Source organism: Saccoglossus kowalevskii, chromosome 1 (genome assembly GCF_978046115.1).
Source record: "Saccoglossus kowalevskii chromosome 1, keSacKowa6.1, whole genome shotgun sequence".
Lineage (NCBI taxonomy): Eukaryota > Metazoa > Hemichordata > Enteropneusta > Harrimaniidae > Saccoglossus > Saccoglossus kowalevskii.
This window is the reverse complement of record NC_140641.1, coordinates 33,513,565-33,801,922: the sequence shown is the minus strand read 5'-3', so window position 1 is coordinate 33,801,922 and position 288,358 is coordinate 33,513,565. Positions and strand designations below refer to the sequence as shown.

General features: G+C 35.2%; 10 protein-coding genes across 12 annotated transcripts; 6 read left to right on the top strand and 4 right to left on the bottom strand.

Annotated features, from left to right (window-relative positions):
- The first annotated feature begins 1,955 nt into the window (after nt 1–1,955).
- LOC102809716 (pancreatic triacylglycerol lipase-like) lies at nt 1,956–19,551 on the top strand. Its single transcript, XM_085497601.1, has 5 exons — nt 1,956–2,159; nt 17,049–17,280; nt 18,120–18,259; nt 18,542–18,665; nt 19,142–19,551. Exons 1-5 carry the CDS (start codon nt 1,956–1,958, stop codon nt 19,345–19,347), a joined length of 906 nt encoding a protein of 301 aa, XP_085353727.1. The 3' UTR covers nt 19,348–19,551.
- An 8,206-nt stretch (nt 19,552–27,757) lies between these two features.
- On the top strand, nt 27,758–31,019 carry LOC102809593 (uncharacterized). The gene is made up of 2 exons (XM_006825820.3): nt 27,758–28,825; nt 29,504–31,019. Exons 1-2 carry the CDS (start codon nt 27,991–27,993, stop codon nt 29,917–29,919), a joined length of 1,251 nt encoding a protein of 416 aa, XP_006825883.1. The 5' UTR covers nt 27,758–27,990; the 3' UTR covers nt 29,920–31,019.
- Nucleotides 31,020–32,298: 1,279 nt separating this feature from the next.
- LOC102809369 (uncharacterized) lies at nt 32,299–58,089 on the bottom strand. The gene is made up of 39 exons (XM_085500912.1): nt 58,022–58,089; nt 55,366–55,462; nt 53,190–53,348; nt 52,857–53,027; nt 52,613–52,681; nt 52,458–52,502; nt 52,025–52,350; nt 50,696–50,840; nt 50,361–50,474; nt 49,505–49,612; nt 49,084–49,353; nt 48,634–48,941; nt 48,023–48,167; nt 47,033–47,080; nt 45,613–45,975; nt 43,636–43,701; nt 43,105–43,293; nt 42,453–42,742; nt 42,181–42,325; nt 41,792–41,968; nt 41,468–41,609; nt 41,173–41,240; nt 40,571–40,810; nt 39,919–40,057; nt 39,303–39,373; nt 38,900–39,106; nt 38,599–38,719; nt 38,187–38,254; nt 37,870–38,082; nt 37,588–37,738; nt 37,188–37,255; nt 36,806–37,012; nt 35,776–35,908; nt 35,595–35,665; nt 33,813–34,001; nt 33,561–33,681; nt 32,873–32,946; nt 32,734–32,765; nt 32,299–32,493 (listed from the first exon to the last, which is right to left on the bottom strand). The coding sequence occupies exons 2-38, from the start codon at nt 55,460–55,462 to the stop codon at nt 32,749–32,751; spliced, it is 5,535 nt and encodes a 1,844-aa protein (XP_085357038.1). The 5' UTR covers nt 58,022–58,089; the 3' UTR covers nt 32,299–32,493; nt 32,734–32,748.
- A 4,404-nt stretch (nt 58,090–62,493) lies between these two features.
- Nucleotides 62,494–65,666, bottom strand: LOC146750848 (carbohydrate sulfotransferase 8-like). The gene is made up of 3 exons (XM_085497594.1): nt 65,561–65,666; nt 63,493–63,590; nt 62,494–63,306 (listed from the first exon to the last, which is right to left on the bottom strand). Exons 1-3 carry the CDS (start codon nt 65,664–65,666, stop codon nt 62,494–62,496), a joined length of 1,017 nt encoding a protein of 338 aa, XP_085353720.1.
- A 7,669-nt stretch (nt 65,667–73,335) lies between these two features.
- Nucleotides 73,336–75,105, bottom strand: LOC102808556 (NADH dehydrogenase [ubiquinone] 1 alpha subcomplex subunit 1-like). The gene is made up of 3 exons (XM_078006387.1): nt 74,877–75,105; nt 73,803–73,886; nt 73,336–73,577 (listed from the first exon to the last, which is right to left on the bottom strand). Exons 1-3 carry the CDS (start codon nt 74,976–74,978, stop codon nt 73,551–73,553), a joined length of 213 nt encoding a protein of 70 aa, XP_077862513.1. The 5' UTR covers nt 74,979–75,105; the 3' UTR covers nt 73,336–73,550.
- A 197-nt stretch (nt 75,106–75,302) lies between these two features.
- On the top strand, nt 75,303–89,339 carry LOC100367041 (DCN1-like protein 1). Its single transcript, XM_002742221.4, has 7 exons — nt 75,303–75,379; nt 75,486–75,699; nt 79,297–79,465; nt 80,993–81,123; nt 86,083–86,165; nt 86,947–87,043; nt 87,541–89,339. The coding sequence occupies exons 1-7, from the start codon at nt 75,326–75,328 to the stop codon at nt 87,615–87,617; spliced, it is 825 nt and encodes a 274-aa protein (XP_002742267.2). The 5' UTR covers nt 75,303–75,325; the 3' UTR covers nt 87,618–89,339.
- A 5,025-nt stretch (nt 89,340–94,364) lies between these two features.
- Nucleotides 94,365–183,712, bottom strand: LOC100366888 (uncharacterized). 2 transcript variants are annotated; one of them, XM_085500913.1, is made up of 41 exons: nt 183,329–183,712; nt 183,165–183,213; nt 162,459–162,536; nt 141,518–141,652; nt 141,100–141,207; nt 139,891–139,947; nt 139,607–139,723; nt 139,359–139,421; nt 138,433–138,510; nt 136,570–136,662; nt 136,195–136,248; nt 135,908–135,970; nt 135,718–135,816; nt 135,482–135,547; nt 134,709–134,907; nt 134,021–134,197; nt 131,931–132,059; nt 131,550–131,731; nt 130,331–130,406; nt 128,125–128,219; nt 125,654–125,777; nt 124,995–125,189; nt 124,648–124,875; nt 123,374–123,538; nt 122,369–122,539; nt 121,532–121,675; nt 120,791–120,925; nt 120,427–120,605; nt 119,277–119,340; nt 118,923–119,099; nt 118,185–118,292; nt 117,624–117,695; nt 117,220–117,345; nt 114,666–114,782; nt 113,977–114,129; nt 109,127–109,234; nt 108,752–108,892; nt 103,569–103,685; nt 103,151–103,342; nt 96,771–97,057; nt 94,365–96,090 (listed from the first exon to the last, which is right to left on the bottom strand). In XM_085500913.1, the coding sequence occupies exons 1-41, from the start codon at nt 183,394–183,396 to the stop codon at nt 95,839–95,841; spliced, it is 5,241 nt and encodes a 1,746-aa protein (XP_085357039.1). In that variant the 5' UTR covers nt 183,397–183,712; the 3' UTR covers nt 94,365–95,838. The 2 variants fall into 2 exon arrangements, with proteins under 2 accessions (XP_085357039.1, XP_085357040.1); XM_085500914.1 differs by lacking the exons at nt 162,459–162,536; nt 183,165–183,213; nt 183,329–183,712 and adding an exon at nt 153,172–154,201.
- Nucleotides 183,713–184,845: 1,133 nt separating this feature from the next.
- LOC100368399 (uncharacterized) lies at nt 184,846–244,627 on the top strand. The gene is made up of 40 exons (XM_085500915.1): nt 184,846–185,270; nt 197,208–197,261; nt 197,578–197,667; nt 199,095–199,139; nt 199,263–199,370; nt 200,370–200,447; nt 201,506–201,583; nt 201,712–201,774; nt 202,200–202,277; nt 205,852–205,929; nt 207,416–207,442; nt 207,722–207,775; nt 207,867–207,929; nt 208,073–208,171; nt 208,591–208,644; nt 210,450–210,558; nt 213,800–213,904; nt 216,292–216,468; nt 216,619–216,747; nt 217,135–217,313; nt 218,989–219,165; nt 219,324–219,438; nt 220,129–220,236; nt 221,078–221,289; nt 221,477–221,633; nt 225,089–225,205; nt 225,489–225,659; nt 227,266–227,355; nt 227,734–227,895; nt 229,964–230,152; nt 230,438–230,692; nt 231,064–231,243; nt 234,757–234,807; nt 238,144–238,329; nt 238,442–238,572; nt 239,105–239,276; nt 239,441–239,641; nt 240,513–240,725; nt 241,365–241,657; nt 242,428–244,627. The coding sequence occupies exons 1-40, from the start codon at nt 185,187–185,189 to the stop codon at nt 242,683–242,685; spliced, it is 5,190 nt and encodes a 1,729-aa protein (XP_085357041.1). The 5' UTR covers nt 184,846–185,186; the 3' UTR covers nt 242,686–244,627.
- Nucleotides 244,628–254,010: 9,383 nt separating this feature from the next.
- Nucleotides 254,011–265,119, top strand: LOC100368252 (kelch-like protein 38). 2 transcript variants are annotated; one of them, XM_085500916.1, is made up of 2 exons: nt 254,011–254,199; nt 257,896–265,119. In XM_085500916.1, the coding sequence occupies exon 2, from the start codon at nt 257,904–257,906 to the stop codon at nt 260,127–260,129; it is 2,226 nt and encodes a 741-aa protein (XP_085357042.1). In that variant the 5' UTR covers nt 254,011–254,199; nt 257,896–257,903; the 3' UTR covers nt 260,130–265,119. The 2 variants fall into 2 exon arrangements, with proteins under 2 accessions (XP_085357042.1, XP_006825879.1); XM_006825816.3 differs by having other exon boundaries at nt 254,011–254,210.
- Nucleotides 265,120–267,692: 2,573 nt separating this feature from the next.
- LOC100368103 (NHL repeat-containing protein 3-like) lies at nt 267,693–280,721 on the top strand. The gene is made up of 5 exons (XM_002742228.3): nt 267,693–267,882; nt 269,315–269,477; nt 271,224–271,424; nt 279,436–279,643; nt 280,233–280,721. The coding sequence occupies exons 1-5, from the start codon at nt 267,703–267,705 to the stop codon at nt 280,462–280,464; spliced, it is 984 nt and encodes a 327-aa protein (XP_002742274.1). The 5' UTR covers nt 267,693–267,702; the 3' UTR covers nt 280,465–280,721.
- The last annotated feature ends 7,637 nt before the right edge of the window (nt 280,722–288,358 follow it).

Sequence of the window (288,358 nt, the reverse complement as noted above, 5' to 3'; positions counted from 1 at the left end):
TACACGTGTGTTACCCTGAAATGAGCTAATGTGGTACACGTGTGTTACCCTGAAATGAGCTAATGTGGTACACGTGTGTTACCCTGAAATGAACTAATGTGGTACACGTGTGTTACCCTGAAATGAACTAATGTGGTACACGTGTGTTACCCTGAAATGAGATAATGTGGTACACGTGTGTTACCCTGAAATGAGATAATGTGGTACACACGTGTAGCGTTCATATAGCTGTATTCCTTATTGTTACTTGCGTCATTTAGAGGGTCACATGCTTCTTCAACTTGAGTTGTCTATTGTAATTTAACTGAGTCACATAGATTACGTTAACATTGTTCGGTGTGAACTTAAACACCTGCAATGAAAGATATTTCCGTTACTCTAAATTGGTTGCAAACATGTTGATAAAGTAGTTGTTTCTGAGATTGGAGAGGAATTAAAATATTTACAAAATTCCTCGCCCTTATAGTAGCAGGTTCAACAATTAAGTTATGACGGAAGTATTTCTAGTGTGACTATTAAATATTTATGACACAGAGGCCATGCATGGGAGACATTCCAACGAACCAGTCATGAAAAAGACATGAGGACTCGTCCAAAGTACAAAAACGCGTCAATTTAGACACTATTGGTATGTACACTGAAATTGGAAACAATATTTATTTTCATGGCCTTTTTAAAGTAATAATTCACTTAGTAAACCCTGTGTTGACATTACAGATTGCGTTTCCATTGTTTACACTTGTCTTTACAAAAGTTAAAATTATTAATCATACATGCGCTTAAATTTCTTATTCAATAACGTAGAATTATACTCGTACAAAACGCGAATAACTGCAGTACAATTTATTTTCTTATTTATTTACTTCGTCAAGGCATAGCCTTGTAATGACATCACCATTATCTATGGTAACGCGTTCGTATATCCAATTATACTCAGATGCCCTCACCTTAGGACATACGAGGGGCGAGGACAAATAAACAATCCGATTAAGAGAAAAAAATAACCACAGATATAATTATTTACGACCTTTAAAATAATATTTTTTCTAAAGGCATTTCTGACAGTATACACTATTTCAGGCTTTCAATGTAATTGACAGGCTTCATTTATAATTTAACAAAATGTGAGCATGTTTTAAGTTGATTAGCGTACGCAATGTCCATTTTTAGATTCAAATGATGGATTCATACACACTCCATTAATAATGCCTTTTCTAAGCACAACTCATTCATGTCAAGGAGTGCAAGACATTTCAAACATAAAACATGTATAACAAACAAAAAATGACGTAATTCCCTGCCGCTTTTCAACAGAAGTAGTAGCAGACAACTCTCACTGATTTCTCAACGAATGTCACGTGTCACAACGACTCATATAGAATTTTAAATCACAAGGGATAACATGATTTCCCCTAAAGGTATAAGAGAATTGGCGATGATGGCGAAAACCATAGACCCTCCAGTAGACTGGAGGGTCTATGTGAAAACTAAGAAAGCGTTGACTCCAAGTTCGTTTTCGAATTCATTTTAAGACTGTCAACATTTACATATTACTGTTACATCTGCTTACCTTTTAAAACTTTTAATGACGTTGTTTATATACTAGTATGACCGGGATGCTTGTTAGCAAGCAATTTTTATGTTGTTAAAATGCTTTTGCTGAATATACAAATATTCTGAATGTTAAAATTACTCTCGGAGGGACTTTTTCAAGCTTAATACCAACTAAAATACCACCTCCCCATTTTACAATACCACATGTTATGAATAAAATGCATCTTTTAAAGCGGAGGGGTCGTCACCTCCGCACGCTCGGGAATTGGGTCCCAAGCGACGATAACAACACACGCTAAAAACGCAAAGGCTCATGAGGAGACGATTGTTTGATATGGCCATCTGACGCATGCGCAGGTGACGACTCCCCCGCTTTAACAAAATCCAATCATATTACAGCAATGGTGATGTCGTTTGACATAACCTTTCACCTCTATACGCGAGCCAATTCCGACACATATCAAGTGGTTGACAGGTTGAATCCAGCTTCCCTTGCGACCTCTAATTTTGCCAATTATCGTAACACCAAGTTTCTGATTCATGGTTGGACATCTTTAGGAACGGCTGATTGGATCATCAAAGGAAAGAACGAGTTATTGGCATTGGTAAGTCGAACGTCAAGAATCGTAAAACGTTGACGAGATATTTAAAAATTAAAAAACTTTTAAAGGGCGGTGGTCGTCGCGCCGCGTCCTGTTCTATATGGGACTCATAGCGACGTATACAACGCGTGTAAAATATATTGTTTATTTACATGAAATTCAAACACGCGCTGCGCATCGACCACCGCGCTTTAATATAGCAACCCTTGTTACAAATTTGTGGTGAGATTCACTGGAAGGATGGTGATCAAATTGCTTAGGGATTGACAATTTCAATTTTGGGTGGTCCTCAGGGTATATAATTCGTAGGTATATAACGAGTTACTGGTACATATCTCTTAATTATATACTCGGCGTGACTGGATTCCAGACCTAGAATTCTATGTGAAAGTGTCACTCTTGTATTATACCTTTGGCATTAAAAAGTCCTAAAATATACCATAACTAATTTGGTGTAATTCAATTGATTTGGAGATACATGTATTGGTAGATCTTTTCCGAAATCCTATGAAAGAATGGTAAACGTTTGATGCATGTTTAAATTCAAGAGTTAAGGAACCCAAAATACACTAATACATTAAAGCATGGCAACCTATATAATTTATGTGAATGCGTATGATTGCACGAGGTTTCAACGTGAATGACGTCATATAACGCAAACATGTATATTTCATCACTACTGAAAATGCAAACAATTTAGTAATGCCGATAAATATGGTTATATCAAAATGTACTGTACAGTACACTACACCAAAACAATGACGTAACATCCTATCTTGGCACGTTTTCTTAGCTCATGTTACGCTTCTCTGAAATCATCTTTGCCAGTGATGGAAATTGTTCACTATAAGGTTGGCGGCAATAGCTTGCATATTATCCACTAGAAGGTTGGCAGGCAACAGCGCATATTGTTCATTACAAGGTTGGCAGGCAATAGCTTACATATTGTCCGCTAGAAGGTTGGCAGGCAATAGCTTACATATTGTAAACTACGAGGTTAGAAAATTAAATAGCTTACATATTGTTCACTAGAAGGTTGGCAGGCGAGAGCTCACATATTGTCCACTAGAAAGTTGGCAGATGACAGCTAACATATTGTTCACTAGAAGGTTGGCAGACAATAGCTTACACACTGTCCACTAGAAAGTTGGCAGGCAATAGCTTACACATTGTCCACTAGAAAGTTGACAGGTAATAGCTTGCTTATTGTCCACTAGAAGGTTGGCAGTCAATAGCTTACATATTGTCCACTATAAAGTTGACAGACAATAGCTTACACATTGTCCACTAGAAAGTTGGCAGGCAATAGCTTGCATATTGTCCACTAGAAGGTTGGCAGTCAATAGCTTACATATTGTCCACTATAAAGTTGACAGACAATAGCTTACACATTGTCCACTAGAAAGTTGGCAGGCAATAGCTTGCATATTGTCCACTAGAAGGTTGGCAGGCAATAGCTTACATATTGTCCACTATAAAGTTGACAGACAATAGCTTACACATTGTCCACTAGAAAGTTAGCAGGCAATAGCTTACATATTGTCCACTAGAAAGTTGGCAGGCAATAGCTTACATATTGTCCACTATAAAGTTGACAAGTAATAGCTTGCTTATTGTCCACTAGAAGGTTGGCAGTCAATAGCTTACATATTGTCCACTATAAAGTTGACAGACAATAGCTTACACATTGTCCACTAGAAAGTTGGCAGGCAATAGCTTGCATATTGTCCACTAGAAGGTTGGCAGGCAATAGCTTACATATTGTCCACTATAAAGTTGAAAGACAATAGCTTACACATTGTCCACTAGAAAGTTGGCAGGCAATAGCTTACATATTGTCCACTATAAAGTTGACAGACAATAGCTTACACATTGTCCACTAGAAAGTTGGCAGGCAATAGCTTGCATATTGTTCACTAGAAGGTTGGCAGGCAATAGCTTACATATTGTAAACTACGAGGTTAGCAAAAAATAGTTTACATATTGTTCACTAGAAGGTTGGCAGGCGAGAGCTCACATATTGTCCACTAGAAAGTTGGCAGTCAATAGCTTACATATTGTCCACTAGAAAGTTGGCAGGCAATAGCTTACACATTGTCCACTAGAAAGTTGACAAGCAATAGCTTGCTTATTGTCCACTAGAAGGTTGGCAGGCAATAGCTTACATATTGTCCACTATAAAGTTCACAGACAATAGCTTACACATTGTCCACTAGAAAGTTAGCAGGCAATAGCTTGCATATTGTCCACTAGAAGGTTGGCAGGCAATAGCTTACATATTTTACACAAGAAGGTTGACTGGCAATAACTCACATATTGTCCACTAGAAGGTTGGCATGCATTAGCTTACATATTGTCCACTAGAAGTTTGGCAGGCAATAACTCAAATACTGTCCACTAGAAAGTTGACAGGTAAAAGCCTACAAAAGTTTGCCTATTGTTTAATAGAAAGTTGGCAGGCAATAGCTCACATAATGTCCATTACAAGGTTGGCAGACAATAGCTTGCACAATGTCTAGTGAAAGTTTGGTGGGCGGTATCTAAAATATTGTACAATGAAAGGTTGGCAGGCAACGGCTTAGTGATTCTCCACTGGAAGGTTGTCTCATATATATCGTTCAATAGAAGGCATGTATTTTACAGGATGACTACAATGTATTTTACAGGATGACTACATTGTATTTTACAGGATGACTACATTGTATTTTACAGGATGACTACAATGTATTTTACAGGATGACTACATTGTATTTTACGGGATGACTACAATGTATTTTACAGGATGACTACATTGTATTTTACAGGATGACTACAATGTATTTCACAGGATGACTACATTGTATTTTACAGGATGACTACATTGTATTTTACAGGATGACTACAATGTATTTCACAGGATGACTACATTGTATTTTACAGGATGACTACAATGTATTTCACAGGATGACTACATTGTATTTTACAGGATGACTACAATGTATTTTACAGGATGACTACAATGTATTTCACAGGATGACTACATTGTATTTTACAGGATGACTACAATGTATTTCACAGGATGACTACATTGTATTTCACAAGATGACTACAATGTATTTTACAGGATGACTACAATGTATTTCACAGGATGACTACATTGTATTTTACAGGATGACTACATTGTAATTTACATGATGACTACAATGTATTTTACAGGATGACTACATTGTATTTTACAGGATGACTACAATGTGTTTTACAGGTTGACTACAATGTATTTTACAGGATGACTACAATGTATTTTACAGGATGACTACATTGTATTTTACAGGATGACTACATTATATTTTACAGGATAACTACAGTGTATTTTACAGGATGACTACATTGTATTTTACAGGATGACTACAATGTATTTCACAGGATGACTACATTGTATTTTACAGGATGACTACAATGTATTTCACAGGATGACTACATTGTATTTTACAGGATGACTACAATGTATTTTACAGGATGACTACAATGTATTTCACAGGATGACTACATTTTATTTTACAGGATGACTACAATGTATTTCACAGGATGACTACATTGTATTTCACAAGATGACTACAATGTATTTTACAGGATGACTACAATGTATTTCACAGGATGACTACATTGTATTTTACAGGATGACTACATTGTATTTTACAGGATGACTACAATGTATTTTACAGGATGACTACATTGTATTTTACAGGATGACTACAATGTATTTCACAGGATGACTACATTGTATTTTACAGGATGACTACAATGTATTTCACAGGATGACTACATTGTATTTTACAGGATGACTACAATGTATTTCACAGGATGACTACATTGTATTTTACAGGATGACTACAATGTATTTCACAGGATGACTACATTGTATTTTACAGGATGACTACAATGTATTTTACAGGATGACTACGATGTATTTCACAGGATGACTACATTGTATTTTACAGGATGACTACAATGTATTTCACAGGATGACTACATTGTATTTCACAGGATGACTACAATGTATTTTACAGGGTGACTACAATGTATTTCACAGGATGACTACATTGTATTTTACAGGATGACTACATTGTATTTTACAGGATGACTACAATGTATTTTACAGGATGACTACATTGTATTTTACAGGATGACTACAATGTGTTTTACAGGTTGACTACAATGTATTTTACAGGATGACTACAATGTATTTTACAGGATGACTACATTGTATTTTACAGGATGACTACATTATATTTTACAGGATAACTACAGTGTATTTTACAGGATGACTACAATGTATTTTACAGGATGACTACATTGTATTTTACAGGATGACTACAATGTGTTTTACAGGTTGACTACAATGTATTTTACAGGATGACTGCAGAGCATTTTACAGGATGACTACATTGTATTTTACAGGATGACTACAATGTATTTTACAGGATAACTACAGTGTAATTTACAGGATGACTACAATGTATTTTACAGGATAACTACAGTGTATTTTACAGGACAACTACAGTGTATTTTACAGGATGACTACAATGTGTTTTACAGGATGACTACAATGTATTTTACCGGATAACTACAGTGTAATTTACAGGATGACTACATTATATTTTACAGGATGACTACAATGTATTTCACAGGATGGCTACAATGTATTTTACAGGATGACTACATCTTATTTTACAGGATAACTACAATGTATTTTACAGGATGACTACAATGTATTTAACAGAATAACTACAATGTATTTTACAGGATGACTACAGTGTATTTTACAGGTTGACTACAATGTATCTTACAGGAAGACTACATTGTATTTTACAGGATAACTACATTGTATTTTACAGGATAACTACAATATATTTTACAGGATGACTACATTGTATTTTACAGGATAACTACAATGTATTTGGCAGGATGATTACATTGTATTTTACAGGATAACTACAGTGTATTTTACAGGATAACTACATTGTATTTTACAGGATAACTACAATGTATTTTACAGGATGACTACATTGTATTTTACAGGATGACTACATTTTATTTTACAGTATGACTACAATGTATTTTACAGGATGACTACATTGTATTTTACAGGATGACTACATTGTATATTACAGGATTACTATAATGTATTATACAGGATGACTATAATGTATTTTACAGGATGACTACAATGTATTTTACAGGATGACTACAATGTATTTTACAGGATAACTACACTGTATTTTACAGGATGACTACAATGTATTTTACAGAATAAATAGAATCTATTTTACAGGATAACTACACTGTATTTTACAGTATGACTACAATGTATTTTACAGGATGACTACATTGTATTTTACAGGACAACTACAGTGTATTTTACAGGATGACTACAATGTGTTTTACAGGATGACTACAATGTATTTTACAGGTTGACTACAGTGTAATTTACAGGATGACTACATTGTATTTTACAGGACAACTACAATGTATTTTACAGGATGACTACAATGTATTTTACCGGATAACTACAGTGTAATTTACAGGATGACTACAATGTGTTTTACAGGATGACTACAATGTATTTTACAGGTTGACTACAGTGTAATTTACAGGATGACTACATTGTATTTTACAGGACAACTACAATGTATTTTACAGGATGACTACAATGTGTTTTACCGGATAACTACAGTGTAATTTACAGGATGACTACAATGTATTTTACAGGACAACTACAGTGTAATTTACAGGATGACTACAATGTATTTTACCGGATAACTACAGTGTAATTTACAGGATGACTACAATGTGTTTTACAGGATGACTACAATGTATTTTACAGGTTGACTACAGTGTAATTTACAGGATGACTACATTGTATTTTACAGGACAACTACAATGTATTTTACAGGATGACTACAATGTATTTTACAGGTTGACTACAGTGTAATTTACAGGATGACTACATTGTATTTTACAGGACAACTACAATGTATTTTACAGGATGACTACAATGTATTTTACAGGACAACTACAGTGTTTTTTACAGGATAACTACATTGTATTTTACAGGATGACTACAACGTGTTTTACAGGTTGACTACAATGTATTTTACAGGATGACTACATTGTATTTTACAGGATGACTACAATGTATTTCACAGGATGACTACATTGTATTTTACAGGATGACTACATTGTATTTTACAGGATGACTACAATGTATTTCACAGGATGACTACATTGTATTTTACAGGATGACTACAATGTATTTCACAGGATGACTACATTGTATTTTACAGGATGACTACAATGTATTTTACAGGATGACTACGATGTATTTCACAGGATGACTACATTGTATTTTACAGGATGACTACAATGTATTTCACAGGATGACTACATTGTATTTCACAGGATGACTACAATGTATTTTACAGGATGACTACAATGTATTTCACAGGATGACTACATTGTATTTTACAGGATGACTACATTGTATTTTACAGGATGACTACAATGTATTTTACAGGATGACTACATTGTATTTTACAGGATGACTACAATGTGTTTTACAGGTTGACTACAATGTATTTTACAGGATGACTACAATGTATTTTACAGGATGACTACATTGTATTTTACAGGATGACTACATTATATTTTACAGGATAACAACAGTGTATTTTACAGGATGACTACAATGTATTTTACAGGATGACTACATTGTATTTTACAGGATGACTACAATGTGTTTTACAGGTTGACTACAATGTATTTTACAGGATGACTGCAGAGCATTTTACAGGATGACTACATTGTATTTTACAGGATGACTACAATGTATTTTACAGGATAACTACAGTGTAATTTACAGGATGACTACAATGTATTTTACAGGATAACTACAGTGTATTTTACAGGACAACTACAGTGTAATTTACAGGATGACTACAATGTGTTTTACAGGATGACTACAATGTATTTTACCGGATAACTACAGTGTAATTTACAGGATGACTACATTATATTTTACAGGATGACTACAATGTATTTCACAGGATGGCTACAATGTATTTTACAGGATGACTACATCTTATTTTACAGGATAACTACAATGTATTTTACAGGATGACTACAATGTATTTAACAGAATAACTACAATGTATTTTACAGGATGACTACAGTGTATTTTACAGGTTGACTACAATGTATTTTACAGGAAGACTACATTGTATTTTACAGGATAACTACATTGTATTTTACAGGATAACTACAATATATTTTACAGGATGACTACATTGTATTTTACAGGATAACTACAATGTATTTGGCAGGATGATTACATTGTATTTTACAGGATAACTACAGTGTATTTTACAGGATAACTACATTGTATTTTACAGGACAACTACAATGTATTTTACAGGATGACTACATTGTATTTTACAGGATGACTACATTTTATTTTACAGTATGACTACAATGTATTTTACAGGATGACTACATTGTATTTTACAGGATGACTACATTGTATATTACAGGATTACTATAATGTATTTTACAGGATGACTATAATGTATTTTACAGGATGACTACAATGTATTTTACAGGATGACTACAATGTATTTTACAGGATAACTACACTGTATTTTACAGGATGACTACAATGTATTTTACAGAATAAATAGAATCTATTTTACAGGATAACTACACTGTATTTTACAGTATGACTACAATGTATTTTACAGGATGACTACATTGTATTTTACAGGACAACTACAGTGTATTTTACAGGATGACTACAATGTGTTTTACAGGATGACTACAATGTATTTTACAGGTTGACTACAGTGTAATTTACAGGATGACTACATTGTATTTTACAGGATGACTACAATGTATTTTACAGGATGACTACAATGTATTTTACAGGACAACTACAATGTATTTTACAGGATGACTACAATGTATTTTACCGGATAACTACAGTGTAATTTACAGGATGACTACAATGTGTTTTACAGGATGACTACAATGTATTTTACAGGTTGACTACAGTGTAATTTACAGGATGACTACATTGTATTTTACAGGACAACTACAATGTATTTTACAGGATGACTACAATGTGTTTTACCGGATAACTACAGTGTAATTTACAGGATGACTACAATGTATTTTACAGGACAACTACAGTGTAATTTACAGGATGACTACAATGTATTTTACCGGATAACTACAGTGTAATTTACAGGATGACTACAATGTGTTTTACAGGATGACTACAATGTATTTTACAGGTTGACTACAGTGTAATTTACAGGATGACTACATTGTATTTTACAGGACAACTACAATGTATTTTACAGGATGACTACAATGTATTTTACCGGATAACTACAGTGTAATTTACAAGATGACTACAATGTGTTTTACAGGATGACTACAATGTATTTTACAGGTTGACTACAGTGTAATTTACAGGATGACTACATTGTATTTTACAGGACAACTACAATGTATTTTACAGGATGACTACAATGTATTTTACAGGACAACTACAGTGTTTTTTACAGGATAACTACATTGTATTTTACAGGATAACTACAGTGTATTTTACAGGATAACTACATTGTATTTTACAGGATAACTACAATGTATTTTACAGGATGACTACATTGTATTTTACAGGATGACTACATTTTATTTTACAGTATGACTACAATGTATTTTACAGGATGACTACATTGTATTTTACAGGATGACTACATTGTATATTACAGGATTACTATAATGTATTTTACAGGATGACTATAATGTATTTTACAGGATGACTACAATGTATTTTACAGGATGACTACAATGTATTTTACAGGATAACTACACTGTATTTTACAGGATGACTACAATGTATTTTACAGAATAAATAGAATCTATTTTACAGGATAACTACACTGTATTTTACAGGATGACTACATTGTATTTTACAGGACAACTACAGTGTATTTTACAGGATGACTACAATGTGTTTTACAGGATGACTACAATGTATTTTACAGGTTGACTACAGTGTAATTTACAGGATGACTACATTGTATTTTACAGGACAACTACAATGTATTTTACAGGATGACTACAATGTATTTTACCGGATAACTACAGTGTAATTTACAGGATGACTACAATGTGTTTTACAGGATGACTACAATGTATTTTACAGGTTGACTACAGTGTAATTTACAGGATGACTACATTGTATTTTACAGGACAACTACAATGTATTTTACAGGATGACTACAATGTGTTTTACCGGATAACTACAGTGTAATTTACAGGATGACTACAATGTATTTTACAGGACAACTACAGTGTAATTTACAGGATGACTACAATGTATTTTACCGGATAACTACAGTGTAATTTACAGGATGACTACAATGTGTTTTACAGGATGACTACAATGTATTTTACAGGTTGACTACAGTGTAATTTACAGGATGACTACATTGTATTTTACAGGACAACTACAATGTATTTTACAGGATGACTACAATGTATTTTACCGGATAACTACAGTGTAATTTACAGGATGACTACAATGTGTTTTACAGGATGACTACAATGTATTTTACAGGTTGACTACAGTGTAATTTACAGGATGACTACATTGTATTTTACAGGACAACTACAATGTATTTTACAGGATGACTACAATGTATTTTACAGGACAACTACAGTGTTTTTTACAGGATAACTACATTGTATTTTACAGGATGACTACAACGTGTTTTACAGGTTGACTACAATGTATTTTACAGGATGACTACATTGTATTTTACAGGATGACTACAATGTATTTCACAGGATGACTACATTGTATTTTACAGGATGACTACATTGTATTTTACAGGATGACTACAATGTATTTCACAGGATGACTACATTGTATTTTACAGGATGACTACAATGTATTTCACAGGATGACTACATTGTATTTTACAGGATGACTACAATGTATTTTACAGGATGACTACGATGTATTTCACAGGATGACTACAATGTATTTCACAGGATGACTACATTGTATTTTACAGGATGACTACAATGTATTTTACAGGATGACTACGATGTATTTCACAGGATGACTACATTGTATTTTACAGGATGACTACAATGTATTTCACAGGATGACTACATTGTATTTCACAGGATGACTACAATGTATTTTACAGGATGACTACAATGTATTTCACAGGATGACTACATTGTATTTTACAGGATGACTACATTGTATTTTACAGGATGACTACAATGTATTTTACAGGATGACTACATTGTATTTTACAGGATGACTACAATGTGTTTTACAGGTTGACTACAATGTATTTTACAGGATGACTACAATGTATTTTACAGGATGACTACATTGTATTTTACAGGATGACTACATTATATTTTACAGGATAACTACAGTGTATTTTACAGGATGACTACAATGTATTTTACAGGATGACTACATTGTATTTTACAGGATGACTACAATGTGTTTTACAGGTTGACAACAATGTATTTTACAGGATGACTGCAGAGCATTTTACAGGATGACTACATTGTATTTTACAGGATGACTACAATGTATTTTACAGGATAACTACAGTGTAATTTACAGGATGACTACAATGTATTTTACAGGATAACTACAGTGTATTTTACAGGACAACTACAGTGTATTTTACAGGATGACTACAATGTGTTTTACAGGATGACTACAATGTATTTTACCGGATAACTACAGTGTAATTTACAGGATGACTACATTATATTTTACAGGATGACTACAATGTATTTCACAGGATGGCTACAATGTATTTTACAGGATGACTACATCTTATTTTACAGGATAACTACAATGTATTTTACAGGATGACTACAATGTATTTAACAGAATAACTACAATGTATTTTACAGGATGACTACAGTGTATTTTACAGGTTGACTACAATGTATTTTACAGGAAGACTACATTGTATTTTACAGGATAACTACATTGTATTTTACAGGATAACTACAATATATTTTACAGGATGACTACATTGTATTTTACAAGATAACTACAATGTATTTGGCAGGATGATTACATTGTATTTTACAGGATAACTACAGTGTATTTTACAGGATAACTACATTGTATTTTACAGGATAACTACAATGTATTTTACAGGATGACTACATTGTATTTTACAGGATGACTACATTTTATTTTACAGTATGACTACAATGTATTTTACAGGATGACTACATTGTATTTTACAGGATGACTACATTGTATATTACAGGATTACTATAATGTATTTTACAGGATGACTATAATGTATTTTACAGGATGACTACAATGTATTTTACAGGATGACTACAATGTATTTTACAGGATAACTACACTGTATTTTACAGGATGACTACAATGTATTTTACAGAATAAATAGAATCTATTTTACAGGATAACTACACTGTATTTTACAGTATGACTACAATGTATTTTACAGGATGACTACATTGTATTTTACAGGACAACTACAGTGTATTTTACAGGATGACTACAATGTGTTTTACAGGATGACTACAATGTATTTTACAGGTTGACTACAGTGTAATTTACAGGATGACTACATTGTATTTTACAGGACAACTACAATGTATTTTACAGGATGACTACAATGTATTTTACCGGATAACTACAGTGTAATTTACAGGATGACTACAATGTGTTTTACAGGATGACTACAATGTATTTTACAGGTTGACTACAGTGTAATTTACAGGATGACTACATTGTATTTTACAGGACAACTACAATGTATTTTACAGGATGACTACAATGTGTTTTACCGGATAACTACAGTGTAATTTACAGGATGACTACAATGTATTTTACAGGACAACTACAGTGTAATTTACAGGATGACTACAATGTATTTTACCGGATAACTACAGTGTAATTTACAGGATGACTACAATGTGTTTTACAGGATGACTACAATGTATTTTACAGGTTGACTACAGTGTAATTTACAGGATGACTACATTGTATTTTACAGGACAACTACAATGTATTTTACAGGATGACTACAATGTATTTTACCGGATAACTACAGTGTAATTTACAGGATGACTACAATGTGTTTTACAGGATGACTACAATGTATTTTACAGGTTGACTACAGTGTAATTTACAGGATGACTACATTGTATTTTACAGGACAACTACAATGTATTTTACAGGATGACTACAATGTATTTTACAGGACAACTACAGTGTTTTTTACAGGATAACTACATTGTATTTTACAGGATGACTACAACGTGTTTTACAGGTTGACTACAATGTATTTTACAAGATGACTACAATTTATTTCACAGGATGACTACAATGTATTTCACAGGATGGCTACAATGTATTTTACAGGATGACTACATCTTATTTTACAGGATAACTACAATGTATTTTACCGGATGACTACAATGTATTTAACAGAATAACTACAATGTATTTTACAGGATGACTACAGTGTATTTTACAGGTTGACTACAATGTATTTTACAGGAAGACTACATTGTATTTTACAGGATTACTACATTGTATTTTACAGGATAACTACAATGTATTTTACAGGATGACTACATTGTATTTTACAGGATAACTACAATGTATTTGGCAGGATGATTACATTGTATTTTACTGGATAACTACAGTGTATTTTACAGGATAACTACATTGTATTTTACAGGATAACTACAATGTATTTTACAGGATGACTACATTGTATTTTACAGGATGACTACATTTTATTTTACAGTATGACTACAATGTATTTTACAGGATGACTACATTGTATTTTACAGGATGACTACATTGTATATTACAGGATTACTATAATGTATTTTACAGGATGACTATAATGTATTTTACAGGATGACTACAATGTATTTTACAGGATGACTACAATGTATTTTACAGGATAACTACACTGTATTTTACAGGATGACTACAATGTATTTTACAGAATAAATAGAATCTATTTTGCAGGATAACTACACTGTATTTTACAGTATGACTACAATGTATTTTACAGGATGACTACAATGTATTTTACAGGATGACTACATTGTATTTTAAAGGACAACTACAATGTATTTTACAGGATGACTACAGTGTATTTTACAGGATGACTACATTGTATTTTACAGGGTGACTACAATGTATTTTACAGAACGACTACAATGTTTTTTAAAGGATAACTACAATGTATTTTACAGGATAACTACAATGTATTTTACAGAACGACTACAATGTAGTTTAAAGGATAACTACATTGTATTTTACAGTATGACTACATTGTATTTTACAGGATGACTACAATGTATTTTACAAGATGACTACATTGTATTTTGCAGGATGACTACAATGTATTTTACAGGATGCCTACAATGTATTTTACAGGATGCCTACAATGTATTTTACAGGATAACTACAATGTATTTCACAGAACGACTACAATGTATTTTAAAGGATAACTACAATGTATTTTACAGGATGACTACATTGTATTTTGCAGGATGACTACAATGTATTTTACAGGATGCCTACAATGTATTTTACAGGATGACTACAATGTAATTTACTGGATTACTACATTGTAATTTACAGGATGACTACATTGTATTTTGCAGGATGACTACATTGTATTTTACAGGATGACTACAATGTAATTTACAGGATAACTACATTGTAATTTACAGGATGACTACATTGTATTTTACAGGATGACTACAATGTATTTTACAGGATGACTACATTGTATTTTGCAGGATGACTACAATGTATTTTGCAGGATGACTACATTGTATTGTACAGGATGACTACATTGTATTTTACAGGATGACTACAGTGTATTTTACAGGATGACTACATTGTATTTTGCAGGATGACTACAATGTATTTTGCAGGATGACTACAATGTATTTTACAGGATGACTACATTGTATTTTGTAGGATGACTACAATGTATTTTACAGGATAACTACATTGTATTTTGCAGGATGACTACAATGTATTTCACAGGATGACTACAGTGTATTTTGCAGGATAGCTGGTGTATTTTACAGTATGACTACAATGTATTTTACAGAATGACTACATTGTATTTTACAGGATAACTACATTGTATTTTACAGGATGACTACTTTGTATTTTACAGGATGACTACAGTGTATTTTACAGGATGACTACAATGTATTTTACAGGATGACTATATTGTATTTTACAGGATGACTACAATGTATTTTACAGGATGACTACAGTGTATTTTACAGGATGACTACATTGTATTTTACAGAATAACTACATTGTATTTTACAGGATGACTACAATGTATTTCACAGGATAACTACAGTGTATTTTACAAAATAACTACAGTGTATTTTACAGGATGACTACAATGTATTTCACATGGTGACTACAATGTATTTTTCAGGAGTACTACATCGTATTGACTACAATGTATTTTACAGGATGACTACAATGTATTTTACAGGATGACTACAATGTATTTTACAGAACTACTACATCGTATTGACTACAATGTATTTTACAGGATGACTACAATGTATTTTACAGGATGACTACAATGTATTTTACAGGACTACTACATCGTATTGACTACATTGTATTTTACAGGACTACTATATCGTATTGACTACAATGTATTTTACAGGATGACTACAATGTATTTTCCAGAACTACTACATCGTATTGACTACATTGTATTTTACAGGACTACTACATAGTATTGACTACAATGTATTTTACAGGATGACTACAATGTTTTTTCGGTTGACTGGAAAGATGGTGCAAGTAACGTATTTTACGCCCCGTCAGCCGCCAACACTGATACAGTCGGCGCTGAAATCTATCTATTCCTTCAGTTTTTGAACTCCCAGGTTGGGCATTCCCCCAACAATATCCACCTAATTGGTTACAGTTTGGGGGCGCAGTGCGCTGGTGCTGCTGGCAAGAGAAACCCTGCTATCGCTAGAATTACAGGTAAAACACGCCATTCATCAGAATTGTCACATTTGTCTTGAGTAATCGATGCGTTTATTAATGAGTTTAGTATGCCTGCAAGCCTTATTATGACTAGATACACCAAGGCACACGTAGATGGAGATATGCTAGTACGTGAAATGCTTATTAATATCTCAATGTTTGTGACTAAATTGAAGCATATGACATTCACGATTGATGTGTTCATTACATTCGGTAACAAATGCAAATAAGTTGTGAACTATACCTGGTTAACAACGTAAAATTGCTCGTATGACAGGTTCTCCTCTTTTTCGTTATTAGCTCATAATAACGATTATGTCATGATTACACAATATTGATATATTCACTCAGTTATGTATATTAAAATGATTATCAATGTGAGGCTGATAGTAATATAAAAGTCTCTCTTTTTGTTATTATTATAGAAATCCTAATATTTGAATAACTGGGTAGTCACTCATTTTCTATAGTAGTCATTCAACCTTTGAAATGAAAATTGTGTGTCGGAGTAAATAAATACATCGTATTATTATTGTATCTGATCTTAGGAACTTTATTAGTTTTAAAGTCTTAAATAACGGGGAATGTTGGATAGCTAAACAATGTGACGTAAAATCCGTGGTTTATTTAGCTAGGCGTCATAAACCCACATTTCGTGGCCATTTGAATTGGTAATGACAGAGAGACGTTTATTGTCGTAGTTCATTTGAAATAGGCAATTACCGTCGGTTCCCACGCCATACACGTTACAATAATTGTCGATTAATCATCGTCATAAATTAAAGAATTAGGGCAATTACATTTTACAAATCACGACTATCGCATCCTCGTTCTAGGGCTGGACCCTGCCTCTCCGAGCTTTGAATCAAAGGGTAATAATGACAAGTTAGATGCCAGTGACGCCCAGTTTGTTGATGTCATACACACTGATGGTGACACCTTTACCGGTGCTGGTGGCTACGGATGCTGGGCACCGGTGAGTGAATCTACGAAATAATCATGCCTACGTATAACACTACGATCAATTACGTCACTACGTCGTCATTGTAGTGAGTGTGGGAAGAGATTCATTGCCAAGCGTGAACATCGCATCAGTAAAAATATATGTATCGCCTGAGGGCGCAAAGAAACGTTCCTTTGTGATTTGGACAAATAACACTGAGATACGTAGTAACGATAATTGAGGGGCCAATTTGGTATAAGTCGTGACACATTAGGGGATATTCAGCGTTAATTCGTCAAAATTGATTAATTTCAGAATGGCCATGTAGATTTTTACCCTAACGGCGGACAAGATCAACCGGGCTGTATTAATGTGAACACGGCGGGTGAACAGAAAGGGAATCTGAGTATCAGAAAGGAGATGGATGCGAGCGGTAATGGTAAATACGTGTAATTCATTAATAATAATAATGACTCAAACATCGCTGTGTACTTAGTTTTATTTTCTTAATTTGACATGTGGTGTTATCGTATAATATGAACACGCCCGTTTGCTTACATGTGAATCATAACGTCATCTGAGAATAATTTCTTTCATTATATTATTTAAACAAATATTAATGCATTTTCATACATTTAAAAAAAACGTAAAAAGATTTTTAAAAAATGTCATAAACGCTTCAATGCCCTTGTTAAATGTTCATAGGTTGGAATACAAAAAACATATTTCATATGGAATTTGTATAGATATCATATAATTATCAGTTACTTACGCTATTTATATGCGTGAAATATAGTAACAAACTGGGACATCATTGAAATAACCAATATTTCGCTTTTATTTATTCGACAGAAATGATATCATCACTGCTGCCTAATATTTAGCTAATGTCTTTCCTTTTCCCCCGTTTTTCAGCCGGCATGGGTTGCGACCATGGCCGAGCACCTGACTATTGGGTGGAATCTATCGGCACTGCATGCAAGTTCAACAGTTGTCCATGTACGCTAGGAGACGTGTGTACATGCAGTAGTGGTTACAATCGTATGGGGTTTCATGCATCCAAATCACCCAGCGGTATATTCTACTTGGTAACATCAAACACTAGTCCATATTGTCTCTAATCAACGCATTATACAAAGTTTTACTGCGTCCAATGTCGAAACCACAGTTTTGTTTACGCTTAATTCAGTTGATATGAATATAACATACAATATATATAGTATATATAGGCAGTGAAACTTGGAACGGAGAAGTGCTGATCACACCTGGCTAACACCTCTTATTCCACGTGCACAATGACAAATAAATAGATGCACTGAACCGAACGTGGGGGTAGTCACATTACTTTCACAATAAACCCTCACTCACCCCACCCTCACTGAACCCCACCCACCCTCTCACTCACACACACCTGTTTTAATCACAATGAGATATTACGTGAGTGACGACACCCAACGAGTGTCACAAGGCCACTCTATCACTAGATTTCGCCCTCTAGAGCCATTAGAGCAATTTCACAACGAATCCCAAAGTAGTTATTTGTGTTCGATATTAACAAACGTTCAGGTTTTTGTGTGGGTGTACTACCATGTCCAATAGTGTCTGTATAGACAGCAATCAATGTGATCCAACACACTACTGGATGGTTGGGTAAATGGATGGATGGATGGATGCACATTTTATAAAGATTTAAACACGATCTCAACACATTATCAATGTTCGAAGGATAAAAAGACGCCGTCAGATTAAATAATTATAAGCCAGGATATGACAAATTACAACACCGGTTCGACATTTATGTGTGTATTGTAAGATAACACTCTCCAAAAGGTCTTATCCATTAAAATGTTAGTATAAAATGCGTACCCTCTTATGCGTATTCAAAGCGTAATTTTGTTTCGCCTTCAAATCAGAGAACGTTATCACTTTCACTTACACCCTGTATTCCTACGTCACTCACGTTATTTTAAGAATATCGCGGGCATATTTATCGGTAATGTATAAATTAACTAAATAAAAGAAGTATTATTGCGTCAAAGCGGATGTCATTAAACGGTTCTCTACCCCTCCAAGTGTTGCACGGTGCGTGAGCGTAAATCAGTTTGTAAGATGGTCTCAAATGAAATCTCAGACATAGTCTGAGGAAACTCCGAGTGAATGAGGTTAAAGACACCGTGACTTGGGTAGAAACCTCAAATATAATACATTTCAACCCCGACACAATAGTAACTTTGCTGTTCTGGGCACATTTACACTATTCATGGCGACGGTTCATCATACCCCGGGAGGGAAGTGTCATGCAGTAATACTAAACATAATTTTGCATTGTAGAAACGTAAAACAATGTAACCGTTCTCGTTAGTATAGGGGTGAGTATGTAAATGTATGTAGCCGACTACGATGGGAAAAACACATGCCCCATTTCAATAGGCGCCCTAGGTCTTTGCCGGACAATGTTCATACCCTTGTTGATGGCGTCGCCTAAATGTCACCGGTGCGCAAATGGTCCTTCGAGTTGGTCGGACGGGAGATAATGAGTAGGCGGACTATTTTATGTATGGTGTGAACATTAACATTGAGGTTTGTAGTGATTTAGATGCCGGTTGTAATAACAAGATTCAGTTTCAATGTCATACGAACGGCACCAATTTAATAGACATTGATATGCTATAAACTACGTGGCCGTGAGACTAATGCTTAAATGTGTCGCTGTGTCCTTGTTACTGCTAATGGTTTTACTAGTAACTTTCCAGCGTTTTCAGAATGTCACAACTTATAGCTTAGAGGTTGAAAATGAAAACTCTCAAGGGGCAGGTGGTGCAAAAGCTGTGAAAATTATTTGATTAACTGCGAACTTGATTTTTTTTCAGGATGTCTGTGCAGTTTTTTGGCATTGGATTGTTCCCAAACATGACATCCAGAACACACTACCTACTCTGCTTTTACTGAAAACGGGAATACTATACGATTCCCAGGGTCCTAGTAATGGAAATCACAATCAAATCGCGCGAAAAATCCAGAGCCACATAATATAGTGCGCGTAAACATGGTTCTTCTTGCAAACATGCTGAGAAATAAAATAAGTGCAATGAATGTAAAGATATATATTTATAATATCTTCGCACGTGAGAGATTTTGCTTTTCGGCGTGGAAAGTTGAGCCTGTTGTCGGGACTATTTGTTCGATACATTATAGCCGATATATGATAGAATCGCGTGTTGATAGAACTGGGACGTGGGTGGACAGTTTTCGGTACGGTGCAAACATCGAAATTAAGAATGTGATGAGCCGCGTGTAATAACACCCGTTAATTTTAATGATATATATTGGCACCACTATGTAATAAAATGTGGTGGGAAGAATCAACTAACATGTTTGGTTCGAGTTAAGCCCGCGCTCCCATCATGTGATATGCAAGTCACCATATATGATTACGTAAGTTGTAAACCCTCACTGTACTACATTTAGTTACGTGAGTTATAACACTGTCACGGTACCATATATGATTACGTAAGTTGTAAACCCTCACTGTACTACATTTAGTTACATGAGTTATAACACTGTACCATATATGATTACATAAGTTGTAAACCCTCACTGTACTACATTTAGTTACATGAGTTATAACACTGTACTATATATGATTACGTAAGTTGTAAACCCTCACTGTACTACATTTAGTTACGTGAGTTATAACACTGTACCATATGTGGTTACATAAGTTGTAAACCCTTACTGTACTACATTTAGTTACGTGAGTTATAACACTGTGCCATATATGGTTACGTAAGTTATAAACCCACACTGTATTACATTTAGTTACGTCAGTTATAACACTGTACCATATATGATTACATAAGTTGTAAACCCTCACTATACTACATTTAGTTACGTGAGTTATAACACTGTACCATATATGATTACATAAGTTGTAAACCCTCACTGTACTACATTTAGTTACGTGAGTTATAACACTGTACTATATGGTTACATAAGTTATAAACCCTCACTGTACTACATTTAGTTACGTGAGTTATAACACTGTACCATATATGATTACGTAAGTTGTAAACCCTCACTGTACTACATTTAGTTACGTGAGTTATAACACTGTACTATATGGTTACATAAGTTATAAACCCTCACTGTACTACATTTGGTTACGTGAGTTATAACACTGTACTATATGGTTACATAAGTTATAAACCCTCACTGTACTACATTTAGTTACGTGAGTTATAACACTGTACCATATATGATTACGTAAGTTGTAAACCCTCACTGTACTACATTTAGTTACGTGAGTTATAACACTGTACTATATGGTTACATAAGTTATAAACCCTCACTGTACTACATTTAGTTACGTGAGTTATAACACTGTACTATATGGTTACATAAGTTATAAACCCTCACTGTACTACATTTAGTTACGTGAGTTATAACACTGTACTATATGGTTACATAAGTTATAAACCCACACTGTACTACATTTAGTTACGTGAGTTATAACACTGTACTATATGGTTACATAAGTTATAAACCCTCACTGTACTACATTTAGTTACGTGAGTTATAACACTGTACTATATGGTTACATAAGTTATAAACCCTCACTGTACTACATTTAGTTACGTGAGTTATAACACTGTACTATATGGTTACATAAGTTATAAACCCTCACTGTATTACATTTAGTTAAGTGAGTTATAAGACTGTACCATATATGGTTACATAAGTTATAAACCCTCACTGTACTACATTTAGTTACGTGAGTTATAACACTGTACTATATGGTTACATAAGTTATAAACCCTCACTGTACTACATTTAGTTACGTGAGTTATAACACTGTACTATATGGTTACATAAGTTATAAACCCTCACTGTATTACATTTAGTTAAGTGAGTTATAACACTGTACCATATATGATTACGTAAGTTGTAAACCCTCACTGTACTACATTTAGTTACGTGAGTTATAACACTGTACTATATATGGTTACATAAGTTATAAACCCTCATAGTGCCATATGTGTTTATGTAAGGTGTAACACGGTATGATATGTGGTTACGTTAATTGTAAACCCTCACTGCGCCATATACGGTTACGTAACTTCTCACACTGTACTATGGTTGCACGAGTTGTAACACTGAACCATTCGATGAATCTTAACATGGCTGTGAACTACTTTTAAGACATCGGATAGGCTGATTTCGTGTTAGATTGTCAGTTCATCGGTGAATCTTTGGTAAAGCCGATGTCTGTTCACTTCAACAACATCCGATTTTCGGGCAGTAATTCAAAATCAATCTTGCCATACGTCCCATCATTGCGTATCGTTCGGAATTATTGGTTATTCCAACTTCCTCGAATATGCTTGTATGAGCATGATGAAACAATTGTGACACGAATTTCTTTGATCATGGGTTTGATAACTGAGGTCGTGTTGCAAAATGACACACGTAGTCTTTCTAAGTTGACATAGTAATACTCTCCACGTCTTAAATAATTATTTGAAAATTATTTGTACATCATTTGTGTGCGTAACTTTGACTTGACACACATGAAATATCATGACACAGTATATCACACGAACACACAGAACAGACGCCCTGTAGTGTTATTGACAAAGAAAACAATTTATAGACGTGATGTTGAGATGCAAGACAGCGTTTGTTCAAATATCAGGTTTTCGTTTACGACTTTTTGTAATTTTCACAAAAGTCTCGTCAGATGTCAAAACTTTACTGAGAGTACCTCGTTACTTCCGAGTAGTGTTTTTGTGATTGCGACAATGGCATATATGGCTCATTTTGGCAAGCATTAAAAAGGTCATTCGTATTGTGCTTTATAAATACAGAACATGGATGTGGTAAGTTCCGTTTAAACATTGATTACGGACAATTCTGACAACTAAATATTAAATGATGAAAACAACTATTGCCCTACTCTGGGGGAAATGAACTCCTACGTCCGATCGAGACACAAATGCTACTGTGTGTCTCGTCAGTGTGAAGTCGGTCAACTGCGACCTCGTAAACCAGCGCTAAATTGGTGACGTGTTATTCCGAGGTTAAAGAAAATAGAGTACTTTGTCTGATTGTGCATCACGAAGATAGCTTTCTAAGAGTATAAAATCGTACATCACATAATACTAATGAACTTTATTATTCCCGTGTAAAAAGTCAGATGACAACAAAGATTTTTTTCTTTAATAAGACAGGTAGGTCTTGTATTCTCTTCCACACTTTGGGACGTTCGAGGCCTACTAATACATTTAAAGTAGAACAGTGTGGTAACCGTAGAGCTACAATTAAATGCAATAATGATGTTATAACCATTATGTTATTGACACTGAGTGAAAATAGTTTCCTCTAAGAACAACGCCAGCTAAATTCAAATGGAGTGTCATTAATAATATGACCTTAAATCGGGATTCCACGAATCGTAATGAAATTACATTTTTAGTTTCAATTCTGCTGAGCGAATCCCCAATGACCCAACCCTCCCCTGGATAATGAAATTTACATTACACAATTATTCGATGGAAAGAAACATCCTTTTGAAATATGCACGCGGACAAAGTGTGAACCAGGTCAATCTTTATAATGAATATATATATCACTTCATATATGCCACATATACCCATGACAACGCATACCAACTAACACATCTTTTAACAGCTTCTATGTTGTTTAAGGAGTTATCTGGTGAAAGTTCTTGGATAATCATTTAAAAAATTGGCAAACAAAAAGTGATTTCTTTGTGTGCGTACACAGAAGTGCATCCCTTGGTCTTACTCCCCTCTTCATTCTGGTTCTATGAGCTTAATGGTGAACTTGCAATTCACGTACCTGAATAATTCTAGAATGTGCCAATTTGGCAAAGAGTCTGTTAATTATATTCGTATCTGCATTTAAAAAACTGCGTAAAAGAGTAAAAGAACCACCAAAATCTTAATTTTAAAAGAAAAGTTCACCATCTTTGTTGCAGTGTGTACACATCTGAATGTACACACTGATGGGGAAATATTATGTAGACGGCCTTGGAAGTGGACGTGGAAGGATTGAGTTTATAAATAGAATATGGACTTCTTGGTGCAAAAGTAGGCTTATATTTGTGAGTAGACGTTGTATTTCTTTAGACATTTATTTTAAAACACATTATCCTAAACACATACATACACACATTTAACTGATTGATACCCTGTCAGATAGGGAATGAATGAAGGTGTTTGTTGTGTCTCCAATGATCACCCCCTTGGGAAGGGAACATACCACCGATCACCGCGGCATGCGGAACGCGCGTAAACTACTGTAATGGTGTGCGATTAACTCCCTAGTCACATCACATTGGTATGTAATGCGTTATTCCATACTAGGCAACGTGTTCACATTGAAACATGCACGTAGAAGGAAAGTAAGCGTTGGAGTTCCCAGTTTACGTCAGCGATAAATTTTACACAACGGCTGTGGGTTCTCATCGTTGTAAGTATGTTAAAGGTGAGGATTCCATTGAATAATCACGGTGAGAGATGACACACGAGAAGAAACTATCTATTTTATTTATAAAATTTCAATAGTATAATAATTTCAATATTTCTTTCCGTACATCCAAATTTCACAGGGTTCTCTTATTGTCGCTGTAATTTTCCTTCAAATAAAGTGCATCGATAATACCCTGCCTTTAAAATTGGCATTAATACCCCGCCTTTAAAATTAACTTATATGGTATGTCACACCTGTCAATATTTATTGGCATATAGAAATTACTTTCTCGAATTGTATGCAATTGTTAATTTAAATTGTTGAGTAGGAAAATCATCCATGCACGACGGGGTACGTATTATTGTGACGTTTACAATAATTAGGCTGGGTACTTCCAGACCTAGCCATTATGCCTGACACACAATGCTAAATTTAAGGCGAAGTTGTCTCTCCCCCGCTTTCCTGTCAGCGGCGGTGCACTATTCAACACGTCAGCGGTGGTGCCGCCATTCAACACGTTAAAACCATTGCAAGTAAAGCAAGCAGTGTAGGCGTATAACTTATTGATACTGAGATTAATAACTAAAATGTACTTCCGCCGCGTGCTCTCGACAACTATGTATACTCCCTAACCGTCACCGGATCGCCGTAAAGGCGCAACCAATAAAGATTTTATCATCGTGCGCACGTCTCAATTATAATTTGCTACGGGGTAATGTTTTCCAGATTGTTGTATTTACATTTTGACATAAACATGTGTGTAATACAGCTACAACATGGAGTTATTTTGAACAGTGCGTTTCTGTGATCCGACTGTCATAATAACTAGCGTAATATACCTGAGAGTGAATGCAGGTAAATACGACTACAATTCAATAACTTTCCTTGAGTGATATATATGCTATTATAAAATAATACGTTTATATCTTCGTACTACGAGCTAGCTTGCGGTCAAAATCTATTACGAAATGACAAATTTATAAACCCAACACGCGCGCAAATTAACGACTTAAAAAAGTAAAACCGTGTTTGAAAACGCAAGTTTCATCGTGTAAATACGTCATAAAATTTACTTGCAAATCATCGAATGTGAAACCCTGTGGCTTGGCCGCTCTTTATTCAAGTGAGTGCGCTCGGCTCGGAAATCATCGGCACAACTCGCTATTCTTCGCCAATAAGCCAATTTACTTTCTACCGCATAGTACACACTACTACAGGATAACACTAAACGCGGGGTATTGGCTATTGTCGCCAAACAATCCAGGGGTTTGATTCTCATAAAGATAGGTAGACAATTTGAACATTCAAGTTACACACCAGTTTACCAAACTATTTCCACATTTTCTTGTTCATCTGCGTTGATGCATGAAAGGATGCCTGTCGGTATGGTGGACAAACTGGAGTCGGTGAAAGGTGTGCAGACGTGTGTGTCACACTCCCCATGTTTATTGAAGGCACGGTTTCCAGGGGAAAATATTTTTAAGAAAGCAATTCCCTTTTGACGGTATTACCGGCGGCAAACCCACATCTTTGTTGTACACACACAATGGGCGGAATGTATGTCACGAACTTATGGACAAATACCTACATTCAATATTTCCTTCTTGTTAATACCGGTGCCAGTTTTGTATCGTACCGGTGTAATGCCTGGAATGTTGCACATTCATTCAATATTCACAATGAAAACACAGACCAAACGGCGAACCGTATTGGTGTGATAATGAGAGGGTATAATGATGCGTATGATGAATGTACGAGTACATTTGGAAGAGCGTGATATTAGACGAGTCCATTCCCAGTGTGTCGATGCCAATTCTGCTATGTTAATTATATTAAGTCGCCAGGTCTATAATTAAAGAGATAATTAAGACTATTATAAATAAACAGAATGCCGTTTATTGGTGAACTTCCTTCAGTTTATGTCGCCTTCAGAAGGCGTCGTTAATCTTCCGTCACCCCTGTCTGAGAACTCTTAACTCATCTATAACGTATTTATGACGTCATTCAAATGTAAAAAAACTGACCTCAATCACGTTACGCGACCAGCCTGCGCACCATAAATAGTCTGTCCTATAAACATCCATGTTCTGGCGCTCTACCCGGGATGACGGGACATCCGGGAAAAAATGATGCCTATTTTTACATTTATATGTTGACGCGTTCGGTAATGTAAACAGTTTGTAACTTTAAATAGCCGACGGGACAACTAGAGAAGTTCAATTGAAGAAGCGATTCGAATCACAGCACATCACACTGTAAAGGTTCTTGGAAACATGGCAGCAGCGTCGTGGATTCTCGTTTTAATTTGTATGGGTTGTATTCTCAGCACATACAGCGTTGATTTAAGAAAGTTAAACAGAAGACAGAACCGCCGACGGAACGAGTCTGATTTGTTGATTCAACAACTTGACGACCTCACAAGGAAATACTCGGCGCTTGAACAGTCTTTTCAACAGTTGCTTAAGAGCAATGCGGCTCTACGGGCAACAGTGATAGGCCAGACCGAACGAGTTGATCAGTTGCACTCCACGGCTAAACGCCTTCCCATTATAGCAACCGATGTAGAAAACCTCAAAACAAGAGCAGGCAAAATGGAAGAAAAGGTAAATGAAATAAGCGGCGAGCGTTTTTTGCAGTTTCCAAGGAGTTCCGGTGTGGCATCCATTGACTCTGTTAATGGAGACATAGCAATTGAAGATTGGATAAACAGTGTGAGTAGAGACGACATTCTGGACCTTATTAAAAGTTTTGCCAAAAACGATTTATTTATTGAAAAAAGATTATCACTAGAGAGTGAAGAAGGAAAAGAAGAAACGCTGGAGGAAGAAACCATGGCAACTATTGGCAAGGCGCTCGTGAAACTCGTGACAGAGGAAAAGACAGACAGTACATCAAAGGGCAACACTGATGTACGGTATGATATTGTGCAATCATCGAGTGATGACAATAACCGAACAGAGCAGCAAGTGGTTACAAGCGAACATCCTCGTCCCAGGGGTATTTTTCTGAGAGCAATCGCTGAGCACATCAGAGAAAGTAGATCTGCCGTATACAGAGACGATACACCAATGGGCATTACAAGAATAACAAGGGGAACAACTAAAAAATGTAAGTTCAAATAGATTAGTTATTTATCATTTTCGACGCAATGTTTCTGAACAATAAATTAAACAATCATGGCAGAACGTGGAATCGTGATCATAATCATGGTATTGTTTTTCGAAAGAGCACATGGGTGCTAGTAAGATATGCGATTTTTTATACACAATCCCCCAAATGAAAAGATTATTTTGTTTTAATGCTAAAACGTTTCCAAAACAATGTATGCGCCCTGAACGCTGTTTGTGAGGGGGGTGTCATGGGTAGAAAAAGGTGATAATTCGGCGCTTTTCAATTGGTGTTGTTAATGGAACCTAACAACCATATGGCATGGAGACGATGTCTCACCATGAGTCACGTTTCACTATGTCAATTTCAGAATAGTTTTTTATATTGACGTTATACTATTTAAACAAGCCAGCGTCGATTTCTCCATTTCATTAGTGGCCGCGCTATATAAATATTTGACTTTATATAATTAAAGCTTTATTGTTTCCATGGTAACATTTTCACTTTGAGTGTTTGTTCATCTGTGAACGAGAGATGGCCCGTACCATACCCGTTTATTGGATTGATTGTTTATTATCAAATGTACCCACCCACACAATGATCTCCATGACCTTCAACGAATATGTCAAGTACAATTCATATAACAAATAATTACTCTCTTGTCTGTCATAATTTCAGCAAAAGGCAAAAAGGTCGCATTCTCTCTCATCCGCACCACACCGTTACTAGGCAACGCAAGTGGTCCTCAAGTAGTCACATTTGATCAAGACTTGGTGAGGAAAGGAAAAGGACTGGATAAAGCTGAAGGTGTTTTCACTTGTGCGACACAGGGAATTTATTATTTTTCGTACAATATGCGTACCTACGATCACAAACATCTTGGAGTTGCGCTGATGTTGAACGACGAGCCAGTGGTTGGTATGACAGCCGACGCCAGCGACCGGAAGGTGATGCAGTCCCAGAGTGCAATGCTGTCACTGAAAGTCGGTGATCAGGTTTGGCTCATGCTTGGACCTTCAGAGGACTTCGCCCTCTATGGCAACGATTTTAATTACTGCACATTTAATGGAATGCTGTTATATCCAGGCAAATGATGAAAGCCTTCCTTAGTTTGGTGGCGCTCAGACTCCTGTTACCAATATGACTAACATAGTGTGACTCGACTTGAGAGGGCGCTGTTGAGTAGTTTGAAAATCGACAATTGGGTGAACAATAATGTATTAACTGTTACATTGTCGAACATAACAGGGTAAATACAATCAGTGTCCGCGCTAGCACGCACACAGTATATGCCGTGATGCCGCGACCAGTGTCTGCCGGAACTAAAATCGTACGCCACACCGTCTGTGCAGGTGACCATTGTTTGCGATAGTACTCAAACAGTATGCCGTGGCGCGGCGATCAGCGTCTGTCGGAACTCACTTTGTCTGTGTAGGTGACCATTGTCTGCGCTAGTAACCACGTATATAGTATATGCCGTCTCTGCAGGTGATCAATGGAGTTGTTTCCTGTCTATGTACATAATATTCATCTAATTTATTGTTTCATTATTTATCTTGTCTTAATATAAAATAGTTTCGCATTCGGGATGGCAAGATATTTTAGATACAGTTGATCAATTAAAACTTGACCGATTTAAAGTGTATATTGTTTATTCTTGTTATTTATGTTTTTTTGTTTGTTTGTTTTTTCTATGGGACATGTCTTATACTTGGGTGAAACGTGTTCTCTTTTTCATTTAGGTGTTGATCACCTCTATCAAAACAAACCTATTGGGCGAACATTAATTGCATTTTAGTCTGAAATATTACCATGAATTAAAATAATTCGAAGCTCATGTATAACGTATATGGTGATGATGTATATATCGTTGTTCCACTGTCCCGTGGCGAGTCTGAGCACACGAACTAGACCACGTGGCGTGTCCTAATTTATTTTAGACTTCATGTGATAAATTATATTAATTAACACGTGGGCTGAACTATCTTTGATATGTCTTTTTCGTTCAACTTGTACATTTTTCACGTAGAAGATTCCGTGATATTATTCCAATATTTGTTTCATTTGCTGTCAGTGACATATTAATCTGCGAAAAATGGAACAACTGGCCAGAGTTATTTTTGTACTTTCAAGTAGAATTTTAATTATATTATGTTGTTGCATTGTTAATGCTCAAATAAAAAAATGAAATATCCACTGCGTTTATTTCACATATCTCTCTCTAAACAAATGCTGATGACGTGTATATAAACCCATACCCCACCTTTGATACTTGTATCAACGCCCCCCTCCCAACCACTACCCCTATATATAGCACTCAACATTGAAACATATATAGAAAAAGCCCCACCCTTTGAATTATATCTAGAGAAAATCTCCATCCCTTGACACATATGGAATAAGCCTACACTCACAGTCATTGTCACCTACGTAGATTAAATCCCACCGCTTCAAGCGTTTATGGATGAGATGCCCACCTCGTAACACATATGTTGAAGCAAAGTATTAACAAGTGTTACCCAAGTATTAACGATTGATTGACGGGAACCCTATCCCCATTGGTATGTATTTTGAGGTTACCCCATTCCTTGTCTCACACACGACGCAGGCAATTGTTGTTACTCCATTCAATTCACGTGTGGGTAGTATCAGACACAATTTATGATTGAGACATTTTAATAATACTGAAACAACATCTAAATATATTACTGTTATACTTGTAAAATAATTTATATCATAGTGTACTTTTTTGTATTTCTCATATTATACCACTCTTGGCCACGTGATAAATTGTCGTAACATGTTTTTATGAAGATTTGTAATCACCCACAGCTTTTTTCTATAAGCAGATGCGTAATCACCGTGACCACAGTTGTTTTCATATGCAAATTAGTTATCGCTACAGTTCTTTTCTCATATACATATTAATAAGAACTACAATTTTGGTTTGTAAATTCGTAGAACTGTTAATGTCTGACATTTCTGAACTTTACATGTAAACTTGTCAATTATTTAAAAAGATGACCAATTGGTTTAGAACCACGAATTTCGTATTGGTACGTAGTACCTCTAAACTCTACTCTATAAGTAATTTGATTGGTAGATCCATACAAAGTAGACAATTTGTCTTCGCGTTTTCATCGGATTGTCGTGGTATAAGTCGTTAATCACACCTCGTAGCCGTGTTGTTTCAACAATTGAAGTGTAACAATCACACTTGTGCTCAGTATTTTGCAAATGTTACACTTGAACAAGCACGGCTACTTGTACGATGAGCTATAGTTATTGACCCACAAGATTATCCCATCTATAAATTACACGCATGCGTACATTACCCGACCTACAAATCAATATGAACATCAACCATGACCCGGATGTTAGACCAAGGACAAGATTTAATGACGTCAGAACAAATCGAAGAGACGAAGGCCAATTTAGCATTATATTATGTTGAATAAGACAAGCACATGGACTGCTTTTAGACAGGTTTAATATCTACAATTTGAATTGAAAGGAAGCACTTTGATGTAAGTATGTTTTAAATCAAACCTTATATACCAGTTAACTGTAACAGCCAGGCTATGTTTAAGATATGTTACAATTAAATAAATTCGAATAAAATAGAGACCTGGAAATAAATAGTATTCATCTAAAAATCCTTCCATAATCTGTAAGCAAAAAATAATAGTTTTAACGATTCCAGTTTTATTGCGTAACAGTATATATATATTGGTAATGGTGTCCTCATGCTCATTGTTTCCATCATTGTCTATGGTTTCTCCAATATTGTTATTATAATATATAAATATTTCAAATATTAAATGGATCTCGGTGGCAGGTTTGCCTAACGAACTTAACATCCGGGTAACTTGAACAGACATTCACTATTTTACATATGTAATTATTACCTCATTAGTATTCATTTACTTTAGTGTCGGCTCTGCAAGACAAATAGAAATAAGTTTAACAAGAAGTGGGAACAAATAATTGTTGTAAAGTTGAAAATGTTTGATATAATCAGTGAGATATATTATCAGTTCTACTTACGCGCTGTGCAGATAATGCCACTGGTTGTGTACCTCACACAATCTACAATTTTCCCCTGGAAACCGTCGGTGGCGCTGCAACACATAAACCGTTATATGTTTTATTCAATACATTGAACTGAGAAATAGGTTCAAAATATACACGGTTTGATATTCTATACACGAATAATTGAACTAACGCAACAACAGAAGGCACATTTTATATATACGTGACGCATCTTTACTTCACGTTTGTTATTTTGCAGTATGTCCAACAAGACATCGTCTGCACAGCCCCTGTAGAAGAGGGATAATAAATTCAGACATTTCTCCTAATGTAACGTTGTGTGTAATTCCTTATGCTGATTCACTGCCAATTAGTGTCAAACTGTATAAGACTTTCTGTCTCATTGTAAATACTCATCAAGATAACACATGTGATCATCATACAAATGTTTTGTATATTGAGAAAGGGCTCACATGAATTGTTACTCCTCTACATAGCTAATTTGTTTCAACAAAAATGTCAAAACCGGGATTGTATTGTTACAATCTCTGTGTCAGTACTGCACAACCATTATAAATTAGAGGGATTACAAGTAAGATGGTACAGCAGACGTACGTTTTATTTGCTACTATAACAGCGACACTTAAGAATTCATAAATAACATAAAACTGAATAGTCACCGTTGTTTCATCATGATACTAACCTGAGAACAGCACAGTCACCTGGGTCGGCCGGGTTCATAAAAGTTAACCACGTGACCAAAGTTCCATCAACCCATTTCCACGTTCCATCGTAATCACGGTGTGCACCGATCCATAAGTTACCTGTCGAGATATATTTGTTTGCATGACGGGTACCAGTTATTTGAATCGTGTGCTGAGAATGAATAACTGACGATTTCAAGACGCAAACACGTGGCATGGCGTGTGTAAGCATCGTTAGGTACGAGACTTACCGGTGAAATCATGAAATGCATCTGATATTATCTTTAGAATTTTCTCACTGTTGATGGAACCTAGTTCTGCACTGTAGCTGGCACATATATAAGTGGCTTCTTCGTGACTTATTTTGAAATCAAGATTAGCGTATAGAACCTCAATTTCCTCATGTGCGCTGTTATCTCCTCCATCAGCAGCACCTTGGTCTAGAAGTTGAATGTGTGCAACATACACAGTATAAATGCAATGTCAATGTCACTTAATATTAATTAGTAAGATTTAGATAGAGGAGTATTACAATGTAATTTAGTTTAATCTACGTGTTTTGACATCATATTAATACAGGAAACATAGGTATGCGACCAAGTACCAACGTTGTCTGATTGTGTACTACAGTGTTTCGAGTGGACGTTATGGGTATAACAAAGCAAATTTAAGAATCCCCCAAAATTATGGAAAGTGAAAATTGCAAAATAAATTTGCAGCAAACTATTTGTATTTGACTTACACCGGTTTACAGCGACAGTATTGAATTAGACAACAAATCCGATTATAACTTGCAATAATTCGTTATTCAATCGTCCCAAAGCAGGACAATTCCGTGTGACTCATTTAGTATCTGTCCCAGGCAGTATTTTATATACACTACAGGCATGACGTAATTTATCACTCCATAAAGACATAGAAGGCGTTTCAAAACGCTGGGCAGAGCAAAAAATATCCCTTTAAGAATTTACATACACAAATGTTTGATTATATATATATATATTTAAATCTATTGCCCAGAAAACATCTTGGTTCGACATGACGTGTATTTGGTGGCATGAACTAGACATATTAGTTAGCTAGCTCCATAACAAAACTTAGGAAAGCCTTCAATCTTATTAAAATATGTTGACAGTATTGTACAGCAGCTTTGTCAGGTTCAAGTTTGAATGGTCAACATAGTACTTAAAAGCATTCATGCGTCACAAACGATTCAATTTACGGCCAATATTTTCAGAATCCAAGATGGCGGCCAAACCATGTGACTCGTCAATTATTTTTTTTGTTTCTAAAAAGCTATGGCCATAAATCATTCATCGTGAGAAACAAACGCTCAAAACCTTTGGTCACTTTTGTCAAAAATCCAAGATGTCGAGCAAACCCTATGACAAATCGAAATTTATTTTATTTTTGTCGTAAAAAGATTTAGCTATACACGCCACAGGCCAAATATTAAGTTCAGAAACAAATGAGAAACAAATGCCATTTTTTATGAAAATTCAAAATGACGGTCAAACCACGTGGCTGGTCCACTATAATAGCATTTTCCATCTTTATAGTGTTCACACCTATATTTAAAAAAAAATGACCAGGTTCTGAAGAAGATTTTTAAGTGTTCTTTGCCATTTTCGAAGAAGATATTGCTGATATCTATTGCAGTTGATATCTATTGAGTTTTATTATATGCCATAAAAAATCGGACCGCATATAACAATATAAAGTCAAAGCCATGCGAAGAAAAGTAATTGCCCGAAACGTCTAGCAATTTGAATAGTTTACCAAGGACAACAATTACCAAATATTATCCATCATACAATACAGTAAACGCAGACAAAAACCCGGACAAATCAAATAAACAATAATATTATGCACCTCAAGGCATACTAGGCATATACATATGTACTAAAAAAGGCTACATCGTGACTTATATGTGGCACTCGACATACACCAATCTGATTAATCTTAAGATTAATTTCTTAACGGGTATGATTCTATGAATATTCAACCATCCATCCATACGTAAAGTTTCTTACCATATTCACACACATAGTTAGCCATGGCAGTACAGTCTTCTGGTAACCAGTAATAGTCATTGACTGTTTCACTGTAATGGCACAAATGAATTGTCGTAAACGACATAGGGCAGAACAACAGATACGAAGTAGAATGGAGACAGAATCACGAAATAATCACCAAAAAATTGCGTTATCTTACTAATGTAATTTAGCACACATGGGTGTGTCCCCGTCTGGTAGGTCATCGTTTTGCCAATTCATATAAGGAAGGGCAGATCCATCCGAATATTGCCAACGTCCATTTACTCTGGTAGCGTCGAATATATACTCCCCTGAAATATAACATATTTTTGACAAGTTACATTTATATAGCATTTCCGCAGTGTTAAGGGGTGGTGGTCGTCGCTCCACGCATGCGCGAAATATGGGTCTCATATATAACATAGGTGGCGACTTGCGTTGACCAACGAAAACAAACTGAGAAGTTACCAAGCTGTAATTTGGTAATTTGTTGGATGACTGTAAGATATCGAAAGATTTGCCGGCGGTAATTGCGCCCAGGTCAAAACTCATGCTCGTGGTTTTATTATGGGAATATCAATGTTTATCAACACAAATGTCGCACATGCGCGGCGTGACGACCACCGCCCTTTAAGGGACATGAGACCCGTTTTTGTCAAATTTCTTGTATTTGTAATCCATGTAATGTTTTTTTAATACCAAACGAGTAGTACACATAAATATACGTGACAAATTATCCATTTGATGTCACGAAGACCATTGTGACTATGTTTTACCTTGATTAACAATTATTACAGGTTTGGCAAAACAAAATTTATTAATTTTCCGAGTGGATTGATTAATTTTAAATATTGTGGATTTATTAAACGTTGACATCAATCATCACAACTGTTCTGTGATTGGGATGTTTAATCCGAACATTCAAATACGCATGTGATATAAATTATTAGCTAAATAACACGATAATATTTAATAGACAATTTTCCGTTTAGTATGAGAAAACATTACATTTTGATGAAGTAAGTTTGTCTCAATACCATATTTTCCTCTGTCCAAAAAGTCGGCATTTCGACTTTGAACTACAAAAAAAAGAATTTCAAGTTCAAAATCAAATCACGCGAGATCACACAGTGAACGGGAAATCACCATCGACCAATTTCATGTGGCTATAAGAACTTTCAGTGTAATGTAAGTAATTATGTTCGTACCCCACATGTTCTGCTGTTCTATGAATTGGACAAGTTGTTGTTCCACGTATCCACTGAGAATCATGGCGAGTTGTCCATTGTATTTATCAGCGCACTGCATTCGAGCATCGTTATGGTTTAGAGAGTCCAATATGAATGTGTACATGATGTCTTCACGAACGTGGTGCAAAGGAGACATCTGATCGGGAAACTGAGCAGGTTCACTGCCTGGAAAATAACGCAGTCACAATTACATTTGAGTCACATGGATCGTGGTGTTACTGTATACATGAATCAGATAGATGGACTGTGCATGGACCTACGTAGGTCTATGTTGTATATTACCATGATTCACAGTACGATAAAAGAGTGTCGCCTTTCGTCGGACATTTCCTCAACTTACTGTATTGGCAAATGAAGTTCATTCCCTGGGAACAAGGACCATCATGCCACATATAACCGTCATTTTCCCTGGAACAAAAAGGAACGATGTATTTTAGTAGTGTGGCGTACGCATCCAATACTCTCAAAGATATGTTTCGGTCACGGTGTTGGTATTAAACCATATTAATGATATTCCCCGTCTACCCATATTACACTCATCGCGCAAAAAATCTCTCACAAACGTTTCGTGCCATACATAGATGAACCAACACTAAACCAAGTAACACTGTTTTGCTATTAGACTAAATATGTAAGGGACTCATATAATCCCGATACTGCATACAATTATGTTTGACATGATAATATAAATAAGCTAATATAACCAGTAGTTTTAATTGTTATATATTGCACGTGCATACCTCAGAAAGACGCAATTCTGAGAATGAAAAACATCGTCTGGCTGTTCTTCACCACTAATCTGAGCCCAGAATTGAACAGGAGACTTATTGCCATCTGTCTGTAGATATGTACCTTCGTTGTCAATGTCGTTAACATCGATCCAGTAGTTACCTAGAAGTGGACGGTGTATATTGTAACCATAACAACCGTAACAACTGTTAATGTCGCCGATACAAGCATAAGGTGGAAATAACAACAATCAATGTGAGTTACACTACGTTATATAATCTCATCAACAGTACCTTGCATATTTCCTTGCGAATAAATAAACTCTATCAATTGCTCTTGGAAATGATGGTCACGAATTCGAACAAGATGGCCGCCGTTCTGCCTGCACGCGGTTTCTGATTCATACCACGAGAACCCATAGTTGTACAATAATTGAATATACACTGTCTCCGTTTCTGTGGTTTCGTCCACTCCAGACTCGGGTTCATTATGATGAATATTGCCATCTGGGGTAAAAAGAGATAAAAATGATATATTTAAAAAAATTAACCTTTGAACAAATTGTACGCATGTTATGGTATTATTTTGTGGCAAATCTTATTGTACTCACAGAACTGACAGATGAAGTTTCTTCCCATCTTGCAATCACCATCTTCCCATCTCCACATAGCACCGCCGCTGAAAAAAGACAGTGATATCAGTAGATAAAAAACACAGAGACCGTGAATGACATATTGTAACACGAAATAAATAAATAAATAAATAAATAAATAAATAAATAAATAAATAAATAAATAAATAAATAAATAAATAAATAAATAAATAAATAAATAAATAAATAAATAAATAAATAAATAAATAAATAAATAAATAAATAAATAAATAAATAAATAAATAAATAAATAAATAAATAAATAAATAAATAAATAAAGTGCATTTTAAGCCCACATGCGATATCGTGTGTGGTGATAGATTTGTCGCACAATATTTACATTTTCAACGTTAACATTACATTCACTTACGCAAGATAAACGCAACCACCCTGTGGATATGAAGAATGAAAGTCATTATAAATGACATATTCATTATTGGTATATATGACTTGACCCAAATCATTCATAATCGCGTCGATGTAATAATCACCTACAATAAATAATAACAAATTACAAATAAATGATAATATACAACAACTAATAATAACATTAAATAAAATACAATAAACCTGACATAGATGTAGCATGACAATCATGACATTTAATGAGAATATTTAATTGTCATTTTAATCATACATTTATGATAATTTTGATCGAATAACTAACTAACCAGTGAATCCGTGTTCGTTGAGTTTGGAAGCCAGAAATTCTTGAATTTCTTGTTCTTCAATTCTTACAAGATGGCCACCTTCTTCCTGACAGTAGGACTGAGCACGGTACCAATCAAACCCGTTCACCACTCTCACGATCTCATAGTAAATCTCCTCCACGTCAAGACTGGAATCTGCATCCATGCTGAAGGGAGTACGCTCGCCATCTGCGATATACCATTTTGTTAAGCCATGTGATAGTGTTAAATTTACCAATGAAAATATATAGTACCGTAAACTATTAGTCACAATGTAGAAAAATGAATAATTCTAAATGGCGTGAACTTTAAAGCGTGTTCACTGGTAATTATGTATATTCAATATCTATTCCTAATAAAGCAGAACTATGCTACAAATACTTACAGTATTGACAGAAAAATCCTTCGGTTCGGTCGGCGCACTTTTCTGCAGTCCAGGAAAACCCAGCTACGGAGCTGCAATGTAATAAAGATACAATAAATATACGACATTGTATCCTAAATGTAATATCTTCCAACACACAAACTACTATTTTAAACACACGTACGTTCATTCTTATTGTAAAGACCTATATTTCTGATATATAATTTGAAAAACAGAATTGTTAAGTGAAGCGAGATTTGGTTAAAATTGAAGTTAGATATTGTGTTAGTTCAAGATGGAGAATGGAAATGTCCATTATTAAAAGGTTCCAGAGCCCCGTTAGAATGTTTTTTTTATTGTTGATTGTCGAACAGAGAACTGTTTTCAGCAGCAGGTGCTAAATGAATGTTTCTTTCAATACTGAGTCTGACCACCAATTATAACTATGCAACATTATCTTCCAAATAAGTCACGTTCTAATGTTAGTAGCAATAGCTAGTAAATTTTATAGATAATCTATTTAAAACAAAACAAAAATATTTTTGATACTACTTTCCATTAAGACCATTCAGATTCAGAGTACTTATTTGGAGTGATTGTTTTCACACATAAATAGAATATGCGATTGACCACTTACTTCATTGCTGCACATTTGGCGACTGAAGCTGAATCGTCTTTCAACCCGACATTGTAAATGATTGGTTGTCCGTTCGTGTACACCCAGCCGTGGGTATTAGGATGAGACACAGTGTTTGTTGGATCTAACCAAAACCTCCCTGGAATAGAAAACATACTTCTATTAAACAATGATAACTAGGCTGATAGGCTTTTCGTGCTATTTATTACGTTTTATGTCAAATAATTCATGAACACATTCACATATTTGTTTTTTGACAACAGTTCCAATAAGTGTTTTGGCTTCTCAGATCCGCTTGAAATCCTGATTGGTTATGCCAACTTGTTATCGCCAGCTGACGTCATATCCGAATTTGTGCCAAGCGACTGCATTGTTTCAGGACACCGTCAATGGGACATTTACCCTCAAGTACTCAAGATAGTTTTCATGATTTCATTATTATTACTTGACACGATTACTTCATATATATAAATCCAATAAACATCTGTGACATAAGAAATATTCAAATTATTTACACCAAGTACAGCGACATAATAAACAAGTTGCATGACGGGTCATTTCTTTGACGTCAAATGATGTATACAACTGCATTGTTGGTATAGTCGATTTGAACCGTCATTAGAGGGCGTGATTTTTAAGAAAGGTATTTTACCTTCAATCCCATACTGTGACATGAGATGTGCGTACGTGTCCTGAACTTCAGGTTGCTCTATTCTTAGTAAACTTCCGCCAGTTCCTATACAGTAATTATTAGCATCTTCCCATGTAAATCTGTTTGCTGGTTCGGCTATATAAAATAAATCGATAGCTTTGATTTGCTGTGTGTCTGCCTTGGCATTTGCCTGTTCATCTCGGTCCGGGTATTGCAGGTTGCTGTAGTCTGGTTCATTAACTATCAAATAAATTGATGTATACGTGAGACAAATTAGTAAAAATTTTTAGAATAAATGTATTTAAGAATGGCTATACATTAGATTAGACATTGCTCAAAATAGATTATCTATATGCGGACGGTGAAGGTCTTATAATCAGCCATCCTAAGTTGATCACACCGCGGAAAAGAATCATTTAAATGGCCACAGTCGTCGCGCTGAGCATGTGCGACATTTGTGTCGATAAACATTGATATTCCCACAATCCAATACGCTCTTCTCATAATTCTAATTATCGCCGGTAACTTCTATAATCTAACCATATATAATCTACATCATAACATATTACCCAGACATATTCACAAAATGACTATATACTTACTAAATTGGCAAATATAATTATGACTATTATCACATAGGTCGTGGTTCCACTCATAACCTTCACTCTCACTAAAAATAAAGAAAGTTGTTGAAATTACACTAGATATAGATTTAAATTTAAACCAGTACCTTCTAATATATGAGCAAGAATGTATTTCTTGTATCGATGAACTTACATCCCTAAATGTGACATTCAGAAGAAACACTTCAGAAAGGTTGTTCGGAATTGCAAATCTAATTTAAAAACAATCCCCAAAACAATATACTAAGTATATCACATCTGTTGATTTACTCACAGAAGTTGTGCACAATTCTTATTGACATCGTTTTCCGGAAGTTGACCATTTAACCAATCACTGAAAATCAAGTCTTTACCATCGTGACTATTTATCCAGACTCCTTCATTGTCAGCATCCGTTGGGCTAAACCACCAGTTACCTATAATAGTGAAAATCAAACGGTATGTAGGCAATCTCTCTACGCATGCGTGTAGTCTGTATGAATAGAACACCCTGGACACAGGACGGCGTGTCATTTATCAAATCACCAATTACAAATTTCAAGCCAAAATAATATGTTGCCGAGAAACCAACGAAACACAACACAGAATTTATACATACCGACTAAATTGTAAAGCTGAATCTCTCGTCTTAGATGGTGCTGAACGATGGCATGGGGAATCGTCGCAAGAAATCCACCCCAATATTCACAGTAGTATTTGGCATCGTGCCAACTGACAGGATCTTCAACTATGAGATAGTACAGAGTTTCCATTTGGTGCATATATTCAGCATAATCTGTTTAAAAAAACACACAAATATTTGATGATTACAAGCTAGTATAGAGATTGTTTCTATTGATAATAAATATCTTTAAATATTTTAAATACTATGACTATTTTCCAATAATTTGTGCTTTATTTTGTTTTACACAATGTACACTGTTTGCTTAGTCTCTATTATACTTATCAACATAAATTGAAGTGAGTATGCCAGATTATTTGCTTTACCTTGGTACAGATAGCCATAGATACGTATTTTCAGAGCAAATAAATTTTCCACTTCAATGGGAACTATTTTGAGAAACCGTGCTATGAGTATGAACTGCAATTCAATCTCTTTGACTTCGTCTACATAAGACAACCCTTCCAATTCCTAAAATTGGGGTGACATATATCTATGGTTATATCACGATTCCTAATTCCTTTGTTTCGTTTACTATTAAAAGTCACGTGGTCCAACAACAACAAAACAAATAAACATATGTTTTTGTTTCACTCACAATAAGCTGGCCGTTAGAAGGGTCACCATAAATAAACCAGGCTTCGCCGTCGTCAGAATACTCCAGACGAAATTTCTTGACGAAGGCTTCAAAGTCGGGTCCGCGCACACCGCCAAGAACAATTCGCATAATAGCTACCTGGGCACCGAAATCTAAAACCAGCCACTGGTGGCCTAGATCTTCGTCTCCAGCGACGTATCCAGGACCGTCGAACCCAGGGAACTGATAACCTGGTCGATATGATCCCTGGTCGGTGGTGAGGCTATCCCCACCCAATTCCGACGGGGTTCCTAAAACAAAAACACCAACGTTTCAGTAGCACAATCCACATCGCAATTTTTCCTTGACGATCGGTTAAATTGTATGTATGTTTGTCCATAGACCTTAAAATGTCTTTTAAGGTCTATGGTTTGTCGAGGGAAAAGACCCTCAAGTACTCTAAAAATCAAATATGTAGGGAAGTGAGAGCAGGATATCCATTTTTAATATCATATTATTTAGGTAAAACAGTATTATTTAAACACATTTTATGTTTTGAGATTTTTGTTCTGGCAGTGATGTTATACATATTTGCAAAGTGAGAATGAGACTTCACATTAAAATACAACATAATTATGTAACGCAATGTAAGTTAAGTTTGATGTTTACTTACCTCCTTCGACTTCTCGAGGATCACGGTCACGTGGGGAATTTATTCTCACTGTAGTCGGCGATTTGGCTTCCATGACCCTCGTCGTGTCTAGTGGTAATGCAGGCGTTTGTGATACATTGTTTGATGGCATAGCAGTACTTAGTCTAGACGTAGTTGACATAGTAGTTGATACACCTTGTGGACCAGTTACTGTATTAAAAATATTGGTAGAAAATACAATGAGTAAGCATGCTATTATAACACGTAACTTGCTAAGTATAGGGAAGAAATGTGTTAACACCATATTGAATTATGCAATGGATTGTGGATAGACAAATGACCTATAGAGGGCGTCGGGGACTCGTATCTTTTCTCGTACGGAAAAAATATGTTTCCCCTAAACGCCCTCTATAGTTCCATTTTCTATCCCATAATCCTTTGCGAAATCCAATATGGAGTTAACACATTTCTTCCCTATACAACATCCTGGCCATCACAGAATGTCAACTTCGTCAGCGTATATAACAATTGGAGATTCGTGTGACACAGTACCTGCCGGTGGTTCGTCTCCCAGCATTCTCTGCAGCCAACTATCCATTAGTAATTTATTTTCAGGACCTAATAATTCAAAAGATAACACTGAGCTTGTCACTTATCGTAAATACACGTCAATAACTACATGAATAACAAGACAGGAACATGTTTTATGAAATGGGACGCTTCGCAGCTGATTACCGTATGCAATGATCTTGGGGTTATAGTTGGATTGCTATGCGAATCAATCCGTAGTAAATGACGATGACCAAATGAGGTCTGAAACTGTTTAATTTGCAATGTAATTGTTTTACTAATATTCGGTAGTGTATTTATTTTGCAATTCAATGTTCAATTTTCGCTGTCAGTATTTCAAAATTGGCTGTAGTTTCGAGGTTTAAATAAATCATACAAATGTGTCGGAATGTAATTGATTCGGTTTACACAACTCGCGATAATTATTTGGGTATTTGACTATTTCATACTCCATTGTTATTAAAAGTTGCTCCACATGCTAGTGTACTATTATGCCAGTTTGATCTTAACAAACATTATTAGATGCATATATTTTTTCTTTACGGGATACTTTTAATTTTTTACACAAATACAATGGGAATTGTATAGACATTCCGTGGAATATAAAAAGTGGTCGAAGTAGTAGGAAAGTGTGATCCGTGAACATAATAGATACCACATCATGACCACACGGGGCGCCCTTTATTACGCGTATAAGCACTATAGAAGAATACCGTTATTCACAAGTCGAAAGTGCTAGAATCTCATATAAAATATACACGCTGCCCCGAACATGCTTGGCCACAATTTGCTATGATAGAATATTAACTAATATACTATCAAAAAAAACATTTATTTGGTATTGAATTTTAATAAACCAATAATAAACCTAAATACCAGTATGGAAGTTATTGTGTCAGATGAATGTGTTTATAAAATAAATTTGCCAGTCATTGGTAATTGTCCAACCTTCATATTTAGTTTTTAAATAATGAATAATTAAAAAATACTAATATACTATATACATGATAAAAAAGGAAAAGACAACTGGGTAACAGACATAAAACAAATTTTAGAAAATTTAAATATGGGAAATATTTGGGAAAACCATAAATCTCTTGATGAAAAACAAATCACTGAAACAGTAACGCGCAAACTAGAACAATCCTTTGAAATACATAGTACAGAAACATTACACGATGACAATAAAGGTAAAAACCACAAAAACAAGTTACGAACCTATAGGAAAATTAAAACAGAATTTGCATATGAAAAATATCTCACCACAATCAAAAATCCAAATCATAGAGCAGCTATGACAAAACTCAGAATAAGTGCTCATACCCTTCAAATCGAAAGGGGCAGATATAATAACATTTTAGCGGAGGACCGAATTTGCCCAGTTTGTGACAAACAGGAAATTGAAAACGAAAAACATTTTCTTCTCAATTGTGATTTATACAAGAAGGAACGAGAAATCATGATCAACAATATTAAATACAATATAAGCAACTTGGGGACGGATGACGAAAAACTTACAACTATACTCAAAATTAAAAACGACAAAACAATCATTAAACTAGGAAAATTCATCCACACTTGTTTCAAATTACGACAAGAAAAAATCTTAAAATGACAGATGCCTCAACCAACCACCAAATATTTTTTTTTCTATTCTATTGTCTTTGATTGTCTTGGGATACGGTTTCAATAAAGATTATTATTATTATTATTATTATTATTGATGGAACAGTTTCTGATATGTCAAGTCCGTCTTATAGCGGTGTTTTATGTTTGCCAACGATTGACGTAATAAAAATACAGTGCCTTACAGTGTATTTTACATATGTTTTTGTCACAACGTAACATCCGCGTAGTACCTTGAACTCATTGTATATTTCATGTCGTCAGTGAGTTATTGTGTTATGTTGTCTTATCCTGTTATTTGTGATTAATATGTGTTGAAGGAAGTATCCTTACTCATATGTATATCGTCTTCCATCAAACACTCCCCGTCACTGTTTACATCTGGCATGTTTTCACAGAAACTGTGATCGACGACTGATCCAAGTTCCTCCGCGCACTCAGACGATACCAGCTCACAGAACTGACGACATGGTAACATGACGTCAGCGGAGCCGTCACATCCGGGATACATCAGTCCACATATAAACAAGGTTAAAAATTCAGGTTCCAGACAATCAGACACGATCACGTGTAGTATGTGTTCTAAAATGGCAGATTCGAATTGGCTGCCACCCTGCACACCAAGTAGGTTTGGTAAGTGTCCGTAGTCATATGGCAGTAACGCACTGCAAAGCTCGTAATCTATCGGTTCACAGGCTGAAACAGAAATGAGAGTAATAGACCATTTTCCGTTCACTGCGAGAATCATGCGTTATGCGTGAAATCGAACGTAAAAACAGGACAAACAAAGGTCATAGCGTCGTAGTGGCGTCAAACATCGCGTGGGATTCGACAAACGCGAAGTATTTTGGGGGACATTTCCATGCTTAATAGAGGGGGGGCAAGGGTTATTTTCGTTCAACGTAATTGCAATATTTTTTTGTTCGTACAACGTAAATAGAAAAAATAAATTCCGTAATTCTGTAATCACCGGCTAGACGTACAACGTAATCAATCAAATATTTTTTTCGTACACTGTAAAAATGTGCCATTTTTCTCCTTACGTACAAGAATTTACATCCAAATAAAAAAATCGTAAAAAAAATCCAGGGAAATTACATTTCAGAAACTGTAAAACGACTAGATGACACAATTCACTACAAAATTGACTGTCCAAGACGTAAAAGGCCCTCTAACCGAATGAAGAGCATTACGAGGGTAATATGCGCATGCGTCTCTACACACGGCACAGTAATGGCGGAGCATTTGAGTCGGAGAGCTTTTTGGACAATTCAATGTTCCATTTTTTAACATTGTAAACTGTAAAAACGTCTTTTTTTTCCTTGTACATTGTAAAAAGCCCTTTTTATTTCCCGTAAAACCGTACCAGCTACCCCCCTTGCCTCCCCTCTTAATAATGTGCTGTTCACATTTGATGATAGGCAATTTTGATTAAGTAAGGGTATTCGGAAGCAATATTCCTCTGTCGAAGATCGGCAGGTCGATGTGAGTTACGAAATAAAGAAATTCTAGTTCAAAATCAAATCGTTCGATTTTTGCGGCAGACGTTCGACGCGCGTTTTTCATACATCTCGCGAGATCTCGCAATTGTACGGAAAATCCCCTATTGAAGAGATCACAATTTATATTATTACTAACAACGCGTAATGCCAATAATATTAACATCAATGGATTCATCTTGACATTTAGCTACATACTGTGAATTGTACAATAATTTGTAATATTCAGATTTATAATAAGATCAATTACTAACTTCCTGTGCCTGTACCACCACCGTTGGGTTCTGGAACTATTGGTTCATCTGTTGACAGAATACATTTCGGGACACATTAATTGTTATTCAAAATTAATAATTACATAATTAAAAGAACGGTTGTCAAGTCATAGTCGCTTTGTACCCGGTTACAAATAACACGTATATTACCAGAAGATATAATACAAAGCCATGATCCTTTACGATATATGGTGTTTGTTTTATATTACCCATGTTACACTGCGTGTCATTATGTTGTTTTAGTTTGTGGTATTAAATCAATTAAAACTAGCAGACCTAAAATTATAAAACAGGTTGTTGGTCAATAAAAAAATGATGTGAACATGTGCAAGTAATTCTAAATTTTTCTACAAGAGCATATTAAACCTATTCAGTGGCAGTTCCACTATTGGTTGCCGAGGCAAAGGCGACTATGGTACTGTCTTTCACGATATCAACAAATCGGTTTAGAAGTTACGATAAGCCTCCAAATAATAAATGCTATATGATCAAATGCACGTTCGAATCAAGGCGATATAATTTACACCGCGTGTTTTCAATTTACAATATGCAATCAGCGCCAAGTAAATGTTTATTCAATAAATCTTGTAAAATATAGTCTTGGTTCACTGTAATATATGTGAGTACAGGCTACCGACGTCATCAAATGTCATTTATGTCTACCGTCAGACCACTTTGATCTTCCTTACAACCAAGCCGTCAAACTAAACACAGGAGGTTGTGAAATACTCCATCGCGTACCGTGCTATGATGCAGTTGTCAATGGTATTTTATTCGCAATATTGGACTTATAATTAGTCCCATCTGGCACTGTAAAACTGTTTTGAAACAAAGTTTTGAATATCTACTAGAGATATATTCATAATCAAATGTGACATTTGTTAAACAGACGGGAGGTTTCGTCGTATTGTTACTCCTATTAAAAGTTACATATCTCATTGCAATGATTAAAACCAAGTAATCACGTACTGTTGATTTTATATCCGATCAGTTCGATTCTCATAGCTGGTCTTCTGACCCACGTTTTAGGAATCACCCTGACAACCCTGGCTTCAAAGGGACTATTAAACACGTGAGGCATGATGTCATGACCATCGTGGTTACCCTCAAAATCCTACCAAAAAAAATAGAATCAAGAAACGAAAATATTCAACATGAAATATTAATAACACGTAATTGATCAGTCTGCTTATTGAAGAGAGGTATTTTTAAAATGTTCGTTACTTTGATAGGTAGAATAAGTGCTTTATTAAATGCTGGAGTTGGTAGGCTCTAAATATAATTAAAGCGGAAGACTCGTCACCTACGCATGCGTCAGGTGGCCATAGCGTGTCATTGTTTATAAACAAGCGTCCACCCATAAGCCTTTGCGTTCTTAGCGTGTGTTGTTATCAACGCTTGGGACTCAATTCCCGCGCGTGCGCAGGTGACGATCCTCCCGATTTAGGCTGCACGAATGAAGTCGATACACACGTCTGCTTGGGACAATATGGAACACCGTCAAAATTCGAGAAGATAAGAGTAGAACCTAGTCACTGCGCAGAAATTACAGTTGCTCTACATAATTATGTCATTATTACCATAACATTCTCATTTGCATCCATATATGGAACGAAGTCGTGTCCATCCAAGCTCAGCTGTAACTGATATTGGGTTACCCAATATTCTTTTGGGATTGCTACGCCCTGTGTTACGATGGCTGTCAGCATATGTAAGTGTAACAGGTCGATCTGGATAAATGGGACTGGGTCGTCTCTTGATGGCATCCAAGCATTCTGAAATAGATTTAATCTGCCATGGAATGCAGGATAGGCGGGATCGTGTGAGCTGGATGTCATCTGTGAGTTGTCAATCAAACCGGACTCCAACCCCAGATAGTGTGAACCATCTAGTAAGACCAAATACAACGAGTAAATTACTGAATATACAAACGTGCGAATGAATGAATGAATGAATGAATGAATGAATGAATGAATGAATGAATGAATGAATTACGGGATGCTATAATGTATACATTACTATCTACATACCAGGTAAACCACTAAATCCGGGCAGCGGTATTGGGACACCGAATACCAACACTTCTGCTAACGCTAGATGTACTGGGTATTCAGCCTTCAGTTCAACGCTCACGTATTCACCAGACATCGGTATACCATTATGATCCAGGCATTCGACTTGAACCATCTCACCAAGAGATATCATATCTTCAAATTCTCCACATACTGGATTATTATGGATGTCTGGGTCATCACCGACTCGAATCACAATATTTTCCAGACTGTTTAGTCCGTTGAATACTTTAAAATATTGAAATAACGATGGTATTAGCGTTTTCACTCGAAATACAAATTACTATTATTTGTTATATATATGTATATATGTGAGGTATTCTTGTTATCAGTCACACTCGACAAACTTCATCTACATATTATCACGTGGTCAACTAACCTCCGGCAGCAACATTTACAATAGTGATGTAGAATACGTGATGGTGGTCAAGCAGATCGACATACCACCATGGCTGTGCTTGTTGTTTACTGATTGCCGCTCCGTCATCTAAGGAAAAAATAAATTAAAATGGATCTTATGTACATATATAGTATTTATCATATATGGTTTGTATACACATGGTAATGTAAACAGAACCAGACTGTGAAACCAGACGTTCCTTCTAAACAGAAAATCTCTGAAAACAGGCGCCCCTATCAACAAAACATGTCTGTAAAACGATGCCCCTCTAAACAGAACATCTCTGAAAATAGTTGTACGTATAAACAGAGAATATCTGAAAACATACGCCCGTAAACAGAGCACAGCCCTAAAAACTTACGCCCCTGTAAACGGAACATCTCTGAAAACTGGCACTGCTGTAAACAGAATATCTCTAAAACAGGCGATCCTGTAATCAGAACAACTCTGGAAACAGACGCATATGTAAACAGAACATCTTTGAAAACTGACGCCCATGTAAATAGAAATATCTGAAAACAAACGCCCATGTAAAAGTAACATCTCAGAAAACATACTCTCCTGTAAACGGAACATCACAGAAAACTGGCACCCCTGTAAACAGAACATCTCTAAAAACAGACGCTCTTTTAAGCAGAACATCTCTGAAAACAGACGCCCCTGTAAACAGAACATCTCTGAAAACAGACATCTCTATAAACGGAACATCTCTGAAAACAGACGCCTCTGTGTACTGAAAACATTTGCAGAGAGAAAACCTCTAAACATCCCCGTAAACCGAACAACTCTGTAATTTAACTAAAAGGTTCACATAAAAATATAAATTTAAACCTACCTTCGACGCCATCTACAGCAATTCTTGCATGGAACTGTGTATGTAACGTACTTGACAGCTGCGCTGGTTTTACTAAAGCCAAGTTTGCTAAACCATAGATCTCTTCATCGGGAACTACGTAACAATGAAAATAACAAGATACCAAGTGCTTATGGAATCAAGTTGAGTAATTTGTTGACATATCGCCCTCAGTTGGAATTATATCTGATTGGAGATCGGTTGTGTGGATGAGTGGATTGAATAGAATGGAAACAAACATGCCTCGAGATCAATCATATTTTCTTTGCCATAAATAGTATGTATACGAAATACCAAAGCAACGGAATACTACTTACTTTCTGGTGGTATTCCGTATACTTCGACTCTAAGTGAGACGCGCCCAAAATAGGATTGTGGGGCGATTCTGATGTACCTAGCATGGAAACCAGATTCCAAATTATGACGCACTACATCGTCTGGATTGGAGTTACCTTTCATTAACTGCAACAGACATATATACACGTGGTTATGTATTGCTAACAGAAATGTTCCCTCTCGCTCAAGAGTTGCACATATGTACATCTCTAAGAATGTTTTTTTAGACATGGCACATGAATCTGCCACACATTCTTCCCAATCCACTATAATGTTGCCTACATTTGTCAGTTCGTCTGAATCCACATCATATACTTGCGATAATCAGGGGCGGATCTAGGATTCTGGAATCCTCGGTCCCCATCTAAATCCTCCAATGATAATACTAGTACATTTAGTGTGCGTTTGTATAGTACATGAAATAAGAACGCATTTATCATGCTGTGATCAATGGAAATACGACCGGCACTTGAAATGTGAAAATGTTTAAACAAATGTTACATGGAAAAAACAATATTTTATTTATTTTTCAGTTCTAAAGTTAATTTGGTAGATGGGGAAGATGAGAATTCAGTTCAATTCCAATGTCTGACAATTTGAAACAATATTGTCTTCATTTGGCGTGGGGGATCATTTACATGCGAGTGAATATGTGAGAAAACGATGAATCGAGCAAATATTATTTTGTAAAGCTAGAACATTAACTCACAGGGTCATAGCATAGTCATAGCATAGTCATAGCATAGTCATAGCATAGTCATAGCATAGTCATAGCATAGTCATAGCATAGTCATAGCATAGTAATAGCATAGTCATAACATAGTCATAGCATAGTCATAGCATAGTCATAGCATAGTCATAGCATAGTCATAACATAGTCATAGCATAGTCACAACATAGTCATAGCATAGCCATAGCATAGTCATAGCATAGTCATAGCATAGTCATAGCATAGCCATAGCATAGTCATAGCATAGTCATAGCATAGTCATAGCATAGTCATAGCATAGTCATAGCATAGTCATAGCATAGTCATAGCATAGTCATAGCATAGCCATAGCATAGCCATAGCATAGTCATAGCATAGTCGTAGCATAGTCATAGCATAGTCATAGCATAGTCATAGCATAGTCATAGCATAGTATTTCCAAATATATCAACTTCAAAATGTCTAGGATAGAAATGTGCTATTATGCTACCAATATATTACTATAGATGAAACAACCCGAATTCAAAGTTATTTGATTAACTCTGTAGAAAAGAGTAAACTAATATTATATAGAATTTTAAAATATGGTACAATATCTCACTAATGGTTCTGCATCACCAAAAGCCAACCAATTCATGCCATCCTCGCTATAGTATATATAATATGACGTCACATATTCCGCATTGATGGTTCCACTACGTCCTTGTGTAGCGACACCAGTTACCAGAGTAAGGTAGAGCAAATCAATCTGCAGATATTGATGATTGTCTGAAATTAGTGCCGACCACGCTCCTAAACCATAGTAGGACGGGTAAAGACCGAGACGACCACGGTGTGGTCCAAGTATACTATCGACCGTTGATGAAGCCGTCATCTGACTGTCTCGGATAAGACCAGATTCCACTCCCAGGGGAACACTACCAGGTACTGGAACATAAAGATCATTGCACCAACTTACCAACTGCGTATTATACGTTAATATTGCCGCCAAACTAGTAAGGATTCACAAGAATACAAGTTTATCATACACTCACATGGATCTCGTTCATTTAACATCCCCAAACCGTCTCTAGGCAACCCTGAAATATGTAAACTGATAATTAGATCAACAATTACGCAAACAACACAATATGCATCGAATCATTTCCATGGTATCCCACATCTCGTTTTCCAAGACAATCGATCATACCTTCATCACTGTCGAGAGAAATAGGCGATCCACTAGGAACTGCACCACATAGACCATCGTCACATCCATCTTGTCGGTACAAATAGGAAAAAAATCATAAGATTGACAAAGTGAACAGCTTGCAGATTATTTGTTTGTGTGTGTGTAATATTCTATATTATCTTGTATTGTAACTATATTGTTTTATCTTTTGCAGTCATTTATTCTGTGAATATGCTATGGGAATTTTGATAACGTTACTTACCACTACACCCACATTTATTGCCACATTGTGTGCACTTGTCATGATTGTGTGGACACAAACATCCGCCATTTGTACAACATGCACAACTGCGGTCAAACGGATCCTCTGGGCATGCGCATTCATTGGGTCCTGTCCACCCATCCGATATTACACCTTCTATCACTGGTTGGTCTGTTGTAATATATTATAAATGAATATATTATGTAAGATATGACATAAAATAAAGCGATCATTAGATGAAAAAATATTTGTTTCAAGTTAGATTAAAATAATATGCTTTCCATTTGAAATCAACTCGTTGAATAACGTGTTACGATATGGAATTGATTTTACCTTGATCGCATAACGAACCATATCCACACTGTACGCATTTGTTTTTGTTATCACCAGGGCACTGACAGGCACCAGCTATACAACATGCACAGTCATGGCGGGACGCATCAAAGTAACACTCGCATCCGAAGGGTGATGCGGTCCATCGGTCAGCAACAGCTATATATGTGTGATAAATACAATAATGACAAATGTATCGGTTGTGTTATGTTGTCATGGACATCCAATAAATGTTTCCCCACCACATCGCTCATATTTACTAATGTCATGGTACACAGAATAACCAGACAGCGTCACTGCGTGAATACAGCATCAAATAAGCATTCTTCTACATAATTCATTTTCTTTTATAACGTATTACTCTTTATTACGATGACCCTCGAATTAACTGAGGCTAAAAGAAACTGATGACCGGTCACAATTTATGTAAATCAATCTGAGCTTAATACTATAATGAGAAAAGTGGATTCAGATTCCGATTCTTCGAATTTGACCTCAAAACAGCTGCCAGGCTTGGCTGACAACCAGTTATCACCATGGGCTATGTTTGCCATAGTGTTACCTGGTGCTAGTGTTGCTTGGATATGGCCGTAGTTTTGACGACCAATTTGATGTTCGGATCGTGTTTGGTCCTTGTATTACCAACCATTTACGCACATGGGTCGTGTTTGGCCCTAGTGTTGATAACCAGTGTCCATCATAGGTCGAGTTTGGCCCTAGTGTTGTCGATTAGTTGTCAGCATGGTTCGTGTTTGGCCTTTTCGTTGACGGTCAATTGTCAGCTCGCCCAGGGTTGACGACCAATTGCCAATATGGGTCGTTTTTGGCCCTAGTGTTGACGACCTATGTTCGGCATGGATCGTTTTTGGCCCTACTGTTGACGACCTGTGTCGAGCATGGTCCGTGTTTAGCTCTAGTGTTGACGACCAATTACCAACATTGGTCGTGTTTGGCCATGGTGACTACCAATTGCCAGCATGAGCCGTGTTAACCTTATTGTTGACGACTAATTACCAACATTGATCGTGTTTGTCCCTACTGTTAACGATCAATTGCCAGCCTGGGTCGTGTTTGGCCATGGTGACTACCAACTGCCAGCATGAGCAGTGTTGGCCTTATTGTTGACGACCAATTACCAACATTGGTCGTGTTTGTCCCTACTGTTAACGACCAATTGCCAACCTGGGTCGTGTTTGGCCATGGTGACTACCAATTGCCAGCATGAGCGGTGTTGGCCTTATTGTTGACGACCAATTACCAACATTGATCGTGTTTGTCCCTACTGTTAACGACCAATTGCCAGCCTGGGTCGTGTTTGGCAATGGTGACTAGCAATTGCCAGCATGGGCCGTGTTGGCCTTATTGTTGACGACTAATTTCTGAGCTTAGTCTGTGGTTGGATTAACCGATTTTTTATCAAATTCATCTGACGACCAGTTATTGAGCATGAGTTGACCCAACAACATAATTATTAATTCGATTTGGCGCTGATATCTCTATGTCTGTTGATGGTATGGGTTAAAATCACAAGCCAACCAGATAAAAAGTGTAGTTCTCTCGGCATTCACACATATTCACATATTGTAGGTATATTTCGACAACAGGTGAAAACAATGAACAATACAGAGCATTGTATGTATTGTGTGAATCAACGCAGACTTAATTTATTATGAAAATCAATATGATATTTCCAGTGGATTATACTGCAAATATTTAATCAGTCGATTTCTGAATCAACAGTTTTACCGGGTTGTTGGTAAAAGCGTCGCACATCCAACAGAGTCGCACTGCCACGTTTTATTTATCATTTTGATATCGAATTGTGAAATCAAAGTAGTGTGAATGCGTGCGACGGAATAATGATGACGTTCTTTTACAACATTTCGTATTTCACATTGCGTGATGCGGATGTAACTCAATATTTACCGTTCATGCGAGACCTCGTGTTATGTGGAATTCGTCAAACAGTAATCGTAGGGTATTTCCACGCTTAAAAATATGCTATACACATTTGACGAAGGTCAGTTTTGATGCAGTAACACGAAATTCTCTTCTAAAATTTCCCTAGAAAAGAAAGTCAAGTTCAAAATCTAGTCGTTTGAATTTTGTGACAGACGTTTGGTTTGCGTCTTTCACGCGAGATCTCACAGTAAATGGTAAATCACCTATTACTTACTTTCATCTTGGTCCAAACCTATTGCACGTTTGTTCTTGTCCATCGCAGAGGCAGAGGTAAGCCATACGACCAGTGCTAATAACCACAGCTGTGACATCTAAATGAGAACAACAACACAAATTTGAACAGAATTACTGGGGTATTCATATGCTCAGTTTGTTGACAACTTAAAGAAGGGCATTAATAGAAGTTTCTGCATTGTGTAAGAGACTGTACAACGCTTGGAATAAACTCAGTCTAATTTAATATCAATGCGTGATTGTAACAAGGTTTATAAAAAAAATATTAATAATAACCAGTGTATTTAGTTTTTCCTAATTTCGTGAATTACGTTATATAACACAACCATTGGCCTCGTTGCGCGCCATAAACATGTCTGTTCTAGATCCTACCAGTCACATGTACTTTTATATTGGCTTGACTGGATATGGGTTAATGGAAGATATGGTTGACTGTTCTTCAAGTCTCATCTTATGTCAAATCTTATGTCGAATAGAATCTACTACAATACTGATATATGCATGATTTGTAGATGTGTTCACTATCTAGTCATAGTGATAGGATAGAATTATACTGATATATGCACGATTTGTAGATGTGTTCACTATCTAGTCATAGTGATAGGATCGAAATATACTGATATATGCATGATTTGTAGATGTGTTCACTATCTAGTCATAGTGATAGGATAGAATTATACTGATATATGCATGATTTGTAGATGTGTTCACTATCTAGTCACAGTGACAGGATAGAATTATACTGATATATGAATGATTTGTAGATGTGTTCACTATCTAGTCATAGTGATAGGATAGAATTATACTGATATATGCATGATTTGTAGATGTGTTCACTATCTAATCATAGTGATAGGATAAAATTATACTGATATATGCATGATTTGTAGATGTGTTCACTATCTAGTCATAGTGATAGGATCGAATTATACTGATATATGCATGATTTGTTGATTATGCCTACTATTTAGTCACAGTGACGGGTGGCGGGTTTTCTCACATGTCATGTGTTTTTAAATGAGATTATTGACAACAAACATGTCATTCCATTGCGATAACCTGATGAAAATTGTAGCATTGTTTGTGTTCACTATCTAGTCATAGTGATAGGATAGAATTATACTGATATATGCATGATTTGTAGATGTGTTCACTATCTAGCCACAGTGATAGGATAGAATTATACTGATATATGCATGATTTGTAGATGTGTTCACTATCTAGTCACAGTGATAGGATAGAATTATACTGATATATGCATGATTTGTAGATGTGTTCACTATCTAGTCATAGTGATAGGATAGAATTATACTGATATATGCATGATTTGTAGATGTGTTCACCATCTAGTCACAGTGATAGGATAGAATTATACTGATATATGCATGATTTGTAGATGTGTTCACTATCTAGTCACAGTGATAGGATAGAATTATACTGATATATGCATGATTTGTAGATGTGTTCACTATCTAGCCACAGTGATAGGATAGAATTATACTGATATATGCATGATTTGTAGATGTGTTCACTATCTAGTCACAGTGATAGGATAGAATTATACTGATATATGCATGATTTGTAGATGTGTTCACTATCTAGCCACAGTGATAGGATAGAATTATACTGATATATGCATGATTTGTAGATGTGTTCACTATCTAGTCACAGTGATAGGATAGAATTATACTGATATATGCATGATTTGTAGATGTGTTCATTATCTAGTCACAGTGATAGGATAGAATTATACTGATATATGCATGATTTGTAGATGTGTTCACTATCTAGTCATAGTGATAGGATAGAATTATACTGATATATGCATGATTGGTAGATGTGTTCACTATCTAGTCACAGTGATAGGATAGAATTATACTGATATATGCATGATTTGTAGATGTGTTCACTATCTAGTCATAGTGATAGGATAGAATTATACTGATATATGCATGATTTGTAGATGTGTTCACTATCTAGTCACAGTGATAGGATAGAATTATACTGATATATGCATGATTTGTAGATGTGTTCACTATCTAGTCACAGTGATAGGATAGAATTATACTGATATATGCATGATTTGTAGATGTGTTCACTATCTAGTCACAGTGATAGGATAGAATTATACTGATATATGCATGATTTGTAGATGTGTTCACTATCTAGCCACAGTGATATAATAGAATTATACTGATATATGCATGATTTGTAGATGTGTTCACTATCCAGTCACAGTGATAGGATAGAATTATACTGATATATGCATGATTTGTAGATGTGTTCACTATCCAGTCACAGTGATAGGATAGAATTATACTGATATATGCATGATTTGTAGATGTGTTCACTATCTAGTCATAGTGATAGGATCGAATTATACTGATATATGCATGATTTGTTGATTATGCCTACTATTTAGTCACAGTGACGGGTGGCGGGTTTTCTCACATGTCATGTGTTTTTAAATGAGATTATTGACAACAAACATGTCATTCCATTGCGATAACCTGGTGAAAATTGTAGCATTGTTTGCAATATATTAATTGGCGAAACGGGTACCTTTTAAAAAAAAATTGAAAGAAGACAAATTATATCATATTCAATATCGACTGAAACACCAAGAATGGCCTTACCTTGTTGTGGTTCGTCGTCCAGTCTCCGTATGAGAGGTTAAATGAAGGTACGTGATTTCTATACTTGGGGTATGGGAACACTGTGACGTGAAAACAGTTGTTACCTCAACACAAGGGAGTATAGTTCGAACAAATGCAAAACACAATTGATTTATTTGTATCAATATACAAAATCTATTAGTTTAATTTGTGCATAAAGTGTGTTTTTGTGTTCAGTATTTTTGCTGGCACGCATACATACTATTTTCAATCCTAGATATTATATAATCTTTACAATATACCTCTACATATCCATATACTTCTAGAGGATTCCTACAACCCCGTAGATGAACAATATTTAGTAGTTGTTTAATTAATTTACCTAAATAAGATCGATTGCACGTAGGTGTCTCTGTTGCCTAAGGCATTAACCACCATTGTTACATACCGATGTGATGTTTTATTCTATAGACATTTCAAAGCTCTATACAAAAACATACTGCAACATGCGAAGGGTGAAAAACTTCAAAGGTCAAAGTTGAATATATATATATATATATATATATATATATATATATATATATATATATATATATATATATATATATATATATATATATATATATATATATATATATATATATATATGCTTCTAAAACAATTGGATTATTTCCTTGCAAGTCTCGCTGTAGTAAACGTCTCTAGCCATGTTCCGGTAAAATCATGTTTTGTTCAACTTATAGATCGATTGTGTAGTACCAAAGTAAATGTATGTGATTATGGGTATCACATCAGAGATTCTAAGCATAAACTGAGATTTTGTCAAATAAGGGTAAGACAAACACGAAGCGGTGAACTGACGCGCTGCTAAGCTTGAATAATTGACTGCGGTCAATTGTCGTGGATACACTAAAATCTTCACAAACATTAACACAGTTTCTAATATGTTCCCCAGTATCCTGATCGGCCTGCTTAGATCCATGTTATCACATAGCGAGAACAACGAAGACAACGAAAATTGTCTTTGTAAATTTGAAACTTCATCACTGCAAAGAGTGGTTTAGTGTAGTTTACTGACACGTGGTTAAATAGAGCGTAGTCCGAACATGACGCAGCGCACGGCGGTAAACGGAACGGAAGTGACGTTCGATCACATCATGGAAACCCACGTACGTAAGTCTATGGTGTTCTAAAACGTTTATTATCACACGATCCACGGAGTTGACGATGACGGCATATTTGACAAATGTTGTTACGTGCCGTTCAGTACGAATTTATTCACGTCTTTGTAGCTACTGACAAATTCAAGTCGTAACTTGTATGTCAGCGCACATTCATTTGTATGAGATAATATACCGTCCAATAAAATGTTGAATATTCAAAATACTTACACCTAGTATTTTTAGCATTCAGGCCTACTATGGTGCAATTTATGATTGTGCGTGTGATATCATGAGTACACTGAATTTACTGTTTTGGGTTCAAACTCATAGTGACTGACTTTAATTAAGGAATAGTTTTTTTCACTTTAAAAATTAGTAACAACCTCTTCTAAATTTCTCGATTCGAATTATGTACACCGTTGTACATCGCCATTTTACAATTATGTTCCTCATTTCAAGAAATCCCCATTTCTCTTATTTATAGTAGTATAATAGAAAACTGACCCCGATACGCCGATATCACGCCATATGTTCCCGCCTTGTTTTGCATGTTTGAATTGGCTGAATCTTGGAGTTACCAAACGTCTCAAAGTGTATGTCATTCGATGACATGTGCGTGTGTGGTGGATTGTAGTTGTTCTATGTTTATTATGAATTATTAGTCATTATTTGTTGTCAGAATATTTATGATAATCACAAACAATAAATTTGTGAACCAAAATATTTTCTGATATTTAATTTTTTTTATATGTTCTGTATTTGTCATTTTTTTCTGAACTAATATAATGTGCGGAACAATAACACGATTTAGCCAATTGTCTTTGAAATCGACACTACTGTCATTTTGTGTAGTTCCCACAAGTATGACGTCACCTGCGTGTGTTTCAACCCGGTTCAATGATATCTGTTATTTATTAAACAAATACTTGCAACTAAAGTTACTGTAATACAACTTAATAAAACTGTTCGTCCGTCCGTCCGTCCGAATGTATTCCAGTGAATACAGGCAGTTCACCAGGCACACTTTGCAAGACATTATTTGTTATTGCATATTTAATATGGACCTTGTGTAAACCATGGCCAATACTACTATCAGTCCTTCATAGTAAACTATACATTCATATAAAACATTTTGCACCTATTCTAACACATGAAACTCCTCTTACTACGAACACTGCATAATTACTTATTATATTCAAGTATTATTACTTGTACGCAATTTGCAATGCAGGCATCTGTAGAAGTATATATACAGTTTGCAGCGAGGAATTATGGCTGCAAGGCAACTCGCATTGTCAATCATTTGGTCAATGTATAAGTCATTTTATTCATCTTCATGTTTGGTGTCATAATTATTGAGTTCAATCTGGTATAATGTATCTTAATTCTCCTATCTGTACTAGATGGTGAAATCTTCACTAGTTCGTGTAGATTTTTGAGAATCTTTACCTGTTATATCTGGTTCCATCCTCAAGGTAACGCAACAATTTAATATTGTATGTCTTTTTGTAGCACTATCTGCAGGTGCCCTGGAGGGGGCAATTGGATGCGATAGAGACCGCTCAAACTAATATTGTTCTCTTCAGATAGAATTACAAGTTGATCAAAGATATTTTTCTGCCCTAACTTCAATCACCTTCTCTATGGACGTTAGTTTATTTTTCAATGTTTGTCTTTTCATTGCAGCATAGAAGCAAATGACTTTTGAAGTAAAACTTCAACAAAAGCATTCTTGAGTGTATTCGCATTACTTTCAGTAGCTCGTATTCTGAACTTCTGTGCCTTTATGTGATGATGTTTCTGAAGAAGTCGTACATTTAAAATGCAGATTCTACACAACTATATCTCATATGACGTGTTATGTTCTATTTGTAATTCTAATTACAAATTCCATTCTAATTCCCCCCCCCACATAATTTACCTGATTTCGTTTGTAGATTATATTGTGACAATATTTCAACATGATGGCACATTGCATTGTGATACGCCGAACCCACTGGTAATTCAAACACACTAAAAACAGAACCTTCAAACACTTCGTAAGCCTGCTTGTAGATTCCCAGTGTACGACTGTAATGCTTCAAGAATTACATGCTTCTATCGCCACCCCTACACAGCACCACTACTATTTGGATATTTTCCCAAGAACACATAAATAAGAACAAAAAGCATAGAATTCTCTTAGTCGCGCAATAACATCCGAATATTCTCCACGATTAAACCGGACTATACCAGAGTATGCTTTCTTCACAACTGCAAGATCATGCATGGGGATGGCATGTTTATGTCTAATTTCACTTTTAGATGTTGATAACATGCGCTGAACTGTTATCTTTCAGTTATCGGTTCATTATTATTATAAGTTGGGTCATATAATCTACAGTTGTTAGATGTTCTGCAGTCCGATGTATCCAATAACCATTTTTCTATTTATTCAATTTTGTGATTTTATTTCAGTTTCACGTTCTACATATATATAACATGATTTGTAGGTTATATATAATGTAAATCAAGTGATTGTGTGAATAACATAATTTTTACTTAAATATGTAGGCAATTGTGACTGTAATTTAAATTCATCAAACAAGTAAATATAAGTTCAGTGTTTTGAATATGTTTTTATTACTTTGTGTCGAGTCTACACAATTTTAATTATGTTAGGTCTCTTAATTTATTGTTTTATAAGGTAAATTGTATTTTAACGTGTCTGAGTATAGGTCGCATACTAATGGTAATTCTTCTGTATCCGTATTTGAAGTAAACAAATGCAAGTGTGACGTGAACGGATGGGTAAATTCTATAGTTTGTAGCATCAGATGTACGTGCTCGTATAACAATGTTAAATACCACCACAAATATTCCTTTCACCCACACATACTGAATGATAAACAGCAATAATTAAAATGTGAACAAAATAATTTACAACATTTTATTGCCCATACATAAAATTAAAATATTATCAATGACATTGCAAAGAAAATTTTAATAATATATTATTATAATGAAATATAATAAAACAATTATAATTAAATATACGTTGAAATACAACACCAAATGATATCACTAATCACAAATGTAAACCACAGATGAAAACATTAGGAGAAACTTTTTTTGGATGCAAGAACTCATAACACACATACTAAAGCATTATCTTGCAATATAGATGAATAAATGTTTTTTTAATATTATTGTTGGAATGTTAAGGATCAAATGTATAGTGTTCATTGTATAAATAATTAACACATACTAAATATGAATGTGCAGTAATTGTCATTGTACATATCAAATTGATTACTAAGTGTACTATGAGAGCAATGTTCTAGACAATATTTAAAAGAGTTCATATGGAAACGGATATCCAAATAGATCAAAATCCATTTTATATAATTTATATAACCTACTTATATCTTCTGGTCGAACGTGAGAAAAATATTGTAAATAAACATTTTCGTCTGAACTGTTAGTCACGTGTGTACTATAATCTGGAAATGAGACATTGGTCACTCCAATGTAATTAAGCAGGTAGTCAGCTTCTTCTTTCAGATTCTCAAAGTGCCCAATAAAATCATATCTATGATTACACACGTCACACAATTTATGCATAAAATCCCAGTGCATGTCAAATCTAGATGTATCTTTCAAATCTACCAGAAAACGCACAAATTCAGAAAAGTGAACATTTCCCCCACTCATTTTATCAGCACTAGTGGCATTTTCCCGATAATGCCTAATGATTTGTCGTCCAAATTTCTTAACCCAGAACTGTGAGTCAGGTAATTCCAATTTATTTCTGTATGCAGATAATAATCTTTTAAACGGATGGCGTACAAATAAAAATGACGTGTAAGTTTGTGTGTTATTGTTTTTTGAAATGGTTGGATAACTATGCCTCATTTGCACTTTTTTATGATACAAGCCAACTGTATCATTGACAATACCCATCAGAACGAGCAATAGACGTTTCCAACTGGTTGCACCAACTTTTGGAATAGGGCAGTACACAAAGTTATAATCATCATTGTAAATCAAACGACTCTTGTTGCTTGTTTGTCTGTGGTAGTATGTATTATTATGTTGCATATCAATGCATGTCTGGTGCAGGAGTTGTTTACGATTTCTTTGGATTTGCTCCATATACTTATTCTGCATAAATAAAAAAAGAAATTATATATATATATTATTTCTAATTCCAGAATATCATGTATTTTTACATTTTTATTTAATTAAAAAAAATGAAAACACAGAACCAATAGATAGATATTTATTAGCTTTGTGGCTTTTATCACAAAACTACATTTCGGATCATGTATCTTGAAGAAATACATTTACCATTGTGCTATTCAAGGCATCAGTGCTAGTTGGTCTGTTTATCAGAGGAATCACCCGGCTTTGTGCATTCCAAAATAACTTGCCTGAATTATTCATACCTGCAAGAGTAACATTAAATGAATAATCTGTAACATCACATGGTAACAATATTGTCATCTTGGATACCTTGGCTAAACTAATTTAGTTTAACAATCCTGCAATCAAGTAGTATATTTCTTCAAAGATTTACAGCTTTGCATTAAAATTAATTACGACCTCCTCACTACACATAAAGCCTATTTATCACTGTTCATATTATTAAATGTTCTATCATAGTGTAACCATATGTGTACCTTTAAGATGTGATTTTAAAAATAAGATTTGTCTGAACCACAGTGCCTTTCAAATAGAATTTTGATACAAGACTCCAAATTATATTGTAAGTCCCCGTTTTCGCACTGCTTATGGAGTGACATCTGTGCGTGCGTGTGTCCGTGCGTCCGTGTGTCAATGCATCCGTGCGTGTGTGCGTCCGGACCTATATCTTAGACATGCCTGGGCCGATTACATTCAAACTTTATACATGATATTATACATATGCACTTCAATTTGTTTCACGATTGTTTCGAGATGACCGAATGGCGGCCTTTTTCTGCTGAAAAATCATCAAAATCAAGAATTTATGGATGGATTTTGCTCAAACTACGTACAAACGTTGGACATTATGGAACCTTGATGCATGCCATTCTGTTTTTCAGGTCAGATTTAAAATGGCTGATGGTCGCCATTTTGTTTTAATGAATGCAGTTCTAGTGCCATATCTCTGACATGCTTTGACTGATTTTGTTCAAATTTTATATATTCACTATAGATCATGTCATAGATATACAGCTATATTGGCTTGACTATCTGATTCAAAATGGTCGAATGACGGCCATTGTTGTGCAGAAAAATTATCAAAATCAAGATTTTATGAATGGATTATGGGACCTTGATGCATGTCAATTTATGTTTGAAATGGAATTGGCTAACTTGCGGCCATTTTGTTTTAATGAATGCGGTTCATAGGCCGTATTTCTGACATGATTGGACTGAATATGTTAATAATTTATATATTTACTATACATTATGTTATAGATATACAGATGTATTCAAAATTGCCGATCAGTGGTCATTTTGCTTTAATTAATGCTGTTCCAGAGCAATATATCCCAGTATGGACAAGTACTCGTTTGACGATGATGACAAGATGACTGAATGTCAATCATTTCAATGTTAAAAATCATCATAATCAAGCATCATTTTTTGGATCCATATCTCTGACATGTTTATGTTCAAACTATATTAATATAAACAAAAATTATATATCTTAAATTTGATAACTAACGGGGACTGTACCATGCATGGCTTGTTGATTATGTGTTGGACTAATACCTGTTAACAGTCTGTTACCACACACATATGCAATACAGATATCGGGCACTATCTCCTTTATCATGTGTTTGTATGGGCAGTGGATGTTTATATATAATGTGTACACCGTATTGGCAACACAACATCATACAGTGTGAATGGGAATCTATAATGAAACATTATTGATACCTATCAATGCTGTACGTGTGAGTGAAAAACACATGCATATTTACTTTAATGATGATAATTAATTTGTTATGCCCAACAACTTCGCAGAATATGTTTCTGGAACAACATTGCAAATGCAAGAAGCTTATAACTGTTATTATTAGTGGATGATTCAGTTAATTAGTCAAATTTCTTGTGGCCATGTATGCACCTATACCGACCACACAGAAAACAATATATACTGTATGTTGAATAGTGATATAGGAGCTATTATATTCTTGAAAGTATATTTAACATAACATATTTTCACATTTTTGGGCGATACTTGAATCAGCAGTGCATTTTGAAGAATCAAACAATCAGGCGATGCAACAAAATAATCATTTGAACAAATCAGACATACGCTATTTATTCACAACTTTGCTTTGAAATTGAATTTGCTTTGAAAATAATAATCAACTATGGAACATTGCTGCTAGCAGCTATGTGTATATGACTGCTACTTTACCTATGTCGCCAGCTAGAAAAATGATGGAAACCATGGCAACTAAAAAGACAATTATGGTTTTGATATTTCCGAGGCGATGTAAATGAGGATAATTACTCAGTCCCATTATAATACCTATGGAAAATAAACAATAGTGTCAATGGATGTGATTGGGGCAAATAAAAGTGACCTTATTAAAAGAATTTAATATTATTTCAATAGGCCTGCGATAAATCTAAACAATAACTCTATGCTATGATATAATTTATGATTGTTTTACATTACTGCATCAGATCAGTCACTCAAATTATTATGACGTCATAAGTAAAAGATCAGTAATAAAAAGTATAAATAATAATAATATTTATTGATTCTTCAATCTTGACGAACTGGCATCGCGATGAATCTTGACCATATTTAGATAATAACATCGGTTCAGGAGTTTCCATAAGTAAATACGATAATTTATTTAAACTCTCTGCTATCATAGAAATTAATGTCAGTTTACGTGTGACTGAAGTACGTATAACTAGTGACGTCCTTACCGTGTTGTTGATCGCTGCACAAGTTTCAAAAACAGACTTCCTTATTAAAATGTTGGAGACGTTTGGAAATGCGCAACGTTGGAAATTGTTGCAGATGGTGGGAAATGTACAACGTTGGAAAATGTTGCAGATGGTGGGAAATGTACAACGTTGGAAATTGTTGGACACGGTGGGAAATGTGCAGCGTTGGAAAATGTTGCAGATGATGGGAAATGTACAACGTTGGAAAATGTTGGGGACGGTCGGAAATGCGCAGCGTTGGAAAATGTTGCAGATGATGGGAAATGTACAACGTTGGAAAATGTTGGAGACGGTCGGAAATGCGCAGCGTTGGAAAATGTTGCAGATGATGGGAAATGTACAACGTTGGAAAAAATGTGGAGACGGTAGAAAATGTGCAACGTTGGAGACGGTGGGAAATGCGCAACATTGGAAAATTGTAGAGACGGTGGGAAATGTGCAACGTTGAATCACTGTTGGTATAATAAATATCCATACTTAATAGAGCAAACAATGTCCGGATATCACAATAGTATTCCGATACTTACAAATTAACATACCAGAACGTGTACATGAATTGATTATATCGACTGACAGCTATGTAAAAGAATTGGGAATTGTCGTCAGACATATGAGAATAAAGTATTGGTAACAAATGGACTCGTCCAGCTTTGTCCTTATATTTCAAGTGGAAAGCTCGTAACAAATATAATTAGCAACAATTAAATTGTAGAATCGAGAGATAAATATTACTTCTTCACGGGGCAGATCACATCTGTAAGGCCACTATACATGTCCCTGCTACAATAAGTGACCCCCGAACCAAACGCCGGTACACGAGGGAATCAGGGATATGCATGCTGGTAGAAAACGCCCTCTGTGTTGGAGCGCGATATCAATCCTGCAAAGAACTCTGGGACAATGTTGTGGCATTGAGGACACTTACAGAATTTCACTCGTATATACTAGATTACAAATTTGTAATTGAACATATCTATGTGATATAATAAAAATTGGCAAAATGAAAATGACTTGATCACATAAAATTTACTTAAATTAATTACACAATTATAAAACGTTCATAATACTTGTTTATAAAATGGGACCCATCGACTTTCCGTAAATTATGGAGTGATTTCCTTGTTGAACACGTCCAGTAAAATGTTTACTTCCGCTTGATATTATGGTCTGAATCTCCAAAAATATCTGACCAAAACGTGGCAAAATTTCTTGCACATTCGTCGACTTCTCCAACGCTTTTGACACTATAGAAAGACAAAGAATATGGTAATTTCTTATAAAAGGCAGATTCGATGAGAAAATGCTACATGCCATGTACGAGGAAGTTGAAGCGTGTGTCAAATCTCATAGCTCTCTTACGGAATATTTTAGGTTCCAATCGGAGTACGTCAAAGGTGTATACTCAGCCCATTTTTGTTTATCTTCATTGTAAATTATTTATCAAGTAAATTGCAGAATGGTGGGCTGCGCGCTGTGCAACTCACGCGTGATTTTATAGAATTTTGAACAAACTTAGTTTATTATTGCGATAAGTGGAAGCTACCTGTTAATTTAGATACAACTGAAGTTATGGTTTTCAAGCACGTTGGGCACCTATCAAAAGCGGAAAAGTGGGCCTATAATGGCAAAAGAGTGAAGGCTATTTTCCTACTATGAATATCTAGGCATATTAATTTTATGCAGACTTCACTGGTTCCTGGCAGACACTTCTACATGGTACAAGAAAAACCTTGCTATGTATACTCAAGGCCACAAAAACAAATGCATGTGCATTTGTCCGATATCATGTCTGATGTATGTGTGAGGTATGAACATAATCGGTCCAAGCATGTGTGAGATACCACAGAATATAGAAGGACGGACGGACAGTTGGGCTAAATTCAATCCATAGGTTCTTATTTTTAGCCTGCGTCCGAACTAAACAGGTGTATTGAAAATAACTTTAGATCTTTCTATAAATACAATATGAAGGAACAAACCGGTGATCGATCGTTGTTGAGTAAATTTCAGGTGCCTTGATTTGAGGTAGGTTTCATATAGCAACTAACGCATCCAATCGATTAACATTGATTGGGATGGCATAAAAACCAAATATTCAGTTACCATTTTAGTTTACTACCGTACTTATCCGGGTAAGAGCCCATGCCTGGGCAAACGCCCACCCCTTCTTTTTGGCAATTTTCCATGTTCAAGACCCTGGGCTTATACCCGGATAAATACGGTAATTCTCAAATTCTTATGCAGCCTTTGTGTACTACTAGTATTTGTTATATACCGCATTCATGTTTCTTAGTGGCTAACCTCTTAACAACTGTCATTTCACAAACAAGTCGAGGCAAATGAAGATACCCTATACACCAATGCGCAAAATTTCTGATTTTCCATTTTTAGGGGATTCTAATATTCAAAAGGTTGCCACTTTGGGATTATAAATCAAATTGATGTCATAACATACAATGTTCCAATTACTAGTATTGTGACTATATTTTAGACATTGCTATTCTTGCCATATTAGTCTAGGTTAGTTATTTTTCTGGGATAGCAGGCTTGTCAGGTTGAGAGGTTGGGTTACTGCACCATCTGCGAACTCTCACCCAACAGTCCTTGTAAAGTAAAATAAGGAATTACGTAACTGCAAAAAACCCCAACACAATAACTTATGACGGAATCGACTCTGCTCCAGGTAAGTTGTTGCTAACTCGTGTTACAAACAAAACGTCACTCCACACTTGGATTACTCTATAGTAGTAAATGGGCCGCCTGTATTCCACTCAAACCACTAGTAAACTACCTGTATTCCACTCAAACCACTAGTAAACTACATGTATTCCACTCAAACCACTAGTAAACTACATGTATTCCACTCAAACCACTAGTAAACTACATGTATTCCACTCAAACCACTAGTAAACTACATGTATTCCACTCAAACCACTAGTAAACTACATGTATTCCACTCAAACCACTAGTAAACTACATGTATTCCACTCAAACCACTAGTAAACTACATGTATTCCACTCAAACCACTAGTAAACTACATGTATTCCACTCAAACCACTAGTAAACTACATGTATTCCACTCAAACCACTAGTAAACTACATGTATTCCACTCAAACCACTAGTAAACTACATGTATTCCACTCAAACCACTAGTAAACTACATGTATTCCACTCAAACCACTAGTAAACTACATGTATTCCACTCAAACCACTAGTAAACTACATGTATTCCACTCAAACCACTAGTAAACTACATGTATTCCACTCAAACCACTAGTAAACTACATGTATTCCACTCAAACCACTAGTAAACTACATGTATTCCACTCAAACCACTAGTAAACTACATGTATTCCACTCAAACCACTAGTAAACTACATGTATTCCACTCAAACCACTAGTAAACTACATGTATTCCACTCAAACCACTAGTAAACTACATGTATTCCACTCAAACCACTAGTAAACTACATGTATTCCACTCAAACCACTAGTAAACTACATGTATTCCACTCAAACCACTAGTAAACTACATGTATTCCACTCAAACCACTAGTAAACTACATGTATTCCACTCAAACCACTAGTAAACTACATGTATTCCACTCAAACCACTAGTAAACTACCTGTATTCCACTCAAACCACTAGTAAACTACATGTATTCCACTCAAACCACTAGTAAACTACATGTATTCCACTCAAACCACTAGTAAACTACATGTATTCCACTCAAACCACTAGTAAACTACATGTACATGTATTCCACTTAATTTTTCTTTTTAATAAGAGATTGTGTTATTTCGGTAATAAGTAAAAAATAAATAATTTGTTTTTCTTGGAACATCATATTCATTCATTCCTTTAATGATTAGTTACAACATTTTCACTGCCAAGGATTAATAATTACGATGAATGTATGAACATGTACATTCATTGTGTAACACATATACATAATACAATTCCCCAAACATAAACAATCATTCATTAGATATTCAAATGTTTTGGGTATATAAGTGTTTATCAAGCATGATCGTAAATCGTCCAATGACTAAGGGAACCCCGTAAAGACTCATGGGTAATGGACGTTTTCTTCTTTGGATTTGAATGAAGCCGGGGAGCGGGGGGGAGGGGGGGGGGTTTCTTCCGGAGTAAATGATACATAAATATTTATATATATCTTGAATCATGCCTTCATGAAAAGCACATTATATGAGGAACATTCCTCTAACATACAACAAAATAGTAGATGACGTCATACAACAATATCAATGGATGACAGTTTTGTCGAATTGAGAAGAAATTAGCACATATATAAACCTTTGTTTTTATTTTCGAAATTCTGGCTCCCATAAAAATATCCTGTATCCGCCTATTGCTAACATACTGATTTATCTCAGACGAAGTGTCCTCACTTCATGAATAAAGCGAGATATATAATTAAGTTTTACAAAAAAAGTTAAAAGTACAAACATCAAATACAACGATAAATATGAATATAGAATGTTGATATCTGGAAGTGCTTGAGTGTTTAATTCATGTCCTCATTTTTATTCGGAGTGGGGCATGACCCAAGTATTCATAATAGGGAGTATTCTGGTTAATGAGTCGGAAATGGATATTTTCGATTGGCATGGCCTAAGGAAATATTAATACGTTCAAATTAAATCATTCAGACTATGGATTATGCAATGTTTGGTGTGATTAATCCATAAACATACAGTTCTACTTATACTGTCTAAAATTAAACAGGATGCAGTTCAATATATCGTTGCCTTATCTCAAAATAAGAACTCAAAACAGTTTGGATTTTACATTGGGACATGGAGGTAAATTAGGATTTATATATATTTGTACATTCATGTGTGAGGAAAATAGTAATGTGAGGGCGCTGTTTGTCAAATGAATCAATTTTACATTTGAGGCTACAACCAATAACTGTTGTATTAAGACCTAAAATGAATGACTACTGTACATAGGATAGGAGAAAATAATTAATACAAATATAAATATGGAGATGAAATTTAATTAAGGTCTTGTTTGGTAAAAATCAAATTTCCTAATTGTTGTTTGGACTAGCAAAATAGATTTGTTTACCTGCCTTAGCAAACTTAGACAAAGGATCTGTCTTGTATCATAGGTTTGGTAAATTGGTGATTATATCCACTTGGCAAATGCACTGTCCAAGCTGTAGACCACATCTTTATACACCAAGGTATGAATCTAAGTATTTGTTTGTCTCAATGGCTTTTATTGCAAACAAATTCTAAATAGTTTTATTCGATTGTGTTTATGTTTGTTATACTGTGTTAAGGCTGAACCGTAAATTGTATTTTTCAATGGTTGTCATCTTGAATAAAGTTCCAGCCAAGTGCCTCCACATATTTAGAGAGGATGAACAAATACAAAACTATGCTAACAGAAAATGGTGGTTCTCTCCTCAGTTCCATTCTAATGCTTAATTTGCTGGTCCAATTACAAACAATGGTGACATTTCTTTCCCCGTTTTATCCCAGTTATCTGGTTCTTGGTCATTTATGAATTGTCTTGTATCATGAAATATTAACTCTTGTGTCAACATGTAGTCCTAACTCAGTTGTGTAATTGTGGAGGTAGTGAACTGATTTCTGTAATCCCATAATGTTGACTATAGTTGCACGACATACTGTAAATACTTCACTGAAAAGACATTTTGGCTGTTTTGTTTTACATTTATTTTCACAGAATATTGTTGGGGTTTAATGTAAAACATAGAAATAAAAAGTTTTTTTTTTTTTCATTGATTCAACCCTTCACTGAGAAAAGGCAAAAATAAAGTACCTTACAGTAAGATGTGGACCATTAGAAACTTAGAAGGGGGTTGGAACTACTGTGCAATTTTTTCTTTCTTTACATTTCTGTAATGTTTGCTCCTTCTATCAAATGCACATGGAATTTTTTTTACAGTAATTCAACAGTAGATTCTTTTTTTTAAATCTTCCCCAAGGCTGATTTCAATACCTCTCGTAATGAGTTGTCAGTTCTAGTAATGTAGAAGCTAAAGATGTACACTGTATGATCAGTCATTTATCCAGACAAAAACCATCCATGTACTCAATTCAGATCCATTCAAGGAAATTCTAATTAATATGTACAAAATTAACCTGATGCAAAGTTACACGATGAAATGCTAAAACTGATTATTAATCAAATAACCTAATTTGCATGCATAGATTATACCAAAATCTAGTCAGGTCTGGTATTCATGTCATAGTAGCTGTGTAACAAGTTTCATTCCAATCCAAGTTGCTCCTGAGATATAGCGTGGTAGGTGAAACAAGATTTTACACAAGATATTGGTATGAAATTACTGGTACCTTCTTTATTTATATTTGTTAGCAATGTGTATTCCTGTGGACGTGTTAAGCACTGACTTTGTTCAAATTGGCTAGTGACTTTCTATACTTACTGGGGTATCTAATAATGTTCACTGGCTATTCAGTGGTAACAGCTGAATAATTGTTTTATGGTGTAGCACCAATTATCAGACAATGTTCAATGTTTGCTCCTTCTATCAAATGCACATGGAATTTTTTTTACAGTAATTCAACAGTAGATTCTTTTTTTTAAATCTTCCCCAAGGCTGATTTCAATACCTCTCGTAATGAGTTGTCAGTTCTAGTAATGTAGAAGCTAAAGATGTACACTGTATGATCAGTCATTTATCCAGACAAAAACCATCCATGTACTCAATTCAGATCCATTCAAGGAAATTCTAATTAATATGTACAAAATTAACCTGATGCAAAGTTACACGATGAAATGCTAAAACTGATTATTAATCAAATAACCTAATTTGCATGCATAGATTATACCAAAATCTAGTCAGGTCTGGTATTCATGTCATAGTAGCTGTGTAACAAGTTTCATTCCAATCCAAGTTGCTCCTGAGATATAGCGTGGTAGGTGAAACAAGATTTTACACAAGATATTGGTATGAAATTACTGGTACCTTCTTTATTTATATTTGTTAGCAATGTGTATTCCTGTGGATGTGTTAAGCACTGACTTTGTTCAAATTGGCTAGTGACTTTCTATACTTACTGGGGTATCTAATAATGTTCACTGGCTATTCAGTGGTAACAGCTGAATAATTGTTTTATGGTGTAGCACCAATTATCAGACAATGTTCAATGTTTTGCTGATAACTTTAAAAGTATTATGCAAATGTGCTCACAACAACAACTGATATTTCATCAAAAGACTCAAACTAAATTTAATGGCATCTCACTAAGATATATAATATACATTACTGGGAAGAAAACAAGTTTGACATATTTGATTTCAAAAAGCACACTTTGTATTTAAGATTTGTTATTGAGTATCCTTCTTTATCTACAAGTGTCCAACAACCACTAAAGCAAACACAGAGGTTCCAGCCAAACTAGCCATCTAGGTCTCCCATTCTAATTATCAGCAAGATTTTCTAGACCCTGAAATATTGAATCCAAAGCAGTTTGTATCAGTTATTATGTAGACAATTAGTAATTAGTACAATTAGTAAATATGTATGTTGAATAGTCAAATGAGAACGAACAACTTCAAGTGTATGTCTTTTGACCAACCAGACAATGAAAAATATTATAACCAAGAAGCTGTATTATGTGAAACAAATCCTGCTGACTTAATTTAGAACATATAAAAAATGTGTAACTAACCTTTGTTTTATAAACTTTTCCAGCAATTCTTTCATCTCGTTTATACATGTCCCAGTCCCAGCCACAATTAGCTTTTCTTTTAAGCTGCAAAATGGAAGATTGAAAGAGTTTGTTTAAAGTTTGGCACGATTTGAGTTTGAAAAATTGGAAAAGTTATAATTATTTGTGAAATAATGTGTATCAAACAACAAAACCTTAGTCTTAACCAATGCCAAAAAACATGTATACTGTGGTGGGAACACATACAGCACTTTACCATATTTGCTCCCTAATAGGAGAGTATCTAAACAAAACAAAATGTGTTTAGGCATGTTGAATCATTAAAATACAATTTACTTTGACCATAGACATATCTCAGCAATTCACAGAGGCATGCTCTGATAACATTAATACTCTATTTAGTTTCTGAATGTTTCATAGGTGGTGATTGGTTACATCAAATGGTACAGTATTATTCTCATGGGATCCAGGGAGCACAACATCAACAAACAAACAAATATCCTACAACATTTTTGTTTTGTAATGTAATAAACAAAATATTATTCATTATTGTTATAACAAAGTAACCCTGGTGAGTGACACTGCGATTGGTTGTTGCCATGACAAAAAAGATGGGCAACTATTCCAACTGATATGTTATTCAAAGTTACAGAACAATGCTCTCTGCTATTAGACAGTATTCATGTGACGTTACTTGTCTGCTCGACGAATCTTGTGCGAGTTTGCCGCTAAATAAATGAATTGCACATAATGGTATGTGTACGGGGCCCACCTCTGCCCTCTATGGTAATAACATTCATTTGTTGAAATATTACTCTCAATAACAAATCTGCAACGGCATAAAACAGAATTCATCACCAAAAACGCATACAGTACTACAGTATAGATGGATACGTTGACCAGGAGTTCACAGTATACCTGCACAATAAATTTGAACTCTATGCGTGAACGTTCTGCAACGATTGCTTCATTAGTGAGTTCAGGGCCAATTGTGCATTATTCCACTACCAGGCCTGGTGTACCCTAGTATGTACGGATGTGGACGTGCGAAATAATAGTGCTGCAGAAGCTTACCTTCCCACCGTTCTGTAACCTTTGAAAAACTTCATTTGACAGACCCGCAATTGTCATCATTCCAGTTATAATTACAAAACTTGGTAAGATTTCCCACCACATTGCTACTGGTGAAAAGTATTTAAATTCTAGAGTATGCAATGACAGTGAAAATTGTAATAAATCAGAGCATAACAAATAGTTCCAGCCGACCTGAAAGGATTCAAGATGGTGGATATATTCAGGCCATGACAGTTTATTGATCATTATAATATTGTTGTTTCTAAAACACACGCAACTAATGATATTGTAATTTTAATATTTAATACAATTTATTAACAAATTAACGAGTATAATTGACAAATAAAATACACAGTATTCGATTAATCACATAGTTTATGCAATATTGAAAGAATGTTTTTGAACGAGGCCGTGCTTTGCACTGCTTGATGGGAAAAAAATGAAAAAATATGACGCATGCTCAGTTGACTTTATACAATTTTCATTGCAAACTTTACAACATGGTAAGTGAAACAACATTCCAGGAAATTTTGAGATTTGCACACTCATTTACGTTGATCGCTCATATATTTTGAGTTAATACTCCTTCTGGTTGTTTGTACTTATCAGCACAAGTTGAAATCATCGCAGAGGGAGAAAGTAAGGCAGTTTGTTGTATTTACGAACACTGGTGAAAAAACTGCAATATACTGTCTGTCACAACACGATTGGAAGTTAGACGTAGCATCCGATAACTATTTCCAAAATCCGGAAGTCTATTACAAAGAGCCTAAAGCGGCAGTCGACAGAAAATGTCTAGAGAGGCTATTTAATCGATATAAAGGTTTGTATCAACATTGTCTTGTCTCGGGGACATTTAGGTCAAGGAAGCACCAAGTGATGGCAGTGTTCTCCCGTGAGCTGTGTTTATTTGCATTGGTACATCTTTCACGTCAAAGACAGTGTTCTGTCTATCGTACTAGCTAATATGGGTAAGAGAGATTGTCATTAAGGATACAACTCAGCCGTTATAGTGTATATAAGTGGGGTAATTTTAAACATTAAAATAATAGCACATCCTGGTATCACGGTCATTATAAATGATTCACGGCAAAGTAAACAAACCAGCCAATCTAGTATTTGTCACGTGATCGGCCACCAGATATTTGTGAGTAACAACATTTAGTCAACTACCATTGAATTTAGAAACCATAGGCATATAACAACTTCAAATGTTTGTTATCTCCATAAAAGCAAATGACAATTATATATAAATGGTGACAATTACTAGTAACCACTTTTCACCAATAGTAGTATGTTACATTTTTAGTGTGGTGTCACGCTATTTAAATATTGAGTTGATATCATTTGACCTTCCAACATAAATGTCATAAAAAAGTGTCATATTAACTACATGAAAGCAACTGAACTGGTTTGTATGCAAACACACCAGGCAAATACATATTTTGACCTAAAATGGAACCAGCTTGTTGCAGTCATTTTATTTTGCAAATTTGCAGATCACATGGATTTTTTCCCTTTTCCACAAACTGTTGCCAATGTATCCGCACTGTAACCCCAGACTGAAAGGGCTATCCCATCGAAGTTTACACTTGCACGTACGTATATGCTTATTACCTACTGGCAAAATGTTAAAAGACAAGATGCGAACATCTTTGGAAAATAATTTTCCTTTTGTTAGACGGAACTAGTCTTTCAAGAGATTCATCTTTGACTATGGTCATGTATTTGACTTTACGCATATAGTTAACCGCTTTAGAGCTGCAAGTCTGATATGTCTCACCAAGAAAATCTAGCAGGGATTGGATGCGCTCAACTCCTCATATAGTGGAATACGTTTGAAGCCTTACAAACCTAGTATGACTGCTTCTGAGGTGAGGTCGCAGCTGTTGGAAGAATGAGTCTGTGATGCAGAAACCCTTCCATTAAACGATAGTTGTTGACATCAACGTTTGTTGCTATTGCAGTAGGAGTCACAAATCTTTACCAAGTTCAGTTTCCAGTGAATCAACCTCACCGAATATCGTACAAGGATCAGCACGAATTGAATTTTTCCAAAATATGGAATGTTTTTTAATATACTTGCCAGTAAATATGCATAATTAACTGCTGCTAATTCCGATTCATCAATGCCGGAGGTAGCATTTCTATCTACACAATATCTACTGAATCATATTGACAACTATAATGTACCTATGCTTGTTTTTCGACCAGATTTATTGAAGCAGGTCATGTGACTAGTTTGGTCAGAACGTTGCTATATTTGTAGTAATATTACTTTTATTTTACTGAAACCCAAATTGACATTAAATTTCAACATTGTCCAGCAGATTATTCATAAATAAATACAGTACTGAAGTTCATTTACTGTGAATTAAAAGTCAATGAAAGCTGAATTGTCATTGAACCAATTATAAGAGGGATGAGGTTGTTACACAAGCGCATGTTTACATTTCAACAAATCTATTCTGTACATGTGTACGTACACAGTAGCTATGGTCTCATATTGAACAGGGCATCATATTTTTCACATCATAGTTCCAAGACCTCAATAAAGCCTCAAGAATTTTCTTTAAACTTTTAACTAAAAAAACTGAACACGATTGTTAACTCGATCAATCTTAACTATATATGAAAACTGGGAGAACTCCCAGTAATGACTCCTATTAAAAAAAAAAGTTTTTCAGTTGTTCCTTAATGTAATTACTTGAGCAGATAAAGTTGAATTTTGCTGCATTCCATCTTCCTGAGAATATATACATCGCTATAGTTCAGTTATTGTCTTAATTAGCATATGATTTGTAAAGCCTAGTTTCGTCAAATCCTTTTGTAATTCAGAGTTGATCATGTGATAAATAAGTTATCATCTTATATTACTTATTCATTGAGCTGGTTGATTCTGGTTTCGTCATGGGTTGTTTTATTACTATCCCATGATGTCACTCACATCAGTCTGCTATACAAACAAGTGATATCAGGTGGTAACCCCTGTATTAGTTCATTGTAAACATAATTTCGTGAACCTCTGTAAAAGTGACATCATATGTCATATAATGCTTGATTTTCTTATGTCTGGCTACACAGCTACCAGTTTCTGGAGGCTCTACACAGCTACCAGTTTAACAACTACAAATGTATTTGTGATAATGTCCTACAAATTTAGTTGGCAAACAATCTCCTTTGGATCCAATTCAATATATCATTTTAATTTTCCATTATCATTCTCAATAAAAGTGGTATACTGCTTAAAAGGGTCTAGTGTGTGATGTGATAATTCACAATTCCTAATGTTACTAAGATTTGTCAAAAAACACACAGGAAAAAAATAACCCTGTACTTCAGAGTCACTGAAAACCAGTAACGCCAAAAAAATTGTATTTTTTGTAATGACTCTAGGGTATGTACAATAGACATACAATAATAAACTGCTTTGTTATGACTGTAATGATTTGTGTTGAGTCAAAAGTCAAGGCCTCACACATTGTAACTTTACTGTGTCTAATAATAGTTACTCAGATACTGCAGTTATGTTTTATTGATATAAAACTACTCTGTAAATGTTATTGTTAATTGGTATACTTCTTAATACTGTATTTAAATTTGTGTTTTCACCTGTAATAAAAAACATTCTGCTATTGTAAATTTAGAGTACTTATCCTAAAATATTCTATTCCAATACTGGAAATTATTTTATTTTTACCTGGAATTTATTTCGCTGAAGTATTGAATCAATGAAAATTAAATCGAGTGAAAATATACTTTATTCAAGACAGCCAAAATGTCCTTTGAGCAAAAATTAATTCCAGCTAAAATAAAGTATTATGGTAGTGTCATTCTATCATGATTATTGTAATGCAGTACAAGTATACACAGAGTTATTTACTGGTGTACATTGTTTTGTTTGCGGATTTGTATTCAATACAATATATATATTTATGTCTGTATATGTATGTGTATTTCTGTTCCACTATTTCAAGAACTACTCAATGGATTTCAATGAAACTTGGTATGTAGGTGTTTTTGGAAAATCCACTGATTTAATTGCTTCAGGGGTGAAATCCTCGTATATTAATTATTTACTTTGTACAAATGAAGTCATGTGACCTAATTAATTTTCATAACTATAATTCCTCAAACAGTGTTACAGATAAGGACATGTAACTGTATTGATTTATTCTTGAAAAACTCCAGCCTGATTGCTTTGATACTTGAACAGACCTTTATCAGATTCAGTAATTTTGTGTTGATATCTACCGATTTTTCTGGAATGCTGAAGACTGAACATTGTGATTAACTAACAGTATTATCAGGGACCATTTTTGTAAATATAACCACTAGAATTCATACAACATTTTGGTCATGGTTTTATAAAATTAATTTGCATCTTATTAACTGTTGTATACATCTTATTTTGTTGTAGATCCACATGAAGAAGACAAGATCTTGGCAGAGGGAGTGGCAAAATTTATTGAAGATTTATCATTAGATCCAACAAGTAGAATAGTGTTAATACTTGCATGGAAACTCAAAGCTGCCACGCAATGTGAATTTACTAAGAAAGAATTCTATGATGGAATGATAGATCTTGGGTAAGTCTCAAATTTTACGAAGTAAGAATTCAATCATTGAATAATAGAGCTAAAGGGAGAGTAGGAAATCAAACAGGCGGTTCACCATGGTCATCACCGCGGCTCTATGCGGAACGCCAGGGAAAGCTGCGGACTGCTTATAATTATTTGTCTCTACGCGGTGGCCACTGAGTGCTGTTGCAACCGCGGTTGTTGGTAAAGTGTGAAATACGTACAAGTCTTTGTTTCAAATAAATCGAGCAGGTTACGATCATCGCTGACATAGAAATATATGGTAATATCATCGGATGTATTTTATTGAAATAAAAATCCATAAATCCAATGCTGTATATGAATTGTTATGTGAAAAAATAGTATATGCTTGTATGTTATGCATGTATTTATCACCAAATAAATAAAGTCTATGCTTGAAAAGCATGCGAAGTTTAAAATAGATTAGCCTTCTTGATTCAAGCCTTTTGTTTGATTTGACAACGGTAGATCGGTGAACAAGAAATGTCTCCTCTGCTTCACGTCCATGTGCAACATTGTGACCTCTCCCCAATGTATTAAAACACATCGAATTTATGCTTTGCGTGATTATATTTGGTCTATGCGAAACATTATTTTTTCTAAACATTTTCTGAGACCATGCATGATGTATATTCACAAAATAATGCGATCATATTTTTATAGTATGTTTTTCTGGATTGCTTTGTAATTTCACTCCAAGGCTCAGGCAAATAAAATAGTGTTCTTCTGACAACTAGACTAGTTTCAAAGCTTTTGGCTCAGCCAAATTTATTTAATTCTTCATTGGAACTTCAATTTCCCAGTCCTTTGTGTTCATTCATGGACAATAAGTGTGAATTGCCATGCGAGCCTACTATACACGACCGCAGTCAGTCATGGTCATAAAATCTATGCATACATTTGCATAAAATGCGGTCAGCCTGTGACTGCCGACCTCCGTCTTCGTGGCGATGATTGCGGTTCACCGCTCGTTTGATTTCCTACTCTCCCTTTAGGTAAGTCTTGAAGCGTTACAAAGAACAAAGCCAATGATGAAAGGATAGAGTTTGAATAAATCTCAAATGTTATAAAGTAATAATTCAATTATAGAATTATAGAGTTGATCATACAACTTGATACATGTTTGACAGCCATGATCAACCATGATTAAAGAGAAAGTCAAGGCTAACAACAATACTCCCAAATAAAAGAGCCCGGCAAATGTAAGAACAAGCAATTACAGTTTTTTTATATCACTTTTCATTCTCTAGATATTCAACTTTTCATCAATTTATGTAATCTGCCATCTTGATTCTTCAGCAAAGGATTATGGGTAGAGTATGACAGCCTAGAATCTGTGGTCAGAAATTGAGAAAATCATTTCATCTATAACTTCAAAAGTTGAACTTCAAATTGGCTGAAAGTTTAGAACATGGTAGAATACATGTACTGGTGCTTATAAAATAGTTGTCATGGAAACAGAACTGAAAATATTTATTTTTATGTTTCCTTTAATTTTAGTTTGTTATCTTTCAGATGTGACTCAACTGACAAACTCAAGAATAAATTTCACCAGCTCGAAAATGAAGTCAGAGATCCTAATAAATTTAAAGATTTATACCAGTTCACATTTAATTTTGCCAAAAATCCTGGGCAGAAAGGCTTAGGTAAGTATTTTGTGCAATAAGTACTGTAACATAGTTTAGGCATGTGAACATATTCCAATATTATCTATATGCCTGTTGTACATGGGAGGTGAAAACTATTTCTCATTCTGACACAAGGCATTTCATAAATTAAAACAAGATCTAGATAGGTTGATTTTTGAAATATATGCTTTTCTATTTCAGGTATTATCTTTGTTGTTACAGATCTAGACATGGTGATATATATAATATATACTTTCCTATCTCATGTATTATCTGTTGACAGATCTAGATATGGTGATATATATAATATATACTTTTCTATCTCATGTACAGTAGAACGTCGATTATCCGGACAGTTAGGGGGACATGCTTTTTGTTCGGTTATGCAAACAGTTCGGATATGCGATCTTGTGTGGGCGTGCTCAAATTTACAGGCTCAAGTACACACAAATTGTAACGCACATGACTGTAATGAAATCAAACAATAGTACATGTAGAGTACGTCATTAAAAACATTTTTATTTAATCAGTAATACATTGTAATAAAAATGTTGCATGCTGGAATGTTAAAAAATGCTTCAAAATGTCCGTAAAATGTAGCGATAATAAAGTTCCTTTGCTCCTTTCTTGGGAAAACCAAGTCCCGGAACCAAGTGAAGACGGATTTCTCTGAACGCTCGTCATAGGTTGTTTTCGTTATCTTTCGTTTCAGTCCTGCACTTGAATCCATTTTACTGAAAAAATCCAGCAGCTTTTGTTTTGCCTTGATATCGGATATCGTCGATTTACCAACACCATACTCAGTAGATAGATTGCTTGCGGTTTCGCCACGTTCTAGTCGATTTATAATTGACACTTTCGCATCCAAATCAAGCACACCGCGTTTGCATTTCACTGGGGGTAGCCATGTCAACGCTAGATAAAAGACGCCGATAAAGTAAACATGTGAAAGGTTGCTTCGTATTCGCTATGCATAGATCGGCTCAATGTTACCAGATTGCTCGGGGATTTTTGAATGGTAAACTGCTACAAGATGTCCCGATTTTATTGGATTCAGCAAAGTTTTTAACACCTAGAACGATTGACATAATAAATTGTTGTAAAAATCCAGGTTGGCTACTGTGATCATCGGACGTAAACACTTCTTGAAAACTACAAGCCTGAATGCTTTGATATTTGGTGTATATGTACCTTGGGTAGACCTCTCTCAGATTTGTTCATTTCATGATCATATCTTCAATTCTCTAATTTTGGTGAATATTTTTGTCATTTTTGGTAAAAAGTGATATTTTCGACTTCTTGTTAAAAAACGCAAGTCCAATTGCTTTGATATTACATGTATAGGTACTACATGTGGATCTCTCTCAGATTTGTTCATTTTGTAATGATATCTTCAATTCTCTAATTTTGGTGAATATTTTTGTCATTTTTTGTAAAAAGTGATATTTTCAACTTCTTGTTAAAAACCGCAAGTCCAATTGCTTTAATATTTCATATATAGGTACTACATGTAGACCTCTCTCAGATTTGTTCATTTTGTAATGATATCTTTAATTCTCTAATTTTGGTGAATGTTTTTGTCATTTTTGGTAAAAAGTGATATTTTCGACTTCTTGTTAAAAACCGCATGTCCAATTGCTTTGATATTACATATATAGGTACTACATGTGGACCATTCTCAAACTTGTTCATTTCATGATGATATCTTTAATTTTCTTATTTTGGTGAATATTTTTGGTAAAAAGTGATATTTTCTTCTTGTTAAAAACCACAATCATTTATGGTGAAAAATGATATTTTTGAATTCTTGTTGAAAACAGTAACTCCCATTGCATTGATATTATGCATATTGTTCATTTTCTAATGATTTTTTCTGTTCTTTAATTGAAATGTGCATTGCTAACAGCGGAGCTATCTCAGCCGAGAGGCTGCTTGTTCACTACACTATTAAACTAGCGTCGCTTCTGTGGCAAGACATCCCAGAAGTTATTTTCTTTCTTTTTTTATTCCGAAAAGGATGTGACTTCTGATACTGGACATTAAAATTAAAAATCGGAAAAAAACATGGGATCGGCTCATGGCCGCGTTTCTTTGACGGCAGTGGAACCCCGTACAATTTTCCCGGGAAACGTATCTGAACTGCGGTGACTTACAACTTGGTAAAGTTAAGGATCTGACTGTAAACAGTGGAGAAGACATTTGATGAAGCTTGTGTTTTTAGGACTTTTTTTATTTACAGTGGAACACTGGTGTGGCGTAATAGGCTTGTCTGAATTTAGGAAATTATTGGATACTGTAATTCGTTTCATTGTTTGCGCAGACACTGTAAACAATGAACGTACACGTGAAAGACGTCGGATTACATGTTGATAACAGCTTGAAAGTGTTGCACCAGGAAATCACACAAGACGACTGTAGTATTTATTGTTCACAGTTGACTTTTGTATTATACGGAACACAGCCCAGACCTGCATACAAACTTTGGGGGACACACAGTAGGTTCGGATAACCGAACATTCAGGATAATCAACGTTCTACTGTATTATCTTTGTTACAGATCAAGATATGGTGATATATATAATATATACTTTACTATCTCATGTATTATCTGTTGACAGATCAAGATATGGTGATATATATAATATATACTTTCCTATTTCTTGTATTATCTGTTGACAGATCTAGATATGGTGATATATATAATATATACTTTCTATTTCATGTATTATCTGTTAACAGATCTAAATATGGTGATATATATAATATATACTTTCTATCTTATGTATTATCTTTGTTACAGATCTAGATATAGTGATATATATAATATATACTTTACTATCTCATGTATTATCTTTGTTACAGATCAAGATATGGTGATATATATAATATATACTTTCCTATCTGATGTATTATCTTTGTTACAGATCTAGATATGGTGATCTTTATAATATATACTTTCCTATCTCATGTATTATCTTTGTTACAGATCAAGATATGGTGATCTTTATAATATATACTTTCCTATCTCATGTATTATCTTTGTTACAGATCAAGATATGGTGATGTATATAGTATATACTTTCCTATCTTATGTATTATCTTTGTTACAGATCAAGATATGGTGATATATATAATATATACTTTCCTATCCCATGTATTATCTTTGTTACAGATCTAGATATGGTGATATATATAATATATACTTTCCTATCCCATGTATTATCTTTGTTACAGATCTAGATATGGTGATATATATAATATATACTTTCCTATCATGTATTATCTTTGTTACAGATCAAGATATGGTGATATATATATAATATATACTTTCCTATCTCATGTATTATCTTTGTTACAGATCTAGATATGGTGATATATATAATATATACTTTCCTATCTCATGTATTATCTTGGTTACAGATCTATATATGGTGATATATATAATATATACTTTCCTATCTCATGTATTATCTTTGTTACAGATCTAGATATGGTGATATATATATATAATATACTTTCTATCTCATGTATTATCTTTGTTACAGATCTAGATATGGTGATATATATAATATATACTTTCCTATCATGTATTATCTTTGTTACAGATCAAGATATGGTGATATATATAATATATACTTTCCTATCTGATGTATTATCTTTGTTACAGATCTAGATATGGTGATCTTTATAATATATACTTTCCTATCTGATGTATTATCTTTGTTACAGATCAAGATATGGTGATCTTTATAATATATACTTTCCTATCTGATGTATTATCTTTGTTACAGATCAAGATATGGTGATGTATATAGTATATACTTTCCTATCTTATGTATTATCTTTGTTACAGATCTAGATATGGTGATATATATAATATATACTTTCCTATCCCATGTATTATCTTTGTTACAGATCTAGATATGGTGATATATATAATATATACTTTCCTATCATGTATTATCTTTGTTACAGATCTAGATATGGTGATATATATGATATATACTTTCCTATCTCATGTATTATCTTGGTTACAGATCTAGATATGGTGATATATATAATATATACTTTCCTATCTCATGTATTATCTTGGTTACAGATCTAGATATGGTGATATATATAATATATACTTTCCTATCTCATGTATTATCTTTGATACAGATCTAGATATGGTGATATATATAATATATACTTTACTATCTCATGTATTATCTTTGTTACAGATCAAGATATGGTGATATATATAATATATACTTTCCTATCTCATGTATTATCTTTGTTACAGATCTAGATATGGTGATATATATAATATATACTTTCCTATCTCATGTATTATCTTTGTTACAGATCTAGATATGGTGATATATATAATATATACTTTCCTATCTCATGTATTATCTTTGTTACAGATCTAGATATGGTGATATATATAATATATACTTTCCTATCTCATGTATTATCTTTGTTACAGATCTAGATATGGTGATATATATATATAATATATACTTTCTATCTCATGTATTAACTTTGTTATAGATCTAGACATGGTGATATATATATAATATATACTTTCCTATCTCATGTATTATCTTTGTTACAGAAATAGATATGGTGATATATATAATATATACTTTCCTATCTCATGTATTATCTTTGTTACAGATCTAGATATGGTGATATATATAATATATACTTTCCTATCTCATGTATTATCTTTGTTACAGATCTAGATATGGTGATATATATAATATATACTTTCCTATCTCATGTATTATCTTTGTTACAGATCTAGATATGGTGATATATATATATAATATATACTTTCTATCTCATGTATTAACTTTGTTATAGATCTAGACATGGTGATATATATATAATATATACTTTCCTATCTCATGTATTATCTTTGTTACAGAAATAGATATGGTGATATATATAATATATACTTTCCTATCTTGTGTATTATCTTTGTTACAGATCTAGATATGGCGATAGCATACTGGAATATAGTGCTTGCTGGAAGATTTAAATTTTTAGACCTTTGGTGTAAATTTCTTCAAGTAAGTATAACATTTTTAATGTACCTTATTAGAAAGCCCAGGAATTAAAGTTTTGTATGCCTCCTCTCTGGTAAAACCAACCACATGTTCAATGTTTCTCATTCAGCATTCCTGGTAGTATTGTCTCTAGAGGGTGCTGACCATGACCCTCATTATATATGCTATGGGATGACCTTTGACCGTTTATCAGAATTGAGGCTGATGTATGCTTTAAAGAATTGTGAAAGTAAAGTTTGATTAATACGTTTGATGAAAGTTTTTGTAAATTGCTATTATATTGGCGATTTTCTTTCTGGTTTGTTTTCATGTGTAACATGTTATTTAAAGCGGTTGATCTTTTTTCTTTGATTTTTATTTTCAATTAAACATTTCTTGTGCCATTAGTGTCAATTTGTAACACTAAGAGCATATCATATACATGTATGATATATACATGTATCAATGTACTACATTAAATCACTTACTGGTACAAGTGGAAAAAGATGGGTTGTGACCAGGTCTCCAGAGGGCGGCAACTAATTAATTCCGGTTTTCCGGATTATGGTACAAAAACAGCCCTGAACAAAATGTCAAATATGTTGCCCTTTTGAGAGGCTAAGCCACTTTATTTAAACAAATAAATGTTCAAAATCACAGCTATTGCCTCTTAAATGGAATACTCACCTGAGCCCATCTGCTAATGTATCATTTTCTTGTATAGCTAACATTAGCATATGACAATTGCCAACAGGGTTAGTGAAAGCCGACTTACTGAATGTTTGTTTTTAATTTATTTTTAAAGGAACACCATAAAAAGTCCATTCCAAGGGATACCTGGAATCTATTATTAGATTTTAGTAATATGATTGCAGATGATATGAGTAATTATGATGAAGAAGGTAAGATGATATATTGTGTGTAATTACTTGCCATTTATTATACATGTTGAACAAGACAAATCCACAAGTGTCTAATACAAAGACCAACCAAACTATATACTTAAACCGCATTAATGTTGCAAGAGACACAACTTCGCAAATTTCACGAGTCAGTGAAATTTTGTAGCACCGAAAATTCCTCTGGTGTCAGTGACTTTCACCAACTTTTGTCTTCACTAATCATAATAATTCAGTGAAGTATATAACTAAATAATTGCATAGTTTTGTGGTGTTCCAGATAATCTGAAAGACCCACTTATTTACAAATAATCCAGTGCTGTATACGGTACTAATGTAGTTTTAGAGTACTAGTAGTCATCATTTTTGGCATGATATTTCAACCTAGGGAAAAAATCTAATAATAGCTTCACATTGTAATTACATCATATTGACCCGTGTACAAACTGATGGACAGCTACTGCAATACTGTTTCTTACTAGGTTTATCATTGTTTTCAGGAGCCTGGCCTGTCCTCATTGATGACTTTGTGGAGTTTGCAAAACCATTTGTACAGGGAAAGAGTACAACTGTTTGACAGAATGACTCGTACATATATAGTGAAATTGTGTGTATAGTTGATTGCCATGCCAATCTGTTATCTTATTACCAAACCAGTACTTTTATGATAACCATGTAGCTGACTAATTGGGCTGGGTTTCATTCCTCAGGCAACTTTTTTTAGTCAACAATGAGTTATTTTCCATGGAATGTTCTTGTTTGTGGTCCAGGAAAGGTGAATGTTTCACCTGTTCCATTTATCAAAAAGTGCTAAGAATCAAGCATGTTAATTGTAGTGTTTTGGGGATTGGGTATGCTGTAATATATGAACTGATATCAGCTACATGGTGTATCTAGAAATTAAAGTAATGTACAGAATTTATGTTATTTAAATTTGTTCACTCCCTTGATTTTGTGTGTCAATTTTACCTACAGATGATTTTATTAATTTTTTCACCATCACAGGACTATTGAGTCATTTATAAGTAAATTTTTTGGTTGCTTACCCTGGACAAGCAGTTTTGTACAAGGTTTTCTGCTTGAATAATCTGTGTTTGCTTTTGGTTTGCCTGCTAACCTGGTCTTAGTTTTTAAGGTTGTGTTTTCTCCAGGTGCCTGACATCGGTATATTGCAAATTAATTCACAAATTAGCTTAATTACCAAGGTATTAGTTGTTATATTTTATCAATATCTAAGATTGTACTCAAAGTGTGGATGCCAAAGCAAAAAGCCATGCATAAATTTCTACTCAGCTGTCAACTATCATGATTTATTCGAATACATGTATAATAGTCAAAAGACCCAAATCAAATTTTCAACGTCCCCAACAAAATGAAGTTTCTTTTTTTAATTTTATGTATTAAAAAAAATACTATTGTGATCAACACATATGACACTATAGTAGTAGATATTCCTATTAATATTCTTGTAAATTTCAGCAACCCTTACCTTCTCTCATGCCAGGTTTTTGTTTTCCCAGCAAGTTGATTATAATTTACCAGAGGACACATTGCTTTTCATTGTAATGTATACTTTATCTGGAGCCAGTTGTTCACACTTGATAAATAGAAGGAATCAACAGTAGCATGAAATGTGATGTAATGGAAATAAAGAGCCCCCCCCCCCCCTCCCTCAGCATTTTTTTTTTAATTTAATTTAATTTAAAAAAAAAAAAAACACAATGTATTTGGAAACACGCAAGTAATTTACAGTGTTGTTGTCTCAACTTCATGGATGCCTGGAGTAAGAGAACGCACATATCCAAGTGTTCTTGACAGTTTTATTTTTCATCTTAACAGTTCTTAATGTTAGCATTGATGAAGTTAGGAGAATGTAAATTATTGTATTGTGAACAACAGCTGTTTAATTTATATCAGAGTTTTTAGGGTCTGTCTTATTTTCCCCACTGAATGAAATGGTCTAAAAATATGGACATTGCGATGATGTGACATTCATCATTTCTATGTATTGTAATATAGTATAACTACAATTTAGACTACATAGATTTTCAGTATTATTGAATTTTTAAGTTATTATCAAAGTCTCCTTCGATGTGTATTGTATTTGGTTTGGCAAGGTTGAGGTTTGTGCCCATCCACTTAAAGTCCACATTAGAAAGTGTATTAGCAATTAAAATATTTTTTGTTTTCGATATTGTAAAAATTAGACTCAAGCCACTTTGTCCAGCAAAAAATAATATTTGGTAAACTGATTTCAGTGTCAGACTGTTTTTATTGAATAAATTAAGCTTGAACTTGAGTATGATTTATCCCCCCCCTCCCACAAGAAAGTTTAAAATTCATTTGCTTTATTTTGTGTTTGTATCTATAGTCTGCTATAGTCTGGTAAAAGTATGGGTCTTTGTAGTCTATGTATAGTAGTGAGACTTATCTCTTATCTGCTATGGTAAATGTGTGAACTTTTGAGGGTCAGAACATCTTCTGTAATGAGGGAGCCTTATCTATAATCTATGGAAAATGTGCATGTCTTTCAGAGAGCGAGTCTTGTCTATAGTGTGGTAAATGTGCAAGTCTTTCAGGGTAAGAACTGTATATAGTAGTAGTTTACTATGGTAAATTTGTGAGCCTTTAAGGATCATAACAGTCTACATAGCGAGTGAATCTGTCTATAGTCTGGTAAATGTGTGAACCTTTCAGGGTCAGAACAGTATATAGTACATGTAGTAGTCTACTATGGTAAATGTGTGAGCTTTTGAGAGAGGATGTCGACCTGTAGAGTTGGTGGTGTGCAAAGCTGCTAAATGATCAGTAATCAAAACATTGTTGGGGGGTATTCGAATTAACATTTAAACCTACATTTTTATAGGGGATTTCATACTGTATTTTTATAGTCCCTGTTTGAAAAAAGTTTCTAAACGGGGACTTATAATTCGGTCTCTGTCTGTCCATCTAGAGTCGTATTTCAAAACCTTGTGGACCAAATCTGTTCATTCTTTGCACTTTATCTGAAAATTTGGTATCTTGTGCATGCTCTGTCAGTTTTTGTTCAAATTTGGTACATATATTATATATGTTAGAATGCATGTCTATTTGTTTCGCAATCAAAGATGGCTGACTGGTAGCCGTCTTGTTTTTTTGAAAATGTGTTATCTTGGACAGGATTTGTCGATTTTCATTCAAATTTGATACAAACATTATACATGTTGAGATACACGTACATGATTCGTTTAGTATCTTTATACATGAGCATGCACAAATGAAATTCAGTTTGGATACAAAAAATGCATGAATAGCATATTCTTTTTAATTACTGAGCATATATTATGATTTTGTTATTTAATACATCTAATTTCTATTGATAGACCAGCCAATTATTCACTGTATATTACTTTATTTTTTGCATGAATAACATTTACCCTAATTCCAATAGGCACGAGGTCATGAACAATTACTTGTCAGTCCCTGTTCGTACGTAGTCCGAAAACGGGGACTTGTGTTTTGATCTTACAATCAAACTTCACACATACATCATACATGATATACATATACATGTCAATTTGTTTTGTGATCTGATTCAAGATGGCCGAATGTCGGCCATTTTTGTGCTAAAAATCATCAAAATCAAACATTTTCGGCTGTTTACAGATGGATTTTGTTCAAAATTGGTATATACGTTAGACATTATAGGACCTTGATGCACATCATTTTGTTTTTCAGATAAGATTCAAAATGGCCAACTGGTGGCCATTTTGTTTTAATGAATGTGGTTCTAGTGCCATATCTCTGACTTGCTTTAACTGATTATGTTCAGATTTTAAATATTCATTATAGATCATATCATAGATATACAGATATATTGGTTTGACGATCCTATTAAAAATGGCCAAATGGTGGCCATTTTTGTGCTAAAAAATCATCAAAATCAAGCATTTCCTGACTGTTTACAGATGGATTTTGTTCAAACCTTGTACATACATTGGACATTATAGGACCTTGATGCACATCATTTTGTTTTACGATCTGATTCAAGATGGCCGAATGGCGGCCATTTTTGTGCTAAAATTTCCTAAAAATCAAGCATTTTTTGGCTGTTTACAGATGGATTTTGTTCAAACTTGGTATATACGTTAGACATTATAGGACCTTGATGCAAATAATTTTTTTTTTCAGAAAAGATTCAAAATGGCCGACTGGTTGCCATTTTGTTTTAATGAATGTGGTTCTCGTGTCATATCTCTGACTTGCTTTCACTGATTATGTTCTAATTTTAAATATTCATTATACATCATGTCATAGATAAACAGATATATTAGTTTGACGATCCTATTCAAAATGGCCGAATGGTGGTCATTTTTATGCTAAAAATCATCAAATATCAAGCATTTCTGGCATCTATGGATGGATTTCATTCAAACTTGGTACATACATTAGACATTACGGGTTCCTGATGCACGTCATTTTATTTTTCAGATTGGATTCAAAATGGCTGACTGGCAGCCATTTTGTTTTAATATCTCTTAAATGCTTTGACTGATTATATTCAAATTTTATATATTCGTTATACATCATGTTATATATATACATGTATTCAAAATGGCTGATTTTGAATGCTGTTCCAGAGCAATATCTCTCAATATGGACAAGTACTTTTTTGACGATCAGATACAAATTTCAATCATTTTAATGTTAAAAAATATTTCTGACATGGTTATATTCCAGTTATATTACTATAAACAAAACTATACATCTTAAATTTGATAACTAACAGGGACTGCCATGCATGGCTTGTTTTTTTCAAAATTATCTGTGTATATTGTATATAATTGTAACCATAGACCCTCTAACAGAGGGTCTATGTTGTAACCAATTAATATTGAATAATATATATTTTTTGGTAATATATCACATTTGAATTCAATGTATCAAATATACCCTGAATATTATGCAAATTAGCTGTAACACTTAAATGTGCCTTTGAGAGAATAAGTCTACTGTGGTAAGTGCGAGTCATTCAGAGTAAGAACACTATTATAGATAGTCAGGTCAACTGTGGTAAATATGCCAGTCTTTTCAGGGTCAGAGTGATCTATATATAGTTACTATGGTACGTGTGTGAGCCTTTGAGGGTCAGAACAGTCTCTTTATAGAGGGGGTCTGGTCTAATATGATTCGTGCACAAGAATTTTGGGGCCAGTATAACCTAGAGATTGAGTTTTGTTTTCAGTGTACTTTGGGTAAATGTGTGAGTATTTTGAAGGTCAGAACTGGATATTTGAATCTGGTCAGGATTCCAAACATTTTCTTTGAGTACATGTGCCATCAACATAGCTGTGGCATACATACATCAAAGAATGGCATAACTGGAAAACAAATATTTTTGTGTATACAATTAGGGAAGAACAACTTTGAGGGGGGGGGGTGTACAGACACTGATGGCTGTACAAGTGCCACTGGCTGGATTGGAATAAAATTTGGCCAGTTTATCTCTATCAAAGCTATTCAATACTGATTGTCAATTCCATGAATAATATCTCTGATTTTCAGCTCAGACCCAATGAATACTGTTCACTTTAATAAAAGTGTTCAGTTTATAAAGCGCCCTCTACTGCACATGAAAGAGAATTCAGATAAAATGCATCAGTTCTGATCAAACTGACAGCTCCACACTTGTAAAGTGTTCTCTGACACTGCCAAAATTTATCCTACCCCATCCTCAATATTTTTCTTGCGTCAGACTTTACATCCCAGAAGTCCTTGTGCGTTTTTGTCCCATACTAATAATATGGCCAACTTCATAGCATTTTGAGGTGCCACTACCACATTTTATGCACAGGTTTTCGAAAAACAGTTAAATCTACAAGCCATCTCAAATGACTGCCTGCATCCTACATTTCATAGTAGTGGTCAGTAAATTGACAATTATTTGGTACACTTGCTCTACTTCATTACATGGAACACTTTCTCTGCAAGTCGTATACCTTTGGAGCAATATTTACAGAATCATTCTATCAATAGTCTGTAATTCACTACGATGCATTTAGTTTCAACTCTGTTCCACATATAGGACAGGAGTTCATTATTTTGGGGGAAATTGTAGACTTTTATTAAATATATCGACAAAATATATCAAAGAATTTTTTTTTAAAACAGCATGAAAAAAACATTTTAAATATGCATCTAAAAGTTTGACTTTGCACAGTTACTCATTATAAAACAATACAAAGCTTCATGCTACTGTTCTTTGATATTTTTTTACCAAGTGAATAAAAGGTTGCACTAATGCCACACTTTGTGGCCCATGCGTGGAGCACCAACATGTGGTAATATTGTGACTGTTGGTACATCAATATGAGCAATCAATTGTTTTTGTGTGCTCGGTTCCTTTTCCACTGATATAGGGAACCAAAAGGCTGAACTGAAAGGAAATTTGATACAAGCTACCTGATGGTTGAAATAGCTCCACTGTTTCATGTGCGCACACATGTAGTTAAAGTAGAGGGGTCGTCACCTGCACAAGCATGGGGAATTGAGCCCCAAGCGACAATAACAATTAACGTTTAAAACGCTATATGGCAGTCTGTCGCATGCACAGGTGTTGCTTCCTCACTTTAAATAAACATAGTAGACAAACAAATACATCTATCACTGATAAGGATAAGTTTAACAGTTACCCAAGTTTTGGGATTCATTAACTCCAGTTATAGGATATGTCAGTGAATTAGTAGATAGTTCTAATCTAATAGAGGTCCATCCAAGATGTCAATTCCTCACTTTAAATAAACAGACAAACAAATACATCTCACTGATAACAGTTACCCAAGTTTTGGGATTCATCAACTCCAATTATAGGATATGTCAGTGAATTAGTAGATAGTTCTCTTTGAAAAGAACTAATCTAATAGAGGTCCATCCAAGATGCATGTACACACTATGTATCAAATCAATCAAACCAGTAGTAATCAGGAAGAAGTATTTTTGATCCAAAGTATGTTGATGACAAACAATCATCTATACTAATAAATCTGTGCATATTAATTTAGGGTAATTTGCATAATTGCTGAATTTTAGCATGCTCATATAATTTGAAATTTGGTGCATGCATACCTGGCAATATAGATATCAAAAAATGATGTAACTGTTGCCAAGTCTAATTCAATATTAGGCATACTGCATAACCGGCAGCATAAACACAGCATATATCACAGTACAATATTTGTTCTATAAAAAGTGCCGATGAAAATCACTTGTTAAAAAGATTAGCATATTGTTTGCAGTGCAAGTTTGGTGTACTTCACATGTAACAAAAATGATTTTTATGCGCCACTACTGAAGATGTGCTTTTAATTGAACGAATGCAGTATATGAAAATAATTACATTCAATACACTTAACGCTTTAATGGATTTATGAGGACACCAGTGAGATTTTCATAGACTGGTGGAATTCATAAAAATTTGTTTATCTCATAAAATTAAGAGTTTACAGTAGTGTGCTACAAAGAGTTTGCAATTTACATGATTACACAGTACTGAGTAAAACAAATTGCTAGTTAAAATGATAATAGTACTACACACTACATGATTGGCAAACCCATCTTTGGACAAGATACATACATATGACAATTTATTGAACTATCAAAACATATTTCAAAAAAAGTAGCTTGAAATCAGTATGCCACTCATTTACAGAACTGCACATAAAAAAAAAAAGAGGTATTTAAAAAAAAAACTTTATCAAGAAATTTCATACATAATATTTCAGTTTTTCTTTTAATTTTCTACTGGTGATTTATGTAACACATTACATTCTTTCTTACAAAGTTTACCATCGTAACTACAAGTATAAAAAGAATGTTTGAATGTTTAGCGGTAAGTGCTTATACTTAGGTAGGTATTATGACGTAATTGTCATATACATGTAGATTTAGCAGGAATAGGGAGCACTTGAGAGCTAAACCTGTAAATATATAATGATTATGTCATAATACCAATGGTAGTATAAGCAATTTCAGCTAAACCTTAAAAATTGTTGAAAAAAATGGTATTTATATATTTTGTGTATTAAATTACAAAGTATTCTATAATAAAAAGGATCTGTTTAAAAAAAAAGAACTATTAGTGGAAAAAGGACACTTAGGAAGGAAAATATTACTTTCTTGTTATAAAAGAACCAAAAATGAAGAGATGTTTTTTTTATATACTTAATCATAAACATGATTTTTGTAGAATATTGTTCATTATAATGTTTCGGAAAAATGAAGACCACTTTACTCCATTTTATAACACTTGTCTAAACAGACATGATTAAATCATCGTTTATCGAATCCATCCCCCATTGCATAATGAATAGTTTTGTTCTGTCTAGCCAGGTTTTAATCTTTCTAATAGACCAAAAATAGATCGACGCAACTTATTCCCACCTGATAAAGTAAGTAAAACCATTCAATGAAGTAGTATGTTGTTTGCAGTGCAGCACCATAGATTTTGTTGGTTTTAAAAATAACTGGTATGAAAATAGCACCAATGAAATATAAGTACAAGGTTAGGAAAACATCTAAAAATAGTCTTTAAAAATATTGATTATAAAATACACAGTAAAAAAATTTAAACTTGGTTATCATTAAATAGTGGGCAGAGAAGGTTTATAAAAAGTCGGCTAAAAGAACAAATTTATTTTGTAAATTTTCAAAACTTGTTCATGAAAGTTAAAATTATCAAATGCCTCAAAATTGGTATATGAAATTTATGAAATATTAATTCCACATAAGGTTTACTTTTTGTAATCTTTTGTCAACAGTCATTAAAGTTTCTGACAGACTTGACAGCGACTAACACGATTTCTGAGACTACCTGCTTTAAGTGTCTCTCTACTAGGAATTGCAAACTGTTCATTATCACCTATTGTTACCAGCCAAAAACTGTATTTATTAGCAAAGAAATGACACAAGCCACGCCCATTACACTCAATAAACGGAGTTGCTCTGAAATCTTCCAAGCAGGATCCAGGACTTGACAGCGATTGACCACCACCTTCAGCTCCAGATGCAGTGTACTGGGGAAGAAAAAAAGAATATTTGTGAAAGTTTTTATGAATTTAGTTGTGATCAAGTGTGAGTGACATCTTGAAAAAATAATAGCTACATGCAAGGATTTTATAAGATAAGAATGTGAAATATCTAGGATATGCGATAACATTTATTTCCATATGCGAGTCAATCAATAGTATTTCAAACAATTTCACAAAAGTATTTCTAGAAATGAACAATCCTATTTGTGTTCACCATGCAATTTGTGCGACTTCACATTTGGATTTTTATCACAGATCACATAACTTGCATTTTTTTTATCTTATAAATCCTTGATAAAATTGCCTGAATACATCATTCTGATTGGGCAGGGACATGTTTATAGTTATGCAAGCAGTGATTAAATAGACCACGTTATTTCTTGTTTAGAAATAGGCTGCAAATGTAAAACCTAGAGGTTAATCTTACTCTCAACTGAATTCGGGAACAAGTATTGTTTTGTATTGCGTTCTATGTCCATAGAAAGAACACATTAACTCTCAGGTATTTTAGATTTGAAAGAGATGCAGAAGAAAACTAATTTTACAGAAATATGCAAACAACTGATTGTAGTGGCCTGCTCACAATGTGATCATGCGTGGAATTATGTCAACTGAGACAATTTCATATGTATCTGTCAGTTTTTTCATCATTGAGCTACACTTACCATAGCAAAACTGTAACCAATCCACAAACCATCCCATCCACGTGGACAGCGTGGTACAGTGAGATCTTGACTGTGAACAGCTATGATTTGTTTTGGTGCTTCACATACCACACATCTACTAATATATGGAATGATATCAGTTTCACCAACTGGCATCATTGGGATTGGTGCACTAGATGACAACCAATAAGATTTGTCGTTACGACTGGCATAGTTGCATACATTGTTTATATTACAGAACACAAAAGGCATCGTGCTGAACATAGGCAAACAGGAACCTGCCATTCCTAGAAGAACAAAATATTATGGAATTATTGACATTGTAAAAAAAGTTTACCAGCTTTTTGACTAGAACACAGATTGAGGGTGTTCCAGTCAAACTCAAATTTTGCACTACTGTGCATGTTACTATATGCAATGCATTATGGGAGAGAAATTACCATTGAATACAATAGGGAAAATAGTATCACACTGAAAATAATATTTTTTAAATGTGACCTTGAAAGTGAGTATTGTACTTAAGTCCCATGATACATATAACCAAGAGATAAAAGCAATATTTGGAACTGTGTGGCAGATTATAGACTGGCAAATCATTTAATTACTGTGGAATACTTTATTTTCACTGCAATTAATTTTCGCTGAAAAGGTATTTTGGGCGTTTTGCTTGGAATTTATTTTCACTGATTTTTGATGAGATTTAATGTAAAATATAGGAAAAAATGTATATTCACTGGATTTTATTTTCACAGAATCATCCCTTCAGCAAAAATAAATTCCAAGCGAAAATAATTAAAAGTATTCTACAGTATGTTCCACATAATACGAGTCAGCTATCTTTAATCAGAACTTCAAATAAATGCACGTCAATGTGTGTGATATTGTGTATAACTCATGTACATTTAAAATGCAATCTGTTTATGCATCTCACAGACAGCACTCGGGAACAAAATTTTTAAAAACATAGTTGAACTCTGGTGACCTTGCCCTTTGTTATATAATATAATTCCCTTTATCATAGTTTGTTTCAATATAAATATGCATTGTCATAATTAATTTTGAATACAAACAAGTTTTGGGGTTGAACCAACAGTGGGGAATCAGTCTACCGAATGTCCTTAAAAGATGTAAATATCTTACAAAAACATTGGTGTCTTATTTGTTTAATTATTTTAAGGAACATAATTTCCAGCTTTATTGAAAGTAATTGAGATATTTTAGAATAAAAACAAATGTCTCATTGCAAAAAAAAAGTGCTGCATTTAGATGTGAATAGATTCATAAAACATGCAAGATAACAGAAAAATTTAGCTGGCTTTAGTTCAAGTATTTTGCACAGGTGTCTGGCAAAAATGAATGATTCACTGAGACAAATATGAACTGCCTCATTGTGTGACTACTGTACAGTGTTCTCCACAATCCAAATTAGCTGGCGGCCTAATTAGCATAAATTTGCATATATTAATTTGCATGTCATTTACATACAGCATTCTCACATTTATAACATGAACTGCAATACACACTAAGTTATTTACTATTCTCTTTTTAATTTAATTTAATTGGAACATGTTACAATTTTTACAGGTAGAAAATATACGAGATGATTTGCCCACGAAGCCAAAACAGACAATTTGTCAAAACAAAATCCATAACATTTTTATTTGTGGCATCAGTACTCACCCGTGCCGACGGACGGTAAGATGCATTGGAATTCAAGAAAAAAATGCTAGCAATCAGCAAAATAAAAGAATCTGATATGTTCTCAAAAGATTAGACATAAAAAATAGATAAATTGAAAAAAGTACGTGGAAAAGATAACTAAAATATTATTCAATTACAAATACTCGCGGTAAACTAATCCAGCAGCCATGTTTGATGTTTATTACCGCTTTCCGAATTCAGTACACGAACACCCAGAATGCGCTGTTCCCCTATGCAACTTAGATACTAAATCGTTACAGCGCCAACAGCGGTGGGTAGCAGACGGTCGTTGAATGGGGTAGGCCAAAAGGTCATCAGTTTGCCTTCTCCATGCTGTTTTCACAATGAAAATCGAGTGAACGTTGTAAATACGGCTAGAATTTAAATTTTTGTTCGAGTTTACATGCAATCTGCTAATATATTTGTTTATTTTCTGTGCATATACATTTCGTTCGTATTTACTTCTTTCGTGATCGGAAGACGATTATTAAAAATACAGCTGTAAATTGAAACCACTGTAGTTGCGTATCGTGAGCAATAAGTGGCAACAATGTCGGGCGACAATGAATTCAAGCGATTGACACATTGCCATGAATACACTTGATAACTGCTTGCAGACTTCCAATGGACATTGTTTATGTTTGGACTGTTTAAACAATAGCAAAATAAAGGGTTGGGCAACTACTCTTTTGTTTAGGCTTGGGAAGAACAATGCAAGCTTTTTACAAATAATTTCAGCTGGATGTACGTTGGTGGGCGGGTGTTGAGAGTTACTGGGCGGCCGTAAAACTTGATGGGCGGGCCGCCCGCCTAAAACCCCTTGTGGAGAACACTGCTGTATTATATGAAAAGTAAAAAAAAAACACCCTTTATGAATAGCTATCATGTTGCAAGCTCTGCTTTGTATGCAAATCAACTTAAATAGTTGGTGTCCAGTGGAGGGAGAAGTCAACAGTACTGTTGCCTCCTGAGAAACTACATCTTCAAACACTGCAATCTCTGAAGTGCGTTTTTAAACTAGTATTATAAAAACTCTATCATTCTGTTCTAATAGCTGAAACATATTCCTGAGTTTTCATTTGTCGAATGAACTGTTTTTCAAATACAGAGTACATATATTTTAGAATAATTTTCTTTTTAAAATGTGGATGAAATGTTTTGCTTTTAATGTATTTTTTATGTATTGTTTTTGATTTGATAACTAAACAGATTTTCTATTAGCTTCAGATCTTGATCAAAGTTTGGCACCCAGTTCATAGCAGTGATTGTCTGACATCTTGTTTTCTGTAAAGATTTTATTGGTAGGTTTGCAAATGTGTATCAGACTGTGCAATCTCTCAATGAGTTGGTTTTGAAACCCAGTATGGGATTCTGAGATACATTACCAAGGATATTATTACAAGATAAATCATTTGCTTCATTTAACACATACAACAATGCATATTTCCACTGAGATCAGTGACCTTTGATGTGTATCACCAGTGATCAGTCAAGTAGAAACAGTCGAAATATTTTATCAGATTTTCTCAATTTTTGCATGATATTTTCATACAGGACATCTGTTGTTCAAACTCAGGGAAGACTTTATACTGATGAATAAAGTGACCAAGTTTGATAAAGTTTGGAATAGAATTAGTAAAGTTATTATGCACACAATAACAATTATTAACGACGAAGACAACGACGACAACGACAACGACGACGACAACGCCGGACAAAATTTTCCCCTTAATATACCTTTCCCTTCCATCTTTGATGGTACGGGAAAGGTAACAAAATGACAAACAGGCAGCCATTTAGAATTAGATTCTAAATGAATACATATGCTAATGCATCCCAAGATGTATTACCGTACTTATCCGGGTAAGAGCCCATGTCTGGGCAAACGCCCACCCTCCACTTTTGACACAATAAAGGAATTGAGGTCATATCCGGGCACACGCCCAGGGGGTCTTTTTCTACACACAAAAAAAACTATTTTCTATTTGTTGACTGTGGTTGTATTAACAGTTGATTTTCTTGAAGACTGTCGTGATACTTATAAAAAATGTTAACTGCGTAAAACAAGGGGTGAACGCAAAATAGCTGTGACAGCTTTCTGCCTTCAGGGCAGCATGTTCTGAATCATAACAGTCAGCAAGTCTATAAAAATATATATTAAAGCAGAAACGGTAGTTCTCTTTTTAGCTCCGCTGTCGACTTTGTCGAGCGGAGCTTATCATATGAGTGATTGTCCGTCGTCGTCCGTCGTCGTCGTCGTCGTCCGTCGTCGTCGTCCGTCGTCCGTGTCAATGTTTTACTTTTTCGACTTCTTCTTGAAAACTACAAGCCTGAATGTTTTGATACTTGGTGTATATGTACCTTGGGTAGACCTCTCTCAGATTTGTTCATTTCATGATGATATCTTCAATTCTCTAATTTTGGTGAATATTTTTGTCATTTTTAGTAAAAAGTGATATTTTCGACTTCTTGTTGAAAACCGCAAGTGCAATTGCTTTGATATTACATATATAGGTACTTCATGTGGACCTCTCTCAGATTTGTTCATTTTGTAATGATATCTTTAATTCTCTAATTTTGGTGAATATTTTTGTCATTTTTGGTAAAAAGTGATATTTTCGACTTCTTGTTGAAAACCGCAAGTCCAATTGCTTTGATATTACATATATAGGTACTACATGTGGACCTCTCTCAGATTTGTTCATTTTGTAATGATATCTTCAATTCTCTAATTTTGGTGAATATTTTTGTAATTTTTGGTAAAAAGTGATATTTTCGACTTCTTGTTGAAAACCGCAAGTCCAATTGCTTTGATATTATATATATAGGTACTACATGTGGACCTCTCTCAGATTTGTTCTTTTTGTAATGATATCTTTAATTTTCTAATTTTGGTGAATATTTTTGTAATTTTTGGTAAAAAGTGATATTTTCGACTTCTTGTTGAAAACCGCAAGTCCAATTGCTTTAATATTACATATATAGGTACTACATGTGGACCTCTCTCAGATTTGTTCTTTTTGTAATGATATCTTTAATTCTCTAATTTTGGTGAATATTTTTGTAATTTTTGGTAAAAAGTGATATTTTCGACTTCTTGTTGAAAACCGCAAGTCCAATTGCTTTGATATTACATATATAGGTACTACATGTGGACCTCTCTCAGATTTGTTCATTTTCTAATGATATCTTCTGTTCTTTAAATGCCATGTGCATTGCTAACAGCGGAGCTATCTCAGCCGACAGGCTGCTTGTTAAAATATGTCGTGGCCCTAAAAATGGCCGGCCGTTTGGTTTGTGCTTCCTTAGTAACTTAGAAACGATTCAGGCAAATCGTAAAAGGAGAGCCGCAAGTGTCGTACTCGATCGGCTTTAGCGCCGTCGACAATGAAACCAATGTTGCAATATTGTAGCAACCCGTACCTGGGAGAGTGGTTGAAATCACGTTATTTTGGCTTTATAAAATATGTTTGTAGCAGCTTGCGAATCCATAACTGGGGTCAGCAATTTTGCAATGTCACGCTGAAGACTGCCAAATTTTTTACCATCTTTCATCACCGTCATGAAAACATTCTTCTGTCGTTGGATAAAAAAAACCTTCCTATTTCAAGTCCACCGCGATATCCATATAGTGAGACATTCAAACCGCCGAAACTTGCTGAATGATAACTTTCACCGTGATTAATAAGCGTTGAGTCTGATAAAAAAGCAATGTCACGATTTGACCTTTATGATGAAATACTAGTAGAGATTTCATTATTAGCCAATCAGTAAAGCAGATGCATAAAGGTCAAAGACGATTGCTAGACTGTAAACAAAAGCATCGTGTGCCATCGCAGCAGAGCGACCCCATATTTCTTGTCTCTTTATTATGATTAGACATGAATGAAAAGTGCCAAGCTGACAGACTGCGAAATCCGTGGATTAAAAGTGCTAAGTCCAAATTGTGTGGGACGATATCGACCAACTTCAGGAATAAGTTGTAGGGATTTTGTTCGACGGCTACAGTGACGCCGACTTGGACTTCGAGGGTTTTGAGTTTGATGAAGATGGCAATGAACGTACAAACAAAGATCTGAGAAGTTTTTTTTCAAACAGCTATGAATTTTTATAATTTTTACTGTGTAAATTTGTAAATTATTATTGATCTTGTATGACGGTTGATGCGTAATTTGTCGAGACCGGAAATCATTTTACGCAGTTTAACCCCTGACATTTTAATTAATTTTGAGTTCAGGCGTGTTTGTCGGCGGGAAAATCCTAATTCAAATCACAGTCCCTCTGTGATAGAGGGACTGTGTTCAAATGATTCCTCACTGTCGATTTTTATTATTTCTGTTTTTTTGTCACATTATAAGCAATACATTATTTTTGTTCTACTTCTAGTGTTGCATATTGTTCATTTATTTCCGTTGCATGTTTTCATTTGCCGTTCTTTTCCCTGCCGCAGTTCGATCGAACTGCGTGTTGCTGATTTTCGCGAATTTTCGTTTTTTTTGCCGGGGATCTCCTGCCAAACGCCCACCCCTTCTTTTTGGCAATTTTCCATGTTCAAGACCCTGGGCTTATACCCGGATAAATACAGTATGTATGTGTGAAGTTTGAACATGATCTATCCTGTCATGTTCCAGATACAGTTGCAGATGGCCAGATGCACCATAAACACCACTATAAGTTACCTAAATCTTGGTGATGTGCTTTGTCATTTCCTTCTGTATAAAGTAAACTGTATCCAGTCCATAGTTCTCGATGTCCCTGAGAACACGTTGGAACCTGGGCTGACTGACTATGCTTTGTTAATAAGAAACTCTTCAATGCAGTACTCTGTGATAAACCTGGCTGACCAGGTTGACCATCTTGACCTCTTGGACCTAGTGAGCAAAAAAAAATAAGAGTCAGTTTATGTCTGACAGATGTAAGATTGTAATGTTTTGATGGAAATCAGATATCACATACCAACATTCTTCCCACAGTGAAAGATTTGAAGTATTTTGGAGTAAATCATGCTGCAATACATTTTCACAAAATATTTACAAGACTTCCAATGAAACTAGCAGAAAGACAGGTAGCAAGTTGAAAGCATAAGAATTTGGTCACCTGCAAAACCAGGATCACCAGTTTCACCACGATATCCTGGCAACCCAGAAGATCCATCTAGACCAGGAATGCCTGGTAAGCCAGGATCACCACTTTCACCTTTATTTCCAAGATTTCCTGTAAAAATTAAACATAGTTGAACTCTGGTGACCTTGCCCTTTGTTATATAATACAGTCAAACCTGTCTATAAAGGACAGTCAGTGGACTGAGCCAAACTGTCCTTTATAGACAGGTGGTCTTTATATGGAGATGGCCTAATTTATTCATTTAATCATGAATATTAATTAGGACCGGAATTTTAAGGGAGATCATAAGCAAAACATAAAAACAAACCTACAATGAATATGTCTTTTTTAATAAAAGTCACTCATTTTCATCTGGATAATTACACAGCTTTACTTTTTTACTACAAATTATATCATGTAAATTCACTGAAGCCAAGTGATTCTGCCCATGGATTCATTGGTGTATTTAATGCATAAGAACAATTGTCAACGATCGGTCGCATTGGCGTTTCAGCTCGGACTTTCACACTCTCGCCAAGCAGTCTTATTCTCCAGTCTCTTACACATATTCCATCACAGGCGGCAATCACTCCCATCGTTAGTAATGTCGATTGTACACTGTGACAAAATGCACAGGCAAAGTTGCCGTGATTGAAAAAACAAACAAGCATTAAAAATGAAGAAGCATTGGTAATAAACAAAATTGACCAAACTCGTAACGATTGCTCCAACTCTCGGTGTTGAATCAGAAAGTCAAACGAACCGGAAATGAAACACGGTGATCGTACACGCAATTTTACAGTTATTTGTTGCAAGCATCGACGTGTCAAAACTGCCCAAACGAATTTTCTCGATTGCGAAATATTGATATTACCGTTTATAAAAAAAAGAGGATCAAAATAGAAAACATCTTTCGTTGAGAATAACCCCGAGATGACCCCTCAGTAAATATACGTTTTGCCCATGCGCTAGCTTTATTAGCATAATTTATAACGATCAACAACAAACAACATGGCGGCCAAAATAGGTCGGATTTTGCAATCCCGCGATGAAAACGAAATAAACGAATGTTTTATTATTTTGTTTGGGTATTTCATGTCGACAAGGTAAATAAAACATCTCTCATTTAATAAAACTGGTTCATTTTTTTTGTTTTCGAGACAGGGGGAATTTGCTCTTCATGTGCGAGACAGTCCACAGAAGTGCCGCTGACCGGCTGGGCATCGATAGTATACCGGGGGGTAGTACCGATCCGAAACAAGCTAGTTTTTCATTTCAAACTTTGAATGAAACTGTTTTAATTTGTTGTTAAAATCTTTCCAGTCTCTGGACGTTACATTCAGATGATATTCAACTTTTTTTTTTTTACTTTTTCGCAACTTCACAAACCAAGTTGCGATGGTACCCCTGTCTATTAGCCCTAAAGATTACGTACTCGGTAATCTGAACGTAACATATGGCCACTTTCCTGTTAGCGATTCGCAAGTAGCTATTGTCTTTTTGCTGAGACAGTCTGATGGAAATGTTGGTGGTCGTTATACAAAGGTTAAAGTGTGAATAGGTCTACAATAGGGTGGTCGCTGGTCGCGTTGGACAGGTGGTCGCTATATCCAGTGTCTTTAATGTGTAAATTGCGAAGGGACTGTACTAAGGTGGTCGCTATGAGCAGGTGGCCGCTCTGCACAGGTGGTCGTTAACAAAGGTTTGACTGTATTTAACATAGTTTGTTTCAATATAAATATACATTGTCCTAATTAATTTTGAATACAAAAAAGTTTTGGGGTTGAACTAACAGTGGGGAATCAGTCTACCGAATGTCCTTTAAAGATGTAAATATCTTGGTGCCTTATTTGTTTAATTATTTTAAGGGACATAATTTCCAGCTTTATTCAAAGTAATTCAGATATTTTAGTATAAAAACAAATGCCTCATTGCAAAAAAAAAGTGCTGCATTTAGACGTGAATAGATTCATAAAACATGCAAGATAACAGAAAATCTTAGCTGGCTTTTGTCCAAGTATTTTGTACAAGTGTCTGTCAAAAATTAATGATTCACTGAGACAAATATGAATTGCCTCATTGTGTGACTACTGTATTATATGAAAAGTAAAAAAAAAAAAAAACACCCTTTATGAATAGCTATCATGTTGCAAGCTCTGCTTTAAATAGTTAGTTGGTGTCCAGTGGAGGGAGAAGTCAACAGTACTGTTGCCTCCTGAGAAACTACATCTTCAAACACTGCAATCTTTGTTTGAAGTGAGTTTTTAAACTAGTATTATAAAAACTCTATCATTCTGTTCTAATAGCTGAAACATATTCCTGTGAGTTTTCATTTGTCGAATGAACTGTTTGTCAAATACGGAATACATATATTTTAGAACAATTTTCTTTTTAAAATGTGGATGAAATGTTTTGCTTTTTATGTATTTTTTATGTATTGTTTTTGATTTGATAACTAAACAGATTTTCTATTAGCTTCAGATCTTGATCAAAGTTTGGCACCCAGTTCATAGGAGTGCTTATATTGATTTTCTGACATGTTGATTTCTGTAAAGATTTATTGGTAGGTTTGCAAATGTGTATCAGACTGTGCAATCTCTCCATGAGTTGGTTTTGAAACCCAGTAAGGGATTCTGAGATACATTACCAAGGATATTATTACAAGATAAATCATTTGCTTCATTGAACACATACAACAATGCATATTTCCACTGAGATCAGTGACCTTTGATGTGTATCACCAGTGATCAGTCAAGTAGAAACAGTCAAAATATTTTATCAGTTTTTTCAATTTTTGCATGATATTTTCATACAGGACATCTGTTGTTCAAACTCAGGGAAGACTTTATACTGATGAACAAGGTGACCAAGTTTGATGAAGTTTGGAATAGAATTAGTAAAGTTATCATGCACACAATAACAATTATTAACGACGACGACAACGACGACGACGACAACGCCGGACAAAATCTTTCCCTTATAAATATACCTTTCCCTTCCATCTTTGATGGTACGGGCAAGGTAAAAAGTGTGTATATATATATATAAAATCATACAAGGTATATTTGCATTGTTCAATTGTCTTACATTACACAATTAGAAAAATAATTTTGCAATGCATTTTAATACACTCCATTTGAAAAATGTTCATTGTAGAAGTCAAGGAAAGTATTAAAGGGCAGTGGTTATTGTGCATCTAGTGTTAACATTTTGTTCATGCCAATATGTATGTTACATGTCTTGTCTACATCATTATGGAACCATATTGAACATGATACAAACAGTATATTTAGAATTTAATTTAAGGGCGTTTTTTTCTGACACCTAAAATAGAGTCTAATTTAAGTTTTACCGTAGTCATTGACACTTCAATAGTATGATGTTTATTGTGACTAGCTTGAATGGTAAGCTTCGTTTCGACAATCAGTTGTTATCACTGTAAACAATGTTAAATTATACTTCAAATGCTCAGTTTATCGTTTGAAAACAACTAATTTTTTGATTTAAAGAAAAGACATGCTTTTTTCCCATCAAAATCCAAGCCAAAAGATCGTACTACAACATCGGCAAATCTTTTCTGCATTGTGTTCAATTACATTAACATATTCAAATGAGCTATGGTAATTTGAGCATGTTGGCATCATCCATCATTTTGATTGGTTATTAGCGTTTTGACTATCAGGTCAAAGAACACCGCTCAGGTCAAACATGGGGGATATTATCCAGCAACAAGCGTTTAATATGCAACTGGTCCTCAACTCAAAAAATCATGATTTTTTTAGGGATAGGCGCTTACTCGAACACCCCCCCCCCCGAAAAAGAGTGAAAATGACAATTTTAATTCACCATGTGGCAGATTGAGGGCGACATCTTTGAAGGAGAATAAAATTACAAAATTAGTTGCATCATTAATGATTTTTACAATGAAAAAACAGAAATGATCACAAAAAATATGCACATTTTATTACAATATTAATTACCCTACCACCCGAATTTACAAGATTAATAATATTATCTCCACTGACAAATGTGTTGGATCGTATGCAAACTTTCTATGAAAAACACTTTCCGCCATGATGTCTTTGCATGATTTGACCTACAACATCCATTGACCTAATGGGTCAAGTCTGTTATTAACCGATCAGAATGGTGTGTTGTACAGACGCAATTCTTTGGAAATTCTCAAAGATGCAATGCGGAAGTGAATTATCAATGTCAAATTGTGATCTGTTGGAATTGATTTCAGCGAATAAATGACATGGTTTCTTCAAAAAACTGGTAACTAGCAATTTTTGTAAACTGAATATGGCATGAAATATTTACTGCATTTGACTTCATCAACAGGTCATTGTCGAAGCATAATTTACACATGGTTACCATAGTCATAGGCTTTAATACGGTCAAGTATGGTAAGTAGTAGTCAACAATTGTGAAACGGGGCATGACCGGATTGCGCTATCGTGATCATTTACTACTAAGCAATGCAGTTGTGCTCATTTTTATTTGAAACTTCTTTTAAAATTTACTCACGTTTAATAAAATAAAAAAAAAATAATTGTATTTGGCGTAGCAGGTTCGTAAATGTGATTTTTCTCTGTGACATTGTAATGAAATTTTAGGCAGTCTACTTTTTAATTCAGCAAGAAAAAAATGTATCAAATTTTAGATTAGCTTCTGCAATAGTTTCTTTCGTCTTCGGTGGTCCAACTGCCAGTGTTGAAAGTTGGCCAAGGTGTATTTTTCAATGAAAATAGAATTCCCCCCAAAAAACATTTGAACCCCAAATAAGGGCCAGCCGTGAAATCGCCTAGGGCGATTTTTTGGATGGACCAATTTACTGCAGAATCCGGTATAAATATTCAATAAGACATTGCAATATGTATGCATATAGAGTTCTTTTACACATTGGCTGACAATACTTAAGTCATCAATAACATTCTTCATGTACTTCATGTGTTTGGTACCTGTAGCCAACAAATTGCAGGACTGAAATATCTGGACCAATCTTTTCCTAGAGTAACTATAGCAATGCTGCATTTCAAATCAACATATCTTGTGTTCCAGGCAGCCTTTGGAAGTCTGGTCCTCCTAAAATCTAAAATCAACCTACTAGTTGGTCCAGATATTCCAGGTAACCCTGGTAAACCTGATCATCCTCAAGTCTCAAATCAACCTACCTGGTGGTCCAGATAGTCCAGGCAGCCCTGGTAAACCTGGTCTTCCTGTTAATCCAGGTAAACCTGGTTCACCTTTAATACCACGATGTGCTTCTCCAGGTTCTCCGGGTTCACCTTTCAAGCCATTGAATCCAGGAAAACCTAGTACAAATGAAATATGCACTTCATAAAATCCATAGATGGCATTTTGTAAAGCATTTGTGCTTCTTGAAATCTAAATCAGCTGATCAATTCTGCCATTAAAACATGCCTTCAACACATACGTCCAGACAAACATTGGTGTGTCATTATTCTTCTATATGTGCTCTGAACGTAGGAGCTAAAAATACATACAAAAACACAGGATTTTTTGACACATTTTCACACATTTCTTACCTCGAGGTCCTTGAGGTCCATCAATACCAGGTTTACCAGTTTCACCTTTAATACCATTTATACCTGGTAAACCTAACATACCATTTGGTCCTATATCACCTTTAGTACCTAGATTATAAACATATTTGTTTAAGATATTTGTTTATAAATACATTGAAATTGCTAAAGACTGAAGTCATGAACAAAAAGTAAAAGTGTGACCTCTATTGATACCATTTACAAAAAACATGACATAAGGAAATAAAACAAAATGAAGAAAATGCTGGAAAAGGGGGCGGGGGTGCATGAAAATTATAGAATTCCTCAATCAACATGTAGCTGCATTACATAGTTCCTGCGTGAAAATCAGAGAATCGGCTTCAAAACTGCATTCACTAAAAAACAAAATGGCGACCAGTCGGCCATTTTGAGTTTGATCTGACAAACAAAGTGATGAGCATTAAAGTCCCATAAAGTTCAATGTACATACCACGTTAAAACAAAATCTTTAATACCACAAAATTTTGATCATATGAAAATTTGTGCTTACAACTGGTTTTTAATCCGTGTCGAAAACGTGCACAGAATGGTCGTTTTGTGCACGTTTTCGACACGGCTTATCAGCTACCTCAAGTGCCAAATCCATGAAATAAACAACCAATGTCAATAGAGTACCCTAGGTGTTAAAAATGGATTAAGTACTGGCAAACCAACTTCTGCATAGGTATGTTGCTAAACGCTTGCTTTTTAGCTGATTTAGTCATCATTTTTGAACTCAGAAGCCCGCAAAACCTAATATTACATGTGAGTACAAAACAAATCCGTCGAGATTTCACGTTTTCCCGTAAAAGGGATGCTGGCTGTTCCCTTTCTGGACTCCCTCCCCGCGTATACTAGTATTGGTACTACCATGGATTAGTACCTTCCATGGTACTACCAACTCTAACCATGTCCCCATTTGGTGACGCATGTCAAGCTATAAATGGGCATCAATACTCATTTCGCCCAATATTTCGCTTTTATAACATTTTATAACATATCACTTAATTTCCGACCGGAAACACGACCATGTTTTTATCCTTTTTTTTCTCACTCGCTTATTAAAAACACTGACCGCTTGTTCAAACACTGAACACTGGCACATGAGTTGTCGAAATGGTTGTTTTAGTGCTAAAGTTTGAGGATTCAATGAGTATTAACCATTATTTAATTTCGAACGACACTTCCAAACCATCATACTTGGTTTCGTTCGCGAACGTACAGCGGGACTGTGTTCCGTTTGAATCCAGGGCTGCTATATCGGTTCAACAACATGATTATCGAGACAATTACGTGATACAGGCAATGCTAACTCTTTAGGGCAGAGAGCAGATACACCAGGAACATATTGATGCCACGGCCATGTATTTAAAATGCGAGCATGCAGACGGGCGATATTTCTGGGTTCGCGCGCTCGAAAAAATAAGCGAAAATTATTCAACAGGCGGTTGCAAAAGCGATTAAAAATGATAATCGAAAAGCAGAAGCGAGCAGGAGGTTGGGTGAAATTAGTGCTGTACATTCAGGTCCTTTGTAAAAATACGATCGGCCAAGATCTATATCATTATGAGGCACGCTAGAGACAGACAAAATGCAGTTTTAAATATTGACACCGTTCGTATTTTTTAAATGAGTCAAACAATAAATAAATTGTATGCTGCTTAAGCGATGATGGATCGAAACAGGCTCGTTTTGCAAGTTTTAACGGCTACGTTCTGCTAAAGATATAAGACTTCACTTTCGGAGTTATTACCGAAGATAATGTACAACAGCAAAAAACAACAACATTTGGTTATGTGAAATAGAGTAGCATTCATGTAGGTCCAATCAGTACTGTTGTATCGTCTATTTCGTCAACCGAACGTTACTACCCGGACCTGCTCGTCGATTATTATTGCAAATGTCATTTTTTTCCAGAATCAATTGGGTATAAGTACGTTATTTTAAAATGATTTTCATTTGGTTTCACCAAAGACAATTGTCTTTGGTTTCACGTGATAGTTAATCTGATTTATCATATAGTTCTACAAACAGGAAGTCCTCGGCATGGGTCAGAGTACTAGTATACCCCAGACCACTCGTTTTGGTGAATGGTCTGGGTGTGGCTTGTGGGTAAGAATAGAAAATGAATTTCGGTGAGGTTGTGATTATTTGGATTTTTGAGAACGGATTTTTACTATTGAAATGAAATTATCACGTCTAGGGGTGAATTGTTAATAGATGAAGTGATGTTAAAAACATAAGTAGTTCATCTTCTTGCGTACACCGCAACAACAAAGATTTATTTTCTAACACAGATCTCCAGTCAAGAGGGTGGCGTTTGGACGTAACCCCGGAGTTAAACCATAGACAATATAGTAGGAAGGACAAGCAACTCCAGCGATTCTATTGTAGCAGGGTAGGCTGGAAAAAAGTTAAGCTGATTTAAACTAACCGTTAACATAAACTAAATATTTATTTCGATTTCTCTGACAGGTATTTAAATTAGTTAATTAGGCAACCAAGATGACCTCCCTTGTCCACAAAACTATATACAGCCAAAACAAAGTCAGCTTGGACATTCAGTTGTGAGACATGACATAATAAACGGTGCCAGTGATAGATTTCGCGAATGAAAGAACAAAATAAACGCAATCAAAGGCGCCGACCACGCGCGTTCGAAATAAATAGAACTGACGAGAAATTTCGCCAGCATCTTTCACTCACGCAAACGCACACACATGCTATTTCCGTATATTGAATACGTTGGTAACGGAAGGGAAAGTTTAAATCATCTTTGTATTAACACAACTTGAAAGCAACAGTCTCACACTGAATATATGTTTATAAATTATCAAACTAAACAATCAATGAAGCGGACTGCGTAATTTCGTTGATGAGAGTCGCCTACGGTATTCCATGGGTATTCTAAATGGCCGTTGCTGATCACGAGTTCCCGTGTGTAGATGATTTGCTCGATGTTTTTTTTTTCGGATTTTGATGACGGTGGAAATGATAGTGAAGATGATCCAAACGCAGTAGACACAGCAATTCATGTTAACAACTCTGTGTGTGTGATTCAGAGCCCGGGCATCAACATCGAAAATAGCGAAGATTTGCGTTTTCTTGATCGTCACGTAAAAGAAACCCTTTGAAACGCTAACAAAAAACCGAAAATAGTGAAAATAGAATAATAAAGACAATCGTGCCTCATTTATACACAAGTATTCGAGTTATTTTGTTGAAATTATTAATAAAAACAGGGTATAACGTAGGTAGACGTGCATTCAGGCTGAAAGACGTGTAGTCAAGATGGCGACAGACGTGAAAACTGGAAAACGGAATGAAAGCCTATTAAAAAATGCGAGACAGACAACAACAAAAAACAAGTGTAGTCAGTGAAAATAACAAAATTTGACGATTCATGCATCATGAAAACAATAATATTCGTGTATTTTGTCGAATACGGGGTACACACTTACACATGCATTCCGTTTGAAAGAGTGTGAATAAGTAGTCAAGATGACGACAGACATGAAAACGGACGGATTGAAAGTTAATTTCAAAATAAGTGCAAGACAGAGAACAACAAAAAACGAGCACAGTCGGTGGAAAATAACATAATAAGAAGATTCATGCATCATGAAAACTAAAATATTCGAGTATTTTGTTGAAAACGGGGTACAACCTTAGACATGAGTGTGAGCTATTGTCAAGATGGTGACAGACGAGAGAACATACGGATTCAAAGTCTGTTTGAAAAAAAAATGCGTGGCAGTGAAAAATAAAAAACGAGCATAGTCGGTAAACAATAACATAATAAGATTCATGCACCATGAAAACAAAAATATTCAAATATTTTGTCGAAAACGGGGTACAGACTGAATATAACATGTACGGAAACATTACTGCCGTCTGAAACTAACTTTTAATTTTATTCAATTAAACAGGAACATATATATTAAAAGTAATATTTTTTACTAGTGAACCACGTTCACGAGAACATAACTGATAACTATTGTGTGTTCGGAAGATGCGCATTGCGGAAAGATACTTGTAGTTTGATACGAAAGTAGTGACATCGCATGGAAGTAAATATGACGTTATTGTTTACTTGCTTATCATAATATTCCAGCCCTGCTTACGTTGGGCATACGGCATTTGACATTGGTGTTGCTATATTACTATACTGTTTATGGTTAAACAGGGCCCAAATTGATAGGGAGTAAAACACGGAAGTGGAAGAGCTGTCCATGCATTGACCAATCACACAAGAGCTCACAAACACCAACGAAATATTTGTTGTTGTACTTAACAAAGGGGTTTGGCACAAAAAACAATGGAACGTTTATAGGCTTAACGTTGGATTTAGATCGTGTTATAATCCAAATCCCCCACTAAGACTTGTAAGCACCAATTTTCATATGATGAATTTTTAAAACAGCCACAATTCACAAATCTTGAATGTATAACCAAATGAATAAATTTGCGACATGATGTATATGAAAGTTTGAATATGATCAGTCAGGACATGTTGAAGACACATCTCCGGAAATGCATTTTTTAAAACAATTATACGTTGGAGTCCCATATTGTCTAATGTTTGTAAGTTTCAACAAAATCCACATGACAGGAATCAAAATAGATATCATCACGAAATGAACAAATCAAAGAGAGATCTATCCAAGGTACCTACAGTTGTATATACAGTTTTAAAGAAAACAAAAAAAGTAAAAAAGTGGATGCAGACAGCAATGACAGTGGAGGTAATGAGCAATCCAAAGCATTGTTTTATGATTGGTCATGCTGCTCTCCTTTGTAACACATTAGATAGACTGTAAACCTGAACTCACCTTTAGGTCCAGGAAAACCTGGAAACCCATCACGACCATCAATTCCTGGCAACCCAACACCTCCATCGCTTCCTGGTAATCCTTGCATGCCGGCTTCACCCTTGACACCAGGGAATCCAGGAAAACCAGGTGAACCAGTTGGACCAACCGGACCTGTTCAGAAGAAATACAAACAAAGTTAAAAAAACCACATGTATATGGATGCTTTTTAGATGCCACCAAGATATTTGACTGTGTCAACCATTGGTCCCTGTTCAGAATGTTGATTGACAGGGGTCTACCTGGATATATTATTCGCATTCCAATTGTTTGTACCGTACTCAGTTGTCAAACCATTAACATAAGTCCCTGTTTTGAAATACATGTACCTCCGAAAAAGACCAATCAAAGAAAGTTTAGAAAGAACTCCTGTGAGCTGAAAGTATTTGAGTCATATTCAAAATGAATTCAATATTCATTGAATGTACCAAGATGGACAATATCGGTCTATTTGTAGATCTAAGATCTGGGTCCAGAATGGCAGAAATTCTTGATTTTGCTGAATTTTAACATAAAAATTTGCCATTTGACCATTTTAAAACTGATCGTTAAAAGAATAAATGTCCATAGTGCAACATGATGTACCTATAAAATTTGATTGATCTTGGCAGGTCACAGATAGCCATGACTAACTTTAAATATTACATTACCTGCTAATCCAAAATTTCCTGGTCTTCCTACTTCACCTTTGGCACCCTTTTCCATTCCAGATCCTGGTTCTCCACGTGGACCCTGTAATCCTGGATTACCGGACAAACCATCATCTCCTGCAAAACATAGTGAAATTAAACAACTCATTCAAAATTACTATAATTATCCGATACGCTGTCCATCCAATTTATTTACGAGTCTCAAAAAATATCAGTTTCAGAAAAGTGTTGGAAGTGTCCTAACTTTTTCCAACTAGTCATTTTTAGAACATATCAATTTTTGTGGATGATGTGCTTATTAAAGAACATATGTCATGTTGCCAACTATGCTAACTAACCCCTAACTATGTTATTTTGACAGTAATTTTAACTGATAATTGCAGTGGGTGGATCGGTTGGTAACCATCCAATTTATTTACGAGTCTCAAAAAATATCAGTTTCAGAAAAGTGTTGGAAGTATCCTAACTTTTTCCAACTAGTCATTTTTAGAACATATCAATTTTTGTGGATGATGTGCTTATTAAAGAACATATGTCATGTTGCCAACTATGCTAACTAACCCCTAACTATGTTATTTTGACAGTAATTTTAACTGATAATTGCAGTGGGTGGATCGGTTGGTAACCAGATACGGATTTCTAAAGTTACCGGGTATAGGAAAAATTGATGATTTGATTTATATGTGAGATACCATGTGTGAATATTTGTTGTTAGCATGTATCACAGCAACCTGACCTTTAATGTGATCAAAAATCAATATATAACATTTAACAATTATATCACTAGTTCTTGTCTGAGTGTAAAATCATTGTTACAGTAGTTTTGGCCAGTCACAAGTTTCTTAGCTTTGGCCAGTCATGCGTTTCTTAGCTTTGAACAGTCATGTGTTCCTTAGTTTTAGCTAATTATGTGTTCCTTAGCTTTGGCCAGTCATGTGTTCCTTAGATTTGGCCAGTTATGTACTTCTTAGTTTTGGCCAGTTATGTGTTCCTCAGCTTGGGCCAGTTATGTACTCCTTAGTTTTGACCAGTTATGTACTCCTTAGCTTTGGCCAATCATGTGTTCCTTAGCTTTGGCCAGTCATGTGTTCCTTAGCTTTGGCCAGTCATGTGTTCCTTAGCTTTGACCAGTTATGTGTTCCTTAGCTTTGACCAGTTATGTGTTCCTTGGTTTTGGCCAGTTATGTGTTCCCCAGCTTTGGACAGTTACAGTATGTGTTCCTCAGCTTTGGCCAGATATGTGTTCCTTAGCTTTGGCCAGTTATGTGTTCCTTAGTTTTGGCCAGTCATGTGTTCTATAGCTTTGGCCAGTTATGTGTTCCTTAGCTTTGACCAGTTATGTGTTCCTTAGATTTGACCAGTTATGTGTTCCTTAGCTTTGGCCAGTCGTGTGTTTCTTAGTTTTGACCAGTTATGTGTTCAATTATGTGTTCAATTATTATGTTATGTGTTCAAAACTAAGGCTTTGGATAGTCCTATTGGCCCTATTCTGTTCACCATCTATATTTCCCCTTGGGTAAACTCATTCGTCAACACAACTTAGACTTTCACCAGTATTCTGATGACAACCAGCTCTATCTCGCTTTCACTCGCAAGGACTCCATCTCGGCTGTAGCCTCAATTGAGGCTTGCGCACTTGATATTAAACACTGGATGACGCAAAACAAGCTCCAACTCAACGACTCTAAGACTGAAGTACTGCTCATTCGCTCTAAGTTTACCAAGTTGCCTGATCCAATTGACAAAATCACCATTTGTACCAGTTCACTTGCACCAGTCACATCTGCTCGTAACATGGGAGTTACTTTTGACAATACTCATATGTTCAACACTCACATCAAGATTACTTGCAGATCCATCTACAACCATCTTCGTCGCATCGGTCGCATTAGGAAATATCTCAGTAATGACACCTGCCAGACATTAATTCATGCTGTTCTATCTGCTAAGCTTGATTATGGGAATTCATTATTATTTGGACTGCCGGACAATAGCATCAATCTTCTTCAACATGCTCAAAACACTGCTGCAAGAATCATCACTCGCACTAGAAAATATGATCACATATCTCCAGTTCTACAGAAGTTACATTGGCTACCTGTTCGTTATAGGATTGACTACAAACTTATGCTGTTGACATTCAAAGCTCTGAATGGACTTGCTCCAAACTACATTCTTGATCTACTTCATGTGTACACACCGAGTCGCTGTCTTCGTTCTTCCAATAAGAAGCTTCTCCATAACACTGACTACAGACAGAAAACATATGGTGGACGTGCCTTCTCATATGCAGCTCCAAAACTCTGGAATGACCTTCCACTTGATCTTCGTGAAGTTACTGATGTCAATATTTTTAAAACGAGACTTAAGACCTACTTGTTCAGCAAAGCCTACAGTGTGGAATAACTCTACAGATTTGTAGTGTTCGCATTCAGCGCCTTTGAACAAAACTTAGTTTTGGATACCGGCGCTATATAAGTTTTTTTTTAGATAGATAGATTTAGATAGTTATGAATTTCTCTATTGGGAGAAATTATATATATATATTACTAACCCGTTTCTCCCTTTGCTCCATTTCTACCAGGGCGTCCGGGAAATCCATCAAATCCTGATCCTCCTTTTAAGCCTGGCAATCCTGGAGGACCTCGTGGACCAGGAAAACCAGGGGGACCTGCGTCACCTTCAGAGTAAAGACATATAGAATGCTTACTTCGAAAAAATGATTAGAGAGCCACAGCAGTTGCATCATTCAACATTTTCCTTTTTTTTAAATACAGAAATTCTCCTCAATACCATATCCCACATAATTAATATACTGGCCATCTTCTTTTAATATATTCATTGTAAACTAATTTATAATCTACAGTAATAAAGCACGACGCATTAAATTGAATTTAAGACATAAGAAATGCCAAAATAGTTAAATGTTGCAGCTTGTACCAATTTTTGTTTACAAACCTTCACTGCCTTTGGCACCAACTGGTCCTAATAACCCATCCAATCCTGACAGTCCAGGCAAACCAGTAGTACCTTTAATATAAGCATACATATACCTTAAAGAGGCTGTTGCACAGCACCACAACACTATCAAATAAATAAAACTACTAAATGATCAGACAGATAAAAACACTATTTATTTGGTTGCCATCTGGAATATCATAATATATTGTGTCAACATTTGATTCCATATGTGCATTTATTTTTATAGAATTGTTTTGATAGTTTTGAATCAAATAGCCATGATTTATAGAATTGTTTTGATAGTTTTGAATCAAAAAGCCATGATTTATAGAATTGTTTTGATAGTTTTGAATCAAATAGCCATGATTTATAGAATTGTTTTGATAGTTTTGAATCAAAAAGCCATGATTTATAGAATTGTTTTGATAGTTTTGAATCAAATAGCCATGATTTTCCTTTGGCAAAACAGATCGTGATCAACATTTAAAGAAAATACAGTAAAAATTACATGTAAGTTTAAGTTTGTGAAATGTGACAAAACTAGACATTGGCACTAACCTTTCCTTCCTGGTCTTCCAGCAGAACCGGGTAAACCTGGGAGACCAATGCGTCCAGGAATTCCATCATATCCTTCATCACCCTTCATACCATTAGAGCCTGGGCTACCTGCATTAGAAAATGTTGTTTTTTATTTCAAATGTCTCAATTGAATGTTGTTGCAGAAGTTTATGGTCATTTTTCCATATTTACAGTCATTAATTTTATTAAGTAAGAAGGATCTATTTGAGAAATGGTTAAAGAAAAATAAAACTGACATGGCACCCAATTGGCTCTTTTAACTTTTAAATTGTGAACATAAATGTTCACCAGTAACTCATCAAAAACATGGCCACCACCATGCCTGAGAAATGGTTGATGATGAGTTAATTTATTGTGATTCTTTTTTGTTTTTACAAAAATGGCAGCCAGTCAATAAAATTTAAATGAAATCACAAAGAAAATCGAGAGAACATGCAACTCATAATGCCATGTAAAGAAACAATACAAGCATGACACCAAAATTGTTTTCAGTCATGTTTTTTTTTCGTACTAATTATTTGTTTCGTTCAGCACTGAATGAACTGAATTGAACTCAGATTGTGGCTCTCGTTCGGTCTGACTGTGTGAAGACATTGGAGATAATTTCCTGTTAATCTGTGGGAGGATTAGTAGTTCGGCTCCGATATAATGCATTTATAATGTTAAATACAAACGATATGCACCATAGTCAAGTAATAATCCTCTATTATTACTTACCGACCAGTCCCGGTGTTCCTGGCACACCTGGATCTCCGGAATTTGTCAAATTACCACCTTTAATAGGAACATCATCACCAGGAAAACCCTTCTCACCGATAGAACCAACTGGACCTTTTGGACCTGTGGGTCCAGGTAGACCAGGTCTACCAGGTTGTCCAGAAAACCCAGGTCTCCCTGAAAGAAATTAACACCATTAAATCTTAAAAATTACTAGCCGGTAATATTACATATTTGACAGTACATGTATATCACATCTTAGATAGAATAGAAATGAAGATGTCAGTAACATAAAAATACAGTTCATTAACTATCTCAAAAATGTGTTTATTTCCACTTGCTTTGTTTAGATACCTTTTGGTCCAATAAAACCTGGTCTTCCTGGAAATCCTGGCTGTCCTTTTAAACCTGGTCGACCCTGGAATAAACATAGCTCAACTATTACAACCTTGTCAATTGAGAACATAGATTCAAGGGGTGATGTCATTTTCAAATATCTGGGTCAAACCTGGGTTAACCCAGCCTGCCTTTTCCAGCCCTATTCAGACAAGCCCTTGCTCCATGTCGAACTGCATACCCAGAAAAACTAGGTTATTGGACGGTATAGGATTGGACTTAGGAATATTTATTAAAAAGCCCAACTCGTGGAGAAGCGTTTGCATTAATTACATGTGCTCCGCTAACGCCTCTCGTCTCAGTTGTGCAATAACCAGTCATTAAGGTATGGGTTCACCTGTTTTAACACCCTGGTGAAAATGTACAGCGCTGTGCACAAACCAAAAGGGAAGGCAGTAAACTCATAAACTTTGTCCTCTGAGGTGAATATGAGATACTGGCTGCAAGTGTGGTGAATGGGGATGTGGAAATGTGCCCAAATCCAGCGACACCTGCCAATAACCCTGACTAACATCGGTAGGGGAAAACAACAAGATCTGTATTTTCGTAATCAACCCGGGTTGCGTAAGCACCGATGAAGTCTCATGGATTGGAATAGCTCAGCCCCTGAGGGCTGTACCAATCCCACCTTGGTACTCGCCATTGATGTCATTGCCCCAGCAGGAACACGCTGTATACCGTTGCCCGTACCAGCGGTGGTTGGCAGCTCCTTTCCCCGGCAAGAGCGGTGGAGCTCAGAGGGTGTGAACAGGTTCAGTTTGAACCCGTTTTTATTCATGCGGCCGTCCTGGGACGCATCATCTATTGTCTATACTCTGAAACTGCAAAATTTTTTTTTTTTTCAGGTGGTTTGGGTTAATCAAGGTTTGACCCAACTGTTTGAATATGATATCACCCCTAAATAACAAATGCATGATTAACAATGCAATATCTTTTCATTGGCACTAGCTAGTATGAAAGTACTGAAACAATGCAATAATATTGAATTAAGCATTTTGTCATCACAGTTAGTTCAAATACAAAATGATCAGATTGAACTTTATCATTTATTTTAGATTCCTTATTACATACACCAATCTAGGATATTTCAAACAGTTAAAGCATTTACCGTAGCACCAGGAATGCCTGGAAATCCTATGATACCACTGCTACCTTTCGAACCTGGAAGTCCTGGAATACCTGGTCGGCCATTCAAACCATTATCACCATCTGGTCCTGCCAGTCCTGGACGGCCAGGATTGCCAGGATAACCATTCTCTCCAACCATTCCAGATGCGCCAGGTAAACCTGAAATAATTCATTTGAAAAATTAATTTACAATAAAATCCACAGACCTGTGAACATTTTATTCCTGTCTAGATTGGGATTGAAAGCTGCATGCAAGCAAGTGTATTATATTTAATATACTGTATTTGACTTAATCATGTATAACAAAGTTCACAGCATTTGCATGAATAATAATACAAGTTTACCTGGAAGTCCAATTCTCCCTGGTGGACCAGTTCTTCCAACAGAACCTGGTTCACCCTTCACCATGTCTCCAAATAATATACCACGCTCACCAATGGGACCAGTTGGACCTCTGTCACCAACAGCTCCTTTGCGACCTGAAAATTGAGGAGAGTTACATGAATCATTGGTTTCTGATTTTCCTATATACATGCAGTAACTAAAAATAAAGTAAGAAAAGTAAAAAACCTAGTTGATGACTAGTACCACAACAAGGGTGGTGCACTTGACTGTTATGCCTCTGTATGACAGAGTAGTGCATTTTGGGTAAAAATAATTTAACAAATTAGCAATGTTGAAGGGCGGGCGATATTTGTGATAAATATTTATTTTCCCACAATCCAGTGCACTTTCTAATTGAAATCACAAGTATGAGGTTTGACCTGGGCGTGGTTTGCACTAATTACCATCGGTGACTCCTTCGATACCTTTCAGTCACCTAAAAATACCTAATTAAAGCTTAGTAACATCACAGTTTGTACTCGTTGGTCTGCGCAATAGTCAAAGTCGCCATCTTTGTTTATATGAGACCCATATATCTTGCGCAAGCGTGGGGTGGCGACTACCGCCATTTAATTACTATTATTCTTAGGATTTTTGATTTATAAAAGATGAAATAAGTTCAAATATACTGGTATTTATATTAAATTAGTACAAGTAAAATATGTTTACTGATTATTATTAATTTTGTAGTGAAATCTTACCAGGTGTTCCCGGATTACCCGAAAAACCAGGTAATCCTTCTCTACCAGGGCCACCTTTTTCTCCTTTGAAACCATCAAATCCTGGCCTACCAGGCAACCCAGCTTGTCCAGGGAAACCAATAACACCAGCATCACCAATATCTCCTGTTACACACATAGGGGATTAAGCAAGAGCTCGTAAATAATATAAATACCAATAAAACGATTGTGTCATGACATGATACAGTAACCATTGCTCTATCGTAAACAAAACTGAAATGAGTCAGCCATTTTGAATCAGAATTTGAAATAAACATATGTGGGATATGTAACATGATGTGTAATATAAGTATAAAATTTGATTGCAATCAGTCAAGGCATGTCTTAATTATGGCTGTGGAACAGTATGCTGTTAATAATGTGTGTAATTAAGAACATTTTGAATCCCAGCTGACATGGATCAAAGTCCTATTATATTCAACATGTATACAAAGTCGAAACTGTCCATGTATGATCAAACGATAGGCTAAGAATGGCAGAAATGCATGATTTTTATGCAATTTAAACATTAAAATTGTGGTTGTTTGGTCATCTTGAATTGAATCTTCATAAAAAAAACATATGCCTAAGAGTGGAGCGATATATGTGTAAGGCAATGTCAGATATACAACTTAAATAAAATGGCGATTAGTCGGCCATTTTGAATTCATTCAGAAAAACAAAAAATAAGGTGCATCAGGTCCTACTATTTTCAATCTATAAATCAAACAACAAATCTGACAATTAACGGTATTTGATGTTTTCATATAAATACAAAAATATATATGCACTAACTTTGAGTTATCATATATTTATTACCTTTGCTGCCTGGTAACCCAGGGAATCCATCACTTCCTGGTAAACCTGGTACACCAGGTCTTCCTGGAATACCATCAAATCCATCTGGACCTGGTTCTCCTGGTTGACCTTTACCCATTTTAGCACCTGGCTCACCTGGTTCCCCAATATCACCCGTGAATCCTGGAAAACCTGAAAAGTAATATGTATTACTCGAGGCTGCCTTATATTAGTTTCAAGTTTACCGATACACAAAATTTTGCCAAGTTACCATAACAACATTACTGGTCAGAATATGTTCTTTACACATGCCTGTAACAGGTCTTAGAGACTTGTGGGTCATGGGGTCTGAATGAAAATTTAAACAGCCAGGTTGAATTTTCCACGAAGCTCCATCATAACATTTGTTGGGTCTATGTGCAAAATTAATATTTATCACAAAAATAAAGAAAATGTCTTTGTTAAACATACTGCACAAAAAAGTATCAAGCATTTGTAGATTTCTTTAGTTATTAAATCAGCAATTACCATAATAGCTCTAACAGAAGCAACCATATAAACATTAATATATCATTTATTTTGACGATATGGTAAACACATGTTTGTCATTTTGAAAGTGCTAGGAGTAAATGGATGTATTGAATATTAACAGTAAAGCTCTCAGCACAATGTCTTTGGAACTGAATCCATGGTTACAAATAACAGCATCAACTTTTAAAACTAAGCAAGATTAAATGTAAATATTAATTTTTACATTAAAGTTGTATTATCTGTCTTTAACATTTGTAGTAAAATGAAATAGAATCAGTTATGTGTGTCAGATTAAATTCTGACATGCAGCATGGTTTGGAATCTTGGAACAAATGAAATGTTCTATGTTGGACATTTGCTTGGATGCAGTTGAAATGGATGCATTATGTCATAAAACATGTATAAGGTTAGAAAGAACATTACATAAGAAGCGTGTACTCAAACAAATCCCCTGATGACAATATATATATGGCAAATTTCAATAAAAAAGTTTACCTTTTAAACCAGGCAGTCCAACTCGCCCAGTTCCTCCAGGGCGACCAATTGGTCCAGGTAGACCAGTTTGACCTTTTGGCCCTGGACCATTACCAGGAGGACCAATAAGACCTATGTCACCAGTTTCACCTTTACTACCAGTGGAACCAGGATATCCAACACGTCCTGATAAATATTGAACAAAATGTCAATTGGTGAATGCTATAGCCTTAAATTCATGTCCGGGTCTAATATAAATAATCAAAATCTGGTTTACATTTATTGGATGGCAACACATGAGTGAAAAGACACGTGTCTAATTCTTGGGAGTACACCAGCGTTGGATTCGACCGTGTTACACAGGTGTAAAGAGGCCTAAAAATGGCAAGGTTCAAAACCCCGAAGGAGAGAGAGAAGTATCAGCATCAGCATAACTATTATGTAACACTTACGTCAGCATAATAACAAATGTAGACACTTAATAGAGCTTAAACACAATCTCTTGGGTTTATAGGTTCCATGTTGGCCTAAACTGAATTTGAGTACTGTCATTATTATATATGGTCAAACCACCTTTGTACACGTTTGCTAGTAGCAGCCATATTTAAGCCAACTGCATGAAATGATGATGTAAACGCAATATTATGAGTAGGTAGTAATGGGCACAATGAATGCTGACACAAATGTTTTTCTAGCAAGGACACGATAATAGCGCTCAGCAGAATTTAAACTCCTGTGTCAACTCTCAGATTTACAATTCAATAGTACCTGGTAAACCAAAAAACAAATCCAGATCACACCCAGCACAGACTATTATTATGTTTACCTAGGTGTATGGTACCTATATTTTTTATAATGCTGGCCATGCTGTATTTCTCATCAGTATACTAAATGTGATTTGTGTTAGCCCTTGTGAAACTGAAATGCTGATTTATTTTTGTTGAATAGGGTGCTAAAAATACTACTCAATAACACATAAACTGAGTGTCTATCAAGTTTTGAAGTGTTAGTCATAAAATTCTACTGTGGCATACACAGGAACTAATAAATAACATTTTTTGAACATCACAGAAAAAACTATAACACATGTTGAATTAGCTGCATGTCATTTTAGCGAAATTGGCTCAAAGGATGAATTAACAGCTTCATAATAGTGCTGAAGTGCCAACAATCTCATTGCGAGAATATACTTTGAGATTATACTTGAATTAGCAAAATTATAGATTTGCTAAATTAGCTGAAATAATATGCTACCTGAACAGACATGTTTTACAGTATTAGTATATTAAGATTACCTTTTAATCCTGGAAAACCAACATTGCCTTTACTACCATCTGGTCCATCTGGTCCAGGAAAACCCTTTGGTCCAGGCTGCCCTTTTCCGCCAGCACCACCGAAAGTGTCACCAGGTTCACCTTTTATACCATCTGGTCCAGGAAATCCTGGAAAACCTGGACGTCCACTATCTCCTATTTGACCAGTCAAACCATTTTGTCCTTTGTCACCTCGCATACCAGTCACACCTGGATAATAAAATAGGCAATATTTACATCAGGTGTCCTTGCAATTGATTGCATGACATTATGTAATATAGTTTTCTTCCTCACAGTAAACTTGTTACAAAATAAAAAGAATAGCATACCTGGAAGTCCAGGTCCACCGGGTAGTCCAGGGAAACCAGTCAAACCTTTATTACCCTTTGGACCATCTGGACCAATTGGTCCAAGTGGTCCTGGTCCACCTCTTGCTCCTATGGGTCCCTGTGGACCAGAGCGTCCAGGTGGGCCACCAGGACCAGCAGGACCTGGGATACCATTCATATAATCTGGCATTGTACCTGAAAATATAACAATGTAATTTATTAATAAGTAATAAAAATATGACAAATTTTAAGTAATAATAAGTACATAAACACTGCAACATAAACATCAAAGTGGGGAAATAAATAACCTTAGAATTTGTATGCCCATTTTATTCAAATATGGCAACTCCTGTGTTTAGATCTTATCACTGATAAGAATAAGTGTTACAGTTACTCAAGTTTTGGATTCATCAACTCCACTTATCCTTATGTCATGAAATGATCTCATCTAATAGAGGTCCAACTAAGATACATGTACATATATACCAAGTATCAATTCAATCAAACTAGCAGTCATCAAGTGAAAGTTAAAAATAGCTTTTTCATCAAAATTATAAAAATAGGAGTAATATGACTATTAAAATTAATTTTATAATAATAAAATTAACACAATTAGATATAATGAAGAACCATGACAATTCATAAGTAATTAGATGTACCTTGTTCTCCTTTATCTCCTTTATATCCTACTGGTCCATTTGATCCTGGTTCACCCATTGCACCTTTGAAACCAGGTGCACCAACAAAACTGTCTCCGGGTGGTCCTGGAAGTCCAGGTGGTCCCTAATACATAATCATAGACAGTTTTAGAAAGACCTGCTGTTTTGAAAAGCACTAGAGCTAATTATCAAAGAGAATATAACAGATATATCCAAAAAATCAAAAATTCATTAAGGTGGAGAGGAAAAGCAAGAAATAGTGTAACTGCAATGAGAGCATTCTTCGCCAGTTACTTGTCATGCAACTATGACAATATCTGAAAGCTGAGATATAGATGAAAACAGTGTTTGTATTAATATTTTATTGGAAATTAAGTTACAAAAGTTCATGTGAACCTTAATAAAAAATAGATTAGCTACTTCTTGCTGTTCATTCATTGTATGTTTTTGATTTTTTCACTGTTACCTCATAAGATAATAATCTTAGAAAGTAGGTCTTAGAAATGTTATGTTTCCTTTGTTCTGATGATATAGGACCGTCATTTTGTGCCCTTAACTCAAAATCAAATCATCTTATTAAATAAACTGAAACTCAACATTAAACAAGGATATTGGAAGCAATGATTAAAGGCATGAAATAAATCAAAGAAAACTTAGAAAGAACTCCCGTGTGCTGAGAGTATTGGAGACACATTCAAAATTAATTCAAAATTACTTGAACTTGAGATGTTGATGGAAACGCAGAAAACTAATTATGCAAATTAGGTAACTAATATGAACAGATTTAAGTGTAAAACTAATAAGGTCTGCACAATGTAAAGTTTCATTGAAATGTGATTAGAACCAAAATAATATTATTATGCTAATTAGAGAATTAATATGAACAGATTTTAACCCAAAATTAATCAGGCTGTCTATTGTCCTAGAGCACTTATGTACCAAGTTTTATTCAAATGTGATGATCAATACTTGAGATATCAGTATTAATTAATTATATTAATTAGGTGATTAAGAAGCATAAATATTTACCAAAAACTAATATGGTGTATAGTCCTAGGTTCATTGAAATGTGATGGGTACTCTTTAAAAGTTTCATTGAAATCCAATGAGTGGCTTTTAGACATCAGTGCAACAGCCATAGAACAGCAAAAAAATTAAGTAATTATGCAAATTAGGTAATTAATAGGCACAATTATTTATCCCAAAATTAATCAGGTCTCTGCAGTCCTAGAATATCTATGTAACAAGTCTCAATGAAATGTGATTAGTACTTGAGATATCAGGTGAAAAGCTGAAAATTAACTAATTATGCTAATAAGGTGATTAATATGCACAAATATTATCCAAAAACTAATTAGGTCTCTGCACAGTCCTCAAGTAACTATGTACCAAGTTTCATTGAAACATGATCATTACTACTTGAAATATCAAAAGCTGAAAATTAATTAATTATGCAAATTAGGTAATTAATATGTACTGATAATACCCTAAAAACTATCAGGTCTGTGCAGTGTCATATGACATCTATGTCCCAAGTTTTATTGACATGTTATGATTAGTACTTGAGATATCAGTGGAAAAGCCAAAAATTGATTAATCATTATGTAAATTAGGTAATTAATAATATTAACAGATTTTTACCCAAAAATAATCAAATCTGCGCATTAGTTCAGAGCATCCATGTGCCAAGTTTCATTGAAATCCAATGAGTGGTTCTTCAAAAATCAGTGAAACAGTCATAGAACAGCTTAAAATCAGTTAATTATCATGCAAATTAGGTTATTAATATTCATAGATTTTTACACAAAAATAATCAAATCTGCGTATTCGTTCAGAGCATCCATGTGCCAAGTTTCATCAAAATCCAATGAGTGGTTCTTCAAATATTCAGTGGAACAGTCATGGAACAGCTTGAAATCAGTTAATTATCATTTAAATTAGGTAATTAATATTCATAGATTTTTACCCAAAACTAATCAAATCTGCGCACTAGTTCAGAGCATCCATGTGCCAAGTTTCATCAAAATCCAATGAGTGGTTCTTCAGATATCAGTGGAACAGTCTTGGAACAGCTAAAAATCAGCTAATTATCATGCAAATTAGGTAATTAATATTTATAGATTTTTACCAAAACCTAATCAACTCTGCGCATCATCCCAGAGCATCTATGTACCAAGTTTCACGAAAATTTGATTAGTGGTTCTTGAGATAACGGTGGAACAAAAAAAGTGACATACATACATACATACATACATACATACATACATACATACATACATACAGACAGGGTAACTGCAAAGACTCCCTTTTGTGCTTCACACCTGGGAGTCAATAAAATTACTTCCATGAATACAAATGAAGCAATCATGCTATTAAATTTATGATGAACATGACTACACTCATTTATTAAATAAAACGATATTACAGTCACTAATTGGATATCCTCTATAGACTAATCTTTGGCAACTTACTGTGCCTTCATGTGAAGGACTTCCAGTATCTCCTTTTATTCCAGGTGGTCCTGCGTCACCTCGCCTTCCCTTTGGCCCCATGGGTCCAGGTGGTCCTATTAACATAATGTAAATTTGGTATGGTGACAAAGTACATGAATGTACATAAAAGTATTGACAATGGAATAAAGCTATATTACTCTAAATTGTCAGTGTCAACTATTCAAATCAAATGTAAAATGACATTGACATGACACAGTTAAAATTAATAGGGGTTTGCCATTTTAAAACAGAACTTGAGAAAAGAAAATGTGATGCATAACATATGTGTAAAGTTTGATTGCAAGCAGTCAAGGCATGTCAGAGATATAATACCAGTATAGCATTCATAAAAACAAACGGGCCATCATTTTAAATCTGATTTGAAAACCGAATGATTGGTAAGACAGAGTCAATTCCAGAATGTCGGTATGATCGATTTTGATGCATTTTTAAGCTTTGAAATGTTCACTATTCTGCCATCTTGAATTGAATTGTGATACAAATACATATGCATATGTGCAACATCATGTATATTTGAAGTTTGAACTTGTTTGGTCCAGGCATGTCAGAGATGCAGGTACGGATGCACTGAGGTACATCTATAAGTTTGTGCCTTTAGACTTAGTTTGAATAGAAACTAAAAACAAACTGTCTGTCCAACAGTTTTCAAACAAAATATTTAACATATCACATATTAAAGCAATCAGGTGAGCCATTAGAAAAGAAAGCACCAAAAGAAATTTTTTTGTTAACAAAAATGATAACTTATTTCTAAAATCAGGGAATAGAGGTGATCGAGACAAGTAAATAAAGCCAAATCATTTTATTCTACATTCAGGTATTCCATAAACAATTTGGTGATTATATTGCAATGATGTATCCAGCTTGACATGAGATTAAGGAGGACAATAGAGTTTAAATGGTTTAGTCATTTTGAAAAATGTTGTCCATGGACAGCCAACAGATGCCAGACACGACGAGGTTATGCCCTGATATCACTTTGTAGGGTTGGTTGATACAAGAGACATCATCAAACTAAATTGAGTGTGGATATTACAGACCATGACAAGAGTATCAACCAGTTCAAAGCATGAGTGATATCAATGATAAACTTTTTATCACATGACCAACTCTGTGTGTCAAAACAACAACAAAATCTTGATTTTACAGAATGATTCTCACGTCCAGAATCTGCAGAAATATTTTTGTTTTTTAAATAAACCTTCAGTCATTATTATTACAAGTTATTGTCATTGTACCATGTCAATAATTCACTGTTATTAATTTTGAAATTTTAATATTACAGTGTTAAAATTGGTACCATCACACAATTTGGTTTTCTCTGCGTCCTGTTCGAGTACACATTAACTAATAACATTTAGCATGTATACGCCATAGTTAGTGTGAAATACACTTCCCTTCGAAATTATATGCAAAAAACAAAAACAGATATTTAAATCAGAAACAGGATAATGGAACAAGGCAAGCTGACTATGAAACAACAGCAAAACAACAGTGAAACAACAATCTATTGAAATGATTTTTTCCTGGAACGTTAGAAATAGACTTTGAACAATTTTGCAAATTCAAGCAGTGGGCACCTTGATGTATGCCATTATGTTATGTCTTTTTGTAAAGTCATATGGCTACTAGAAAGTCGTATGGCAACGAGAAAGCCCTATTGGATTAGTGGGGCACCTGTAAGCTATGAAGTTTTGGCTTTATGTCAAGTGGAATAGACTTCAGTCAGCCATCTTGGGTTGGATTGCAAAGGCAAGTTGATAAACACTTGTGAGCCATGATATGTTGTTGTGTTAAGTGGAATGGCCATCAGACATACATCGTGAGTGGGACTGCAAAGCCAAGTTGATGGGCACAAGTGAGCCATGATTTTATGTCTTTGGGTCAAGTGGAATTGCCACCAGATAGCCATCATTGTTGGACTGAAAAATCAAGATGATGGGCACATGTGAGCCATGATGTTATGTTTTTGTGTCAAATTTGAATAAAATAGGTCCACATAAGTGTGAGAATAGAGATTGGCCAGAGAGCTGAGTGGATGGATGGAACCAACTGACTGAATGATGGATTCAATTTACCACCAATCAAGTTTCATATGCTAATTATACATAAATTAGGCAGTGACCTGCATTCCAGTTTGGCAGAGAACAATAAAAGAACTTACCAGGTACTCCTACGTAATATCCTGGTTCACCCTGATGACCCTTTTTTCCATCATAACCAGGTTGTCCATCTATTCCCTAATATCATGAAAACAATAATATGAATGAACATAAATATATGATAAATATTAGTATAACCTACAACTAAAATGTTCCCACTGAATTTGCAAAATGCAAATAATAACTTCCATTGATCTTCACCATAAATCAGCTAATAATAAACAGTTATGTTATATATAACGCTCATCAAGTTGCACTGTACTAAGAAGAAACCACAAATGTTACCCAGAGCTCACTCTGCATGTATCGATATTTAGCACAACCTGATTATGAGCCGGACCCCTATTCGTGAGTTCCAAATAACATCGTTCATGACAAAAACTATGTATTGATCATCTGTCAATAAGCACGCTTTTCTTCTTATTTTGCCAAAAATAAAAACAAAACGATAGAGATAGAGGACCATGTTGTCTTAGAAAAGAGTTACTTAGGTGGTCAAAAGGGTAAAATGCTCGAGGACCCTATAGATGACACCCTAGCTGTGGACAAATATGGTCAAAATAGGATCTTGCATTGGAAAGATGTCTAGGAAGTCATACTGAAAGATGAGTTGGCAGTGACTTTTGTTTCCTGAACAGAATTTATAGTTACTTAAAGCTGATTTAGATCATGTAACACAACATTCTAGAACTTTTATAGAATATTCCATTTGAAAATAAAGGCATAGTCTTCCTTTCCCATTATGGACTTTGTGCAGAATAGCTGACAGAACTTACTGAATGCTATCAAAAGTATGAGACCCCCTCTCCCCACAATTTATATCAGTAGATGATTCTGGTGGTGGGTTTCAAATACTTCTCATGGCTTTTACATTTTATCTTTAGTCAGACTCCTAAAGAGTTACTTTACAATGGTGTTTATCCTATACTACTTTATTTATTATCACAAAAAAATCTTTAATTATGCCCAAGCACAAAACATTAACAACTGTTTCAATTCCCTAGTAGGTTGGCTGTAAATACGCAACAAGCTTTTCGCAGATCTCTCAATACAATCTCACATTCCCTATCCAGTTGTGACAACAGTCATGCTTCAGGCAACTGTTGTGGCCCTAACTTATAAGTAAGTAAATAAGCAACCAATCATGTGTCAAGAAAGTACAAACAGCTTGGTTCTTCATCTAAGTTAACGTTCAATGATTATATTATCAATTGTACTCACTGGAAGACCACGAAGACCGGGATTTCCAGGGGGACCAGTTTCACCTATTCCACCAGAATGACCTTTTGGACCAGGTCCACCAGATGGGCCAGTCAAACCTGGCACTCCACTATATCCACGATCTCCTACATCACCTTTGGCTCCAGGGAGACACACATCTTCACAGTAACCACCCACATCACCTGTATTTTGATGGAAAGTTTAATGTTTTACAAACAGCACAAAACACAATGGTGGAGTAATTTAGGGAAAAATACCATTATCAATCAAATTATATATAACAGCAGATCAATCAATAAGTAGTAATATGATACTCACTGCTAATTATAATAATGTAAATATGATTCAACAATCAAGACAAAAAAAAATCACAATAGTTACCCTTTGGCCCAAAAGGACCAGGAGGACCAACAGGACCTGGCAAGCCTCTTTGGCCATTATGACCTGGAGGACCTACTTCACCCGGTGGGCCAGAATTATCCTTTCCTTCTGCTGATAAGCCAGGTGCACCTTAAATAAAAGATAGTATTTCAGGTAAATTCATGTGAAAATGAATAGATTACAGTAAATTCAATCAGATGATGTTTAACTAGTGGATCTCCATGGCAATCACAATCATTGAATATGTAATCTATAAAATTTGAAACATTGTCTCACTCACCAGAAACTGCAACCACAATACAAATGTAGCAAAAAAACACAATGAAACTCACTACCAGTAGTTCATAGAATAAATGGGGGCGTATTTATTCAGCACAAAGACTCCTCAACTGACTACTTTTAGTACAAAGTATATTTGCTTTATTAGAAGCGCACATTCAATCAAAATGCATATAACATCAAAATTTGCATTGGCTCTATACTAAATCATTATAGAAATCTCTGTAATTATGTAAGCATAAATTCTAAATCGCCATTTTGAAAGCCTCTTTTTCAAGGTGTTACAACTTCCACTAGACACTGCACTAACGAGGCTTGACTCTTGTACCATAAAATCTTTACTAGAAGCAGCATCCCTAACAGAAGCCGTAACCCATTCTTTTTGAACAAATTGAGAACCAAAAATTTATCATTTTTCTCATGTGTAGAAACTGCATCCCTCTGTGGCATTGTATTATTTTAATAGAAGCTGCAGCTTCTAACAAAATTTTTCAGTATTGATTTTGTTAGAGCAGCAGATTCTGAATGCTTCTGGATCTGTCCAGTCCAATTCTGTACGTTAACAAGTCAATATTAATGAAACAGTCCCCATCCAAAATTTTGTGATCTGACATATCAATTTTATGCTGATGAAGTCAATGAGATTAGATTGAAACCATTAATAGGAGATAGATTTGTAAAAAAATATGATTTAGTGCTTTTACACGAGAATTGGACATTGGGCAGTCATATTGAATCAAATTACAAAAATAATGTACATGTTGATGTATCTATTGGTATACTGTCTTTGTACAAAATTTAAACAGAAATGTTCATTGCATTCATGGGAAAGTAGGCATGGGCTTCATGAAAAACGAAATGGCCCGCAGTCAGCCATATTTGTTTGAATCACAGAAAAAATATGACATGCAACTATAACCCAAATATGTATGATCATCATATCAACTTTGATCTAAATTGGACTAGTCATCTCTGAGAAACAGACATGTAAAAATGACGATTTAGCACTTTTACATGAAATTTGGGCATCAGTCAGCCACATTAAATCGAATCACAAAAATAATGTTGGTGTAGTTGTATCTCTTGGTATACTATCTTTGTACAAAATTTAAACAGAAACGTTCATGGCATTCAAGAGAAAGTAGCATGGGTACCATGAAAAACAAGATGGCCGCCAGTCGGCCATGTTCGAATCACGAAAACAAAATGACATGCACCTACAACCCAATCATCATACAAACTTTGATCCAAATCGACCCAGTCATCTCCGAAAAACCGCTGCGAACACGTTTAAGTGTCAGAAATAGCAAATTTTACATACAAAATGGTCGCCAGCCGGCATATGTAAGACATTATGTATTGTCTTCATGTAAAGTTTGAATGAAATTCGTAAATGGGTGTCCGAGATATAGCTCTGGACGTATGTACATACATACATACATACATACCCAAATTAATAGTCCTTGTTTTCGGACTTTGTCCGAACGGGGACTAAAAACCATGACAACACGTGGAAACATTAATCACAGATGAAAGCTTTTCTGGATGCACATATCTACATATACCAATTCTTCCAAGCAGCTATCATTTAGATATTTCAAGTTCCAAAACTTTAACCGCCTAATAACATAGTTATTTATCCATAAACCCTTAGCGATATAGGTGTAAACACTGTCCAGTTTGCAAAAGTTTAGTTTATGCTTTTTTGTTTAGACAAGTGCAACAATAATCCCTGAATATAATTTATTTTAATTGTTTCAAGGAACATTTCACCTTAGTCAGTCACATAGTGTAAAAGAGATATGACTTACCAGTTGGTCCCATAGGGCCCTCTTCACCTTTGATGCCTGGTTTACCTCTCATACCAGGTGGTCCATCCATACCAGGAGGGCCTGCTATAGATGCACCTGCTGATCCTTTCTCACCTGCTTCACCTTTTGGCCCAGTTAATCCTCGTCTACCCATAGATCCTGGCTTACCAGGCATGCCTGCAAATTGAGAAGTAATCATGATAACATTAAAACAAAAAACCTCAACCATAATTTGTTATTGGCCTTTAAAATTATGATTGTATTTTTTGGTTGTCTCGTTAGTTTTCATTCTTCGGAACTTGACAGGTCAAGAATGTCATTAACCATTGACCATTAGTACTGACAATTACCACTATTTTCCCATTATTGTCGATGGTGAAGAACACATTGACACAGCTGTATTCGTTTAACATTTTCTGATGATTCGCACATTAATAAAATATTTCAAATTCAACTTCTGACCACTTCAAAATTGAAAGATATTTATAACACTCAGCAAAATACAAGCAGCCTATCGGCTATATAGCTCTGCTGTGTGAGAAAGAAATATTGAATCAATCTGTCTATTTGTTTTAAGATAACATAAATACAGGTATTTACTAGAAAATTTATTAACAGTAATCTGATAGAGGAAGGAATCAAATCAATCTGGTGGTTTTGAAAATATGAAAAAAATGAAAAGATTTACCTGGCATTCCTTGATCTCCCTTCTCTCCATCTCTACCAATACCCGGATAACCTTCCTGTCCTTCTTCACCTGGAGGACCAGCTCGTCCAAGAAAACCTTGAAGTCCACTATCACCTGGAGGACCAGGAGGACCTTGTGGACCAGTGATTCCAGGAGCACCTGGTATACCTGGCTGACCTGGAGGCCCATCACCAACTTCCTGGTGACACAAACAGTTACATAGCAATATTAGTGAAGCTGTGATGGAAGGTTATTTTGATTGTATCATTTTTTTGTACAATCCTCAAAAGCCGGAATGCCAAAAACCAAACTACCCTTAATGGTTAATTCTTCCACTGAGTCTGAAAGGAATCTAAAAACACATGATCGAGACAGTGCTTCTAAATATGTTAAAATACATGATTTTAGAGTATTTTACAACCAGTCACCTATATTTAACCTGATCACCAAATTGTCGCATTAAAGGCATTATTAAAGTATGTGTAAGACAATTAGTCGAAGATGCACAGACTTTAGTGATTTTACTGCTGATCTTTCAAAGACAGTGTTGTGTCAAACAAACAAACAAACAAACAAACAAACAAACAAACAAATAAATAAATAAATACATAAACAAACAGTGTAGTACACTGAGACTCAACCATATTGTAGAGACTGGGTATAAATTTACAAAGTGACCAATTCTTGGCATATGCCAAGATATGTATCATAAACACCACTAAGGATTTATCAACAAGAATAATCAATGACCAGTTTAATGAAACCAAACCTACCGGATCATCTCCAGGAAGACCTTTTGGACCAGTATACCCTTCAGGACCAGGGTCACCCTGTTCACCCTAAAACAAAATAACGACTGTGATTAGTTCGAACATGTATGTATTAGGAAGCTCTTTTGATGATTGCTGTTCCACTTGGAAATCAATGTAGGATCAATACAAAATTATGATAGATACATCATAATCATACATTTTAACATTTATAATTTGTTTAATGACAATGATCTTACCTTGAATCCAGGATTACCTGGAGTACCATGAAATCCATCCTCGCCCTTACCACCTTTATAACCTGGCACACCATTAGGTCCTGGATCTCCAGGCTGGCCCTGTTTAAATAAAATATACAATCAAGTTTCAAAATTCTATTATACTATATGATCAACATTGTGAGCTGATTCAAAAAACATGTCTACTTACCCTTGGACCAGGTGGACCTATGACACCATTTTCTCCTAAGACGCCTGGTGGACCAGACATACCCTAATAAAGAAAACAAGTTGCAATGAGGTTGATTAAAATGCATTTGCCTTTCAAAGACTAAGGTGGAAACCAATAAAGGATATGGAGAGAATTTGTATTTCCCCAAGCTGGAATTGACGATGCACACCAATCCAATGGGTAGCTCAAAAACAAACTAAACAAACATATCAACGAATTACTGTTCTAATGACAGGTTTGTACATGTAACATAATACACAACATACCTTTGGTCCTGGCATTCCATCTTCTCCTGTTGGTCCTTTCATACCAAAGTCACCCTGATCAAAAAAAAATAAAGACATCAATATATATATATATTTTTATCATGTTCAAAATCAACATAATAAAACTTGGTAGTCTTAAGATTGGGTGGGCTAGCTATCTCCTCTCAAATTATCCAAGAATATTACTTTTTGTTTACAAAAGGTCCATCTCATTGCATAGAATGGGTTAGTACTACCTAACATAAGGTCCACTGAGTGACTATACATATGTTGTATCACGGTTACATTAGATCATTACAATATTTTGCAATGCAATTTAGCATACACAATTAATATACAACAATTTCACACTTTATACTTTTTGGCTGACATTACCCTTGGACCTTTCACTCCTTTGTCACCAGCTGGTCCCAATTCAGTTGGTAGTGGTTCAACAACCTGTGATAGGCCAGGAGGCCCGGGATCTCCCTAGAAAATTTAAAAAATACCATAGTATTCATATTTTATTCTAATAAGAATAATTCAATACATACAAGATCAGCAAGCATATGGACAATAGTAACATGGATCATTATTACATAGGATAAATGTTGGTGGTAGGTAGACCGAAGAAAGCATGAAAAAAGTTGGACAAGGATTTTAGAGATAAATATATGGTGATAAAATTCGGCTCAAGATAGTTTAGGGTGGAATAATATCAAGTAGACCTGAATGACTAAAAAGTAAGGAAAATTATTTTTAAGAATTGGATTTTTCAAACCAAGGCTAAGAAGATAGGATGACATCCCCAGATCAACAGAACACCTTGCCTGTGATTGCTAGTGAACTATAAATAAAGTAAGCGATGTGTTAATAAAACAACCATAAAATTGAAGCCAGAACACAAACTTGATCACTTTAGAGTGAATACCAGACAACAAACTAGTCATCAGTTATCCATTTTAAATTTAATCTGCAACACAAAGTGACATACATAAATGTCCCATAATGTTCAATGTATGAATCAAGTTTGAATGAAATTCATGGATACACACTAAGATCTGACTCTGTAATGCTAAAAATGTTTGATTTTGATGACTTTTTAGTAGCAATAGAAGGTTAAACATGGTCAGTTCAGACATGTCAAAGGATGTAGGTATACATGTACAGATATATAGACATGAAGTCTTGGTTTTTGGACTTCATCTAAATGACTAAGAATGATAAAACGATCAAATATCAGTAATTATTTACAAAATTAGTTGTTTCTCAGTTATTATTAAAACTCTATCTGCTAACATATTAGGAGTGAGTTTTACTGAACCAGTGATGATGAGCTATCAAAATAAAAACAAAAAATTATATAACAAATTTAAAAAGTTTTTTTTTTTTCATTATGTTACTTTACTCAGTATAATGTTTGTGTAACTTTAATGCTTTAAAAAATAAAACAGGTATGAACCCAAGTTGATCTTATCAGTATTCATTTGTATCCAATAATACAAGTGTAGATTTCATGTTTTCAATCTGAGGCAGACATTTGGGAAAGACATTATTACACTTCTTACAAATTTATTACAAGCTACTAATTCTGTTTAAGTCACCAAAAACTGAGCAAAGATCAGTAAATTGACAACAATTAATCTGCACTACAAAGAGTTAGAAATAATAACAGCGATGGTGACAATGACAACAATAACATCAACAGAAAGTAACCCCTATGGCCTTGCCATGTCACCTCCATTTGAACTCAAATTAGGTTAAAGTATTGACATTTTCTGTAATTTTCACTGAATTCAAAATGTGACATTGCTTCTTGTTTTTCATTAAAACAGTTGTCAATATTTTATTTGGAAAAGAGCAGACTATAAATGGAACTATTTTGTGGATGGTGCCTGAACTTGACATTGGCTCTCAAAGGGTTAACAAGTTTTAACAGTTATGCTGGAATCCAACTTCATATACTTGAGAGATTAATACTTAATTTTACATCTTTAAAGTAAGTGATAACCTACCAGTAATTAGAATATTTTATGTTAAATGCATGACAGAACATGGTTAGAATGGTGCTTTCACACATAGTATATTTTCAAGAATATTATTTAAAATAATATACTCATGAATTTCAATGGTTAATGATGCAATGTTTATTAATATTGTCCATCATGTTTACTTCTTGTATTGCATAGAATAGTGAGCGCACCATGCATGCTATAAGTCACACATCATGGATTTATAGACAACTGAATTATTACTTACACGTTCTCCTGGCTGTCCTATAAATCCAATACCCATGTTACCTCTCTCACCTTTAATACCTTGACGACCAGGTGAACCCTAAGAGAAATAAATTAACTTATTTAAATGCACATGTTTATGATACACAACAAAATACAGCAGGATGTTTAATTCCCATTAACTTACCAAATGAACTAAACCTCAAATGGATAAAGCATGTATACTAACCAATAATAAAAAAAGTCAAATAAAAATCACTTAATAAATAATAACATCAACAAGTCAATGTCATGGCTCGTTCAGAGATGAGTAGGCCATTTTGAAACAGAACATGAAACAAAAAGCTTGAATAAGGAAAGAAAACTACAAGTTTCTATTTCTGTATTTTTCAATATGATCAGTCAATGTATGAAAATATAAATCTAGAACAGCATTTGCAATCACATATTTAGAATCTGTATTAAGATAAAGGTCCGAAACGGAAGAAATGCTTGATTTTGTTGAATTTTAACATTAAAATGGCCGACATTCAGCCATTTATTTATAAAGTTTGAAATTGATTTGTCAAGGTATTATGTAAAATGTTCATACCAAGTCCGAACAATATTCATTCATATATGACTCAAATCCACCTCTGGAATGGCAGAAATATTTGATTTTGATGAATTTTAAACATGGCCACCATTCAGCCATCTTAAATCAGATTGTGAAACAGATGGACATGCATATATATCCCAATATGTATGTATGAAATTTGAATGTGATCAGCCCAGGCATGTCCGAGATGCATGGATGAACTGACGCAAAGAGGTCAATCCATAAGTCCTATTTTCAGACTGCCCCAGAATGGGGACTAATAAACATTCTATCCATACCTTGTAGCAATCAAAGCTATTTATAGACACTTTTAAATAGTGAATAACACAATAAAACTGTTCATAACTTACCCTCATTCCTTTGCTTCCACTTTCTCCTTTCATACCAGCTGTACCAGAAGGAGCAGTAGCACCCTAAAATAGACAATATGTCCACTTTATATAATTCACTGAAAATTATACATTTTGAATGGTGCATCAAGGTAGCAAAAACAAATTATGTTCAGAAAGTAAATAACTAAATAACTACATTTACAAAAACAAAATATTTATTATTGTTCAACAACATAACTCAACAGGGTGGATTATAGCCTACTTACTGGCTGACCATCTACTCCAGGAACTCCTTTTTCACCAGGCTCCCCTTTCATTATACCATTATTCATATCAGGAACTGGTCCAGGTTCACCTTTTAGACCTTTCAGACCGAGAGGACCCTAAATACACAGGTAGTAAGAGCTTAATTTCTTGTTTAAGTTGAACTTAAGTAAATAAATAATAAGAATAACAGCATTTTAATATAATTTAATATATTTATAAACATGAGATGCTGAACAAATACGATGCTCAAACATTTTTAAAAATTGACAGTAAGTGTACAAACCCTAGGTCCTGGCAGCCCAATACCACCATCACCATAACCAGGCAAACCTGGCTCACCCTATCAACAACAACAAAATTTTAAATATCAAATATTTTGTAGGCATTAATGCATATGTATTTATGTGTCCATTGGAAAACTGAAAACAATCAGACTGGCGCCCTCACTGGGAGAATTTATGAAAAAAAATTTACTCTTGTTTTTTTTCTATTAAAAAAATAAAATAATTCTTTCATAACTGTTTAAAAACAAGCTCATAGTTATTGTTTATATTATAATCTGAATATATTCACTCAGGAGAATAAGAAGGCATTTAATATCTTAAGTCATTGTAGAGATCATCTCAGAAAAAGGCAGCATATCTATCGAACAAGCAGCCTCTCGGCTGAGATAGCTCCGCTGTTATCAATGCACATTTCAATTAAAGAACAGAAGATATCATTAGAAAATGAACAATATGCATAGTATCAATGCACTGGGACTTGCTGTTTTCAACAAGAATTCAAAAATATAATTTTTCACCATAAATGATTGTGGTTTTTAACAAGAATATCACTTTTTACCAAAAATGACAAAAATATTCACCAAAATTAGATAATTAAAGATATCATTACAAAATGAACAAATCTGAGAGAGGTCCACATGTAGTACCTACATGTATATATGTAATAATATCAAAGCAATTGGACTTGTCGAAAATATCACTTTTTACCAAAAATGACAAAAATATTCACTCAAATCAGAGAATTGAAGGTATCATTACAAAATGAACAAATCTGAGAGAGGTCCACATGTAGTACCCTATATATGTAATATCAAAGCAATTGGACTTGCGGTTTTTAACAAGAAATTGAAAATATCACTTTTTACCAAAAATGACAAAAGTATACACCAAAATTAGAGAATTAAAGATATCATTACAAAATGAACAAATCTGAGAGAGGTCCACATGTAGTACCTATATATGTATTATCAAAGCAATTGGACACCAAAATTAGAAAATTGAAGATATGATCATGAAATGAACAAATCTGAGAGAGGTCTACCCAAAGTACAAATACACCAAGTATCAAAGCATTCAGGCTTGTAGTTTTCAAGAAGAAGTCGAAAAACATTGACACGGACAACGACGGACAATCACTCATATGATAAGCTCCGCTCGACAAAGTCGACAGCGGAACTAAAAAATGTGCATTAAATTTATGTACTGACCCTGGTACCATTGCAACCGTCAAGACCTCGCCTACCAGGAGAACCAGCAATACCCTGTACACCTGGAATACCATTAATACCTGGGAAACCAGGCACACCAATCATACCCTGCAAATATATACAAAAATGAATTGTGTCAGTTATAGTTTCATCTATAATATCAAAACCAAACAACCCCACCCCACTCCATGAATGAGGGTGGAAAATGAATTGTGTCAGTTATACTTTTCATCTATAATATCAAAACCAAATAACCCCACCCCACTCCATGAATGAGGGTGGCAAATTTTCAGTTCAGTAACTTTTGTGAAATTTAGCTCTCACAAACAATCTGATATTGTTACATTACAACAAATCCTTGGCCCCAAAAGTGCTACCGGTAGTAGTGATATGAAATTTATTTAGTATTAGCTCTCACCAAATCTCCCTGTGGACCTCGTAATCCTGTTTCTCCATGTTGACCTTTGAATCCTTTTTCACCAGTTAATCCTATTTTTCCTGGAAAACCAATCAATCCTTTGGATCCCTGTGGTCCTAATCTACCTGGAAGACCCTGGAATAGAATGAATGAATACATGAGACAATACCAACATTTTATAAATTAATATTTTTCTAGTATGTTGAATGAAAATGTCTTAAACATACAGAGCATCAGAACATTTTAATTAATACAACAAAAAAGAATCAAATTAAAGAACACAAACCTTTGATCTAACTATGGAGCCCTTCTTTCTATGGTCTATCATATGACATCTTAATGATTAAAATTGCAAATATGAATTAGATTTTACTTACCAACCAGAACAGGATAAAGGTCTTACTATGTACTGAATATGCAATAGTTTCTATATCACACATTAGCATACTCTATGAAGAATATGCTGCATGTTGTACCCGCCTCCCAAACAAACAAAAATACCCTCCATTTGTAGTGCTGCATTTACGTAGATGTCAAAAATTAGTCAATTGTCAAAATAAGTCATATTTCATTATCTATGATACATTAAATGCAATTTTGTTGCATGTGCACTTCTCTAAGAGCTGCACTTAAGAGAATACAGCAAATACAGATAATACCAGATTCCTTTGAATGAAATAACATGCCAATTTGACGATAATTTTAACCCCAAAAGACAAGAGTAAGTGATTTGGTGAATTCAAAATGGTGGGTTACAGATACTAACATTGTATTTGAAGTATGTGAAAACAAACAGAGTAAAACTTCCAGCAGGCAAATGAAAGTTAAAACAAAAGATATTTTAACATCCTTAGCAAGACATTTGATCTTTGTTTGGGATGTAAAATTCCTAGGAAATTATTTTTAAAACTTAATGACTAAGATAAACACGATTTTGATATCATAGTGGATGATTAATATCATCAATCCCTTGGAGACCTTTGAAAACAACCATGTTACATTGATGTTTGAAGGACTGTTATTATTGGTGACCTACATATGAAACTTGCATGTCAAGGCTGAGATGGGTATGACAGCAGGTTTTCATTAGTACTGTAAAATCTGTATTACAAGTCTCAGTTTCTATCAAAATGGTACAATGCAACAGAGAGAATGTTGCTTCTATTAGAGCATCTACACATACAAGAAATTGTGAATGTTTGGTTTTACAATTATTCAAAAAGAATGGGTGTGACTTCTATTAGGGATGTGGCTTCTAATGCAGATTTTTTGGTATTACTATAAAACATAATGACAGCAAATGTATGTACTTTAGTTTGCCTAAGCCTTACCTCATGTATATCAAAAATGTGTTGCCCTTTGTTTTTTATACAATTGTAATAAAATCTGAAAGTTTGTTGTTGTCAAATATGCCATCTAAATCCGTTTTCTATGTTGACCTTTTCCCATGTTGCAATGCGCGAGTCGAAACATTCCAAAGTCATTCAAAGTATCGATATTTTTCATGTCTGGCGACAGTTTCTTGGAGCCATGGCAATTGTCAAGATAAAACGTCTGTTTTAATGTCTGGCAAACTGTTTCTTAGGACCCCCATGTTGATCATCAACATACAATGGCTGTTTCTGATTTTAACTCCGTAGATTGATTGAAGAGGGACGTTTTGCCCTTTTAAAATAATCTTTTCCAAGCATAGCACCAGTTATGAGGAATAAGATAAGATACAACACACCATGGTTTGTGATTACACACACCATGGACTATAGTCAAGCAGTTCAACAAAAATTTGCACAAATAATAGGGCTAGTAACAGGGCTAGTCTTTGATAATATTTACTTTATAAGGAACTTGAATATGGTGTAGAGTCAGCCTTATAATTTAACAGTTCATCCCATAAGACCATGCACACTGTGCACTTCAAAAGGAAACCATAGAATGAATGCACTCAAAGTATTGGAGATATGAAAAAGAGAATATTCAAAAATTAACATGGCACATTCCCTGTTAGTTATAAAATTTAAAATATATAGTTTTGTTTATAGTAATATAGTTGGAACATAAACATGTCAAAGATATAGATCCAGATGGTTGATTATGATGATTTTTAACATTAAAAAGGTTGACGTTCTGTCATCTTGTATTTAATCAAACAAGTACTTGTTCATATTGAGAGATACGGCTCTAGAACCTCATTCATTAAAACAAAATGGCCGCCAGTCAGCCATTTCAAATCCGATGTGAAAACAAAATGACGAGCAGGGACCAATAATGTCTAATGTATATATACTAAGTTTGAACAAAATACAAATGACCAAAACCCAGTTCCGGAATGCCAAAAATGCTTGATTTTGATGATTTTTCACCACAAAATGGCCAATAATTGGCCATCTTGAATCAGATTGTTAATGTTGATGAGCAAATGTATAATATTATGCATATGATGCATGTGTTAAGTTTGAATGCAATTGGTTCAGGCATGTCTAAGATGTAGGTTTGGACGCACAGACACATGGACACGTGCAAAGAGGTAATTCCGTAAATCTTCATTTTCGGACTGCGTCCAAACGGGGACTTATTAAAAATGTAAAACAAGGCTATTAAACAAGCCAGCAAATATAGCTCTGCCATTTGAAATGCACAACATAAAAGCAAACTGATTCATAGAATTGAAGTTTATAATACATGTACTAACAGAAAATTCTAAAAACATTACCAAAATGAATATATTTGGATTGTACATCTGTCGTTTGATGTCTAAGATATCAGATATAAAATTCAGCTTATTGATCAATGTAAATTAGATAGATTTCAATCCTTAACTAACCATGTATTAGGGCTGCACTAGATATTAGCTAATTTATATTGGAATTATTATTTAGACAAACTCAATTTGAATTGACACCAGAGTAACTTGATCCATCAATATATCTCATCTGAATTGAAGAAAGTCACTAATGAGATACTGCTCTCTTAGAATTGAAAACCATGAGAATGCAAGCAATACCCAGATACTGATCTGACCTTGGCATCTTATGAACCTGGTACATGATTCATACTTCACATTCATTAATTACAACATGGTTCAATGCTAAGCTATCAAAGTTTATACAGTTCATTACTCCATCCAGAAGCAAACTGTTTTGAAAATTCATGAATACCCACCTATATACTGACAATTCAAAATTTGTCTAATACTGTTCTATTGCCAACCAACTTGAAGCCATAACAGAATAATACAAATTATTAGTATGTTTTTAATTAATATAAAACAAAAACTTTTTAATTTGAATAATATAGAGGGCGTCAAACTTCATGTCAATGTATAATTTGCATATTATACATGTTCAGCGAGGTTGGTTATATGCTTATAAATTTGAAGTAGTTATTTATTTTTTTCATTTTCACATGAACATCTATCTCACTAACTTGCCAATATCATTCATATAAATCAGGCTCCCTAGCAAACAATTGCTTTGTGTGACGAAATGACAAATGTGTAAACAAAGTCATTCAAACAGACAATGTGACAAAATGAAAAATGTGTAAACAATGTCATTCGAACAGACAATGTGACAAAATGAAAAATGTGTAAACAATGTCATTCGAACAGACAATGTGACAAAATGAAAAATGTCTAAACAATGTCATTCAAATAGGCAATGCAGCTCCAAACACTGAAGATGGGACAAACCATTACAACAACCAACTGTAGAATACTTTATTTTCGCTTGGAATTTATTTTTGCTATTTTCGTTGAAGGGATGATTCCGTGTAAATAAAATCCAGTGAATATACTTTTTTTCCTATATTTCACATTAAACTCATCAAAAATCAGTAAAAATAATTAATTCCAGCGAAAATAAAGTATTTCACAGTATTAGTGGCTATTTTCACTCACAGCTAAACAATGATTAAGTTTTTCATATTGGCTGTCCATAATTTTTCTTGTTTAACATTCTGTCTACACCTCTTGTTTCCTCGGGCCAACCTTTATTAGTATACAAGATTAGTTAATGCATCATTAAATACAACAGATGGAGCTTCAAAGCCTAGTTCATCTGTTTGTAACTTTGTAGGCAAAGAATGTTGATGAACTAGTGACCAACATAAAATAAGCAGTGCTATGCCATTAAAAGCACATGGAATGTTGCTAATTATGCTAAATATATGCTACCACGACTTTGTAGTCTAAGCTTTGAAATGACTCTGACCATTTATAAAAACTTCAAACAGTGGATTACTTAATTTAAACTAAAACAAATAGACCTTTTCGAGGTTGCCTCAAACATTCCATTCTATATACTGTGTGAGGGGCGTTGCAAATATTTCATTTGTGCGATTTGAACTGTGTGGAGAAAGTATCAAAAATCAATATGGCAATAACAACTTACTTGGGATATCATCGTTTAAATTTTTGATCATTTGCCACATTTTACACAAAGCTGCTTGAAGTAAATGTGTACAGTGCCAGGCATACTATCACTTTTTGTGAACAAGCAGTCTATCGACTGATATAGCTCCGCTGTTAGCAATGCACATTTCAATTAAAGAACTGAAGATATCATCAGAAAATGAACAATATGTATAGTATCAAAGCAATCAGACTTGCTGTTTTCAACAATAATTCGAAAATATCACTTTTCATTCACCAAAAATGACTAAAATATTCATCAAAATTAGATAATTGAAGATATCGTCACGAAATGAACAAATCTGAGAGAGGTCTACATGTAGTACCTATATATGTAATATCAAAGCAATAGAATGTAATAACCTCTTTCTTCTATACTGAAATGCCTCATTTTTACTTTGAATCAAAACTTGAAACAAATGAATCAGTAAGTGTAATATGATGTAAAATGTGGTCGTAAAATTTGATGGCAATCAGTAAAGGTATGGTTTCAGAACAGCATTCGATACTACAAAATTTCTATCATTTGTCCATTTTTAATTTTTGAAGTTTGAACATGATTGGTAAAACCAGAGATATAGCTTTTGACCCAAATTACCGGTAAAACAAAAATAGCCACCAGAATCCGCTATAAAAAACAAAATAAGATGCATCAGGATTGCATTATGTTTAATGTACATCAATGTACCAATCATAAATGAAATCCATGTGGAATGGAGGAATGCTTGATTTTGGGCCTATTGAATCAGATCATAAAACAAATAGATGTATGATGTTTGAATGTGATCAGTCAAGGCATGTCCAAGATGCATACACATACAGGTCAAACCATAATAAATTAATATATATTGGGACATTGTACTGCCATAAAACACTTTCACAAACCTCTTGTAAACATTCTCTGCAAAGCCTGGGTTTGGCAGTGTCACTGGGGTTTCACATAGGCAGTTATACTCCTGTTTCCTTTAATTTGTTGCAATTATATATACACATACATCAAAAAGCACATATTTATGGGAGTGAATTAAATCAAACAATTTGATATCTCACAAAGGAATGTTGGAATGCATCTTGGAAGAAAAAGCTGTTCGATAGACAAGGAATATAATAAAATGTAATTTATCATAACATCTTGGCAGCTAATAGTGGGTGATGGTGAAGGGTTTCTAAAAGGTTAGAATGTAAGAATTCCAAAACATCAGCATATTGACTGTATTAAATAAACACATACTTTCTCAAATAACAAGATACACTTCACTAATTATTAATTTTTGTTGAGTGAAAAGAGGGTTGTCTGAACAGTGCACACTAATGTCTATTAATTTTTTTAAAAACCATTCACCAAAGAATAATATTATACTAATAATCATACAATAATATATACAGTATTCATAATGTGAACCTGAAAATAAGAACACATGCTGACCCTATGGAGGATGATTACCTCTAGTAAAAAAGTCTTGCTTTTAAATGTTGTTCATAGTACTGTTCAAGACCCACTGATGGGAAACTGCCTATGTTCATTTGTCTAACCAGTATACCTTGATCATTTGAAACAGGGTATTCAAGTTTACTGAAAGATCTAACAATCACATGACTTTGTATTTACATTCACATCGACCATCGGAGGTTACATGTAGAAATATATTTGAAAGTATGTTTACAGGTGTTGATACTAGGACTGATGAAAAATAATTTGCTATACTTGATCATATGAACCCAGGTACTACTATAGTAATGCAAAACATGGTCAATCCCAAACGACTTTGCAGTTAGAATCTCTCTAGCTGGTTTTGAATGATACACTAATATGGATATAAATAATGATTGATTTCTTTTAACACTGCAAGATTCAACAGTTGTCATTTCTACACAGAAGTAAAGGGAAGTGTGACCTCACCTGGTATCTCAGTGTCAATTCTACACAGAAGTAAAGGGAAGTGTGACCTCACCTGGTATCTCAGTGTCAATTCTACACAGAAGTAAAGGGAAGTGTGACCTCACCTGGTATCTCAGTGTCAATTCTACACAGAAGTAAAGGGGAGTGTGACCTCACCTGGTATCTCAGTGTCATTTCTACACAGAAGTAAAGGGAAGTGTGACCTCACCTGGTATCTCAGTGTCAATTCTACACAGAAGTAAAGGGAAGTGTGACCTCACCTGGTATCTCAGTGTCAATTCTACACAGAAGTAAAGGGAAGTGTAACCTCACCTGGTATCTCAGTGTCAATTCTACACAGAAGTAAAGGGAAGTGTGACCTCACCTGGTATCTCAGTGTCAATTCTACACAGAAGTAAAGGGAAGTGTGACCTCACCTGGTATCTCAGTGTCAATTCTACACAGAAGTAAAGGGAAGTGTGACCTCACCTGGTATCTCAGTGTCAATTCTACACAGAAGTAAAGGGAAGTGTGACCTCACCTGGTATCTCAGTGTCAATTCTACACAGAAGTAAAGGGAAGTGTGACCTCACCTGGTATCTCAGTGTCAATTCTACACAGAAGTAAAGGGGAGTGTGACCTCACCTGGTATCTCAGTGTCATTTCTACACAGAAGTAAAGGGAAGTGTGACCTCACCTGGTATCTCAGTGTCAATTCTACACAGAAGTAAAGGGAAGTGTGACCTCACCTGGTATCTCAGTGTCAATTCTACACAGAAGTAAAGGGAAGTGTAACCTCACCTGGTATCTCAGTGTCAATTCTACACAGAAGTAAAGGGAAGTGTGACCTCACCTGGTATCTCAGTGTCAATTCTACACAGAAGTAAAGGGAAGTGTGACCTCACCTGGTATCTCAGTGTCAATTCTACACAGAAGTAAAGGGAAGTGTGACCTCACCTGGTATCTCAGTGTCAATTCTACACAGAAGTAAAGGGAAGTGTGACCTCACCTGGTATCTCAGTGTCAATTCTACACAGAAGTAAAGGGAAGTGTGACCTCACCTGGTATCTCAGTGTCAATTCTACACAGAAGTAAAGGGAAGTGTGACCTCACCTGGTATCTCAGTATCAATTCTACATCCTAAAAAGTTTATAACTTTGACATTAATTTCCTGTTTTGTTCCGTTAGTCAGCATGCAAGCAGGTTGTACATGTTATGAGCATGGTTGTAAGAATTTATAATAGTGGTGTAATTTTCATGTTCAAAGATTCATGAGAAAGCTGTGACTTCACAAGGACAAATAAAGAAAAGCATTGCAATTATTTTTGTAATTTATCGAGAATGTGGACATGAAGACACAGATGTTAGATTGTGTTTTATGAACATCTGGATTTTTGCCTTGACTTCTTAATAAAAGCAACTGACATCACTAAATCAGTGGGAGTCATGCCTGACACTTTTTTTTAAAAAAAATGGCATTTCCGAACACGAGTAGAATCTTTACAATTTATTAGGATCATTTTAATTGACTGAATGATTCCAGTCTTGTTTTTTTTCTCTGTTTTACATTAGCTGGAATGCATAGAGACATCTGATTTGTAAGGGGTTTGAGCAAATTGAAATATTGGAACAGTTTAGGTATGCAAGACATTTCTTAACGTTTTATCACCAGAGCCATTATTTTGCGGTATTACCGTACTACATCAAATGTGGCTTTAGATATGTTCACAATGTCTTTGACAGTTTCATTATCTCTGTCTACTTTTGTCACCCTCAACAGAACAGTCAGAATTCCAAATGATCATATTCAAATTTCAACTGATCACTCGTAGATAAGAAGAAACAAGATCATATTAACCTCTGGTTTACACTTAATATAATTGCCACAGAAACACAAGCTTCTAATGACATGCACATCTGAACAATTATATTATGCAAATTATACTCAGAGGCTGTGTCAACCAATCAGAAAGAACTAACAAGTGAGTAAGACTTAGGAAGAAATTGTTTTTTCTAGTATTCTTGAATATATGAGTGGACTGGTTTTTACTGCCTTGAATAAATTCACTTGTCCTACAATGATTAGTTTTAACAAACGTTTGCATTTTATAAGTTATATGTTGGTCAGAATTATGTAACTCTGAAATATGAATTTCACACCCTCACAAAGTATACAATTTATAGGCAATTACATTGTTTGTACAAAGTAATCTTTATCATTATTATATATTCATGTACAGTAAATGGCAAAATATTTCACATCATGGTTTAATAGTGAATTCCAAAGAAATGTTTCAAGCAGCATGTATAGCATAATTAATACTTAGATGGTATTTGAGACCAAAGCAGGTCATCACTGAAATATCTGATCTGACCTGCATGTGTTTCAATTTAAAGTATGATCCTACAAGCATTATAGGGTCAGTTTCCAGTATGTTACCCGACTTGCAGTAGCATCATGGCATGATGGCAACAATCCAAACATACACCTGTTTCAATTTCACTCATCATTAAGGCAATATATCTTACCATATCAAGTATAAATAACTTTCCAAGGCACATAAGTCAAAATTTAATGAACCTGTATTCATTTAATAATAATTAGGAATGTAAAATATCAACGCATGACAAAAATGCAAACTATCTGCACATGCTGTTTTTTCTGGAATCTCAGTGGCAATTAATAAGAGTTTAATAGCACTGTAATTCCGATTATTGAATTAACTTCTCTTAAAATTTAATATACCACTCTTTGCCTTATGCCCACTGTTCTAAATATAATGCTAACTTTTTAAAGGAAACAGTTTGCATCTAGATTTGTTCACAATCACAAGGAAAGAACCTGTTTCTTATTCTAAACTGTCCACATTTACTAGTTTTTTTCTTTTTAAAACAGTGCCCATCGATTAGGATTAGACAGTTTCTTGGTTGAAAACAGTCATTTATTAGTAAGCAGACTATTTTCAGATCAAGGTTGTTCTCACATGCAAGTATTTTATTTTTTGGGGCAGCAACACCCCGGATTGCAACCAATAATAACCATGGTCACTCTACTGAATGAACAAAGCAGGTTATTTGTTATAGAAAGTGACAAATGCCCCACTGGATACAGATGTATCAGGTGTGATATTAACATGGAATCAAACATTGAAAACAAAATAAGTTGGGGACTTCTGAAGTCTGTTTGTTGAAGACAGAATTTTATATGTGCATCGATATTCACCTGAAATTGATGTACCGTAAAATCTCTAATAGAAGTCGCACCAATTCTTTTTCAATAATTGAGAACCAAAAATTCATCATTCTCATATGTGTAGATGCTCTAATAGAAGCCGCATCCCCTCTGTTGCATTGTATAATTGAAGCCGTGGCTTGTAATACAGATTTTACAGTACTGTATAGGTCAACTGAATTCTTTTGAACTTGACAAACAACCATGAGTTTATCGATGTTTACTTCAAATTGGCGTCTGTTTATGGTGAAGTCATTTAATGGTTGACAATTAATGAAATATTGTCTGCATTTGTGCAGCTTGTTCTAATTTATCAGCATAGCTTATTACATGAAGTCTCAAAAGTATTGGGGCAGCCAATTTGCAAACTCGCTAGCTAGATTCGAAAGCCAACCGTTTAGTCAAAATCAGAGCAGTTAGCCAATTCGCTACCGAGTTTCTAAATTGGCTGCCCCAATACTTCTGAGACTTGCAGTAACATGTACCTTTATAATATAGAGGCCTCAGGCTCTCAATATCTGGCATATACTACCGGTACTGTGCAAGTTCTATGTTTCACAGACCCTACAACCAAAATTACTCCTATTAGAAGTACATCTCCAATGGAAGTGCAATATAAACCAAAAATTACATGATATACACAATTCTGTTTAATGTCGAGTCTTCAAAATATGACCTTTTTTGTTTTTTCTGTAATTTACAAATTACAATTGCAATTAAAGAAGCTTTCTCCTGGCCCATCAACTTTACGGTGTAATTTTAACATGTTACAATGTTGCAAATGGCCAAAATGTTTATCTATTTGGAATAGTTTCTCAGGAGAAAAAATTAAACTCTAACATCTCTAAAACTATAAAATTTGCAGTATAATTTTGTTTTTACACCTCTCATATGTTGAAGGGGATGAATCTCCACTTTTGGAGCATCGTTTATGTCTACTGCACACCTCATATTTTTACCAGACCTCAGCTCCATAAGTAACCATTATTTCCTGTTGAGTGCTCATAGGGGTATGATATGACCACTTATTGTATTTTGTCATTTTAAATCTGGCTTAGAGCCAATGGAAAAGACAATCATGTTTGTAGTAGCTAGTCCAATTCCAGGAGTTCATGTACCGGGTACTTCTAATATTTGTAGTTGACTTTTTTTTTTATGCCCAGCTTATTTGAGAATCCACATTCATGTTTCTGAGTACCTTGAATGCTATTAGCATACACATTAACATTTCATGGTAATTCATTGGCTCATCTCAGTGTAGGTGGTATGCATTTGCTACTCTCTGTCATAAATTGGTTACCTCTATACATTGTATAACTATACCACAATAATCAATTGGGACACATGTTATATGTGCATATGCAGTATAAATCAAGTGGGTATTGTGGTAGATCTCCTGAAATCCATTCAAGAAGAGCACCATTTCAATGTACGAGTCAGACATAGATAAACATTGGAGTTATGACACCACCAACAATCATCCATAGCAAATTCCGACCTCATTCATTTTGCCTCATATGAGGTTGAAAGGAGTTGAGGATGAAAGTTTTGTCATGTTTGTTGAATCTCAAATTGACCAATTAAAATTGTTTCCTTAGCCCTTTCAAAACAGATTTTTCAGTGCAATGACATACATAATTATTTTTAAAAAAATTTTTAGACTAGCAAAAAAACAACATCAAACTTACATGCGATTAAGAGAAACCATTTTATTTTTGGCCTCACGATGTGTATAAATTACACATACAAACAGAGGATTGTAGATTAACTAACACAGACACACCACCTGAAAGTTTTTGACGTCAGGAGACAAATTTTTTCATAGTTACTTACCTGTGATAAAAGCAGCTGAGATGACAATTACCACTTACTCAACTTGCTGATATTTGATTACCTTTCTCACTTACCTTAGATCCTTTCTGTCTAACACATACACATCCATCTAGAGTCATTGCAATACATTTGATTATCTTTCTCACTTATCCTAGATCCTTTCTGTCCAACACATACACACCCATCAAGAGTCATTGCAATACATTTGATTATCTTTCTCACTTATCCTAGATCCTTTCTGTCCAACACGTACACATCCATCTAGAGTCATTGCAATACATTTGATTATCTTTTTCACTTACCCTAGATCCTTTCTGTCCAACACATACACACCCATCAAGAGTCATTGCAATACATTTGATTATCTTTCTGACTTACCCTAGATCCTTTCTGTCCAACACATACACATCCATCAAGAGTCATTGCAATACATTTGATTATCTTTCTGACTTACCCTAGATCCTTTCTGTCCAACACATACACACCCATCAAGAGTCATTGCAATACATTTGATTATCTTTTTCACTTACCCTAGATCCTTTCTGTCCAACACATACACAACCATCAAGAGTCATTGCAATACATTTGATTATCTTTTTCACTTACCCTAGATCCTTTCTGTCCAACACATACACACCCATCAAGAGTCATTGCAATACATTTGATTATCTTTCTGACTTACCCTAGATCCTTTCTGTCCAACACATACACATCCATCAAGAGTCATTGCAATACATTTGATTATCTTTCTGACTTACCCTAGATCCTTTCTGTCCAACACATACACACCCATCAAGAGTCATTGCAATACATTTGATTATCTTTTTCACTTACCCTAGATCCTTTCTGTCCAACACATACACATCCATCAAGAGTCATTGCAATACATTTGATTATCTTTCTCACTTACCCTAGATCCTTTCTGTCCAACACATACACATCCATCAAGAGTCATTGCAATACATTTGATTATCTTTCTGACTTACCCTAGATCCTTTCTGTCCAACACATACACATCCATCAAGAGTCATTGCAATACATTTGATTATCTTTCTCACTTATCCTAAATCCTTTCTGTCCAACACATACACATCCATCAAGAGTCATTGCAATACATTTGATTATCTTTCTCACTTACCCTAGATCATTTCTGTCCAACACATACACATCCATCAAGAGTCATTGCAATACATTTGATTATCTTTCTCACTTACCCTAGATCCTTTCTGTCCAACACATACACATCCATCAAGAGTCATTGCAATACATTTGATTATCTTTTTCACTTACCCTAGATCCTTTCTGTCCAACACATACACATCCATCAAGAGTCATTGCAATACATTTGATTATCATTCTAACTTACCCTAGATCCTTTCTGTCCAACACATACACATCCATCAAGAGTCATTGCAATACATTTGATTATCTTTCTCACTTACCCTAGATCCTTTCTGTCCAACACATACACATCCATCAAGAGTCATTGCAATACATTTGATTATCTTTCTCACTTACCCTAGATCCTTTCTGGCCAACACGTACACATCCATCAAGAGTCATTGCAATACATTTGATTATCTTTCTCACTTACCCTAGATCCTTTCTGTCCAACACATATACATCCATCAAGAGTCATTGCAATACATTTGATTATCTTTCTCACTTACCCTAGATCCTTTCTGTCCAACACATACACATCCATCAGGATTCATTGCAATACATTTGATTATCTTTCTGACTTACCCTAGATCCTTTCTGTCCAACACATACACATCCATCAAGAGTCATTGCAATACATTTGATTATCTTTTTCACTTACCCTAGATCCTTTCTGTCCAACACATACACATCCATCAAGAGTCATTGCAATACATTTGATTATCTTTTTCACTTACCCTAGATCCTTTCTGTCTAACACATACACATCCATCAAGAGTCATTGCAATACATTTGATTACCCTTTTCACTTACCCTAGATCCTTTCTGTCTAACACATACACATCCATCAAGAGTCATTGCAATACATTTGATTATCTTTCTCACTTACCCTAGATCATTTCTGTCCAACACATACACATCCATCAAGAGTCATTGCAATACATTTGATTATCTTTCTCACTTACCCTAGATCCTTTCTGTCCAACACATACATATCCATCAAGAGTCATTGCAATACATTTGATTATCTTTCTCACTTTAATATATACCCTAGATCCTTTCTGTCCAACACATACACATCCATCAAGAGTCATTGCAATACATTTGATTATCTTTCTCACTTACCCTAGATCATTTCTGTCCAACACATACACATCCATCAAGAGTCATTGCAATACATTTGATTACCTTTTTCACTTACCCTAGATCCTTTCTGTCTAACACATACACATCCATCAAGAGTCATTGCAATACATTTGATTATCTTTCTCACTTACCCTAGATCCTTTCTGTCTAACACATACACATCCATCAAGAGTCATTGCAATACATTTGATTATCTTTCTCACTTACCCTAGATCCTTTCTGTCCAACACATACACATCCATCAAGAGTCATTGCAATACATTTAATTATCTTTTTCACTTACCCTAGATCCTTTCTGTCCAACACATACACATCCATCAAGAGTCATTGCAATACATTTGATTACCTTTCTCACTTACCCTAGATCCTTTCTGTCTAACACATACACATCCATTAAGAGTCATTGCAATACATTTGATTATCTTTCTCACTTATCCTAGATCCTTTCTGTCCAACACATACACATCCATCAAGAGTCATTGCAATACATTTGATTATCTTTCTCACTTACCCTAGATCCTTTCTGTCCAACACATACACATCCATCAAGAGTCATTGCAATACATTTGATTATCTTTCTCACTTACCCTAGATCCTTTCTGTCCAACACATACACATCCATCAAGAGTCATTGCAATACATTTGATTATCTTTCTCACTTACCCTAGATCCTTTCTGTCCAACACATACACATCCATCAAGAGTCATTGCAATACATTTGATTATCTTTCTAACTTACCCTAGATCCTTTCTGTCCAACACATACACATCCATCTAGAGTCATTGCAATACATTTGATTATCTTTCTCACTTACCCTAGATCCTTTCTGTCCAACACATACACATCCATCAAGAGTCATTGCAATACATTTGATTATCTTTTTCACTTACCCTAGATCCTTTCTGTCTAACACATACACATCCATCAAGAGTCATTGCAATACATTTGATTACCCTTTTCACTTACCCTAGATCCTTTCTGTCTAACACATACACATCCATCAAGAGTCATTGCAATACATTTGATTATCTTTCTCACTTACCCTAGATCCTTTCTGTCCAACACATACACATTCATCAAGAGTCATTGCAATACATTTGATTACCTTTCTCACTTACCCTAGATCCTTTCTGTCCAACACATACACATCCATCAAGAGTCATTGCAATACATTTGATTATCTTTCTCACTTACCCTAGATCCTTTCTGTCCAACACATACACATTCATCAAGAGTCATTGCAATACATTTGATTACCTTTCTCACTTACCCTAGATCCTTTCTGTCTAACACATACACATTCATCAAGAGTCATTGCAATACATTTGATTACCTTTTTCACTTACCCTAGATCCTTTCTGTCTAACACATACACATTCATCAAGAGTCATTGCAATACATTTGATTACCTTTCTCACTTATCCTAGATCCTTTCTGTCCAACACATACACACCCATCAAGAGTCATTGCAATACATTTGATTATCTTTCTCACTTATCCTAGATCCTTTCTGTCCAACACGTACACATCCATCTAGAGTCATTGCAATACATTTGATTATCTTTTTCACTTACCCTAGATCCTTTCTGTCCAACACATACACACCCATCAAGAGTCATTGCAATACATTTGATTATCTTTCTGACTTACCCTAGATCCTTTCTGTCCAACACATACACATCCATCAAGAGTCATTGCAATACATTTGATTATCTTTCTGACTTACCCTAGATCCTTTCTGTCCAACACATACACACCCATCAAGAGTCATTGCAATACATTTGATTATCTTTTTCACTTACCCTAGATCCTTTCTGTCCAACACATACACAACCATCAAGAGTCATTGCAATACATTTGATTATCTTTTTCACTTACCCTAGATCCTTTCTGTCCAACACATACACACCCATCAAGAGTCATTGCAATACATTTGATTATCTTTCTGACTTACCCTAGATCCTTTCTGTCCAACACATACACATCCATCAAGAGTCATTGCAATACATTTGATTATCTTTCTGACTTACCCTAGATCCTTTCTGTCCAACACATACACACCCATCAAGAGTCATTGCAATACATTTGATTATCTTTTTCACTTACCCTAGATCCTTTCTGTCCAACACATACACATCCATCAAGAGTCATTGCAATACATTTGATTATCTTTCTCACTTACCCTAGATCCTTTCTGTCCAACACATACACATCCATCAAGAGTCATTGCAATACATTTGATTATCTTTCTGACTTACCCTAGATCCTTTCTGTCCAACACATACACATCCATCAAGAGTCATTGCAATACATTTGATTATCTTTCTCACTTATCCTAAATCCTTTCTGTCCAACACATACACATCCATCAAGAGTCATTGCAATACATTTGATTATCTTTCTCACTTACCCTAGATCATTTCTGTCCAACACATACACATCCATCAAGAGTCATTGCAATACATTTGATTATCTTTCTCACTTACCCTAGATCCTTTCTGTCCAACACATACACATCCATCAAGAGTCATTGCAATACATTTGATTATCTTTTTCACTTACCCTAGATCCTTTCTGTCCAACACATACACATCCATCAAGAGTCATTGCAATACATTTGATTATCTTTCTAACTTACCCTAGATCCTTTCTGTCCAACACATACACATCCATCAAGAGTCATTGCAATACATTTGATTATCTTTCTCACTTACCCTAGATCCTTTCTGTCCAACACATACACATCCATCAAGAGTCATTGCAATACATTTGATTATCTTTCTCACTTACCCTAGATCCTTTCTGGCCAACACGTACACATCCATCAAGAGTCATTGCAATACATTTGATTATCTTTCTCACTTACCCTAGATCCTTTCTGTCCAACACATATACATCCATCAAGAGTCATTGCAATACATTTGATTATCTTTCTCACTTACCCTAGATCCTTTCTGTCCAACACATACACATCCATCAGGATTCATTGCAATACATTTGATTATCTTTCTGACTTACCCTAGATCCTTTCTGTCCAACACATACACATCCATCAAGAGTCATTGCAATACATTTGATTATCTTTTTCACTTACCCTAGATCCTTTCTGTCCAACACATACACATCCATCAAGAGTCATTGCAATACATTTGATTATCTTTTTCACTTACCCTAGATCCTTTCTGTCTAACACATACACATCCATCAAGAGTCATTGCAATACATTTGATTACCCTTTTCACTTACCCTAGATCCTTTCTGTCTAACACATACACATCCATCAAGAGTCATTGCAATACATTTGATTATCTTTCTCACTTACCCTAGATCATTTCTGTCCAACACATACACATCCATCAAGAGTCATTGCAATACATTTGATTATCTTTCTCACTTACCCTAGATCCTTTCTGTCCAACACATACATATCCATCAAGAGTCATTGCAATACATTTGATTATCTTTCTCACTTTAATATATACCCTAGATCCTTTCTGTCCAACACATACACATCCATCAAGAGTCATTGCAATACATTTGATTATCTTTCTCACTTACCCTAGATCATTTCTGTCCAACACATACACATCCATCAAGAGTCATTGCAATACATTTGATTACCTTTTTCACTTACCCTAGATCCTTTCTGTCTAACACATACACATCCATCAAGAGTCATTGCAATACATTTAATTATCTTTTTCACTTACCCTAGATCCTTTCTGTCCAACACATACACATCCATCAAGAGTCATTGCAATACATTTGATTACCTTTCTCACTTACCCTAGATCCTTTCTGTCTAACACATACACATCCATTAAGAGTCATTGCAATACATTTGATTATCTTTCTCACTTATCCTAGATCCTTTCTGTCCAACACATACACATCCATCAAGAGTCATTGCAATACATTTGATTATCTTTCTCACTTACCCTAGATCCTTTCTGTCCAACACATACACATCCATCAAGAGTCATTGCAATACATTTGATTATCTTTCTCACTTACCCTAGATCCTTTCTGTCCAACACATACACATCCATCAAGAGTCATTGCAATACATTTGATTATCTTTCTCACTTACCCTAGATCCTTTCTGTCCAACACATACACATCCATCAAGAGTCATTGCAATACATTTGATTATCTTTCTAACTTACCCTAGATCCTTTCTGTCCAACACATACACATCCATCTAGAGTCATTGCAATACATTTGATTATCTTTCTCACTTACCCTAGATCCTTTCTGTCCAACACATACACATCCATCAAGAGTCATTGCAATACATTTGATTATCTTTTTCACTTACCCTAGATCCTTTCTGTCTAACACATACACATCCATCAAGAGTCATTGCAATACATTTGATTACCCTTTTCACTTACCCTAGATCCTTTCTGTCTAACACATACACATCCATCAAGAGTCATTGCAATACATTTGATTATCTTTCTCACTTACCCTAGATCCTTTCTGTCCAACACATACACATTCATCAAGAGTCATTGCAATACATTTGATTACCTTTCTCACTTACCCTAGATCCTTTCTGTCTAACACATACACATTCATCAAGAGTCATTGCAATACATTTGATTACCTTTTTCACTTACCCTAGATCCTTTCTGTCTAACACATACACATCCATCAAGAGTCATTGCAATACATTTGATTATCTTTCTCACTTACCCTAGATCCTTTCTGTCCAACACATACACATCCATCAAGAGTCATTACAATACATTTGATTATCTTTCTCACTTATCCTAGATCCTTTCTGTCCAACACATACACATCCATCAAGAGTCATTGCAATACATTTGATTATCTTTCTCACTTACCCTAGATCCTTTCTGTCCAACACATACACATCCATCAAGAGTCATTGCAATACATTTGATTATCTTTCTCACTTACCCTAGATCCTTTCTGTCCAACACATACACATCCATCAAGAGTCATTGCAATACATTTGATTATCTTTCTGACTTACCCTAGATCCTTTCTGTCCAACACATACACATCCATCAAGAGTCATTGCAATACATTTGATTATCTTTCTAACTTACCCTAGATCCTTTCTGTCCAACACATACACATCCATCAAGAGTCATTGCAATACATTTGATTATCTTTCTGACTTACCCTAGATCCTTTCTGTCCAACACATACACATCCATCTAGAGTCATTGCAATACATTTGATTATCTTTCTGACTTACCCTAGATCCTTTCTGTCCAACACATACACATCCATCTAGAGTCATTGCAATACATTTGATTATCTTTTTCACTTACCCTAGATCCTTTCTGTCCAACACATACACATCCATCAAGAGTCATTGCAATACATTTGATTATCTTTCTGACTTACCCTAGATCCTTTCTGTCCAACACATACACATCCATCAAGAGTCATTGCAATACATTTGATTATCTTTCTAACTTACCCTAGATCCTTTCTGTCCAACACATACACATCCATCAAGAGTCATTGCAATACATTTGATTATCTTTCTCACTTACCCTAGATCCTTTCTGTCCAACACATACACACCCATCAAGAGTCATTGCAATACATTTGATTATCTTTTTCACTTACCCTAGATCCTTTCTGTCCAACACATACACATCCATCAAGAGTCATTGCAATACATTTGATTATCTTTCTGACTTACCCTAGATCCTTTCTGTCCAACACATACACACCCATCAAGAGTCATTGCAATACATTTGATTACCTTTCTCACTTACCCTAGATCCTTTCTGTCCAACACATACACATCCATCAAGAGTCATTGCAATACATTTGATTATCTTTCTCACTTACCCTAGATCCTTTCTGTCCAACACATACACATCCATCTAGAGTCATTGCAATACATTTGATTATCTTTCTGACTTACCCTAGATCCTTTCTGTCCAACACATACACACCCATCAAGAGTCATTGCAATACATTTGATTATCTTTCTCACTTACCCTAGATCCTTTCTGTCCAACACATACACATCCATCTAGAGTCATTGCAATACATTTGATTATCTTTCTGACTTACCCTAGATCCTTTCTGTCCAACACATACACATCCATCTAGAGTCATTGCAATACATTTGATTATCTTTTTCACTTACCCTAGATCCTTTCTGTCCAACACATACACATCCATCAAGAGTCATTGCAATACATTTGATTATCTTTCTGACTTACCCTAGATCCTTTCTGTCCAACACATACACATCCATCAAGAGTCATTGCAATACATTTGATTATCTTTCTAACTTACCCTAGATCCTTTCTGTCCAACACATACACATCCATCAAGAGTCATTGCAATACATTTGATTATCTTTCTCACTTACCCTAGATCCTTTCTGTCCAACACATACACACCCATCAAGAGTCATTGCAATACATTTGATTATCTTTTTCACTTACCCTAGATCCTTTCTGTCCAACACATACACATCCATCAAGAGTCATTGCAATACATTTGATTATCTTTCTGACTTACCCTAGATCCTTTCTGTCCAACACATACACACCCATCAAGAGTCATTGCAATACATTTGATTACCTTTCTCACTTACCCTAGATCCTTTCTGTCCAACACATACACATCCATCAAGAGTCATTGCAATACATTTGATTATCTTTCTCACTTACCCTAGATCCTTTCTGTCCAACACATACACACCCATCAAGAGTCATTGCAATACATTTGATTATCTTTCTGACTTACCTAGATCCTTTCTGTCCAACACATACACATCCATCAAGAGTCATTGCAATACATTTGATTATCTTTCTGACTTACCCTAGATCCTTTCTGTCCAACACATACACATCCACCAAGAGTCATTGCAATACATTTGATTATCTTTCTCACTTACCCTAGATCCTTTCTGTCCAACACATACACATCCATCAAGAGTCATTGCAATACATTTGATTATCTTTCTGACTTACCCTAGATCCTTTCTGTCCAACACATACACATCCATCAAGAGTCATTGCAATACATTTGATTATCTTTCTCACTTACTCTAGATCCTTTCTGTCCAACACATACACTCCCATCAAGAGTCATTGCAATACATTTGATTATCTTTCTGACTTACCCTAGATCCTTTCTGTCCAACACATACACACCCATCAAGAGTCATTGCAATACATTTGATTATCTTTCTCCCTTACCCTAGATCCTTTCTGTCTAACACATACACATCCATCAAGAGTCATTGCAATACATTTGATTATCTTTCTGACTTACCCTAGATCCTTTCTGTCCAACACATACACACCCATCACAAAGTTCATTGCAATATTTGTCATTCTTCTGATATTGTTGCTGTGAACAAAAAAAAGAAGACAAAGATACTGAATTAGACAATATAATAACATCAAATGCATTATGACAATTGTTATCAAATGAATTATATAACATATACTAATATACAATTCATGTAATCAACCACACATTGCCCTAGTGAAATTTAGAGAAAACTTTAAGTTATTGTTGTTTTCATATTTCTTACATATCGTATTACCCCTTATTAGGAGTGCATCTCCAATAGATATGTATATAGACAAAAAATTTATTATGTACTTGTTGATCAAGTATTACTTATTTTGACCATAGACCTACCTCTGTAATTTATGTAAGTGCACTACTAATAGAGTAAATATGGTGTCTCTAGTAATAAATTTGTTTTCCAGGGGATTAAAAATTATCAATGCAGCTTATGCCTTTAAAAACGTTAACTTGTGGAAGAAAATAAATCCTGTCATCAAGGAGCCCACCAAATGGTGGTACACAGTTGGCTTTGAAATTTGAAACATGAGAAGAAAAGCAAATTCCTAACACAGTCTGTTGTTTTTCAAGATGCCAGTGCCAACTCCTGGGAAGCACAAATATTTGTACACTTGAAATAAAATGTTTGACCACAATCCTGTATTGAACAGGAATGTTTTGTAAATAGCAACGGCAAGAACACATGTATAAATTTGTTACATTTTAATAATTAACAGTTTATAATCCATCAAGAACAAAACCTACAACACAACTTTATTTTAAGTAACAAATATACGTTTAATACATATAAGCAGGTTTCTATTAATATCTGAGAAGCATAATAGAATCTGTTATTCAACCCATATTTGATTTTACTATGTTTGAGTGCCACAGGGACATGCAGTATGTTCTAGAAAAGTTAGATTTCCAATTACCTGAAAGGGAGCATGGTATTAAAATAGTGTTGTTATTTTTTTTTTATTAATACTTGTTATTTTTGTAATATCATTGTAAGCACAGATATTAGATAATTCTTAACACCTGTTATCATGAAAAAGCTAAAAAAGAGTTAAATTATTATTCAAGTTAGTTAATTATTATGCACATACATTGCATTTCCACACAAAAACTAATCAGGTGTGTGCATTATCTCAAAATCTGACAAGTGGTTCTTGAGATATCAGTATATTTCCTTTCCTCACCAAATACTTTTATTGAAATGCTTTCATGAGCTTGCTCACTGACAATCAAATATGTAAACTCAAGTTTACTTGAAAACAAATCGGATGAAGCATTTATTGCCACTTTTAATGGAAGAGAACTCAAAGACCTCATTATTCTCTCACTAAAAAGACCTTTTGAAGCCTCTTTAGTGTTTTAATGGGTGGTACTGACTTTTTGCATGCACTTTGCCTATTTGAGTCTCAAGGGTATTTCCTGACCAACCAATATTTCAAGTTGAAAGAGTTGAAAGTTCAATTCTAACTCTAACAGAGTGAGTAAGCATGAACGACAGAAGGAATAGAAAGTTTGTCTATCGGTAATTAGATCCCAGAAATTGGACAGAGGGCATGTAGTACCGGTATTTTATCTGTAAAGTGTATAGTTAAAATACATGTACTATTTAAAATTTTGCATTTATTGTATAATGAATTATTAAAACGATAATAACATCTCAGTTATTTATGTAAGTGCATGTGCTATTAATAGAGCAAATACAGTTCAGCCTACCGTAACTACTGACTATGTTTTGAGAAATGAAGTAAACACAGGAAAATAAATGTACATACACAGGAAATCTACGCAAGTATGCCTGATTGGACAGTGTGTAAAGGAAGACAGGATATCATTCAAAGTTTACAAGGATCTGTTTGAGGAACCCGCTGGCATGCAGTCTGGAATCGTTAGATTTAGTCAACCAGAAAGTCTCATTATTCAAGACCTTCTTAAAAGCCAGCACAAACGCATCATTGTCCATGAAATGTCAACATTCAGAACTTCAGGGCTGACAATAATTACTTTTACACCCTCATGAATTAAAAGAGCAGTTTCAGGGGAGAAACTAAGACTGTTAAACAAGCTAATACATAACAAAGTCAGCAGGTTTTAATATGTGGGCATAGTACACAGGTTAGAGTGTTCCCCTCCCACCAGGGAAGGTGACATTTCAATTCCCATAGTTCACTGTTCACTCAGCAGCATATGCAAACCCAGGCCACACCAAATATGTGGTATATTAGCATATCCTATCAGATCAAGACCATGAACTCTCCCCTCATGCTGTTTGTGTCCTCAGTGTTTCCTTTAATATCAGAAGAGAAATGGATCATTGGTTTATTTCTGTCATGCCAGCCTACAGTGAGAAGAAGCTGCTGTGAGTTTGAGATCTGTAAATGCAAAATTTATTGAAATATCTTCTTCATGTATAGATTAACGATATACCAAAATGTTTTTTGTGTATTTATTTAACAGTTGAAATCACTCACCAAAATCACTTATGTTGAAGTCAAGCCAATATTGAATATCCTTTTAATGTATGTTCAAAAGTTAGTGTTAATGATGTAGTCCCCATTTCATATTTGGTTGAATTGCACTTGAATGCACTAAGTGATTTACTATCTTTTGCATGCATATCTATAGGTTTGAAGTTTATTATATATAGCGCAATTACAAAATTCTACATTAAAAATTAAAACTTTTCAACATCCATGAAGGCTTACCTGTATTAATTGGTTAGATTTGCAAATAGTAAACATGCTAATGTTAACATTGAACAAAGTCAGTCAAGGACATGCATACATGAACAAAATGGCCTCCAGACAGCCATTTTAAATCAAACAGCCAGACAAAACGACATGCATCAGTGACTTGCAATTTTGTGTTCATCACGTGTATTTAAAGTAGCCCAGAAATGCTTGAAAAAAAAGGTGATGACATGTTGAAATTTAGCTTTTTTTGTGTTTAATGGAGGCAAAAATAATAGCCTCATAGTAAACTTAATGTTGGTATGTTCAAAAACAAATCTCCATGGATATAATCTCCAAACTATAATATACACCCATATTCAATGGCAGAAGCTCTCCCATACGTTAGTAGTTTTAGTTCCCTAACCAATGAGATAAGGTAATTCTGTTAAGATTAAATTGACCTGGCCACTAGAGGGCTCCCTTTCCATGAACATAATTCCATTAACAAACATCAGTTATTTAGAGCAATGTATAGACAATTTAATAAATATAATACAATATATTTTACAACAAATTGAGAGTCTATAGAAATTTAGGAGTTGACCATAAGAAACTCTGAATGGAGAGATGGTAAAATCAAAGAATGCTTAGAAAGAATTCCTGTGTGTATTATGCAAATTTAACCAAAAACTGATCAGGTTAATGCATTGTCCTACAGCATCCATGTACCAAGTTTCATTGGAATAATTAGTACTTGAGATATCAGTGGAGCAGTCATACATACATACATACAGACATAGGAAAACACATACACATACACATAAAGACAGGATAACCACAAAACACTCAAAAATCAAATACTGAGCAACTATTGTTTACCTTTACTTCACAACCCTCAACCCTAAATTCCTATTGTGAACGCCTTTAGAAGAGTAACTGTGGACAAGACAAAATAACACTCCAGCTGTGATTGAAGGATTAAACTTACTTGGCCACAGCATTGATCCACCCACTTGTCTAGACATAAAAACAGACTTACACATGATTACCAAATTTGTGGTAGATAATTAATAGATTTAAAATGATGGGTGACTATAAAATTAATTATTAATAGTTTTATGTTTTTTATAATATTTTAGTAAATACTCAATTCACTTCCGGTTTAATTTTTACTGAACTTTGACTTTACTCAACATAAAGTACATTGAAACCTTGCTTACATTACAAACGAACTAGCAAAGCCCCCCCCCCAAAAAAAAACCTTCTGGTTCACTATGCATTGTATGTGCTATACACCAATAGAGATGTGATTTATGTTTTATATGATGGCTCATCTCTTAATATTTTCTCAAAAACTGGTTGAACAAAAGTTAAAAACTTATCATTTATTTATTTCAAGAAAAACACATATGCAAACCAAAAGGAACGTATACATGTATCAGCCTTAAAATCATTACCGACAATGCATTTTACTGTACAGAATGTCATACATTTAAGTAATTACTAGTAACTCCTCAAACTTCAATTCCATGACCATATGCCTCCCCAAGGAGGCTACAATTACCATATTCAATCAACACCAAAGACCAGACCTTCTTCAATATATCACCAGTCACCTTACATCACCTTTAATACTTATCCTGTCTTTCAATGCTACTCCCAGTTGCAACTTTTATCTCAAACACCTAGGTGGGATATTCCACACTCATAATGTCAGTAAGGACAGAATAAAACTTGTTTGTGTAACTTTGTGAGTTGTGCCACATGAGAGTATGTCAAGAACATATACAGTTTCAGTCCACAGCCAATGCCATGGAAAGGTCATTTGATGGAGGTCAAGGAGTTGAAATGAAAAGTACAATCAAAGGTTTTCAGTCTGTAGGTCATCACTTGACCTTTAATTTTAGCATGGCAAATACTTCACAGACTTGAATGTTCCCTTATATCAGCAAAATTCCCATGAAATATTGAATTTCACAGTGTTGACATACTGATTGACAATACAATTTGGCAGAAAGACAGCCCTGACTAAAATACAAACCAGAAAAGTCACATGTCTATCCCCACTAAGGTACTTCCATAAATCATCACTAAAGAGAGTGGAAATACTCAGTAAGGGGTTGACCATTACAAATTCTGGAGGAGGAGGATTGAGTGAAAATTTTGAAAAAAAAAAAAATTCTACAGGAATAATTATAGTAGAAAAACTACAGTTTTAAAAAAACTAAGTGGAAAAAAATGATTTGCACAATAATTTTATGATCTCCCATCCCAGAGTTTCTAGTGGTCAACCCCTAAGAACACATTTTCAAGTAATATATCTCCCCTTGAACTCTGCACTATTCTCAGCAATAAATATTTGTGAGATAAGGTATTATAACTAAACAAGGAATGGGAAAGGACTACCAGGGATAAACATGTCTACATCTGGCAATAGTCATGAACCATACATAATAAAGTATCACCAAGAATAAATCAAGTTGTATAGCATATACTCAGTTTAAAATATAAATCAATAAAACAAGTTAACATTTTAAGGATATCCAAACCCTGGTTTAACAGTATTTGTAATCATCTATATATCAGATATACATACACACAAATGAAGAGTGAAAATTTTACAAATACCCTGCTTCTGACTTCAAAAGTTGTGTCGTAATGTCCACATAAATTACACCAGGCAATTAAAAAGATAAGGATCCCATAATCTTGCATTCACACCAGCAATTCTTACAAGAGGCGTAATATGGCGGGGTATACCCGGTAATTACAACTAACCATATATTTCTGTCTTTTGTGTATTTTTTTTTCGTAACAGCCAATGTAAAATGTCATAAAAATATACATACACATAAACTTGTTGGAACATGAAACTAATTGTTTTTATGTTGGAACCATTTGCCATATTTCAAGGTTAACAATGTATACTGATCAATATAATGACTTAAAATTTGATACACATTTTCTTTACACTTTGAATTAAGATAAAACATACAAATACAGTTGATGAAGCATTGAACTTCAGTTTAGAATGCCAATACTTACAACAACTTTTTAGATTGGTCATTGGTGTAATGTGTTCTCATCTGTTTTTCTTACACCAACGTAAGTTACGTTAACATAAGGGACACAAAAAATAGATGTGAACATGGTAAAAATCAATTACTATATTTGTTCTCCTAGAAGCTAACGGCTGCAGTGTATATGTAAATCTGCTTTAAATAGGGTTTACATACATGTAACAAGTGACAATACTTTTTTTAAGATATGTACTTCTAATAGATCAAATACAGTAATCAGAGTGGTTCTTCTTCAAAATTCTTTGACAAAACAATTGAACTATACTCAATGCATGTGTATATAGCAGACAAATATGGGGCCATGCCAAGTTTGGTGTGATAAACAAGGCACATGCCTGAGGGGAATAAGTCATTATGATATTAGACACCAAATGTATTTAAAAGCAAGATGTAGGAGGTTATGCCACCTTCACATCACATTTTATTGATGAAAGAAGAACATCAACGAGGATTAGTAATGAAGAAATATTAATATTGGCAGTTATCCAATATCACTGACCCAGCAGTAGTCTAATGGCTATATTGAGTCTACTATTTCTGTGCAATATTATCACTTCAAACACATGCAAGTAGAACACTGACTCAACATATACTGTGTAGCCCATCTAATTTGTGTTGCTCTTTATCCTGAAAAAAGTCTTTTAAACCAAGTATTTATTTTTATTATTTCTAATACTCACACTATTTATTTCTTGCCAGACAATCATAATTTATAAATAAGTCATGATTGGAGCATTATCAATTTTGTGTAACAATTTATCGTGGTTATTTTATCTATTTTATCTACAGGTGGTTAAAAGCCATTCAAGAAGAAATGTATAGTAAGTTGTCATGTAAATTTGACGAGAATGAAAAACCACCAAATATATTAGAAGACTTGTTGTCTAGACAGGAAACAGGCCGTATAGACGATAAAAGAAGTGTTTCAAATAAAAATTACCAGTATTGATACTTATGAGCGGAAACAAAAACAAATCAAAGTGAGCAAACACTGCACAGTATCCGTCTCCAGAACTTCCAAGACAACTGATACTAGTAATAATAGTGATAAAAAACTGTCTAAAAGGATGTAATACATTTATACTATTTGCAACCAAAATGTCAAGATGCAGTTTTCTCCATTTTAAACACATTTCTAATTTGACAATCATGTTCAATGCAAATGAAAATTAAGTACAATTTAATAAATTAGCCACCATGCTCAGACATCAAACTGGCATCAAATAATAAAAACCTCTTGGAAACTTGTATTTTGTGGATCTAGATTCGCAGACTCCAATGGTAGATCCATGAGAAGCACAGTGGCATGTTAATTATTAGGTAATCTATTATCTATTATGAAGACAATTTATGAAGGAGCCTTATGTCAATTTCAAAAAAATATAGTCAAACTTATTAGACTGCATAGTGCTTGTAAAATAAAGAAGACTACCCAGAGTGAGAAACAGTGTCAGTATGACCCCAAAAAAATGAAGGTTCCAACAGAAGCGATGGTTTTGTTGTTTACACAGTGCTTTTCATGGTATGTGGCATCTTGTCTCTCTCTAAACACTACGTGGGTGGTGCACATAGTGAATTTGCAATATCACATGTATCTACCTAGTATCTGAGCTAGGCCAAGTACTTATATCTTATGTCAGACCAACAGGTCAGACACATGTTCAGATCAATGTAGAATTTGTAATTTAGTTTAGCTAGTACTTAAAAGTGGATTTCACACAGGTTTTTATTATTGGTCAGTAACCAACCAAATCAGCCATGAATTATTCTGAGAAAGCTATCCTTTAAAATCATGCCATCATCCTGAGAAAAGTAAATCTTACATCAGGAATTTTTTTTAATATAAAGTCTATGTTACAGAAGCATATTTAAATATTTTTCTCTCAATTCGTTAAGTAGCTAAGTATTGTATAATTCACTGTGGTTTACACTTTGATTATACTTTTAGAGACGACCAAACACCAAGGACATATTTTCATAACTCAAAATGAATTACATATGCAAGTATTTCTACTGGTCCACAAAGAATACTAACTACTAGAATGGTAATCCTATGATATGAATTGGTAGATATAAAAACAGCATGCCTTGGGCTACCAGTACTAAAAATTGCATATACAAAACTATATTCCTGTGCATCATTTGACAGAAGAAAAGATAAAAAATATTTTACCCCGACATTTAGGATCATGGAAAAAAATTGTGCTTGTTACTAAGTAAAGGAGAATATATGATTTGAACTGTTTTATACAATTCTCCCACTAAGCGTTTCTGATTGTCAAACACAAATTTAAAAAGAAGAAATGCTGATATAATATGTTCCTACTGAAAAAGAAATTATCTCACACTTGAAAAGAACAGTATGTCAACATAGCTCTTTATGCTAACACAGAAAATGAGAACTCCCAAGATGCAACAGTCACTACATTTAGGGGAAAAAAGTGAGTTACTAAACTAATTTTTCAAAAAAGATTTACTTAATCTGAATGGCTATATATATACCAGTAGTAAATGTATTATATATGTTAACTTGATTGGCATGGTATAATTTTGTTGACACACAAAAGAATCACAACTATAGGCCATGAGTGTCCTTCACACTTGTGAGCTGAAACATAGCTAGTATATAGTGTTTTAAAGAAATTCCATGTATTATTATGTGTAATTAGCTATACAGGAATGTGTTGGTGTTAAAAACATGCAAAACTCAGCATCTTTAACAGTGGGAGTTATCAAGATTGCACAATGCCTTGACTCCCAAACTCACTATTACCTCCTCAGAAATGTGTATATCAATAACAGGAAGTTGTCCCCAGGGTGCCTTCCTCAATGCTACTCGTAAAAACAACTGGCAGAATAATTTCCCTAGCAGTTTGCCAGGACATTTACAAATTTGAAAATAGAATATTCAAGGTTACACATTTAAACCGTAGAATACTGAGAGACTTTAAAGACTGATAAAAATGGAATGTGCTTTTCCAGTGTAACATTCAAATGATTTATCTCATATGGTACCAAGTCCTTCAACTTTTCTTTACAATGCATAGTTGGGTGTGATCCCCACACCAAATGATCTTCCAAATGCCATCGCATGTGACCCAGTGTGACCCCCAGTGAATTTTACCACTGTAGTTTACAGCTTCTCATCAAAGGTATTTACACATATTTGCAGACAAATATAAAACAGAATGCATAATGATAGTGGCATGTGAATCAGATGTGTAATATGGGACTGATATTTCAACAGAATGCATTTTCACTGTTTTGTTCTCATTAAACAAACCAGGGTGGCTATGCGACAAAGGACTCATTGTTTTCTACATGTGCATTCAGTAAAAGTGCAATCAACATACTGTTAAAATTCCATACAAAATTTGAGAACGTGCAACAAACATAAATTATATTTGGAGGCCAAATGAGAATTTGGAACAGGTGATTAATTAAAAATTTGGAATGGCCGCAACAATTGAAGGAAAAACATACAAAATTCGTTCATTTGTTCCAAAATTTAACAGTCCCTGTTGTTAATTTTTCAAAGTGATCTCTTATGAGCTAATCACCAGACATCCCAAAGAAAAGGGTTGATGATGAAAGGAACCAATTTAGGGCAATTGCAGAAAAAGCAATGACTTATTTAAACTGCCAATTGAAGTTGGTGGGATGGTAGATTACATCAGCAAAGTGGCGTTCTAGTTATTGCTAGTTGTATGATGGCCGATAAAAGACATCCATTTAACAGACATGCTCTAAACAGGAGCCAAGTTATTTATGGATTTTTGAGTATTTGTGTTGAGACCAGTCAAGGCATGGTAGAGAAATCTGCCCTGGAGCTGCATTTGTTAAAACAAAATGGCCACCAATCAGCCATTTTCAATCTGATCTATATGTACTTAAATTAGAATAAAATCTGTTCATACATAGGCAAGATCTGGTTCCAAGAACCTATTACCAGTATGTTTAATGAATAAACCATGTTTGAATAATATATGTTATGCAAGAATAAGATCTGATTTTGAAATGTCAAAAATGATTTTGATACATTTTAAATATTAAAATGTTATCATTGGCAATCTTGAGTTGGATAATGATCACTGATTTTTGTAGAGATGAATGTAACATAGGAAAAAAGCTATTTTCACTGAATCGTCCCTTCAGTGAAAACAGAGAAAATAAATTCCAAGCAAAGTATTTTAAAGTAATATGAAATATGCAAATTAATAAGTCACACAAATTATATAAGTCTATTCTTGGATTGTGGGTTAACATTGAGTACACACGTACAATGCTATATCTTCGAATAACCTGATTTACCTTTTCAACTCAATCCCAAATGGGCAAGGTGGTGAGAAATAGAATTCTGCTACAAACTTATTTTCAAAAAATTCACCTATCTTTGATATGTCATGTAATTGTTGCTGGTTCAGATTAAGCATATTGCACAAGGTAGGACGTAGATATCCAGTGCAATACGACAGAATAACAACATACTGGAACCAATCAAGATACTGTGACAGATGTACAATAATGTATCAAATATTGCTGACAGAAAATTTGACTCATTAGTATAATACAACTGCAATAGCAATGAAAGTAAATTATACTTCAGCATTTTAACAGGGTCAATGCTAGCCTGGTTATTTGATCAGTATTGATGTTAGTTTAAGTATATAACTGATGTGCCAAGTATATACCAGGAGTTGAGATTAGCTTAGATTTACACCATAGGATGATGTATGACTAACATATACATGTACTGAGTGTGGGAATTACATAGGAATGGCATCGGAATACAACCAAACATGGACAATTTTCTATATACAAATTTCATCAGTCAACAGTATACTTCAGCATAATATAAAGTACAATTCATCAAAATACTTTTTTTGGATTATTCAATCCCATGTTGCTAATGTGCGAGTAAAGCATTTTGATTTCTGACTCAAGAGCTACTTTAGTGTGAACAATAGCCGTCATCTCCAACAAAATAGGGTATCAGCAACTTGTAAAGGAGCTGCTTCCTGTAAACTACACTTCATGAAAACAGACTGTCTGAAAATCATTGCGAAATTTTCTCTATAGTCTCAACCATTTCCTTTGATGAATGGCTCCATGAAAACGCGAGGCTGCTAAGTAACTACATCTATAAAATTGGAAATGAACAGACTATAATGTTTTTATGGTCACTGATAGCATAGCATTTTAAAGAACACAGATAAACACAGAATATTAAAATGAGATAACAGACCAACAAATTTTAACTTCACAGATCAAATTTTGTTTTTATCTGAGATTGGAATGAACATTTGGTCAAGAGAGGCTATGCAAAACATAAAAACAACCGCAGTTAACAGATACAGGCCAGAAACAAACAAAGGGTTGCCTGGATTAAATTAAATTTGTATCATCTATCAAACTTATTAAAATCTGTCAAAGTTCTTAAAGCACTACAGTCATCCCACTGTGGCATGTTTGATATGGGTCCCATATCGACGTGAAGAACATGTGCGAATATAAATTGTTTACCGATATTTATGCAAAATTTGAACATGCACTGCAAAATGACTGTAGCGCTTTAACACATGCAGTACATTTCATTAAATATAAAATAAGCCATGAACTGGACTCAGTTATTGCAGTGTTTGCTGCAGAAGTATGCACGTCAAAGATTGATGCAACTCCAGAATGACTGAATGCATATTTTGCAGTACCGTAAAATTTGTAATAGAAGCCGCATCCTTAATAGAAGTCGCACACATTTTTTTTTGAACAATTGAGAACCAAAAATTCACCATTTCTCATATGTGTAGATGCTCTAATAGAAGCCGCATCTCCTCTGTTGTATTGTACCATTTTAATAGAAGCCATGGCTTCTATCGTAATCTTATTAATCTTTTTCCTGTTTGTAGTAATACTGGATTCTGCCGTAAATTCGCCCATCCGAAAAACTGCCCTGGGTGGTTTCACGGCTGGTGGGCCCTTATTTGAGGTTGAAAATTTCAAAAAATGGTCATCAAATATTTTTGGGGGAGCTTATATTTTCATTGAAAAATCCTCCTACGCAAACTTTCAACGCCGGCAGTTGGACCACCCAAAACAAAAGAAACTATTGCAGAAGCTAATCTAAAATTTTATACATTTTTTTCTTGCTTGATTAAAAAGTAGACTGCGTATCTTTTTCCAAAAAAATCACATTAACGAACCTTGTGCGCCAAATACAATTATTTTGTTTTATTTTATTAGTAACGAAAGTATATTCTAAAAGAAAGTTCAAATAAAATCGAACCCAACTGCATTGCTTAGTAGCAAATGATCGCGGTAGAGCAATCCGATCCTGTTGCGTTTCACAATTGTTGATTATTACCTAGTAATGATTACTAGAAATGAATATCCGCCATGTTTTGACCTGGGACAGTGCTAATTAACCAATGAAAACAATAGATGATGCCAAAGAGATTTGCCAATGTCGTATTTATTTGACGGGAAAGCGACATGATTTGTTTTTAAATAAAAAAAATTTGTTGTTTTCAAAAGATAAACTGAGCATTTGAAGAATAATTAACATTGCTTACAGCAATAACAGCTCATTGTTGAAAAGAAGCTTACCCATTCACGCTAGTCGCAATAAACATCAATACTCTTGAATAGGCACCAATGACTACAGTGAAACTTTTAGGCATCAGAAAAAATTAAAGTAACACCTTAATAAACTGCCAATTTCTTGGTCCTATTTTATTTTTTTTTAAACCCGAACTGCCGTTTAACGACCCAGGGCGAATTTACAGCAGAATTAGAGGTTATAGATGGCAAGCGAGGGTATTTGGTAGGATACACAATGTATAAGACCTTTCTGGGTAAAATTAGCATATTTGTCGGAAATAATAGAGACATTTAAGATGCGCATACGAGAACGGAACGTGAACGAATACGTCACTGCTTTGTGCATGACCTCCGCGCGAACCAATGACGTCATCGGTTGCCTGGTCGTTCGGCAGTCGTTTTGAACGTGATCAAGGTGACTGACTCGTAGTTGATTTCCGAGAGCTTTTCTCGCTGTCAATTTTGAATAATTTTCATTGACATTGATAACACGTTTTATATTAGAGTGTTTTTGTATATTTATGATGAAATAAGAAATATTGGATGCATTTTAGCTGACATTTATACCCACTGAAAACGTATGATATTGATCTGCTGAAAGAAGATTCGGCAAACAGGCCTGGGACCTCAGCAGAGTGGATGGAAATAGTGGTAGCTATGTCAAATGTCTTGGAACTAAATACCAATTCAGATTCCGGACGTGAAATGACATAACAAATTTTATTAGGTAGTTATTGTTGCCCAATTGGAGACGGATTGACATGGTTCTGGTTTCAGTTACGTTCCCGTTGTGGGCGCTTGTACTTCTGACACCCGAGAACGCAACGCAAACAAAATTAGAACATCACGTTACGTTCCCGTTACGTACGCAAATCTTAAACTCTCTAATAACTGACCGTACAAGGTTATTATCTACTACCAAATACCCGTGCATATAACAGGCGAGGACAAGAAATACACTACACAATTGTATTTTATATTAAATTGCTGAGTGTAAATTTCCTATTCACCATGCATTTTTATTTGGTCTATACTACTATTGTAAGGAATGATGAAGAGCAATGTTTTTTTTTTTAAAAACAATGGGATAATTTGGAAAACATTATACCGTGATTATCACTTTTATGCTGTAATGATTAATGTGCACATTCCTTGCAGGAAGTTTTTGTGCAAAATGAGCAAAATATTACCATTTTCGATAATAATAATTCATATTAGCACCAGGTTTCCCCGTTTGATCAGTTTATCATATACCTAAAATCACTATGAACAGTGTTCACAGTTAGTTACTTAAGCTAGTTTTTTCGGTTTGCGTTCAATGACTAGATTCTATTTCTGCCACACACTACAGTGCTTCTGTGTCCAATGTAAACAAAGGAATGTGAAGTCAATGTTCTTGAACATGTCAATGTTAGTGATGTACATAATTTCATTTATAAAAAAATTTCAGATGAGTCTAAGCATGAATACAAAGTAGAGTTTGTTAAAAAGTTTAAACATGGCCATGTGCTTAAAATGCTTGTGGAGTACACTGACTCACAAAAAAGCATCTGTGTGGTGGCAACACACCCATTTTTAAACAGGTCATAACTGAAGGCTCACTGATTGAAATATGAAATGGACTGAGGAGAAAAAAATGTCAGCTGGTGTAGCTATACTGTATAGACAAAACAACAATAGAAAGACATGCAAAATATGATTAGTCTATTCTCAATTTAAAAAAATATTAAAACATAATTCAACTAACCTGATGTTCACTGATGTAAATAGTGAATATTATTCAAAATGTTAAGAAATTTAACTCATTTAATTTTCAACAAATGAATAGGTTTTTTTGGGTGAAATAAATGTTAAGGAGAAAAGTCAGAATCAGGAATGGCATTTGTTTGTCTGACCTCTCAAATCAATGTCAGCAGATGTCTGCTTCAAGACAATTTGATTATTTATAGCATGTCTGTATTTTTCAAAACTGTCAGAACAAACAACAATTCTTTTAGTAAAGGAGAAGCCATAAAAATGAGCATTGTGTCTTAGGACAGATGAATGTCTTCACAAAACAAACCTACAATGAACTTTATCCCGTAACCACAGAGAGCTTTTATAAAATGCAACAAAAGTACTTACAGTAATGTAACAGTAATTGGTTCTTTTCAATCAGTTATCTATACCATATAATAAATCTTTCTAGATTTGGGGCTGGGAGGGGTACACTAATTTACAAAATAGACATTTTAAAATTTTCAACAGCACTTTTTTAACACAGATGCATACAAAGTATCAACGTCAAGACAGACACTGGTTTGGAACCAACATAAAACTAACTTTTACAAGAAGAGCAAGCGTCTACAACACACATAATAAATATTTCTTGATACTGTTAAATCCTCACTAAACTCAATACTGTGAAAATATGTTTTTTTAATTCAATATGTCATTAATTTAATATAAAGTTTATTCTCATAATGCCATTGTTGGCTGAATTAAGATTCAAATTAGTTAAAATTGTGTGTAACAATTTCAACATGTAAATTGCAATCTGGACCTGGTTAGCATGTTCGCATCAGGGAGCAGGGGTTCAGTTGTCTCCAAATAAGCTTAGGACATTTTGTCCAAAAAGGCAACTAGCATCCTGAAATACTTTAAATTATTTGCCATATAATATTTTGGGTTTAAAACAGTAAGTTTTGCAGAAAACCCTTTGTCTGAAATGGTTGAACAAATTCAGGACATTTTGAAACAAGTCATTGTCCATGTTTTCAGTGACTTTGTCAAACAATGAGAAGCATACTGTAAAATACTTTATTTTCGCTTGGAATTAATTTTCGCTAAAGGAATGATTCAGTGAACATAAAATTCAGCAATTATACCTTTTTTTGTATATTTTACATTGAACTTGTCAAACATCAGTGAAAATAAATTCCATACAAAACACCCAAAATATCTGTTCAGCGAAAATTAATTCTAGCTAAAATAAAGTAGTTTACAGTAGTCAGATTACGGTTAAATGTTGGGATAGTATTTAGCATATTAATCACAAATGTACATGGAACAGGTATAAAGACTAAGTTTGAATGTCCAAGGAACGGTTGATGAATTTTGTGATTTTATTTGTTTTTAATGAAGATGGCTACAATTTGGCTAAATTTCGATGAAAACGAAAAAATAACTGAAAACAACATTTAACCCATTATATATTGCCTTTGTACAAAATTTAACCAAAATCTGTACAATCATCTCTGTAAAATGAGCAGAATACTCGTAAAAAAGCAAAATGGCCAGTCATTTTGAATCAAATCACGAAAAAAAAAATTACGTGCATCAGTAATCCACCATGACTGATGTCAATGCCAAGTTTGAATGCAATCGGTCAAGGCATGTCCGAGAAATGGTTGATGACATGTCCAAGTGTTGATTTTTGGGACAAAAATGGCTGCCAGTCGGTCAAAGGTCAACCAGACCAAAAATAAATTAATGTGTACATGTCTCTTATTATGACTTGTTTTTGTACCAGCTTTGAAAAACGCACGCACGCACCCAGGCATGCATGCACGGAGCCCAAAACATAAGTCCCTGTTTCGAACTACATCCGACGGGAACTAAAAACACCAGCAAAATACTGATGACTGGTGGGAATCTGAATAGCTAGAGCACTATAAATCAGAGTATGGTAAACCCTGCCCTCAAAAGTATTTAATTTTGAAGACTGGTTAGTACCCATATTCAATTAGAACCAGCAACAAAAAAGCCTGAGATGCCATTTTTCATTTCATTGAAGTTTTCGGAGAATTACAAAATTTATGAATAAATATTTATTGCATTGGTTTATGCTGGCAGTGATCATGAGTGTAGGACATCAAAAAAAAATATGCAATTATACCGGTACATTAATCAAATAAATCAAACAAACAAAAAAATTGCCGGTAACTGTTGAATGTGAGATTGATGCTGATATCACTGATGTATACTCAAATTCTATACATACATGGCGGTTCTGATCATTCACTTTATTTGCAGCAATTGTTCAAAAGTCTTTAAAGCAAATTTTTTTTCTGATAATAAGCCCACCATCTTTATGCAGTTATCTGACTGTATGCAAGCCCAGAAGCTCTGGTTAGCATGTACAAAGAAAGACATTTCATATGCTAAATTGCATTTTTGATCATTACTAACATCACACTCTAAAGATACATACATTATGCTGTGTTCACATCCAGCTCTGAAAAAAGTAGAAGATTTTTTTTTCAATAAGAAGGAATATTTCTCCCTCATTCTGAATACAGAGGAGGACTTCCGAAATTATTGCTCAACTGGTCACAATTTTGCCTTGTTGATCATTGCATGTTCAGGCACTATTTTATTCTGGCTCAGTTTTACAATTTTCATTCAAACCACCTATATTCAATTCTTCTAGCAAACATAAACCTGTTTCGTTTGGTTTCTGTTGATTTAATTTCTTTGTTTCATTTTATTAAAAAAACATACATGTGTTTACATTGTGAGCCATGTAACAAGCACTTTGTTAATGGTTAGGTACACAAGTAAATATTATATTGCATTGTTAGGGAGTTCTGATGATGTCATTTCCAGTTGGCAGATCAGAGGACAAAGATGGTTACCAGTGACTTACAGTTGGAAATATGGCATTTACAAATCAGGTACTAGTATATTTATACTTCCAAATGATGTATGATTGATGATTTGTTAAAATTATTACCCAGGAAATCGAATTCAAATAGAGGGGAATCCCCACATTCTGTGAACATGGATCGCACATCCTTGACAAGACACTGATTAAGTATGTGATTATGAAAGGTCATAAATGGAGGCAAGTTGGATAAAGTTATAAATGGAGGCAAGGTAAAAACTGAGACATAAACTGCATACTTTAGCACTAGGTGAGAGCCCTTCATTTTATATTGTCAACATGTTCTTCACTTAAACTGATTTATCACACCTACTGGTACATTGCCACTGCTCATACCACATGGTTTAATTCGTTCTAACCAACGATATTACTAAACAGTGTGCCCTCAAATTCAATATAATGTGCCACTCATGACATACATTTGCTATGATGCAAGTATGAAGAATTACCCTATAACCATTACCAAAGATAATTTGCATGTTTGTTTTTCTTGCTTAGACAGAATAGTCGTCAAATTTTCAGAGGCTGATGATAAGAGTTATTGGAAAGATGATGGCCCTTTTATTTGAGGTGATTTTTTTATGCCATGAGTTGGAAACACAGATAAGCAGTGTGCTACGGCTCTGCCTGTTTGGAACAGTCAAAATCTGTCCCACCTTCCAGTTTGTAGACGTTATGTAAATAAATGTGCAAACACCATTAATTCAGGAATTAGGTTAATTGTAATTAATTTACATGTTCACGCAATTGAGTGGAATTAACTTTTTAGCAAAAATATCAAAATTAGAATGTAGTGAATAGTGCATTTACAGTATTACATATTAGGCACATTCACGAAATACACAAGCCATGCATGGCACAGTCCCCATTAGTTATCAAATTTAAGATATATAGTTTTGTTTATAGTAATATAGCTGGAATATAACCATGACAGGAATATGATTTTTTAACATTAAAATGATTGACAGTTGTATCTGATCGTTAAACAAGTACATGTCCAAAAATCAGCCATTTTGATTACATGTATATATATAAAACGTATAACGAATATATAAAATTTAAATATAATAAGTCAAAGCATTTAAGAGATATGGCTCTAGAAGCCCAATCATTAAAACAAAATGGCCGCCAGTCAGGCATTTTGAATCCAATCTGAAAAATAAAATGACGAGCATCAGGAACCCGTAATGTCTAATGTATGTACCAAGTTTGAACAAAATCCACCCATAAATGCTTGATATTTGATGATTGTTTAGCACAAAAATGACCATCATTCGGCCATTTTGAATAGGATAGTCAAACTAATATATCTATGACATGATGTATAATGAATATTTAAAATTTGAAAATATTATCAGTCAAAACAAGTCGGAGATATGGGTCTAGAAGCCCATTTTGAATAGGATCGTCAAACCAGTATATCTGTCTATCTATGACATGATGTATAATGAATATTTAAAATTTGAACATAATCAGTGAAAGCAAGTCAGAATATGGCACGAGAACCACATTCATTAATACAAAATGGCCGCCAGTCGGCCATTTTGAATCTTATCTGAAAAATAATAATGTCTAATGTATATACCAAGTTTGAACAAAATCCATCTGTAAACAGCCGAGAAATGGTTGATTTTTAGGATTTTTTAGCACAAAAATGGCCGCCATTCGGCCATCTTGAATCAGATCGTGAAACAAATTGACGTGCATATGTAAAATATTATGTATGATGTAGGTGTGGAGTTTGATTGTGATTAGTCCAGGCATTTCTAAGATACAGGTTCGGACGCACGCACAGGCGCACGCACACACGGAGGTCAAAACACAAGTCCCCGTTTTCAGACTGCGTCCGAACGGGGACTAAAAAGATTACAATGGGGTTCTCACAAATAATTCAGCTGTTATTCATTGAAGCATAAACTAGTTCATTAAAGCAAGAGAAAATTAACTCATTTACTTGAATGTCATTGCTTGAATGTGATCAATAATAATGAACAACCATAGCCTACCATGTCTGGTGTCAAAATAAGTTTTATGGTCCATCAATGTTAAAAAAAGAACCATAAAAACATACTAAGCCATCATTATAGCATATAAATATAGATAAAAATATATATATAAATACATAATCAAAAGAAAATATGATTGCAGATTTATAAACTATCATTGGGTCATTTTATTACACTCAACAATTTGGAGCGATATTTTTATACAAAAAAATATACAAGACAGAATTTGTATCACAAGGTTAATTAAGAAACTGGTTAATTAACTTCATATTTTGATGCCAACTCAATTAATGGATCAAATACATGCCGAGATCTTCATTCATAACTACATAGATAGATAGAAAGTGATATGTCAACTCAGCAAGTGACCTCTACATTCCAACCTTGACCCACACATTTACATAAAATTGAGGTAACCAGATAACTGTCATGGCCACTTGCATGCAACTTTCCTCCACACTTCATCAATGGAGATATAATTGCAATCAAAGCATACTTCTTCCCACAAAACACAACTTCCCTTGTATTTCGTTACCTTTTAAAAGGCTATACACAGTCTACTCAACTTAACCCCAATTACAGCAATCCTTGTGTTACTGCAGTGCAATGAGAGCTTATTCTCTTATAAGACAGACAGGATAAAGATATACATCACACAGAGGAAATGCATACTGTGAAATACTTTATTTTAGCTGGAATTAATTTTCACTGGAAAGACTTTTTGGGTGTTTTGTATGATTTTATTTTCACTGATTTTTGATGAATTAAATGTAAAATATAGGAAAAAAAGAATATCCGCTTGATTTTATTTTCACTGAATCATTCCTTCTGACAGCAAAAATAGCGAAAATTAATTCCAAGTGAAAATAAAGTATTTTACAGTACCAGAATCAAGTTCAGATATATATAATTATTTTCTGTTAGCATGTTTTTTGATTTAATTATTGTTAATATTTTATTGCTTATGTTGAGATGTATTACACCCAACCCAGCACTTTCAGACATAAAAGTAATAACAACAAATTCAAACTTGTGATAAAATTCAAAAGCATAAACATGAAATGTCAAACAAACTCACAACTTGATTACAAACAGATGTAATATACCCATGCAGTACCATTTAGCTCATAGGAAACTCAAATAAGAGCGCAGCTAATAAAGTTTTATGGTAACACGCGCAAGCTTCGTCATTTTATACTTGTTTTTTTTTCATTTGGTCACAAACTAATTGACTTTATTGATAATATCATGGTAGTTTCAAGTATGATTATTGAAATAAAAATGTTCAGTCAAATTAGTTGGACATTTTTTCCACAACTTTACTACAAGCCAAATTCATCTGGTAGTAAGTTACGTGGCGCTACAGATCGTTCTCAACAGTTAGTTGGATTCATCTTGATTTTATTAATTGATTTTATTTTGCAGAATGCAACTTATTAACTGTTTTACAGTTAGGAGATTAAAGAGGCGAATGGTACATTTTTTCTCCAATGCGTTGCATATACAGTAACTTTACTAATAATTTTGAAGGCCCGGGTTTCTAACTTTTATTTAGATTGACGCCATCTTGGAACTTGGAATACCCCTCTCCAGCCGATAGCATTTATTTTGTAACACAAATTGGTAATAAGTCCAACTATTAAGGAAAATAACCTCATAAGTGTACTTACAGCTCTCGTCGAATCGGTTGCAAACACAGAAATTGTCAACAGGACCAACCTGCAAAAATAAACGGGACATCTATCAAATGAATGATGCACACAAACTTTTCTAATACAGTGAGTCCGACCTTTTCGGCGACGTGACTTTCCTTCTGTTCACTTTGACAACTTACCAGATAGACATGGCTTTCGACTGATTGTTAACGAGCCCAGAAGTCCAAAATCGAACACCTGAAAACATCACCGGCTACATCAACAGTATTTACAGCGTATGCAGGACGTTAGCCTGCCTGCACGGTGGAACTCGGATTTCGGCCAAGTGTTGTCCGCTCTGCAAATATCCAACCCAGTCAGTATACTGTCTTCCAGCTTTCCTTTGAAATATCCGTGTCAATATCTTCTCGTCCCAAGTCCAAGCCACAAAAATTTCCAGCTTTGTAAATTAAAGAAATTTCGCCAAGGTGTTCATAGGCCCATAAGTTGGAACGAGGGACATTGGAGTAAAGCAATCACGGCTTCCGCAGGGTTCAATCTTGGAGGAGGAGTCAAACTTTGAGAAATTATGTTGGGAGAATTGGGTATTGTGATCAGACACCAGACGTATGCCAACGGAAGCTCCCAAGGCGACCAAATCGGCTATTGACACCTTGCTGAGACTATACTTATTGTTTGTTTGTTCGATGGATAGGCTTACATATTTTACACACCAGATGACCAACGCGTATCATCCGACTAGTGACAATATATATATAAAAAATAACTTATATGAAATTCATTGGCAGTTCGGTGGGGGATATGCATATGGTTAGATATTATGCAATTTGTGTACGCGAGGCAGACATCGGAAAAATAATGAATGGGATTTGTTATGCAAATAACGGATGTCCCAAGGATGTCCATCTTTTCAATAATTCTGAGTGATGTTTTTAATTCATTTGAATGTAGTATGTTATCACGTCATTGAGATAGATACGTATTAAAAGATGTGGGTGTACGTGGAAATAAATACATAGTGGGGTTGGAAGCATACTACTAAAGATTTATCACATTAACCCTTTTTAATATATTATACATATATTGTATTGTGGATGTTTGCGTCTTCTCCCATAAATACTGAACATCTTTTTCAAGAGTTAGTTGACTTTTAGATTCTAAGACGATAATCTGTAAGCGCACAATTCATGAAGTAATGGATTGTCTTTTTTTTTTTTTTTTTTTTTGACTTTGAATAGTTTGAAGTGTCACTTATGGAAATTCTATAAATATTAATCTTAACGCATATTCATAATTATGGACGAGCCACGAGATGATGGCATATGGCCAATTTAAATTTTTTTAAATATTGGGAATTCTTTTTAAAAACTATTATAATGATGAACATTGTTCTGTAAGGGAACTTCTCTAGACAAACGAGGTACTCGTCTGGTTTTGTCAGGATATTGGGCTATAGAAAACGCAGATTGTCTTTGTCATTTCTCCCAACCCTATGTTGACCGAATTAAGCTCATATTTCCTCTCTAAACCCCGTCTATAAAGATACCGGTGCTTTACGAGTAATCAAACGCAAATACCAATCCAGCTGGCCACTAAGTTGACTTCAATTACTACCTTCTTATAACCATACGCCATTAGAAAATAGTCCGTTGCCATCTGCATAACCACACACTGGGCTGTCTTTCTCATTTCCGTGTGTCGCGTTACTGCTTTAACTAAACGAACAGATTATTTCAGTGGAGACCTGCTATCGATGGTGTATCAACTCTTGTTAAACTTTGCTACTTTATGTGAAGTTTAGATTTGCCGGTCTTCAAAAAGTAGTACGCGAGTGTCCCGCGAACTTCCTGTGAATCGGTCTTGGATGTAGAACTGCTCCGATCCTTGGTCACTGCAAAATGGTGGAAAGCTGAAAGACTCTTGTGGTAGTTTGAGATATATTTTCTGGTGTAGTGCTTCAGGTTATGAGGAAACTGTAGATATTTACTTACAGAAGACATTTTCTACTTGCTGCTGTTGCAGTAATATTTCATTAGAATGAAGTTCAGGGAAGTAATAGAACGCCATGTCCTGATATGTACGATACTCGTTACGATTTACTTGGAGTTCACGTACGGAGCGGTGAGTTATCAACTTAAATCACAATTTCATAAAAGTTTATGCATGTGTTGACAAACCGAATAACGTTTATATATTTGTCATTCTGTTTTTTTATATTAATTTCTGATTCATATTTGTTCGAGAATTTTGTTCAGTTGACATAATAGTCCCAATGGACCATCTCTGTCCGTCCACCGATCGCTCTGCCTATTGATAGGACTGCACGTCCGTTTGTCAACCCAGTATAAATCAAACGTTCAAACGATTTCTACAATTTCGTACGATTGCCCTGTTACTTTTATTGGGATTATTGGGAGTTACTTTTCATATCGCCAGTATGCGCGGACTGAGCGATGACTTCTTGCTTCAAGGTCCTCGCTGCAATTTAAATTCAGTGTAGTTCAGTGCGACTGGGGCTGATGTGAATATACAACTTTGTGCTTACTGCGTGCCATCTCGCATTTAAACATGTGTTCAGTGTCAAAGTCAACAAAGTCGCTCATTTTACTAGGGTATCGCTCCAAAAACCAATTTTCGGCGTTTCCAACCCCTCAATTTACTTTTTGATAATTTAGCAATTTCTGCACCAAAGTCGCCAAAACAAACAATTTAAGCCCAATTAAAATCACTAATATTAAACAACCGCATAGAAGTTACTCTTTTTGTGTTATAATTTTATTTAGAATCCAATTTGTTCCATATAACAAAAATTTAGCCTCATTAAAGTTATTCTTATTAAACAGTTGCACAAATGGGGGTTTTACGGTATGGGATATGTGCACAGCCACCAGTGCTACTGTACCCAGTGAAGTATAGTGCAAGGAGTAAGGGCACCTTGCCCCCCCCCACTACCTTGTACAATAGATATTCTTTCTTGTAGACTTTACCCAACATAAATGTGTTTTTTTTCTATAATATTTATCTTTTTGTTTGTTGTAATCTACATGTAATTAATAAAAAAAAATATAGATCCATAGTTTGGATTTTTTCAGTTCCAGAATAAAACTTGAGCCCCAAAGTGTTGTATATAGTACATTTAAGTTGTATATATCCTGTGACAGTTTATCTTCACATTTTGACTTCCCTAGTGGTGGAATTCTGAGAGTTGTAATCAACTATCACAAAGATCAAAAAAAAGAAATTGTTGTCTGGCATCCTCCCATATACTGTTACAGATGTGGGGGGGGGGGGTGTCAAACCTTTTGATACAACACACTAGGCATCACTTCAATCATCACTGTGGTGTTTTGATCACTTAATATAACAAATTTAATTAGATTAATTAACACATTGCCTGATGTTTCCATTTGTTCTCATTTATTTCGGCAATCTGCGGAGGCTTTCAGAAGGGGTTACTAAGTAAAATGGTGACTAAAATTATTGCCATGTTCTCTGTGCATTCAGTTTTGAATTGAATGAGTCACTCTTTTTCTCCATTCTCTTTTCTGATTGAATGCTACTTGTTCTTCTCATGGGGTTCACCAACAAATTTGTGTGTCATTCTTCTACCTTTCCATGTACACTGTTTTTCTTTTCAATTTGCAACTGCGACCCATTAGAGCATTTGTACAGTGGTTTATCAAAGCCTTTCATAAAAATTCCTCTTTGAAATTTGGAAATCTAAGAAACATTCCTTTTCATTTTGCATACAATACACATAATTCATAATTTAGAAGTAAAACACTGCATGATGAGATTTATTAGTGAATTGGAGTCCTAAACTTCATTTGAGTCTATGGTGAACTTTATGTTCATTTAACATGTATTTCAAAATACTGTAGAATACTTTATTTTCGCTTGGAATTTATTTTCGCTATTTTCGCTGAATGGATGATTCTGTGAAAATAAAATCCAGGGAATATACTTTTTTTCCTATATTTCACATTAAATTCATCAAAAATCAGTGAAAATAAGTTCCATACAAAACGCCCAAAAAGCCTTTTCAGCGAAAATTAATTCCAGCGAAAATAAAGTATTCCACAGTAAAAGATTACACTGTTAAACTGATTGTCAATTTTAAATACACAAAAGACTAAAATATATGGTTATCTGAAACATGCAAACCATTGCATATCTGCAGGTCAGAGTCGGTGTGTATTATCCAATGGCCACCTTATTTACCTTCCCTGTAAAACTGCTGGTGTGAATACAGGATTGTGATATTAGAGCAACAGACACCAAGTGGTACAACCTTTTCTAGTGTGAACACATAATGAATTAATATTTAATGAATATTGACATTTAATAATCCTACTATAAAACTTGTGAAGTAGTTACAATTACATAAGGTACAAGAGCCATTGACTGAATTGCACAAATATTTTGCTGTGCTATACTGGATTTTGGAATTGTAACATTTTAACAAATTTGTAACAAGTTTTTTGTAAGGTTATTGTATTGAAATGAAATGAAAAGTTCATACAAATAGGATGCTTATATAGCAGTAGAGAATGAGTATCCCAGTAAGCAAACTATGAGCTTAACTAGGTTAGTGATCTTATTTCAAAGGCTAATATGATAGTTGATCTCTTAACAAATCTATATTACATTAAAAAGCTCTGACTTCTGGGCATGTGAGGTTGGACATATTACCCATTGACTAAAAATAAAGTTTTTTTTGTGTGTGTATTGGAAAATCCAAATAATGAATTGAAATTGAGAGAGCAATTTTACCAAATTAATTATTTAATTGATACACAGTATTACAATGGGATTGCCAGATTTCCAACTCGTCTCAAACACTGGCTGGTTAATTAACATATGAAAAAATGTCTTAGTATAACCATGTCCATGGTATAACAAGACATTATTGTTCACTTTAATATTTAAGAATAATAAAATAGTGGTCATGCTCTGTAGTTCCACTGTGCTGCACTGCTATGAACATTCCAGAAGCACTGCTGCATTATTTTTTTCACCCCTTTATATAAAAACGTTCTCGGTTGAACAACTTTTCTCACAAACTTGATTTGTTTGCTTGATTAAACAGTGGGTGAATCTGTTGAATGGTCTTGTCTGGTATGGTTTCTTGGGTCACAGAAAGCTTAAAAGCACCCCCTATATCCGCGTAATGTTTCTATTTCAACCATTCATACCACTGTTCTCACTTGTCACAGTTGTGTAAAAGTTTATAATGTTGTTACAGTGAATTTGTTATTTGGATCGAATTTGTTTTGAATGTGGACATTCTTTTATTGATTGCTATAAAACTGACCTAACTAATATAAGGTGCAATTGGAGATCATGTTTGTGTTGTATTGTGTGTCATTTCAGTCAATTGATGTGGCCTTTGAATACATAGGTGTTTATTTGTGAATATCACAACCCTGTCCATGACATGACTTGAATTCTGAATCTGAAGCAATTGAGTTGTGTGCAGTCAAGGATGGAGGGGTGGGCGGTTACGTTTGAATAAACTATTTAACTTCTTTGCTATTGGTGGAAAATGATCAAGTGAAAAAAATATTTGCTGGAAGGTGATTTGTTATGTGTAGTATCATTATTTCTATGATGATCAAATTTCAGTGACTGAGTATATCAATTTATTGTTGTTTTCCACACAAAATGTGCACAAGCAGATAAATTTAATGTTTGTAAAACACATCCACAGATATTTATGAAAGTTGCCAGGCAGCAAAATGGAAGTCTTGTCGCTACTGCAAAAATTTTATGACCTAATAAGCTGGCAATCAGATTTTTTCTGAGTTACCAAATTAAATTCAAATGTCATCGATAAACACATGTTTTTATCAATCCTTTTGCGGGTCTTTTGAAAAGAGTCATATGACAGAATTGTTATAAACTTTCACTGCCATTTTTTGACTTCCTTCTGTTATTTAGGCTTGGTTTTAACAAATGCAAAACCAGTAATATTCACTTCTGGTAATCCCATTAAGTACTATCTGCTGCAGAAGTTATAATAGAAATAACATCAAAGGCATAGTTCACTCTTCATTAAACTTCCTAGACCAAATTCAAACTTGCCTTAATTCATCATCACTTATAAGTGCACACAAGTTTACCACACATCCTAATGCATTTTTTATGGGAAATTGCACAAAATTTGATTCATTGTCAAATTCAAGATGGCTGATGGTGGTACCAATTATGCATTGATTGATCTGGTCTGTCAAATCACAGTCACTGTGGTCAAATATACAAAACTCTGACTTGCCGTAAACAAACTTTATATACAAAACTCTGATCTGTTGTAAACAGACTTTATTATCAATATCTGAACTTGCATCCTTCCTAGCTTGTCTTCTTTCTGGAGGGCAAGACGATTGTTTTCTACTCGCACCTGAATTATGTAGTCAACTCAAAAGAGTAAAGATGAGTGATACTCATCTGCTTCCTCATTGGTAGGATTTTTGGAAACAACTCAGACTCACCGCTATTGGGATTTTTTTTCGTACAAGTAAACATTCATTCTCTCAATTCAAACATGAACAAATAGAACTGAACTTCACACAGAGATGGGTGTCCTGCAGTGTGAGTGGGCGGATGTGGTCAGACAAAGCATTGTATATAACAGTACAGTTACCAGTAACCGTGGCCCAAAGTTGTTGCCTTGATATATTGAATTTGAGGCCAAATGATATCTGTCTAGACAAGGCTGTATTGTGCTGTGCAGTCTCGACAAGGGTTTCCTGTATTTTGTAAGCACACAAGAAAGGTAGGAATAAAAAGCGATCAATATAATTGAAGCCTGATATTCCCAGACAGCTGAAGTGCTAAGACTGTGGTCTTTTGAATTCTTAGCTTAACAAGAAAGTGTTGGTTACTCTCACCATTGTGGAAAATACATGATTGATCTACGCTCAGTTTTCAATGTCAATGTTTTAAACACAATAATTCCTTTTTTGTGGCAATATAAATGGTAACAAGATTAGTTTGCATTGTGAAAACACTTGAAAATAAAAGAAAAACTCAGAGCATGGTAGAGCTGAAGTCTGAGTCGATATATTCTGTGGGCAATCAATTAGTATGCCAGTTGACCCTGATCAAGTGTTCACTGCATTCCATATTGTCAATGAGAAGGATAGATGATGTGGAGAGGGCAGTATGACCACACAGATATTCTGAACCATGGTCAGAAAATGCAGTGACCTTTTCCTTAAAAAACCTGATATTTTCATTTACATTGTCCAGCATTTCAAAGACCACTTCAAGTTAATTATTCCTATTCAGGTGTAAAAGCTGATTCTTTTGTTAATTCCAGCACTATTGTTGACTCCATCCCCCAAGGTCTTTGATGTCCAATGTCTTTTTCTGAAAAAGTAAAAAAGTACTCTGAATAGTACATTCAGGATTTCTATGTAGGTACAGTATTATGCTATTTGAAGGTCGTACTATTTGATTTGTTGACTCAAGTAATCATATCAATACCTCTGTCAACTACTGTAGAAAGTTCTGTGGAGTACAATGCTTTCATGTCTCAAATTATAAAATTGGCATGTTTTACTACTTACACACAAATGTAAATTCACTTACTGTACCTGGCATTCACACCACTGTGTAACCGATTGTAGGCCAGGGAGTTGGGGGCATATTCTGACCAAAACTTTTTTTAAACAAATCCAACAGGAAACCTATAGAAAAAAATAGTGGTTTACATTGGATAGGGAAAAGCAAAACACAGATCTAACTCAAAACTAGTGAAGGAAATAAATTGAACCATGTTTTTCACAGTTTCTAAAATAAAATAGACCAGCGTTTCTTAATTTCAATTTAACCATTGATTTTGTAAAACCTGTCTGAATCAAGCTGACAGTTTGATTTTGCTGCATGTGTATGCTACTTAAAATTTATAGTTATCCAAATTATCATTTAATAATAATTGGAAGCTGCTTTGAAAGAAGATAAGTTTTTTTAGTTAGCTATGAAAATGATCTTCATTCATCACAATACTTTAAATTATAAAATCGATTTTGGATTTTGCTGATTTACCAGCTGTGTAACTAATAGGTAAAGTAATTCAGTTCAGTTTTCATTGATTTTAATGATGGGACTTTCAGTTAATGTAAAGTACATTGGTGTGAATGTGTGACCTTGTTTCACCACAGTATCCTGTAGTTATAGTGGCCATAATGAATAACACCAGGCTAAAACGTGGGCAGGGGTCCAGTAAAGAATGTGCATATGTCTAATCAGTCAATTGAGGAAAGATATTTATGCTAAACCTTCTATATTCAGGCTTCTGTGTAATTACACCTTTATTTCAATTAAATTAAGTTTAATTTAGTGATTATTTTGAAATTATTAACATAATTATGTTTAACATATGCCAGTTGGAATATATCTGTGTATTTAAGTCTTACTATTCATACAGATAATTGCCTTTTTTTCCTTGTTTAACAAATGCAGTTGATAAGGTTCTAGATAAAGAGTGATTTGATGAGATTGACTTAGATAAAACAAGATTTGTAATCTGAGTATTTGGCACCATTCTGTCATAGATTACAAGTGTCAAGCCAACAATGGAGTTTAATCTGTTATTGCTCTGGGGCCTCAGCCATTAAAACACTTCATTAGTTTACGGTGGATGCCATTAGTGTAAATGGTAGTGACTGAGTTAACCAGGTTTAAAATCACTCGGCTGCTAGTAATGGAGCATTGTGACCTTTGTCAACAATGTTCTGTTTCAGAAATACTGTGGTTTTCACTGGGGATTAGAGTCAATGCATTGGCCTTGTGTGTTTTGACTTTCCTCCTATCGCTGGAAGCTAGATGTTAACAGAATAACAGAGGGCATTAAATTCCATTTGTAATATGGATCGCAGGTCAAGGCTTTAGTACATATGAAATTTAATACCAGGCTTGTTTAATAAGGATTTGGTCACTATCCAAATACTAAAAAATTATTTGGAACAGTGTGTTCTGGCAATTTGACTGCTGGAAAGAAACTGCCCTCAAACTGGTAGATGTATAATTACTTTGTTTTTAACATGTGTTAGACATGTGTAAAACAGTGTTATATTGTTCATTCGGACAATGGACATGCTATAGGACATATGGTATGTCAATTCATGATAAAAACTTTAGAATATATCTTCAAAAGTCGCACATTTTTTGGCTTATAATGTGCTATTGAGTAATCACCAATAAAGTACCTAGTTTAAGCTTGGTACCGTCTCAGTTTGTAAAGTTTGAACTTTGTTTATATCATCATGAGACCCATATCTCAACGGAATGACTGCCTCCTTTTGAGGTAACTAGTTAAATCTTAACTGATAGTTTTTGCTTTTCCTGTTATTGTGCAGTTAATTGTAAATACTGTACTACCGTAAAAAGGTTAATTATTCACTCGGTTTTAATTTTGCTTATTTCGCTGACTGGAAAATGCTCTAAATTAAAACCCAGTGAATATGTAAAATTTAGCATAGAACACATTATCTAAATGATAAAACCCACTGAATATGCCTGAAATGCTAAATCAGCAAAATTTAAACCCAGTGAAAATTAATCATTTTACAGTATTCTAAATAAGTATGGTATATTAATTAAAAAACTTCACTTAAGGGAGGAAGGAAGTGCTTTTTTAATGTTTCATATTTTACTAGGCAACTAAAAATAATTTGCTTTACATTCCTTTCCCTTCCCTTCCCTTCCCTTCCCTTCCCTTCCTGTCTTGTCATCAACTTGGAGATGTTTATCTCTGTAACCTTGCTAATTGTGATGTCATAGGGCTCAATCTATGGTTACTATGGTAACCAGGATTGGAATCCTTGAGGAGTTGACAGATCATATATACAGCCTATAAGGTCATTTTTGGAATGCTAAATCAGGTCACCAACTAAAAGATCAAAACAAATCGCTAATAATTATAAATACCTGTGGGTAATATACTAGACTACATGTCATGGTCAGAAGAGGTTTCATATTACTTTGGATACACATGGTTGCTCTACAAACAAACTTTTGAGCTTATAAAAACACGACCTCCTCTCCATACACATGTACATATGGCCATATTTGATCACTTAGATGTAAAACATCTCAAAATTGTCTTTTTTTGGTGAATTTGTGCAATGCATGATGTTTTTTGTTAAAATTGATGTTTTACTGAATTACTAATCCACTTAAATTTTGTAAAAGACACAAATTCATGAACCAATGAGACAATTTTATAGTTGTGAAAATTTCACTGGTATTGGTAATCACAAAGATATAGTGCCTTTTGTGAAAAATTGTGAAATATCAAAGTGAAAACCTTTCTAGTAGCCAAAATGAATTAGTTTTTCAGTATTAAACAGAAATATAAGCTTGTAGAGCAAGTATAAATTCTACTTTTGCCATATTTGTTGACTTTATTCCTGTATTTACAGCCCTGTGTGAAACCCCTGCACAGAATTTACATCTATTTATCAGCTATATAGTTTTAGACTCCCAGACTCCCAGGTTTGTAAATTTCATCATAGACCTTAAAGTTTATTAAACTAAACCTTTGGTCCTTTTCCACTTGAAACTCGCTAGGATCATGTTTTGTGATATTACATTGGATGATAAATAAGTTGTCGAGACATTTTTCTGTTTATTATCCTATGTCTATGTCAGTTCATAAAAACATGTGTAGGGTTTGCTAGAATTTGAACATAAATACTCTTTTGGAAGAATGCAGTGCTTCGACTCATCAATAAGCCTAAATAAAAATAATATATTGTTTCTTATAGCATAGTTATTAAAAACTTTTAAACATTAACAACTTTCTCTGATACTGGTGACCATTTTTTTGCCTATATTTCAGTATTGTCAATGTTTGTTTCTCTTCACATATTGTAATGGAGTTGTACACAGCTAAACCAGGTCAAGACAGACTTTTTTCTTAAGTGTCACTGAACAATGTAGATGTGAAATTATGCATAGAAATCATTAAACAATCAATCTTTCTCTTTTCTGTTGCATTACTTGTGAGGTATTTCTGAATGGATTTACTTTGATGAAAGCCATCTATGGTTGACTTGCCAGAGCTTCTCTTAAGCTTCATTGCGCTTGGCCAAAGAAAAACAATATTTCTAACTGTTATCAAAGAAGCATGCTATGTGATGTCTGCAGGCCTTGTCAACTCTTTCACTATTCTCTGACCCACACATTACACCATTTGCTCAATTTTGGCCTGAGTACATATTTTAACAAGTTTGTAAGCTTAGTGTAGGCTTACCTATAGCACTAATGTCACAGTTTTGGTACTGGTGCAACATTATAATGCATTTACTACTACTTTAAATAATTTTTCGTTGGTTGCAGATCTTGATCAATTGTTTTGAAAACATGAGAAGAAAAAAATTATGCTGTTTTATTTTGTGGAAGGTGGAAAAATTTGATTTTGTGACACCATTCGTAGTGCCGCATACTTATGCCTTTGGTGGGCCATTTGTAGTGCTTCATAGGTCAACTGTATTGTGACATGAATTTAAATTAATAATTAGTCTTAAAAATGAACTGGGTCATGGTGCGCGAATTAGTAGAGATCATAAATTTACTGAGTTTATGGTATACTATGTTCTCTCTGTTGAGATGTTGCAAAATAAGTTGATGTAGTTGGCTGAGAAAAACATTATAAACTGTAATAAAAGTAGCCACAATGACTAAAGCTAATTTAACCGTAGTGAAAAAAACAGCATTGGTATATCCAGTGAGCGAGTCCAAGTGATTGTTTGCAGTGTGCAGATTCACCCTCACTGACTTGAGTGGCAAGATGGTCTGCTTAACTGACTAGGGTGTATGTGGCAGGGACTATGTCATTAACAAAAAGTTACACTATTAGAATTCACATTCAATTTCATAATAGATTACTGCAAAGTTTGTTCAATGGTAAGGTTACTCAGGATTTAGACAACTATTCTGCCTTCTTATCTAGGATCTTGTTACTCTAGTATCTCTCTAGTGGTCTACATACTTCTTATTTGAAATAAGTCGGGTATTGCCGTAAATGTAATTGAGCATGAAGCATGCAGTTGATTTGAAAGGTCTGAGGCAACAAAATAATAAAATTGTTGTTTCTGGCGCTGACACTGATACCGAACACCTATGACTTTGCAGTAGACCAAATTGTTTGGTATTCTAGTCAGGTCTTGCTAACTGGGAACTTTCAAAATTGTGTTATTGGTATGCTAAGTTAGCGTACTACCATGACTGTAAATTAAAACACAATTCTTTTTTGTTTAGGATGTATTTAGTATGATAACCTTTATATTTATTAAATAGTTGTCTCCCACAAATAATTCATTTCTCAGTAGTGAATTCAGTTCTTTATTTGAGATGATACACTATCAATTATAGAATAATTGTATACAATAATTTTTGGTTGGTGCATGCTCAAAGAATTAAGATACCCGTCTAAGAGAGCCAAAAACTTTAACAGTATTTGTATTTTGTGTTTTGCTGGTATAAATCTCAACTGCAATGGCCCCACTTCTATTAGAAACAAGCTTAAACCAATTATTCATTGTATGCACAACTGTTAAAATATGACATATTTTTTTAGAAGATACATTTGTTTCATTTGCACATGAGCTACTAATAGAGCAAATATGCTTTTTGTCTTGATGGGATTTTTCGTTTTTCCATACACATGAATTGAAAAACTATAATGTGCTAAGTTATCAGTACCACGGTTAAATTATTTTTGTTTTTAATAACAAGTTGTATGAAAATATAAGTGTGTATAATAAGAATACATCATTGTGATATTTATTCAAAATATTTCGACTACAGACTAATTATTCAAACCATATTACATTCAGTGAACATGTGGTACACAGATTCGGTTGACAAATGATTTGAAATAGGCAGGAGTTTACATAAGTAGTCCTCTGGTTGTTTTAATACTTGCAGGATCCACTATTGTAAGCCTAAACTAACTACTTAAAAACTATCTGAACTCTAAATTCCATGTATTCCCACAGGTGAGTCTTGTGTATTCAGCCAACAGATGTTAAAAGTAATCAAAGTTTTGCTGAAATAACATAACATAACATCTTGTAAATTACATCTTGTAAATTAAGTGAAATACTACAGGTTTGTCTGTTTTATAAACTGGATTTACAGCAAGTTGCTTTGCTTATTTGGCTATCGGGCCATCATTAGTTTGTGTGGTACATTGCTTTGTATTTTGTACACCTGTATCACTGGATCAAACTACTCTACATAAACTGACCCATGTAAAGGACCTTTCCTTAGTGATCTTATTTCTTTGACATTTCCAACTTTATTTACAGTAACTTAGCACAACAACTGTCTTGTATTCATGTGGTCTGTCACCATCTCAACTATAGCATAGTGTAATATTTCTGTTTTATTGTGCTGTTCTTTGGTGGCCACTTCAGTCTCGTATAAATGACCACCTTTGTTGATCATATAGTCCAGCATGTATAATGTGACCTTTGTGTGACCACTGAACTCCCAGTGGATGGTCACTCTGGTCTATCATTGTAAAGTGCATTTTCACATGTTAAATCGTATGATTTACAGTTGCATTGAAGTAATTTGCTTGTTTTTGAGAGCCAATCTTGTTGGCCAGTTTACTGTATGATAGAAAATCGTTAGTTGTGACAATAACCTGCTTGTTGCGAGATACAATGGCTATTGCAAGTGGATAAATTATGTACTGTTATTTTCCTATGCAAATATATGAATGCTTCAAAAACCAGGCCACTGAAAATGTTTTTGTTTTAAATGAAGCTAACTTAGATGAGAATCTTGAAACTAAGCAGCAGCAAATAAAATGTACGGTAAAAAACTTTGATCCCTGAGATCATGTGACATCATCTACACTGTTTATTATTCTGTATAATTTTGATTTGTATAAAACTTGTTTACTTTTGCCGTTAGATTCAGCTGAACAAGATATACTTAGAATATACTCATGGGCTCAACAATTTCAGGCAAATTTAACAAATCTGAGAAAATTAAGCTTATAGTGCTTTGTTCTTATTTCTTTCTTTTTATATTTGACAGGCATGTACTGGATGCACGCCGAGATGTTACTGTAATGCTACTAAGGGAGATAGGGTAAGATTGAATATTTCAATAAGTTGAAATATAAAAATTTTACTACCTTGTATTCTAAGTGTTGTTTTCAATGTTTCTGGTCATTGCACACAATGTTTAATTTGGTTTTTTTACTACCTTATACTGACCAGAAATATTTTTCTTTTATTTCTGGGCTTTAGAATCTTCATACAAATTGATTTTGATTTGACTACTTAATGCTGCTATAGTTTTCAGGTTATTCTGTTTTGAAGAAGTTTTTTCTTCTCCTTGTTAATATTCAAACTTGCAAATAATTGTTCATCTATCACAGTGATATTTGTTTTTTTCACTTCAGGGTGTGGCAGGTTTCCCAGGACTACAAGGCCCACCAGGATTACCAGGGTTTCCTGGACCAGAAGGACCACAAGGACCAAGGGGTTTCAAGGTGAGTGGTCGGTGATGGCATACATTGTGCCCAAAATAATTTACGAGGAAGGGAATACATTGTTGATTACAGCAGATCCACATCAAAGTGATATTAAACAGATTATTAAATTATTATGTCTACATCACACTCCCACTGATTTGCTTATCCACTTCCTGTTATGCAGACGATGTGAGGAGATCTATAATCCGATTTGATCTCTGACGACACCAACAAGTCAACCATAATAGTACCGCATATATCACGTACTCTCCACTTAGCAGTGTGTTGCCATTCATTTGTACTTTTATATGGCACGTTTCCAGAAATCGTTGCAAGCTGCACGTGCCAATCTCACTTTGTTGAAATAACCTTGTTGGAATCTGAGAGGAATTATAGTTAGTTTCATCTGTTGATTATATGCTACTGAACTGAAGTGAAATTATTGCTATGCTTATAGTGGAATTTTATCATTAGATTTTTTTTATTTATTAGTATTCCCTATGGTATTAATTTTGTTTCTTTCGGTTATTCTGTGCAACTCCACATAATGTATTATTATACCGTACATCTGATAGATCTGTGTGTGTCCTTTAGTTACAGCTAGCCATATAATTTACCGATATCAGCTCTATCCTTAAAATGTTATAGTAGATTTCATGAGAGTCTATAAACATTTACTTGGCAGGAAAGTCTTTTGATATCATGAAATGATTCCATTCATTGTACCCTTGGGTTCTCATTGTCAGTCACAGGGAAGAAAAAAAAACTTGAATACTTTGCACCAGTATCAGAGTAGTAAAACTGTTTGATTGTCAACATTTTGTTATCGCCACACAATCTTTGGGTGCAATACAAGTTTTGCTAATGTAGCTGGAGCAAATGCTGTTTAGCAAACGGTCTCAAAAAGCCACTAGTTTATCAGTGAGTAGGTTGAGCAAGATTTATGATGCAGTTGTTAATACAATGTAAGATCATATAAAAGTGTTTTGATGTTCAACTACTACAGAGCTTCTTATAAATTTGATGTTCTTACCAGGATGTGTGACCTTTTGTTAAGGTCAAGCAATGAATACCATAACCTCTCCTGACACATTGAGCATATCTCTGCTTTCCCATACCAATAATATGATGAATCACTCCAGGGAAGTATGTGTGTTTGGTTGAAACAAACAAAGGAAATCACAGTTTAACAACCCCATAAAACATTAGTTGTTAAATGTGATTGAAAATTACCGATTCTGAATAAAAGATATTTGCCTTGGTACCCAATTTCTGATATATATTCTTAAAGCTTTTTCCAGCCCATGACAACTTGGGGGTTTATAAAATCTGGAATCTCTATAAGAAAGTAAGGAACATAGTGGTGTTTTGATGTGGCGAGATACACTAATACAGGAAGGTTTATAACGAATTCAAATTTATCTTCATTTTTACCATGTAAATAGGGTGAAGAAGGATCACCTGGTTCATCCGGACCTAAAGGACTTCGGGTAAGCTCTTACTTATTCTAGTGTTGGATAACTTGATTCATGAGAATCGAGCGATATCTGTATACATACAGATGATTTAAAACTAGTGGGTGATTTTTGATGCAATTCTTCTTCTCTCTTCAGGGTCGAATGGGGGGTCCTGGTTTTCCTGGTGTCCCAGGTATTCCAGGTATGCCTGGACTTGAAGGACCAGCTGGTGAGCCTGGTATGCCTGGCTGTAATGGCTCAAAGGTAAGTAACCATTTGTGTTCCAAATTCTATTCTGTGTTGTAAGTCTTGTGACGATACAGTTTTCTTTGTTAAACTTTGTGCTACTGCTAGGTCTAACTGTGCATGTGGATTTATAAGAGACCATCCAACACAAAGACCCAAATATGGATATCTACCGAGTACTTCCTTTTTTTACGAGTAAACCAAAGGCTGTGTTTTATTAGCTCTGATGTCAGCGTTTACTGTTAATGAAATAATAATTACTACTAGTAGGTTTTAATAATACACTCGACGAATAAAATAACAATAGAATTTAAATAAAGCCCAGGTAATATGTTTGCAACATCCTTGTATTTTCGACTACTTCTTAAAGATTGTCAGTTGTAGGGGTTTCATGCTCACTACATATGTACTTTGGTTGGTTCAGCCTGAAATTTGTTGACAATATCTTTAATTCTTTAATTTTAGTGAATATTTTCATCATTTTCAGCAAAAAATACTATACGTTTCTGAGTACCACTGTTAGATTTGTTGATTTCATATCAATAACTTCATTTCTCTTGTTTCAGGGAATATTTTTCAACTTTGGGTTATAGACTTATTTCACCTTTTTTAAAAATGACTATCCTGATTGCTCACATATTGTATATGTAGGTGCTTTGGCCAAACCTATATCAAATTTTGTGTTGTCTCTAATTTTAGGAAGTATTTAGGTCATTTCCAGTAAAAAAAGTAATTTATGACATCTTTTTTTGAAAACAACCAGCCCTATTTTTCTTTTATATTTTATATGTTAATTGTTATCTTGGTTTTTAGATTGATTTGATTCTTCTATCAGATTTATTGATTTAGAGTTAATATCTCCAATTTTCTCATTTTAGTGAATACTCTTGTTATCTTGACTGATTATTTGATATTTCTTTCTCATACATATGAACAGAGAAGCAATGTCAGCAGACAGTCTGATTTTTATTGATGTATTTTTTCATAAAATGCCTCATGTTATATAATATATTCCAGGGTGAAGTAGGTTTGCCAGGTTCACCTGGCGGTGGCACTCCGGGTCCTCAGGGTCCTCCTGGTTATCCAGGACTAAAGGTATGTCCTCATTTTCTCTCTCTAAAAACATGCATAACTCTGAATTTTACCATTTGGATCAATCCTGGATGCATTATAGTAGGTGCTTGATTATTATTTGAATTAGTTTTTATACGCTGAATAAATACAGTAACAGTATTAGAGTATGCTTTCATCTGACCCATTCAACATGAAGGGCGCCCTCAACGAGAAATAATAAAAATTTAAATACCAATTGAATATAGAAACACACAGTTCAAGGTCAGGATCATCTAGTACGGTCCTCATCAAGAGTGTTATTGTAACCTTGGATAAAAAAGAAATTATACAGCTCCAGATTAAATAAATTAAATTTTAGAGTAAAAAATGTAATGCCTAAGTTGGATCAGAATGTCGGGGTCTATATATTATGTTTTGGTCAATCATTGTTTTAAATCCACCTCTAAGAAATGTATGTATTTTACTCAGGCACGGGCAGAGGATATGGTGGTTACCAGTGTCTGTCCTGCAGTCCAATCGTCCGTACAAAGTCATATTAGGAGCACTATTGCAGAGACATTCACACAGTTCTATACAATAATAAAAATAATTTTATTGCATCCTTAGAAATACAATGTTTATATCAGTTAATAGCAATAAAGATTAGTTGTGATAACTACTACTACAAAAAGAAAGTTAGTTGTTAATGGGATGAAGCAAGTGTTACATATAAAATGGCATTTTAATTTCTTGATTGAAATGAGTTATGAATGTAGTTGCCAATCTTTTTTATTATTATCATCTTTTGAAGTCATCAAGAAATTAAATTTCTGGAGATCATCCTGTGTTTCTTGTGGAGATGTAATGTCTTGTATGTATATTGAAGACATTGCACACTAGATCTGATCAACATATTTGATAATAATATATTATAAAAATGCATAGCTACCATATCTGGAACACCATTGTTAATAGAGCTACTTAACCAATTCTTTTGAAAAAGAATATGTTGAGGTATCTGCTATCTCTGATGCCTTTCTTGTTAGTTTACGTTTGATACAAAGCACACACCTATCACAATAATATGTTGATTGTTTCAGGGTGAGCCTGGTGATACAGCACCAATGCAAAAAGGCATCAAAGGAGAACCAGGTCTACCAGGCTTTAATGGAATCCCAGTAAGTTAATCTCAATGTATACTTTACCATACCAAAAATGTCTTCTTTGATTTCACCATGCAATTTCTCACTCTCTACATGTGTACATTATATCTGAAGTACTATGAACTTGTGTACACTATTTTTAGGGGCCGCCAGGATTAAATGGTTTAAATGGTCCTAAAGGCGACAAAGGCGACGATGGAATGAAAGTAAGTACACCTAAAAATAAGTAAGGGACAACTTTATTTCCTGGCATTCTCTTAAGCAGAATATCTTTTTTTCTCGTTTGGCAATTTGTAAAATTGTTAGTGACATTCAGACACTGATTTGATATAATAATTTTAAAGTAACCAAATAGAAATTTTGTATTTATCTCATTGGTAACACTTTCTTTGTTTAGTTGTAATCTAGATACAGTGTATCAACATAAAGTGTGAACTGTCTTGATTGCATTGTTAAACAAACAATCTGAAACCCTGTACTGTCTTTTGCAAATTTCTTTTTTACAAATCTGGTGACTGTAAAACATCACAGTATGTAAGAACAGATATACAAAGCTTAGACAGTTCCTTTCTCTCACTACTTTTTACTCTGAGTGGCATAATTATTTTTCGGTTTCTTCTGTTTTCACCAGGGAGAAAATGGTTTCCCAGGGCAACCTGGTACGAAAGGTGAAATGGGTATTGACTTCCAAGGTCCACCAGGTGCAAAGGTAAGTTGAGGAGATGACCAGGTAGGTCAGACTTTGCAAAACACAGCTGTGGACTAGTCTGTTAAAATTGTTATATTTGAAGAAGCATTTGTTGCAATTTGCTGCATAATAAACACCAAAAAATACATGACTTCGTATACAGGAGACATTCAAATCCATGTGTACTTTCAAACTTCCCATAACTGTTAAAGAACCAAGGGGACATACCAATCCATGTGTACATTCAAACCCTCCCACAACTGTTCAAGAACCAGGGGACATACCAATCCTTGTGTACATTCAAACTTCCCAGAGTTGTGCAAAGACCAGGGGACATAGCTTAATTATACTAGCCTTAACTCAAATGCATGTGCGTCACTTCACATATCTGTACAGTTGCATTCCTTTAACATCTTGTGGTACCACCTGAAGAATTCTGAAATGTTCTCTTTATACAAAAACTTAATGACATTGATTAATACCGTTAAAGTCCTAATATAAACCGCATACGTAATAGTAACCACACCCCCAATTCCGGCTTCGGGGTTAAAGAGTTCTTAACAAAAATTGAAAACTTGAAAAGTACCTATTACTAACCGCACCCCCAATTCAACAAGACCGTGACTGACTTCATTGTTTCAACCAGCTGTTCCAAAACGGCATTGTTCCTAATCCTATTCATTTGTTTCGACAACATGCCTAAAAATATTCACACCTATTTATTGTTCAGCGGTGATAAGATGTCAGACAGACAATGAAACTGCTTTTGTTCTGGCGGCGACCTCTGTCAATACTCTTTCTGAATACGTCTGTGTTTCGTAAGTTTTAGACAATGAGCTTTTATCACCATAAAAGTATTAAACTGAGCATTGAAGAATAATTTATCTTTCGAAAACAAATAATTTCTTGATTTAAAAAAAAAATCATGCCGTTTTCCCATGGAAATCAAAGGCAAAAGATTGCACTACATTATCGGTAAATCTCTTCCGTGTTGCGTTCACCATGAGGTCGCTGAACTGTCATTAACATATTTAAATGAGCTATGTAATTTAGACACGTGGGCACCATCTAGCATTTTGATTGGTTAATTAGCGACTTGACCTATCCGGTCAATGATACGTCACGTGAGCATTCAAAAACATGGCAGATATCGTATCGGCTGTTTACATGTGACTGAAATCATTCGCTTACGGGGAAACAAAGTTGAATTTTACTTGCATTTTATAACAATTCAACGAATTTATTTTTCGTGCGTTATTGTAATCACTACTAAATAATAATCACCAATATCAACACTTCAAAAACAAGTAAGTTATTCACTTGTGACCCGCAGCATGGCCGGATCGAACTACCGTTGTGTGATCATTTGCTACTAAGCAGTGCATTCGTGTTTTTATTTGAAACTTCTGTTAGAATATACTTTTCGTTACCAAGAAAATTAAAAAAATAAATGCATATTACATTAAAAATACTGAGTATTTTTTGTATCATGTGGAATTATTTTTTGATTGACTGTAATTTTTCAACATTTCGTAACGCCTATTTTAGAACCAAAATAAGGCCTTTCACTCTTCCCCGACGCCTATTCAAGAGATTGTACGGTGTATTGTTTGTTTTGTGCATGTGTTGTGGACAAAAAATGACCACGCCCATTTAGTGATTGCAATATGTACGTAATAGAAACCGCACCCCGAACTTGAGCTTTTGATCCCAATTTTTAAATTGATACATTGTAATATAAACCGCGGTTTATAATAGGACTTTAACGGTACTATCTAATTCTCAATTAATTCTATTTGGAAGAGTCACAGAGACTCATTAACAATATTAGGAAGGGAAGCCTAGACTCAATAACCATATTTGGAAGAGAAGTCTAGACTCAATAAACATATTTGGAAGGGAAGCCTAGACTCAATAAACATATTTGAATGAGTAGCCTAGACCCAATAAACATATTTGGAAGGGAAGCCTAGACTCAATAAACATATTTGAATGAGTAGCCTAGACCCAATAAACGTATTTGAAAGAGTAGCCTAGACTCAATAAACATATTTGGAAGAGAAGCCTAGAATCAATAAGCATATTTGAAAGAGTAGCCTAGACTCAATAACCATATTTGGAAGAGAAGCCTAGAATCAATAAGCATATTTGGAAAAGAAGCCTAGAATCAATAAGCATATTTGAAAGAGAAGCCTAGACTCCATAAACATATTTGGAAGAGTAGCCTAGACTCAATAACCATATTTGAAAGAGAAGCCTAGACTCAATAAGCATATTTGAAAGAGTAGCCTAGACTCCATAAACATATTTGGAAGAGTAGCCTAGACTCCATAAACATATTTGGAAGAGTAGCCTAGACTCAATAACTATATTTGAGAGAGAAGCCTAGACTCAATAAGCATATTTGAAAGAGAAGCCTAGACTCCATAAACATATTTGAAAAAGAAGCCTAAACTCAATAACCATATTTGAAACTGTATTTGTGAACTAGCTTTAACTTTATTAGCTCCGCTGTCAACTTTCTCGAGCATAGCTTATATGAGTGATGGTCTGTAATTGTCAGCATCAACTTTTTACTTTTTGACTTCTTCTTGAAAACTACAACCCTGGTTTCTTTGAAACTTGGTATATATTTAGTCCTCACTTAGATTTGTTCAATTCATTGGTATATCTTGAATTCTCTAATTTTGATGAATATTTTTGTCATTTTTGGTAAAAAGTGATATTTTTGATTACTTTAATATTATTTATATAGGTACTACAGGTGGACCTCTCGCAGATTTGTTCATTTTGTGATGATATCTTCAATTTTTCAATTGAACATTGCTAACAGCGGAGGTTGCTTGTTTAAAAGCTTGAGCCTTTTAATTTTTATTTTAAAAATTATAGCCCTTACTCGATAAGCTTTGTTGAAAATTAGTCATATGCTTATTACCATATAAAAGTGGGTATTTTTACTCTGTAATTATGTTTGGAAAAGTTGGCTGGACTTTATTATTATTTATTATTTGAAAGAGTAGCCAAGACTGTATAACAATATTTGGAAGAGGAGCCTAGACTAGTGTAACCATATTTGAAAAAGTCACTTGCACTTTATAAGCATATTGTAAAGAACTATTTTTTTTTACTGTCTCATTCTCATTTTTATAGATCTGGCTAACATATTTATTTGACTTATTATTTGACTTCACGTATACTGTATTTGCCTCATTAAAGGCACATATTAACACATTTGTACACTGAATCATCAAAATGTTATTTACTTTGACCATACAAACACCTAATAATGTAATTTACATAATTATATGCACTACTAATGGAGCAAATACAGTTATATCACTCATGTGTCATCTAATCTAATCTAATCTTGATAGAATTAAGACTACCGTACATTTTAATGTTGCTATAAATTGCTTGTAATGCATCACCTTAAATGCTTGTAATGTTTTATAGGGAGACACAGGTCCCCCTGGTCTACCAGGCATTTTTTCACCAAGTCAATCCTTTATTGGCCCATCTGATGTCATTCTGGTTTCAGTAAGTATATATAGTCCTTTTTTTTTTAACTTATTTAATACTATTATTATTGTTCCAGGGAGAACGTGGTCCACCCGGACCACCAGGAGATTCAAGACAACCTCATATAGAACCTAATTCTACATACAACGTTAAAGTAAATATTACAATGGATTTCTTCCGTTCTGCCTTGTGTAATGACTGCTCTGATGGTGTGATGGTTGCAGTTTGCTTATGCTATGCTAATTCATTGAGTTTGCAATATTGGGGTATACTCTGACTTCATCTGCAAATTCTGAAAGATCATTGATTATTGATTGTCTGTGTCTGCTCTCTATCATCTTATTGATTATCATGTGGTTTTCTGAAGTCAATCTTTGTAAATCATTTGAAAAGCATCTATTAAAATTATTACACAGATGGAGTCAGACATACCTGTAGATCTTTAATGCTATACCCCTCTTTTTCTTACAATTGCTTATTGTGTAAAATGCATTCTGTTTGCTATTGTGCATGCTTTGGTTTTAGTATTCTAATAATCGTATGTAGTATACACTTTTTCACACTATTTTTCATCCTATGGTATTTGGTATACTACGATTTTCATCCCTTTGTATCTGGTATATTCTATTCCATTGTATCTGGTATATTCCATCTTCCATTCCATTGTATCTGGTATATTCTATTCCATTGTATCTGGTATATTCCATTTTCCATTCCATTGTATCTGGTATATTCTATTCCATTGTATCTGGTATATTCCATCTTCCATTCCATTGTATCTGGTATATTCCATTTTCCATTCCATTGTATCTGGTATATTCCATTTTCCATTCCATTGTATCTGGTATATTCAATTTTCCATTCCATTATATCTGGTATATTCCATTTTCCATTGCATCTGGTATATTCCAGTTTTCATCCCTTTGTATCTGGTATATTCTATTCCATTGTATCTGGTATATTCCATCTTCCATTCCATTGTATCTGGTATATTCCAGTTTTCATCCCTTTGTATCTGGTATAATCCAGTTTTCATTCCATTGTATCTGGTATATTCCATTTTCCATTCCATTGTATCTGGTATATTCCATTTTCCATTCCATTGTATCTGGTATATTCCATTTTCCATTCTATTGTATCTGGTATATTCCTTTTTCCATCCCATTGTATCTGGTATATTCCATTGTCCATTCCATTATATCTGGTATATTCCTTTTTCCATTTCATTATATTTTCTATTCCATTATATCTGGTATATGACCATTTTCATCCCATTATATCTGGTATACTACAGTTTCGGTCCCATTGAATCTTATATATTCCAGTTTTGATCCCATTTTATCTTATATATTCTAGTTTTGATCCCATTTTATCTTGTATATTAGTATATAATTTCCATCCCACCTTGTATAGCCATGGTGATCTAGTTAACGCATCACTAATCTTGTAGTCTAGTTCTTTTAATATTGCTCTGATGCATTTTACTTATGCAGTAACTATTTAGTTTTAGTTTTCTTGATGAAAAAAGTTTTCTTATATAATAGTATGATATTCCTATGAAATTTTGCTATGCATCCCATATAATCACAAATATAGTACAAATCATACATGTTAACCATTTTACACTGCAATACTTTCAGGGAGCCATGGGAGAGCCAGGTGATAAGGTAAGTTAATGAAATAGTCTTTCTCATCTTTGATCATTCAGCAAAATATTAAATATGGTAGTCAGTGATAACCTGGTGTTTTAGTTCTCATTCCGTCTTCATTCATAGAAGTCTATTTTTCTTACATATTTTATTTTATTTGAATTGTTTAGCTAAAGTTGGTTAAAGTTTGGCTGACTGACATCCATATTTGTGTGAACAAATCATGTCTTTTATTTTGCTACTACATTCTTCTCAACCGCTGAATATAATCCAAGCTTTTGTGAATTTTGTTTCTAGGGTGATAAAGGATTCCCAGGAATGATTGGAATGAAAGGTTCAATGGGATCTAAAGTAAGTATTATATAAACTGAATATCATGATATCATCCACAAATTGGGATTGCTTTTCTATTTAATGCTGTATAATATGTTTTGTTTTCTAGGGTTCACCAGGATTCAAAGGTTCGATTGGTAAAAAAGGAGAACAGGGCCCAATTGGTCCTCCGGTATGTAATTTCACAACTACTGCAGTGTGGTCTTAATAGAAAAAATTAATCTATTAATATGATGTGGAAATTGTTTTTTTGTTAGCCAAGATTTTGTTTAGCTGAGTTTTAATATAACTGTTAAAACAAATTTGTATTGTCAGGGTAAAAGAGGTAAAGATGGTCCTGCTGGTCGTTTTGGTTCGCCAGGTGAAAAAGGGCAACCTGGAATCCCAGGTTTGCCTGGTTCTCCTGGTTTATCGGTGAGTCTCGTTCAATAGTTATTATAGCATTGCGTGTTTGCCAGTTTGTGATTACAATTACTTAAGTGTATGGTTTTTTTTGGACATTATAATTTCATTACATTATATTGTTATCCTCCTCAATCCATTGCTCAGTCAAAATACTACTGAGTTATATTGTCTTTTCCATTCATAGATTCTCTGAACTCTATTTGTGCTACAAACCTGGCTATAGAACACTAGTTTGTTAGCACTTGAGTAATGGGGAAAGTGGTCAGCATGTTCACCTCTCACCAGAACGGTTGTGGGGTCTATTTCCAGAGCTGTTTGTTTATAGTATGAATCAGTGGGCAGTCTGCCATCCAGACAAAGTGATAGTGAAATATTATTTTTTTTAAAAATAATGATTAGTTAAATATGTAACAATGCTTTTCATACAGGGTCCAAAAGGCGACACTGGTCCAAGAGGAAGAAATGGTTTACAGGGACCACCAGTAAGTTACAGTCATTCCAAGAGATTATGTTTATTTCACAAATTAGCCATCCAATATTCAATATGCATTTACATCCATTGACAGTAAACAACGATATTATGCATATGGCACCAAAAACAATACCGTACTTCCCCGAGTATAAGCCTACCCCTCCGTTTTTGGACATTTAACGAGTTGAGGGCATCCCCGAGTATAAGCCTAGGGTGTTTTTACCGGGCGTCAACTACATTTATTAAAATATACATGTAAAAAGTGTATTTCATTGCAAAAAAATTATGATTGGTACGGTAGTTTGGTTCCAGTTTTTAAGAGAAAACTTGCATTAATTACAGAGTGCACGGTGGGTGAACGTACGTGACGGAACATAGTTCGCACGTTTTCTATTTTGTTATTTAGTCGTGAAACCTGGTCACTGATCATCATTTTCATTTTCCGAAAATAATCTTGTCTATTGAGACTATCGTGAATGGAGTGTGATCGACTCAACTTGTTGGCGGCCGTGAAAGGTGTGAATACTTCCCTCACCCTCAGTTTTACCTTACCAAAATTGTGAATCAACAACTTTTAGGAAAAAACCACCGTTTTTTGTCGAAAACAGATCACATTTTAACATCGCGGTAATTCACTTCCGCATTGCGTTGAGAAAAATACTTTGTCAATAATCAAAAAACTTTGACTGTATGACACAGCATTTTTATTGGTTAACAAAAGACGTGACCTGTAGGTCAAAGGAAGTTGTTCAGGTCAAATTATGATGAAACCATGGCGGAAATAGCTTTGTATCGAGAGTTTGCGTACGATCTTGCCTTCAACCGTTTACCCACAGACCCGACCCATTTTTGTACCGTAAATTCAGACGGTATGTAAATCGTATTGTAATAAAATGTTTGTATTTTTATGAACATGTTTGTTTCTTCATTGTAAAAAGTGTTGTTGAAATCAATGACGACTCGTTTCGTTTTTTTCCTCAAAAAAGACGTAATATTCTTCTATGACCGGCGATGTGAACGGAAAATGTAATTTGGATAATGTTTCGAGGTTGAGAAGATGGTTACAGTTTTAAACGCACCAAAAATTTATTTTTTCTGAGGTGGTCCTCGAGTATAAGCCCACCCCTTATTTTTCCCGATTTTACATGTTCAGACCCCTGGGCTTATACTCAGGGAAGTACGGTAGAATTTGTTTGTTCGTCATTAAAACGTTTTTGAATGTCCAAGTGATTTTAAAAATGCAAATCATTTTTATGTTGCATTTGAACATTTTCTGCAGTAACAATGTAGCATGCGACTGAAATGGAATCACATCACATCACAACACTCGGGCAGTGCAAGATCCCATTAACCTTTGCTATGCAACATTTGATACGACTATCAAACTGCCTTAGTGAAAACTTTGCAATATTCACCTCATATTTATTACTATAAACACTCCAAAATTTTGACCACTTTTAAATAATTGCCTTTGGAAAATTGTCGAGTTTTTAGAATACAAAAATAGCGATAAATTTTCGGCCAGTTGAATTTTTTAGAGTGGGAAATCAACAAATATAACAGTTGGATTATATACAGTTGCAGAAATAGAAAAGTTATAGAAAGTCATGTCTCTAAACAAATTTTTTGAATAAAAATAAGTGATAAATTTTGGAGAATTTGGTTGAATTTTTAGAGTGGGTGACATTTTTTTACGGTATACTTAATTTATATTTTTGACTCAACAAAACTAACAAAATAGCCGTAAATGTGATATGTTGTCTATTGTTTGTTTGTTATTTCAACAATGTAATATAATTTTATTTTTACTTATAGGGTGATCCTGGTAATGGTGATGGTATTGGTGATCCTGGTCCACCTGGTCCTCAAGGACGAGATGGCGAACCAGGTCGTCCAGGCTTACCTGGTATGAAAGGTTTTCAAGGTCAGTCCAATGTGGTTTTTTCAGTTACCATTCTAATGAAAACAGGAACTTGTGGATTGACCTCTGCGTGTCCATCTGTGTGTTTGCACCTGTGTTGCATATGCCTGGTCCAATCACATTCAAACTTTACACGTACATCATACTACTTGTGAGACATGTGCACATATATTCATTTCACAATCTAATTTAAGATGTTTTACTTAAGGTAGAGATGCAGTTTACCTGACAGGTATTTTAATTAGTTAATTAAGCAACCAAGATGACAACAAAACTATATATTTTCAGAAAGCTTATCGTATGAATTTTAAAATGTTGTAAGTATTTTTTATTTATGGACACTGTGGTTTGAAATATGCACAAAAATGTGTTTTTTTTTATCAAAAGTGATTTTTTAATTATGTTATTTTTAATTAGCTTCTAAACCATGCCTCTGTTTCCTGTCAAAATTGGTTTACAGGTACATCTGTTTACTACAAAGAAAGTGCCGTCTTGAAAACTGTCTACCAGTTGTCAATTTTGCTGGGCAGCAGCTCAAATTTCACTAATTCAAGTTTATGCATAAATTAACACCCAGGCTAGTTGTCTGTGCGATTGTTGTAACACTGTTCAACCAAAAACCATGCCCAAATGGCGTTTTGAAGATAAACACATTGTCAATCATTTGTGAAAATTTCAAAAGAAAAGGTCAAAGCGTTTAGGAGCTATTTTATTTTTAAAGTTCTGGGATGTGCACTAAAAAGAAGCTGAGATAATTGCTAATTTGCATATTTTATAGTAAAAATATATGCTGATTTACATCGCCATTGGATTTAACAGAGTTCCACTAATGATTTTAATTTCAAATTTTCACAGAATACAGATGTTCATACAATGCCATCAAAAATAAAAAAAAGTGAAATTTGTCAAAATTTGCAAAATAAACTGCATCTCTACCTTAATTGTATGTCTAGCCGCCATCAATAATTTAATTTTCAACATCTTCTCAGAAACTGCTACTCAGAATGGTTTCAAATTTGGTATTCAAGTACCGTTAAAGTCCTAATATAAACCGCATACGTAATAGTAACCGCACCCCCAATTCCGGCTTCAGGGTTGAAGAGTTCTTAACAAAAATTGAAAACTTGAAAAGTACCTATTACTAACCGCACCCCCAATTCAACAAGACCGAGACTGACTTCATTGTTTCAACCAGCTGGTCCAAAACGGCATCGTTCCTAAACCTATTCATTTGTTTCGACAACGTGCTTAAAAATATTCACACCTATTTATTGTTCAGCGGTGATAGGATGTCAGACACGCAATGAAACTGCTTTTGTTCTGGCGGCAACCTCTGTCAATACTCTTTCTGAATACGTCTGTGTTTCGTAAGTTTTCGACAATAAGCTGTTATCACCGTAAAAGTGTTAAATTCTTCTTCAATGCTCAGTTTATCTTTCGAAAACAAATAATTTCTTGATTTACAAAAAAAATCATGTCGTTTTCCCATGGAAATCAAAGCCAAGACATCGCACTACATTATCGGTAAATCTCTTCCGTGTTCACCCTGAGGTCGCTGAACTTTCATTAACATATTTAAATGAGCTATGTAATTTAGACACGTGGGCACCATCCAGCATTTTGATTGGTTAATTAGCGACATGACCTATTTGGTCAATAAAACGTCACGTGTGCATTCAAAAACATGGCCGATATCGTATCGACAGTTTACATGTGACTGAAATCATTCGTTTACGGCGAAACTACTTGCAATTCATGACAATTCAACGGATTTATTTTTCGTGCGTTATTGTAATACTGTAAAATGACTAATTTTCACTGGGTTTAAATTTCACTGATTTACGATTTCAGGCATATTCAGTGGGTTTTAAATTCACGGTTTTGTCATTTAGATAATGTGTTCGATGCTAAATTTTACATATTCACTGGGTTTTAATTTAGCGCATTTTCCAGTCAGCGAAATAAGCTAAATTTAAACCCAGTGAATAATTACCCCCTTTACAGTAATCACTAATGAATAATAATTGCCAATTTAAACACTTCGAAAACAAGTAAGTTATTCACTTGTGAACCACAGCATGGTCGGATCGCGCTACCGTTCTGTGATCATTTGCTACTAAGCAGTGCATTCGTGTTTGTTTTTACTTGAAACTTCTGTTAGAATATACTTTTCTTTAACAAGAAAATTAAAAAAAAAATTATTACATTAAATATAGTGAGTATTTTTTTTATCATGTGTACAGTTTTTTTGATTGACTGTAACTGTAACATTTCGTAACGCCTATTTTAGAACCAAAGTAAAGCCTCTCACTCTTCCCTGACGCCTATTCAAGAGATTGTACGGTGTATTGTTTGTTTTGTGCAAGTGTTGTGGACAAAAAATGACCACGCCCATTTAGTGATTGCAATATGTACGTAATAGAAACCGCACCCCGAATTTGAGCTTTTGATCCCAATTTTTAAATTGATACATTGTAATATAAATCGCGGTTTATATTAGGACTTTAACGGTACCTTTGTTGGTTCTCTCAGATTTGTTCACTTGTGTCAATATCTCTAATTTTGTAATTTTGACTCCTGTGTGATGCTCACGGGCATCTTTGTTGTGTGACTGTGTGTGTGTGTGTGTGTGTGTGTGTGTGTGTGTGTGTGTATAAGTGTATTTATGTATGTATGTTCCATCGGTAACTACAAAACTGCTGGTCGGATTTCAATAAAACTTACTGGGATAAAACCAGACCTGATTAGTTTGGGGTAAAAATTCATGCATATTATAATAACCTAATTTGCATAAAAATTAGTAAAAATCATCACATTTCAATGAAACTTAATACATTAGTTTAAGATTTCGAGCATACTGATTACCTAATTTGAATAATGTGTATAATCATTACATTTCATTGAAATTTGGTTTATAGATGCTTCGGGGTAATCCACAAACTTGATCAGTTTAAATACTCTCAGCACACAGAAGTTCTTTCTAAGCTATTTAATCTTTGTTAAAACTGACTTCTCCGAACCTGCTACTGAGAATGCTACTGAATAAACAGCTGAGAATCTTGTACATGTGTTGTACCAAAATAATTAAAGATTATATTCATGTCTATTCGTTAGGTATAGTTATGACCCAAGTCGCTGTCATAATTTTGCTAGGAATTTAATTCATAAAAGTGAAAAATTCTTTTCGGATTGTCTTGTTTGTGTTAAAACATGATTTTCATCTACCAAATTTTTTCTATATCAGGTGAAAGAGGTCGTGATGGTTTTCCAGGTCCACCAGGACAGCCAGGTCCAATAGGTCCAGCCGGTAGCCCTGGAAGTGGTGACAAAGGGGAATCAGGAGAGCCAGGTATGTATATAAGTTGTCATTGATTATGTGAGATAAGAGCAGAGAGGCACAAACTGATGAATTAATGGCACAGATTCTATCATACCATCCTGGATCTATTCTATTGGTCATGTCTAATTATATGTACAGATACTATCATAATCCAACCCATTTCCCTCCATCTTAATAATAATAATAATAATAATAACTTTATTTAATTAAGCGCAACAATTCCAACATATGAAGATCAAAGGCGCTGATACAATAAACAATCAGTCAAATATTAAAAGCACATTTAAATAAGTGCGTTTTCAGTCTGGATTTAAAAATGTCTACTGAAGGACTAGAACGAACAGACAGAGGTAATTCATTAAAAAGTTTAGGACCTAAATTTTCAAAAGCACGGTCTTTGTATAACACCTTGGACTTTTTACTACACACCTGACGAGTTTTAATAAGAAACTTTGATTCAGATCTTAAACTACGACTAGGTACATAAAATTCGATTAATTCACATAGATAATTTGGGGCAAAACCATACAAAGATTTATACACTAGTAAAAGTAATTTGAAATTGATTCTTTGTACAACTGGTAACCAATGAAGTTTAATAAAAATGTCTGTAATGTGGTCATATTTTCGAGCACGAGTGACAAGGCGGGCTGCTGCATTTTGTACACGAATAAGAGGTTTTATCTTAGTTACAGGGAGACCAGACAATAATGAATTACAGCTGTCTAAGCGAGAAGATATGAATGCATGTACCAACTTTTCAGTATCAGATTGGGATAATGATTTACGAATACGATTAATATTTCTTAGATGGGAATATCCAGATCTACAAATAGTAGAAATGTGTGTTTCCATAGATAGCTGCGAATCAAACAAGACACCTAAGTTTCTAGCACTTGACGAAGCACTAACCAATTCTTCACCAATTGCGATACTAGACAAAGGACACGAGTCTTGTGAGAATCTCCGAGACGACATGCACACAAATTCAGTTTTCGACACATTCAAAAGTAGGAAATTACAAGACATCCAATCGCTAACGTCTTGAATACATGTCTGAAGTATCACCCGGGCGCGAATTTGATCATCTTCAGAAACCGATAAATAAATCTGTGTGTCATCGGCGTAAAAATGATATTTTACGCCGTGACGTCGCAATAACTCGCCCAATGGACGCATGTACATTGAGAACAATAATGGCCCTAAGACGGAGCCCTGTGGAACACCGGTTTCTAATATAGACGTCATATCAGAAAATACATTTCCAATTTTCACTTTTTGAATGCGGTTACTCAAATACGACTCAAACCATTTGATGATGAGACCATTTAAACCAAAATTTGATCTCAACCTTGGATCTATTCTATTGACCATATCTAATTATATGTACAGATACTATTATAATCTAACCCATTTCCCTCCATCTTGGATCTATTGGCCATGTCTAATTATATGTACAGATACTATCATAATTCAACCCATTTCCCTCCATCTTGGATCTATTGGCCATGTCTAATTATATGTACAGATACTATCATAATCCAACCCATTTCCCTCCATCTTGGATCTATTCTATTGACCATATCTAATTATATGTACAGATACTATTATAATCCAACCCATTTCCCTCCATCTTGGATCTATTGGCCATGTCTAATTATATGTACAGATACTATCATAATCCAACCCATTTCCCTTCATCTTGGATCTATTGGCCATGTCTAATTATATGTACAGATACTATCATAATCCAACCCATTTCCCTCCATCTTGGATCTATTCTATTGACCATATCTAATTATATGTACAGATACTATTATAATCCAACCCATTTCCCTCCATCTTGGATCTATTGGCCATGTCTAATTATATGTACAGATACTATCATAATCCAACCCATTCCCCTTCATCTTTGATCTATTCTATTGGTCATGTCTAATTATATGTACAGATACTATTATAATCCAACCAATTCCCCTCCATCTTGGATCTATTGGCCATGTCTAATTATATGTACAGATACTATCATAATCCAACCTATTCCCCTCCATCTTGGATCTATTCTATTAGTCATGTCTAATTATGTGTACAGATACTATTATAATCCAACCCATTCCCCTCCATCTTGGATCTATTGGCCATGTCTAATTATATGTACAGATACTATCATAATCCAACCCATTCCCCTTCATCTTTGATCTATTCTATTGGCCATGCCAAATTTGTTGTACAGATACTATCATAATCAAACCCATTCCCCTCCATCTTGGATGTATGCTTTTGGCAATTTTCTCTCAATCTGCAGATATGTGCATTTTTGTGAAAAAAATAATTTTTGATATCATGATTTGATGATTTTTGTGCTAGTGCTGAGCAAGGTTATACTTTATTCTTAGGAATGCCAGGTATTCCAGGCCAGTCTGGGGTTCCAGGAGAATCAGGTCGATCAGGTCCTAAAGGTGACAGAGGTATGCCAGGAATAACTCGAGTTGGACCTCCAGGCATGGATGGATTACCAGGTAGCCCAGGTTTACCAGGTTTACCTGGTCCCATGGGTGAACTTGGTCCAATTGGTAAGTTTACTATAATTTATACTTTTCAGAAAAGATATTATGATTCACTCATACTTCTTTCTTTTTTTCAGATATCTTTTCAGATATTGACACTGATTCAAAATATGCTTGTTAATGCTGATTTAATCATTTTTTTACTGTTTAAATCAGGTCCGCCTGGTCCTCCGGGTTCTGGGGTAGGTGAAATTGGCCCACCTGGTCCACCAGGGCCCAGAGGTGCACAAGGAAGGGACGGATTTCCTGGTCCTCCAGGTCCATATGGTGTAGAGGGTCCCAAAGGTAAGTTAACAGTATAGCGCTGGCCCAAATATGGGCACCCGAACACAGAAAATTGGGACAAATGTTCTCCTCGTGTGAGGGCACAAAGACCTTTATTAAATTTATAATATATTCCTCATGATAAACATTAGTTTTAGTTTTTAAAACAGTCTCTAACATCTCCAGTTATCAATGTTGCGTGAATTGCAATCTTGAACAATTTTTCTTGACATAGTAATTTGAACTGTATGTGGCAATGGTCATAAAATACACCCTTAACTGGAAGATTCTGAACCATTTATCAAATTTCTGTATAAGTGATGCATGTAGTATTGATTAATATCATAATGGCAGAAGCAGAGACAGGGTAAGTCTATATTACAATACAATTGCTGTACTTTGTTGTAGGTTTAAAAGGAGAGAAATGTGGTCCCTGCTTGATTGGTCCTCCTGGTGATAAAGGTGATCCTGGTCCTCAAGGTACATCTGGAACACCAGGTTTACCTGGACCTACTGGTGTTGCCGGTCCTGTTGGTGGTAAAGGTTCTGAAGGTTTTCCTGGCCCTCCAGGTCAAGATGGTATAAATGTGAGTCACTACAATAACGATAGTTTGGCTCAAATGATCATTATTTGGAGTTGCTCTTCTAAATATGGTATATAATGCTATTTAGCTTCATAGTTTTGTCTGTATCATATAGCTCTTCTTAATGATTTTTTGTCTTGGAAGCCATTTCAAATGGAAAAGTTCCATGGCATCCTAGTGTATTTCTATAATATGAAATGCTGGAAATGAGACATGTACAACTGCATTTCAAATGGAAAAGTTCCATGGCATCCTAGTGTATTTCTATAATATGAAATGTTGGAAATGAGACATGTACAACTGCATTTCAAATGGAAAAGTTCCATGGCATCCTAGTGTATTTCTATAATATGAAATGTTGGAAATGAGACATGTACAACTGCATTTCAAATGGAAAAGTTCCATGGCATCCTAGTGTATTTCTATAATATGAAATGCTGGGACACGCTGAGACACGTACAACTGCATTTCAAATGGAAAAGTTCCATGGCATCCTAGTGTATTTCTATAATATGAAATGTTGGAAATGAGACATGTACAACTGCATTTCAAATGGAAAAGTTCCATGGCATCCTAGTGTATTTCTATAATATGAAATGCTGGAAATGAGACATGTACAACTGCATTTCAAATGGAAAAGTTCCATGGCATCCTAGTGTATTTCTATAATATGAAATGCTGGAAATGAGACATGTACAACTGCATTTCAAATGGAAAAGTTCCATGGCATCCTAGTGTATTTCTATAATATGAAATGTTGGAAATGAGACATGTACAACTGCATTTCAAATGGAAAAGTTCCATGGCATCCTAGTGTATTTCTATAATATGAAATGCTGGAAATGAGACATGTACAACTGCATTTCAAATGGAAAAGTTCCATGGCATCCTAGTGTATTTCTATAATATGAAATGTTGGAAATGAGACACGTACAACTGCATTTCAAATGGAAAAGTTCCATGGCATCCTAGTGTATTTCTATAACATGAAATGCTGAAAATGAGACATGTACAACTGCATTTCAAATGGAAAAGTTCCATGGCATCCTAGTGTATTTCTATAATATGAAATGCTGGAAATGAGACATGTACAACTGCATTTCAAATGGAAAAGTTCCATGGCATCCTAGTGTATTTCTATAATATGAAATGTTGGAAATGAGACATGTACAACTGCATTTCAAATGGAAAAGTTCCATGGCATCCTAGTGTATTTCTATAATATGAAATGCTGGGACATGCTGAGACACGTACAACTGCATTTCAAATGGAAAAGTTCCATGGCATCCTAGCGTATTTCTATAATATGAAATGTTGGAAATGAGACACGTACAACTGCATTTCAAATGGAAAAGTTCCATGGCATCCTAGTGTATTTCTATAATATGAAATGTTGGGACACGCTGAGACATGTACAACTGCATAATTTGTGGCCATTTTTGTAACAAAAACTAAAACCTATTAACTTTTGGTTCAAAATCACAAAAAAGTTTAAATAATATGCAAGTAGTGATACTTTTGAAATTTCCTAAACTGATACACTGCAAATTATTTATGCATGTAGCTATATATATTGTATTTAATTTGCATAAACCTATTACATGTTACTTTATTTATGTCACTGTTAACACTGTATCAAAATTGCATATTTTTCATATTGACAAATTTTTGTCTGCAGGGTCGTCCAGGTCAACCAGGTTTACCGGGTAGAGATGGTAGCAAAGGAGAAGCTGGACCCATATTACCAGGTGGAGCAGGCCCATCTGGTCCTATTGGGCCATCAGGTGCAAAAGGAGATACAGGCCCAGCAGGTTTGCCCGGTCCACCAGGTTTACCTTCTCCACCGGTGACAATAGTAAGTCTTCACATTTGAAAATATGAAACTTTAAAATATTTAATATGACTTATTGAATATATTATTGAATTTTTTCTTTGCACACCTATTGAGCCTTCCTAATTACTGTATTTGTTGTAATCCTAATGTTATTGAATTTACCTTGATTACAAATTTAGGGACGGCCAGGGGAAAAAGGTGACAAAGGAGAACCAACCACTGGACAGCCGGGTCGAACTGGTCCAAAGGGTGAACCTGGTCCATCGGGACCTAGAGGACCTTTTGGTCTAAAAGGTAACTTTTACAGTAAGGGATATGTTTTACCAAAAGTGTTTTATCATGACTCCGCAGTAGTGGATGTATTTATTTTGTCATTTCGGCATCTGATCTCAGTAGTGGATGTATTGATTCTGTCATTCCGGCATCTGATCTCAGTAGTGGATGTATTGATTCTGTCATTCCGGCATCTGATCTCAGTAGTGGATGTATTGATTCTGTCATTCCGGCATCTGATCTCAGTAGTGGATGTATTGATTCTGTCATTCCGGCATCTGATCTCAGTAGTGGATGTATTGATTCTGTCATTCCGGCATCTGATCTCAGTAGTGGATGTATTGATTCTGTCATTTCGGCATCTGATCTCAGTAGTGGATGTATTGATTTTGTCATTCTGGCATCTGATCTCAGTAGGGGATGTATTGATTCTGTCATTCCAGCATCTGATCTCAGTAGTGGATGTACTGATTCTGTCATTTCGACATCTGATCTCAGTAGTGGATGTATTGATTTTGTCATTCCGGCATCTGATCTCAGTAGTGGATGTACTGATTCTGTCCTGTCCTGTTTAATGATAAGTCTGCCACAGCACATGCAATATTTCCTTTATTCATCTAATTATGAATGTTTGTTATCCTGCCAATTTGTTCAGCTATTGTTGAAATTCAAAAATGTATTTTATTTCACTCTGTATTTTTTTTTTTTCAGGACAAAAAGGAGAGCCAATCATTGGTGGGGGTCCTGGTCAACGAGGACCACCTGGTCCTCCTGGTCCTGAAGGTCCTCCTGGTTCGCAGGGACTGATGGGCGGAGTTGGTAAGTTGACAGCTTTATCTATACAGGAATAGATTATTTCATAAATCATATATTTTGTCATCTGATTTTCCAAGTATTGTTTTCAGTGAATAATTTATCTAAAATATTTCCTCTTCAGCAAACTAAACCAAAATAACAGTCACACAATGACTCTTTCAACATAAAAAATATAATACAAATGTTTCTGAAATAGTTTTGGCACCCACTGACCCTGAGTTTCTATTTTTATTTTGTTACGATTTAAAACAAAAAGGGGAAAATATTCATTGCAGTCATGTTGGTAAATATTCAGTAAACATTGCAGACTGACTTTAGCTGTTGTATTAGATGGCTATATAAAATATCGTATCAGTTATTGTAAAATAATTTATTTTAGCTGGAATTGATTTTTGCTGAAAAGACTTTTTAGCTCTGCTGTCGACTTTGTCGAGCGGAGCTTATCATATGAGTGATTGTTCGTGTCAATGTTTTACGTTTTCGACTTCTTCTTGAAAACTACAAGCCTGAATGCTTTGATACTTGGTGTAGATGTACCTTAGGTAGACCTCTCTCAGATTTGTTCATTTCATGATCATATCTTCAATTCTGTAATTTTGGTGAACATTTTTGTCATTTTTGGTAAAAAGTGATATTTTCAACTTCTTGTTAAAAACGGCAAGTGTATTGCTTTGATATAACATATATAGATACTACATGTGGATCTCTTTCAGATTTGTTTATTTTGTAATGATATCTTCAATTCTCTAATTTTGGTGAATATTTTTGGTAAAAAGTATTCTACAGTATTTGATTTCAATCTAAGAAGACTGTGGAGTTCATGTCTTGTTATATTTACTTTTAGGTCCTCCTGGTCCTCGGGGTCCAACTGGTCCTCCTGGCTTTCAGGGGGCACCTGGTGATAGAGGTGATTCTGGACCTCCTGGCTTTGGACCACCAGGCCAACCAGGTGCTAAAGGATTCCCTGGTCTTCCTGGAGATCCAGGTATTAAAGGAGATAGTGGTACACCAGGAGTACCTGGTTTAAATGGTCCTGCTGGCCAACCTGGACAAAAGGTAAAGCTCTGGCTCTTCATAATTGTCAATGAGGATGTGATTGTCTTTTGCATTTACAGTGGGTTTACAGATTGACAAACTGTAGTTTCACATTTCCATTTTAAATATATTCATGAAAACTAAATATGCCTAGTTTACAGGATAGATGTGCAATTATTGAGTAGATTTTGTGTTCCATTTGTTGCAGGGTGAGTCTGGCTTTGGTGGTGGTGATCCCGGTGAACCAGGAGATCGTGGACTACCTGGTCAACCAGGTTTACCTGGTCGTGATGGAGAGAGAGGACCACCTGGTCTACCAGGAATGCAAGGAAGAGATGGTTTTCCAGGTCTCGTTGGTGAAAAGGGTATGTAATATCTTCCAGTGTTCACCAGCTGTTATTTATAAAGCCTTGATACAATAACCAATTGCAATACCATATTTTTTAGCTCTGCTGTCGACTTAGTCGAGCGGAGCTTATCGTACGAGTGATTGTTCATCATTTGTGTCAACTTTTTACTTTTTTGAAAACTACAAGCCTGAATGCTTTGATACTTGTTGTGTACGCACCTTGGGTAAACCTCTCTTAGAGTTGTTCATTTCATGATTATATCTTTGTGATTTTTGGAAAAAAGTGATATTTTCGAATTACATAATGTTCATTTTCTAATGATATCTTCAGTTTTTTAATTGAAATGTACCTTGCTAACAGAAGAGCTATCTTAGCCGACAGGCTGCTTGTCTTATTACCTAATGACTGATTAAAAGTATGACATTCTATTTTGCCTCACCTGTTGTGAAATGAAAGGTATTGGGGTTAATTTGTCTGCCAAATGTCATCCTTAATTGTTAACAATTTCTTGTGTCATAGCATTTCAGGCATATTCAGTGGGTTTTAAATTCACGGTTTTATCATTTAGATAATGTGTTCTATGCTCAATTTTACATATTCACTGGGTTTTAATTTAGTGCATTTTGCAGTCAGCGAAATAAGCAAAGATAAAAAACCCAGTGAATAATTAACACTTTCGCAGTAACTCAGGCAACTTATTCCATTTTTGACTCCCATGTGCGAAGCACAAAAGGGAGTCTTTGCAGTTACCCTGTCTGTATGTATGTATGTATGTATGTCACTTTTTAGCTCCGCTGTCGACTTTGTCGAGCGGAGCTTATCATATGAGTGATTGTCCGTCGTCGTTCGTGTCAATGTTTTACTTTTTCGACTTCTTCTTGAAAACTACAAGCCTGAATGCTTTGATACTTGGTGTACATGTACCTTGGGTAGACCTCTCTTAGGTTTGTTCATTTCATGTTGATATCTTCAATTCTCTAATTTTGCTGAATATTTTTGTCATTTTTGGTAAAAAGTGATATTTTCGACTTCTTGTTAGAAACCGCAAGTGCAATTGCTTTGATATTACATATATAGGTGCTACATGTGGATCTCTCTCAGATTTGTTCATTTTGTAATGATATCTTTAATTCTCTAATTTCGGTGAATATTTTTGTAATTTTTGGTAAAAAGTGATATTTTCGACTTTTTGTTAAAAACCAATAGTTCAATTGCTTTGATATTACATATTTAGATACTACATGTAGACCTTTCTCAGATTTGTTCATTTCGTGATGATATCTTCGATTCTTTAATTTTGGTGAATATTTTTGTCATTTTTGGTAAAAAGTGATATTTTCGACTTCTTGTTAAAAACCAAAAGTTCAATTGCTTTGATATTACACATATAGATACTACATGTAGACCTTTCTCAGATTTGTTCATTTCGTGATGCTATCTTCAATTCTCTAATTTTGGTGAATATTTTGGTCATTTTTGATAGAAAGTGATATTTTCGACTTCTTGTTAAAAACTGTAAGTTCGATTGCTTTGATACTATATATATTGTTCATTTTCTAATGATGTCTTCAGTTCTTTAATTGAAATGTGCATTGCTAACAGCGGAGCTATCTCAGCTGATAGGCTGCTTGTTTGTTCCACCGTTATCTCAAGAACTACTAATCAAATTTTGGTGAAACTTGGTACATAGATGCCCCGGGATAAAGCGCAGAGTTGATTAGGTTTTGGTAAAAATCTATGAATATTAATTACCTAATTTGCATGATAATTAACTGATTTCAAGCTGTTCCATAACTGTTCCACTGATATTTGAAGAACCACTCATTGGATTTCAATGAAACTTGGCACATGGATGCTCTGAACTAATGCGCAGATTTGATTAGTTTTGGGTAAAAATCTGTTAATATTATTAATTACCTAATTTACATAATGACTAATAAATTTTCAGCTTTTCCACTGATCATAACTACTAATCATAACATTTCAATAAAACTTGGCACATAGATGTCATATGACACTGCACAGACCTGATAGTTTTTAGGGTAATATCAGTACATATTAATTACCTAGTTTGCATAATTAATTAATTTTCAGCTTTTGATATTTCGAGTAGTAATGATCCTGTTTCAATGAAACTTGGTACATAGTTACTTGAGGACTGTGCAGAGACCTAATTAGTCTTTGGGTAAATATTTGTGCATATTAATCACCTTATTAGCATAATTAGTTAATTTTCAGCTTTTCACCTGATATTTCAAGTACTAATCATCACATTTCAATGAGACTTGCGACATAGATATTCTAGGACTATGCAGAGACCTGATTAATTTTGGGATAAATAATTGTGCCTATTAATTATCTAATTTGTATAATTAGTTAATTTTTTGCTGTTCTGTGGCTGTTGCACTGATGTCTAAAAACCACTCATTGGATTTCAATGAAACTTTTAAAGAGTACCCATCACATTTCAATAAACCTAGGACTATACACCATATTAGTTTTTGGTAAATATTTATGCTTCTTAATCTACTAATTAACATAATTAATTAATACTGATATCTCAAGTACTGATCATCACATTTGAATAAAACTTAGTACATAAATGCTCTCGGACAATAGACAGCCTGATTAATTTTGGGTTAAAATCTGTTCATATTAATTCTCTAATTAGCATAATAATTAATATTTGTTTGGTTCTAATCACATGTCAATGAAACTTGGTACATTGTGCAGACCTTATTAGTTTTACACTTAAATCTGTTCATATTAGTTACCTTATTTGCATAATTAATTAGTTTTCTGCGTTTCCATCAACACCTCAAGTTCAAGTAATTTTGAATTAATTTTTAATGTGTCTCCAATACTCTCAGCACATGGGAGTTCTTTCTAAGTTTTCTTTGATTATTTTAGTTATTGGTGAAAGTGTGTCTTAAAAATCTACATTGACAGTTTTCCTTAAATGTGATTCTTACCTTGTATATGCTGTACTATATATTTTTGGTCTGATCTGGTTTACTTGTATTTTTGCTTGTATCGTTGCATGGCTTAGAGACTTTTGTAAAGGTGATTTAATATTTATTGAGAGACCCCAGTATTTATTGTTTCCACATTTTACCCCCTAATTTGGCTAATTGTAAACCAATTAATTATTCATAGTGTTAAAATTTTACCGTTTCATGTTATTTGTTGACATAGGTCAAAGACCTGTTCTGTAGCACAATCTAATCTGTTCTCCAGCACCATTTTTTATATTCAAAACTTAGTATCAGAACACATTTTACAAAGTTTTAAAATGCTGTGGTCTAATATGAACATGATTTCAGTAAGAATATTTTCATTGTTTCGACTATGTTCCACTGTGGAAAATGCCTGCTGTAACTTTTTAACCTTTCAGAACTTAAAAATGTTATGTATTGTAAAAAAATTGTTAAATTAAAAAAACAAATCTTAATGATGTCAATTTTTTTTAGGTGATATGGGTCCAATAGGGCCTGCAGGACAACCTGGTTCACCTGGATTACCAGGAGACAGAGGATTTCCAGGAAGAGATGGGTTGCCTGGTCGTCAGGGTCCTCCAGGTTCTCCAGGTCAGTTTTTATATTTTGCGATTGCGATTTCTTCTCGAATTTGTCAAGCATTGCATGAAGTTAGGGTTTGGTTTCATGGAAATAGACAAGATGTAGCCAAATAAAATGTGATGTCATGGAAACAGAGGACATCGGCCAATAAGGTGTGATTTCATAGAATGAAGCAGGACATATGCTAAATAAGTTGGAATGCCTTAGACAATTCATTGTCCTTGAAATATTGTATAGAATAAAACTTGTCTTTAATAATTGCGGTCTTTTCCTGATAATATTCTTTTTGCAGGTGTAATTGGTGACAAAGGTAACACAGGTCCACGAGGTGAACCAGGTGATTCATCTGAAGTGGGACCAAAAGGAGATCCTGGTCTCAGTGGTACTCCGGGTGATCCAGGTTTACCTGGTGCTGCAGGACCACCTGGAACTCCTGGATTGAATGGTGCTCCTGGCCTTCCAGGTACAGTTAAGCTTATGCAATAAGACTGTGTGCATGCTTCAAAGTGAATTGTTATTCTCAGGAATTCTAGTACCAATGAGGCCACTTTTTTAACCACTAAAAGGGACCTTTGGAATGACAACCTTCTTAAACTTGTAACCTTAAGCCATTATGTTTTGCTTTCCCATGTGTTCTAAGCATATTGGGCCTTATCACTGCAAAATGAGTTGTTTTTTCAGAGAATGATATCCATCCGTATAATGCAGTATGTGTTTCGCCCACAGTAAATACATTATTTTATTGCAGGAAGTTCTGAGGGGCTGTATTCTCCCTGCTTTCATTGCTAATTTTCTGACTGGGAACTGACTGACACACTTTCCTTTTCCACTTGCTTTCTGCTCGATTGCTGGCTGAAAATAGCCAACCACTGAAAAATACGAATGTAGCTGCTCTATTACTGTGTATGAAATGGGAGTTTTAATAGCAAAGTTTCAAGATATTGTAAAATCTCTAATTTAGGCATCATTTTTCAATCTTTCAAAAATCAAGCATTTCACAACTGCATCACGGTTGTTTATGGATGGATTTCGTTCAAACTTGGTACATACATTAGAAATTATGGTCCCTGATGCACCTCTTTTTGTTTTTCTGATCGGATTCAAAATGGCCGTCTGGTGGCCATTTTGTTTCAATGCGCTTCTAGAGCCATATCTCTGACATGCTTTGACTGATGTTCAAATTTTATATATATATATGTTCATTTTGATTGTTGAACAACCTCAAAAGTTTCAAAACTCTATGTAGTTTCTAAATACATAAATGTTCAGCATACACAAAAGCGACTGTTAATAAATGCCATTTTTTAGCATATTCTGTGAAAAGAAAAGGTTTTATTATTAGTCCAATTCACCAACAACATGAAACTCATTGTTATATGGGGAGTTCTAAATGTATGTTTTAACAGAATCCTATGCAAATTGAGAGTGGTATCAACCACAATACATTACAGCCAACACTTTTCCCAGTTGGCTCAGCCAACTCTTGTTATGTTTAGTATTCATCAAAAGAAAGCAATTCTGCCATTCTGAAGCAGGATCTCTGTCATGTATGGAAGGATTTATTCAAACTTGGTACATATTATATATGTAGTCATTTAACAATTCAATTATTTCAGCCATTTCGGAACCAGATTTTTGTAATGTATGGATGTTTCGCTCAAACAATCTGATTCAAAATGTGCAACTGGTGACCAATATACATATACATCTTGTGCATATTTAGATGGTCAAATTGTTGTTTTAATATTAAAAATTCATCAAAATCAAGCATTTTTGCAATCTGGATCTTGGTAATGTCATAGACATTGTACTTTATAGGATCTTAATGCATATCACTTTGTCAGCTCAGACTCAAAATGGCCAACTGGTGGCCATTTTGTTTTAGTGAATGCAGTTTTGGAGCCATATCTCTGACATTCTCTGATTGTTCATGTTATATTTTTTCAAACTTAAGAACTATGTACTTAATTATTTGAGTCTTTACTGTAATTACTTGTTTGTATTTTCTCTGAACTTACCGATGGGTTATTTTTTTCTAATTGGGGTATTAATTTATTTTTCATCTTCAGGTTTCAAGGGAGACATTGGTCCGATTGGTCTTCCTGGTGCATCTGGCCCACCAGGACAGCCTGGCTTAAATGGAGCTCCTGGTGAAAAGGGTAATGTACTTCTTTACTGCAGTATATGATATGATTTACTCACTACACTTAGTTAGCACTTGTTCATGATCTACACATCCACAACCTGTCGATTTCTGGCTGCAATACAAACAATGATAAATAATAAGATCACACTTCTTCTATAAAATAATGTAAACATTTCTCTCATTTTCCTTGTGGGGAGGGAAAAAAGGTGTAGAAAATTTGTATTTTATAAACATGCCCTTGAATTCGCAGGATGTTACATCTCCAAATTGCATAGTATGATGGGATATGTGGTATAATCACATTGGTCAGAGTATATTGAATGGTTGCATGCTTTTTGAACCATCAAAGTTCGGTGTTGATGATGAAAATAAACTTGTTTTCCTATTTTAGGTATGGATGGCGTTGATGGTGTTCCCGGTCGTCCAGGTCAACCAGGTCGAGATGGATTTAATGGAGGCAAAGGAGATTCTGGTCCACCTGGATTTCCAGGACAGCCAGGATTACCTGCACCAGCTGGAGATAAAGGAGATGCTGGTGACCCTGGTCCGCCAGGTAAATTAAAAAGAAAAATATGTTGTAATACTGAACATATATAGTGGTTTTAAATATAGTATTTTAATTCTGGGATTTGCATTACCGTATTTATCCGGGTATAAGCAACATGGAAAATTGCTAAAAAATAGGGGTGGACGTTTGCCAGGATATCCTCGGCAAAAAAAACCGAAAATTGACAACACGCCGATCGAACTGCGGCAAATAGAACGGCAAATGAAAACATGCAACGGAAATAAATGAACAATATGCAACATTAGAAGTAAAACAAAATTAATGTATTGCTTATAATGTGACAAATAAACCAGAAATAATAAAAATAGACAGTGAGGAATCATTTGAATTAGGATTTTCCCGCCGACAAACACGCCCAATATTGAATTAAAATGTCAGGGGTTAAACTGCGTAAATTGATTTCCGGTCTCGACAAATTACGAATCAACTGTCATACAAGATCAATAATAATTTACAAATTTACTCTGTAAAAATTATAGAAATTTATAGCTGTTTGAAAAAAACTTCTCAGATCTTTATTTGTACGTTCATTGCCATCTTCGTCAAAATCAAAACTCTCAAATGTCCAAGTCGGCGTCACTGTAGCTGTCAAACAAAATCCTTACAACTTCTTTCTGAAGTTCGTTGATATCGTCCCACACAATTTGGACTTGGCACTTTTAATCTACGGATTTTCCTGTCTGTCAGCTTGGCACTTTTCATTCATGTCTAATCACAATAAAGAGACGAGAAAAATGGGATTGTTCTACTGCGATGGCACACGATGCTTTTGTTCAGTCTGGCAATCATCTTTGACCTTTATGCAACTGCTTTACTGATTGGATAAGAATGACATCACTACTAGTATTTCATCATAAAGGTCAAATCGTGACATTGCTTTCTTATATCAGATTGACGCTTATCAATCACAGTAAAAGTTATCATCTCAGCAAGTTCCAATGGTTGGAATGTCTCACTATATGGATATCGTGGTGGACTTGAAATAGGAAGTTTTTTTTTTTTTATCCAACGACAGAAGAATAGTTTTCATGACAGAAATGCAATAGCGGTGATGAAAGATGGTAAAAAAGTTGTTAGTCTTCAGCATGACATTGCAAAATTACTGGCCCCAGTTATGGATTCGCAAGTCGCTACCAAATATTTTATAAAGCCAAAATAACGTGATTTCAACCACTCTCCCAGGTTAGGGTTGCTACAATATTGCAACATTGGTTTCATTGTTGACAACGCTAAAGCCGAACGAGTGCGACACTTGCTTAATGGCTCTCCTTATACAATTTGCTTGAATCGTTTCTAAGGATGCACAAAGCAAGTGGCTGGCCCTTTTTAGGGCCACAACATATTTCAGAAGAGAACTACCATTTCTGCTTTAATATATATTTTTATAGACTTGCTGACTGTTAGATTCTGAAAAAAAATCAGCGATGAACGCGCTGCCCTGAAGGCAGAAAGCTGTTACAGCTATTTTGCGTTCACCCCTTGTTTTATGCAATTAACAATTATATTAAAAGAATTTTTATAAGCATCACGACAGACTTCAAGAAAGTCAACTGTCAATACAACCAAAGTCAACAAATAGAAAATAGTTTTTTGTTATTTTTTGTGCAGAAAAAGACCCCCTGGGCATGTGCCCGGATATGATCTCAACTTCTTTGTGTCAAAAGTGGGGGGTGGGCGTTTGCCCAGGCATGGGCTCTTACCCGGATAAGTACGGTAGAAGGAAAAGTTGTCCGTATGCATGTATACACATCTGGGGATAAAAATAGTGTCAAACTCCCAGGGCATAAATGTGCATCAATGTTACTCAATGCCAAGTATAAAAAGCATTTTTGTAAGTATTGTGAAACAACAGGAAAGAAAACTGCCAAATGTCTTGCAGTTGAAACATCTTTTGGGTGCCAATTATGCAATAAATTTCTGCTTAAAGACGGCTCTTTTTTTAAAGTTACCCTTCTTAGATTTTTCAGCCTTGGTCATGGTCAATAGAGTTGAATAAACAAGACAAATGCGAATAAAATCAAATTTTAAATATTGAATAACTTCTTATTTCCAGGACCAGCTGGTGAGCCTGGGTCCCAAGGTCTACCTGGATTAATTGGTAATAAAGGAGACAGAGGATTTCCGGGAGCTACAGGACCACCTGGTCCTTTTGGACCAAAGGGAAATTCTGGCACACCTGGATTTCAAGGGGCTCCTGGCTTTCCAGGGCCAAAAGGTGAAATGGGTGATATGGGTGAACCAGGTAAGAGATTCCATCATTTTATAATTTGAATGTTATTTAACTTTCCTAGAGTATATGTGATATCAGGTGAAAGTGAAACTTTGCCTTATAATACGCATTACAACTGTTGTAATTTAATAGTCCAAAAAATAATAATACATAAAAATTAACAATAATAAATAATTATATAATTTGTAACAGGGAATATATGGCTTGTTCAATTTTTTCCAAACTTTGAATAATCAAAATCTTATTAAAATTGCAATCTTAATTCTGCAACTGACAATAATTTTTCTGTTGTTCCAGGTACAGCAGGTGAGGATGGTGATCCAGGTTTCCCTGGTTCACCGGGCATTCCAGGACCAATTGGTCCACCAGGCTTTCCAGGACCTGATGGTGACAGAGGCTCGGATGGTTTACCTGGTCGTCCAGGTTCTCTTGGACCAATTGGTCCAAAAGGTGACCAAGGACAGCGAGGCCAAAAAGGTGAACCATCTCCAGCACCGGCACCAATTCGCACAAAAGGAGATCAAGGACCACCTGGGAATCCAGGTATCCCAGGTATGGCTTTTTTATTCACAAAAAATACTAAGACATTCACTTATTGTATGCAAAGAAACAATTGTTGACTAAATATGGTATGAATCACTAGAGTCCCATAGATCCCAACACAGTTACTGTTCAATGGCAGTCATGTGTTTGTATAATAGATTATATATGGTTAAATTTAGTTAATAAAAAAAGGCTGAAAATAATAGCTTGATGATTAAAATGATTCATTATCTGATTGAAAAAAACAGCCTCTAAAAAGTGTATAACAAATGATAAATAATATTCACATATAAAAACCATATCTAGTAATTTTGAGCATTTTGGCCCAGCTTGTCAGAATTGTATTGCACCAGATCAATAAATGTTTTCCAATAAATTAGGTCTTCCAGGAATTAATGGTGCGAAGGGTGATCAAGGTGAACCAGGAACTCCAGGTAATGATGGACCTACTGGACCACCAGGAAATCCAGGTTTTCCAGGAAGTCCAGGACAACAAGGAGACAGAGGTCCCGCTGGAGTTGATGGTATTCCTGGTGGATCTGGTCCAAAGGGTGACAAAGGTAATTTATTTGTTAATTGGTTTTTAACAAAATTTGTGTATGTCATATTCTTTAAGTGACCATGAGATTGATGGTATTAATTCTAAATTTGGGATTAAGATAGAACATAAATAATATTATACAAGTATTCCCTCCATGGAGTCAAATATTCACCAGTGTGATAAACTCAACAATCAGTCTAGTTTTCTTTCTTAATAAAAATACATTTTTCTCAGCAAGCTTTGACAGATATTTTTCACCAAAATTGTGAGATCATTATCCTGCTGAAATTTGCTTTGGTATATAATTGTTGCATACAATATATGTCATATTCTATAAGGAACTGTGAGGTTGATAATGTACATTTAATATTAATTGGGGAACAAGAAGATTAATTAGTTTCATAAATAATTACTTACGACTTCATTGTTCAAAAATTTGAACAGATTTACCTCTGCATCTATATTCAATCATGTTCAAATTTCACACATACATGTACATCACACATCATGTTACATGTACTGTAAAGGGGTTAATTATTCACTGGGTTTTAATTTAGCTTATTTCGCTGACTGGAAAAATGCGCTAAATTAAAACACAGTGAACATGTAAAATTTAGCATAGAACACATTATCTAAATGACGAAACAGTGAATTTAAAACCCACTGAATATGCCTGAAATGGTAAATCAGTGAAATTTAAACCCAGTGAAAATTAGGCATTTTACAGTATGTACATTCATTTGATGAACCAGTTCAAAGTAGTTGAATTATGGCCATTTTATTTTTAAAATTTATAGCCTCTGTCTTGTATTCTCTTCACAGCATATTCATGTTGGTTTATAAGGGCGCTATGCTATATTAGACCACACATCACTACTAAACTTAATAGTCCAGTGAACACCCCCCTCCAACAACAACAACAAATACCCCTGCTTCCACCCCAGAACTAATTCCTAATTTTCGAGTTGTTAGTTTTCTACGGAATTCCGCTAGAGGGCGCATCCAAAATACCCGGATGACGAGCCTGAGTGGGGTTGTTTTTATTGAAGTTCTGTATTCTTACATGCGTAAATCAATAGATTGGAAAAGCAAAAAAGTTCCAGAACTCCGCAAATTTCTTCAGGATCGTGGTATAACTTGCAGCAATGTTCGTAAAGCTAAACTTTTTGAACTTGTTGAGTTAGCAAACGAGTTAAATGTTCGCCAAGAGTCAAACAATCGTCATCGTACTGTAAAACACACTGAGTCGACGATAACTCTGGTAGATCTGTGTAACGTAAAAACTTGGCAAAAAAACCTCCATACTTTGCCTTTGTTTGAAATAGCTGATATGTTCGCATATTTGTTGCATCGAAGTGACTGAACAACAGCCAGACTGAAAGAATATCGACTTGATAATGGTTATTTACTTTCCGTAAAGCTTCATCATGTGCAGAATACAGAATTTCATTTCATTATGGCAGAGTGTATTCGGCAATGATCCATGAAGGAAAATCCTGGTGTTTGTAACTGTGTATTGTGAGTTTGATTTAATATGATTCACCAGGTGATCAGCAGATGCAGTTATCATAAATGGACACACGTTTTTTCCTTCCGTAGTTATTTTAACTTCAACTTCGAAACAAATGCCATCATAAGGATTCTGAACAAGAAGATCGATGTAGGAATCGGCAACGAGCGAATTGTCCCTCAAATCCGGCTCAATGTTTTCGTTTGCGCTCGTCTCAGGAAGCTGACAGAGGCTTTCTTTTCTCAATCGATGTATAACTGCGATTGAAAGACGGCTGTCTCCAGTTATTGAACTAAAAAAATACCGGTGCAGGATGGAAAATGCCGTGAACAAACCCAGGAATATAGTTTGGCGTCTACTCAGGTTCCCGACGACGCATTCAAATCCACTGGCGTTGAGTATATTGCTTACAGCAGACGCCGCTCAAATTTCAACCCCACCACGAATGTTGAACGAACTGTCATCCGGGTACTTTGAGAACGCCCTCTATCGAATTTCGTGAGAAAAACAGTAACTCGGAAATTAGGAATTAGTTATTTCAGAGAGTTTGTAACCTTTATTACATAAATTTCATAGTAAATCACATTCATCGACAAGGTTATCAATGATTACCTTGCCCGTACCATCAAAGATGGAAGGGAAAGGTATATTAAGGGAAAAATTTTGTCTGGCGTTGTCGTCGTTGTTGTTGTTGTTGTTGTTGTCGTCGTTAATAATTGTTATTGTGTGCATAATAACTTTACTAATTCTATTCCAAACTTTATCAAACTTGGTCACCTTATTCATCAGTATAAAGTCTTCCCTGAGTTTGAACAACAGATGTCCTGTATGAAAATATCATGCAAAAATTGAGAAAATCTGATAAAATATTTCGACTGTTTCTACTTGACTGATCACTGGTGATACACATCAAAGGTCACTGATCTCAGTGGAAATATGCATTGTTGTATGTGTTCAATGAAGCAAATGATTTATCTTGTAATAATATCCTTGGTAATGTATCTCAGAATCCCATACTGGGTTTCAAAACCAACTCATGGAGAGATTGCACAGTCTGATACACATTTGCAAACCTACCAATAAAATCTTTACAGAAAACAAGATGTCAGAAAATCAATATAAGCACTCCTATGAACTGGGTGCCTAACTTTGATCAAGATCTGAAGCTAATAGAAAATCTGTTTAGTTCAAAGTTATCAAATCAAAAACAATACATAAAAAATACATTAAAAGCAAAACATTTCATCCACATTTTAAAAAGAAAATTATTCTAAAATATATGTATTCTGTATTTGACAAACAGTTCATTCGACAAATGAAAACTCACAGGAATATGTTTCAGCTATTAGAACAGAAAGATAGTTTTTATAACACTAGTTTAAAAACGCACTTCAAAGATTGCAGTGTTTGAAGATGTAGATTCTCAGGAGGCACCAGTACTGTTGACTTCTCCCTCCACTGGACACCAACTAACTATTTAAGTTGATTTGCATACAAAGCAGAGCTTGCAACATGATAGCTATTCATAAAGGGTGTTTTTTTTACTTTTCATATAATACAGTAGTCACACAATGAGGCAGTTCATATTTGTCTCAGTGAATCATTAATTTTTGACAGACACCTGTACAAAATACTTGGACTAAAGCCAGCTAAAATTTTCTGTTATATTGCATGTTTTATGAATCTATTCACATCTAAATGCAGCACTTTTTTTTTTGCAATGAGACATTTGTTTTTATACTAAAATATCTGAATTACTCTGAATAAAGCTGGAAATTATGTCCCTTAAAATAATTAAACAAATAAGGCACCAATGTTTTTGTAAGATATTTACATCTTTTAAGGACATTCGGTAGACTGATTCCCCACTGTTGGTTCAACCCCAAAACTTGTTTGTATTCAAAATTAATTATGACAATGCATATTTATATTGAAACAAACTATGATAAAGGGAATTATATTATATAACAAAGGGCAAGGTCACCAGAGTTCAACTATGTTTTTACTATGTTTTCATTTTAGGTGATGCAGGTCGTAGTGAACCAGGTCCTCCAGGATTTCCAGGTCCTCCAGGTATGTATACCCAAATTGTTTGACATGTGTATTAAATGAAATTTCAGCTACACAAGCATAGAACAAATCATGATGGTATAACAGTACACATAGATGGCCAATAGCTGTATGACTGTGACTACACATTGTATACATTACATGGGACCCACACAATGTGGTATGACTGTGACCACACATTGTATACATTACATGGGACCCACACAATGTGGTATGACTGACCACACTTTGTACACATCACATGGGACCTACACAATGTGGTATGACTGTGACTACACATTGTATACATTACATGGGACCCACACAATGTGGTATGACTGACCACACTTTGTACACATCACATGGGACCTACACAATGTGGTATGACTGTGACTACACATTGTATACATTACATGGGACCCACACAATGTGGTATGACTGACCACACTTTGTACACATCACATGGGACCTACACAATGTGGTATGACTGTGACCACACTTTGTACACATCACATGGGACCCACAAAATGTGGTATGACTGTGACTACACATTGTACACATCACATGGGACCCACATAATGTGGTCTGAATGTGACCACACATTGTATACATTACATGGGACCACACAATGTGGTATGACTGTGACCACACTTTGTACACATCACATGGGACCCACACAATGTGGTATGACTGTGACCACACATTGTATACATTACATGGGACCCACACAATGTGGTATGACTGTGACCACACATTGTACACATCACATGGGACCCACACAATGTGGTATGAATGTGACCACACATTTGTATACATCACATGGGATGCACACAATGTGGTATGACTGACCACACATTGTTCACATCACATGGGACCCACACAATGTGGTATGACTGTGACCACACATTGTTTACATCACATGGGACCCACACAATGTGGTATGACTGTGACCACACATTGTATACATCACATGGGATGCACACAATGTGGTATGACTGTGACCACACATTGTTCACATCACATGGGACCCACACAATGTGGTATGACTGTTACTACACATTGTATACATTACATGGAAACTACACAAAGTGGTATGACTGTTACCACACATTGTACACATCACATGGGACCCACACAATGTGGTATGACTGTGACTACACATTATATACATTACACGGGACCAACACAATGTGGTATGACAGTGACCACACATTGTATACATTACATGGGACCTACACAATGTGGTATGACTGTGACCACACTTTGTACACATTACATGGGACCCACACAATGTGGTATGACTGACCACACAATGTATACATCACATGGGACCCACACAATGTGGTATGACTGTGACTACACATTATATACATTACATGGGACCCACACGATGTGGTATGACTGTGACCACACAATGTATACATCACATGGGACGCACACAATGTGGTATGACTGTGACCACACATTGTTCACATCACATGGGACCCACACAATGTGGTATGACTGTGACTACACATTGTACACATCACATGGGACCCACACAATGTGGTATGACTGTGACTACACATTGTACACATTACATGGGACCCACACAATGTGGTATGACTGTGACCACACATTGTACACATCACATGGGACCCACACAATGTGGTATGACTGTGACTACACATTGTACACATCACATGGGACCCACACAATGTGGTATGACTGTGACCACGCAATGTATACATCACATGGGACCCACACAATGTGGTATGACTGTGACCACGCAATGTGGTACGACTGTGACCACACTTTGTACACATCACATGGGACCTACACAATGTGGTATGACTGTGACCACATTGTATACATCACATGGGACGCACACAATGTGGTATGACTGTGACTACACATTGTACACATTACATGGGACCCACACAATGTGGTATGACTGTGACCACACATTGTACACATCACATGGGACCCACACAATGTGGTATGACTGTGACCACATTGTATACATCACATGGGACGCACACAATGTGGTATGACTGTGACTACACATTGTACACATTACATGGGACCCACACAATGTGGTATGACTGTGACCACACAATGTATATATCACATGGGACCTACACAATGTTGTATGACTGTGACCACACATTGTACACATCACATGGGACCCACACAATGTTATATGACTGTGACTACACAATGTATACATCACATGGGACCCACACAATGTGGCATGACTGTGACCACACATTGTTGCACATCACATGGGACCCACACAATGTGGTATGACTGTGACTACACATTATATACATTACATGGGACCCACACGATATGGTATGACTGTGACCACACAATGTATACATCACATGGGACGCACACAATGTGGTATGACTGTGACCACACATTGTTCACATCACATGGGACCCACACAATGTGGTATGACTGTGACTACACATTGTTCACATCACATGGGACCCACACAATGTGGTATGACTGTGACCACGCAATGTATACATCACATGGGACCCACACAATGTGGTATGACTGTGACCATGCAATGTGGTACGACTGTGACCACACTTTGTACACATCACATGGGACCTACACAATGTGGTATGACTGTGACTACACATTGTACACATCACATGGGACCCACACAATGTTGTATGACTGTGACCACATTGTATACATCACATGGGACCTACACAATGTGGTATGACTGTGACTACACATTGTACACATTACATGGGACCCACACAATGTGGTATGACTGTGACCACACATTGTACACATCACATGGGACCCACACAATGTGGTATGACTGTGACCACATTGTATACATCACATGGGACCCACACAATGTGGTATGACTGTGACTACACATTGTATACATCACATGGGACGCACACAATGTGGTATGACTGTGACCACACATTGTACACATCACATGGGACCCACACAATGTGGTATGACTGTGACCACATTGTATACATCACATGGGACCCACACAATGTGGTATGACTGTGACTACACATTGTATACATCACATGGGACGCACACAATGTGGTATGACTGTGACTACACATTGTACACATTACATGGGACCCACACAATGTGGTATGACTGTGACCACACATTGTACACATCACATGGGACCCACACAATGTGGTATGACTGTGACCACATTGTATACATCACATGGGACCCACACAATGTGGTATGACTGTGACCACACATTGTACACATCACATGGGACCCACACAATGTGGTATGACTGTGAGCACACATTGTATACATCTAGACTCAAGATTCAGAAGAAATATCATTTTTTTCACTTTTTATTGAATTTTATACTCCTAGGTCAGCCTGGACAACGTGGTGATAATGGCGAACCAGGCTTCCCTGGTCTTGATGGTGTTCCTGGAGATAAGGGTGATGAAGGAAGACCTGGCTTACCTGGTCCAACTGGACCAATTGGACCACCAGGTTTTGGTGGAACTGGACAGAAAGGTGAACCAGGAGATGAAGGAGAAGATGGATTCCCAGGTATAAATCGGTCGTTGTTACATTTTACATTTATCTTGTAAAAATTCATAAAATTTAGATAATTAGTTTTAAAATTAACAAATTGCATAACATTGTGATTTATTGTTCTCAGGTCCACCAGGTTTGCCAGGACCACCTGGAAATGAAGGAAGATCTGGTTCACCAGGCTTGAAAGGAGAACCTGGACCAACAGGATTACCAGGTCGTGCCACACCTGGCCCGCCTGGGCAACCTGGCCAACCTGTAAGTCCCAACTTATTCTCTATTAGTAACATGTAGATGGTCTTTAACAGTTATATATCCAAAAATGTATAAATTGTGGGAGGATGTTTTCTCTGACCAGACTTCTTAGATAGTTTTGATTTTAGATGTTGAGAAAATTATTGTAACCTCATTATTTCATTGACAAAACATTGTTAAAATTCTGCATTGAAAGCACAAGCATCTCATGTTATTTTGTGTTTACACTAGATTGATGCAGGTAATGAAATGATAATGGCATTTTCAAAGTTCAATTTTAAGTTTTTGTTCTGGCTCACAGTTTTACCTAGCTGAGTGCTTCATTGTTCTTTTCCTAAATTATGAAAAGTTATTGTCATAGGCTATGACTAATATCTAGAATTAACATTCCCAAGTGGCCATTTTTTGCCAAAGCTGATAACAGCCATTTCAAATCTGTAATTCTTGATATCAGGCCAGGCAAATAACTGTACATTATTCAACAGTCCCTTTATATGTTGTATCAAAACATCATTTGTGAATATATATAATCCAGGGTTCACTTGGACCTATTGGTATGAAAGGTATGGCTGGTGAACCTGGATTCCCTGGACCAGCTGGTTTTCCAGGACGTGATGGTGGTCCCGGTGATGATGGTCCACCAGGACTCGTAGGACCTCCAGGACCAAGAGGCTTTGATGGCTTAAATGGACAGAAGGGAGAACCAGGTAAGAATTCTATATTGGATAATGAAAACATATTTTCCACCATTCTTAGATGCTATTGCTATTTTGACAGCAAATTCAACACTAAATTCATAAAATAAAAGTCGTTAAACAGATAAATAAAAAAATTATTGAATGTATGAACAACTTCTCTTATTTACTTGTAGGTCCTCTACCAGATATGAGTACAATGAAGGGAACCAAGGGTGAACCAGGCTTACCAGGTCGACAAGGATCTCCTGGTGAAATCGGTCCAGCTGGACCTCCAGGCATTCGTGGATTTCCAGGAGAAAAAGGAAATTTAGGACCTAGGGGTGGTCAAGGTTTCAATGGTCTTCCTGGTGACCCTGGACCAAAGGGAAATCAAGGTAGGTCAATCTGTTATATTGCAGGAGTTTTTCTAGAAAAAAACTGCAAGAGGGAGCACTGCTATTCAGCGGCGCCACCAAGTGGGGGAGATAGAGTTCTCCCTACCAGGGTGTGGAGTTTTTGATAATTCGAAGTTAAAATGGAGCATTCTATGGCTTTCTTGGGGCCAAAATTACTATCAAGCAGCTAGGTCACAGTTGAAGCATTTCTGCCATTCCTGAGCCAGATCTTGTATGGACGAATTTTGTGCAAACTTAGTACAAACTTCAGACATTATTGGACTTTGATGCATGTCATTTTGTTTCTCATATCTGATTCAAAATGGTCGACTTCCCATTTTGTTTTAAGAAATGCTATCCTAAGGCCATATCTCTTGAGATGCCTTGACTGATTATGTTCAAATTTTATATATGCATCATACTGAGTACATCGTGTCACACATGTGCACATGCATTCATTGGACAATTCAATTCAAGACAGGTGGATGGAAGCTTTATTATCTCACATGGATCATGGAATGCAATTACTTGACTATAATTACATTTAATGCTTGTGCTGGTCAATTGATATCAAACTGAGGACAATAATAACAGTTAAATGCACAGATGATAATGGTTACTTCAGATCCCTAAAAACATTATTTTTATGTTCTTAAGTCCTTGAAAATGTCTGAGATTTTTGTTTGTCTTAAAATTGTATGGACTTTTTCAGCACAAAGATTGATTTTCTGAGCATAGACAGTCTTTTCTAAAATATGATCTTGAAAATGCTTAAAATTTCAAAGGCTGAAATTTTTGAACCTTGCAACAATAAAACAATTTTATAGTGAATACTCTGCAAATGACAATATATATGTGTATCTGTTTACAGGATTCCAAGGTCCTGTAGGTCCTCCTGGTATACCAGGTAATGATGGTCCACCTGGATCACCAGGTGTCGGTGGCAGTGCAGCTGGCTTCTTTATTACCCGCCACAGTCAAACAGTACAAATACCTCAGTGTCCAAGAAACACAGTAAGAATGTGGGAAGGATATAGTTTACTCTACGTTCAAGGAAATGAAAGATCACATGGACAGGATCTTGGTAAGACAGTTGAAGGCATTATTCTCATCTACATGTATTGTGACTTATTCCATGCACAGTCGTACTTTATACAGTTACATCATTGTTTTGGTAAATCAATGTAGTGCAATGCTCAGGATAGAGCTACGTCAAAGAACGTTGTTTGCTTGGACATGCACCACTGACAATGTATTTCAATGGGCTATGTGCAAGCTGCTGTGGAACACTGGTCGAGAACAAACACAGACTCAAATTTGAAGTAATCCTGAGAAAACAAATGTATATATGTTGCACATGTATAGGGTTAATCTTGTTACACTTTTCAGGAGAGTCTCAATAACCATCCCAAAGTACATTTTTCTGGGAGTTTTTGGCTTTTGTCTTCACTGGTGATGGTTGCCATGCGGTGAATATTGCCTGGATGTCCGCCCCTAAGAATAGGAATAATTGTTTTTCTGTTACATGTACAGTTTCAGCCACCTAAGATGCATAACTGTAGTCTTTAATGGATTCATTGTTGTGGTAGCCATAACTCTGTTGCTTATCTACAAATTCTAGCATAGGTTAACTGTGACAGTGAGTCAGATTTTGATGAGTCAGCATTTCAGATGTGTTTTGTGTAATCCAATATTCTTTAAAACTTTGTTCTATTCTTTGCAGGCACCGCTGGTAGTTGTCTACGTAGATTCAGTACTATGCCGTTTATGTTCTGTAATATCAATAATGTATGTAATGTAGCAAACAGAAATGATTATTCCTATTGGTTGTCTTCTCCGGAACCCATGCCTATGGATATGGCTCCGATACAGGCGTCAAACATTCAACCATTCATTGGTCGCTGCTCTGTCTGTGAAGCACCAAATCAAGTAATAGCAGTCCACAGTCAAACTATTAATGTTCCAGATTGTCCCTCAGGATGGTCTGGACTCTGGATAGGTTATAGCTTTGTAATGGTGAGTAAATTTGTTTTACATTTTTGTTGAAATTTTTATTTATTTTGGTTGCATAATCAATTGTCACGATGTTAAAGAGAGATTGTTGACTTAACCGTGCATTGGGAAGGCTAACTCAGCATTGATTATTTACATATTGATAATGGTCTGTTTTTAGATATCTGTTCATTTATAAGCACTGTAACATTTACCAAATTATGTGTCCATGCTATGTGTATTATGTTTAATATGTGCAAGATTTAGGTGAAGACAAATAACTTGTGCAGTTCTGACGACTGTGTCTTTTCATGGGCATTTTCTTTCAGGTTTATTGTTTCCAAAAAATACCAAAACGTATTTAGTTGATACATTCATACATAAGTAAACAACACATGGTTTCCATATTCTATAAATTCAGTCAGTATATATACCCTACTGTATTTTCTCTATTAGAAGCACATCTCAGGTAGAAGTGCATAGAAACTAAAAATTGCATTGGCTGTATATTGATTCCATATAAAAATCTCCATACTGTAAAATACTTTATTTTAGCTGAAATTATTTTCACTGAAAATACATTTTGGCTGTTTTGTATGACATTTACTAAATTATGATGAGTTGAATGTAAAAAATAGGGGGGGGGGGCTATTTTCACTACAAATAGTGAAAATAAAGTACTTTACATTATTTTGCACATGAGCTTCAAAAATGCAAATATGGTGTAAATGTATATATGTGTGTGTGTGTGTGTGAACATGTATACTTACCGGAGTCATCTTTCTTCATTTCAGCACACTGGTGCTGGTTCAGAAGGAACCGGTCAAGCCTTGGCTTCGCCTGGTTCCTGCCTTGAAGACTTTAGATCTTCTCCATTCATAGAATGCCATGGTGATGGCAAATGTAATTATTATGCAACAACGTATAGTTTCTGGTTAGCAACAATAGATAGAGACAGACAATTCCAAAGACCTGTATCAGATACACTAAAGGCTGGCAGACTGAGGGACAGGATCAGTAGATGTCGTGTCTGTATGAGAATACTTGAATAACAAACAATTTTACAAAAATTTTACTGAAATAATCTATTTAACTAATCATGATATACAGTAAAATCTATGGTTTTTATAGTTTACTCTATTTTTTCTTTTTTTTAGATATTTTATCACTTATAAAAAAAAAAACTTAAAAAAAAAAAACTTTTTATAATGATTGATTAAGTTTTGTAAAAATCAAGCTTAAAATGTAATCTTAGTGCAATTGTAGTTGATGTAGGTCATCTCTTGTCTTCATTACATAGTTCTGTTTTGCAAATTACATTTTCTGGTGACTTTTATAGAAGTTATCAGTAGTGTAATTGAAAGAATTGTATGAAAATACAGCAATCTCCGGTCAGTAGTTGTCAGGACTACAGTACGAATAGTTATACCATAAGTACTCTTTGTGTAACATGGTTATTATCTAGTTATTAATTAATACTATGTAGTTATCATAAGTTATTAGTGGTAATCCTGCCATCATTTTATAGGAGCTCTTAATATGGTCAACAACAATAACGATTTGTTTTTGGTCAGTGCACTTACGATGTTCACTTACTGCACCATTGAAACATCTCCAGACCAGAAACAAATCATATTTTTTGGGAACCATACAAATCAAGTTATCTGGGTGCTTAATTTATTCTATGAGCTCAAAGATATGGTCTTTTTAAGTCATTTATTTACCAACCTATGTAAATCTATTTTCTTTCATTTTTAAAACAATTCCCGTTTTAAATATTCAACTACATGTAGTATATTTACTTTTTTTTACATTTTGTCATGTTAAAAATTAACCTACCTTTTATTCCAAATCATTTTTGTACCTCGTATCAGTTTTTTTAATGACATATATATTTTCTGTTCTGTGCTGCATTTATAATAATCAAATTACGTTGACAGATTTGTTCTCATAGCATTTGACAGTAATTGTGTCATATTTTGTAATAGTTTGTATTATGGTGTTCCGTGAAGGTAAGTTGCATTAGGGAACAGTACATGGTTGTGCTCATGTCTATTCCTAAAGCTATTCAAGATGTAATTCAAACTGTAAATAATGTGCTGTACACATGTCACTGTCTAATTGTTTCATGTGATAGCTGGAATACCACATCACTATTTTCAATGTTTTGATGTTTAAATAAGCTTTGTTGTACAAAGTTTTGTGTGCTGTTTTCCATCAATCCATTGGCATATATTTTTTGAAGATGCATCATGCCACAGGAATCATGAACAGCCTATCATTTGTTCATCTCGAGAAATTACTGAGAGAATAGTTGCAAAGTGTACAAAATCTCTGTCAAGTGTTATGCTTTAAAAGGAACTGATCAAAAAAAAATAATATTCAATATTTTTATCCTAACTGAAATAGAGGTTATTGGATATACACGTTCCACCTACCTCACGTTTATGTTTACTAGAGTGAGCTTTCCTACTTCATATTGGTGCTATTCTGTTCTTTGATTGGACAGTGAACTATGTGGTGCTATTTGTGGTGTTTTCTTTCACATTTGTCACTGTTCCATCTATAAATTCATTTAATTTCATACATTACCGACAAGTTCAAATCCATCTGTGAATTTTTATCTTGTATAATGCAGACTTGAAAATAAACGACAACTTTTATATTATTTTTTTTTTTATAACTGATCATTTTAATATTAATTTGAACATGTTAATGTTTATATTCGGTAACATTGCATCACAACTTTTTAAAATTTGAATATGTATTTACCAGACTCTGCTAACATGGTAGAGTATAGAAAATGATGAAATTTCATTTGTGGTAATGTTGAACTTGTGGAAAAAATATTTGAGATGCTTTTTAGCTCACAAAGAAAAGGATTACAGGAGATTCTGTCATTTAAAAACAATTTTTTATTAAGCCCCTTTAACAGTGCCTTGTGTCCCCTTTTTAACAAACCATTGAACAATAAAGGTGAACATTTTTAGACCACTATTGTGTGATTGTCTCTGACATACAGCGGAAATTGTGTAAGCTTTAAAGATTTTACATGAACAGTGTGCAACGTACATTCTGTTTTCTGTAGCTTCGCTGTCGAGTGAAACTTATCGTATGAGTGATTGTCCATCATAGTCCGCCTCAACTTTTTAGCTCTGCTGTCGAGTGGAGCTTAAAAAATGGGTTATTGTCTTGGTCCGTGTCGAATTTTTACTTTTTAAACTTCTTTTTGAAATCTACAAGTCTGATTGCTTTAATACTTTGTATATATGTATCTTGGGTAGACCTCTCTGAGATTACGTGATGATATCTTCAATTCTCTAATTTTAATGAATATGTTTGGTAAAAAGGAATTTTATTGATTTCTTGTTAAAACCTGCCAGTATGATTGATTTGGTATTATAGATATAGGTACTACAGTTGGACCTCTCTCATTTTGTGATGTCTGTATTTGAAATGTACATTATCAACTTGTTTTATAGAAGACACTCTACAAAGACAGCAGAGATTTTTAGTCCCTGTTCAGGCGAAGCCTGAAAAGGGAGTACTTGATTTACTTTGTCTTTGTCATTTTGAAGTTGCTGCAAGTTATCTCTCACATTTTCTCTGGGACTCTGCAGCAGATGTCAATGAATCTTGGCAGGTTGATGAACAAGTATGTGTTACATAGGCACGTCATTTTTTTTTTCAAAATCTGAAAATCCTAAGTGGGAATTTTTCAAGATTTTCATCCAAAATTACCTCTCTCTACGACACTGACAGAGCAACTAAGCATGCTCAGAATAATTGATTCTGTTAAATTCAGATTCAAGAATTCCTGATTTCAGATTCAGAAGTTTTACCAATGTATTCAATCAGTAGTGTACACTTTTCAGAACTCAGAACCAATTTCTCAGAACCCAATTTCAAAATAGCTTTCTTATCATCGGAAGTCATCTTTTAGGTTATTATCCTACCCAAAAAAATGCAAATTAGCTAAATCCAGTTATTTCTTTTGATCTCAGCAACCATTGAGCTGATTTAATTCATATTTGGTATGATAACACCTTGGCATGAGTAGATCACAGGGACTGGATGTGCTTTTGGCAATAATGACCAGACCCTCCCAAAAATATGCAAATTAGATCAATGCAGTTATTTGCTGCTATTTCTACCACCACTGTGTCGATTTTATTCATATTTGGTATAATAACAGCTTGGCACATGTAGATGTGCTTTTGGCAATAATGACCACACCCTCCCAAAAAATATGCAAATTAGATCAATGCAGATATTTGCTGCTATCCCTACCACCACCATGTCGATTTTATTCATATTTGGTATGATAACACCTTGGCATGAGTAGATCACAGGGACTGGATGTGCTTTTGGCAATAATGACCAGACCCTCCCCAAAATATGCAAATTAGATCAATGCAGTTATTTGCTGCTATTTCTACCACCACTGTGTCGATTTTATTCATATTTGGTATAATAACAGCTTGGCACATGTAGATGTGCTTTTGGCAATAATGACCACACCCTCCCAAAAAATATGCAAATTAGATCAATGCAGATATTTGCTGCTATCCCTACCACCACCGTGTCGATTTTATTCATATTTGGTATGATTACACCTTGGCACGAGTAGATGTGCTTTTGGCAATGATGACTACACCGTCCTAAAAATATGCAAATTAGATCAATGTAGTTATTTGCTCTTATCCCAGCAACCATTGGGCCAATTTAGTTCATATTTGGTAGGATTAAATATTCAGTAATGACCACGCTCTCCAAAAAATATGCATATTAGATCAATGCAGTTATTTGCTGCTATCTCTACCACCACCATGTCGATTTTATTCATATTTGGTATGATAACACCTTGGCACGAGTAGATGTGCTTTTTGCAATAATGACCACACCCTCCCACCCTGATTTTGAAACAAACCCAGGTCCTGGTAATATACCAAGACCTGAATTAACAAATGTCATGTACATCAAGGTTCTTGAGCACGTATACATGTATGACAAATAGTTTTGTTGCACTTGTGTACTCTGAGATTCTGAACATGGGTCAGTGGAAGTTTTTAGTTGTCAGTACAAAACTAGATTATGGGAAATCACTTTATGATGAGTTGTACCCACATAGAGTACATATTCATTCACCTGTTTGCAGATGTTCCTTGTACTACTTTATAATCAAATAATGGGGACTGTGACATTCATGTCTTGTTAAATTGTCAGGTCACATTGAATAATCAACTACATTGTCTTTCACTTCTTTGAGTTAATGTATTATGTCTAAACACTAGCCAGTCTTTGTCACAGGCTATGATTAGGGCACTTATTGCAGCTGTCAAATGCATCTTTTACAACAAAGTCATCTGATAAATAGGTCAAACCAACAGTAGATTGGTAAATCTCACCCCTAGAGACGAGCAAAGGACCTAGATTGAAAACACTTTATGGAGCGGCACTATGGGAGTTATAATTCATACCATGATGCAGAAAAACTAAGAGCAGAAAATCATGAGAACATACAAGGCTCTTGAAGTGATTGTGTTTAACAAATCTATGTAGCCACAAATTAATTAAATACCATGAAGAAAAGGAACTGGGCTCAGTCAAATGAGTTACTGCTCAGGTTAATTAATTTCACTTTTAGAAATAGCATATCAGTGAGAGTCCTGCTATTTTATTATGATTATATGATTATATATGATTATATGATTATATATTATAAATGATTATATCTTGCCTCAACCTCTAGTCAGTGTTTATGGATTCAAAAGTACCATTATTTTCCAAGTGGGAGTGCTTAACTGTAAGCAGCATTACTCTACTATTGGCAACATTTTATTTTATTTGTCAGGCAAGACCCAGTATGCCATTAACAATCTTTGACAGTAAATCCATCATTGATGTACCTACTCATAGATCTTTGAATGTGATTCTACAAGAGCCATAGTGACAGACGACCTATTCGCCAATGTACAAATTCACCATGAGAGTCACCAATACTTACCCTTCATGATACAAAGTACCAGTGTTTGGTCTTTGAGTATTCACAAAGTTATTGTAAGTTTTATATAGAATCACCATGGCTACACAGTCAATACACAAAATCAACAGCAAATGGTGCTATTTATTCACAAAACAATCTTGCACCGTCATGGATTTCATAGCAAACTGATAAAAGTAGTTTCCAATGCATTTGCAGAAATTGGTGTTTCTAGGTTCAACGCGCTGGGTCCAGAAATTCGGTAAGGGGGTGTGTGCTCCTATTGACGTGGTCGAAGGCACCTCTGGTACGCTGTGTTTGTCAATTTATTTGTCAATTATTTTTGTTTGGGGCTGGGGGCGCTACAGGGTCTAGTAAGGCCCTCGCTAACATGGTGCACTAAGGTCAGACACCTAGATAGTGTGCTCCATAGCCAAGTAGAGGACTTTGTTAGCGTTTTGTTCCCCAAGTGACCCTCTGAATATACTCGATTTAGGCGTTAGTATTATGGGCATAGTGGAAATAGTCACTGCATTGTTTAAGGATCAAAGATCAATTATTCAATCCCTAATATCAGTAATCCAGGTAATATGAAGCGTTGAGATGTCACAAAACTTACAGGAGGTTCAAAACATTGTTCAGGTGCCGCAAGAAAAGAAAAAAAAGCTTATAAGTTTGAAAAATGATTGGCAAGTGGACTGGGAACAGCCTCATCCTGCGGGGAAGCCACTAAAAAAAACTTCAAATTTTACCGATGTGTGACATATCCGCTGATCCCAATGCATATGCAAGAGATTCAATGTTGATATCATTGATTGAAGTGATTGGTGTTGGGGATCTACTATTTTTTTTTTCATGCAAAAAAACTTTACACCCATCTGGGAGGTGTTGCATGACACATTTGGTTGAAATAATTGTCTCATTTGCATTTATGAGCAATTTGAATGAAAAACTCGTATTTTCAGTAAAATTATGCCAAAATGATTTCCGATAGCATAGTAGTTCTGAATTGACTGATTCTATCATTACGAGTTGAAAATTAATTGAAAAACATAAACGAAATACACTGGAAATAGCAGTCTTCTCGTTCTTATAAGAGCCTTGGATGCAGGTTCGCATAATTATTATGTCAACAAGATACGATGATGGGAATGTTAGTTTTCACAGTCATCTTGTTGCGATTCGCGAAAAAATTGCGGAACTGTCTTTGGACGGACGGCTTATGCTAACACAGTGAAAAAGGTTGAACGCCGAAAACTTGTGTGTACCATCGATACTGTCCCGTATTTGTCAACCATTTATGGTGCTATCACGAAAACTTGTGTGTACCATCGATACTGTCCCGTATTTGTCAACCATTTATGGTGCTATCACGAAAACTTGTGTGTACCATCGATACTGTCCCGTATTTGTCAACCATTTATGGTGCTATCACGAAAACTTGTGTGTACCATCGATACTGTCCCGTATTTGTCAACCATTTATGGTGCTATCACGAAAACTTGTGTGTACCATCGATACTGTCCCGTATTTGTCAACCATTTATGGTGCTATCACGAAAACTTGTGTGTACCATCGATACTGTCCCGTATTTGTCAACCATTTATGGTGCTATCACGAAAACTTGTGTGTACCATCGATACTGTCCCGTATTTGTCAACCATTTATGGTGCTATCACGAAAACTTGTGTGTACCATCGATACTGTCCCGTATTTGTCAACCATTTATGGTGCTATCACGAAAACTTGTGTGTACCATCGATACTGTCCCGTATTTGTCAACCATTTATGGTGCTATCACGAAAACTTGTGTGTACCATCGATACTGTCCCGTATTTGTCAACCATTTATGGTGCTATCACGAAAACTTGTGTGTACCATCGATACTGTCCCGTATTTGTCAACCATTTATGGTGCTATCACGAAAACTTGTGTGTACCATCGATACTGTCCCGTATTTGTCAACCATTTATGGTGCTATCACGAAAACTTGTGTGTACCATCGATACTGTCCCGTATTTGTCAACCATTTATGGTGCTATCACGAAAACTTGTGTGTACCATCGATACTGTCCCGTATTTGTCAACCATTTATGGTGCTATCACGAAAACTTGTGTGTACCATCGATACTGTCCCGTATTTGTCAACCATTTATGGTGCTATCACGAAAACTTGTGTGTACCATCGATACTGTCCCGTATTTGTCAACCATTTATGGTGCTATCACGAAAACTTGTGTGTACCATCGATACTGTCCCGTATTTGTCAACCATTTATGGTGCTATCACGAAAACTTGTGTGTACCATCGATACTGTCCCGTATTTGTCAACCATTTATGGTGCTATCACGAAAACTTGTGTGTACCATCGATACTGTCCCGTATTTGTCAACCATTTATGGTGCTATCACGAAAACTTGTGTGTACCATCGATACTGTCCCGTATTTGTCAACCATTTATGGTGCTATCACGAAAACTTGTGTGTACCATCGATACTGTCCCGTATTTGTCAACCATTTATGGTGCTATCACGAAAACTTGTGTGTACCATCGATACTGTCCCGTATTTGTCAACCATTTATGGTGCTATCACGAAAACTTGTGTGTACCATCGATACTGTCCCGTATTTGTCAACCATTTATGGTGCTATCACGAAAACTTGTGTGTACCATCGATACTGTCCCGTATTTGTCAACCATTTATGGTGCTATCACGAAAACTTGTGTGTACCATCGATACTGTCCCGTATTTGTCAACCATTTATGGTGCTATCACGAAAACTTGTGTGTACCATCGATACTGTCCCGTATTTGTCAACCATTTATGGTGCTATCACGAAAACTTGTGTGTACCATCGATACTGTCCCGTATTTGTCAACCATTTATGGTGCTATCACGAAAACTTGTGTGTACCATCGATACTGTCCCGTATTTGTCAACCATTTATGGTGCTATCACGAAAACTTGTGTGTACCATCGATACTGTCCCGTATTTGTCAACCATTTATGGTGCTATCACGAAAACTTGTGTGTACCATCGATACTGTCCCGTATTTGTCAACCATTTATGGTGCTATCACGAAAACTTGTGTGTACCATCGATACTGTCCCGTATTTGTCAACCATTTATGGTGCTATCACGAAAACTTGTGTGTACCATCGATACTGTCCCGTATTTGTCAACCATTTATGGTGCTATCACGAAAACTTGTGTGTACCATCGATACTGTCCCGTATTTGTCAACCATTTATGGTGCTATCACGAAAACTTGTGTGTACCATCGATACTGTCCCGTATTTGTCAACCATTTATGGTGCTATCACGAAAACTTGTGTGTACCATCGATACTGTCCCGTATTTGTCAACCATTTATGGTGCTATCACGAAAACTTGTGTGTACCATCGATACTGTCCCGTATTTGTCAACCATTTATGGTGCTATCACGAAAACTTGTGTGTACCATCGATACTGTCCCGTATTTGTCAACCATTTATGGTGCTATCACGAAAACTTTGGGGATTAGCCGGAAAAAAATAACCGCAGGTCGAACCAGTACTGCGAGAGTTCTTACGTCGACAAGAGGTTGAACTTTTGTTTCAATCACCTTATAGTCCGCAGTTCAACGTATGTGAATTCTGTTTTCGTTATTTAAATGTGTATCTGAAAGATAACGAGGTGTACACGTACAATTTCACTCGCCATTGCGGATGTTCTGGTTAACATTGGACGGGGTGCATGCCGACAATTTGCTTTCGACTGTGGCTATGTCTAAACCGTGGATGTCATTTTAACTATTGCTTTTCTCTAAGAGACAAATCAAACTTTTCAGAGCCACAATATCCTCCGAAAAAGAACTACCGCTAATACGTGTGAAAATGTCTGTGTATAAATTCGTTTGTATGTGTGTTTTTTTCAATTGTAATACTGTACCACATTCACACTGAAATAAAAACTCGTACAAAATATGAATATTGTGTTTGCGTTTCTTTTGCCCTTCCGTATATTAAAAAAAATGGAAAAAATACTGCCATGCAAGTGCGACATTCCCACGTATTTTAGTCAATTTTATTCAAATTATAAATAAATAAAATCTTCTCACAATACACTTCAGGTCTTGACTATGCATGGTAATATTTCCCTCTCGAAAATATAACTACATGTATATGGAACATGATCTGTGTTAAAAATAGCATAATAAAAACACCAAACATTCTTCATGTGAATTTTAAAGGGCTGTAGTCGCCGCGCCACGCATGCGCGAGATATATAGATCTTGTATAAAAAAGATGGCGATTTTGACTGTAAAATCTCAGACAACTAATAGTTGTCTGAGGTAAAATTAACGCAATCGTCCAAGATTTAGCGTGACCCCCAAATCGCTTTTCGGTAAGAAAGTCCATGAGTTCTGTGCGAATATGGGTCTTATATAATTTCGGACTCTGAGCTTGTTAGTGAAAATACAGATAACTTCACGTGTGTTAGTGAGGCACATTCCACTACGTCATGGTTAGACCATTGTATTTCGTCTGTTGGTGCACATCGCTATATTACTGATATCGTATTTATGATGGTCTTTATTGTAGTCCAATGCCTGTGACCCCAAAATACAGATTGCATAAACAAATAAATAAAACATGCTGTAAAGTCACTCAATGTTTTTTGTAAATGTCATATCTTAGTTTTAAGGAATGATACAAATAAGCTGCCGTGGATTGTAGTATGTTACTGTCAAATGTCTTCAAACTTATTATATGAAGGCAATATAAAATAGTATCTTTGAATGTATTTTTCCCTAATAACCTCAAAAAAATTAACAAATTAATAGTAAATGGTATTCATCTTCAATTTCAAAATGATTGCATAATAGACAGACTCGGCCACTTCTTTCAATACCACTTTTTCTTATTGGTTTCTGTCCTGGGACAATGAGCAGAGCAACGAAAACGCGATAACACACAGACGTGAGCGGGGACAGACACGGAAAATAAATATCGTTCGGGTTCAAGGCGAATTTTAAAATTTGGACATTAGCATATGATCAGATGCAACGTAGTCATAAATACAATGGATATCTGTAAAAAAAATGTGGGAATTTTACAGATATCCATTTTATTTATGACTGTGTTGCATCTGATCATATGCTAATGTCCATTGTGTGCGAGTCCCAAAAGTTGATTCACACCAACTGCCAATCCTCGAACCAGGCTACAGCACGTAACACATTAAATGGACTAAAGCTCAACCACGTAATTTGATAAGATATACAAAGCTCACTGAACTATACTTGAAAACCATTGCTATTCTAGAGGAAGCCATTCACTGCTCAAATATTAATTGTGTAAAGATAGTAAACATTGTTACAGTAGTTCTACAAAGATATTGTGACGGTATTGAGAAAAGCAGAACATTTATCGTTTAATGTTAAATCCACGGTTAGTTTTGTTTCAGTCCCTGGCAGGAATGATGTTGTTAAAGACGCCCATGATAGGACTCGTGGTTGCTTTCTTGCGCTGTGAGATGCGGGAAAACACACTGCACTGCTATTTTGAATTCCGTGATCACTGATCGATATAAAGCAAAAGTTCAAAATTACATCTCTGACCTTGATAATAATGGTAATTATGTATCTAGTGCGGATATTGTGGAGATTATCGGTATGTTTCCAGCTCCGTCACATGATTTTGATGGTTTCTGCGCTGAAAATCTCAAGTATTCTAACTAAATGTACATTTGTCTATGTGTATCTCAGCCATGTTTACCCATGGCTATATCCCCCCCTGAGATGTCAAGCGTTCTTCTACTCCAATCCTCTATTGAAACATAAAAATGGAGATGTAACCAGCAAGAACAACTACCGTCCTATTGCTATTACAACAGTACGATCAAAACGAGTGGAACATTTATTTCTTGAGATGTGAACTATACCTCATGGCTACCAGCAATCAATTTTACTGCTGCCGATTGTGGTACACGTACCGTAAATCCAACATGAACGCTCTAAAGTATGTTACAATAATGCATTCCGCAAGTGACTGTAGCACTGGTACTATGTTCGTTACAAACCGTTTTCATGTATTTATAGTAATCTCATTCTCAAATTTAATGAACGTGTTCAGATGTTGTCAAATCGTCTGCTTTGGAGCCTGTATAATTCTGATATACGCTAAAAGTCAGTACTTTTCCAACCCTGAAAAAAGCAGCTGTACTAACTTTTATTCTTTATTTGTTTGTTTTGTTCTGCTACAATATAATAATATATCCATTTGTGCTGTTTTTCAGGGTTCTGTATTCATTTTCAGAAAAGTGCGCCATCACATGACACACACGGATTGCTCGGCTAGGGGATCAAAACAACTATTTGGTGTTAGCTAGCTAGCTAAGGTGTCAGCCTCGTTTTCAGACGTCAACAAGAGTAAGTCAGTTTGTCAGAAGAAATGCCAAGAGGGTGATTCTTCATCGTATTTGGCAGATCCTGTCGCAAAAAGTGCCTCATATAAACTGTCTGCCGAAGAAGTAAAGTCCGAAGTAACATTCTGATCTGTATAACATTCGAAGTCAATTTTCTTGGTAACTAATCGTGTACGTCCGAGGTAATTTTTTGTCATATTCTGAATCAGTTTCAACTTTTCCCTGGTTCTGAAGACCTCGTGTGACCTGTCAAATAGTATGTCGTATGCTGAAATTATAGTATACCACATGATCTGTTGCGCAGATTTAATTCGAAGAAAAATGAATTTGCTGTTGTGTCGTAGTATATAAAAATACCAAATAGCCTTGATGTTTCTTTTATGCGATGACCATTATTATTGCTGAATGCATTGAGGCAGAACAGCTGCTTTAGAACACGTTGTCTTTGAAGCATTAGAAAAGTTGTCAAGTTGAAACAAATTCTTTGTCCATTTCGTAATATTAATGTGCACTGAATGACGATATTAAGAGGGTTGAACGTGTTTGTTTTTGTAATACCAATATTTTTGAATTAATTTAATTAATTTGTATTTATTATTTAATGATTAACATTTTAAATTTATTTTTATTTTACAAATAAAATGTCACCAGAATACAAAGTTACAGTAAAGTCTGACTAAAACTTGTAATTCAGCCACTCAAACAATTTAATTTATAATATTTTTGATGCGATTAATTTATCATCCAGTTTTAAATTAGTAATATCATTTGGATACAAGCGGCGTCATAACTGTGTGAAGTTTATCTTCTCAGGACGATTAGTAATTTCAACCACTTCTTTTGCATAACTGATGTGTTCCAAACATCGTTATCAGATTACAACGATAAAACAATATGTATTATCCATTATTATTCTTTGGTGCAATCCCAGGGTTTGGAAGGTTCCCCTTTAAGGTAGCGAGAAGGTTTTGTGACGTTTTTAAATAAAACATTCTCTGTCTGTTGTCTCGTTCAGAACAGTAATTTAGGTTATATATATCAAAAGACTAAGTATAGAGGTGCAAGTTCGCACAAACTGGACAGACATTGTTTACATAATTATCACGTGACATCAAAAATGGCGAACCTTGTAAAAATGACTAAGTACGCGATTGCGAGAGCACACTGCAGAATTTCCTGGTGAAATTTAAGTTATGCATTGTCCGTAATCAAGTCCATTGAAATGCGTCTCCGATAATCAAAAGACCTATTATTCCGATTTCTATGCAGGTTTGTTTTTTTGTCCCCAAATTATTTTATACTTGGCACCTTTAACAGACTATTATTCTGTGACAAAGCATTTTCTTTAAAAACCCAGACATATTTCGCACCATCATTATCTTTTGAACGATAACTGCGAGTTTGAATGTCCTAGTCCGAACGCACTTGATTTGGCGGCGGTCCCAATGAGTCATTCTCGATCAAAACTTCAACTCGAGAAAAACGCGAAAAACAGTTTTGGTTAATAAAACACTGTAGATTTGCTGCATTATTATAAATATACACTAACAATGGCCAAACATATTAACCACTGATATCATAGAACTCATAAAGAGTGTCAGATAATGAATAATTTCAAGCTCGAGCGCGAAAAATGAAGAAAACTGCTGGCATTTGAGTCCGTACTCCAGGAACGTTCGGGTTTTCCATTGTTATGCAAATGAACAACGAGGGATAATCCTCTGACAAACATTACTGTCCCACTGCACACGCTGACAGTTTACAAACAAGCTAATCCTTCAAGTGTCTCAGATAAGACATCTAATAAAACGGTTTTCATGGTGAAACAAAATGGCCGATGTTTGAAAAAAAATTGCTGTGTCAGAGTGCGACACTGAGTGGCAGATTTTTCTGTGCCTCGTCTGTCAACGCTTTCTTTCTTTTCTTCGCCATTGAGTTAGAAAAAAAATGTATTAGTAAAATAGAATATTGACTTGGAAAATAAAACGATTTAAAAGAAAGTTGTGCAAAGTTACAGTACTCCTTTCGCACAACCTCCCGCCCGCTTCCGCTTTCCAATCACCTTTTTCTCTCGCTTTTGCGACCGCTTGTTGAATTCGACCGGACAATTTCCGCTTTATTTTCGACCGCGCAAACCCCGAAATATCACCGCCCACCTGCTCGCTCCCGCGCATTTAAAATTCGGACTAACAGAATAATTTCCGAGGTTCACATTGTCTTATAATTGTCTTTCTGGTTTTTATAGATGTTGAACAGCTGACAAAAGTTCAAATACTTTTTGTTTTAACTATATATAATTATATGCACGCAACCTGTCCCTTTGACCTCGATTTGGCTTGGACTGAATATTTTATTTTAAACAATATTCTGACGTGAAATACAAAATGTATTTCAACACAAGTACGACAGGGTTGTCTGGGGTTTCTTTCCTGATTGTTGAGTCTTCGCAATGTGTTTTGTATAATTATTGTTGTTTTCCCCCGATGCTGAAGGACCGTAAAGCTAAATGGCAGTTACATGCATGGGCTGAGTGAAAGACAATATTTCTGAGCCTAAAATAAAACCTACATATGTTTGTCATGACAGTATGTTTGTAAATATCTAGAAAAATCTCGTCTTTCGTTGATAATTTCGATTGTTTGTTTGGAATGTCGATCCCCGTTGATAAACACGCATTGTTTGCAACTGGAAGCTTATCACCCGTTATATCAGAATCGTTAACAACAGAGTATACAGATAAGATGTTATCATTTAATTCCTTCCAAAGATAAACACTATGCAAATATCCACGAAACGGCAGTTGTAGTCTTTTCTGCTAGTGTTTTAAAACACTAATTTGAGCAACGTTATTTCGCAATTTCGATCTTTTGTAAACCTGGGGTGATGTATCAAGGTCTAAAGTAACAGTTTTATCAATTTTTGAAAAATCAAGAAAAAAGTGAAAATTTCCCTTCTCGCTACCTTAAGGCATTTGCAGGTTATGTACCTGACTGAATTTTATCTGGAATACCTAAAATCAATGTTTTGAATTCTGCCTTTGAACGCACTCAAAAACAACTAGCCTAGGTACTAGTAGTATGAAATATTCTATGTTCACTTGGATGCAGTGACAACGAATGCTATGAAATCTCATATAACATATATAAATTCAGAAAAAGAGGGACAGGAAAACTTGAGAAGTGGGTGTCCATCAATTTGATAGACTTGTTGATGCTCTAAGCTGCCAATACTGTTGCATTTGGTATACGATTCGATATTAAACAAAAATATAGTTTCTCTCATCTTCAATCAGTCCATCATATCCAATAAAATCACTCAAGTATAACTGTCTGTTCTTTCCTCAGTACCTGGATTTGGTATGTTGTATTCAGCAGATCACTCATCTAGTGTAGAGATATAGCATGATTACTAGCTGAAATTTCAGTAGAGAATGAGACTGGATGAACTACTTGTCTGGTAAACATTCGTATTCACGAGCCCGGAGACAATGTTTAGTTTTGTTGGAAATTAAATTGGATTTGATTGAAGTGGGGACTTCCTGTTCAGAATTCATATATATATTAAATGAAAACCAACTTGTTGTCAGTTAGGTGGTCTATTTACAAAATGGTATCTTCATTTGTTGTTTCTCACACTGAATACCCAGACAGTTTTGATAACAATTGCAACAATGTAATTGTTGAACATTGAAATCTGATAACGATGTTTAGAATGTGTCAGTTTAACATAATTCAACTAACTCTTAATGATTGCATATATATACATACGATACAAATGTTAATGTCATACACAATTATGTAGAAAACGCATTAATCACTTGCAGGACTGTGTCTTCATGATTACATCTTGTTTTTCACTTTTCATCAGGATCTAAGATGGCCGCTGCAGATGACAACTTGTGGTACAGTTCATCCCCTAATGGAAGTAGTTTCTATGACAACAGTTTTATTGAATCCCAATCAAAGAATGTCAATGTAAAGAAGAATCATCATGCTATTGAATTACTGGCAGCTATGAAAGATATGAAAGATGAGAGTGACTTGATTGATTTGAACATCCAAGTAGGTAATAGGATTGTTAAGTGCCACAAGGCCTTGTTGGTTGCTGGCAGTCCGTATTATGATGATAATATAAGTGGAGAAGTGAATCAAGAAACACTTGGTGTTGTTGAAAAGGTACTGGGATCAGACATCGTGCATCACATCATAAATTACATCTACACGGGATCTTTATTGATCACCAAAGACAACGCATCCAATTTGCTGCAAGCTTGTTATCAACACAATATTTTCCGTGGTAAAGCTGTTGAAAGTGCAGTTAGTGATTTTCTGGCCAGGCAAACACTTAATACATGTAAGAACATCGAAGAATCAGAATATAAATTTGATGAGTTTCATTTTGCTTCTGAAATACTGAAAATTCTTAATCAGCAAAGGAGCGATGAAATGCTAACAGATATTGTTATTGCAGTTGGTGATCAGGAGTTCCCTTGTCATAAGTTTGTGTTGGCTGCTACAAGTGCATACTTCAAAGCAATGTTTTCTAGTAAGATGCGAGAAACTTATGAGGGAACAGTTTCACTTGAAGGCCTGCATCCAAGCATCATGAAAATCTTGGTTAACTTCACATATACTGGAAAACTAACGATTAATTGTGAGAATGTTCAAGAGATTTTAAGAACCGCTTGTTATTTGCAGCACCAATCAGCAATGGCTGCCTGCACAGAATTCGTGAAAGATGAACTTCACCCTTCAAATTGTTTGGGAATTTTACAGTTTGCAATAACTGTTGGATGTCAACAACTGTGTGAAACAGCCATGGCTTATTCTCTTCATCATTTTGTAGATTTGCAAAAGTTTGAAGAATTCAAAGAAACAACGTTTCAGATTATTTGCCAGCTCATTGATGATGATGATTTAAATGTCCCGAAGGAAGAAGATGTTTATACAGCAGTGATGATGTGGATAGAATACGACAGTGAAAATAGACAGTACTTCTTGAGTGAATTGCTCAAAAGAATACGGTTAACTTTAGTGGATGCATCATTTATGGAACAGATTGAGAATGACCCGCTTATCCTTGGATGCCCATGTGCTATTCAGATTGTCAATAAGATAAAGAATTTAAGGCATGCACTCCACAAAGGGGAGAAAGTTCGGGACAGGCGAATGAAGTTACGATTCTCAATGAAGACAGAAATTCTGGTTACTGTCTGTGGCTTCACTGACAATCAACAGTGGGTACGCAATGTGCGATATTACAATCCTGACAATGGACTGTGGAATGAGTTGGCCCCATTTCCTGGCCGTAATCAACGATTTCAATGTGTGGCTGTTGATAATGATATCTACGTCATTGGAGGGCAGGCAGATCACCATGCAGCTCATTTATCAGAAACTTTATCTGATGTTTGGAAGTATAGCTCTATTACTGATACGTGGACTCAAGTCACAAGTTTAAACAAACCAAGACATGGTCATGGAGCAGCAGTACTTAATGGAAAGATCTATGTTGTGGGAGGAAAGATTGGATGGTCCAAGAAATTCAACGATGTTGAAAGATACGATCCGCAGTTAAATATATGGACAACAATTGGGCGGATCAAAGGGCACTTTGTAGAGAAACCTACTGCTGTTGCACATGATGGAAAGCTTTACATCAAGGGGTATTTTTACCGCGATCCTGATATGTTATATTGCTTTGATCCAAGTACTAACACTTGGAGTCAAACAATTGTAAATCATTGTATCCATGGTGATGGAGTTGAAAATGCTTATACTATTAATGATCATATTTATTATTTGATTTACCGTGGTTTTGATAATTGTATCAGCGCTTACCATGTGCCTTCATCTACTCACGTGCTGGGCAGTGTGATGCCGGGGGGGAAATACCTACACTCCTATGGTATGTCAAATATTGGTCAAAATATTGTAGTAACTGGAGGTAGTCGATTAGATGCAGGAATTAATATTCCCTATGTGGATTGCTATAATCCCGAGATTAACTCGTGGATTAGAATAGCAGTTATGCCTTTACCGCTCTGTGAACATGGATGTGTCACAATCCATAAATACATACCTAATTTCCATGGTGATTAGTCACAATTCTCGTTTCATTATTCATGGCCAAGAGATTGCCTGAATAGATTGAACATGTACCTCCTGAGACAGAACTGTGCTGCTCATTGGGGGACCCAGCAAGACTTGATATTTAGTAAAGTTTTTTTTTACTACTAGCATTCATAAACGTATTTAAAAGATATGCAAATATAATTTAGGTTGTAAATACATGTATTTATAAATATATTTGCAATTTACGTGATATCCTGGAGTATGTGAATGAGGATTTAGTTTGCAAACTGAGGCATAATTGGTTTTCCTGGGTATTTCGCATGCAAGTGAGGATTTAGTTTGCAAAGTTAGGCATAATTGGTTTTCCTGGGTATTTCGCATGCAAGTGAGGATTTAGTTTGCAAAGTTAGGCATAATTGGTTTTGCTGGGCATTTCGCACGCAAGTGAGGATTTAGTTTGCAAAGTTAGGCAATTTGGTTTTCCTGGGTTTTTGTCATGCAAGTGAGGATTTAGTTTGCAAACTTAAGCATAATTGGTTATGCTGGGCATTTCGCATGCAAGTGAGGATTTAGTTTGCAAAGTTAGGCATAATTGGTTTTGCTGGGCATTTCGCATGCAAGTGAGGATTTAGTTTGCAAAGTTAGGCAATTTGGTTTTCCTGGGGTTTTGGCATGCAAGTGAGGATTTAGTTTGCAAACTTAGGCATAATTGGTTTTGCTGGGCATTTCGCATGCAAGTGAGGATTTAGTTTGCAAAGTTAGGCATAATTGGTTTTGCTGGGCATTTCGCATGCAAGTGAAGGTTTAGTTTGCAAAGTTAGGCTTATTAAGTTAGGTATAATTGGTTTTCCTGGGAGTTTACATAAAAGTTGAAATTCACTTTGCAAGGTTAGGCATAATTAATATTTATTTGTATTTGCATAAAGTTGGATTGATTTTGGTACAATTCATGTCTTCAGGGATTTTGTATGAAATAGGATTGATTATGCAATAGTTATTTAGATATCTTTAAAGAGAGATATGAAACAAAGAAAAGCAATCTTTCCGCACTATTTCAATTTCTTTATAGCCAGAAATACTTTAGTGAGAAAGTCAAAAAAACAATTTTAACTAATTTGTAATTTACATTTTATGAATACCAAAGTACAAGTTTTCATTTGTTAGCTGTATGTTTGTGTCAAACTTTTTATCAGGTTGACATCTACTCTATAAATGTTAATGCATATTTGAGGTAGCTTCAGTGATAATAGTTGATTCCAAGAAAATGTTTTTTTACCTGTTATCAATCTTGCCTCAAAATTGTTGTTTTCACTGCCAATTTACCAAAGTGTAGTTATGGTAACCGATTATTTATATTTGTTTCATGAATTCAGACAACACAGCTTTAAAAATAACCCACATATGGTTATTAACCCTTTTTTAGCCAATATATATTTTGTGTTATCCTACCGACACCATAAAAAACCATGTGAAAATAGAGGGCATTTTTGCCTGATACCTTAAAATACCATAGCCATTTTTGCACATTGTCTCTTTTGGTTTTACATCTCCCGAACTTTAGATTATGGAATATTCTTACAACTTCTTGTATGCATTATATCTATTATGATGTCCTTTATGTATTATACTACTTTTATGAAATAAACGAAAGGTATTTTTCTAGTCATCACTAAAAAATCACACATGGCTTTTTATGGATTGGGCCATATTGCTGTTGGTATGGATTTATGGTTTATTATGGTATCAGCTATTATGGACATTATGGTTTTTTATGGTCAAATTTGTCACACTTGGATTGAATATGGTAATTTATGGCATTTTATATGATACTTGATTGTGAAATGGTATATTATGGCTTCAGATTAAAAATTTTATGGTAATATATGGTGTCAGAGTTCACTAAACCACGTGTTACTATACCATCAAGATTTCATTAAAATTTGATACACAGGTGCAAATCTGTTTGGACTAATGACATATTTTTGCTTCTATCTGTCCAGACGTTTTTGTTTATCATATTTATACTTAGTTTTTCTTTAGCCAAAATATATCAGTGGTCAAACTGTAGAAATGTTCATTTCTTTTGATAAACAAATTCTTCTTGTGCCGCTAGTCTATAAACAAATGAAGATCATTAACATTTTCAAAATGACAGCTGTTTTAGCCCATAAAAAGGTTACTACACGGGCAGTACATGTAAATGCTAAATCTGTTGACATCATTTTGAGTTTCAAAATTATTCAGAGTTTAACAGAATTTGATCGTATTTAGGTAATTATATTTTCTCAAATAAAAACCTGAAGCCATATTTTACCATAACATGGTATTTTATGGTCCAATGATTTCCTTTCCCAAGCCATAAAAACCCATATTTTCTGGCAGAATACTTATTCCTTCTGAAACCATAAAGTACCATATTTTGTGGTCCTGAGGTTATGATAAAATAAACGTGTATTCCCCAAACCATATTTTACCATAACATGGTATTTTATGAACCAACGATTTCCTTTCCCAAGCCATAAAAACCCATATTATCTGGCTGAGTACTTATTCCTTCTGAAACCATAAAGTACCATATCTTTAATTATTACTGTAGCCATACAATGCCATAAGATAAATGCCCTACGTTCTGCACAATCTGAACGCATAAAATACCATATAATTGATTTTAGACTGGAAACACCCCAAGCCATACAAAACCATATTTTGGGGGGTAACATTTTTTTGGACCCCCCAAATTCAAATTCTCAAGTAGCATAGTTACTTGATAAACCATGACTTACTCTTTTAGGCAAGTTCACTTTTATCTCTGGTTTCATGATTTATTAACAAAATTCACAGCTGTCATGTTTATCGTAATTAGCATATTTTTGTAACCCTCCTCTAATCGTACAATTTAATTTATGTGTCTGAATTTCATGAAATGAGAAGACAATATTCTATTCTAAATGGAAAACCAAGTTTAATGTCAATTTGATTACTTAAAAGGCAGTACTTGACAATTGAAATTGGTTGAAATTACACAAAAAGTCTTGGCTAGTTAGTGTGAAATGTATGCTGGGAAAATAGGTGTCCATTTTTCACATGGTATTTTATGGCATCGGTAAGAAGAGGGATAAAGATATACTGATGGTATCCTCACTATGAAAGCACTACCAAACAAACAAACTCAGAAGGTGATGATTCAGCAGTTTGGGGGGCTGAGATTTATTTTTTATGTATATGTATTTTTTATAAAGTTTATAGTTAAAATTTATAATTTTATAAGAATTTACATTTATTTTATATTTAAATACGTAAGAAGATTTATTAGTTGTAAAGAATGATTTGTGCCACTCTTCATAAAATGATACAAAGTGTTGACAGAATAGTGTATAAGTGTATCATTAAATGGATTTTTTCACTCTAAATTTTTAGTTTCATTTTATGATCGTGGTAATGCTTGTTGTTTTATTTTTTTATCAGATTTTATGAGTATTAATTATCATAGCATTAGTGCTGGATGTAACTATGGTAACTGATGAAGATTCAACTCAAATAATTTGATGCTCACATCGAATAAGTTGCATACATTACTACCACAGTTTTACAGTGTGTATTTACATAAAAGAACACAATACAGGAATGACAGGCATTGCATTCTGGGAATATAATTCTTGCCTCAACTGTCTTGGATAAAATGAACACCAAGAAAGCGATAAAATCTAGTAAAATTGAAAATGACAAAAATCTGAACTTCCATTGAAATTATTTGCAGCATTTCATTACTGGTTTCATTTCAATTTTATTTGATGTCATTCTACTGTATATCATCCCCTACTGATAACAAACATGATGCTACATGGAATGTTGAAATATTATACTTTTTTTTTATCTTTTATTTGTGATTTGTACATAAATTTCACTAAGTTGATTATGCTCAAAATATTACCTGTACCCTAGAATCTATGCATCGTTTACTATATAGACTACACCATTAATGATGCAACATCAATGGTGACATCCAACCATAGTGAGAATAATACAAGGCAATATTGCCCCGGTTACACATGTCAACAATGTTGATGCCAAATTTAGAACAATTTTAAATGAGCTAAATATTATTTGCTGTTTTGGGATGTTTTTAAGATATGATTAAGATTTTAATTCATTGAACCGTTTTTTCTATTCTTATTATTGATGTTCTTTTTTTATCGCAGGTATTCTTTTGGTTAAAATTAGAAATAATTTCTACAGAACATTTACTAGGCTGATTATGCTCAAAATATAATCTAGAATCCATGGTTTGTTTACTATACAGACTACACCAATAATACCTTCCTATAGTGCTAGTAATATTTCATTACAAATCTTGATTTTTATACATGTCACACACTTATGGGATGAGTAATACCATACTCTATGTTCAAAGGCCACTTTGAATTGGCATGCTTGGAATATCCCATATATGTCTAGTATGTATGTTAATAGAATTTTTTTCAATCAACTATTAATATCTAATGGTTAAACATGATGAGATATTACTAGCAATGTAGCTAGGCATTGTGGAATGGTCCATACATTCTTGGCTATTGTTCTCATCTCTGTAAAATGGAATACTTCGTTCAGTATCTGTAGTCAGTTTTATATTTCACTGTCAGTATTACCTGTGACTGGCCGAAATTAATTAATACCGTTGTTTGGTCATGAACGTTTAAAAAAAGATGCCATATTTGATCTGTTGCATCTGCAATAGAGATGCATGAAATCCAAAACTGGTGGGATTTATTTAAGAGAAACTTTGTGCATCTGATAGAGGAAATACAATCCCACAGTAATAGTATATGGCATATGAATTATACAGTCTTACCAATTTTGAAAATAATTTCATTATTTTTGTTGTTGTGTATGCTCATGTATAATGTACATTTGAACATTTTATTGAAAACTACAGAAAGCATGTTTCCTATTTTACAATTATGTATGAATAGACAGGTGAATTTTGAAATGTTTGTTGCAATAAAATCAGTCAAGTTTGGTTGTCTTGTATTTTTGTTTTCATTAAACCATCAGGTACCATAATGCAACATGAATAAATGCCAGAATACATATTTACAGTCATTAAAGTTGCACTTTTTAGTGAAAATTGGGATCAACATAATACATGTATCAGTTCAGTGATTATTTCTTAAGTTATGAATAGTTATCAGTCAAATCCTTCAGGTACACTTTAAAGCACTGCAGCGTTGAAAGCGTCTTGTTCTAATTGTAATGTACACAATATACTGCATGTACAATGTGAAAGCATGAAAAAAATGTAGATGTTTATAAATTTCAATTGATGGTTTGAAAACAGCATAACCAATCACAATGCCTAAATTAAGAAGCAGAATACCACCCAGATATAATGTTTTTCACATTCATGGCAGTTGGCTTGGCCAATAATTGAAAGAACCTCCACTGCCTTGTCAGTAATGGACATTGTCAAACGGTTCTTTACTGCAGAATACCGCCCATATAAAATTTGTTCACATGCATGGCAGTTGGCGTGGCCAATGATTGAAAGAACCTCCACAGCCTTGTGGGTAATGGACATCACCAAACGGTTCTTTACCGCAGAATACCGCCCATATATAATGTTTTTCACATGCATGGCAGTTGGCTTGGCCAATGATTGAAAGAACCTTCACAGCCTTGTGGGTAATGGACATCACCAAACGGTTCTTTACCATAGAATACCGCCCATATATAATGTTTTCACATTCATGGCAGTTGGCTTGGCCAATGATTGAAAGAACCTTCACAGCCTTGTGAGTAATGGACATCACCAAACGGTTCTTTACCGCAGAATACCGCCCATATATAATGTTTTTCACATTCATGGCAGTTGGCTTGGCCAATGATTGAAAAAACCTTCACAGCCTTGTGGGTAATGGACATCACCAAATGGTTCTTTACCGCAGAATACCGCCCATATATAATGTTTTTCACATGCATGGCAGTTGGCTTGGCCCATGATTGAAAAAACCTTCACAGCCTTGTGGGTAATGGACATCACCAAACGGTTCTTTACTGCAGAATACCGCCCATATATAATGTTTTTCACATGCATGGCAGTTGGCTTGGCCAATGATTGAAAAAACCTTCACAGCCTTGTGGGTAATGGACATCACCAAACAGTTCTTTACCGCAGAATACCGCCCATATATAATGTTTTTCACATTCATGGCAGTTGGCTTGGCCAATGATTGAAAAAACCTTCACAGCCTTGTGGGTAATGGACATGTCGCATACGACTTATTTACCACTTCCGTGTCACTGAGAATGTTCTAGAACCGTACTGTGTCTGGGTGGAATATTCTAGATTTTTTTAGAAACTGGTTGAATAGGTAATAGAACACTGTAGGAGGCAATAGAAGGTAATGGATCATTCTAGAGATTTATAGTAAATTCCAGACTCATTATGTATGCTGATGTAATGGTCTATTTATAGATAGTGTGGGTATATACAAATGTATAGGGGAGTTGTTCAGCACTGAGATCAGATCGGAGATCTCGTTGAATTGTATTGGAGTTTAAGTATCTAGTTATTGGAGGTTTGGAGTTTTACCGCGTTATTGTACTTGATGTTTGCAGAGTATAATAATACCAGTACCAGTTGAAACCTCATCTGTTGGCTCCGTGTTCGTATTTTATCATCGCCGCCAGGGAAGTCTTTCTGTTACTGTTGCCATTTTGGTATTTGAACCATCATACCTGTACTATACCAATTACGGTAATATTACGTTGCGTGTGACAGGACATCACCAAACGGTTCTTTACCGCAGAATACCGCCCATATATAATGTTTTTCACATGCATGGCAGTTGGCTTGGCCAATGATTGAAAGAACCTTCACAGCCTTGTGGGTAATGGACATCACCAAACGGTTCTTTACCGCAGAATACCGCCCATATACTAGTATAATGTTTTTCACATTCATGGCAGTTGGCTTGGCCAATGATTGAAAAAACCTTCACAGCCTTGTGGGTAATGGACATCACCAAACGGTTCTTTAGCCAATCAAGTGTCCCAGGTAAATTGTTCATATAAATAATTTATATTAATAAATTTCCACAAAAGCCATTCATTCCTTTATAAAATCTATGACCTTAAAGAGATATCTGTGAGAAAACTTTTGCACAATTAATTATGCAGAGAGATTGTCATTGGCTGGATAGCTCACTAGGGTTGCAGTAACTTTTTTAATTCACTGACTTGGGTAGCATTTATTGGCTCTGAGTGTACCTGTACCACAACAGAGCCAGACGTCCCATTGACCCTAATGTTGTATTCCTCTTTCGTAGGTAGTATGACACTGTGTCTTGTGTATGTTTGCAAAGACGATAGTTTTTTTTCTCTCCAATTTTACTTGATTTGACTATAGACCAGGCAGCCTATTGGGAAACATGATAGTTATTGTATGAAATCACTTAATGACAGTCAAATATGTCAAGTATAGTCTAAAAGCTTTGAATTAGCGATTGGTGGGTTTGATAAAAAGTTTTGGAAAGTTGTCAACAGCACGGTGAATGTTGGGAAAAAAAGTATCACATGATAAATGTCACATGACCATTTCAAAATGGCTGCTCCCAGAGGAAGTTTCTTAGTTGTTGTGCTGTTTATTTTATTGGTACATTGTAATTGCAAAAAACCATTATACATTTTAGATCCACTCTGGCCAAAAGAGCCTTCTAAGTTCAAAGGTCAAATTTTCAGTGCCGCCGTCGATGTCAACAGCGGAGAAGTTTACGTGACGCAGGTGAGTGTTTGATCCGGCTGGGGTCACGGCGGTACAGTCGCGGGGCGCGGGTGCAAGGTGGCTGGACCAATTTCGGTGTGTTGGAGTTAATCCAGAAATGGAGTAATTCCCAACTTTAATAGGAAACTCATTTCTACATAATTTGGTTACTTATTAAGAGAAATATCAAAAGAATGACACATTGACAGTTGACCTGGAGTATCTTGTTGTTCAATTATTGATACCAGTAATTATAGTAATCACAGTCCAACAACAGACTCTTTTTTTGCTATCCACGTACTGATAAACATCTGATTCACACATACGCTAAGCAGTAATAATCGGTGTAAAGTTGTTGAATATTCAGAAAAAATCCCACCACGCAGCCTATTACTAGTATGCAGATTTTCACTTGTACAGTTAGTGTAGGTGTCACTAAGAAGATCGCAGTGATGTGGAATATGTAGGGCTTCAATACTAAAATGGTACAATGTGTAATTGAACATCTAAACAAAGTTGGGATTCTAAAAATATAAAATTGTAATAACAAAAATTAAAATAGCCAACCAATACATAGATCATATTCTATGTTGGAAGTCAAAACAATCAAGCATTGTTAAATTTATCCATATTTATGCTGTTTACGAAAAAAATGGTGAAAATAAACGGCTATTTTAAAAGTAAAATGCAGCAATGAGGCATGGCGAATCTGCCTACCAGCTACTAACATTGTTAAACTGTCAGCCTGGGAAGAGAATTAACGAATTGAATCCCTACGTGATGGAAATAAAAGTGAGATAAAATGCTGATCATCTCAATCAACACAATGCATGTTGTTGTCTATATTCGAAAAAAAATCAACACAAATTTTTGCTAAAATAACATTGATAAACCTTTAAGTGAGAATTATAAAAAGTACTCCCACGAGCGAATTTCACTTTATAATTGCTAAAACTATTACTAGAATGTTTAAACTGGCAAGATTGGGTGAAAACCTCTGGAAAAGAAGACAAGGTGAAAAATGGCAGGCATGAAACCAACAAATTTATGCTACATGTATTTTGTATAGCTATGCTTCATGGAATACCATACGCCATAAATTTCTGCGGATGAGCCATTTCACACCTAAAACAATAGGAATTGCCAATTGCTTCGCACTGATGAGAATATCTGCATGAGATAATTATATAAATTTTGTGCTGCTGTAAAGTAGAAGCTATAAAAATAAAATTGCGAAGCCAGAAATTACCCTGCTGATCCTTCTAATGCCCTTATATTCCCAACCTGGAAGGAAAATAACAAGTTTAAGTTTTAAGTGTCAATTTTGAAGTTCTCTTACTTTGACTCATCAACAAGTAATATAATATCAGATGAGAACCACTTCTGAAAATTTAGCAATATTGTATTTTTTCAAGTTATCGTTTATGTTCCTGTACTGTAATATATTATACAGAGAGGGGAAGGTCTTGATCCAGTCATAGTGTTTTCAGAAGATGGAGAGTACAAAAGATCGTTTCCTAGCAACCGCAGTATCATAGATACAATACATGGCAGTAGAATGTACTTCAATGCTAGCAGTAACTCATCTGAACTTTGGCTCACAGACATTGGTAACTGTGAGTACACTAGTAATATTTTATTACATACATTATTTTATCACCTTCAACCTCAACATGCCAACAATGATGTTAAATCATTTCATAACATGACCATTTTGTTAACATTATTGTTTTATTGTATACTGTGCATAGTTTACCTGCATACCACAAACTTAGCTTGTTAATTTTAATTCGGTAGCTCTTCTCAGCAAAGCATGAACTTATTTTCACTAATTCATGAATTTTCAATGCAAGTGCTTTTCATCTTATTATTTGCATACTGCGCTATTAAAATTATGCAACAGCTCCTGTCAACTTGAGTATACCACTTGATATTGCACATTTCACAACACATATGTATACACTTATGCATCCTCTATGGCTCAATCATACATGTATACTGACTTTGATGGGGTTATTGCTATTATATTACCGGTATATCAACATTATTTTCCTATACTTTTTGTCAATGGAAAGAACACAAAAAACACTGAAAATTAGGGAAACAAAATGTTCTGAATGCATCCAGAGTAATATACAATGGGTCCATTCGCGAAACACCAAGCAACAGCATAAATTTTAACATGCTGTAGTTACAACAGTCCCAGGACAGCAGTACTGTACAAAGAGATATTTATGCTATTTTCAAAATGTTTATTGGCAAGAATATGTTTGACATCATATAGTCATCGGTCAATACCATTGTCGACCTGGTGCCATATTTCTTTATGCATTCAAAGTGTGTGCTTTATTTGTTCTGTGTTATCAGTGGGTATAGTTGATGTGATCTTTTCAGTGACAAGACTTGTCAGCTACTCGCAATATTGATGTGATTGATTTTCAGCGTCTGTGTTAACAATTTTATTTTGAATCTCCGCAGTCCTTCTATAAACGAGCTGTGAAAATCTATTGCCAAACCTGTCTGTACTGGGACTTTCAACATTTTGCATTTCGATATCCAAATTCGCTCAAAATTTGGCATCCATCACAACATGCAGACACAATTAAAGTGGAATGTCTGCTTGATTTGCATAAACTGAGGGGTATATTGTGATTTATTCCATTTCACATGACCAACTCTTCTCCAATCAGCTTGGCACACTAGATTATGAGAGATGACAGTGCTTATTATTCATTTCTCCAGATTGTGGAGGTGATTTTATACTTGTATCACTGTGATAAGTTAAAGAGCGGTAGTTGTCACGCTGCGTCCTGTTCGATATGGGACTCATAGCGACGTATACAACCCGTGTAAAATACATTGTTTATTTACATGAAATTCGAACACGCGCTGCGCAACGACCACCGCGCTTTAAAACACATTCAAAATAAAGTTACTTTTACTATACCTATTTCAATAGGTGATTTTCCGTTCAACTGCGAGATCTCGCGAGATGCATGAGAGACGCGCGTCGAACGTCTACCGCAAAAATCGAACGATTTGATTTTGAACTGGAATTTCATTATTTCATAGATCATATCGACCGACCGATCTTCGACAGAGGAATATTGCTTTTGAATACCCTCACTTAATCGAAATTGTCTATCATCAAATGTGTACAGCACATTATTAAGCATGGAAATGCCCCCAAAATATTTTCGCGTTTGTCGAATCCCACGCTTTGTTTGACGCCACTACGACGCTATGACCTTTGTTTGTCCTGTTTTTACGTTCGATTTCACACATAACGCGGGATTCTCGCAGTGTACAGAAAATGGCCTATTGTTATGTGTGTTTAACTGACTGTCCTTTTCATATATTAGCTTCCTCAGGTCACACAGTGAAAAAGTTTACAAAAGATGGAAAGTTGATGCAGATAATTGGTACTGCAGGAATTGCTGGCACATCATTAAAGCCATTACAGTTTGATCACGTTGCTGATCTTGCATTTGATACACATGGTGATATGTACATAGCAGATGGAGATGGCGGTTTGAATAACAGAATTGTCAAATTAGATAAAAGTAGGTGCTACAAATTAACATAGTCTTTATAGTTTTATTAATTTTTTACTTTTTATCTAGCTAGTTTTATTATTTTAGTCTTTTGTTATTTACCATACTATACCCACTGATAGTTTTGGTTGTGTAATAAAGTTATTATTATTTATTTTTATTTATATCTGTGCTACATAAAAAGATGTTTTCTATTTTTTAGCTTCGCTGTCGACTTTGAGCTTATCATATGAGTGATTGTCCGTCGTCGTCGTCCGTGTCAATGTTTTACTTTTTCGACTTCTTCTTGAAAACTACAAGTCTGAATACTTGGTGTATATGTACCTTGGGTAAACCTCTCTCAGATTTGTTCATTTTGTAATGATATCTTCAATTCTCTAATTTTGGTGAATATTTTTGTCATTTTTGGTAAAAAGTGATATTTTCGACTTCTTGTTAAAAATCGCAAGTCTGATTGCTTTGATATTACATATATAGGTACTACATGTTGATCTCTCTCAGATTTGTTTATTTCGTGATAATATCTTTAATTCTCTAATTTTGATGAAAATTTTTGTCATTTTTGTTAAAAAGTGATATTTTCGACTTCTTGTAAAAAACGGCAAGTCCGATTGCTTTGATATTACATATATAGGTACTGCATGTGGACCTCTCTCCGATTTGTTCATTTCGTGATGATATCTTTAATTCTCTAATTTTGATGAATATTTTTGTCTTTTTTGGTAAAAAGTGATATTTTCGACTTCTTGTTAAAAACGGCAGGTCTGATTGCTTTGATATTACCGTACTCGACCGCGTTAGCGCCCAGGGACCTCAACTCAGAAAATCAGGGGTGGGCGCTTACCCGAGCACCCCCCTCGAAAAAGAGTGCAAATGAAAAATGTTATTCATCAAGTGACAGATTACATCTTTGAGGGATAATCAAATTACGAAATTAGTTGAGTCGTCATTGATTTTCACAATGAAGAAACAAAAATGATCACAAAAAATATGCACATTTTATTACAATATTAATTACGTACCACCAGAATTAACGAAATTAAAAACATTAGAGTTTGTTGGAACACAGTCGAAGTCAAAATTGTCATATTATCTCCACTGACGAAGGTGTTGGATCGTACGCAAACTCTCGATGAAAATCGCTTTCCGCCATGATGCATTTGCAGATTTTACCTGCAGCAGCGTCCTTAGACCTAATGGGTCAAGTTGGTTATTAACCAATCAAAATGCTGTGTTGTACTGACGCAATTCTTCTGAAATTCCCGAAGACTTTCTGGTAACGCAATGCGGAAATGAATTATTGAAGTTGAAGTATGATCTGTTGGAATTGATTTCAGAGAATAAACGACATGGTTTTTTCAAAAAACTAGTAACTCGCCATTTTTGAGAGGTAAACTAAATATGGCATGAAATATTTACCGCATTTTACTTGTATTATCAGGTCATTGTCGAAGCGTAGTTTACGCATGGTTACCGTGTTCTACGCATTCACAACATGTTCACAGCGGTCGATATCCATGCTTTATCATATATAAACGATTACCAGGATTTGTTATGCAAAACCAAGTTTTAAATTACTTGCATTTTGAAGAGGTGGGCGCTTTGCCAAATGTGACCCCAAATATAAAAATTGCGCAAAAGTGGGGGGTGGGCGCTTGCCCGGGCATGGGCGCTAACACGATCGAGTACGGTATATATATATATAGGTACTACATGTGGATCTCTCTCAGATTTGTTCAATTCACTACGTTCAATTACCCACCATAGACTCCGGTCAATCAAAATGACTATTTTGAACTGTAGGCATTAATCAGTGATTCTGCCGGTGACTGAGAGATAGAATCTAGGTCAGGGAAAGACCCATGACCTCAAGATTCTTTTACCCCTTACGTCACGAACCGACGTGACTGAGGCAACATGGCAGCGGCATAGGTAGCCGTCCATCACTCTTCATTTTTCTCCGCCTCGTCGGGGAATGATTCTGAGCGGATCTGTCTGGCTCTGTTGTTTTTTCCTGTCTGGGTTTCTAGCGTGGGGCATCGCCGCAGCCGCGGCATCCGACATTCTAGCTGGTAGGATAAATTTTTCTTGTCTTTTTACCCTCGTGTCGTCTTCCCCTTTGGCTGTTATGTATTTCCACAACAAAGAATTAAAACCCGGCGCCACTACGTAACCACATGTCGGTTTCATGGCGGCACCTTTTCAACTGTAATTCGTTTCCCTGATGCATGTCGTCTTTTATTTTTAATGTATTTAGAAATGGACAGATGCACTGGCAACGCCAGAGGCTCACTGCCGGTATTATCTCCTCAGTTTATGAGGCGGATCTGTACTCAGTGTACACAGCAATAAATTTGCAGGAATGGAACCCGCATACAAAGTGCTATCGTTGTTTCACATGCGTTCGGGGTTCGGGTGTCTGCCCAGAGAATATTTGTAATCGCTGGGGTTCGGAAGCCTGGGAGTTGTTCCAGCAGTATATCAAAATAGCCGAGACTGACCGCGTCGCTCGCTGGCGAAAAGGTTGCGCGGAAAGTGCTACCAGCATGGGTATGAGTGAGTTGTGCATTGACATGAGTGATAAGTCCTCGCGCTCGGCTACCGGTTCTCATACCGGAATACCAAGCAAAGGGCCCAATAGTGAGGGTGCCAATATTTTTCGGTCTGCCCCCGCTGATCGGAGGGCATCTACACAGTCTGTTGCTTCAGGCAGTGGGTTACCCAACTTTACCGGCAACAGCGAGGCTGTGCCCCTGGAGGTCTTTCCTCCTATGGGGGCCATGCTGGGTCCCGTTGTGGACCCATCCTCGCACGGCACCGGTTTTTCCGCTGAAATGAGGGCATTGGTCGAAGGACTGTCAGGGCAAATTGCGTCCCTGGCAGGCAGAGTAGATCACCTGCAGGCGGAGCGAGCTGTCTCCACTGCGGCCTCTCAGCCGGCAAGTAGGAAGAAACACAGAAAGCACCGTTCGCATTCTAGACACATCTCTTCCGGGGATGGGCCTGCATTCGGCAAGAGATCAGGCTACAGCTTAGTAACCCCGGTGATCTCCGGGGAGGCTCACCTCACGGTAGAGGAGAAACCCCCCCTCTTGCAACCGCCGAACCCATGGCCACAGATCCCTGTTGCACGCAGATTGCGCCGGTGCATTCCGGCTTGGAGGCAGCGGGTAACCGACCCCTGGACGCTCCATGCGGTCACACAGGGTTACAGAATACCACTGACATCTCCTCCGTCCCTGTCGGTGTTCCACCCGTTGCGGGCACTGCCAGGGGACCCCCACAAGGCGGAAGCAATCAGACAGGAAGTAGACAGTTTGCTAAGAAAGGGCGCCATACACAGAATAGTTCAGCCGGCACCAAGTCTGGGCTTCTACTCAAATGTATTCGTAGTACCAAAATCTACAGGCGGCTGGCATCCGGTTCTGGACCTAAGCAGACTGGTTTACCAGTATGTGCTTCTCGATCGGTTCCGCATGGAGACACCATCCAGTGTCCTACTCTCCATCCACCGGCTCGACTGGCTAGCCTCTTTAGACTTATGCGACGCTTACCTGCACATACCGATGTACCCAGCGAGTTGCCCTCTCCTTTGATTCGCCCATCTGGGCCAAGTATTCGAATTTCAGGTGCTCCCCTTCGGGTTATCCACAGCGCCCTACGTGTTCACCAGAGTGGTGAATCAGGTAGTACTGCTGCTCCACCAAATGTCGGTACACATCAATCCGTACCTAGACGACTGGTTGATACACAACCCAGACAATGGGTTATTAGCCAGACATGTAAGGCTTACGCAGGATTTACTTCACCAGTTGGGCTTTCTAGTAAATCACAAAAAGTCCCATCTCGACCCGACTCAACAGTTGGTGTTTCTGGGCATGGAGTTCGACACCGAAGTAGGCCTGGTTCGCCCATCTCAAGCGCGTTGCCTAGCGCTAAGCAACCTAGCAGAACGCCTAGTCAGCGTTCCTTCAGTGTCTCTCAGAGAACTAATGCGGCTCATCGGAATGATGACCTCTGTTCGAAGGGTAGTTCCCCAGGCCGCACTACGCAGCCGCCTGGTCCAACGCTTGTTATTGGAACACCGAGCTCACCTATGGTAACTAAACAGGCGAGTATTGATCCCGGACCAAGTATAAAAGGAAACCCTGTCCTGGTGGTCGTCACTGACCAATCTCAGACAGGGGTCCCCTTGGACCCACTCGTCACAACTATGACTCTGGTAACAGACGCCTCCCTCCAAGGGTGGGAAGCGCATCTATTGGACAAGCAAGCCCAAGGAATATGGCCCTCGCAGTGGATTTGGGACCACCATATCAACTGGCTCGAGCTGAAAACAGTGCACCTAGCACTTTCACGCTTTCGACCCGAAGTTCGGGACCACAGAGTCCTGCTCCGCACAGACAACACAGTGGTGGTCTCCAACATCAACAAGGAGGGGGTACGCGTTCCACATCGTTGTCGGTCCTAGCAGAGCAAATTCTCCTTTGGTGCCTGGAATACAATGTGGAGCTAACCGCACACCACCTTCCAGGGGTGAGAAACGGTCTGGCAGACGCCCTTTCGAGGCGCCTCCGTCTCCAGAATACGGAGTGGCAGATCCCCCAGTGGGTAGCCTCCAAGCTGTTTCGGCTGTGGAACGGTCCAAAGATAGACCTGTTCGCCGCACCCCGGAACGCCAAGCTCCCGACGTACGTAACACTCTTGCCGACACCAGGAGCCTAGGCCGTGGATGCCTTATCGATCCCCTGGTCCCACATGGATGCGTACGCCTTTCCTCCCTTCCCGCTAATTCACCGGGTACTGGAGAAACTTCGACATGAGCCCACCTGCATATTAACTCTGGTGGCGCCCAATTGGCCGACCAAGGCCTGGTTTCCGCTCCTGCTGGAAATGATAGTCAAAACAACGGTAGTACTGCCAGACATACCGGACTTACTGTCCCAACCGGATGGCACACTACCAACAAGCCCAGCAGTGTACCACTTACACGCATGGAGGCTGCTCTCAGTAGACTCGCACAGACGGAAGGTCTATCTAAGCGGGCTGCCAACGTCCTGGCCAGGGCGAACAGGGATTCCACCAACGCTGCCTACAACTCGAAATGGCGAGCATACACCAGTTGGTGTAGTGGAAGGGAGATTGATCCATGCCATCCCTCTATCGGCCAGGTACCAGACTTCTTTGTCCACTTGTTTGACGAAGTGGGTCTGTCCTACGCAACGATCGTTGGCTACAGGTCAGCCTTGTCCCCTGCCATAGAAAACTTTTTGGGGTCAAGTCTAGCCGATTGTCCCATTATTAGGAGACTGTTTACTGCTTTCCATAATCAGAGGCCCAGGGCCCGTTCAAGGGAACCGCCCAATTGGGACCTGTCGGTTGTTTTATCAGCCCTAAGCAGACCTCCCTTTGAGCCCCTCGTTTCAGCACCACTCAAGTTTTTGATGTGGAAAACAGTCTTCCTACTAGCCCTTGCCTCAGGTGGGCGCCGGTCAGAGCTAGGCGCACTGTCCTTCGCGGACAGTTGTGCCGCCTTTATGGACGATCAAGTTGTACTGAAGACACGAATTGGGTTTCTCGCCAAGAACCAAATCCCAGGACACGATCCTCAACCGATCGTCATCCCCAGGTTGGCAAATATTGTCGGTCCGGAGGATGAGAAGGAATTGCTTCTCTGCCCGGTCTGAGCGCTAAGTTGCTATGAGAACCGTACCAGGTTTTCCAGACAGGGAACCAAACACATGTTTTTGTGTTACGGCCCTGGCAAACAGGATAAGCTGGCTTCTCTGACTTCCATCTCCAGGTGGATTACTGCGACTGTACTGGAGGTCTATAATACACTATCCTCCTCAACACAGACTTTGCAGAGACACCAAGTACGAGCACATGAGGTCTGTGCTATTGCTAACTTACTAGCGCTAGCGTCGGGCGCCCCCCTCGAACACATTCTGAGGGCAGGCTTCTGGAGAACGCAGAACGTCTTCATCAACTACTACCTAAGAGACGCCCAATCTATTGAGCAGGGTCTCTTCAGGTTTGGCCCCGTCGTAGCGGGTCAGGACTTGTTTGCTGACCCAGCCCGAACGACCGCAGGGGCCTCTGCGCATAGGCGATAAGTCAGTCTCGGCATTTTTGCGGGCAGATTGTCTGTACCACTAGCACTTCCTGGAAGCTCCCAGGTTTCGCTTCTGTCGACCTACGCCCTCATGCGAACTGTTTCGGTCCTACTTACAAGCTTATCACCTCCAAATTCGGCTTGGGTCTAGCTTTCTTGGGTGCACCGAACCCTGTCACCACAGCAGCATTGGCTTCTTGCTTCGGGGACAGCACAGGCAAGGTAAGACACCACCCTTCTTGGGTCTTAGCTAAGGTTTTGACTGGGCTGGGAAAAGACTTTCATCATTCTCTTTTTTTTTTCTGTTTGCTCGGACAAACCCGCCACCTATCGGTGTCTGACTCATAGTCATTTTGACTGACCGGAGTCTATGGTGGGTAATTGAACGTAGTGAATTTAGGCGAGGGTTCTCCGAACCTGCTTATTCACATAGTTCATACCCACCATAGACTCCGGGTCCCTCCCCACTCTTTCCGTCGTGTTGGTCTAAGTGTTCGAGGCGGAGAGAAAGGAACCAGAGTGATGGACGGCTACCTATGGCACTGCCATGTGGCCTCGGTCACGTGGGTTCGTGACGTAAGGGGTAAAAGAATCTTGGGGTCATGGGGCTTCCCCTGACCTAGATTCTATCTCTCCATCACCGGCAGAATCGCTGATTAATGCCTACAGTTCAAAATAGTCATTTTGACTGACCGGAATCTATGGTGGGTATGAACTATGTGAATAGGCGGGTTCGGAGAACCCTCGCCTAATTTCTTGATGATATCTTCAATTCTCTAATTTTGATGAATATTTTTATCATTTTTGGTAAAAAGTGATATTTTCGACTTGTTAACAACGGCAGATCTTATTGCTTTGATATTACATATATAGGTACTACATCTCTCAGATTTGTTCATTTTGTGAGGATATTTTTAATTCTCTTATTTTGGTGAATATTTTTGTAATTTTGTTCATTTCATGCTGATGTCTTCAATTCTCTAATTTTAATGAATATTTTTGCCATTTTTGGTGAGAGTGATATTTTTGAATCCTTGTTGAAAACAGCAAGTCTGATTGCTTTGATACTATACATATTGCTCATTTTCTAATGATATCTTCTGTTCTTTAATTGTAATGTGCATTGCTAACAGCAAAGCTATCTTAGCCGACAGGCTGCTTGTTTATTATCTTTGGATGCCCTCTCAGCTTTATCAAATCCAATACCATCGATGTTCTAACTTTGTATAATTCTTGAACTTGCATTGTCATCCAAATTTTCAGCTGTTTGCTTGCTGTTATCATAAATATACACCATGTGACATTTTAAAATGCAAAATGTATTGTATGTATGTTTTACACTTGCAATTTTCACATACAAATCATGTTTCAATTATGACTACATAAAAGATGTTTTCTAGTTTTTTATTATCTTTGAAAGCCCTCTCAGCTTTATAAAATACCAATACCATTGGTTAGCCGATCAGAGAGCATTCTCATTCAAATTTTATGTAGGTATTGTAAGCCACTGTATTTTGGAGTGAGAATTTCACTTGTCAAACCACTAAATTTCATGGCAAACTTTTCATTGTTGAATGCCAGGAAATCATCAAATTGAGAAAATTAGTGGTTATCAGTGACTTGGGAAATTTAAGAAAATTAGTCTCATTAGATTAAAGCAGTTTACAGTACCAACATGCTATAACATTTTCACTTAGATAAATTTTTGCTTAAAGAATGAATCAGTGAAAATAGGATCCATCATAAATATCTTTCTTTTACATTTTACATCCAACTCAATACAAAGCAGCCAAAATGACTTTTCAGCAAAAATTAATTTCAGTATTTTAGTATATTTTACAGTATATTTTGCCTATTTTTTTATTTCCATGAGCACCAACAATGTTCATTTGTTTTGATATATAGATTTCAACCTTGTGTGGCATGTAGGTGGTGGCAGTGGTAGTGGTCAGGGAGAATTTAACATTCCACATAGTATTGAATTAGATCAACATGGTCAGGTTTGGGTTGCCGACAGAAAAAACAACAGAACCCAAGTATTTGACCCAGAAGATGGCAAATATATCGGAGAATGGAAAGACTGTTTTAATAATGCGCCACCATATGCAATCAGGTGAGTGTTATTTACTGTGGTTAAAGTTAAATTATGGTGTTACATCCATATGTGCGTCTCCACATTCCTCCACTAATCACATTAAATTTTACACATACATCATGGATTTTTGGATATGCATGCATATTCATTTTTTTCAATCTCATTCAAGATGGCTGAATGACTAAATGTGTGCAGAAAATTCATCAAAATCAAGCATTTTTGCCTTGTTGGAATGGTATCTCATGTATTGTATAGATAAATTTCATTCAGACTTGGTACATACATTTGAAATTATAAGACATCATTTTGTTTATCTGATTAGATCTAGTATGTTTCACTGGTGACCATTTTGTTTTAAATGAATGCAGTTCTGGAACCATATTTCTGACATCCTCTGACCATTCATGTTCTAACTCTGTATAGTTCTTGAACTTGCATGGTCTGTTTGCTTGCTGTTATCATAAATATACACCATGTGACTTTTTAAAATGCAAAATGTATTGTATGTATGTTTTACCTTGCAATTTCATATAAAAAACATGTTTCTATTATGACTTGACATTTGTACCAATGTTTTTAGAAATGTAATTTTTTATTTTGTTAACAGGTTGAGTGCTGACAAATCTCACTTCATTGTATTAGAACTATTGTCTAGTCGTATCATCTTTATTGCCACGCCCAAGAAAACTGGAGATCCTGGCAAATGCAAAATAATTGATCAAATTCAGCTTGCTCCTGACCTTCGACCTCATTTAGTGGCTGTCAATCAGAAGACAGGAGCGTTCTATGTTGCAGAGATCGGGGGCGATGCATGTCAAAAATATGTACTTTACTCATAATATTTCAGTTGAATCTACATTAAACTTAATTTAATTTTTTATATTAAATCAAACAATTTGAAAAAATAATTATTTTTTTTAACAAAAATAGTTTGTTGATGTTATTTACAATACCTAGAGGCTGAAGACAATAACCATTCTATTGATGTTTGTTGAAATTCCATGCAACACTGTTATGAATCTTTTAATTTTGAGTAACTTGATTTGATATGATTTTTGATATGTAATAAATTACAATAAAATTATATCTACTTGCATATTTGACATGCTGTTTTTGTTTCAGAAGTGGTTGTATTTGATACAAACTGTATGTTAGAAATGTAATGTCATCAGTGTGCCTTCAGATATACAGGATTGTCATGCATTGTGTCTTCGAATGTACAGGAATGTCATGCATTGTGTTTTTTAATGTACAGGAATGTCGTGCATTGTGTTTTCAAATGTAAAGGAGTGTCATGCATTGTGTTTTCAAATGTACAGGAATGTCATGCATTGTGTTTTCAAATGTAAAGGAGTGTCGTGCATTGTGTTTTCAAATGTACAGGAATGTCATGCATTGTGTCTTCAAATGTGCAGAAATGTCATGCATTGCGTTTTAAAATGTACAGGAATGTCTTGCATTGTGTCTTCAAATGTACATGAATGTCATGCATTGTGTTTTCAAATGTAAAGGAATGTCATGCATTGTGTTTTCAATTGTACAGGAATGTCATGCATTGTGTCTTCAAATGTGCAGAAATGTCATGCATCGTTATTTCAAATTTACATGAATGTCTTGCATTGTGTCTTTAAATGTACAAGAATGTCATGCATTGTGTTTTCAAATGTACAGGAATGTCGTGCATTGTGTTTTCAAAGGTGCAGGAATGTCATGCATTGTGTTTTCAAATGTAAAGGAATGTCGTGCATTGTGTTTTCAAATGTACAGGAATGTCATGCATTGTGTCTTCAAATGTTCATGAATGTCATGCATTGTGTCTTCAAATGTGCAGGAATGTCATACATTGATTTTCAAATATACAGGAATGTCATGCATTGTGTTTTCAAATATACAGGAATGTCGTGCATTGTGTTTTCAAATGTACATGAATGTTATGCATTGTGTCTTCAAATGTGCAGGAATGTCATGCAGTGTGTCTTGAAATGTACAGGAATGTCATGCATTGTGGCTTCAAATGTACAGGAATGTCGTGCAGTGTATCTTCAAATGTACAGGAATGTCATGCATTGTGTCTTCAAATGTACAGGAATGTTGTGCATTGTGTCTTCAAATGTACAGGAATGTTGTGCATTGTGTTTTCAAATGTACAGGAATGTCATGCATTGTATCTTCAAATGTACAGGAATGTCATGCATTGTGTCTTCAAATGTTCATGAATGTCATGCAATGTGTCTTCAAATGTGCAGGAATGTCATGCATTGTGTCTTGAAATGTACAGGAATGTCATGCATTGTGGCTACAAATGAACAGGAATGTCGTGCAGTGTATCTTCAAATGTACAGGAATGTTGTGCATTGTGTTTTCAAATGTACAGGAATGTTGTGCATTGTGTTTTCAAATGTACAGGAATGTCGTGCATTGTATCTTCAAATGTACAGGAATGTCATGCATTGTGTCTTCAAATGTTCATGAATGTCATGCAATGTGTCTTCAAATGTGCAGGAATGTCATGCATTGTGTCTTGAAATGTACAGGAATGTCATGCATTGTGGCTACAAATGAACAGGAATGTCGTGCAGTGTATCTTCAAATGTACAGGAATGTTGTGCATTGTGTTTTCAAATGTACAGGAATGTTGTGCATTGTGTTTTCAAATGTACAGGAATGTCGTGCATTGTATCTTCAAATGTACAGGAATGTCATGCATTGTGTCTTCAAATGTACAGGAATGTTGTGCATTGTGTTTTCAAATGTACAGGAATGTTGTGCATTGTGTTTTCAAATGTACAGGAATGTCATGCATTGTGGCTTCAAATGAACAGGAATGTCATGCATTGTGTCTTCAAATGTACAGGAATGTCATGCATTGTGGCTTCAAATGAACAGGAATGTCGTGCAGTGTATCTTTAAATGTACAGGAATGTCATGCATTGTGTCTTCAAATGTACAGGAATGTCATGCATTGATTTTCAAATGTACAGGAATGTCATGCATTGTCTTCAAATGTACAGGAATGTCGTGCAGTGTATCTTCAAATGTACAGGAATGTCATGCATTGTGGCTTCAAATGAACAGGAATGTCGTGCAGTGTATCTTCAAATGTACAGGAATGTCATGCATTGTGTCTTCAAATGTACAGGAATGTCATGCATTGATTTTCAAATGTACAGGAATGTCATGCATTGTGTTTTCAAATGTACAGGAATGTCATGCATTGTCTTCAAATGTACAGGAATGTCGTGCAGTGTATCTTCAAATGTACCGGAATGTCATGCATTGATTTTCAAATATACAGGAATGTCATGCATTGTCTTCAAATGTACAGGAATGTCATACAGTGTATCTTCAAATGTACAGGAATGTCATGCATTGTGTCTTCAAATGTACAGGAATGTCATGCATTGATTTTCAAATATACAGGAATGTCATGCATTGTGTTTTCAAATGTACAGGAATGTCATGCATTGTGTTTTCAAATGTACAGGAATGTCATGCATTGGGTCTTCAAATGTGCAGGAATGTCATGCATTGATTTTCAAATATACAGGAATGTCATGCATTGTGTTTTCAAATATACAGGAATGTCATGCATTGTGTTTTCACATGTACAGGAATGTTATGCATTGTGTCTTCAAATGTGCAGGAATGTCATGCAGTGTGTCTTGAAATGTACAGGAATGTCATGCATTGTGGCTTCAAATGTACAGGAATGTCGTGCAGTGTATCTTCAAATGTACAGGAATGTTGTGCAATGTATCTTCAAATGTACAGGAATGTCATGCATTGTGGCTTCAAATATACAGGAATGTCATGCATTGTGTTTTCAAATGTACAGGAATGTCATGCATTGATTTTCAAATATACAGGAATGTTGTGCATTGTGTTTTCAAATGTACAGGAATGTCGTGCATTGTATCTTCAAATGTACAGGAATGTCATGCATTGTGTCTTCAAATGTACAGGAATGTTGTGCATTGTGTTTTCAAATGTACAGGAATGTTGTGCATTGTGTTTTCAAATGTACAGGAATGTCATGCATTGTGGCTTCAAATGAACAGGAATGTCATGCATTGTGTCTTCAAATGTACAGGAATGTCATGCATTGTGGCTTCAAATGAACAGGAATGTCGTGCAGTGTATCTTTAAATGTACAGGAATGTCATGCATTGTGTCTTCAAATGTACAGGAATGTCATGCATTGATTTTCAAATGTACAGGAATGTCATGCATTGTCTTCAAATGTACAGGAATGTCGTGCAGTGTATCTTCAAATGTACAGGAATGTCATGCATTGTGGCTTCAAATGAACAGGAATGTCGTGCAGTGTATCTTCAAATGTACAGGAATGTCATGCATTGTGTCTTCAAATGTACAGGAATGTCATGCATTGATTTTCAAATGTACAGGAATGTCATGCATTGTGTTTTCAAATGTACAGGAATGTCATGCATTGTCTTCAAATGTACAGGAATGTCGTGCAGTGTATCTTCAAATGTACAGGAATGTTGTGCAATGTATCTTCAAATGTACCGGAATGTCATGCATTGATTTTCAAATATACAGGAATGTCATGCATTGTCTTCAAATGTACAGGAATGTCATACAGTGTATCTTCAAATGTACAGGAATGTCATGCATTGTGTCTTCAAATGTACAGGAATGTCATGCATTGATTTTCAAATATACAGGAATGTCATGCATTGTGTTTTCAAATGTACAGGAATGTCATGCATTGTGTTTTCAAATGTACAGGAATGTCATGCATTGGGTCTTCAAATGTGCAGGAATGTCATGCATTGATTTTCAAATATACAGGAATGTCATGCATTGTGTTTTCAAATATACAGGAATGTCATGCATTGTGTTTTCACATGTACAGGAATGTTATGCATTGTGTCTTCAAATGTGCAGGAATGTCATGCAGTGTGTCTTGAAATGTACAGGAATGTCATGCATTGTGGCTTCAAATGTACAGGAATGTCGTGCAGTGTATCTTCAAATGTACAGGAATGTTGTGCAATGTATCTTCAAATGTACAGGAATGTCATGCATTGTGGCTTCAAATATACAGGAATGTCATGCATTGTGTTTTCAAATGTACAGGAATGTCATGCATTGATTTTCAAATATACAGGAATGTCATGCATTGTCTTCAAATGTACAGGAATGTCATGCAGTGTATCTTCAAATGTACAGGAATGTCATTCAGTATATCTTCAAATGTACAGGAATGTCATGCATTGTGTCTTCAAATGTACAGGAATGTCATGCATTGATTTTCAAATATACAAGAATGTCATGTAGTGTATCCTCAAATGTACAGGAATGTCATTCAGTATATCTTCAAATGTACAGAAATGTCATGCATTGTGGCTTCAAATATACAGGAATGTCATGCATTGTGTTTTCAAATGTACAGGAATGTCATGCACTGTGTTTTCAAATGTACAGGAATGTCATGCATTGTGTTTTCAAATGTACGGGGATGTCATGCATCGTGTCTTCAAATGTACATGAATGTTATGCATTGTGTCTTCAAATGTACAGGAATGTCATCCATTGTGTTGTCAAATGTACAGGAATGTCATCCATTGTGTTGTCAAATGTACAACAATGTCATGCATTGTCTTCAAATGTACAGGAATGTCATGCATTGATTTTCAAATATACAGGAATGTCATGCATTGTGTTTTCAAATGTACAAGAATGTCATGCATTGTCTTCAGATGTACAGGAATGTTGTGCAATGTATCTTCAAATGTGCACAAATGTCATGCAGTGTGTCTTGAAATGTACAGGAATGTCATGCATTGTGTTTTCAAATGTACAGGAATGTCATGCATTGTATTTTCAAATGTACAGGAATGTCATCCATTGTGTTGTCAAATGTACAAGAATGTCATGCATTGTCTTCAAATGTACAGGAATGTCATGCATTGATTTTCAAATATACAGGAATGTCATGCATTGTGTTTTCAAATGTACAAGAATGTCATGCATTGTTTTCAAATGTACAGGAATGTTGTGCAATGTATCTTCAAATGTACAGGAATGTCTTGCATTGTGTTTTCAAATGTACAGGAATGTCATGCATTGTATCTTCAAATGTACAGGAATGTCATGCATTGTGTCTTCAAATGTTCATGAATGTCATGCAGTGTGTCTTCAAATGTACAGGAATGTCTTGCATTGTATCTTCAAATGTACAGGAATGTCATGCAGTGTGTCTTCAAATGTACATGAATGTCATGCAGTGTGTCTTCAAATGTACAGGAATGTCTTGCATTGTGTCTTCAAACGTACAGGAATGTCTTGCATTGTGTCTTCAAATGTACAAGAATGTCTTGCATTGTGTCTTCAAATGTACAGGAATGTCTTGCATTGTGTCTTCAAATGTACAGGAATGTCATGCAGTGTGTCTTGAAATGTACAGAAATGTCATGCATTGTTTTCAAATGTACAGGAATGTTGTGCAATGTATCTTCAAATGTACAGGAATGTCATGCATTGTGTCTTCAAATGTACAGGAATGTCTTGCATTGTGTCTTCAAATGTACAGGAATGTCGTGCAGTGTATCTTCAAATGTACAGGAATGTTGTGCAATGTATCTTCAAATGTACAGGAATGTCATGCATTGTGGCTTCAAATATACAGGAATGTCATGCATTGTGTTTTCAAATGTACAGGAATGTCATGCATTGATTTTCAAATATACAGGAATGTCATGCATTGTCTTCAAATGTACAGGAATGTCATGCAGTGTATCTTCAAATGTACAGGAATGTCATTCAGTATATCTTCAAATGTACAGGAATGTCATGCATTGTGTCTTCAAATGTACAGGAATGTCATGCATTGATTTTCAAATATACAAGAATGTCATGTAGTGTATCCTCAAATGTACAGGAATGTCATTCAGTATATCTTCAAATGTACAGAAATGTCATGCATTGTGGCTTCAAATATACAGGAATGTCATGCATTGTGTTTTCAAATGTACAGGAATGTCATGCACTGTGTTTTCAAATGTACAGGAATGTCATGCATTGTGTTTTCAAATGTACGGGGATGTCATGCATCGTGTCTTCAAATGTACATGAATGTTATGCATTGTGTCTTCAAATGTACAGGAATGTCATCCATTGTGTTGTCAAATGTACAGGAATGTCATCCATTGTGTTGTCAAATGTACAACAATGTCATGCATTGTCTTCAAATGTACAGGAATGTCATGCATTGATTTTCAAATATACAGGAATGTCATGCATTGTGTTTTCAAATGTACAAGAATGTCATGCATTGTCTTCAGATGTACAGGAATGTTGTGCAATGTATCTTCAAATGTGCACAAATGTCATGCAGTGTGTCTTGAAATGTACAGGAATGTCATGCATTGTGTTTTCAAATGTACAGGAATGTCATGCATTGTATTTTCAAATGTACAGGAATGTCATCCATTGTGTTGTCAAATGTACAAGAATGTCATGCATTGTCTTCAAATGTACAGGAATGTCATGCATTGATTTTCAAATAGACAGGAATGTCATGCATTGTGTTTTCAAATGTACAAGAATGTCATGCATTGTTTTCAAATGTACAGGAATGTTGTGCAATGTATCTTCAAATGTACAGGAATGTCTTGCATTGTGTTTTCAAATGTACAGGAATGTCATGCATTGTATCTTCAAATGTACAGGAATGTCATGCATTGTGTCTTCAAATGTTCATGAATGTCATGCAGTGTGTCTTCAAATGTACAGGAATGTCTTGCATTGTATCTTCAAATGTACAGGAATGTCATGCAGTGTGTCTTCAAATGTACATGAATGTCATGCAGTGTGTCTTCAAATGTACAGGAATGTCTTGCATTGTGTCTTCTAACGTACAGGAATGTCTTGCATTGTGTCTTCAAATGTACAAGAATGTCTTGCATTGTGTCTTCAAATGTACAGGAATGTCTTGCATTGTGTCTTCAAATGTACAGGAATGTCATGCAGTGTGTCTTGAAATGTACAGAAATGTCATGCATTGTTTTCAAATGTACAGGAATGTTGTGCAATGTATCTTCAAATGTACAGGAATGTCATGCATTGTGTCTTCAAATGTACAGGAATGTCTTGCATTGTGTCTTCAAATGTACAGGAATGTCGTGCAGCGTGTCTTGAAATGTACAGAAATGTCCTGCATTGTGGCTTCAAATGTACAGGAATGTCGTGCAATGTGTCCTAATAGTTCCTCCAATGTCCAATGTATTTTACATGCGTTGTATGCATGGATCAATATCGAACATGACACATTACGACAACCTTCACTATAAACACAGTTCAATGAAGTTGAACACTGAACCTTCACAGCATTACACTGTTAAATGCATATTGTATGGCAGATACAAGATTGCAAACTTGTTGATAGCAGATTGGCGATGAAATTGATGTTTTTAACAACGTTCGTGTGCATGTATCATAAAATGAAAAAACGTCTTTATACAAAATGTAATGAAATTGGATCTAGTTATACAAGAATGAGAGTTATATTGTACACCTTGTCGCTAAATTGATTTGTGTTGAACATTGAATTAATGGTATTGCAAAATCAAAACAGTCATAACAATCGTATTCTCTAGAACATATCTAACAATTGTATTCTCTAGAGAATGTCTAACCGAAGATAAAAACGCTAGGATGTTTTCGCTGACAATTACTCCCTAAGCTTACCCGTGGTAATGTTAATTT

What these genes read in the sequence shown, in the direction of transcription:
- LOC102809716 (XM_085497601.1), top strand. Translation starts at nt 1,956, where the DNA reads ATGGTGATGTCGTTTGACATAACCTTTCACCTCTATACGCGAGCCAAT. An exon ending in GCTACGGATGCTGGGCACCG is followed by an intron (nt 18,260 to 18,541) that starts GTGAGTGAATCT and finishes GATTAATTTCAG; the next exon opens with AATGGCCATGTAGATTTTTA. An exon ending in GATGGATGCGAGCGGTAATG is followed by an intron (nt 18,666 to 19,141) that starts GTAAATACGTGT and finishes CCCGTTTTTCAG; the next exon opens with CCGGCATGGGTTGCGACCAT.
- LOC102809593 (XM_006825820.3), top strand. Translation starts at nt 27,991, where the DNA reads ATGGCAGCAGCGTCGTGGATTCTCGTTTTAATTTGTATGGGTTGTATT. An exon ending in AAGGGGAACAACTAAAAAAT is followed by an intron (nt 28,826 to 29,503) that starts GTAAGTTCAAAT and finishes TCATAATTTCAG; the next exon opens with CAAAAGGCAAAAAGGTCGCA.
- LOC102809369 (XM_085500912.1), bottom strand. Translation starts at nt 55,462, where the DNA reads ATGTCACAGCTGTGGTTATTAGCACTGGTCGTATGGCTTACCTCTGCC. An exon ending in TTCTCTCGACAGTGATGAAG is followed by an intron (nt 52,503 to 52,612) that starts GTATGATCGATT and finishes TACATATTTCAG; the next exon opens with GGTTGCCTAGAGACGGTTTG. An exon ending in TCAGCTTTACAATTTAGTCG is followed by an intron (nt 41,610 to 41,791) that starts GTATGTATAAAT and finishes TCACTATTATAG; the next exon opens with GTAACTGGTGGTTTAGCCCA.
- LOC146750848 (XM_085497594.1), bottom strand. Translation starts at nt 65,666, where the DNA reads ATGGGACTGAGTAATTATCCTCATTTACATCGCCTCGGAAATATCAAA. An exon ending in TTTTCTAGCTGGCGACATAG is followed by an intron (nt 63,591 to 65,560) that starts GTAAAGTAGCAG and finishes TTACTCTTGCAG; the next exon opens with GTATGAATAATTCAGGCAAG. An exon ending in ATGCCTTGAATAGCACAATG is followed by an intron (nt 63,307 to 63,492) that starts GTAAATGTATTT and finishes TTATTTATGCAG; the next exon opens with AATAAGTATATGGAGCAAAT.
- LOC102808556 (XM_078006387.1), bottom strand. Translation starts at nt 74,978, where the DNA reads ATGTGGTGGGAAATCTTACCAAGTTTTGTAATTATAACTGGAATGATG. An exon ending in GGTTACAGAACGGTGGGAAG is followed by an intron (nt 73,887 to 74,876) that starts GTAAGCTTCTGC and finishes TCCATTTTGCAG; the next exon opens with CTTAAAAGAAAAGCTAATTG. An exon ending in GAAAAGTTTATAAAACAAAG is followed by an intron (nt 73,578 to 73,802) that starts GTTAGTTACACA and finishes TCAATATTTCAG; the next exon opens with GGTCTAGAAAATCTTGCTGA.
- LOC100367041 (XM_002742221.4), top strand. Translation starts at nt 75,326, where the DNA reads ATGACGCATGCTCAGTTGACTTTATACAATTTTCATTGCAAACTTTAC. An exon ending in ATTGCAAACTTTACAACATG is followed by an intron (nt 75,380 to 75,485) that starts GTAAGTGAAACA and finishes TGTACTTATCAG; the next exon opens with CACAAGTTGAAATCATCGCA. An exon ending in GATGGAATGATAGATCTTGG is followed by an intron (nt 79,466 to 80,992) that starts GTAAGTCTCAAA and finishes GTTATCTTTCAG; the next exon opens with ATGTGACTCAACTGACAAAC.
- LOC100366888 (XM_085500913.1), bottom strand. Translation starts at nt 183,396, where the DNA reads ATGTTTTCAGGTGTTCGATTTTGGACTTCTGGGCTCGTTAACAATCAG. An exon ending in GTGGAAGCAAAGGAATGAGG is followed by an intron (nt 138,511 to 139,358) that starts GTAAGTTATGAA and finishes TATTTCTCTTAG; the next exon opens with GGTTCACCTGGTCGTCAAGG. An exon ending in AGGTTTTATTGGACCAAAAG is followed by an intron (nt 119,100 to 119,276) that starts GTATCTAAACAA and finishes AATTTCTTTCAG; the next exon opens with GGAGACCTGGGTTTTCTGGA.
- LOC100368399 (XM_085500915.1), top strand. Translation starts at nt 185,187, where the DNA reads ATGAAGTTCAGGGAAGTAATAGAACGCCATGTCCTGATATGTACGATA. An exon ending in GGGACTGATGGGCGGAGTTG is followed by an intron (nt 220,237 to 221,077) that starts GTAAGTTGACAG and finishes ATTTACTTTTAG; the next exon opens with GTCCTCCTGGTCCTCGGGGT. An exon ending in TGGTGCTCCTGGCCTTCCAG is followed by an intron (nt 225,660 to 227,265) that starts GTACAGTTAAGC and finishes TTTCATCTTCAG; the next exon opens with GTTTCAAGGGAGACATTGGT.
- LOC100368252 (XM_085500916.1), top strand. Translation starts at nt 257,904, where the DNA reads ATGGCCGCTGCAGATGACAACTTGTGGTACAGTTCATCCCCTAATGGA.
- LOC100368103 (XM_002742228.3), top strand. Translation starts at nt 267,703, where the DNA reads ATGGCTGCTCCCAGAGGAAGTTTCTTAGTTGTTGTGCTGTTTATTTTA. An exon ending in AATTGTCAAATTAGATAAAA is followed by an intron (nt 271,425 to 279,435) that starts GTAGGTGCTACA and finishes TTTGATATATAG; the next exon opens with ATTTCAACCTTGTGTGGCAT. An exon ending in GCGCCACCATATGCAATCAG is followed by an intron (nt 279,644 to 280,232) that starts GTGAGTGTTATT and finishes TTTTGTTAACAG; the next exon opens with GTTGAGTGCTGACAAATCTC.